At 47.0% G+C, this 248,870-nt stretch overlaps 7 protein-coding genes across 8 annotated transcripts; 3 read left to right on the top strand and 4 right to left on the bottom strand.

Moving 5' to 3' along the window:
* Positions 1 to 40,086: 40,086 nt before the first annotated feature.
* AREL1 (apoptosis resistant E3 ubiquitin protein ligase 1) lies at positions 40,087 to 82,370 on the bottom strand. 2 transcript variants are annotated; one of them, XM_004584396.2, is made up of 20 exons: positions 82,239 to 82,370; positions 68,795 to 69,110; positions 62,071 to 62,130; positions 60,741 to 60,967; positions 59,268 to 59,505; positions 55,267 to 55,436; positions 54,837 to 55,017; positions 54,385 to 54,632; positions 52,632 to 52,709; positions 51,934 to 52,075; positions 51,704 to 51,825; positions 48,334 to 48,409; positions 47,713 to 47,822; positions 46,192 to 46,371; positions 45,913 to 46,038; positions 43,090 to 43,219; positions 42,945 to 43,003; positions 40,970 to 41,059; positions 40,407 to 40,582; positions 40,087 to 40,299 (listed from the first exon to the last, which is right to left on the bottom strand). In XM_004584396.2, exons 3-20 carry the CDS (start codon positions 62,084 to 62,086, stop codon positions 40,197 to 40,199), a joined length of 2,472 nt encoding a protein of 823 aa, XP_004584453.2. In that variant the 5' UTR covers positions 62,087 to 62,130; positions 68,795 to 69,110; positions 82,239 to 82,370; the 3' UTR covers positions 40,087 to 40,196. The 2 variants fall into 2 exon arrangements, with proteins under 2 accessions (XP_004584453.2, XP_058511605.1); XM_058655622.1 differs by lacking the exon at positions 82,239 to 82,370 and having other exon boundaries at positions 60,771 to 60,967.
* Positions 82,371 to 83,074: 704 nt separating this feature from the next.
* On the top strand, positions 83,075 to 96,112 carry FCF1 (FCF1 rRNA-processing protein). The gene is made up of 9 exons (XM_058655623.1): positions 83,075 to 83,215; positions 83,818 to 83,885; positions 84,834 to 84,905; positions 85,709 to 85,857; positions 89,234 to 89,306; positions 92,940 to 93,027; positions 95,318 to 95,412; positions 95,896 to 96,009; positions 96,050 to 96,112. Exons 1-8 carry the CDS (start codon positions 83,213 to 83,215, stop codon positions 95,942 to 95,944), a joined length of 597 nt encoding a protein of 198 aa, XP_058511606.1. The 5' UTR covers positions 83,075 to 83,212; the 3' UTR covers positions 95,945 to 96,009; positions 96,050 to 96,112.
* Positions 96,113 to 99,969: 3,857 nt separating this feature from the next.
* YLPM1 (YLP motif containing 1) lies at positions 99,970 to 168,142 on the top strand. The gene is made up of 21 exons (XM_058655555.1): positions 99,970 to 101,022; positions 112,549 to 112,785; positions 113,574 to 113,753; positions 116,861 to 117,855; positions 134,683 to 136,800; positions 139,327 to 139,444; positions 144,217 to 144,628; positions 144,748 to 144,840; positions 145,732 to 145,927; positions 146,738 to 146,856; positions 147,984 to 148,138; positions 150,763 to 150,825; positions 151,386 to 151,505; positions 152,048 to 152,224; positions 152,310 to 152,393; positions 152,653 to 152,736; positions 155,518 to 155,598; positions 158,641 to 158,692; positions 163,900 to 164,030; positions 167,236 to 167,418; positions 167,732 to 168,142. Exons 1-20 carry the CDS (start codon positions 100,150 to 100,152, stop codon positions 167,380 to 167,382), a joined length of 6,435 nt encoding a protein of 2,144 aa, XP_058511538.1. The 5' UTR covers positions 99,970 to 100,149; the 3' UTR covers positions 167,383 to 167,418; positions 167,732 to 168,142.
* A 10,927-nt stretch (positions 168,143 to 179,069) lies between these two features.
* On the bottom strand, positions 179,070 to 181,728 carry LOC101535839 (prospero homeobox protein 2; the record flags this gene model as incomplete). The annotated part of the gene is made up of 3 exons (XM_012926719.2): positions 179,070 to 179,255; positions 180,471 to 180,665; positions 181,621 to 181,728. Coding segments are annotated over 3 exons (489 nt in total), but the record flags the coding sequence as incomplete, so codon positions are not given.
* Positions 181,729 to 185,889: 4,161 nt separating this feature from the next.
* Positions 185,890 to 187,314, bottom strand: PROX2 (prospero homeobox 2). The gene has a single exon (XM_058655098.1). It carries the CDS (start codon positions 187,117 to 187,119, stop codon positions 185,890 to 185,892), a length of 1,230 nt encoding a protein of 409 aa, XP_058511081.1. The 5' UTR covers positions 187,120 to 187,314.
* A 9,901-nt stretch (positions 187,315 to 197,215) lies between these two features.
* Positions 197,216 to 212,870, top strand: DLST (dihydrolipoamide S-succinyltransferase). Its single transcript, XM_004584395.3, has 15 exons — positions 197,216 to 197,344; positions 197,753 to 197,786; positions 200,270 to 200,318; positions 202,624 to 202,679; positions 203,067 to 203,141; positions 203,328 to 203,383; positions 204,179 to 204,290; positions 206,657 to 206,803; positions 207,123 to 207,187; positions 208,029 to 208,126; positions 210,609 to 210,739; positions 210,848 to 210,921; positions 211,207 to 211,290; positions 211,617 to 211,784; positions 212,711 to 212,870. The coding sequence occupies exons 1-15, from the start codon at positions 197,282 to 197,284 to the stop codon at positions 212,843 to 212,845; spliced, it is 1,347 nt and encodes a 448-aa protein (XP_004584452.2). The 5' UTR covers positions 197,216 to 197,281; the 3' UTR covers positions 212,846 to 212,870.
* Positions 212,871 to 216,496: 3,626 nt separating this feature from the next.
* Positions 216,497 to 231,146, bottom strand: RPS6KL1 (ribosomal protein S6 kinase like 1). The gene is made up of 10 exons (XM_004584586.2): positions 230,878 to 231,146; positions 228,202 to 228,326; positions 227,375 to 227,467; positions 222,084 to 222,131; positions 221,414 to 221,546; positions 219,165 to 219,767; positions 218,604 to 218,693; positions 218,393 to 218,475; positions 217,030 to 217,125; positions 216,497 to 216,760 (listed from the first exon to the last, which is right to left on the bottom strand). Exons 1-10 carry the CDS (start codon positions 231,140 to 231,142, stop codon positions 216,650 to 216,652), a joined length of 1,647 nt encoding a protein of 548 aa, XP_004584643.2. The 5' UTR covers positions 231,143 to 231,146; the 3' UTR covers positions 216,497 to 216,649.
* Between the last annotated feature and the right edge of the window lie 17,724 nt (positions 231,147 to 248,870).

Genomic DNA, 248,870 nt, shown 5'->3' with positions numbered 1-248,870 from the left:
ACAGATGTCTGCCGGGCCTAACGGTGGAAGGGTCAGGATACCCTTCTCCTGCCCCGGGCGAGCTTCCATGGTGAACCTGTTCCCAGCTGATTTTCTGTCCCTAACTCGAAGGACAAACTCCTGGTCATTCGGATGACCAGAGCGGTAACCTGCAGGCAGAAGTTTCAGAGAAGTACAGACGATACCTCCCCCCCCCCCCCCCACCTCACCCGAGTGACAGGTACAGAAATCCAGGGCAGGTGCACTCGGGGTCTGCCCCGGCCACTAGGGGCGCCCTCCGCAGGATCAGGCTTCGCCGAGCTCGCTAGTGCTGGGCGGTGGGCGCGCGCGCCCCCTGGTGGAACCGGCCTCGTGTACTGGACGGCGGTGCTGGCACAGAGGCTGAAGCCGGCCCTGGGCGCAGCCTACGCCTCTGGGGCTTCTCCATCAGTGCCCTCCCCGCGGGGTCAGGGCTCGGCCTAGGCCTGGGATGGCCATGTGGACAGTGGCTGCTCATTTTCCCGGAGCCTGGAGTATGGAGCCTGCTGAACAAGGCCACAAGAGACGACGTGTGTGAACCAGGAGGAAAGAAACAAAGTCCACCCCAGCCCCTCACTCCAGGGAGAATTTCTCCAAGGGGGGATTCCAGCAGCCTCTGCCAGGAGCTACGTGAATACATGTCCATGTGAACATCGTCCTGAGTTGGCCCCCAGGGCTCCTCTCTGCCCGAAACACCACCTGGTGGTGTCTTCCTGGCATCCTTGTCTTGTCTGAGGTAGCTGATACCTTGAATGAACTGAGCCTGCAGGCAGACAGCCCAGGGCACCTGTGTTCCCTTGCCAAGCTCCAGGATGCTTCCCTTTCAGCAGCTAGGAGAGTTCCCACGCACTGAAGTCAGTCAATCAAAGCCTCACCCATGTGATGAATACTACAGCCATTCCTAAGGCTGCCCCTGTTCCCAGGCCTGGTCTTTGCCAGAGATCCGATAGTAGGGATCCAAAAGGAAAGGGTTCCGTCTTTCTGAGCAGCCCATTCCGCTGTGGCCTCTCCTAGTTAAGGTTCAGGGAGAGGTATTGGTGGAAAACAAGCAAAGGCTGCTGTGGCAGGTGCCCCTGGTTGGCAGGTGCCAAGTCCTGGTCCTTCCCCCTGAGTACCCTGGCAGGCTCTTGGGCATACCTCCAACATGCACTACACTGTTGGTCCAACTGCTTGCAGAGCCCTGCCCCTGCCAGCCATGAGACAGGCCCACTGCCAGCAGGTAAAGTCATGCAGAGCTGTCTGCCCCCGTTCTGGCCGTGGGAACCATTCCTGCCAGGGTTCACAGACCAGAAGGACACACCAAGTCTCTTCCTTTAGGTGCACCCTCAATCCCTAAAGACAGGTGTTGGGGTCTCTCATGAACTTTCTGGTTGTGTGTTGGGACCCTGGGGTACCTGGGACATGCAGGGACTGCAGTAGGGAGCTGGGTCTGACCCCTCTTCATGCAGATGCTTCATGCCCCCTTGGTTTCTGCAAGGGCGGCCCCAGCCCGCTCCCTGATGTTTGTAGACCTGGATAGAGGCACGTGCTCTGATGCACCCGGAGCCAGCTCTGCCTTGAGTAAAGACATCTAGGGTGCCCTTCCCTGGCTGTGTTTCATGGTTTCAGCCAGAAAAGTCTTGTCCAGCAACCGGCAAAGCCATTCACCCAAGGCCAGATGACAGCTCTCGCCTCCCCAGAACTTAGAACTGTCCTTGACTCTGCGAGACAGCCCAGCAGTGGAGTGAGTGGCTGAGAGAATAATAGAATAGAGCCCCTCAAGGAGGGAGGGCTGGCATTCAAACCCCCATTTTAGGAGGCAGGGCTGAATCCTGGGTGGGAGCTGGTGGTCCGGGTTTATGGGCTCGAAAGGAGCTGTCACCTCCCTCCTTGAAATGTCCAGCCCACTCCCTCCACAGTAGGAAGCATCAGTTGCGTGCTCCCTGTGCCTGCTTGCCCACGTGGCAGGACCCTACGCTCTTCCTGTCCCCTACCTGCTCAGTACCCTCCTCTTCCTCCTGCGCCTAGCGCTCTCCTCATCCCCAGGAGCTCCAAGCCCCTTTAGGCCAGAAACCTTGGCGTCATCTTCGTCCCTGAGCTATTTTTTCCTCCTATGTGTCCAAATCATTATTACTGCTCCGTCTCCTCCGTCTGCCTGGCTGGAAGTCGGCCGCCCATTCAGCCTCTGACCGTGACCTCAGCCAAAACCCTCCTGTAGACATGCTTCCCTCACCACCACACTGCACCCTCCCATTCTGTAGTGAGCACAAGTGATCCTTGGAAATCCCCACCCTGTTCTCCAGGGGATCCCACCCTATCTGGGGCCTGGCATCTGTCCTCCATCCTTTGCCCACCCCGGCTGCCCATTCATCTCTCCCGTGGCCTGGCCTGGAAGCACTGGAGGCCGTGGCTGCTGGGTTTCAGTCTTTCATCTCAGAGACACTTGGGTTCTGCTCGTGTGTGTGTGTGTGTGTGTGTGTGTTAAAGCTGCCAGAATTTATGGAGTCTGCTGCTGGCCAGGCACAACGTTGAGCGTGCTCCATAACTTGGCTCCTCTCACTAAGTAAGAGGGGGGCGGTTTACTTCGCACTCAGACAAAGGAGAAACCGGGCTGAGAACCCCTGGGGGCTTGCCCACTGTCACACAGCTAGCTGAAAAGTGGCAAGTGCAGTGTTGACCCTTGGTCCCTTTCCTACTGAAACCTGAGAGAGCTCCTGGGGCTGTACCCTTCCCCCACTCCCCACTGGAGGGGTCACCCTGGCCTGCCCCTTCCTCAGTAGTCACTGCCCAAATCCCACAGTCCCAAATGGCCACCATTCCCGTTCCTGGATGTGGAGTTCTTGGAGCTTTCTGCCCCTCCCCCTCCTCCTGACCGTTTGCAGGAGGGTGCCTGGATGCCTGAGTCACTACATGTCACCTCCACACCCTGACCCCATCTTCCTCCCTGATGAGGCAGGAGAATTGAGGTTGAGCCCAATCACCCATCCCTGGAAAGCCCCACCAACCGAGTCCCGAGAGGCTGAGAAAGAGATTCCAGCAGGCCAGGAGGGGACGGGGATGGAAGGCTGGCTCTCAGCTTCCCCCTTGCCTTGCTGGGAATGGTGCTGGCAGCCAGAGAGCTCCCAGAACCCGAATCTGATGCAGGAAATAAGGACCCAAAGCAGGGGGGAACAGGTCCCTGCGAGCCCACAGCAGAATTCCAGGGATGTTTCTCCCCTAGAAGTGACTGGACCTCCAGCCCTGAATTCCTCTCCCTGGGAGAGCTCTGTAGTTCCCCTGCTCAGAACAGATCACACACTTCCTGGTTAATCAGGAGTCAGAAGGCTGCGGGGAGGCCAGCTGGCCACCCTGCCTTCCAGATGGGAGCATCCCACACCCGTGGGCTCCGTGGGCCTTCTGCAGATGCCTGGCAGCTGGGAGCCCAGCTCTCTGCAGCTGCTGCCTCAGTCCAGTGGTGAAGGCTTTGGCTTCCTCCAAGGTGGGGCTCTTGGAAGCTGCTGGAATCTGCTCCCCTAGAGCTCAGAGCCACACTGCCCTGGTCAGCCTGAGTCTCCCCCACCTCACCACCCCATACGAGTCTGACTTGATGGCTGGGTGGCCATCAAGAGGATACCCATGCAGGGGGCAGGCAAGTGACCTGTCTTTGGTGAATGAAAGGGCCCTCTCATTGACCCTGTGGTGAGCATTTCTGTCTTCTGTGAATGAAGTTCTGTTTTCACCTTTATTTTATTTTATTTTTATGAATTTATTTCAGAGAAAGAGAGAGCCCCCATCTTCTGGTTTACTCCCCAGACAGGGCCAAGGCCAAAGCCAGGAGTAAGGAACTGGGTCTCCCATGTGTGAGGGGAGACTCAGCTACAGGAGCCATCACTGTTGCCTCCCCGGGTGTCCCTTAGCAGGAAGCTGGAAGGGGGAGCAGAGTCTATAAGCAAAGGAGGAGGCGGGCACCCTGACTGATTGCTGGACCACTCGTCCAGATACCCACCTCTTTGGCTGCTGTCTTCTCATGTATGAAGGGAGATCTCAATGCACTCTTGCCACTGTCTGCTTCAACTCCCACCACATCACAGTCCTGTGTGGCCCATGTGGGAGCAGGCCAGCCGCAGCTGGGGTCCTCTGCGCTCCAACAACAGAATACTGCACGGAGGGTCTGACTGTTGCGTTCTTCTCTGATGCTCCACACAGGAAATGCAACTCCCTCACCTGTAGTAGATGGGACAGTGAAGGCACAGAGAGGTGACGGGAGTCCCCTACAGTCACAGAGCTCCAAGGGACTGCACTCTGAGTTGTTCCCAGTGTTCCTGGTCCCATGCCCCAAACCAGTGCCAGATTCCAGGAGAGGAGAGATATCCCCTGCCATCCAGCTGCATTCCAGCTGTTTGTGGCATGAGTGCTATTGGCTGTACCCAATTGCCATCCTCCCTTCCCCTCCCAATGCCACAGCATGCCAGTTGGAGTTCCACTTTGGGTCGGGACCACCAAAAGCCATTAGGCTAAATTTCATTGAATCAAATTCCCATCCACCAGGTAGAAGGCAGACAATCTCACCCTACCCCCAGGAGCTGGCCAGGACTGACTACCCCTCCCCTCCCCACCCCTGTGGCTCTGACCCTCAGCAAAAACGATGACCAGTGACCAGTGACTGGCTCTGCAGCCCCGAGCAGCTGTCTTTGTGATTCCTGTTGGCAAACCCTAGCCTCACCCTGAGCACTGGAGTCAGAACTCAGCCATCTGCCAGGCTCCGGATCCCAGGCTTTGCCCATTACAGCACACTGCGCTTGCTCCAGGATGTCCCACAGCAAGGTGAACCAGGCAGGCTTAGGTGCAAAGAGCAGGCTGATTCAAAGGCTCTGGGCATTTAGCATAAATTCAAGGATCATTTCCTATTTAGCTGCATTAATTCTTGCAGTCTCTGGCTGGGGTGGAATCTTCTAGAACTCCTAGAGCTGGAGATAGAACTCTTAGGGAAACTTCTAGCTTTTCTGATAGAATTTTTAAGACACGATATCAGGTCAGTTGAGTAATTGGAGACCTCCCGCCTTTCAATCCTACCCAGGAAACCTCCAGGGACTTCCTGTCCTCCACTGGGGGAGAGAGGAGTAGCAGGAGGGGGAGGAGGGGTCACAGACGGGACCACCCCGTCTCTGTCCCCAGAGGCAAGCTCTGTGGGCTGGGGGATGATGCTGGTGAAGCCAGGGCTCTGACATGGCTATGCAGGAATCAGGACAAAGTGGACGGGGACCCATGGCTGTCACTGAGCTCTCCTAGCCTGTCCCCAAACTTAGTTCCTGTAGGGGCACAGTGACATTCCTGCCACCTGGGGGGTGACATTTGGCAGAGGGGAGGGGCTGCTGTGAGACTCTTTGAGGACAAGCTCTGGTCAGAGAGGCCTACAAAGCCCTCCCCACACCCAGGCAGGGCTGGGAAGAGGGTATCTTCGGGCCTAAGCCCTTGACCAGCTTTCCTGAAGGGAGTGTATTTTGAGAGTGGGGACACTCATTGGGATTTGCCCTGATGTCCGCTACTCTCTCCAGCCCCTCAAGTCTGTAGAGACAAACCCAGACGCTGAAAATCCCCCAGGAGAGGGCACAGACATGAGGCTTGGGCAGCGTTAGGACCAGGGCGGGGAGAACAGTGGGTGTTGTAGGGGAGGGATGGGTGCAGAGGTGCAGGCGGCCACGCTGGGCTCCGTGACTCACGCCTCGTTTTCGTCCCCCCCTGGTCTGAGCGCCTTGGCCCGGAGGCCTCTGGGAGGTTGTAACGCAGCCTGGCCCCTCGCCCATCAGGGCTCAGCAGACACAAATGAAAGATCTCAGCGCTCAGGAACTCACACAGACAGCGCCGGCACACTCTGCGCTCCGCCTCGCCAGACCGGCCCGCCGGCCAGAGGAGGCTGGTGGCCAAGGGCGGCAGGAAGGGCAGCCTCAGCTTCTCCTCCTCACCCCCAGGGCCCTCTGTTCTGCCACCGGCACTGCCCGCTGTCTTCTCCCTCCCGCTCTGGTGCCAGCCCGAGGGTGGCCGTACCACCAGCGTCTCCGTAGCTCCCCTCCATCTCTCCTTTGCCCTGCTCTGTTGCAGGACACCAGCCCCCTGGGGACTCCATGGTGAAGGTGAGGCCTGCTGTGCTTTCTGGGTGAAGCAGGCTCGTGAACAACTCACCATGCAGTTTCCGAATACTGATAGGGTCACCCCTGGCTGACCACCCTGCCATGGTTCCCCTCGGCTTCACAGATCTAGCCCAAACTTGGGGCATAAGCGTTATCACACCCCTCCCCTTCATCTATACTGCATCTCGCACCCTCGCCCTCTCAGCCACACGCCTTGGAATGTTCTTCACCACCTCCCAACTGTCCTTTGACTCCCATCCCAAAGGCCACCACCCCCTCTGGGAAACCCACTGCTCTCAATGTGGGTTACTCTGACCTGCACAGTTGGTCCATGGCTCTGGGTTCTGGCGCAGTCGGAAGAACATGGGGGTTTTGTAGCTCTAACCTCAGCCCTATTATTTATCAGAGATGGGACCTGAGCTAAGGGGCTCTGTGAGATGGTTTCCTTGTCAATAAAATAAAGATCAAGGGACTGGCTTTATGGCTGTTCCACTTCTGATTCAGCTCCCTGCTAGTGCACCTGGGATAGCGGCACAGCAGCAGAAGATGCTCCAAGCACTTGGGCCATTTGGGGGAGAACCAGCAGAAGGAATCTTTCTCTCTCTCACACACACACACAAAGTCATCATGCCTATCAAATAAATCTTTAAAAAGATTGAGGGCCCCAGTGCAATGGTTCAATGGCTAAATCCTGACTTTCCAAGTGGCAGGATCTTCACCTTACAAATGCCAGTTCGTGTCCAGGCTGCCCCATTTTCCATCCAGCTTCCTGCTTGTGGCCTGGAAAAGCAGTGGAGGAAAATCCAAAGCCTTGGAATCCTGCACTCATGTGGGAGACCCAGAAGAAGTTCCTGGCTCCTGGTTTTGAATTGGCCCAGCTCCAGCTGTCACAACCACTTGGGGAGTGAACCAACACATGTGAGATCTTTCTTTCTGTTTCTCCTTTTCTCCATAAACCTGACCTACATTTATAACAAAAATAAACAAAAATTTTAAAAGACAAAATACAGTATCTGGAGAAAATAATTGTATAAGGGTACTTCAAAATATTCATGGGGTAGGGATTTGTTCCAATGGTTAAGATCCCTGTATCCAGGCCCGGCACCATAGCCTAGTGGCTAAATCCTTGCCTTGCATCTGCAAAGATCCCATATGGGTGCTTGGTTCATATCCTGGCTACTCCACTTCCCATCCAGCTCTCTGCTTGTGGTCTGGGACAGCAGTTAAGGATGGCCCATAGCCTGGGGAATCTGCATGCATATGGAAGATACAGAAGAGGCTCCTGGCTTCGGATCAGCTCAGTTCTGGCCATTATGGCTGCTTGAGGAGTGAATCAGCAGGCAGAAGATCGTTCTATCTCTCCTTCTCTCTGTATATCTGCCTTTCCATTAATTAATTAGCTAATTAATTAATTAATCTTTTTCTAAAAAGATACTTGTGACCCTCATCAGGATGTCTGGATTGACTCCTGACTCCAGCTTTTGCTGATACAGGAATAGCAGTGATTGCTCAAGAAACAGTATCTGCCACCACGGGTGACCTGGACAGTGCTCCTGGCTTGGACTTCAGCACATGTCTGGCCATTACAGATATCTGGAGAGTGAACCACTGGGTGGAAAATCTCTCTCTCTGCCTGTCAGATAGCTCAATCTTTCAAAAAAAAAATTTAATTCATGCATGATTTATTTATAAGACACATTTCCCATGAACTTTGTGAAGACTCCTTCTCTTCATGGATTTCAACTTTTTTTCTTAAGCAGGGAAATAAGCTCATGTTTTAATTTTGCTTTCCATGAAAAAATTTTTTTATTATATATATATATATATATATATATATATATATATATATATATATATATTTTAAAGATTTATTATTATTGGAAAGCCGGATATACAGAGAGGAGGAGAGACAGGGAGGAAGATCTTCCATCAGATGTTTCACTCCCCAAGTGAGCCGCAACGGGCCGGCACGCACCAATCCGAAGCCGGGAACCAGGAACCTCTTCCGGGTCTCCCACGCGGGTGCAGGGTCTCAAAGCTTTGGGCCGTCCTCGACTGCTTTCCCAGGCCACAAGCAGGGAGCTGGATGGGAAGTGGAGCTGCCAAGATTAGAACCGACGCCGATATGGGATCCCGGGGCTTTCAAGGCAAGGACTTTAGCCGCTAGGCCACGCTGCCGGGCCCATTCCATGAAAATTTTTACCCACTTCCCGCTAACCCCCTGTTCTTTACCTGTTGATCAGTTGACATAACCCTCCAAGCTGATTGGACCGTGAATGAGCTTTGACCCTGAAACAGCTCTCTCATTGGTTGATGACCTAAGAGTCCTGCAGCCTGACTGAATATAGACATCATTGGTTATTGGGCCCATAAGATTCTCTCTGAAAACTGCAGCTATGTGATTTTACTCTGAAAACAAAACTCTGAGATTAAAACAGGTTGGGCAGGTCCCTGTTCCTTGGTTCCCTGGGGCTCCTACAACCATACAGTAATAACAGAGAAGTAAAGTGGTTTGCCCGGGGCCACATTGCTGGCCAGTAACACAGAGAGGACTGGAGCTCAGACCTTGGGAACTGGCTTCAGTCTAGGTCAGGGTGCTCCCGCTAAAAGTTCAATAGCCCTGTGTCCCCAAGCTGTTGCCCTGAAGACTAAAAAATCACCATGCCTGGGGCTGGCACAGTGGCCTATAAGGCTAATCCTCTGCCTGCCAGCACTAGCATACCATCTGGGCACTGGTTCATGTCCCAGCTGCACCACTTCCCTTCCAGCTCGCTGCCTGTGGTCTGGGAAAGCAGTGGAAGATGTCTGAAGTCCTTGAGTGCTTTGCACCGCCATGGAAGATCCGAAAGAAGCTCCTGGCTTCGGATTACTTCAGCTTCTCTGTGTCTCAATTCTCTCTGCAGAAATCAACCTTTCAAATAAAAATAAATAAATCTTTCAAAAGAAATGAAAGAGTCACCGTACCCTGTGTATACCCAGACTGGGCCCTCACACTGCTTTGAGAGCAAAAGTCTCTTCCAACCAAAGCCATCATCGAAAGCTGAAGTCAGCTCCCCAGCAGGGAGCACAGCCTGGATCTCAATGTGCCCCTCCGCAGGCCTCCCTGGTCATGCCCCCTTTGCTTTCCCTGAAGCTCAGTTTCCCATCTATACAGAACCTCTCTGGATAAACTCAGATTCCCTCGGAGAAGCAGACAGACAAGAAGTAGAGGTGCGCCCAAGAACTGCACAGTCCATAGACTCTGTGCTCAGCCAGAGACCAGCCAGCAGTTAAGGAGCCCGAGGCCCTTAGGGGGAGAGACGCCTGCCCACGATCAGGTGACCGGTTCTTGGCAACAGCTGGCTGCTTGCACTGGGGTCTGCTGGCTTCCAGGCCTTTCAAAACTTTCCTCTCTCAGCTCCTACAAGAAGCTGGGAACTATTTGCTGGCCAGTCCAGGGAAGCCGAGAGTTCCTGTGCCCATCAAAATCAGAGTTCAGGGCTTGGGAGCATCTCTGGTGGGAAATGCCAGAGGAGAGGAGTGGGCCTGGGGGCCATTGAATTGTCAGCAGTGCTTGTGAGTGAGAAAGACAGGGAAAGGGCCAGGACCACTGAGGGGATACTGTCCCTGTTTCTTGTGTTCTTGTGGGGCCATTGCATCTCTCTCTCTCTCTCTCTCTCTCTCTCTCTCTCTCTCTCTCTCTCTCTCTCTCTCTCTCACACATACACACACACATCTTCCCCTCCATCCCTGATTAGGTGTGCAACCCGACCACCTGCACTTTCAGTCCTAAAATGTGTGCTGGTTTGGTGGGCATTTGGCTCAGCAGTTAAGAAGCCACCTGCCATGTCCACACCCCTGACCAGAAGCCCTGGATGGAAGTCCCAGCTCTGTTTCCAATTCCAGTTTCCTGCTAATGTGCTCCCCAGAAAGCAGCAGGTGATGGTCTAAGTAGTTGGAGTCGCTGCCACCCACTTGGGAGACCTAGAATGAATCTCTTGCTTCTTTTCAAGAAAGAGAGAGAGGGAGGGAGGGAAGGAAGGAAAGAGAGAGAAGAAAAGGAAAGGAAAGGAAAAGAAAGGGAAGGAAAGGAAAGGAAAGGAGGTCACAAGCAGCATTTTTGTCAAATTTTCGCATGTCCGAAAACTGGAGGAAAGAATGATAGACTTGAATTATGAAAGCAAGATAGAAGTTGGTCTAGATAAGTTCAGATTTTTTATGGAGATAAATAGAAAAGTGTTGCAGCTTGGTCCAAGAAAAATCAATCATTTATTTAAGGGTAACAGCAGTTGTGGGGGGGAGTCCTTGCTCTGAGAAAAGGATCCTGGGAAAAGGCCTGATTTGGGGGTGGGGTACGGCAGAGCAGAGACTGTTGAGAAAGCAGAGCTTGATTGACCCTCGATTTAAGCTAGACTGACATGATAGGGTCTATATGATGGCTCAATTGACTAAACCTCTACCTGCAAGCATTGGGATCCCATAAGGGCACTGCTTTGTGTCCCAGCTGCTCTACTTCCCATCCAGCTCCCTGCTTGTGGCCTGGGAAAGCAGTAGAGGACAATCCAAAGCCTTAGGATGCTGCACCTATGCAGGAGACCCAGAAGAAGCAACTGGCTCCTGCCTTCGGATAACCTTAGCTCCAGCTGTTGTGGCCACTTGAGGAGTGAACCAGTGGATGGAAAATCTTTCTCTCTGTAAATCTTTCTTTTTAGTAAAAATATATAAATCTTTAAAGAAAATAAAGAATAACAACACACAACCATGCAAAGGCCCTCATTCCACCTCAGCTAGAATCCAGGGTTCGGTACAGGGGCAGTGGCCTCCACACTGCTCAGACATAATGGAAGTTTTACGCTAATTCTGCTGCCAAGTATTAAAGGGCCTATTACAACCCTGAGGTGTATCTAGGGGACTGTGGCCTGAATGAAGATGAGTGAACCTAGAAGGAGTAACCAAGAAACTGGGAAAGAGCAACCTGGTGAGCAGCCTGGCCATCTGCAAGGTTTGGGGGGACTTGGGGTGAGAGAGGAGTTTAGCTTGTTGTGTGTCTTCATCACTCAAAATGGACTGCCTGCCTGCCCAAGCAGCCCCTGGTGTCCAAGCAGCCCCTGCCTGCCCAAGCAGCCCCTGGTGCTCCCCTCCACCAAGGGCTGGGAGGCTTGCATCCACAGGAACATCCGGGGATCCATCCAGCACAGCGTTCCAACATCTGAAGAGATTCTTCTTCCTTCACAGTCAGCCACGGGGAGACAAAGAGAACATCACTGCTGTTGGCCAGGCAAGGCTCGGTCCCATAGCTAGCTGTACCTTGCCGCAAGGAAGACTGCGCCATGTCATGCAACTCTGAAATCAGGAGAAAAAGGCTGCGGGTGTGGGCTGTGTAACTGCGGCAGTCACAGTGGAGGCTTGAAAAAAAATAAGCAGTAGAAGAGTTAGAGGGCTCACGGATCTGTAGCAGCATGAAAGCCCTGTATTGGCTGGTGGCATGTCCAGCAACTGGTGAGGAGACAAAATCTGGTGTAGTCCCACGATGAAATCTCGTTTGGCAAAAAGAAAATGGTGTTAACTGTGAGTACCTGCTCCCGCCTGGAGAAACTGCAGAAATAGCATGCTCAATGGGAAAAAAGAAAGGCCATCTACCATCACATAGTGTACCGTTTCATTTATATGAAAAAAGCAGAAAAAGCAAAGATAGACAAAGGAACCTCTAATGACACAAGTAGGTGTGGAGGGAAGAGATTAATGGGATGTAATCATAAATAAGGGAGTTGGTGGGGGGTGATTAAAATGTTCTACCATTGATTTATGGTGTTGAGTACAAAATGTGGTAAATTTACTAAAAGTAACTTGAAAGTGTGGGATGAGAAGATATGTAAAATATGCTTCCTTGGTTTGTTTAGAGAGTTCAGGGATTCCTATTTGGAGCATGGAGAAAAAAAAAAAAAGAGCATGGAGGAATAGCCAAATGGGAGAGGGAGAGGCGCAGAATCTGAGTTAAACAAGGGGCGTGGCCAACTACACTACACCAAAGTGCTCCTTACAGGGAAGTTAGCAGCCTTGTCTCTGGCGCAGTGGGCTTCACAGTGGGGACGGGGTCCAGATCCAGGATCAGGAGCCAGAAAAACACCTGCCAGCCCAGATTTCCACAGCCAGTAAACGCAACATTTGGGGTTGTCTATCAGCAGAACAGACTCACTCCCAAAGTTTCATTATCTCCCTGGGTCACAGTCTCCTCTCCACTCTTGGCCTTGGCCTTGGGCTCCATTGAGAGTTTGCCCTGAGGGAAGGTGGTGAGAGAAGACATGAGAAGGAAAAGATGCAAGAGGAAGCTACCGTGAACAAGCAGAGGATGCCTGAGATAGGAAGCAGGATGTAGGGAAGGGTATCAGCATGCTGTTCAGGGCTGCCCACAGGCTGCCAGATCCCATGTTGGAGTGCTGAATTCAAATCCCAGCTTCACTTTCAATTCCACCTTACTGCAAATGTCGCAGCTGGTCATAGGACTTGGGTTCCTGCCACTCATGGGACAGACCCAGAATGGATCAGCTGTTGAGAGCATTTGGGGGGTGAACAAGCAAACAGGAGATTTGTCCCTCTGTGTGTGTGTTCTTTAAAGGAATAAGATTAATTAATTAATCAAAAGTTAAAGAAAAAACCCAAACCCACAGCTCTGTCTGCCCACCTCCTTGGCGGGGAGTGAGGGGGGCTTAGTACGGAAGAGGGGGCAGTTGGGGAAAGTCACCCTGTGAGTGGGCCTGAAGGAGGAATGTGAAGAATGCAACATGGGTTTTCTGACTGGGGCTTTATTGGCCGGGTTAGTCACCCACCAGGAATGTTCACCGTGGTGGTGTAGAAACCAAAGCCCAAGCTGGAGCTTCTGGGAGGCAGACGAGTTTGGGTTTCAAAGGCTTAGAAAGCTGGTGGAGCTGCCACTGGCCATGACTGAAGCTGTGGCCAGTTCTAAGTCCTTGCACCAACACCAGGGCCAAGGGCAAGGAATCCCTCTCCCAGAGCATCTGACAAGCTTGAGCGCTATCTAGCCAACAGATACTCAAGAGGCAACCCCTCTTCCATTTGGCATGCGTTGGACACTTTCTCTGTCAGATCCCTCGCAGAGCCTACAGCTACATATTCCCAGGTATGAGGAGACTGTGCCCATGTCTCAGGGACATGTGATGTCAGGTTAGCAGAGCTGGGGATGAGCGGCCAAGCATCAAACCTAACCACGAGGACCGGTACAGGAGCCTAATGGCTGAGGTCCTTGCCTTGCATCCACCAGGATCCCATATGGGCACCAGTTTGTGTCCTGGCAGTCCCACTTCCCATTCAGCTCCCTGCCTGTGGCCTAAAAAGGCACTAGAGGATGGCCCAAAGCCTTGGGACCCTGCACCTGCATGGGAAACCCACAAAAGCTCCTGGCTCCTGGCTTTAGATAGGCTCAGCTCTGGCCATTGCGGCCACTTGAGTGAATCAGCGGATAGAGGATCTTCCTCTTTGTATCTCCTCCTCTCTATATATCTGACTTTCCAATACAATAAATACATACATCTTTAATTTAAAAAAGAAACTAATCATGGGGGAGGTCAGTAGGCATGTCTCTGAAGCTGACCCTTGGACACTCACATCTCCTAACTGCCCATGTGTTCAAGCACTCAGTACCCACTCTGTTTCTCTCTTTTTTTCTTTCAGACTTGTTTATTTACTGAAAGGCAGAGTGATCAGGTGAGAGAGAGAGAAAGAAAGAAAAAAAAAACATTTCCTCTGCTAGTTTACTCCCCTAATGTCTACAACAGGCAGGGCTGTACCAGGCTAGAGTCAGGAGCCAGGAACTCCACCTGAATTTCCTGTGTGAGTAGCAGGAACACAAGTACATGAGCCACCATCTGCTGCCTTCCAGGGTGTGCATTAGCAGGAAGCTGGAGCAGCAGCAGAGCGCCCCCACGTGGTAAGCAAGCATCCTAACCAACAGCTTAGCCACTGCAACTGCCCACCCCTAAACGTGTCTTTTGACTCAATTTCCTCAAACTTTTGGAAGTGCCCCCCATCTATCTGTAGGGGAGACCACATTCCCTTCCTACATGTGATGTGTTTTCAAGTTTTCTATTTGCCTCATTTTTTAAATAGAGAGGCAGGTTTACAGAGAGAAGGAGAGTTGGAAAGATCTTCCATCCATTGATACTCTGCTGGCTCTGTCTTCAGACCAGAAAGGGTATACCTAAGAAGCCGTTGAACTTGACTGGACAATAAGATGCTGGACTCTATGTTTGGTATACGCTTGCAATGGGGGAATCTCAACTGAACTTGAACTGTGGTTATGCAACAAGGTGGAGGAATCCACCATGGTGGGAGGGTTTGGGGAGGGGAGAACCCAAGTACCTATGTAACTGTGTCACATAATACAATGTAATTAATGAAGTAAAAATAATAAATAATAAAAAAAATAATAAAAAAATAAAAAAAATTTTAAAAAAAAGATCTTCCATCCATTGGCTCACTCTCCAACCACTGGAGCTGAGCCAATCTGAAGCCACGAGCTTCTCCGGGTATCCCATGCGGGTGCAGGATCCCAGATGTTGGGCCATCCTTTACTGCTTTCCCAGGTCATTAGCAGGGAGCTGGATAGGAAGTGGATCAGCTGGGACACAAACTGGTGCCCATATGGGATCCTGGTGGATGCAAGGCAAAGATTTAGCTACTAGGCTATCGCCAGACCCCAATTTTGCTTTTTAAAGCTGGTTGCAGTTTCCTACAGTGATTTCACAACCCCACAAATCGGTCATTGGCCCTGCCGCTGGAATCTGGGGCAGATGTTGGGACGACAGCAGGCAAATCAAGAGGACAAGCCATGAAGCAGCAACAGGGCTGGCCGACAGGATAGCACACTCCAAAAAGATTCTGGAAACCCCTCTCCCAAGAGAAGTAGCAGGCAAAGGGCAGATTTCACCCAGTCTTCCTCTTTGCTGAAGCTTGCCTTCTGTTTAAGCTAGAAGTCGTGTATTCTCCCTTCTTTTCAGGGGCAGAATGCAGGGTACAAACAGAAGGGCAGTGGGGAACAGAATGGGCAGGGAAGTAGCCGTGGGAGCAGGGTAGTACGAGAATTCACGCACTGGGAAAGGTTTGTGGGACAGACGGGAAGGAGGAGGCAGCTGTCTTAGGAACTGGTCACACTTCTGGCCATCTGGGACAGTTTTCTATTTTCCCAGGAGACAGGGGAAGGACTTACAACTCGTTCAGCCCTCAGCTCAGGGCTGACTGAGAGAGCGGGGCCTGATGCTGGCAAAAGAGCCAGACCAGGGACAGCCTGTGAGAGAGAGAGGATGGAGGCGAGACAATGAGGCCAATGCCATGGGCCAAGTGTTCTAGACTGGGTGGGAAGCACAGGAGCCAGGCAGGAGGGTGGAGAGGGGCCCGCATGCCTGGACCCACGCCATGAGCTCAGCATCGGGCAAGAGGCAGACCTGGCTCCTGTTCTACCTGCACTAATGAGGCGGAAACTGGCGGAAGCAGCCCAGTGTTCAAAGGCCAGCGCCCCACACAGGGGCCTCCCCATGCCAGCTGGACAGGAAACAACAAGCTGGCTAGAAAAGCAAGATTTGTCTGCTCCCCGCACCCTGGGGTCCCAAGCGCAAGGCTGGAACTTCCAGAAGGGCCTGGGAGGCTCTGGTTAGTACATGGCCTCCTGGGGGAGAGGGGATTAGAAGGATGCCAGAGGACCTTGCCATGGGGGAAGAGACAGCCAACGGGCTTCAGGGACACCCTGCCAGCTCTGGGGAGGCAGTGGGCTCAGTGGGGGCTGGAGGAGGGATGCGGCAGGATCAGCTGCAGCCACAGGCCCTGTGGAGTGCTGTAGGCAGAGGTGAGGGCCAGGCGACTGGTGACTTCACCAGGGCCGGGCAGCATCCCAGCATGGCAAAAACAGCCACAAGGACATGCAGACGGCAACAGCAGCAGGGATGGGCTTGTCTGGCTCTGTGGCTGCCGGGGTGGGGCTGGGGCCAAGAGGTCAGCCCGGCTGACCTTGGACTCCTCCTGACACCCTGTAGGAACAGCCCAGCAAACCTTGCTAGAATAAGAGAGAGTTACGGTTTGCATTTGCAGGGGCAGTTTGTTCCTCTCTGGGATTCAACACCCTAGGGGCTTGAGGGTGGGTTTTCGTTTGCACCGTGAGTGTGGAGCCAGAAGCACCAGGGAGTGGAGTCTGCCTTCTAGCTGCTGGGGTGGGCCAGGGCCCACGCAGGGTAAGTTCTCCCGAGGCCTCCAGGCAAACCTCACCCCAATCCCACTTCTTGGCAGGGGAAAGCTTCTAGCAGAAGCTGAGCCTGGGGAATCCAGGCCAAGAGTCGGGGTACAGCAGGCTATAGGCGTGAACCCTGGCTGTGAGCAGGGTTACAAAGAACCTAAACTGTGACCACTTCCCTTCTTGAGGCCTCAGTTTACTCACCTGTCACGTGAGACAACTGAGCCTTGCTTGCAGCCACCGAGATTCACTTTGTGGAGTCTGTGGCGGCCATGGGGCTAGCTCAAGGCCAAGTGTTACCCTCTAACTGCAGACCACTGTGGGCTCTGTCTGCCCAGCACATTTCTTCCTGCTCTGCTCCTAGCATCCCTTTCCCTCCTGCGGAAACGCCCTCCCATTTCCTAGGTCATTTGACAGACTGCAATACTGACCACAGGGCACGCAACCCAAACTGGCTCAGTCTGGTTCTCTGCTAAGATTTGACATCTGAACCTGGGACAGTGCTCCCTGGAAGACTTGTTCTAATGAGCTCCTGGGGCTGTGAGCCCCATGTTGGCCCAGATTCCTGGCTACTTGATTCCTACCTGTTCAGCTCTTCGTTCTTTTCTATTGGCTCCTGAAATCTTTCTGGTTACTCTCCTCTTTTATTATTATTTTTTTTCTCTGTGTGCACATTTTTCAGAGTCCTTACTGCTGCTTGCAACCCAAGGACCTGCTTCCTGGGCAGGAAAGAGAGACAGGCAAGGCAGGCTGCCCTGTCTCTTCTTCCTGGGTTATTCCAGGGCAATCGTAATGCCGCAGCATCCATGTGTGTAGGGGACACAGTCAGGGAGGCTGTGCCTACTCCACAATGCTATTAACAGGGGTCCAGACCAACTTCCCTCTGCTGGTTCCCTCCCCAAATAGCTGCAACTGCTGGAGCTGAGCCTATCTGAAGGAAGATCTGTCTCTGCCTCGCTCTCTGTAAACACTGCATTTCAAATAGACAGATCTTCTTAAAAAATATTAAGAGACAGATGATTTAAGGTATAAAACCAGCTTTAGGGGCTGCTGCCATAGATCAATAGGCTAATCCTCCACCTGAAAGTGCCAGCCTCCCATTAGGCGCCGGTTTACGTTCCGCCTGCTCCATTTCCCATCCAGCTCCCTGCTTGTGGCCTGGGAGAGCAGCAGAGGATGGCCCAAAGTCTTGGGACCCTGCACTCACATGGGAGACCTGAAAGGAGCTCATGACTCCTGGCTTCAGATCGGCTTAATTCTGGCCATTGCATCATTTGGAGAGTGAACCAGAGGATACAAGATCTTTCCTTCTCAGTCTCTCCTCCCTGTAAATCTGTTTTTTAACTAAAAATAAATAAATCTTAGGAAAAAACTATACCGTTTTAGATAATGGATTTGTGCATCCACAGATTTTCAAAGCAATGCCCTGGAGATCCTTCCACCTCTTCTTGAGCGTCCCTAATTCCTAAAACAAGAAGCAAAGACAAGCTGCAGTCGACACTCAGACGTGGAGCTAGCAACGCATCCACCTCCAAGAGAGAAAAGACAAAGCTTTCACTGACCTTAAAGTACACCTGATGGTGACTCCCCTGATGGGAGAGAATGGGAGGGGAACACAGCGGTGGTCAGGGTGTGGGAAGAGAAACTGGCTTTGCAGGTAGAACGTGGAAATGATGGCTGGCATACAGCATATGGGATGCCTAGTTATAGAAGCCAGCTTTGGCCAAGTGAAACAGAGAAAAGAATTCACTGGCAAGACCCAGGGTACTCATGGAGGCACTTCATAACCAGGTCTGGGAAACCAGGGATCCAGGCAGCTCTGGGGGCCTGGGGGCCGGAACGTGAGAACTGTCTGGCTCGGGATAGTTCTAAGCCAAGCACCTTCCATTGCGGGTAGTGACTCCAACCCAGACTCCAAGTCCCCCACCCCTGGCAGAGAGCCTGTGCGCATGGCTGGGAACAGAGCAATCGAGAGCTCCACAGGCCGCACTTGAAAGTGAGCAGGTAGAACTCCTCAGAGGAAAGCAGAGTTTCTGTTAGAGGAGGCAAGGAACAGAGCGTTGGACTTTTGCATACAGCAGACACTCACTCCACATGGGTTATCCATTTAGAGATGAGGGAGAGGCGTGGGGGCGGGGTGTGGGAATCCAGGACACGCCAGAATCCATTATAAGGGGCCAAGACTCCTGCTCCAGACCCCGCCCATCTCTCTCTGCTTGCAAGAGCAGGCGCGGGAGAACACTGGCTTGTGCTCTTGACAGCTTGATAGAGCTGTCTTCTCCTCTTCCAGCCCTGCTCAGCTCCTGCTGGAGCAATTACCACCCACCTGTTATCCGCGCATCGAGCTCACAGCCAGGGGACGCACAGCTGGCCGGCCTGTCAAAGCCGTGCTTGGAAGTCTCCCAGGCTGCTTGGAATGGGCTGGGGACAACACAGGGTCAGCCTCCGACTGTGAGGCAAGGAAACAGCTGGCCCAAGAGCTGTGGGCCCTGTGGCCTGAGCAGCTGCCTACCCTCCCCCCAATCAAGGGCTGTGGGACAGGTGTGCCTGGAGACTAGCATGACCCCTGGGCCCCACTTTCATCCTTCAGCTAGTGCCTGTCCCCACCCCGAGCCAATTCTCCAGTCAGGTATAAAGGACTATTTGTGTGGCCTTCCTTGAGATTCCTGTATGGTTCTTCCCATTACTGCCCACACAACTGCCTTAGAAACACCCTGGATAATAAGAAAAGGGCCAGAAAGATTGTAAGAGGGAGGGCCAGACATATTTTGGCAGTAACAGTGACTGCATCCATGTTTGTTGAATGAAGAACTGGAAGTCGCTGAGACCACCTCCAGCACAATGAGTTTCAAAATATATATCTATTTTTAATTAAGCGGCAAAAACCTTTGTGCAGCATTTCAACACCCAAGAAATGCTTACTGGTTGCTCATAATGCATACCTCACTCCTGCCACTCAGGTATTTGTATCTTTTTAAAATATCTATTTTGGGCCCGGCAGCATGGCCTAGTGGCCAAAGTCCTCGCCTTGAACACACCAGGAACCCATATGGGCGCTGGTTCTAAGCCTGGCAGCTCCACTTCCCATCCAGCTCCCTGCTTGTGGCCTGGGAAGGCAGTCAAGGACGGCCCAATGCTTTGGGATCTTGCAACCACGTGGGAGACCTGGAAGAGGTTCCAGGTTCCCGGCATCGGATCGGCGCAGCACCGGCCCGTTGCGGCTCACTTGGGGAGTGAATCGTCGGACGGAGGATCCTCCTCTCTGTCTCTCCTCTCTGTCTATCTGACTTTGTAATAAAAAATAAATAAATAAATCTTTAAAAAAAATAAAATAAAATATCTATTTTTATTTGAAGGACAGAGTTACACAGAGAGAGAAAAAGATCTTCCATCCTCCAGTTCACTCCCTAAAGTGGCCGCAATGGCCAGAGCTGGGCTAGTCTGTAGCCAAGAGCCAGGAGCTTCTTCTGGGTCTCTTGTGTGAGTACAGGGTCCCAAGGACCCAGGCCATCCTCTGCTGCTTTCCCAGGCCACAAGCAAATTGCTGGATGAGAAGTGGAACAGCCAGGACTTGAACCAGGGCCCAAAGGGATGCCAGCACCACAGGCTGAGGCTTAATCTGATGAGCCACAGTACCTCCAGATCTTACAGTGTGATAAGGGCAAGGGACACTGATCAAGTAAATGGATCAATGGATCAACCAATGATAATGAGTGTTCATGGAAACAGAGCTCAGAAAGAGGTGTCAACAGATAGGTGTCAGATCTGGAAAGTGAGGAAGGCATCCTCAGAGAGTTGAGATCTTAAGGGGGCACGGCTGGCAGGAAAAGAAAGGAATGGGCAAAGTGGGTCAGGTAGGAGATGTTAGGGGAAAAACCATGAGTTAGGGAAGTGTTTGTGTGGGAAGAAAGTGCAGAAGCTGGCTGTGGTGTGCAAGGGCAGCAGGGAGCATGGGGTGGAGCTGGGTGGAGGCACAGACCAAACGAAGCCCCCAGGGGCTGTGCACTGGAAACAGAGGAGCTGCCATGCACGAAAAGGGGTCCCATCCAGGAGCATCCTCCACACCACAAGCACTCATCTGCTTGTCCAGCCTTGCAGTACTGTGGGGGGATCACAGAACACAATTTGATCACAGTCCAGCTGCACCTGCCATTTTCAGAGAAGAGACCAAGACTTGCTTATCACTTACCCCCAGGACCTTCACTGTTAGTCCTGGACAGCTCACTTAGCCTCCCTGGAGCGGGAGGGTGGTCCTGGGATAGCCAACCCCACCCCCAAGACACTGCAGTAGCAACAGTCCAAGAAGGAGGGGCCAGCCTCAGGAGCCAGCCAGGGGCTCTGGTTTGGAGGACCACTCTGAGAAGACATGACTAATGGCCCAACCCGAGGCTCTCAGGCTATCTCTTTGTGCTGGGAGAGTCCCTGACCCCTGTGGCATTGTCCCCATCATTGCTCTGAGACACAGGCAGGCAGCTTGCCAAGACAGTCGAGTCTACCGAGCTCCAACCTCAACATTCCTCTCCACCCAGGGGTCAAGATCAAGCGTAGGGTATTTTCCCAAGCCCTGGGGAATGATCCCAGATATCTGCAGTTACTACCCAGACACAAGGGCTGAAGACCAGAGCAGTCAGCTGGCTGCAAGGGTAGCTTGAAAGGGAAGCAGGGGGAGAGGGAGGGAGAATGAGCGTAACAGTGAGATCTTCCATCCATTGGTTCAACTTCCTAAAAGGCCACAATAGCCAGATCTGAACCAGGCTGAAGTCAGGAGTCAGGAAATCCATCCGAGTCTCCCATGCGGGTAGGAGCTCAAGCCTCTGAGCCATCACCTGCTGCTTCCAGATGTCTTAGCAGGCAGCTGGATCAGAGGCAGAGCTGCTAGGTCTCCAACTGATGTTCTGATGTGGGATACCAGGGGCCCAAGCTGCGGTTTAACCCTGTATGCCACATCACCTGCCTCGAGCTGGAGAACTTTCCAACCCAAAGGCAAACTCTACTGATGGGAACATGAGCTGGGAAACTGGCTTTCTCTTCAGGTCCCACTCACATGCCTCCCACTGCCACCACAGCAGACTACAAATGAGCACACCATATGGGGCCAGATGCCTGACTCCAGCCGCTTCAGGCTCCTTGCTGTGTGACATACCTATGGCTCAATAAAACGCAAATGGCAAAAAATGCTTGCCATGCGACTGCAGAATGACTGAGTTTAAATGTGTGTGTTACTTAAAATAGCCCATGCTACACGTATATGTTCACTCCCCCGTTAACCAGGAGTCTGGCCTTCGCAGAGATGAGCTTGTGCTGCTGAATTCGTTGATCCAGAGCGTACTGAGCATCCACATTGTAGCAGGCACTGCTCTGTGTCCCAGCTCTGGTCGGGAACAACAGAGGTAAGGAAACTGCTCTCTAGCTTAGGTTCTCCTGCCACAAAAACGGTGCAACCCAACCAAAACAAGCAAACAAAAACAAAAAAACAAAGCAAAACAAAACTCCAGCAACATCATTGGGCTTTTCATGATTGAAGCACCTGTTTTCCTCTGAGGAGCCCTCCCCTGGGAGCAGGTGACACAGACCTCAGCCAAATCAAAGCATTGCATTTGTCCTTGCCGCTATGATTGGCTCAAGCCACCCAATCAGCAACAGGAAGACTTTTGCTGCTCTTGGTAAGAACTTCATAAGCCCAGGACTGCAGGGGTTGGGGATGGCCCCAGGGGAACAAAGTGTATGCTGATGAGAATGGCAGAGCCCAAGGTGGAAGGAAAGGCCTGAAGGCCCTGACTTGTGAACACGCTGCTACTGTTCTCTACCTCTTCTGCAGGTAACTTTCACTGGCTTTACCATTTGCCTCTTGGAGTCAGTTTTGTGGCATGGTAGGTGGGGCTGCCACGTATAGCACCAGCATCCCATACAGGAACCACTTTTTTTTTTTTTTAAGATTTATTTGTTTATTTTTATTGGAAAGCCAGATCTATAGAGAAAAAGATCTTTCATCCACTGGTTCACTCCGCCAAGCGGCAGCAATGACCAGAGCTGAGCTGATCCTAACCCAGGAGTTTCTTCTGAGTCTTCCACATGGGCACAAGATCCCAAGGCTTTGGGCCGTCCTCCACTGCTTTCCCAGGCCACTAGCTGGATGGGATACGAACACCCGTATGCGATCCTGGCACATGCAAGGTGAGGACTTTAGTCACTAGGCTACCATACCAATCCCTCCTCCACCGGCCCCACTTTTGATCCAGTTCCCAACTCCTATGCCTGGGAAGGCAGCAGAGGATGGCCCAATTCCTTGGGTTCCTGCCACTCACATGGGCGGCTCCTGGCTCCTTCTGGCTTCTGGGGAGTAAACCAGTTTAAACCTCTCTCTCCCTCTCAATTTTTCTCTATATATACAATTTTGCCTTTCGGGCCCGGCGGCGTGGCCTAGCGGCTAAAGTCCTCGCCTTGAAAGCCCCGGGATCCCATATGGGCGCCGGTTCTAGTCCCGGCAGCTCCACTTCCCATTCAGCTCCCTGCTTGTGGCCTGGGAAAGCAGTCGAGGACAGCCCAATGCATTGGGACCCTGCACCCGCGTGGGAGACCCTGAAGAGGTTCCAGGTTCCCGGCTTCGGATCGGCGCGCATCGGCCCGTTGCGGCTCACTTGGGGAGTGAAACATCGGATGGAAGATCTTCCTCTCTGTCTCTCCTCCTCTGTGTATATCTGGCTGTAATAAAATGAATAAATCTTTAAAAAAAAAATTTTGCCTTTCAAATGAATAAAAAAAAAAAACTTTTAAAATGGGGGGAAAAAAAGCTTGCCTCTTGATTATTAGCCTAGCTTGAAGCCAAATAACACTAAGTGAAGAAACAAGTGGCTGAATAAATGAATTCTCAAATGGATGATGAAATGTGCGAATGAGTGAATAAATGAACAGCGTAGAAAGCAGAGGCAGTAATAGGGTTGGGTGCAGTGGCAGCAAGGTCAGAGAGCTCAGGGAGGGAGGAACAGAGCAGCAGATGGGCAGGGTTGGGCCAGCTAGTAAGGCCGGGTGGCAAGAAGCACACAGTTTGTCAAGGACATGGTATGTGTTGTTTGGACATGGCCAGTCTCTCTCTCTGGCACCCCACTTCCCAGATCCAGGAAGGACAAACAGGAAGCATTTGCCAGCACACCAGGTGTGCTGGAGTCTCTCAAATCAGAGGACAGGGGCCCAAGTGCTTGAGCCATCACCTGCTGCTCCCAGAGTGAGTATTAGCAGGAAGCAGAACCAGGACTTGAACCCAGGCACTCCGCTGAGATGCAGATTTCCCAGGCAGTGTCTTTACTTGCTGCACCACCATCTTCCCCCTACCCCAGGCTTCAGTCTTCCCCCTGTGAGGGGCGGGACGGGGACAGGTTTGTTTCGAGAGGACCGTGGCTCTGGCGGAGAGCAGGTCTGTGGATGGGACGCAGCTGTGGCTAAGGAAGTTCCAGCTGCAGGGTTACAGGGCTGTAGGGCGGCAGAGAGACTGGGGCAAGACAGCAGGATGGCAGGGAGTTAGGGTGGCAGGGTGGCAGGGCCGCAGGTAAGTAGGGCAGTACGGAGGCAGGGTCGCGGGGCTCCAGGGTTCACCTTGGCGCAAACCCGAGGATGGGGCGAGGTTTCCTGCCTGCCCACTGAGCTCCAGTCACTCTTGCATCTGTTTCTCTCTCTCTCTCTCTTCCTCTGTTGCTAAATGCCTGCCCATCTCTCTCCTTCTCATTCCCTACCTCCAGGTCTGACCTTGGTCTCTGCGTCTCTCCCTCCCTGCCCCTCTTTGGCTACTTCCCAAGGCCAATGCCCCTGCTAGTCATGCTGGGATAAGTCTGCCATTCAGCTTTCACCCCTGGGGTGAGGAACAGGAAGAACAGGCCAAGGGCAGACAGAGCAGGCCCCTCAGTTCCCTGAACGCAGGCAGAGTTCCAGCCGAGAGAGGTCTGGGCCGGCTGAGGCCAAGAATTTCTCACTTACCCGCAGGCCTGGATATTTAGTCTGGGTTGGGGCGGGCAGGAGGCAGCCAGCCTACAGCTCGGCCCCAGCCCCTCTGCAGTCCAAGGTCCCATTCAGAGTGGCATCTCTCCTTGCTCCTGGCCTGGGATCAGCCCTCGGCAGCAGCCAGGAGAAGAGACAGCGCATGGCTGGATATGGCAGATCCAGGCCCAGGTGCAGAGCCGTTGGGACAGGATGGGGCCTGTTCTGTGTCCCCCACTGCTCTCCGAAGAGCTGAGAAGAGCCTTTCCCTTGCAGCTCCTGGAGGCCCCCCTTCCCCCCATCCCCTGACAACTCCAAAGGCCAAAGTGCTTTTTCTTTGGCTTGTACGCAGGCCCGACATCTTCATCCAATTGATACAGGCCCTGCATTTAGTTGGCTGACTTTCCTTTATGAGGGGCTATCCCTGGTCCCCCTGAGCTGCCCGGCAAGATCCCAGGCCCAATTGGGGCACATTCCAGAAGCCACCAGCAATCTCCAAAAAGAATTGTAAACATACACAGACTGTCCAGGACACATGGGCCTGTTTTGAGGGGAGAGGGGTGGAGGACAGAAAGAACTTGAAGGACACACTGAAAAGCATTCAAAACGAAGAGGCTGCCACCCCCAAAGAACTGGAATGGCTTCGAGGGCAACTTCCCAAGGGCTTCCAGCACCAGCCAAGCCTCCGGGGCTCAGGGGCTGTCTTCTCCTTCCAGCAGGCATTTATTCCAGAATCTGCAGCTATGCTGTGGTCCCTAGCCCTGCGCCACAACAATGGAACTTCACCACTATCCAGCATTCCCAGAAAGCCCAGCATTTAGTGTAGTGGCTAAGCTAAGTGCTTGGCTCTGTAGCCCCTTGGGCAAAAGCATTCATGAGTCTTGTGCACATGCCTGATACTCTGCAGGGCAGTGGGTGTGAGTGTGAGCAAACCTATCAAGGCACGAAGTGTGGGATTCAGCTCATGAAGGCAGGCAGCAAGGCGCTGAGGTCTCTGAGAGGGGAGACCCGGGACAGCACCTGCGGGCCAAGGAGACCTTGGGCAGTTCTGCAGCCAGTCTCTAAGCTGCAGCTTCCTCCTCCGAAAAACAAAGCTGAACACAGGGCAGCTTTAGATTTTTTTAAAATTGCCTATATTTTCCTTTTATTTGAAAGACAAGAGAGCTCTTCCATCCATCATGCCTACCACAGCCAGTGCTAGGCCAGGCAGAATCCAGGGGCCCAGAACTCAAGCTCAGTGTGGGTGGCAGGGATTCCAGTGCTTGAGCCGTCATCCGCTGCCTGCCAGGGTGCACCTTGGCAAGTAACAGGATCAGAAACAGAGGAGCTGGGACCTGAATCAGATACTCCAATCTGAGATACATCCATCCCAAAGCGAACCTAACAACTGCACAGGGCTATTTGGGGGAATCAATGAGATAACAATGACTACAAATCAATCACTAATGCGGCAGGCAGCAGATAAAGGCAAGGAACTATGTGTGCTGTCCACGCTCTGCCATGCCCTAGCTCCACCCAGGTCACTCCCAACAGCCAGCACCTGTATCTGCTTATCAGCAGGGTGTCCTCAGGCTTTTCAGCACCTGCATGGAGCCAAGTTACTTCCTGGAGGGCCACCTCCACCTACCCACCCACAGGCAGCCCCTACTTGGTCACTTGAGTATAGGGGAGCAAACTCCTCCTTTTCCAGAGCTCTCTTGCAGACCCAGCCACTTCTTCCCCTTGCACTTGACCCTGCGTCCTTGCTTCGGTTCCCTTTCCTTCCCAGTTCGCTTCCCCCACTCCTGGGAAGATTCCTAAGAAAGCATGACTTTCACACAAATCCTCATGGCAGGGTCTGCTGCTGAGGAGCACAAGATGCTGATAGGGAAACACTAAGTAAACATGAGGAGGTGTTGCCTAAGCTGTCTTCCTGTGGAGTGGCCCTCCAGCCGAGGCCAGTCCTCCCGTGTCACAAAGGAATCTGTCCCAATCCAGTAGCCTTCCGACTTGGAGGGAGGCCCAAGCTCCCTGGATGTGAACAAGGCAAAGCCCAGCACCATGGGAAGCAGACCCTGTGCCCCCTGGCACACAGCTCTGAGCTCGAATTAAGGAAACCATCTGAGCTGCCGGCTTCGGAACTCAGTGTCCTGTTTCTGGGGACTGGAGGCCAAAAGATGGCATAAAGTGCATGCTGAATGACTGTCACCTTTCACCACTCCTGGGACCCCTGTGGGCCATCTGAGGGGGTAGAGGGTACTACAGGGGACACAAACAGAGACAGCTGACATGGCCAGATTCCAACACGCATCTGGATTAGCTTTCTGGACTTTGTGATGTCTGTGGTATCTGCCAGCTTTTTACTTTCTGTGATATGTTGTGACTTTTCCCCTTATTCCAAATAAACAATCTCCTTTATACCCAACTGTGTACTTTTTTTCCTTCAAGAGGACTCCAGAATTAAATGAGGATACTTCAGAAAATTTATGGAAAGTGGAATTCAAAGTTTCTTCGGGAGTGGAGAGAGCCCAGCATGTGGTGCCACAAGTTAAACCATCACTTAGGATGCTCACATCCATTATGGCAGTACTGATTCGAGTCCTGGCAGATCATTTGTGATCCAGCTCCTGCTAAGAAGCCTGGGAAGGCAGCAGAGGATGGCTCAAGTACTTGGGTCTATACCATTCACATGGGAGACCCAGATGGAGTTCCAGGCTTCTGGCCTCTCTGCTTGGCCCAGATCTAGTTGTTGTGGCCATTTGGGGAATGAACCAATGTGTGAGAAAAAAAAAAATCTTTCTGATTATCCCTTTCTGCCACTCTGCCTTTAAGTAAATAAATAAGTCTTTTAAAAAGAAGTTTATTTGGGAAGTGTGCATTTGATGCCATGGTTAAGATACCCCATGTCAGTTCCTGTATCCCATATCAGAGTGCCTGGGTTCAAGCCCCACCCAGTCCTTCTTCTGATTCCTACTTCCCTCTGTGTGCACCCTGGGAGACAGCAAGTGATGCCTCAAGTAGTTGAGTTCCTGTCACTCTCATAGAAGACCTGGATTGAGTTTTTGGCTTTGCCCTGGCCCAGTCCTGGCTGTTGAGGATATGTCAGAAAGCAAAACTGCAGATGGAAGAGCTCTATCTCTGCCTTTCAAAAATATATAAAAAAATTTTTTTTAAGTTTGTTTAGATACCAAAAAAGACTGAAATCCATATAGTTTTCTCATAAGATGTATTCTCCATAAATTTTCTGGAACAAAAAGCCTCAGTGAGTTTTGCCCATATTATGACCAGGATACTTTTTTTTAAACCAACTTTTGGCTCAAAACCTTTCAACCCTTCTTTTTTCCTCTCTCAACATTCTGGTGCTAGATATGATTTCTGCACCTGTTACTCGGTCAGGCCTTCAGCCCAGTATGTGGTGAAAACACTCCTGAAAGCCATGGGTTGTCACAACAGCTGGCAGGAACATATTTGATAACACAAACACATATTCCAAATAACATTTCTCCAATGTGTCCCAAAGAATACATTCCCAGCTCAGGTTCCGTGAGTCACATCCCCAAATGTCCAGCAAGGTCATTCCCACCTGTAACAGAAGATACGACTGAGAAATCAAGTACTTTTTTAAAAATATCTAACCTTAGCAAATATTATAAAATATATGACCTTGAAAAAGGTGTGTATCCTTGGAAGGCCCTCAAGAAGATGAGGAACCCTAAGCATAAGCCTCATGGACTGGGCTGTGTTGGCTGCACTTGCTTGGCGCTTTAACACAGAATATTTCAAGGTTGTGTCCAGGATAAGGATTATTCCGTATTGTTTTAGACTCTCTCTTTCCTTGGTGCCCTTTGACCTTGGACCCACACCAGGAAGAGACCGGAGCATCAGTAGGGAAGACTGAGGAGGGTCAGGAAACAGGAACTACAGCCACAGCTTTGGTCTCTGAGGTTGGACTTATTAGCAGAAACATCAGTGTTCCATTAGCCCAACTGCTCCTGCTTTGCACCGTCTTCTTTTGGCTTGCCACCTTAATTTCTATCAATCTTTGTTTTCATTAATCAGATAGATAGAATTCCCATGATCTGGTTCACTCTCCAAGTGACCACAACAACTTGGTTTGGGCCAAGGACAAAGCCAGGAGCCAGGAGCCAGGAACTCAAACTGGATCGCCCATGTGGGTGGCAGGAACTCAATTTCTGAAGCTATCAGCACTGGCTCTCCATATCTACGTTCAGTAGGAAGCTCGAATTAGGAGCTATATCTGGAAACCAAACCCAAGTACTGATATGGGACAGGGGCTTCTTAACAAAGTCTTAAATACTGAGCTAACTGCCTGCCTCAAGCTTCCTAATTTTTAAACTGAAGTCCTTGGGAAAAAAAAAAATCCAGGTCGTCTTTGCTGAATGACAAGGCAGATATTTCACTATACCCAGCCAGACCAAGGCCACAACCCCACATGAGTTAGTGGGATAGGAAATGCCAGTTTTTCTTTTAAGATTTATTAATATGTTTGAAAGTAGAGTGACAGAGACAAGGAGAGTCAGAAAGATCTTCTATCCATTGGTTTACTCCCCAAGTGCTCCAACTGCCAGGTCTGGGTCAGGCCAGAGCCAGCAGCCAGGAACTCCACCAACTCCACCTGAGTCTCCCACATGGGAGGACAGAGTCTGAGTACTTGGGCCAGTCCTTACTGCCTTTCCAGGCACCTTAACAGGGAGGTAGACAGGAAGTGGAGCAGCCAGGACTCAAATCAGTGCCCTGATATGGGATGCCAAGGTTGAAAGTGGTAGGTGAACCACAACGCTGGCCCCCACCAGTGTTATTTATATCTTACGATCTATGAAACATGTTTTCACATGTTATCTCTTGTGGGGATGCACTGAGTCAGCATTTTCCAGTTTCAGCTAAGGATGAGGCAGTTTGTGTAGTAGTATCCTACTAAAAAGTGCCAAGATCAAGATTTGCCAAGACTTACAGGTTCAAAGCCACACCACAATCAAGGACAACTGTGGATCCTGCATTATGGTTGTTAAACAAAGTGGCAATCATGACATTTACTTCTCTTTTGGGCTCTGTATATGTCAGACATGGGGCTCACCCTTTCACAGGTTGCTTTGTCAATCCTCACTTCTCTGATGTGAGCTAGGTCTGAAGGATGAGAAGGCTGGATGCATTGAGATGGGTGCCAATCCTGGTGAGAGTACATAACACAGCAAAAGGGCACAGGAGGGCATAAGCAGAGCCTGTTCAGACTTGGTCCACCCAGAGTTTGCCATGCTTTGGGGCCACTGTCCATGCGGTCCCCCAGCATCACTCATCGACGTACTGCTGTCTCTTAGCAGAAAGGGGATGCTCCCACAGAAAGAAGGCCAGGCTGCAACACAGCCCCGACAGCAGCAGCTGGAAGGTATCTGTAGCCTGTTACTTGCCATCCCAATGCTTTTCAGCAAGACACAAACTTGCAGGAGGAGCTGCTGGATCAGCAAGGCTCTCAAGTTTCCAACTAAGTGATGAGCTTGGCTCCCATGCCTCAGCCTGGAGGCTCAGGGGAACTCCCAGCAGCTCCTGGACCAGGGACAACGGTGCTTGCCCTTCCATCCCTCTTTTTCCCCATCAGTCATCTGTAACTGGGCAACTCCCTACCATGCTTCCCCCAGCTCATCTGGCTTAGGAGGGAGGCAGCAACCCCCTACCCTGGAGTGGGAAGGTAGAGAGATGCTAGCCTCACCCTGGAAGGCAGTGAGAGACCTCAGGAGGTAGAGTGGTGCCCTTGGATGGAGACAGGCCTGCCAGACTGAGTTCCCTGGGGTTCCAGAAGCCAAGAGGTCCCCATCTGTCCCCCAGATTGGAGCATGAACACTAGCCACTCTCTCTATCTCTTTTTTAGGGATTTATTTTTATTGCAAATCAGAAATATAGAGAAGAAGAGAAAGAGAGGAAGATACTTTGTCTGTTGATTAACTCCCCAGGCGGCCTCAATGGCCAGAGCTGCGCCGATATGAAGCCAGCAGTCTGGAGCCTCTTCCTGGTCTCCCACACAGATGTAGGGTCCCAAGGCTTTAAGCTGTCCTCAACTGCTTCCCCAGGCCACAAGCAGGGAGCTAGATGTCCCCAGACAGCTTTCGCAGGGTTGCTGGATTAGAACCAGCACCTATATGGTATCCTGGTGCACACAAGGTGAGCACTTTAGCCACTAGGTTACTGTACCGGGTCCTCTCTTTTTAATGACAGGGGCGAATGCTTTATTAAAATAATAAAGCCAGGGGTAGGGTGGGCATGAGCAATGAGATGGCTCAATTGGCTAATCTGCCTGCAAGTTCCAGCATCCCAAATGGGCACTAGTTTGTGTCCTAGTTGCTTCATTTTTGATCCAGATGCCTGCTTATGGCCTAAGAGAGTAATGGAGGCTGGCCCAAGGCCTTGGGATCCTGCATGCACATGGGAGACCCAGATAAGGATCCTGGCTCCTGGCTTCAAATCAACTCAGTTCCAGCCATTGCAACCATTTGGGAAGTGAAACAGTGGATGGAAGATTTTTCTGATTCTCCTCTCTGTAACTCCGCCTTACCAATGAAAATAAACAAATTTTGGGCCCAGTGCAATGGCTCAATCACTAAATATTCACCTTGCAAGGATCCCATAAGTGTGCGTTCCAGGTGCTCCAGTTCTCATACAGCTTACTGCTTGTGGCCTAGGAAAGCAGTAGAGGATGTCCCAAAGCTTTGGAACTCACATAGGAGACCCAGGAGAAGCTCCTGGCTCCTGGGTCTGAATCAACTCAGCTTCAGCCATTGTAGCCATTTGGGGAGTGAACCAGTAAGACAGATCTTTCTGTCTCTCCTTCTCTCTGTAAATATGCTTTTCCAATAAAAGATAAATAAATCTTTCTAAAAAATAAAAGTTTATTACTCTAACACACATCTGTGTCCAATGCCAGGAGTCAAGAGTTTGCCTTGAGTCTCCGCGTGGGTGCAGGGTCCCAAAGCTTTGGGCCATCTTCTGCTGCTTTCGCAGGCCACAAGCAAGGAGCTGGATGGGAAGCAGAGCAGCCAGAACACAAACTTGTGCCCATATGGGTTGCTGGCAGTTGAAGGTGGAGGATTAGCCTGTTCAGCCAAGACACAGACTCTCTCAATAACTAACTTGGACAGTACTATATTGACTATCACAGTGGAAGATCATCTCAACCTCACTGACTTGATCAGCCTTGCCAAGTTATTTTGCCTGATGAGACATGAAAAAAATGGAGAAACATTAAAAGTTAAAAGTGTTTGCTCTTCTTGCTATTTCCTAAAATTTTTTTATCTTTAATATTGCTTACATAGTTGAGAGGGATGCATGCCCTTGTGAGCCTGTTAGGGTTTGGATGGGGGGAGTCACTGTATAGAGGAAGGTGAGTGGAACAAAAATTTCAGTTCTTTTTGTTTTTATTGCTGAACACTAGTCATTGTCTTACCGGGTTCCTGCATTTTGACCTCACTGCCCCAAACTCCACTCCTTCCTGAGGTTGTGTGAGATAAGGTGCCAGGGGCAGCATCACACCTAAACCCCTCATCGCACGTGCAGCCTTGGATGAATTACTCCTTTGTGCATCAGCTGTCTCATTTGTAAAATGGCAATATTGAGTGTCTGGCATATAGATGGATGGAAAATTTGAATCAATAGAAGTATATATCGTTATTACAAGAACCCTGACATCTCCTTAAAGTTCCCAGTATTTCTCCTTGGAGTGTCTTCTGTCACTTAGAATGAATTGGGATTTCAGGGCAAGTGCTAGGGAAACTCAGAATTCCTCTCGCTGAGCCGCTGAGGCTGCCATGAGGGAGGGCTGGCACTGGCTGTGGTTCTTCTCCTGGCCACCTTCAGTTCCAGGCTGGTTGTCACTGCTGACTCACCGTGTGTGCAGCTGCTGGCGGGGGAGGTGTTTACTGCCTCGTTAGTGCCTCTCTGCTCCCTGTGGGCACTGACTGCCACAGCTCCCTGTCCTGCTCAGAGCTACCCCAAACAGTTCCTGTGAGAGCCCAAAGATTTCCCTGCCTGTTGCCCATTGCCGCTCTTGGTTGCTTCTTCTTTCCTTAGTTTTGGGGGATAGAGATTTATGTTTCAAAAGAACAGATCACACAATCCCATGCTTACTCGTGCAGCACCTGAAACTGAAACTGGAGTTGCTTCTTAGCCCAGAGACCTTCTCGTCTCCTCCTTCCCCCACACCTGCGGACCGGCCCCTGGGCTTTGCCACCCACGGTTTGGTATAGGAATTGGGAAAGAAGGCAAGGACCCAAATGTGAATCAGATGTTTGGGACGATGAGTTAAGTTGGGGTGGAGACAATAGGAGGGACATGGACCCTGCTAGAACTGCTTGTTGCTCTGACCTGCTGCCAAAGCTGAGAAAAATAGAGGGACTGTTCCCGGTTAAATACCCGGCTGTGGCCCGTGCCAAACTTTCCTGGGCCTCACTCCTGAGTCCCTGGCTCTGCTTCCAAAGTTCTCCGCATCCTTGTGCCAGCCATCATCTCGGCCTCCCTTTCCCACCATGCCAAGCCCCTAAGCCCAGCCTTACCCCCAAAAGTCAGGACTGGAATTTTGCTTTTACTCCCTCCATAGCTAATCCACAGTGACATTTTTGGAGCCAAAGCTCAAGATGTGGTCTGACAAGGGTTTTGTGCTGATCCCGGCTGTAAGAGGCCGTCTGGGGGACCTTGCTGGGACATGCCAAGGCTACAGCATGTCCATGGTTCAGAGAGGCAACTGGTCAGAACCCCTAACACCAGAGCTGTGGCGCGGTACTGACTGCCCCACCCCCACTCCAGACAGCTCCAGAGCCTGCCAGGATCCAACACTTTTGTCTACACAGGCTATGGTATCAACAGGTGGTGGATCAACAGAACCCACAAGTTTAAATCTGTTGCTAGGATTTCTCAAGGAAACACAAGCTGGCATCACAGTGAATCAGGTTTCACAGGACAAACTCCTCTGGGACAGGCAGCCCAAAGGTAGAGCTGGTTTTCCTCAAGGTCATGGCCCAACCCCAAGGCCCACCCAGTGGTGATCCAGTTCAGAAGCTTGAGGAATCAACTTCAGAATCAGTCTAGAGCCTGGGGAGCCGCACACAACAGAGGAGACCAGCCACTTCACTGTCCTGGGTTTGATTAACTCTCAGAGAAACTGGAGCCAGCTCTGTGATTCCACCCACAGCGGTCACAACCAACACACTTCATGGCTTGCTCATTGAGCTGATTTGCTTCTTCATGCCCTGGGCTTCCAGGGTTTTCCGGGCTGTGGTAGCATTCTCTTTCCTCGGTTGCCCCCTGGTCATCCTGACTCTCGTATAGAACTTGTGACCACTATTGGTGTTGGAGATGCCTCCCTCTGCAGATCCGCTCAAGATTTTCATTTCATTCACTGAGCTGCAGGCTCCTGGCCAGTTCCCCACTGCCAAAGTCAACACCTCCGGTCTGCTTTGTCTGGAAGGGCAGGTTTAAAGGCGTGTGTGTGTGTGTATGTGTGTGCGTGTGTGTAAAGGGGAGGTCGGGAGGCCCTCAGCTCCCTTTCCAGACCCATCCCAGGACTTGCTCAGGGGATGACCTATTTATAGCACAAGGGGCTTGCTCCTGGGGTGTCGTGATCTGAAAGCCATCTTTAACAAGGGTTCTTTCTCTTCTGAAAGTCAATGGCAAGAGTCAACTTCTCTCCTTTTGTGTAAGCAGCTAGACAAATTTCACTGGCAGCTGTTACTCTACAATATGGAACGTTTAGAAATGCATAGACATGCTTCTCCTTCAACGCGAGACAGGAGGAAGTTAGATGATGTGGGAGTGGGCACAGTGGCCAAACTCCGGGGAAAAGAGATCACCCCTCTATCTCCCCGCAGAACTACGACTTGATCGGAGTCAGGGATCACATTCTCTTTTAAATATTTATCTGAAAGGCAGTTAGACAGAGAGAGGGAAAGAGGGTGAACCAGTCACTTGTTCACTCCCCAGTTGGTTGGTCAAAACTGGGAAGCTGGGACTCCATCAGAGTCCCCCATGTGGGACCCCCATGCAGGAACCCAAGCACCCAGGTCATCCTTTGCTACCTTTCCCAGGCATATTAGCAGAGAGCTCAACCGGGACTGGAACCGGTGCTCAGATGGGATGCCAGTGTCACAGGAGGCAATTTAACCCAGTGCACAAGATCGGCCACAGGGATCACATTCTATCTTAAATGTCCCAGGCTGCCTGCACAATACCCACTGCACAGGAAATGTTGGTCAGAAATGAGATTCACAGAGCCAGAGAAAAGAGGGAGGCCTTACACCTAGTAATAGAACAGAAAGACCAGGTTGGGCCCGGCGGCGTGGCCTAGTGGCTAAAGTCCTCGCCTTGAAAGCCCCGGGATCCCATATGGGCACTGGTTCTAGTCCCAGCAGCTCCACTTCCCATCCAGCTCCCTGCTTGTGGCCTGGGAAGGCAGTTGAGGACGGCCCAATGCATTGGGACACTGCACCCGCATGGGAGACCTGGAAGAGGTTCCTGGTTCCCAGCTTCGGATCGGCGCGCACCGGCCCGTTGCGGCTCACTTGGGGAGTGAATCATCGGACGGAAGATCTTCCTCTCTGTCTCTCCTCCTCTCTGTATATCTGACTTTGTAATAAAAAAAAAAATAATAAATCTTAAAAAAAAAAAAAAAAAAAACCAGGTTTACTGGCTAGGGTTGAGTGGGGAAGTCCATCTATAGGAAGTGACAAGGCAACTTGGCAGTAGGCCTCGGTCCAGGACTTGGGAGACCTAGCACCAAATGACAGCCATCTACCCTTCCTCTTACGCATTCTGTTTTCAAAGTAACACAAAATCCATCAAAGGCTCTCCAGCTGGCTTGCAACACTCTGCTAATGGGCAAACAGGAATGTCTTGGCTGCTCCTTGCTGTGGAGTTCCGAAAGGGAGAGCTGTGGGGCTGTAATGAATAGGAAGATCAGGATTCCTTCACGTGTCAGTCCGTCCTGCAGGTGAGGTGGGGGGTGTCCAAACAGTGACTTCATCTTAGAGGCACTGCTTCTCAACCTGGAGGAGACACTGTGCTCACAGCCTCAACACAACCACAGACAGTCTTGTTGCAAAGGGGTGGAAGGGAGGGAGGAGTGTCTCCTTCTAACTCTGGCATTCTCGAAAATGTCTGCTTTCCCAGTGAGATATCCACCAGGAATTTGGCTTATGCCAAACAGTGCTGTTTCGTTTAAGGAGAGTTTACAGACAAAAGATTTATGCAAATGAGTCTTGCTCTGCAGACCTAGTTACCAGAAACATCAGGGGATTGTGTGGCTCATCTGCCTCCATTCTCATTACTTTATTTGCAGGTGACCCATGGATTCTCTGCTCAAGGAGGAATAGTAAACTTTGGGCCTTTTTCCTTTAGTTCAGTCCTCAAGGGGAGCATGCATTCTCTAAACTTAGAAGTCACTTCAAGTCGTTAGTATCCTATAGAACTCTCTTCAAGAGAGATTTTTAAGCAACTACTACTTGCTTTACTTCTTAAAAGCTGCCTTCTCTGGGTACACGGCGTCTTTCCTCCTTAAGCCCCAAATCTGAGAGACTGAGGGTAAACCAAGGTAAACCACGGCTCATCTCTCACAGCACCAAGGAACGCGAGGCCGACTCAGTGAGCACTGGTGGCCCAGCATCTGGGCTGTGTCTAAACTAATCTATGAGAGACAAACCAGAAATGTGGAGCTTGGGCTCTGACATCAAACAGACCCACATTCAAGTGCAGCCCCAGCACTCGGCAGCTCAGGAAGCCTGGCGGTGATTTAGGGTCACTGTGTCTCAGCTGTGTCCTGTATAGAATGCAGAAAGCACACCCATTTTATAGAGTCCCTGTGAATAGGAGACAATACGTATCAATACTCTTGGCATACAGGAGAGAGAAAAAAAAAGCAGCCTTGTGTGGGAGGGTGTCGGGGGTAGTTATGATGATTCTGTTTCAATTAAAGACTCAAAGGCACTGGGCTATCACATAACAGGCCTGCCAGCCACTCTGGTCATTTGAGTCACACACAGGTCAGGCAGAAAGCTCTTCTCCCTAAATGTTAGAGGGTGGCGTACTGAATACCCATTCTCTCTAGCCCAGATAAAGCAAGCTGGCAAAAGAACCATCACAGCCCTTGAGATTTCCCTACCAGTCCATCATTCTACTGCCCTAAATTGCCTATCCTCAATCCATAGTCTCCTGCTGTGGAAATTACCAGGCCCGAAGCCATGGTCAATTTATTATGACACATACACAGCATATATGAAAAATCGTCAGTGGCTTTCTCATTCCTGGTCAATTTTCCCGGTTATATAATAGCATCAATTTGCAGGCCTGGAAACTGATCCTGAATGCTTGTCTCCTCCAATGGTTAAACTACAGGAATGAAAAATAACAGCTTCCAGCCCATTGATCACATGGCTTCGGACCCTGTGTGGATCCCATCCCTGCAGATTGACACGAGACTGCCCAAGGGCATCTTCTAGGGGCAAGAGAAGCCTGTGTTGTGGGGGTAGCGGGGGAGGGATGGTGGTGTCTGAGGTCCAAGGCCCTTATGTCTAAGGCACAAGAGGCAAGCAGGCTCCTGTCATGAGAAAGGGCCACCTGGTCAAGGACATGAGGCTGACACAAGAAATGCTTGTGCCCATTCATCCTTTCTGTTCCTAAGACAGGGTATCTAGTGCAGTCTGTTGTACCTGAGGACTCAAGGCAAGCCAAAGGGAGAGGCAAGAAAAGCTAAGGTTCACAATGAGCTGAGAGAATGATGCACTCTCAAAACAATGTTTTCAACCTAAAATTCCAGCTCACTAGATTAGGAGGCAAGCAGTAACAATCTGTATTTTAAAAAAAAAAAAAAATTGAAAGGAGTCTCGGATTTGATTTTTCCAGACCAGGAACCAAAAGCCAAACACCATGACCACCTTTGGGAGGAAGTCAGGGTCCCTGGACTTGTCCTTCTAGGTTCACATCAGAAGCCTGGTATCTCTGACAAGCTCACCACTGGCTGCATTGGCACTTCTGCCACCAGACTCTTGAGCAGCATTTCTGTCTGCCATCCCTAAAGCCCTTACAGGAGAGCAGGAGTTTGTGTCAGGAAACCCATGTGTGACTACAAGAGCAAGCTGATAACTGTGGTTACTTCTGCAAGGTAGGTGGCTTACTTCCCTTGTCTAGTTTCTCCTCTTCCAATTTTTGTACTGATCTTGTGTGGTCAGAGGACCTCTGAGGACAGCCAGCCTCTGCTCCTGCCCTGCTGGTTTCTTCTTCAGCAGCTGAACACAAGTTTGTGTCTGTCCCCCTGCAGGGCCACCAGGGAGGGTGAGGGTGCTGGGCCTGCCTGGCCCCGAGAGCTCACAGTGAAAGCGGAAAGAGCACGCCCTACAGACGGGCCAGTGCTTCCACCAGCTGGAGCCAACAACCCCTCATTTCAGAGATGTTCCTGCAGAAGTGGTAAAAGCTGAATATTTTCCCTGTCCATCTTCAATTTAAGTCCTGAATCCAGTTACAGCAGACACTTGCTCCGAAGCTCTCTTAAACCATTTATTTATTTACTTAACAAAATATTTACATCATATGTTGCAATCATCTGGTCCTTTCACCTGGCCTGATGAATTGCAGCCGGGCTTGGTCTCTGCTGGATTCCTGGAAACATGTCAAACATTCCCCTTGGAGTTCACCTGACGCTTGGTCTCCTTCAAAGACACTGAAAGGCTGGGAGACAGCTGCTCCCCTCTCTTCTGTCCCCGCCCCCACCAAGTACCTGGGCCACAAGGGCATAATTTACAGAACTGGCCAAAATTAGAAACATGAAACACGAATAGAACATTGCCCAAGAAATAACACACCTTCCAGTACCAAAGCAGAATTAGGAAAAAAAGTAAAAGGAAAGGCTGAAAAGAACAAAGACAGTTCGAACAGAGTTTGAGGGTGGAGAACAGCATCTGAAGAACAGAAAGCCATACCAGTGCCAAAGGGCCTTGTGAAACAAAGATGCTGGGTTCAGAGGAGCCCCACGGGATGGAGCTGCCCCAGGGGGGCTGCAGGGGTGCTGACGACGCTGCAAAGCAGTGCTATGACTAGATCTGCAGGTGACAGGCCCAGCCAAGAAAATCAACTCTGTCTCCAGAAACAATTTCTGGAGAGCTGCTGGGATGGAAAACGCAAACTCCAAGAGAGAAACGATGGCCAAAACCAGCAGAGCCAGCCCACACGTGCCCCCTGGCCAGGACCATCTCGTCTGTGCCAGAGGGGCGGTGGCATGTTTCCCACGGTGAGGGTTAAACTTCTTTGTACATATTTCCATGGGAAAGATTTGGGCAAGCAGCAGCACCTTGTCCAGGTCCCTGAGGAAAGCAGTGACTGTGTGGCATGGAGGATCCTGGGGTGTAGAGCCCTGATGCTAGATCCTGGACCCCAAGGACAACGAGTAAGGTCAGCACCCACGCTGGGAAAGGACGAATGAGAACTGCGCAGGAGTGAGGCCAGACAGGAACCATGGTGCTCCAAAGGGCTTCACGCTCACACTTGCCAGGAAGAAGGGGGCTCAGACATGCTTCCAGGAGGCTGAGGCATTGCCACAGTCCTGCCCTGTCTTAGAACTCTGTGTTTGCTGGTTTTGGCAGTAGGAATGGCTTGGAATATTCTCAAAGTTGACATCCCACTGGGAATGGTAGCTTGCAGCAAAACCTTCTTGACAGAAATTAGGGGAAATCGATGAGTCTTGAGTACTGACACTGTTCTTATTCAAATGGCAATGAGTAAGGATGTTGTCACCTTCAAAGAGACAGCAGCAGGTTCTGTCCAATCATCATGCAACAGTGAACCTAACAATTTTCTCCCTCCTTGGTAAGGGATGGAGCCCAGCAGACATATGGAAAGGGTGAGCTTTTCGCTATCTAATCCCCAGTGTTCCAACACGTGGGCGTTGTTCCTTGCCTCAGTGTTCCAGGCAGAGAACCCAGAATTGTTGGCATGTTATTCTTATTTTGTCAATCCTGTGCAGTAAGATCTTCTTCAGGAGAATCCTAAAGACACCCCAGGCTCCCAGGAGGCTGCATGGCTGAGGGTCGGCAGCCCAGCCCAGCCACACCTCCGTGCAAAGAACACATTCAGGAAAGAGTGCCCTCCAGCCAGCAGGCTCCTCCCCAAGCCCTCTCTCTCGAAGCAAGCACCGTACTCGGCACTGCTGCAGTCCAGCTGTCCCTCACGTGCTTCTCTCTGTTTGCTTTTCTCACTGGCTCCAACTCAAGAAAAAGCTGAGAGAGTTCTTCTTCTTTATGGATTAATGATCGTTTCCAGAAATGCCTGCAGGGAAAGTGCCTTTTCCAGTTCTTACACTACAAAAACAGATCAGTCTGTGCCATCTGTCCTCATTAGAACTGATCTGGTGCCACAGCTACGCCTGCCATTGTGCAGGGGGTCTAACCCACAGACTGCTCATGCGGACCACTTTCCATCCTGGGCTTCTCCTGGATCCTGTCAAGAAGGGGCAACACTATCCCTGAGAAGGTCTCATGTACCAGTCTGGTCAAGTCACAAGGGGGCTGGAGCGAGACGGAGAGACTTCAGGCTCTCTGCACACCAGCTTCCCCACATAGCTGAGCCCTGTGTGTCACATCTCACAGCTACTGAGGCAGCTCCAGCTACTGAGATCTCCAAAGGACCAAACGAAACAAGAGCAGCACGATCCTCTTTCCATGACTCACAGGAGCTCAGATTCCGTACCGGGCCACAGCGGCCTGTGGTGAGTTTGGGCAGGGAGGGGTGAGGTCAGAAGGAGGCTTGTAAGTGACACACTCCTGCAGACACAGGGGAACAGGTGGCATCTCCTCGCCTAGAGTTATGAGTGTTAGGGTCTACAGTCATGAAGTCTCTTAGCATGCACCAGTGAGCGCATGGGAGCTGAGTGGGAGGCAGCAGAGTGCTCAGAGCATGCCGAAGCCCTCGCAGCCCTCGCTGATGGCGAGCTGCAGCATCCTGTGTACCTCTTCATATGAGTCATATGTCGGGAGGCACAGCTGGTTAAAACTGGAAAGGCAAGGGGAGACGTGATTAACTCACATTACCAGGAACACAGGCATGGCCTGAGAAGGCAACCCCCCTCTGGGGCACACATCAGGCAGCCAGATACCTACCACGTGTGTGCAGTGGGGAGCGTGCTGTGGGTTGGAGCAGCAATGATCTGAAATGAAGGACAGAGGGCGGCAAAGCCTCCAGGTGGCAGCTGAGAAGAGCCTGTTGTGAACTGAAGTAGCCGGGCCAACTCCTCCTGGGTCAGACTGGACACCACAGTCCAAAACCACCTCATGACCTGGCAGGGAGAATTCAAGGGAAGAATCATACCCGATCCCAGGAGCCTAGGATCTGAGCCCCAGGACAGAAACTGGACACCCTCAGTTACAGTCCTCCACAGACAGGGGAAGGAAGAGTTTGGACTGACACCATGTTCATACATTTATGAGGTCCTAACAGCAGTCACTGACTCCTTAGCTCTACTTTTTCACACTTCCAGCCTACTGCTCGCATGGCAGTCAGCATACCAGCCCGGACAGACCAGGGCTCCCTTCTGCCAGGACAACCATGGCTCTTCCCCATAAGCATCATTTTTTCTTAGCCAACATGTTTATGTCTTTGTTTTCTTCTGAAGCTTCTTCCTTTTTATAGTGGACTAAATCCACCTGGAAGAAGGGCTACTCACCTTTTCTCTGAAATGCCATGAACCACCAACAACCACGGCATGGGCTTTGAAGTCAGACACGCTGATGTCTCCAGTCCCACACATCAGCAGCTGAAAAAAGGTCAGGCGTTACTAGGACATTAGAGGGACAAAAGCCCACTGGAAAGTCAAAATCACCTATGTTAACATGAAAAAGGCAAAATACCTCCTTGGGAAAATCAACTGCAATAAATGACTCCGAACTAGTGTGGAGAAAAAGATCACACAGCCTTGTAAAAACACACAAGTGCAGATGCATGTGGCCTGATCAATACCAGACCTACTGGGTCAGAATCTCTAGGGACAGACCACGTACTTGTATAGTTTTGAATAAATTCCCAGGGTTCTCTGCTGGGCACCCCTAATTAAGATCTACTACTAAGGCTTCTTTTTTCAATGAAACAAAGGACAAGAAAGGAACCAAATGTTTTCTGGTAGTTTGCTCTGGACATAGCATGCAAACACCAAGGAGCAGAGGCCAACTCTGCCCTTTGATGAAGACCCCAGCTTACTGATGGATCTGTCAGACCAATCTTTGCTTTTCTCTGGGACCCTGCCTTCGTTTGCAAATTGAAACTTTTACTACCTTCCCTAGCTCTGTCCCTACTTGATCAGATAAATTAAAGACTATGCCAAAACATGAGAACATTAATGACATCAGAGCCCTGGACATTTTGTTGATGTCCTAACTTGGTTCAGGATCCAGCATGTTACTCAGCAGACTGGTCCAATAGCTATAAAGAATGATGCGTCCTAATCAAGAGACAAGAAAAGCCCAAAGTATGCCTCAGGAGTCTTGGCATCCTCACCAAGAACTTGCTCAGTCAATGAGTAACCAAGAGCAGGACGCGGAACAACTGTCAGAGCCTGCATCTCCATTCCCTTCCTTTCCACTCCCTTCTGCAACCTGGTGCAGGGGCTCTGCTCCAGGCAGACACACTCAGCCAGTAGCAATTCCTCAAGCCCAAAGACAACAGCCAGTTGTTAGGCCTATCAGAAACTGCACAGGGTCTGCAAATCAGAGCTCAATAAAGCTGCTTGAAACTTATTTAAAAAAAAAAAAAAGCTGAACTGAGATGTGGAGAATTCATTTCATTCAGGTTTCATACTTGAAGGGAAGGAACATGACAAAAATTGTACAAGACTTTGATTCTTGTTCCTGAAGTAAGTTCAGTTACTAACAATCATGCATGGTCATGTTAAACTACTTCCCCCATTTTAAAAAAATCCCTCTTTACATCTTACAAAATCACACTCTTCACAAAATCCAAAAGAACTTAAAACTAGTATCCTGCACCATTTGTGCCATATGTGAACAGCATGTAAAAGCAAACTGGTACTTTTTTTGCCCACATCTTATGTGGACTCCAGTTTTGTTAATTACAGAATAGTATTCACCATCCTTAGTTGTTTCAGGATCTGAAATAAGTATATATGTGCTACCAATAATCAATGTGTGTGTCTGCATATTCACATACAGAGTACTGTGATCTAAAACTCTGCAGTATGGTGGCATTTTTTAATTTGTCTCCTCACTAGCCCCAGGAGGGCTAAAACCATCTTATTTCTGCTACCTCCTCACAGCCAGGACACTCACAATGCAAAGGAGGCATTCAAAAGGTACCTGAACAAATACTTCCTTAATATCTTAGCATCCCAGGAAGGCTGTACATGGTATTAACAGTCTTCAGAGCACAACTAAATCCATACTATTCAATGAATAAGTATTATTTATATTCATAAAAAAAATAGCTATCTGCTACTCACTAATTTTCACATTCTAGTTTTTCAAAAACTGAAGAAAGGGTCAAAAAATATGAAAGAGTGACAAAAGTGAAACTGACATTTGCAGAAAGGGCTTTCTAACTGTATCTTATAACAAAAGGGACAACAAGCTGGTTTGGGAATGGGAGCAGTGCACTGAAACACAGTGCCAACAACAGGGCTCTGCACATACCTCCAGCTCATTCTCATCAAAAATAGCCAACAGGTTTTCAGGGACCAACTCATTCAGGCCTGAAACAAAGCAGCCAGTTAAAGCCATGCTCCTAACAGAATTATAGGTAGTGTGACCTCACAGATAAGAGTAGATACAATCTCACCTTTTAGGAAATGCTCCACTTCCTCTTTCACTTGACTGGCCAGCCTATACTGGGCCAGCAAATTTAAATAGAAGATTTTATTCGCATTGGTGACTGGTGTTTGAGCTCCACCTGTCATGAGCTCTACCACCTGAAACAGGAGGCACAAAGACAAGCAGGGGTTATGGATGCAAATTTCTAAGATTATAACTTCCTAGGATGTTGCACAAACAGAAGCATTAGTAACTTTTGTGTCTACTAAAAGTTCCTGATGGGCATTCATCTGTTCGACACACTTTGGCTTATTTTGCTACTATACTTTTGGGTTCATACCAAGATTGCTATATTTTACTAGCTTTTGTTTGGTTTTACATATAATCAACTATTTATTTATTTATTTGAAAACCAGAGTTCTTTCATCTGCTGGTTCACTCCCCAAATGGCAGCAATTGTTGGGACTGGGCCAGACTAAAGCCAGGAGCCAGGAACTCCATATGGGTCTCCTACATGGATCTCAGGTGGAGGGCCAGATTAAAGCCAGGACACTAGAACTCCATTAAAGTCTCACATGACCTCATGGTCATCTTCCAGCCCGTTCCCAGGAAGCTGGGTCAAAAGTAGAGCAGCCAGGACTTGAAATGGGGCTCATTTAGGATGTCGGAATCACAGGTGGCAACTTCTCACATGCTGCACCTCAACACCAGCCCCGACTTGCTCCTATTTCTGAAGTGGAGATCTAGGTGTGGTCTTCTCTGACCTAGCCAAGTAGTGGGAATGAAACAAGAAGATACTTTAATCTACAATTCAGACTTCTACTGATCTCTTCTCTGAGACAACTGAGAAAAAACAAAGCCACATAAAAGATATCTTTTTATAGTCTCAGGAATTCCAAGACTAGAAAGTTGTTTCTGCACATTCTTCTACCCCTAATGTGAATCAATGGAAAGGAGCCAAGACCTGAAACTTAGAGATCAATTATATTCCCAGCCCTGATGCTAACTTATTCTACAACATCAGTCACTTAGTCATTTGCACCCCTCATTTTCTGCTCTGCAAAGAAAAAATTGAAAAGCTATATAAACTCTCAGATAGAATTAGCATCTCTTTCAGAGACAGTTCCTAAGGGAATTCTGAGGAAGCCCTGAAGTACAGTTTAAAACCACCACCCTGTGGTCCACACAGACATACATACTTCCCTATGTAAAAAATAAAATAAATTTATTCCAAAAAATACATGCACATGTGACCAAGGTTGTCTCCATAGGTGAATGAAGGTCTCCTTCAAATTAAAAATTCACATTTTAAAATCCTGAAAACACAACAGGAACAACATGTTCCTCCACAGCAGGGCTTCTCAATGGATTCAGAATGTGGCTCCTCCTACACCTATGCTGAACTCTGCCTATTTATCTCATGTACTCATTTCTATCTAGTAGTCCAGGAGGTCAACCCACATTGAGTATCCATATTGAAGCCATTGAAAGTGAGCACTCCTCTGGACCAGTGTTCTGCTGGCACGAGCTGCCTTGCTGTGCTGCAGCAGGAAGCAGGCTCTGGTTCCACGTGCACGAAGGCCAACACCAGGATCCTCACCATTGTTCAAGCGATATCTCAAGATAGCCCTTGTGGCACTAGTGGTCACATTTTTTTTACATTGCTTTTTATGGTATATTCATGCATTCTTGCAAATCTACCTCATCATTATAGTTTGTTATTGTCTATCCCACAAGTTAAACAGAAGCACATCTGCCCCAGAAAAACCAGTGGCCAATAACTTCTCATGCAGATTTAATTTACACAGGCACTGTACCAAAACAGGAAGCTTCTGCATCAACAATGCAATGCTTCTAAGTCTTGCCTGTGCAGTGATGCTTTATTATGGCTCAATTCTTTTCTCACTGGGAAGTAGGAATGGCAGGATAGATGGGCATGTGTTTTCTGTTCCCACTCAGGTCATCAAAGACTGGAATGTGAGATGCTAAAATTACACTGTTCAGTATGTATGGCAACCACTAGACAAGTAAAGTTATCAAATTAATTTAAAAAGGGCCAGACATTTGGTACAAAGATTAAGTCACAGTTGGGGACACCCACATTCCATATCGTAAGAAGAGTATCTGAGTCAGCATCCCACTCCACTTGTATTCTAACTTCTCTGCTAACAAACATGCCAGCAGGCAGGAAGTGATGGTTTAAGTACTTGGGCCCCATGAAGGAGACCCAGATTGAGTTCCTGGCTCTTGCCTTCAGCCTGGCCCAGCCCCTGGCTCTTTCAGGTATTTGAGAAATGAACATATAGAAGACTGACCTCGGGCACGGCGGCATGGCCTAGTGGCTAAAGTCCTCGCCTTGAACGCGCCAGGATCCCATATGGGTGCCAGTTCTAATCCCAGCAGCTCCACTTCCCATCCCGCTCCCTGCTTGTGGCCTGGGAAGGCAGTCGAGCACGGCCCAAAGCCTTGGGGCCCTGCACCCACGTGGGAGACCCGGAGGAGGTTCCTGGCTCCCAGCTTCAGACTGGCACAGCACCAGCCGTCGCGCTCACTTGGGGAATGAATCATTGGATGGAGGATCTTCCTCTCTGTCTCTCCTCTCTGTATATCTGACTTTGTGATAAAAATAAATCTTTAAAAAAAAAAAAAAAAAGACTGACCTCTCTCTTTGCCTTTTCATATGAAAAACAAGACAAAATAAGTAAAATAGGATAAGTTGTAAATTCAGTTATTTTGTCATGTCACATTAGCCACCTTTGGGTATTAATTGCCAGGACAGGTGGGCCACATTTCTATCACTTCCCTGGAGGGACCTGGGGAACACAGGGCTCACAGGCTTTGCTCTCCTCACCTTTTCCAACTGGCCTGACTTGTTATATTTCTCTTCCGCGAAGACCAGCTCCATCTCACTCATATCATTGTTGAGGATAAAACAGACTTTGGATTTGTAGAATTCTGGGTCATCTGTTTCAAAGTACTGAGAGGACAGAAAGACACAGAACATGAATACTCTTGCCCAGAAATGGAACTTGTCAACACTTATCTTTTGACCTTCACAGTAATTAGCTCAAGTGAAGAGATTAAAAATAATCAGGGAGCCTCAGCAGAAAACACACGTCCAGGATGTTACCTTGTAATGCATACGCAGTCCTATGATTTGGGCCAGGAAGGATCGAGTGAAGCGGGCTCGGACCAACTGCTTGTAGGCTCCTCCGAGAGAGGACTCATAGAGACACTTGCCAACCAGTCGCCCTGCAAACTCATACATCTTTAGGCGCAGATGAGCAGGGCGGTTAGGGTTGGGATGCACCTGTCAAAGAGACCTTTTGAAAGGCTGTGGGCCTTTTATCTTCAAGCCTAGTTCTGGAAAGATCCTTCATCCTTAATTCTATGCCAAGGGAACAAAAATTTCAATGTGAAGGAACACAAAGTCCATCCAAATGACAAAATTCTTTATAGGTAGCCACCACTGAATACCTCAAAGGGACCAAAGGATAAAGAGTGAAAATAGGGGCCAGCATCATGGCCTGCTAAGTCTTTGCCTGCAATGCTGGCATCTTATAAGGGTACCAGTTCAAATCCCGTCTGCTCTACTTCCAATTCAGCTCCTAGCTAATGTGCTTGGAAATGCAGTGCAGGATTGTCCAAATTCTTGGGCCCCTACACCCACATGTGAGACCTGAAACAAACTTTAGTCTCCTGGCTTTGGACCAGTCCAGCTTCAACCACTGCAGCTATTTGGGGAGTGAATAAGCAGACAGAAGATCTGTCTCTCCTTCTCTGTAAATCTGCCTTTCAAATCAATAAATCAAAGGGCTGGGGGAAGATAGACAGACAGGCTGACTGACTCAGAAGCTGAAGAAATCTTGTATTAAGCTTGTGGTTGTCAGCCAAGTATAGATGTGATGCCTTTTCCGTAAACTAGAATGTCTTTTTTTAAAATTAAACATTTATTTATTTTTATTAGAAAAGCAGATACACATAGAAGAGGAGAGACAGAGAGGAAGGTCTTCCATCCAATGGTTCACTCCCCAAGTGGCTGCAACAGCTGGAGCTGAGCCAATCCAAAGTCAGGAGCCAGGAGCTCTTCCAGGTCTCCCATGTGGGTGTAGGGCCCCAAGGCTTTGGGCCATCTTCGACTGCTTTCCCAGGCCACAAGCAGGGAGCGGGATGGGAAGCGGGGCTGCAGGGATAAGAACCAGCACCCATATGGGATCTTGGCGCGTTCAAGGAAAGGACTTTAACCACTACACTACTGAGCTGGGCCCTAGAATATCTTTCAGATAAAGTATAAAGTCTATCTTTCCACTCCTAACACTCCTACCTCGTCAAGGATCTAATGCAGATGCCAGTTACTTCATGTATGTCTTGAGGAAGTAGCTTAATTATTACAATAAAAATTAATTGCACTAATACTTTCTAGTCAAACATTCACCTGTCTGCATTTTCTCTTATTTTAGAGATGAAACAGTGATTCTAAGCAGGAGGAATGTGATTTGAATGGTTCACACTTGAATAGACTTGAGGGTTGTCAAGACTCCAGGGGAAGTTTCCAAACTTCAAACCCTTGTTGGATATCCATTATAACATAACCCACAATTTCCACCTCTCTCCACCACCCCTTCCCCACATGGGGCAGTCACAAACTCACTAATGCTTGGTTGTTGTCACTGAATCGGGTGAAGAGCTGACTGGTGGTATCAAACAATGCTTTGCAGATCAGTTCAAACCATTCCCGGCGAGGTCCTCCCCAGTCCAGAGCTGAAAAGTATAATGACAATAAAAAGGGACTCTTACCACTTTGCTTCTATTAGTCATCATCCGATATTGCCTTCATTCAATCCATTCCACCACCTTTCTTTCACCATTGCCAACTCAATTAAATGACGTACACTTTTGGAAATCCCAACCCTCTATGTAGGATTAGAGATTCTGATCACTAAACCAATGTTCCAAGTTTAGAAACACAGAAAACCAGAAATGCAAGCATATTGAAATTTTTCTTGGTTCTGCAAAGGTCCCTTCTGGGACAAACCTTAAGAGCTCTCCTGTCCAGCCTGTGCTTAACCAGCTCCACCAGGCTGTGTAGCTGCTAAACACCAACCACCCTGTGTTTTTCTTGATGCATGATCTCTTTCTCCCTTGGGAAAAACATGATTTTTAAAGAGGATGGCGAGGAGGGGGTTGCTTTTTTCTGAGTGTGTGGAGAGACAGGAAGATAGGAAAAGGGATCAGAGTTTAATAAAAAAAACTATGAAATTTCAAAACTGACCTTCTTCATCCTGGAAAACCACTTCAAAGTTCTTGCTCCAGTCTGAGATGGAGAAGTTTCTAGTGGCTTTCAGAGACTAAGCATAGTGAAAAAAAAAAAAGCAACCATGAGAACACTGGCCTTCCTTGAGTGCTACACACAAAAACAAGACAGCACTGCCACTGTCTGTTAAGCAAGCCAATGCTACTTGGAAAAGACATATTCCTCAACAATCAATGTAACACCATCATGTGCTTAAACTTGCATATACCAAGGGGCTGATGCTGTGGTACAGCAAGATGAGCTGCCACCTGCAGCGCTGGTATCCTGTATGAGTATGCATTTGAGTCCCAGACATTTCACTTTTGAACCAGCTCGCTGATAATGTATGTGGAAAGCAGAAACAGTTAAAGTGCTAGGGCCCCTGCCACTCAGGTGAGAGACCCACATGGAGTGTTAGGTTCTTGGCTTTGGCCTGGTCCAGTCCCAATGGCTGCAGCCATTTGAGGAGTGAACCAGTGAATGGAAAATCTCTTTCCTCTAACTCTGGCTTTCAAAAAAATAAAGATGTCTTTAAAAGTAAAATAAAATGTACACATTCCAAGAAGAAATGTAGAGCTTCAAGAAATTATCTTTATACCATCACTTTGTTATAAAGTTGAAATTGATATTTTTTTTTTCCAGTTTTTTTATTTACTTGAAAGGGAGACAGGGATTTCTCATCTGCCAGTTCATTTCTCAAATATTTTTATTAGCCAGAGATGGGCTAGGCCAAAGCCAGTTTCCTGAAACTCGATTTAGCTTCTCTACTTCGGTGGCAGGGATCCAACCAGTGGAGTCCTCACCCACCGCCTTCCAAGGTGGTCACTGACAAGAAGCTAGAACTAGGAGAAAAGGCAGGCTATGAACTCAGGCACTACGAAGTAAGATGTGGTTGGGCCCAGTGCGGTAACCTAGGAGCTAAGGTCCTCACCTTGCACATGCTGGGATCCCATATGGGCGACGGTTCTAACCCCTGCAGCCCTGCTTCCCTTGCAGCTCCCTGCTTGTGGCCTGGGAAAGCAGTTGAGGACAACCCCAGGCCTTGGGACCCTGTACCCCACACAGGAGACCCAGAAGAGGCTACAGGTTCCTGGCTTCAGACTGGCTCGGCTCTGGCCGGTGTGGCTACCTGGGGAGTGAAACAACGAACAAAGATCTTCTTCTCTGTTTCTCCTCCTCTCTGTATATCTGACTTTTCAATAAAAACAATAATAAATCTTAAAAAAAATAAATAAATAAAGATGTGGGGCCCGGCGGCATGGCCTAGCGGCTAAAGTCCTCGCCTTGAACGCGCCAGGATCCCATGTGGGCGTCAGTTCTAAGCCCGGCAGCTCCGCTTCCCATCCAGCTCCCTGCTTGTGGCCTGGGAAAGCAGTCGAGGACGGCCCAAAGCCTTGGGGCCCTGTACCCACGTGGGAGTCCCGGAAGAGGTTCCTGGTTCCCGGCTTCGGATCAGCGCGCACCGGCCGTTGCGGTCACTTGGTGAATGAATCATTGGACGGAGGATCTTCCTCTCTGTCTCTCCTCTCTGTATATCTGACTTTGTAATAAAAATAAATAAATCTTAAAAAAAAAAAAAAAGATGTGGGTGACCCAAGCAACACCTTAACCAAACGTCCACTCTTATTTTTCTTTAAGCAGTTCTCATTAGCAAGAAACTCTTGCACAAAAAGTTTTAAAAATAAACAAATAAAAAGACTCGGGCCTGGCGGCGTGGCCTAGTGGCTAAAGTCCTCGCACTGAACAAGCCAGAATCCCATGTCAACACTGGTTCTAATCCCAGCAGCTCCACTTCCCATCCAGCTCCCTGCTTGTGGCCTAGGAAAGCAGTCAAGGACGGCCCAAGGCCTTGGGACCCTGCACCCACGTGGGAGACCTAGAGGAAGTTCCTGGCTCCTAGCTTCAGATTGGCACAGCACCGGCCGTTGCGGCCACTTGGGGAGTGAATCACTGGGCAGAAGATCTTCTCTGTCTCTCCTTTCTGTATCATCTGCCTTTCCAATAAAAATAAATAAATCTTTAAAAAAAGGACTCTGCTCAATAAGCTGTAAGCGTAAGAACCAAAGAGATCCAGTTTTCTTCTCTTTTTAAAAAAGATTTTTGTTGGGCCCGGTACAAGAGCCTAGTGACTAAAGTCCTCGCCTCACATACTGGGATCCCATATGGGTGCCAGTTTTTATCCCAGCAGCCCCGCTTCCCTTTCAGCTCCTTGCTTGTGGCCTGGAAAAGCAGAGGAGTATGGCCCAAATCCTTGGAACCCTGCACCCACGTGGGAGACCCAGAAGAAGCTCCTGGCTTCGGATCGGTGAAGCACCAGTCGTTGTGGTCACTTGGGGAATGCACCAGCAGATGGAAAATCTTTCTCTTTGCCCCTCCTTCTATCTGTATATATGTCTTTTCAATAAAAATAAAAATAAAAAATAAAGATTTTTGTTTATTTGAAGTGCAGAGTTAAAGACAGAAAGATACAAATACATACATTCACACAAACACAGAAATTTTCCATCTGCTGGTTCTCTCCCCAAATGGCTGTAACAGCCAGGGCTGGGCCAGGCTGAAACCAGCAGCCCGGAGTTGCTTCCAGAGCTAACCCAGGGGTACAGGGACCCAAGCACTTGGGTCATCTGCTGCTGTTTTCCCAGGACCACCTGCAGGGAACTAGATGGAAAATAGAATAGCAGGTCTCGAATCAGTGCCAATATGGGATGCAGGCCTCACAGGTGGAGGCTAAAACCCTATGCCTCAATGCCAGCCCTGGTAGTCTCAGTTTTCAAAAAAACCACTAGATGCCTTTATCCTGGCAGGATTCAGACAAGCAGCCATGCCACACAAGGTGTGGCTGAGAGAGAGGATTTTCAGTCACACCTACAAGAGCCAAACCTCATAAACATTTTTTGGACAAGGGACCAAGCCAAGCCTTCTCATGTTTGGAGAATAATAGGTGACCACTCCCAGAACTATGCAGTGGAGACACACAAGTGTCAGGTGTTTCCTTTTCCATTAGACCCAAGAAACAAAAAAATCCACTTCCTTTACCTCTAAAAAGAGATCTTCTATTCCAGGGACAGAACAGCAAGAGCTTTCTCTTGGAACCATACCTTGCACCTCCCTACACTGGAGTTCCAGGAGAACATTCAGGAACAAGTTCAGTGTAAACTGGCAAGCCAATATGTCAGCTAGTCACCCCCGAGTTACACACCTAAAACATCTCTCCCCAATCATGCACAGAAAAGAACAGTTATTTACAGGCATATGTAAAGAGAAAGGCTTAGGTTCGATAAGAAAACCTGCAAAATAGAACCAAAGACTCAAGTTTTTAGCTGGCTGCCAGGCAGGAGACTTTACTCACCGACTCCAACAAGGCGTGTCTGCTGACCTTCAGGGTGACTCTGGAATGTGGCCTTTTCAGGTGGACTTGTCGAAGCTCTCGCTGGAAGAAGTTCACCTTGTCCTGAAACGTCTCAGAGCCTCCTGAGGAGCAGCACAATCTGTCACTGTCACCACCTCTCTTCCAGGTCCCCAGGGGAACTGAGCTGGCAGCTTTGCTTCCCAGCATCCCAGCCCAACATGCAACCTTACCTATGTTCTTGTGGAGGGAGCGGATGAAAGTGGCTGCCAGGATGTTTCTCTCCTTACAGCTGAGCTCCACAGGGGGCTGGATGCCATCATCTACCACCAGTGTGAGGAGCTTATGAATAGGGTCAGGGCCAAGGTATGAAAACTAGCAATAAAGGAAAAAAGCCTATCAATCCCAGCAGAAGACTCTCCATCAGCCAAAAGAATGAGTCAAGCTTTGTCCTCCAAGCACTAGGAATACATCTCGTTTTACACCCAGAGCTCTATAATTCAAATTTTATGTCAAAATATTCGAGTTGCAGGGATTGCACTTAGAAATGATCACAGGCAACACTACGGATTCCAAAACATGAGATGAGGGAAAGTAAGAAAACACAAAATATCAGGAAGTACCCACCCCAGTGAGAGAATGCTGCTTTTAAAAGTTAGTATCAGTATGCTAGGAGACCAGGCTGGGACCCAAGATAGCAACACCTTCTCTGGGAACCCAGTCTTGCAGACAAAGATAACTGCTGAAGTATTGGGTTGCTATTAATTTCCATCTCTGCAGGCACACACCCTTCCAGAATTCATACATCTTTCATCCTGTGTCTGCAGTGAGAACTTCCAGAATCATCTAAAGCCCTCTGGGAAAAAGAAAAGGTGGAACACTGCAGAGCGGAAACCTACAGAACCCAAACTAGAACTGCCAGCCAACTCACCTTTGTTCCTGGGCACACCCGGAAGGTGTAGAGGCGCCACGGAATGATTTTCAGGTAGAACTCCTTTACTGAGAATTGCTGGAGAGTCAACACACCAGAAAACCAAGTGAATGATAAACAGAAAGCTTTTCTTTAGGTACTGTAACTAAAAGAGCAGAATCTCTTCATCTCTCAGGACAACGTGATTCCTCCATAGACAAAAAGGATAACGCAGTTAGTACTAATATCAAATTACTACATCAACTATATCTTTAGAAAGGCAAGGCAATCCCATCTAGAGATAATTTATAATCTTAACACTCAATACAATTTCTAAATATCTGAGATCAGGCCTTCTTGTGAAAACATTCCATTTGGATATAATCAAAATTTCTTCCTGCCTGGCCCAGTATTGCTCAGAATTACTTCCTCCAAGCCAATGGCCAGGGAAAACCTATAGCCTAGGGTTTTATCCAGATGTGAATGGCACCAAGGAGTTGTGAAGGTAGGAAGCCCTGGGAGGGCTGGGAGGGCTGAAATCAACTGCAATGGGACCATGTGTAACATGTGAGGTATTTTTTGTGTGTGTTCAGTTTAAAAAATTGTTTCATCACACCCGGCGCAATGACCTAGCGGGTGGGATTCTCGCCTTGAGTGCGGTGGGATCCCATATGGGCACTGGTTCTGGTCCCCGTGGCACTGTTTCCCATCCAGCTCCCTGCTTGTGGCCTGTGAAGGCAGTTGGGGACGGTCCAGGGCCTTGGGACCCTGCACCCACATGGGAGACCCAGGGGAAGCTCCTGGCTCCTGGTAGGCTCAGCTCCAGCCATTGTGGCCACTTGGGGTAAGTCACTGGACAAGGGTCTTTGTCTCTTCTCCTCCTCTGCACATACGACTTTGCAACAGAAATAAATAGATATCTTAAAAAAACTGTTTCATCAAAGAAAATTCCAACACATATGACACATGAGACAGAAGAGGGAACAGAGTAAACCCATCACCAACTTGAACAGTGATCAATCCAGAGCCCATCTTGTGTCATTTATTCACTCTCAATGTCAGCCCAAATTAACACTAGATTTTAAAATAAAAAGTGGTGTAAAGCACAGTGTTCTGAAATTTAACAGAACTTGAACTCAGTTCTGGTTATGAGATTGAAAATATATAACAAGGTGTTTCAAAACACTCATTTTTATGAGGGATGAATGAACAAAAAAATACAAATATCCAAATACAAATATCCAAAGAAACTGTTTAAAACAAAGCACCTCTAAGCTCAGGGGCTTGGGAAGTTCACCTTCTTGTCTCTGCCAACATTTCTGTATTACTATCTTGTAGCCTGACAAATGACCTCTATTTACTGTGGTTTTCACAGAACACAGAATGAAAGATCAAATTGTTTCTACACAGCACAAACAGCCAACAGTGATTTTTATACTAGGGAGAAATTTCTAACGGCTCAAGTAGCATTTTGTTTTGTTTTTTAAATAATACTGAGAGCCATGACTCTTCCCAGAAGCCATCAAAGGTGCTTGAAGTACCAGAACCCATGAATCTCAAGACAGAGTCAGTTTAGTCCAAACCAAGCATCTACAGCAGCAGGGGTGGCCCAATCTGAACTTGACTCTAACAAGCCTTTGTTTCCCAGAGATCTTATGAGTCAGCAGTTTTGCCCTACTGATCCTCAGACCGTCATGCTTTGGTTCCTACCACCCAGGATCAACTGCATGCAGGCTCAGGCAGGAGGGGTTTATAGCAGAGTGGGGGTTCCAACCTTTGGTGACACATAGCAGTACACCTTCTTCGGTTTCTTCACCTTCTCAGGGGTGTGGCATTCAGAGGGTGAGTCTTCATCTTCCTCCTCAACAGCGGTGGAAGGCCGGCGCTGGGAAGAGTTCATGTGCATGGGTGGTAGGTGCCATGGTGCGCTGGTGCAGTTGGCTGCATTGTACAGATATGCTTCAAAGTAGATGCTCACGCCTGAAGTGGACACATTGCGTTCAACAATGTTCTTCTCATTCTCTGAAGCACAATGAGAAGAAAACAAGGGTTCAGGAGGAAATCAAGGAGAAAATGGCCTAAATACTAGACCTATGCTTAGTCCACAAGACATGAAGCTAACTGTGTTTCAAACATCACATGCCTGGGAGGCCAGTCACAAGACCGCAGACATGCAAAGAAGTGGTCAAACAATAGGACTAAATCACACCATTTCTTTCATCTCACCACTTAGGACGATAATGTCAAATTCGCCATTATTGATTGGTTGATTTTGGTATGAAATACAGGCATGGAAGCAGCCACGAGAATGTAGGGTGAGTCGCAAGAACACCTGGCAAGTCTGTCTGTTGGATGTCACTGACTTGTCAAACAAGACATCGGTATTCTCTTCTTCTTGAGGGCCAAGCTACAGGAAGCACAGAAGGCAGTACTTTAGATATATCATTTCCCATATCTACAAAACACAAAAGCTTACCCATCTAGGATTTGATTTAAGTCTCAAAAACATTAAAAAGATAGGCAATGTCAAAAGAAGACATGATGCCACAAAAGTCATGGAAAAGGAACCAGAGGTGGAAGTGAAGAGACGGCCTGAGAACTACAGAGAACAGAGCCTGGTCTCCCGGAACACAGAGAAAGACGGAGTATCACTCACCTCATGAATGGACAGACTGTAATTGTGCTCATCTCTCAAGCATGTGGAATTGTTGGTCGGGTTATCATACTCATCTCGGGGCACTATCTGAAGGGTGTGTGGTTCCCCACAGGTCAATACAAGAGTAGAAAAATGGCACACAATTTTGGTCTTGGAAGGAACCACCATTCCTGGAACAAATACACTGGAATTCAACATTTACTGAGGTACTCTTTCGGGCAAAAATTTTCCTTAGGGAGTCTACAGAGATGTATAGCCTCCCAAGTCCCTGGGAATTAATGATACTACAGAGGGAAATAGAAAGAAAACAGACATTAATTCAAATGAATTTTGGGAACTTGTTTCTACAAATTCATAGCAAAAACAAGTACTAAGAAAAATAAAAAACCTAGGTGAAACAGAACTGAAAGTGAGAGTGCACCCAGTCATCACTGGGAACATAGGAATAAAGCGGGCCTTAAAAAAAATTGCTGGAAAAAGAAAACCACACACACAAACTCCACTTGCCAAAAGAAACCTATAAAGTACTCAAGGTGCAAATCTAACAAAACTCCAACAAGACTAAATCTGCTGAAAATTACAAAATGCTGCTCAAAGAAACAAAAAACAAAAACTAACAGATGAATCATGTTTATGAATAGGACTATCCAACCCAAAGAAGATGTTAATTCTCTCTCTCTTTTTTCTAAGATTTATATATATTGGGCCTGGCGCGGTGGCCTAGTGGCTAAAGTCCTCACCTTAAAGCACTGGGATCCCATATGGACACCAGTTCATGTCCCATTGCCCCTCTTCCCATCCAGCTCCCTGCTTGTGTCCTGGGAAAACAGTGAAGGAAGGTCCAAGCCCTTGGGTATCTGCATCCATGTGAGAGAACCATAAGAGGTTCCTGGCTTCAGATCAGCTCAGCTCTGGCTGTTGTGGCCATTAGGGGATTGAACAAGCAACAGAAGATAGAACTTTCTGTCTCTCCACTCTCTGTAAATCTACCTCTCCAATAAAAATACATCTTTAAAAAAATTAATCAACTGCAAGTATGTGATGACCTTACATATAAAATTATAAAACTTTTTTTCTTAGAAAAAAAAAAAGAGAAAATCATCAGGATCTGGGACCAGAGTTCTTAGATGCTAAAAATATGACCATGAAAGAAAAACTGGATAGGGCCCGGTGGCGTGGCCTAGCGGCTAAAGTCCTCGCCTTGAACGCACCGGGATCCCATATGGGCGCCGGTTCTAATCCCGGCAGCTCCGCTTCCCATCCAGCTCCCTGCTTGTGGCCTGGGAAAGCAGTTGAGGATGGCCCAATGCACTGGGACCCTGCACCCGCGTGGGAGACCTGGAAGAGGTTCCTGGTTCCTGGCTTCGGATCGGCGCAGCACCAGCCGTTGCGGTCACTTAGGGAGTGAATCATCGGACAGAAGATCTTCCTCACTGTCTCTCCTCCTCTCTGTATATCTGACTTTGTAATAAAAAATAAGTAAATCTTTAAAAAAAAAAAAAAAAGAAAAACTGGATAAACTGCACTTCCCTCAAAGCCAAAAACTTTCACTCTATGAAAGCCTGTTATGAAGATGAAAAAGTTAAGCTACTGACTGGAAGAAAATATTTCCAAGCTGCATTTCTGAGAAAACACTGGTATGAAGAATCTATAAAGAACTCTCAAAGCTCAAATGCTTGAGCAGGACCTTTGGAGTGGACCTGGGACTGGTGGGAGGCTGCGTGGGGCTTCTCCCTTTGCTTCTCTCCTGACCCCAGACACAGGGAAAAAAAGTGATGATATCAGTGTGGCAACAATGGTATTACCCACTTTCCTGTAGCCCTTGACCCCTTTGTACCTGAATCAACAAAGTAAGATTATTAAAAAAAAAAGTCTGTTATGAAGATGAAAAAGTTAAGCTACTGCCTGGAAGAAGAGATTCCCAACACTGGTAGGAAGAATCTATAAAGAACTCTCAATGCTCAACAACAACAAAAAAATGTAAATTAGAAAATGGGCAAAAGAAAAAGAGACAATTCCACAAAGAGGACACACTGATGGCAAGCACATGAAAAGATGTTCAATATCATTAACCTTTAGGGAAATGCAAATAAAAACCATAATGAGATGCCATTACACTCTGCTCAGAATGGTTGAAACAAAAAACCATGACTACATTAAATGCTGGCAAGCACGTGAAGGAATTAGATTGTTCACACATTGCTGGCAGATATGTAAAATGTTACAGGAGTTTTGGAAAAAGTTTGGTGATTTCGCTAAAAAATGAAAAACAACTAAGCATGCAACTTCCGTTCATCTCAGGAGCTGTAACTTAGGCATTTGTGTAAGAAAAATGAAAGCATGTTCACACAAAACCCATACATGAATGTTTACAGCAGCTTTATTCATATTAATCAAAAACTGTTAACAATTCAGGTGTTCTTCAGTGGATGAACAGTTAAAACACACTGTGATCTATCTATGCTGTGGAATACTACTGAGCAATAAAAAGGCAACAACTACCAATAAACTCAGCAAGCCCTACATCCTGGACCCTGGGATGGGTGGGAGGCTGAGTCGGGCTTCTCCCTTTATCTCCTACTTTACCCCAGATACAGGGGGAAAAAAAAAGAGAGAGAGAATGTAGAGACAATGGTCTTACCCACTTTCTTATAGCCCTTAACATTGTGTGCCCTAATCAACTATGTAAAGATTATCAAAATAAAATAATGCTTAAAAAAATTTTCCCCAGGCTAATGACTCAGCATTTCTACTCCAAGAAAATAAAAGCAGGTGTCTACAGAAATTTGTACATCAATGATCACAGCATATGCTATGATCATATGCTTTTAGCCATAAAAGCAATTGACATGTCTCTCAACTAATGAAGAATAAATAAAAGGGGTCTGTCAAATTAAAAAAAAATAGTAAGTATTTTAAAAGGGGGTAGTCTACACACACAATGGACCATCTGGCAATAAAAAGGAAGTACTAATTCATGGCACAATACAAAAAGGAACTTGAAAAGCATTATATGAAATGGGCCAGACATGATGGCCTAGTGGCTAAATTCTTGCCTTCAACATGCCAGAATCCCCAACTGGGTGCTGGTTTGTCCCAGCTGTTCCACTTCCCATCCAACTTCCTGTTTATGGCCTGGGAAAGCAGTAGTGAACAACCCAAAGCCTTGGGACCCTGCACCCATGTGGGAGACCCGGAAGAAGATCCTGGCTCTTGGTTTTGGATCGGCTCAGCTCTGGCTTTTGTGGCTACTTGCAGAGTGAACCAGCAGATAGAAGATTTTCCTCTCTGTCCCTCCTCCTATAAATATGTTTTTCAATTAAAAACAATCTTTAAAAAAAAAAATTACATGGAACAAATCAAGCCAGCCATAAAAAGCTATGTATTTGATTGCACTGATATGGAACATCCAGGGGCGGTTAGGTCACAGAGGGGAAAAAAAAAAGAGGGATTTTTCCAGACAAGGAGATTTGAGCGTAAAGTTACTGTTAATGAATCATGGGCTTAGGAGTACTGAAAATACTCTATAATTGACTGTGGTGGTAACTGGCTAACTACAAATTCTAAAAAACAATAAACTATATTTTAAAGTGAATAAATTGAATGGCATATGAATTAAATTACAATAAAGGTAACATTTAAAGAAAGAAGATGTAGCATAGCACAGTAAGCTGCCACCTACAATCCTGACATCGCCTATGGACACCAGTTTGAGTCCCAGCTGCTCCACTGTCCCTTGGATAACAGCACAAAGTACCTGGACCCTTGCACACACGCGGAAGAGCTGAATGAAGTGTCTGGCTTCTGGCTTCAACTCAGCCCAGCTCTAACCATGATGAACATTTGGGGAGGGAACCAGCAGATGGAAGATCTCTCTGCCTGCAACCCTACCTTTTAAATAAAACAAATCTTTTTAAAAATAAAGAGAAAGAAAGGAGAGGGGATGGAAGGAGTAAGGTAAAAAGAAATCAAAGAACAAGGAAAAAGAACAAAGAACCTACCAGGTTGAAAAATTTTGTAGTAGGGACTGTAGGCTACATTTAATCCACCCAGCTTCACGGTGATCTCATAGCGCCCAGCCCTGCGCACGGTGAAGGCCACCTTGACCACATTGGAGTTGGGCTCCTGAAGGACTTCCTGGGTGACTGGAATTTCCACTGCTAGCTCCACATGGGAGATGTGAACTCTCAGACCCACAGGCCGATGTGCAGGGAAAGGCTGCCCATTCTTATAGAATAGCTGCAGGAGAGAGAGAAGATGGACACACCTATTAGTGGGCTGGAGCAGAGAACCAATTTCCGTTTCAGTAGCTGTGGGGGTGGGGTGGGTGGGGAAGGAGGTAGCTTGTAGAAGTCACACCGAGAAATCCCAGCACCTACCTACTCCTACAGTCCTGCTTAGAAACTCAAAGAGAAACCAATGACTTCCAAACCCTTAAGCTGCTCCGATAGACACAGGCAGAATATAACATTAAACTAAAATTCAGAAAGAGCAAATTAAAAATTTCAGTTTTCTACTTTTGAACCACAAATGCTGCTTCCTTGGTCTTACAGCCCTGTATAGTATATTATTAATGTGAACTTAAATTTAAAGAAAGGTAAAAGTCAGTCAACAGCACTGGCATGTACCAGGTGAGGTAGGAAGGCTCAATGCTACAGAAGTCCCAAGGAGGATGGCAGTCTGTGTAGCAGGCAATACATATTTTTGGACCTATCAAGTGTGAAAGCAGCTATCATCACTAATGAGGAACAGGTGTGGGTGGGTACCTACAAAAAGGGACTGAAAATGGGCCAGCACTGTGGTGTAGTGGCTTAGGCTGCTGCCTATAACACTGTCATCCCATATAGGTATCAGTTCGAATCCTGGCTGATCCACTTCTAATTCAGCTCCTTGCTGATTGCCTGGGAAGGCAGAAATGATTTGGGCCACTGCACCCATGCAGTAGTCCTGGATGAAACTCCTGATATACAGTCTGATCCAGTCGTGGCTTCTGTGATTATCTGAAGTGTGAACTCGCAGATTGGGTGTGTGTGTGTGTCCCTGTCCCTGTCTATGTAACTCCACTTTTCAAATAAATACATAAATCTCTTGGAAGAGAAAAGAAAGCAGGAGAGGGGAAAGGGAAAAAGAGGAGGGGAGGAGAGTAGATGGGAGGGAGGAGAAGAGACAGAAGGAGCAGATGGCCCTGTCTGGGCCCCAGACTGTAGTCACCCTATTCTTGACAATAATAATCATTTTAGTCTGAAACAGTAACCCTAAGCTTTATACTTCTTTAAAGCTAACTGCGTAAAGCAAGGATAGAGAAATCAGTAACTCTTCAGGTATCAACAATTCCCAAGTTTCTGGAAGCAAACAAAAAACAAGAGAAAATGTAAACGTTGCAGGCTAGTACTACCAATGGACTGAACTAGGTTCTGAGGAAAGTAAATGACTTAGAAATCCCAAAGGGTAGGGAGACAAAAACATTCCCTTACATGCACTCGGAAGGCCATGCTGTGGCCCACCTCATAGGGGTCCTTCCAATCCCAGGAGACTTTGCAAGACCGGGGATCCAAGTAATTTCCCCGCACGTAGTCATAAATGGTCCGGTCCCCTCGGCGCTCACGGTCCTCATTCTGGAGGAAGCTGACTACACGTGCGGCAAGTTCAAAGAGGAACTTAATTGTGAAGAAGAATGCAACGACAGACACTGTGATGCCACCTACATGAAAGAAAACACACACCATTGCAACTTCTCTGGATGGCACAGGCTAGCCATCTCTCAAAACCCAAAGGAAGTCAGGATGAAATCACAGGACTGACCCAGAGGGTGAGGAGAAGCTTCAACATCAGGGTCAGCCACAGTCCTCAGGGTAAGTCCCACCCACTGCCTGTTTCTGAGATCAAGCTCCAGTGGACTACAGCTATACACAATTGTTTACAAACTGGCTGCAGCTGTTTTTGAACAACACTGTGGCTGAACTGAGTAACTGTAATGAAACTGCATGATAGTCTTTGAAACCAAAACTATTTACAAACTGTCCTTTTAGAGAACAAGTTTGTTGACCCTATTCTGTATTGTGAACTCCACAGCACAATGCTCCCACCACTCTCCCACCTTCCCACTTATGCCAGGCCCTCAAAGAAGCTGGAAAAGTATACGTGTTCGATTCCCTCCACTTGCAAACCAACCCCTCCCTTGCTCACTGGACCACAGAGTCTTCTCTGCCCGCAGCAGGTATAGTCCTCTGCACCACCTCCCTCTGGGTACTGCCAGGTCCCTGAAGGCAGATTCCTGCCTCACTCAATGGGATTCCACAGGAGGCAGTGCCTGGCACTGACGCACATTCCCAAATGAATGAGTTCTGCCAAGTCTGGGAGGGCACAACGTAGCACCACAACAAGTATTTCCAACTCTCTTTGAAAAATGTGAACAGTCAGGGAAGAAAAGGACTTAAGCAACTCTGACAAAAAGACAGTAAAGAGATGGGGTGCATCTAGGTCACCGTCTGCGGTGCCAGCATCACATATGGGAAATAGCCTGAGTCCTAGCTGCTCCGCCTCCCACCCATTCCATGCTATTGCACCACGCAAAGCGGTAGAGGATGGCACAAGTGCTTAAGATTCTGCACTCGACCGAGAGACTCAGAGGAAGCCTCCAGTTCCTAGGTTCACACCAGCCTAGCTCCAGCCATTGCGGCCATTTGAAGAGTGAACCAGTGAATGAAGACCTCTCTCTCTGTCTTTCCTTTTCTATCTTTGCCTTTCAACTAAGCAAATAATAAATCTTAAAAATAATAATAAAGAACTCTTTCTATAACATACCAATAACGTAAAACATCAGGTCCCTTCAATGCCACAGAAAGCCGAGGATCACAGCTGTAGCTGTAAAAGAAAATGTGTTTAGTTGTTTTCTGCAGCCCATCCCTACAGCCATCTCAGGGAGAGAAAAAGCAAAGCTCACGGCTTGAGCTAACCAACGTGCTAATCCAGCCCTTCCTATCCACATCCCCCTCTCTCCAACATGACAGGTGCCCAATGACACAGCGCATGTCTCCTAGCATGAGACACTGCATCATTCTCCCTTAAGACCTTCAAGTCTCTGGCCACCTAGGAATACCACACACAGACTCCTCCTGTTCCACGGTGAATTACAAAGGCAGCAACACAACTTTCATCTTCTTAGATCCAGGGCTCCCAAGACAGTTGCCCTCCCCATGCTAGTGGTGCCAATTAGCACAAGCAGAGAGAACAATGGAGATACTTTCCCCTTATACAGTATCAGCCTTCTGGAAGTAATCCAGCTAAGTAAAAATAGCTACATAAAAAGTTGATTTTTTTAACATATTATTTTCACTGTGTTTGCATTATACTATTAAAATGAACTCTGGGTCATTCCCTAATAAGCAGTGGGCATGTAAGAGAAGCCATTTACTCCGTTGCCAATCAGACAAACTAATGGGCCCTCTGGAAGATGAGCTCGGCAGAAAGGCCAGGGAGGACATGGCGTTTCTCATCCTGAGGAAAGCCTGCGAAGACGAGAGACTGAGGGAAAACTCTGTCATAAAACTCATGACCACAAGCAGTCTGTAATCTTCATTACTCACTGGATCATCTGAATCATGAAAGGTCCACCCAGGAAAAATGCAACATACACGACGTTCATATCCTATCACTGAGTCTAACCTTGGTACAGGCTATCCAGGCTGCCTCCTCTACAATGCACTGGATTCACTCTTTTCAAGTCAGTCTATATCAAGGTTATCCATGTTATCTCCACTGAGAATCATGCATCAACACTAGAATATTAAACAGGTAAAATGTCTAGGATCAAATCTTGGAAACACTGAAGTTAATTGTGCTTGCTTGTTTGTTTGAGAAGATGTGCTTTTACGTCTAATTATGCCTGGAAAAAAGCTAGAAAGAGAAAATGAGCCATTAGCCCCTTTGAGACCAATTTACTCAACAGAGCCCACAGAGAGTAGGTAATTTGAGGAATGACTGTCAAATTCCAAGGCTAGTCCTTTTTAGACTGGTGTCTAAAATCCTATTAGCAAGGAAACCCACACACAGAGACCATCAGAATTGTCAATACACATTATGCTTACCAAGAGTAACATAAGGAGGCAATACAAATGAGACATCTGTAGCAGTCCCCTGGTTGCCAGAGCTAGACAACAAAACAGGATTTTGCTAAGATCATACAACAGTAAAAGCTGATCAGATTAAGATACAAACTGAGTGGATCTAACAAGGGGTCCAGATTCACCAGCCACTATCCAACCCCTTGCCTTATTATATTCTCATTGTACTATATTAGCATGGTAAAAAGAAAAAAATCATTCCCCTTTGTCAACTGCCAGGATAACTCAGGGAAGTAATCTTTTATTTTTAAAAAAGATTTTTAAAAATTTATTTGAAAGGTTGAGTTAAAGAGAGAGGGGGCAGAGTATAGATCTTTTATTTGCTGGCTCATTCCCACAAAACTGTCACAATGACAAGGGCTGGGAGAGGCTGAAATTAAGAGCCAGGGGTCTCCGACATGAACGGCAGGGGCCCAAACATGTGAAACATCTTTTGCTTTCTCAGGCACATTAGCAGAAAGCTAGAGTGGAAGCCCTGGAACAGCTTGGACTCAAAACTAAAACTGGTGTTCGGGCTCTGTGTGACAGCCTAATGGCTAAAGTCTCACCTTCCAACCACCATGATCCCATATGGGCTCTTGTTTGTGTCCGAGCTGCTCCACTTCCCATCCAATCCCTGTTTGTGCCACGGGAAAAGCAGCTGAGGACAGCCCAAACCTTGGGACCCTGCACCCATGTGGGAGACCCTGAAGAAACTCCTGGCTTCCGGCTTCAGATCAGCTCAGTTCTGGCCACTGTGGTAATCTGGGCAGGGAACCAGCAAACGGAAGACCTTTCTCTCTCTTAAATCTACCTTTCAAATAAAAATAAATAAATCTTAACAAAACAAAACAAACTATTACTTATTTGACAGGCACTGAGAAGATACAGAACAGGTGCCCATCTGCTAGCTCACTCCCCAGAGGCCTGCAACAACTGAAGCCAGAGTGAAGCCAGGAGCCAGGAACTCAGCACAGGTCTCCACAAGGATGAGCAGCAACCCAGTCGCTGCAGCCATCATTACTGCCTCCCAAGGTCTCCATGAGCAGGAAGCTGGAGTCTGCAGCTGGAAACCACTCACATGAGCAACACAGGTGTCTTAACCACCAGGCTAAACTAAACGCCCAATCCTCGCTGTCTTGGAATTAACTCTGCCAACTCATCATTTGCTGATTTCCACAAAATGTCCCACTGCTGTTACAGTTCTCAAAACCTCCCCAACAATATCTACCCATTTTTCAATTTTATCCCTGGGCACATTCTTAATCGCTTTTTTTTCTTCTACATACTCCTACCAAGTCCTCCTGAACATTGTAACAGCTCCTAATGCAGTCATATTCAAATCACTTCTATTCCAGATTTCTTCTGTTTTCCATTTTCCACTGTCTTACTGACTCTGTAGGGGGAGCTCCCTGTTCTATCTCTAGTACTAGCACCCCACACTACTCTCCTTGGCTACCTTTCCCATGACACCGTTTACCCTAGCAGCTATCCAAATGAAATCCTCCACCATAGTGGTAGGGAACACCCAACCCACAGGCTGTATGAGGTCCGGGAAATCATTTGGTCTGGCCCTGCTAACCACAGGAGGGACTTGGAATTCAATTAATTTACAGCAGGCTGATTTTTAGGTTGATAACTTTGTACAGCTTGTGAACGATGTTTATAAATTTATAAATGGCTGTGGGCAGACAAAAAAAGGCACCCCACATCTGACCTACACTTTTACATACGAGTTCAGAGAAGTCTCACTGCTACACATTTAAATTCCTTTCCGGGCCTGGCACAATAGTGTAGCTAAAGTACTCGCCTTGAACGCGCTGGGATCCCATATGGGAACCAGTTCTAATCCCAGCAGCTCCATTTCCCATCCAGCTTCCTGCTTGTGGCCTGGGAATATAGTCAAGGACAGCCCAAGCCTTGGGACCCTGCACCCATGTGGGAGACCTGGAAGAAGTTCCTGGCTCCTGGCTTCGGATCGGCGCAGCACCAGCCATTGCAGTCTCTTGGGGAATGAATTATCAGACAGAAGATCTTCCTCTCTGTCTCTCCTCCTCTCTGTATACCTGACTTTGCAATAAAAACAAATCTTTAAAAAAAAATTCCTTTCTGTCTCTGAATTTTCACATAACCTTATCATTATACAACCAAAGCATTTATCTTCTGTTAGTCTCATTTGTTTCATTTTTCATTTCAGAGTGGTGAATAACATGAGACAAAGACTTAAAAATTCTCTAAAGCCACCGACACAACTGTGATAAATATGGATGAAATGTCTACGGAATGGGGTCACCCTTGTAGTGCAGGTAGCTAAGCTGTCCCCTGTGATGCTGACTTCCCATATAAACATTGCTTCAAGTTCTGGCTGCATTACTTATTATCCAGCTCCCTGGGAACTGCTAAGCCTGGGAAAGCACAAGATGGGTCCAATACCTGGGACCCTTCAAACACTTGGGAGACCCAGATGAATTTCTAGGTTCCTGGCTTTACCCTGGCCCAGGCCAGCCTCAGGTGAGCTGTATTTATTTGGGCAGTGACCCAGAGGACGCAACTCTACCTTTCAAATAAATAAATAAATCTTACAAAAAACAAAACTCTAGGGAGTACACTGTGGTACAACAGGGTAATCTAATCTTCCACCTGTGACACCAGTTCATGTCCTGACTGCTCCACATCCCATCCAGCTCTCTGCTTGTGGCCTGGGAAAGCACATACCCAGTGGAGGATAGGCCAGTTCCTTGGGACCCTGCACCCACATGGGAAACCTGAAAGAAGCTCCTGATTCACAGCCTCACATCAGCTTAGCCCTGGTCATTGTGGCCATCTGCGGAGTAAACTACCATACCCAAGATCCCAGTCATTGCCTCCAGCCTCTCTCATTGTAAAATCTACCTTTCAAATTAAAAAAAAAAAAAAAATCTTAAAAAAAATTATATACTGGGCCTGGAGCAGTAGCCTAGTGGCTAAAAATCGTCACCTTGCATGAACCAGGATCCCATATCGGTGCTAGTTTGTATCCTGGAGGTCCCTCTTCCCTTCCAGCTTCCCGCTTGTAGCCTGGGAAAGCAATAGAGGATGGCCCAAAGCCATGGGACTCTGCACCCTTGTGGGAGACCAGGAGAAAGGCTCCTGGGTTTGGATCAGTTTGGCTTCAGCCGTTGTGGCCACTTGAGGAATCAATTCGCAGATGGAAGATCTTTCTCTCTGTCTCTCCTCTCTATAAATCTTTCTAATTAAAAAAGGAATAAATCTTAAATACACACACACAAACTGAATGAATGAGGTCAAATATCTGTTCTTTTTGTTCAGAATACCTAAAGCTCAGGAATTTTCCAGAGAATGCTTTTTTAGTTACAGTGTCAAGACTTCCTTAATCAGCATTCACATGAGACAGTTGAAAATTCTGTCTGATAAACACATTGCCAAATACCCACCACCAGGGCTTCAAGTTCTTGGGCCTGGCGTTTCTCTACAGCAGTTTCTACCTTCTCTCCTTACTTTCAGTGGCATATGCTTCTCCTGTATAAAATTATTTTGGTACTGTAAAATCCAAATATAAACAAGTATTTTAAGCTTTTCCTATATTTCACACAATACAGTTACAAAACTATTTTGTATGTTTTCAGATTTATCTCTTCTCCTGCCCTTATACAATTTAGTAAACTATGATACTGGAAACTAGCAGAATGCAAATGGTAGTAAGTAAAGTAGTAACTCTGCCACCTTCTCAGGCCTTATCATTGGCCAAACACTGTCTTAAGTGCTTTACTTGTGTAAGTCCAAGTACTGTAATTGTTTCCACAACAACTTGGTGAGATAAGCACTATAAAACTCATTTTTTCTCAGCTACATGTTGGCAGCGAAATATGGGACAAATGGAGACTTCATGATGGACCATATCAATCAGTGGACCACCTCATCGAGCGAAACTGGCAGTGACTCATAACTGGAGAACTATTAACTCCACTTGAGCACATATCTCAGAGCATGCCCCACATATGGGACTTGGGGTGGGCGGGAAACCGGGTGGGGCTTCTCCCTCAATATCCCCTTTTACCTCAGATACATGATGGAAACAATATGGACATAATAGCATTGCCCACCTCCCTATCCCCCTGAACCTTTTTTTTTTTCTTTCCTTCTCTTTCTTGATTTTCCTTCAACTATAGTTAACTATGTAAAGATTGTCAACAACAATACAATAAAATGGATTATACATAAAAAAAAAAAAAAAAAAAAAAAAAAAAAAAAAAAAACTCATTTTACAGACACTCTTTTTTTTTAAAGCTAGGCTTAGAGAAGTTAACATCTCACAGCTGGTTAAGAGACAGGGCTGCAGCTCCAGCCAGTGTCTAACTCACAGGCCCAGGTCCTTTAACCTCACACAACACTGAATCATGAAAACTGATGAAGTCATAGGCTTAGCAAAGTTCTTGGGCAGAGATTTAAGAAAACAGGTAAAACAAAGTATGAAAAACATTACCCAATCCTACTGGGAAGAATCTCAGTCAGGCTAAAATTAGCAAGATAAACCTTTACAACCCTTCATCTTTTGAAATAAAAATAAAAATGACAAACAAAAGTGGAATGCAGCACTAATTATCTAGCGCAGAAATACCACTTGCTTAGTGAAGGGTTCTGGGCAATCTGCTTAACATTGCATACCCTGGGTCCGGGCGGCATGGCCAGCAGCTAAAGTACTCGCCTTGAACGCGCTGGGATCCCATATGGATGCCAGTTCTAATCCCAGCAGAACCATTTCCCATCCAGCTCCCTGCTTGTGGCCTGGGAAAGCAGTCCAGGACGGCCCAAAGCCTTGGGATGCTGCACCCATGTGGGAGACCAGCAAAAAGTTCCTGGTTCCTGGCTTCGGATCGGTGCAGTGCCAGCCGTTGTAATCACCTGGGGAGTGAATCACCGGACAGAAGATCTTCCTCTCTGTCTCTCCTCCTTTCTGTATATCTGACTTTGTAATAAAAATAAATCTTAAAAAAAAATGCATACTCTGCCTTGCATTACCTACAAAAAGGTCAAAAAGGGGGGAATACTTGAAAAAAGACTTGCCTCAAGGGAATGTTAGAAAGTTGGTTGACAACGTTAACAGGGTGCTTCAAAAAGCTCATGGGAAAGGGAATTGAAAGATAAGTTTATTCGGTACAAAAAAAATTGAAATTCATGCATAGTCTTTCATAATATGTATGTCCATGACCTTTTAGAAGCAACCTTTTTTACTCTTAAAACTTTCCTTTTGTGTATAAAGAAGTATAATTACAGATGTATAGGCCCCAACATTGAAAATCAGTTATGAGAAAGTTATTTTCTAAAAATGAAGAATTGGTTCTTCATACGCAGAACTGCCCTGCCAAGTCTTAGGAACTAGTCACTGGATCCATGTTCTACTTCCCAGGAACTTACTCTCACCTTACCTTTAAGCGAGGGCCCATGTTCTGAAACCAAGTACAGCACTCTACTGACCAGAGCAGGTAATTTTTGACTTCCTCCTTTTGTCCTCCAACTTTCACATGAAGAAAAAAAGCTACAAAGTCACCAGAAGGTCATTGTCCATTAGACCTTCAGCGAGGGTATTTCACAGTAAGCAGAGGATCAGCGTTTCTGGAATGAACTGGATGAATCCCAAGGAGAAATACAGCCCAGGAATATATCATTCCTATATGTCTCTCCAGCACAGGTCGTAGCCAATTGCCAAAGGGTACATCTGGTCCAGTATCCCAGGATCTTACCCTAAAAGAAAAACAGATGAGTAGAATAGCTTTTTATTTCTGAAAGAACGTCCCTAGAAAACAACAAAGAAGAGTTAGAACAGGTAGGGGACCCTGAGACACAAAAAACAGCCAAGGACTGGTGAACTAACCAGGCACTCCGAATGCAAACTCCATTGTTTCCCTGGGGGGCAGCCCTCCAAGCTCACACTGAAAGTCAACTGCTAGAGCCAGTGTTGTATCGCAGCTGGCATCCCATGGGTGCAGGTCCATGTCCTGGCTGCTCCACATCCTCTGAGTTCCCTGCCAATGTGCCTGGTAAAGCAGCAGGAGATGGACCAAATATTTGGGCTCCTGACACCAGGAAATCCAGATCAACCTTCTGGCTTCAGCTGGCCCAGGCATTTTGGCGCGTGAACCAGCAAAGAAAGATCCCTGTCTCTCCCTGGCTCTCTGTAATTCTGCCTTTTAAATAAATCAATCTTACAAAACCAAAAAAAGTCAACTAGCAACTAAGTTCATGGCTGGTAACCATGTCTCTCCCTGGAAGGATATTTCACCATTGCTGGTGACTTTAGTCAGTCCTTGAACAGAGGCAAACCAGGACAAGCCGTAAAGAAGGTGCTTTATCACAACCACATGTCCATTTCCGTTTATGAGGCAGGAGGGCAGGGTCTGGGACCAAGCTTGAAGAGAAACAAGATGAAAGCACAGGCAGGTAGAACCAGATCACCAATACCCTGGCTCTGTGTGTGTGGGAAGGAACCAGGATGATAGCTGGAACAGAGGACCCAGCAAAGAACTCTAAAACCTAATCTAGCTGCCTATGCAGTCTGCTTTTCTTTTGTGTACTTCTAAAATCTGGTTAAACAAAGATAATTTTTATCTTCAGAACAGTAAAATCTGCTATTACAAGTAAGGGGGGAAAAATCTGTGAACTTTCAAAAACAAAGTCACTCAGTCCAGTACAGTCAGTCAGTAACTCTCAAAGATACTCATGGACTAAACAAAGCAAGAAGCAGGTTTGTGGTAACGCATACAGAACCACTGTTAGGATGGCTGAAAAGGGGGCTACTGAGCCCTGACTGCAACTGTTCTTGGTATTTTCTGAGCACTAAGTCACAACCTTGAGAGAAGGACACCTATCCCTATCTTACAGAGGGGGAAACGGAGGTACCTTCCCAAGAGGACATCCAAACCAAAGAGCTGCATCATACCCAGAGAGCATGCTTTTAGTGATACTATGGGAAACCAAGGAGGAACACATGTAATGCTAGCAAGAACAAAGAATGAGAGAAGGCCAGCCGCTCAAGTAAGTTGGCAAACATTATAATTAAAAATAAACAAGTCATGTACTTTGAAAAAAAAGCATGGCAATAGACTTGCCAAGTACGTGAGCCAAAACCTGGGTCAACTAGCAATTGGAACTGGTTTAAAGGATCCACAAACATGAGAGAGTTACATAAACCACAAGAGATCCCTGTGACAGAATGTTTCGTAAGGATTTTTAAAACAACACTTTTAAAGGATGACAACACGGGGAAATGCTCACAAATGTTAAATTAAAAACCAGGCACCAAACTGTTAATACAGCATAAGACTAACCTTTAAAAAAGATTACACAAAGGAGACTGAAAGTGGCAGGCATCATGGCACAGCAGGTAAAACCAGGGCTGGAGACACTGCATCCAACACTGGGGTGCTAGTTCAAACCCTGGATCCCTCAACTTCAATCTAACTTTCTGCTATGCACATAATGAGAGGCGGTAGATGATGGTCCACATAGTTGAGTATCTGCCACTCATATTGGAGACTGCAACAGCATTCCAGGACCCCAGCTTTGGCCTGACCCAGCCCAAGCTGTTACAACCATTTGGGGAGTGAACAGTGAATGGGAGATCTCTCTCTCTGTCACTCTGCCTTTCAAATAACTAACTAAACCTTTACAAAAAAAAAAAAAAAAAAAAAAAAAAAAAAAAAGGCAGCACACTAGGGCTGGTGCTGTGGCACAACAGGTTAAGCTACTGCACGTAGTGTCAGCATCTCAAGTGAGCACTGGTTCAAGTCCCAGCTCCTCCACTTCCTATCTAGTCCCTTGCTAATACGCCTGGGAAAGCAGCAGTCGATGTCCTAAGCCCTTGGGGCCCTGACATCCATATGGGAAACCTAAAAGAAACTCCAGGTTCAGCCTGGCCCAACTGCAACCAATGTGGCCAGCTCGGGAGTAATCCAGCAGCTGGAAGATCACACTGTCGCTTTTCTCTCTGTAATTCTACTTTTCCAGTAAATAAATAGATCTTAGAACAAAAACAAACAAAAAAGCAGCAGACTGAAAGGCAAAACTAAAATGTTAATAGTGGTTTTGTTTCAAGATTTATTTTATCTTTATTTGAAAGGCAGTTACAGAGAGAATGAGAAACACAGAGGTCTTTCATCTGCTGGTTCACTCTCCAAATGGCCACAACTGCCAGAGCTAAACCAAACCAAAGTCAGGAGCTTATCCTGCTGGGTCTCCCACATGTAGCAGCCCAAGGACTTGAGCCATCCCCCACTGCTTTCCCAGGCCTTAAGCAGGGAGCTGGAATTAAAGTAGAGCAGCTGGGACACAAACCAGTGCCCATTTGGGATGCTGGCACCACAGGTGGAAATTTTGCCTACTATGCCATAGTGCTGCTCCCAATTTTACCTGAACCTTTCAGTGCTTTGTAAATTTATAATGACACAAGGGTATACAAGTTTGTACTGATGGGTGACAAATGCTTCTTAGGGATCAATCTTCCTTTACGGAGGACAGGAGGTAGCATTGTGGTACACCACAATGTACTACCCTGTACTGGAAGCAATCCAGCTCTTTGCTAGTGAGCCTGGGAAAGCACATGATGGCCCAAGTGCCACCCATGTGGGAGCCTTAGATAGAGCTCCTGGCTCCTAACTTTAGCTTGGCCCAGTCCCAGATGTTGCAACCACTTGGGGAGTGAACCATCAGACGAGTGATCTGTTTCTTCCTCTATCTGTCACCCTTTTAAATAAATATAACCCTTGTAAAACCCTGAAAAATAATTTCTACAAAAGCACAGTTGAGACAAGTTATCCTTTTTTCCCCTCAAATAAAGAAATGGAATAATGAAGTTAGGATTACAGAATGCACTCAACTCTTACTTGTACTCATTACCCTGCACTGAGTTACCTCATCGATCCTTCACAACCTTCACTGTCTCTAGCATGAACCACCATATTCACGCCAATGCCTCAGAGCCTGTAGTGAGTTGCAGCACTCCATTCAAGTATCCCACACCCCTCTGCCTCATACAACTCCCAGGACACAAAAAGGACTTAACCCACACCAGGCAGAATCAGTCACTTCCTCCTTTGGAACACTGCTATGCTGATGATCCCTCTAGTACAGCATTTGTTAGGCCATATAGTAAATAGTGAATTATGTAGCAGTCTTTCCTAACACATTAGACTGACATCCTGAGGATACTGGCTAGGTCCTGTCCATCTTCCTCTATCCATGGCTAGAATGGCGGCCATCTCTACTAGCTCACAGTCTGTACTTTCACAAGAAGTCCTACGCATGCAAAAGTCTGAAGCACAGTCTTGACTACAGAAGTCAAGCCTGCAGACGCCCACTACTCCCTGTCTCTAACAGGCTCCTAGGTTCTGCTGATGTTCCTTGTGTCACATCCTAGACCATGTTTTCAGGAGCCATAGTTCAGAACAGGAGTCAGCAGACAGCAAGCCAGATCCACACATCTTTCTGCTTCAGCAAAACAGTCAAGTTCCTTCACTCACATAACTATCTGTGGCTGTAGTCCCTCTACAAGAGCAGAGCCCAATAGCTGCGGGAGAAATCTAAACCCTGCAATGTTGCTCTCTGACCCTTGATAGAACAAGTGCCCCAATTCTTAGTGTAGAGGTCTTAGAGTATGTAACTGTCTTTTGTAAATTAATGCTTTTTTACAATTCAGAGAAATCATAAAAATCATTTTCTTCCTCTTAGGAAAAGGGCTGTAAAACTCAAAAAGGTACGCAAATGTTTCCAATTTCAATTATTATTTAAAAGCCTCATGCCACCCATAATCCAATTAGGAAGTAACAATCATTTCCCAAAGTATGTTTTGTATGCAACTGCACTCAAATTTCATCAAGGCTAACTATTTCCTAAAAGCAATATTTCAGGGATCAAATACTGCATCCGGGGTTCCTCATGAAACAGTATATATTACTGATTCCATCTACTTTTTAAAGTGCTATCCTAAAAAGCCATGAAGGGTGGGTGTTTGGTGCAGTGGCTAAGACATCTGCATCCCATATTGGTGTGCTGGGTTCAAATCTCAGCTCCACTTGATTCCACTTCTCTGGCAATGTGCCCTCAGGGAGGCAGCAGATGATGGCTCAAGTACCTGGGTCCTTGCCATTCCTGTGAGAGACTCAGACTGCATTCCAGGCTTTTGGCAATGCTTTCGCTATTGCAGACATTTTGGCAGTGAACCAGCAGATTTTTCTGTTTGCATTTCAAATAAAATGAAAATAAATTAGGCACCAGCAATGTGGCATAGCAAGAAAAATCACTAGCTGCAATCCTCACATCCCACAGGGATGTCAATTTGAGTCCTGGATGCTCCATTTCGAATCCAGCTCCCTGCTAATGGCCTGGGAAAAATTTGGCCCAAGTGTTTGGGCCCCTCTCACCCACATGGGAAACAAGGTTGAAGTTCTCCTTATCAGTTTGGCTCAGTGCTGGCCAATGCAATGATCTGGGGAGTAAACCAGTGGATGGAACATTTCTCTCTGGCTCTCCCTTCTCTCTCAGTGACTTTCAAAATAAATACATATTTTTGACAAAATTAAAAATAAAAATCCATGCAAAAATAAGCCTATTTCAGAATTCTGCTATAGAGATCCAACGACAACACATAAATGATCTGATATCATCTACTGATCTCCACAAAATACAAGAGGATAAAAGATATCTGCTTAGCAGCAAGTAGTCTCCAGCATTTTCTGAATGGAGCACCAGCCACATTTCAGAAATACCAAATTATTCAATTCACAAAAGACTCATGAGTTTCAGTAGTCTAACCTACAGTACAGCAATAAAAAAAAGCTGCAAGAACCAGAGCTGGCACTGTGGTGTAGTGGGTAACGCTACTGTGTGCAGTGCCAGTATCCTTTATGGGTGCCAAGTGGATCCCTGGCTGTTTTTCTTCCAATTCAGCTTCTTGCTAGTGCACCTGGGAAGGCAACAGAAGATTGCCCAGGTGCTGGGGCCTCTGTACCACAAGGGAGACTTGGAAGATGCTCCTGGCTTTGGACTGGCCCAGTTCCAACAGTTGCAGCCACTTGGAGAGTAACCAGTAGAGGGAGGAACTCTGTCTCACTCTTCTCTGTATCTGTCCTCCACCAACTCCACCCAAATAAATAAGTGCATATTTAAAATAATAATAATAATAATAGTAGTAGGTTGCAAGAACTAAACTGTGCCATCAGACACTTTGAATTATCAGTTTGTATTTATCTGGGCTTAATTTCATCCTCATTCTGCCCATCCCCAAAATGCACTACAAGAGATGGCCCTCTGCTATCAAGAATACATCACTGGGCCCAGCAGCGTGGCCTAGCGGCTAAAGTCCTTGCCTTGAAGGCCCCGGGATCCCATATGGGCGCCGGTTCTAATTCCGGCAGCTCCGCTTCCCATCCAGCTCCCTGCTTGTGGCCTGGGAAAGCAGTTGAGGATGGCCCAATGCACTGGGACCCTGCACCCGCGTGGGAGACCTGGAGGAGGTTCCTGGTTCCCGGCTTCGGATCGGTGCGCATCGGCCCGTTGCGGCTCACTTGGGGAGTGAATCATCGGATGGAGGATCTTCCTCTCTGTCTCTCCTCCTCTGTGTATATCTGGCTGTAATAAAATAAATAAATCTTTAAAAAAAAAAAGAATATATCACTGAGATATTCATACAGATTTACATTTCTGATATCTTGGTTCAGCCAAGTTATAAATTTTTGTTTATATTCTTTCTGCCTGAGTCCAGCTCCTTCAGTCTCTTACTCATTTCTGCTGGTCTTCTGTGAACTCTGTCCAGCCAGTCCCCAGCGATCCAGTAATGAGGTGCCTCCAACTGACTGTAGCATTCCAGAAATGGCCAGAACAAGATGAGCTCACTCTCCTTGGTTCCACAACACAATATTCCTGAGCTGGCAAGCTCCCATATCACAAAATGCTAGCACGTTGCCATATCAAACTATAATCCCTTTCCTTGCTTCCCAGGTTTGGGCACTCCGGCATGAATGTGCTAGAGCCAGAGGATGAAGGACAAATGTTCCTGAAACATCTGTTTTACTAACAGAGAATAGGGAGATGCAAATATTTTTATGTTAAAACAAACACAGGGGTGAGCACCATGTTATAACAGGTAAAGCTACTACCACCTGCAATACCACCATTCCTATCTGTGGTTCACTTCCCAAATGTTTGCAATGGCCAGGCGGAGTTAAAGCCAACAGCCAGGAACCCAATTTGGATTCACAGGAATGGCAGGAACCCAAGTGCTCAAGCAATCACCTGCTGCTTCCCAGGGAAGGTGGAGTTAGGAGCTGGGAGTCCAAGCCAAACACTCTAAAGTAGGGCAAGGACATCCCAACACCCTAACAAGCATCTTAACAAGCCAAACAACTGCCCATTCTCATATCTTAACATTTTTCTGCTGTTTCCACAACTCAAGGTTATCTTATTTATTCTGTTTTCTGCCTAAATTCATTTGCTAAAACTTTCTATTGCATTATATTTTATAATTTAGACTACCAACATGTTTAGGTTCTTTTACATCACTCATTCTGCACGTTTCATATTTCTTAAGCATCTGCTGTATGGCAGGCTGTGTACTAAATGCTAACATCACAAGGATAAATAAGACAAGTGCTCTCCTAACCTTGATGATCTTGGCTGAACATGGAGACAGGAAATTGTTTATTCATACAGGAGGCATAATCAAAATGTGGAGGACAAAAGGAGGAGAAAGATGACTCTGCTTTGGAGAGTGAAGAAAGTGGAGACAATGAAACTGATTCCTTAAAAATCAATAAATCCAGGCCTGGAGAGGTAGCCTAATGGCTAAAGTTCTCGTCTTACACCCACTGGGATTACATATGGGTGCCAGTTCTAATCCCGCTTCCCTTCCACCTCCCTGCTTGTGGCCTGGGAAAGCAGTAGAGCATGGTCCAAAGCCTTGGAACCCTGCACCCACCTGGGAGACCCAGCGTAGGAGACTTGGAAGAGGCACCTGGCTTCTGACTTCATACTGGTTCAGCTCTAGTCATTGTGTCCGCTTGGGGAGTGAATCAACGGACAGAAGATCTTCCTTCCTCTCTGTTTCTCCTCCTCTCTCTGTATATCTGACCTTACAATAAAAATAAATAAATCTTTTTTTTTTAAAAAATGGACAAACCCAGGTGGGCCTTTGGCCTAGTAAGCACCAGCTAGGACAATCAGCAGTGTTTAGGTTCTAGTCCCAGCTCTCCTCTTGATCCAACTTCTGCTCATGCACACTCTCAGAGACTCATTAGCTGGGTCCCCACAGCTTGTATGGGAAACCTGGATCAAATCTCCAGCTCTCAGCTCTGGCTCCATGTAGGAGCTATTGCTAGCATTTGGAGACTGAACCAGTGATGCTGGCTCTAGCTCTTACCCTCCCCTCCCCCACTCTACCCTTATCCTCTTGCCTCTCGAAATAAATGAACAATGATTTGTAAGAGCAGTATAAACAAAAAGGACAGCATAGCAAAAAGTCGTCCAAAGGAAACAAGAGCGATGAGGAGTTCATTATTATGGAAGCAATCTTTCAAAAGACCACCTGAGCCTAATGAGGGCAGACACTACTAAGCACAGACCCACGGAGTTTCACTATCAAGTGACCGTGGACACACTATTTCTCTTCACTTTTGCTCACATGTAAAATAGAGACGCACTGAGAAAAATGAAAAACAGCCAGCTGCTGTTGGAATACAAGATGAAAGATTGGTTAACATACAAAGCTCCAAACACAGGCGTCTTGGTACCACCAGAGTGCCCTGCGGGATATAGAAACAGGCTGTCAGCAGATGACAGGCAATAATACTAGCCCAACTTACAGTGAGTGAATAAGATAGCTCAAGATTCTGAAGAACCAACTGGTTTTCCAGAAGGATCCCATGCAGAAACAACCACAGCAACGATTCAAAGGGGGAAAAAAGCCTTTTTTTGTTGTTGTTCTGAAAATGCAAATAGTAACAAGGATCTACCTTTACCAAGTGCATTCCAACGGCCAGCATCACAGAGTGCAAATCCACCATCTACAGCACCGGTATTGCACAAGGGTGCCAGCTGACAGCTCAGCTGCTGCACTTCTGATCCAGCTCCCTGCTAAAGTGCCTTGGAGGGAGCAGCAGAAGACAGTCCAAATGTCTGGGACCCTGGGCCATAACGGGGATCCAGATGAAGCTTCAGACTTCTAGCTTCAGCCTGGCCTAACCCCAGATGCTGTGGGCATTTAAGAACTGAATTCTGCCTTTCCAATTAACAACAACAAAAAAAGATTCCAAAGCCTATATTTTTTTTTCTTCTTTTTTAAATTGGAGAGACAAAGATCTTTCATTCACTGGCTTACTCCCCAAATGGCCACAACAGCCAGAGCTGAGCTCACCCAAAGCCAGCAGCCAGAGATCTCCGTGGGTCCCTACACAGGCACAGGGTCCCAAGGCTTTGTTCATTCTCCACTGCCTTTCCAGGCTGTAAGCAGGGAACTGGAGTGACCCAGGAGATGAACCAGTGCCTATATAGGATGCCAGACAGAAAATTAGCTAGATGAACCATGGCACTGTCCTGGAAAGCCTATATTCTTAGGCACGAATACTGATCAACATATTCCCCCAAAATTAAATTATCTTTGTGAAATATGATGGATGAGAGCTCAAAAATACTTAATTTCAAATTTTTAAGGAATCTGATTTCATTTTTCAGAAACCACAGCCAAAACCTGGACTGTTTTTAAGCAAGGGAAAATGATCTCACATTTTATTTTTTCTTTAAGATTTTTTTTTTTTCTTGGAAAGGCAGATTCAGAGAGGAGAGACGTAAAGGTCTTCTGTACACTGGCTCATCCCCCAAGTGCCACAATGGCTGGAGCTGAGCTGATCCGAAGCCAAGAGTCAGAAGCCTCCCTCAGGTCACCCATGTGGGTGCAGGGTCCCAAGGTCCCTGGGCCATTCTCTACAGCTTTCCCAGGCCACAAGAGGGGAGCCAGAAGTGAAGTGTTGCTGCAAGGAAAAGGATCAGTACCCATATGGGATCCTGGCATGTGCAAGACGAGGATCCAGCCAGCAAGCCATCATGCCAGGCTAATCTCACATTTTAAAGGAAGTAACTATGGGGACAAAGTGAGAAAACTAGAGAGAGGGGCTTGGTGCAGTAGCCTAGAGGCTAAAGTCCTTGCCTTGCGTATACCAGGAACCCAAATGGGTTTGCTATTATAGTCATTTGCAAAATGAAACAGTGGATAGAGGATCAACGTCTCTGTTTCTCTAAAATAAGAAAAAACAAAAACTGTGTTGTTCTCTTACCATTCTGTAGAGGTCCTGATATAATACAGACATGATTTTAGACAGATATTTGAAAAATATTTTGTATAGCTTGTCTTTTCATTTTCTTCAGAGAAAATCCACTCTTTTAGGGTTGATGCCATGGCGTGGTAAATTAGGCCTCAAGCTGTAGCACCAGCATCCCATATGAATGCCAATTTGAGTCCTGGCTGCTCCACATCCAATCCAGCTCCCTGCCTGTGGCCTGGGAAAGCAGCAAGAGGGCCCGGCGCTGAGGCTTAGCAGCTAAAATCCTCACCTTGAACACACCGGGATCCCATGTGGGCACCGGTTCTAATCCCAGCAGCTCCACTTCCCATCCAGCTCCCTGCTTGTGGCCTGGGAATGTAGTCAAGGACGGCCCAAGCCCTGGGACCCTGCACTCACATAGGAGACCTGGAAGAAGTTCCTGGCTCCTGGCTTCGGATCGGCGTAGCACCAGCCATTGTAATCACTCGGGAAGTGAATCATCGGATGGAAGATCTTCCTCTCTTGTCTCTCCTCCTCTCTGTAAATCTCACTTTATGATAAAAATAAAATAAGTCTTTAAAAAAAAAAGGGAACAGAAATGGGTCGGAGGAGATTACTGGACCACATACAGAGCACCATAAAGGCACTCATTGAAGCCTTGACCCATTTATCAGAATTCCACACATCTAAATGCCATGTGCTATTCTGAACTGGACCGTAGGACAGAAAAAGGACATCAATGAAAAAAAAAAATCTGTGAAATGCATATGAGGGCTGTACTTTAGTTAACAGTGTTACATCAACATTAATTTCTTAAATACGATAAGTGAATCATGGTTATGTAAGAAGCTAGCATAGGAGAAGCTGGGGGAAAGGTATACAGAAACACTGGGAAGTCTTTCCAATGTTCTAGAAATTAGATGGTTCCCAAATCTATATTCTCACTCTCCCTTGGGATTTTTTTTTTAAGATTTATTTTTATTGAAAAGGCAGATTTACAGAAAGGAGAAATAAAGATCTTCCATCTGTTTATTCACTCCCCAAGCAATCACAACAACCAGAGCTGAGCTGATCTGAAGCCAGGAGACAGGAACTTCTTCTGAGTCTTCCAGGAGTAGAGGGTCCCAAGATTTTGGGCAATCCTTTACTGTTTTCCCAGGCCACAAGCAGGGAGCTGTATGGGAAGTGGAGCAGCCAGGATGTGAACCTGCATGCATATGAGATCCTGGCTCTTGCAAGGTGAGGATTTAGCTGCTTAGCTACTGCACTGGGTCCATCCCTTGGGATTCTAACCACAGTGCCATAATCAATGTCTCAATTCATCAGTTGGTGCTGGGCTAAAACTTCTTTCAAAACCTCTTAAACCCTTTTTCTACAAACTATCTACATAACCCAGCTGGGTTTCCGCTTCTTCAAGACATGAAAAACTAGACTGGGAAGTCCTAATTACTTTCTCTGTTTAATAGCTTCACTACATACACCAGCAAGGATCTTTGGATTAGAGCTTACCAAAGTGAACAAGAAAAGGGTTAAAATAACATGGGTCAGAGCCAGCAAAGTGGCACAGCAGTCTAATCACCCACCTACACCCCTGACACAAGCATCCTGTGTAAGAACCAGCTCTTGTTTCTGGCTGCTCGACTTCTAACCCAGCTCACTGCTTATAGTCTAAGAAAGTAGTGGGGAATGGCTCAAGTTTCTTGGGCCCCTGTATCCACACAGCGAAATCTGGAAGAAGCTCCTTGCTTCAGATCAGCTCAGCTCTGGCCATTGCAGCCATTTGGAGGGTGAGGCAACAAATGGAAGATGTATCTCTCTGTCTCTACTTCTCTATTTTCAAAAAAAAAAATTAAATCTTTAAAAAAAAAGAAAAATGATATATCAGAATCTGTTAATATCATAGCATCTACCATATGGCATATTGACATATTAAACAAGTATTACACAAAAGTGCTCTAATCTGAGACTACTTCCAGAAAGGTGGATTGGTGGAGTAATTCTCTCAAAGATTTCAATTTATATTCCTTAATTCAACTTCCTGCCATAATTGAGCTCTTCACCCATCTTTTTTCCACCACAGGACTGAAGTCTTGTAGAGTAACTAGCACATTTCCTAGGACAGAATGGCCCTCAGGAAAAGCTTTCTGAATGAACAAACATGCCAATGCAATCTCTCTCTCTGAAGCGCCCTTACAAAATAATTCAATCTCAAGACCCAAAGAGAACCATGCCACCACAATTACTGAAAAACATTTAACAGCAACCAATGTTTATTGGGGCAGGGAGTGGGGTGTCACGGTATATAAAAATAAATGTAAAAACTCTAACTTGAAGGAAGAGAATATAAATTATACTTGTTCCATGACAGCTGCAAAAGCAGATCTACCTAAAATTTTCCAACACTGAAATACAAGATGTTCTTTAAGGAAGCTTTCATTATCCACAATTTAGAAAGTGCTGTCAGCTTCAATGATAACGTAGATGGATCAGAGACCAGATGAAGTCCGGGCCAGATGCTTTGAGATTCTTTATCTGTAAGGGTACAGGAGAGCAGAATACAATTCTCATGGCTTTTATCTTCCTTCTTCATGAGAAGTACTAAAATAATCTTTTCTTCGCAAGTATGTATCCTAAAGCATTTGCTTGCTACTCCCATTCAACACAAGTCAACACAACCTCCCCAATCCTTATCTCAACAAACGCAATAGAATATCCTACTGCTTTAATTCCAGGCTACCAAAAACATTAGGCTGCAATGCATTACAATACAACTAAACCTGTTTCTCTAAGTATATTCTGATCTGCACGCTGTTGTTACATTCACTTAATCCTCATGAAGTATTAACGCTCAAGGAAATCAGAAAAATTCTCAGAACATAAATTTCTCCAAATTCAAAAATCATGTTAGTATTCATTGATTACAAAATACACATTCTCAAAGGAGTGTCTTAATTTTTTTAAGGATTTATTTATTTGAACAGCAGACTCACAGAAAGGAGAAAGATCTTCCATTGGTTAGTTTACTATCCAAATAGCCACAATGGCTGGCCAACCAGCCAGGGCTAGGCCAGGGCTGAAGCAATTTACATGCAAATTACTACTTAAATACACACAATATTCCCTCTGAACCTTTATACAATCCCTCTACTGTTAGAAAAGAAAATCTGACCATCTTTGCAAAAATACATATATATGTATGTATATATGTATGTACATATACACAGTCTGTTTGCCAAAAGGTCAAACGCAGGCAGAAAAGTGGCTGCTCTGGCCCTGTTCATGAAATACAGCCTGGCAGAGACAAACCCCTTCAATCACAACAGAGCCTCACCTCTAACATTAGCTCAACATCAAAAACTTAACACCTTCTGGAAGGTGAAGTAAAGCATTCTGAACGCATGCCTCAACGAGAAACAGAAAGAATACTGTCTATCCCCAGACCAACACCAGAAAACCACCCTGCACCGAACACTCCAGAAGGTACTTGAGGGCGACCACCACCGGACACGCCGGCCAACCCATGCTGCTTGTGAGAGCCAAGGAGGAAGTTTCGCCCTCTCCTCACCTGGGGAGCCCCGGTTCACCAATGAACTATTCTTCACGGTAAGGGTTAAACCGCAGCAGTTTTTGTTTTGATATCTGAGAATACTACTGGCTTTTCAACACCTGGAGAGCGTCGGTGCCGCTTCCCCAGGTGTAAGCAGGTGTAAAGCGAGGGTCCTGAAGTGATGGTGAAGCACAGAACATGTAAGTCACACGTACGGGACAACAGTCCTTCAAGTTTACAGACCTCATCCACGGAAGAGTGCACACCCTCTTCCTTAAAAGACCCATCTCTGGCTTCCCACCGACTCTTACAGGATAGACGCTCTTTTAACGGTTAAGAAGGTACTAAAAAAAATTATCTTCCCCTTTTTGTAGTCACCAATCTCCCCTCCCCTTTATAATAAACAGTCAACCGTTCCCCACCATCCTCGCTGCCAGGCGGGGGCCATCTAGGGGAGACCCCCTGCCCCGCCAGCAAGGTGGCACCTCGCCCAGAGTCGCCCTCCCTGACGCCCCCAGCCCCATGAGCAGGCAACGCCGCAGGGCTAGCTGGCCGGCAAGAGGCTTGACGCCGGGCCCTGGGGGAGGAGGACGTGTCTCCCCACACCGCCGGGCAACCCCAGGCTCCCGATTCCCCTACCCTTTTCTCCCTGCTTCTGGAACACAGGTGCAGCCAGCTCTTCTGGGATATGCCTCGGGCTTGGAGAGGAACGTTACCCGAGCCGGGGTGGGGGGGAAGGGAAGTTGGCAGCGCGGTCTAGAGCCAGCCCTGGGGCTGCCGTAGGGTGACAGTGACACCCAGGTAAAGACCATCAGCCCGCAACCCTTCCCCCCACCAAAAGACCCCTCAGTAAAGACTTCTGCGGGGAAGAGAAGCCGGCTCGGCTCGGGGCTTTTCCGCTTCCGGGCTCGCCTTGGCCGGAAACGGTGGTGGATGACGTAGAATCATCGCGCTATCGGTGATTCCGGAAGAAACAAGAACGCTGCGGCAGCATGGTGAGAGGGGAGGGTCCTCGAAAAAGTGTTGTGAGACCTCACAGTGTAGCAGATCGGGGTTAGGCTGTATTCCACCCGCCTCAGCCTTGCTTGTGCCCCTTCTGGTCTTCTTAAGGGCCTCGAGCGGAGCCGGTGACTCCTTACAGCATGGGGAGAAGGGACTGTGTCTTCGGGGAATAAGAGCGGTATGGACAAGGAGAAAGAAAGGGACTTTTTAAAAGCCAGGGTATTGGGGCCTGGCGCGGTGGTCTAGCGGCTGAAGTCCACGCCTTGAAATCGCCGGGATCCCATATGGGCGCCGGTTCTAATCCCGGTGGCCCCGCTTCCCATCCAGCTCCCTGCTTGTGACCTGGGAAGACAGTCGAGGATGGCCCAAAGCTTTGGGACCCTGTACCCGCGTGGCAGACCTGAAAGTTCCTGGCTCCTGGATTCGGATCAGCTCAGCTCTGGCCGTTGCGGCCGCTTGGGGAATCATCAGACAGAAGATCTTCCTCTCAGTCTTTGTTCTGTGTATCTAACTTTGAAAGAAAAATAAAATCTTAAAAAATAAATAAATAAAAGGGTGCTTTCAGTGTTTTTAACTTTATCATTTCTGTCTCAAGGGGAAGCAGAAGAAAGCAAGGAAGTATGCGACCATGAAGCGAATGCTTAGTCTCAGGGACGAGCGGCTGTAAGTGTCCGCGGTCAGCGGGGTCTCAAGATGGCTGGGGGCCCAAGAGACTGGAGGGAATAAGCAGTAAAAGGTTTTGGGATTTGTTTTGAATGTTATTGTTTTAGATTTATACACCATGGGGTAGTGGTCCTTTAATTCCTGAGCGGTTACACGGGCCTGGGGGGAATTCAATGTTTCTTGAGTGTCCACTTTGTTCCGCCCTGGGGTTGTCGATCCTATTATGGTTAAGGATTATACCAGGGCTGTGAGCTCGATGGTTTTTGTCTTGCTATTGTTGCGGTACTATATTTATAAGCGGAGGGAAATATGCTTTGGCTTGGGTTTATTTTCTTTTTTAAGCCGTCGTTGAAGGATATTGAGATCAGAGACCCTGGGCGTTGGTTGTGTCCAGCCTCCTTTTGAAAGAGAATAGGAAAAATTCTCTGTTTTACAATCCTGTAGGAAGCCAGGTCGCTGTGGAAGAAGAGTGGTGTTTGAGACCCTGCTGCCAGGTGGCCCCTAACTGTTCTAGGGAAGAGTGTAAAGTTACTCAGGAAGGAAGGATTGGTCTTGGAGGAGTTTAAGACATTCACAGCTTATCCTTAACATGAGTTGATCATGTCGTTTTTAATGACAACCCATTTTGTAGTATTTTGTTTCTAACTAGCAGTTAAATGCTGTGGGTGCATTTCGAGGGTTTAGCCTTGGGAAGAGGCCTGTGGGAGAATCTGCTCACGCATCTCATCAGTTTCTGTTTAGGCATTCACAGTCTGAAGTACAGGCTTCATTAACTAAGCTTGATGCTTCCTGGTGACTTCCCACTGTGGTTATTTGCTCAGAAAGTATATGCCGATACTGCCATAGATCAGTCACAAAGTAGATGTGGACTCAAAACAAAGAGAGATTTGATTGTAGAATGAGATGATAACTACTATGTGGGGGTTTTTTTGTTTGTTTTAATTTCAGTAAAGAAAAGGATAGACTAAAACCTAAGAAGAAGGAGAAGAAAGATCCCAGTGCACTGAAGGAAAGAGAAGTGTAAGTAGTCAAAAATGTTGACTTTTAAAGTTAGAAGAGACGTTTTGAAGCCATAAACCTCTTTAAAAAAAACCTTGCTTTCCCATAACCAGTCTGCTCAGTTTTTATTAGTGTGCCTGGCACAATGATGCAAATAAAAGAAGTACTGGTGGACATATGTCACTTCCAGCGAACTGAAGGTTTAGGGATTTCAAGGAGCAGTGAAATAGCCTCTAAAATCCTACCACTGTAATATACTGCTAATCTCTTATGTTACCAGGAGTCTTTTTTTAAGTCTTGATCACGCCTAAAAAAAAGTAAGGATATATGTTTAGAATGAAGGTTATTGCTTTTAAGTAAATGGGTTGTTTTGTTTTTGGATACTCGACAGATAAACTAGTGCTGAAAGTCACTGTCAGGTTCAGGCCAGGCATCTCGGGCTGTTAGAACAAGAGCAGATACTGCTGTGTCCAGTGCAGGATCCTGACACAGGGCAGGCTGCTCTCCCCACTACCTGCATATGGTCCATCTCAGGAGCCTGTGAGAAGCACAGACCGGCAGCCACGTTCCCACCACATTAGCTCTGTTCTACCTTCCCACAGCCTGAGCTGCTGGACGGTGTCCACTAGAGGGCACCTGGAGTGGATCAACGGCATGTGAGGTGTGGTAACAAACCTGAGGTTAAGCCATGCCGTTGTCTTTCTTCCAATAAGCACCAACAAGTTTAATGTGTAGCAGACTGTCTGGAGACTTCCTTTTTTGTTTTTGTTGATAACTCCAAAGTGCCAAGTAGGCTTGACTCTATGTTTTTGTTTTCCCATCAGCCCACAGCACCCTTCCTGCTTATTCTTCCAGTATAACACACAACTGGGCCCGCCTTACCACATCCTCGTTGACACTAACTTTATCAACTTTTCCATTAAAGCCAAGCTGGACTTAGTACAATCAATGATGGATTGTCTGTATGCCAAGTGTGAGTATTATGTTTTCAATTCTCTGCAACACTTGTACAAAATGATCTACATGCAAGGAGGGATGTGGAGTTCTGGTTACTAGGATTGTTGGCCATTCACTTTGCAGCGGTTACCAGAGTAGTACTCATTCTCAGAAAAATGAAATAATGCATATTTTGGGCCCGGCGGCGTGGCCTAGCGGCTAAAGTCCTCGCCTTGAAAGCCCCGGGATCCCATATGGGCGCCGGTTCTAATCCCGGCAGCTCCGCTTCCCATCCAGCTCCCTGCTTGTGGCCTGGGAAAGCAGTTGAGGACGGCCCAATGCATTGAGACCCTGCACCCGCGTGGGAGACCCGGAAGAGGTTCCTGGTTCCTGGCATCGGATCAGCGCGCATCGGCCCGTTGCGGCTCACTTGGGGAGTGAATCATTGGACGGAAGATCTTCCTCTCTGTCTCTCCTCCTCTCTGTATATCTGACTTTGTAATAAAAATAAATCTTTTTTTTTTTTTTTTTTTAAAGATTTACTTTATTTTTACTACAAAGTCAGATACACTGAGAGGAGGAGAGACAGAGAGGAAGTGGAGCTGCCAGGATTAGAACCAGCAGCCATATGGGATCAAGGTGAGGACCTTAGCCACCAGGCCACGCCGCCGAGCCCATAAAAATAAATCTTTAAAAAAAAAAAAGAAATAATGCGTATTTGACTGGGAGTAACTAGCATTCACAGTTCAGAAAACAGAATGCTTTAGCCATCATTCTTGAAATTTTTAACAAAGTGGAAAAATTTTTTTTAAGATTTTTTTTTTTATTTGAGAGTCAGAGAGGAAGAGAAACATAGAGGAAGATATTCCATCTGTTGATTCACTACCCAAGTGGCTGCAACAGCTAGAACTGTGCTGATCTGAAGCCAGGAGCCCAGGCCTCTTTCAGGTCTCCAGCATGGGTGCAAGGTCCCAAGGCTTTGGGCTGTACTCAGCTGCTTTCCCAGGTCACAAGTGGGGAACTGGATGGGAAGCAGGGCTGCCAGGGTTAGAACCGGCGCCCATATGGGATCCCAGCACATTCAAGGCAAGGATTTTAACCACTATGCTATAGCGCCAGGTCCAGTGATTTATTTTTATATTTATATATAGTCTTCTTTAGAATTTTTAAAAATATATTTGAGAGTCAGAGAGATGCAAAGACACACAAAGACAGAGCTAAAGTTACTGGTTTACTCCCCAAATGCCTACAACAACATTCAGGACCTGGTGCTAAAATTGGGAACCAAGAGTTCAGCCCAAATCTCCTGTATGACTAACAGGAACTCAGAAGTTGAGCCATCCCCTATGCCTCACAAGTTCTAGTTTAGTAGGAAGCAGAGGCAGGTACTGAACTCAGGCACTCAGGCAGGGGCATCTTACCACTAGGCCAAATACCTGTTCTAAGTATACACACACACACACACACACACACATACGTACCTATGTACATTCTTTTATGTTAAGGAAGATACATGTTTCACTCCACTCCAACATGCAGTATCTAAATGAGACAATTTGCCATTGATGATTACAGAACAGAACCAGACGTTGGACAATGCTTAATTCCTAAGCATTCAGTTTAGTATTTGTACCACAAAAGATCTAAGGTTGTTTATACCCAGCCTGTCATTTAGCATTAATGAGTTTTCCTCATGTATTTGGACATCCACTTCAAAATGGTCCACTTTACTACCATGAGAAGGAAAAAGAAAATTTAAGCATGTACAAGGGAATAACTTCATTATACCAAGATCTGTTGACATTTTGTGGTAGCTGTATTTGTATCTTTAAGATTTATGTAAAAAGCAGAATTAGGGAGAGAGTGCTTGCATCTGCTAGTTCGTTCCTCCAATAGCCACAATGGCTGGCACTGGGACAGGCTGAAGCTTGAAGCCAAGAGCTTCCTCCAGGTCTCCAACATGGGTGCAGGGCTTCAGGGGCTTGGGCCATCCTTCATTGCTTTCCTAGATGCATTAGCTGGGAGCTGGATTAGATGGGGAATAACTGTACTCCAACCAGTACTTGTATAGAATGCAGGCTTATCTTATGCCACATGCTAGTACCCTATTTGTATGTTTTTTTAGCCTCTAACTAAAGGTACCAATGTTATTCATTGATTTATTGATTTATTAGAATGAAGATGAGGGCAGGTGTATATGCAAAGTACATGAGAGCAAAATTATTTTGCCTAAAATTATTATATAAGAACTACTATATATGCTTATTATTTGTGAAGATAACACCAATTGAGAAAAATGAGGCTAAGTATAGTAAACTAGTCATCAGTAAGGATCAGGCTTGGTAGGGTAGAAAATTAAACAGTTATTTTTTCATGTAGGTCTTTTTAAAATTGATAAAGTACTTCTTACAGAAATTTTACTTATTTACATTTATTTGAAAAGCAAAGAGACATACCTTCCATCTGTTGATTTATTCCCCAAATGCCCAATTCTAGCCAGAAGCTAGAATTTCCAAATGTCCCACATGAGTGGCAGAGAAGTAATAGTACTTGGGCCTACACTTGCTGCCTCCAGGGTGTGTATAAGGAGGAAGCTGGGTCAGAATTGGAGGCAAGACCCAAACCCCGGCATGCTGATAGAAGATACAGCCATCCCAAACAGCAGCTTGGCCACAGTACCCATTTGGGATCCTGCCGCATACAAGGAGAGGACTTTAGCTGCTAGACTACCACATCAGGCCCAAAATAAGCACTTTAAAAATAAAACTAAATGCCCGGTTCTGTAGGCTTATTGGCCAGAGTATTGGCCTTTCATTTGGTCACCGGTTCTAATCCCAGCAGCCTCGCTTCCCATCCAGCTCCCTGCTTGTGGCTTGGCAAAGCAGTTGAGTACAGCCCAAAAGCATTGAGACCTTGCACCTGTGTGGAAGACCCAGAAGAGGCTCCTGGCTTTTGGCTTAGGATCCCCGCAGTTCCAGCTGTTGTGGCCGCTTGGAAAGTAAATCATCGAACTACACTTGATCTTAGCCAAAAGGCCGAGAAGCGATGTAAATCATCGAACTAAAGATCTTCTTGACTTGTTTTTCGTCCTCTGTATATCTGACTTTCTAATTAAAAAACGGATAAATAAACAAGTCTTTAAAAAATAAAAATTTAATTAAAATAAAAGTAACAACAGAACCTAACTTAAATTTGTTTCTCCCAGTTGCTGACAGATACCTTTGGGAACTGTGGTGTGGGACTGGAGCAGTTCCTTCTTACCGTTAATGTTGACTAGGGGTTTCTTCTCTAGTTCTTTGTCTGTTGTCCTTCCAGAAGTCTCCTGAGTCTTTCAAAGATTCTAAACAGGATGTAATTCACAGAGCTTTTTCACTGGTTGAGTTACTAATATCTGTTTGGTTTTCTTCTGGCAGGTATCCCTTGTATAACTGATTGTGTCATGGCAGAAATTGAAAAATTGGGGCAGAAGTATCGAGTGGCACTAAGGTAAGGAACATCCAGTCTAGATTTTTCTTAGATGTGTATATTGAAGATTCTGTTGACTCTCCTTCTGGTTACTGTCCAAATATTCCTTGAACAATTACTTTCTTTTTATAAAAAGATTTATTTATTTTGTTTGAAATACAGATTTTACAGAGAGAGTACCTCCATGCATTGGTTGACTCCGCAGTTGGCTACAACAGCTGGAGATGGGACAGTCCAAAGGCATAAGGCACAAGCTTTTTCTGAGTCTCCCACATGGGTACAATCACCCAGCGACTTGAGCTATCCATTGCCTTCCCAGGTTATACGCAGTGAGTTGGATCAGAAGTATAGCAGCGTTCAAAAACTATAAAATTGACAAAGCAAGTATTTCGCTTTTAGAAAGTTTTAAACTGGGCCCAGTGAGATGGCTTAATGGCTAAATCCTCACCTTGCAAACGTCAGAATCCCATACAGGTACTGATTGGTATCCCAGCTGCTCCACTCCCCTGCTTATGGCCTGGGAACACACAAGTAGAGGATGACCCAGAGCCTTGGGACCAGGAACCAGGAACTTCCTCTGGGTCTTCCACACGGGTGCAGGGCCACTGCCTATCAAACTGTGTCACATAATGCAATGTAACCAATACAAAAAAAAAAAAAAAAAAAAAAAGATGTTTCATAAGCTAAAAAAAAAAAAGATTTATTTATTTTTATCACAAAGTCAGACATACAGAGAGGAAGAGAGACATAGAGGAAGATCTTCTGTCTGATGATTCGCTCCCCAAGTGACTGTAACAGCCAGTGCTGCGTCGATCCAAAGCCAGGAACCAGGAACTTCTTCTAGGTCTCCCACATGGGTGCAGGGTCCCAAAGCTTTGGGCCGTCCTCAACTACTTTTCCAGGCCACAAGCAGGGAGCTGGATGGGAAGTGGAACTGCTGGGATTAGAACTGGCACACGTATGGAATCCCAGCACATTCAAGGCAAGGACTTTAACCACTATGCTATAGCACCAGGCCCCCTTCTGCTATTCTATTGCAAATGCCTGTAATAGCTGGAACTGTGCCAGGCTGAAACCAGAAGTCTAGATCTCAGTCTAGATTTCCCACATGGGTGGCAGCAACCCAAGTACTAAGCCATCAGCTCCTGTCTCTCAGGTGCTCATTAGCAGGAGGCTAGCCTCAGGAGTGAAGCCAGGACCTGAACCCAGCCCTCCTTTTGGGTGTTGATGCCCCTAATGCTGGCCGCTTCTCCTATATGAATAGCAGGGAATCTACTCTGTCACTTCAAGGGAAACAACGTACAATGTGCGTTGCCATTGTTAAATTTGAGCTGCTCTAAGTGAAAATTCGATTTGGAAGACTGTGAGCTTATCACAAGCCCAATACTAAAAGACCTTTCTGCTAACACCAACAGAGATAGGATGTTTTCTTTATCATGTTGTAGTGTATAGTGAAAAGTATTAGTAGATGGAAGTAGTTTGACTGCAAGGAGAAATAGAAATGTTAACTGGAGACAGGTGTGAACAAAAAAAAATTGTTAGCTTGTTTTTTCTTTGTTTTGTTTTTGTTTTTTCGTTTGGTTTGTTAAGAAATAGTAGAAAAGGGCTCGGTGCAATAGCCTAGTGCCTAAAATCCTCACCTTGCATCCGCTGGGATCCTGTATGGACTGTGATTCATGTCCCAGCAGCTCAACTTCCCTTCCAGCTCCCTGCTTGTAGCCTGGGAAAGCAGTCGAGGACGGCTCTTGACCTTGGAACCCTGAACCCTCATGGGAGACCCAGAGGAAGCTCCTTTCTCCTGGCTTCAGATCGGCTCAGCTTCAGCCATTGAGGCCACCTGTGGAGTGAACCAGCAGATGAACGATCTTTCTCTCTGTCCCTCCTCTCTGTGTATCTGCCTTTCCAATTTAAAAAAGAAAATCTTACAAAGAAAAAAAAGCTAGTGGAGAAGAGCTGGGTGGTTCCCAAAGTGGTGATGTGCAGAGCAAAGCTCTACGACCAGGCAGGAGTGGGGAATCTTTTCTCCTGCCAAGAGCAGTTAGACTATTTATAACATCATTCATGGGCCATACAGAATTATCAAGTTAAAAATTAGCCTGCTATAAATTTGCTGGATTTTGAGTCCCGCCTGCGGTTATTTTGGCAGGACCAGATCAAATGATTTCACAGGCCTTCTATACTCCATGGGCTAGACACTCCCCACCCCTGCTAGACTATTGCCTACCAAATTTCTCAGCCAGTATTCTCTCCTCCTACTAGTGCATGCTCCTTGCCGCAGCCTGCTTAGACTTTCTGAGACCACACTTTGCTCAGAAGTCTTTCAGTGATGGACTGACCTGTGTCAAGAAACGCCCACTTCTCAACTGGCACTGGTGCTCTGCCACCTGAAGATGGGCTCAGACTTCCCTGAAGACTGGCGAACTCTTTTTCAGATGGCTGATCTTACATCTGTTGGTTCATTGCCCAGGTGGCCAGGGCTGTGCCAGGGCAAATCCAAGAGCGAGGAGCTTCATCTGGGTCTTCCACATCAGTGGCAGAAGCCCAAACGTTTGGGTCATCTTTCATTGCTATTCCCAAGCCATTAGCAAAGAGCTGGCTCAGCTTTACCAACCACAAAACAATTTTTTTCTACCTCTTTAAAAATAAAATTTTAAAAAGATGGGGATAAATCTAGAGAAAGAGTGTCAGTGAAACGGATTTGTATTGTATTAATTGGATCATATTCAATATGTAAGTATATATAGTTCATTGAGTTGCTGTATTTATTCAACAGTTTAGATAGGTCCCTCCTCATTCTTATGTACAACTCTGCTTCAATTTTAAAAATAGGATGGTGCACAAGAATGTATTTAACTTTCATCTTACTGATATTTAGATTATCTCCAATATTTCAGTCTTTTTTTTTTTTTTAAGATTTATTTTATTTTTATTGGAAAGTCAGATATGCAGAGAGTTGGAGAGACAGAGAGGAAGATCTTTCATTTGTTGATTCACTTCCCAAGCGGCTGCAACTGCTGGAACTGTTCCGATCCAAAGCCAGGAGCCTGAAGCCTCTTCCAGGTCTCCCACACAGGTGCAGCATTCCAAGGCTTTGGCCCATCCTCTACTGCTTTCCCAGGCACAAGCAGGGAGCTGGATGGGAAGTGGAGTAGCCGGAATTAGAACCAGAGCCCACATGGGATGCCAGTGTTGCAAGGTGAGGACTTTAGCCACTAGGCTACCTTGCCAGGCCTCTAATATTTCAGCCTTTGAAATTGTACTGTAATTACCACCCTTATGCCTATGTAGATATTCATTTGTATAGAGACAACTTCGTAAAAGTAAAGTGACAGAGTTAATGTTCTTCATGTTTTAACTCCTGGCTTTTCCCAGCTGTGTAGCCTTGGGTAAATTAATTGACCGTCTCAGGCCTGCTTTCTTATCTCTAAAGTGAAAATAAAATAATTCAATTTTGAGGTGATGCAGTGGCCAACAGCATGCACAATTCTCTTTTCCTTACCAGTAAGTTGTGTTTCCAATTACAGTGTAAGTTTCAGGGAGACAGAGGCAATAACTGAAAATCTCCTAAGATAGTATTACTTGTGCTTCACATACGAAGAGTCAGAAAGATAATTGGATTACTTGAATGTTTAATCCACTTTTATAATCCTACAGGATTGCCAAGGATCCAAGATTTGAACGATTACCATGTTCACACAAAGGAACCTATGCGGACGACTGCTTAGTACAGAGAGTGACTCAGGTATCATCAGTTCTTCGGGTTTATTTTAAAAGTATATATATATATCAGTAGATTTATTTCCTGAATGTTCAGTCAGTAAAGCATCTAGGAAAATAAATGGGGAGGGGAAAAAAAAACTATAGCATCCCTTCATAAGAGCATAGTGTCTTCATTGGTGAAAATGGACTGAAAATCTCCATGAGCATTTGCACAGGCTTGGGAGCAGACATGAGTTGCAGTTCTCAGCACCTGTATTTCCTGGTTTGTGATTTGGGTCATTTACTGACTTTCATTCCACAAACTTCTGTGAAATGATTATGAGTAAATATAGATGTGTCAGATTCCACCTTCCTCTGAATCTGAGATGAGATTCCATTTCCATTTCCTCCTCAGTAAAGAATTTTGTCTCTGTGCCCGGTGCAGTGGCCTAGCGGCAAAAGTCTTCGCCATGAACGCACTGGGATCCCTTATGGACACCAGTTCTAGTCCGGCAGCTCCACTTCCCATCCAGTTCTCTGCATGTGGCCTGGGAAAGCAATCAAGGACGGCCCAAAGCCTTGGGACCCTGCACCTATACAGGAGACCTGGAGGAAGTTCCGGGCTCCTGGCTTCGGATCGGCACTGCACCGGCCATTGCATTCACTTGGGGAGTGAATCATCAGACAGAAGATCTTCCTCTCTGTCTCTCCTCCTCTCTGTATATCTGACTTTGAAATAAAAATAAATAAATAAATAAATTTTGTATCCACTAGCCTGCCCCCAAAATTTTGTCAGTTCTTCCCCAGTGTCTGTCAGGGAACTGTGTCATATATCAGTTGGAATATATAGCCTTTTTAAAAAAAATTTATTTATTTTTGTTGCAAAGTCAGATATATTTATATTTGTTTATTTTTACTTATTTATTTATTTAATATATTTATATTTTATTGCAAAGTCAGAGAGGAGGAGAGACAGAAAGATCTTTCGTCCACAGATTCATGCCCCAAGTGGCCGCAACGGCTGGTGCTAAGCCCATCTGGAGCCAGGAACCTCTTCCAGGTTTCCCACACAGGTGCAGGTTTCCAAGACTTTGCACCATCCTCGGCTGCTTTCCCAGGCCAGAAGCAGGGAGCTGGATGGGAAGCAGAGCAGCCAGAACACAAACTGGCACCTGTTTGGGATCCTGGGCATGCAAGGTGATGACTTTAGCCACTAGGCTTCTGCACTGGGCCCATAAGTAGCTTTTTAATTCTTCCTTGCTGGCCTCCTTGTCAAGCACTCTACAATTTGTATGACTGATTGCTCTTGTAAGAACCTCTCTCTGCTAAATGTGATCGTCTTCAGCTGGTGACCATAATACCATCCCAGCCATCCCTGTAGCCACTTGATCCTTTGGGTGACCCAGAATTTCTCTTAATTTTTCACAGCACAGCTTACACCATGCTGTAACTTAAGACCAAATTAAGGCTTGTGCATGTCTTATTTGGCTAGTTCTCTGCCTACAAGCACTGGCATCCCATATGGGTACCACTTCCCATTCATCTCCCTGCACCTGCTTGGGAGACCTTGAAGAGACTCCTAACTTTGGGGAGTACACCAGCAGATGGAAAATCTTTCTTTCTCTGTCTCTCCTTCTCTCTGAAAATCTGCCTTTCCAATAAAAAGATAAATAAATAATAATAAAAAAAAGTATCCAGTGGGACCCTATAAAGAAGCAAAGTACAATCCCAAAATAACTTCAGCTTCCCGCTAGGTGTTACTGCTTTCAGAGCTGCTAGATTCAGGCTTAAGATCCTGGAAATCCTTGTCTTGCTTCCTTCTCCAGGGTAGCCTACCTGTGCCACCTGCAGATCTGAGACCTCATCCCAGCCCTGAGATTAAAAAGACCAAGATCCCCAACCTCCCATTCTAACATATTCCCTTCCACTCAGGAGACAGAAAACAAGTTACAGCTTGTAACTGGTTTTCTTCTAATATTGTTAGGGCTTCATTTAGCCCAGGCAATTCATTGTATGTTTTTGTAAATATGAATGACATTCGGGGCTCGGCAGCGTAGCCTAGTGGTTAAGGTCCTTGCCTTGATCCCTTATGGCCGCTGGTTCTAATCCCGACAGCTCCACTTCCTCTCTATCTCTCCTCCTCTCAGTATATCTGACTTTGTAATAAAAATAAAAAATAAATCTTTTAAAAAAAATATGAATGACATTCATGGTAGCCTTCCCTTTGATACTGAAAGTGGAAGGGAATGACCAGTCAGTGGTTGTACCATTTTGCATTGCTCGGTGAAATGCTTACTGAGTTCTGTGTAAGTATCGATGAATGTGTCTTCCAGCACAAGTGTTACATTGTGGCCACAGTTGACAGGGACCTTAAACGAAGAATCCGAAAGATCCCTGGAGTTCCCATCATGTACATCTCCAACCACAGGTGAGAAATTTCCCTTGGGGAAGTGATTGGAAGTATGTGCTTGATGTCAGTTAAAATTAGTTCATGTTTTAGAGTTATACAACAACTGTTTGAAAGAAGTAACTGAATCAAATGTTTGTGTAGTTACATTTAAAGACGTTAAACAACAAGAACAAAGGCAAAAGACAGGATTTAGCAATGAGATAGACACATTTTTAATGTAAGATTACAAGCAGAAACAGATACATTATTTTAAATATAAAGCATTAATTTAAATCAAGATAATCTTTTTGGCCCAAAATATATGTATTTTTTTCCTTTTCATTTGAAAGAGAGAGAAAACACATTACAGTTGGCATTTTCCTGTAAATCAGTCACTCCGACATCCCTCTAAAGTGTTCTTATTATCAAAAGCAGCATCAGTGCAATGAGAGTGTTGGATGCGGTAAAGGGGGGCTTCACATGGGACCTTTGTCACCACTGTTATTTTCTCATCTCATTCAGATACAACATCGAGCGGATGCCAGATGATTATGGAGCCCCCCGGTTCTAATCCTTCCAAGGTGAAGTATCCTGACCTGCACGCGACCAACTTGATCTGTTGCTAGTTCATTGGACCTGCACGTGACCAACTTAATCTGTTGCTAGTTCATTGGACATGCTGTAGAAGGAATTATTATTTTTTTTTCACATATTTGCTGTGTTATGAACTGAATATGATTAAATGTACTCACTTTGAGTGCTGATTTGAAAGTGGTATTTTGTCTTATTTGATATAAACAGATATTCCACTTATGGCTTACATAATTTGATGTTCATTGTTTTATGCTAATCTGTGGAACTCAGTTTATCCTGCAGACTTAATGATATGCAGTCTTACCTTCAGCACACTCATATCTGTGTAACATGTGAATGGTGAATAGCAGTGATTAAGGTAAAAGTGTCGGGGAAGTTGTGAATGCATAAATGAGGGCAGAATGGCTTCTTCATCCTTGGCTGGGTGGGGACAGAGAAAAGGCTAAAGGTGATGCTGTTTGAGTTCACAACGGAAAGGGGCTTGCCCTTGTAAATGAGAGAGAGAAGATGGGGCATGGAAAGCAATGTCAAGAAAAGATGGCAGGATGAATGCCATAGGGCATGGATGTGCCTGGCCCAGGCATAGAACTGTCAGAAAAGGTTCCTGACTTGTGTTGGGAAATCATGGGGGAGAAGGGGCCTATACCCACATCTGTGGTTCTGGAGGGAAGGGTCGTTACGTGGAATGCTCAAGGGTTTGGCTGTGATCCTGAGATTGAGTGTTTCATTATTAATTTTGAACAGGGAGATGACAGATCAGCTCTTCACTTGTTTTTGTTTTTTAATTATTGTTTTATTTTTATAATCTTTACATAGTTGATTAGGGCACAAAGGGTCAAGGGCTACAGAAAAATGTGTAAGACCATTGTTTTCACATTCTTTTTTTTTTTTTTTTTCTGTACCTGGGGCAAGGAGGAAGATAAAAGAAGAAGCCCCACCCAGCCTTCCACCCATTCCAGGGTCCCTGATATGGGGCATGTTCCGAGGGCACTGCTCAAGCGGTTTTGATAGTTGTGCAGTTCTGAATTGCTGCCAGTGTTGCGATTTCAAGCACAATGGAATCTCTCCAGAATCCACTGGCTGACATAGTCCACCTTATAGTCTCCATTTGCCCAGATTTTCACTGCCAACACGTGGCTGGGGTAGTTGATTGATTTGTTCTGTCCTCCATCCTCTGTTTTGGTATGAGGTGTCCTCTTGAGGTTCCGATGGACTGCCATATCCTCCATGTGCACCTGCTGGGGACTTGAAACAGGGTCTGTTCGTGGCACACACTCATTTGTTTGTTTGTCTTTGTGGAGAAGTTTACTTTTGTTCTTAGCCTTTGAAGATATTTAGTTGGGCAGGACATTTCACTTTCAGAGTCATTTTATTTCAGGCACCATGATAATATCATTCCAGGGTCTGACGTGGTGGCCTAGCAGCTAAAGTCCGCACCTTGAACACACCAGGATCCCATGTGGGCGCCGGTTCTAATCCCGGCAGCTCCACTTCCCATCCAGCTCCCTGCTTGTGGCCTGGAAGAGCAGTTGAGGATGGCCCAAAGCCTTGGGACCCTGCACCCGCATAGGAGACCTGGAGGAAGTTCCTGGCTCCAGATCAGCACAGCACTGGCTGTTGCACTCATTTGGGGAATGAATCATCAGACAAGATCTTCTCTGTCTCGTCTCCTCTCTGTATATCTGACTTTGTAATTAAAATAAATAAATCTTAAAAAAAAGATAATATCATTCCACTGGATTTTGTTGTTTTTATTGAGAAGTCAATCATCAGCCTGATTGCTCCTTTCAATTTTGTGTTTTGAAAAAAGATTTCATTATTTATTTATTTGAAAGACAGAGTTACAGAGAGGGAAAGACAGAGAGGTCTTCTACTTGCCTGTTAACTTCCCAAATATGCACAATCGCCAGAGTTGAGCCAATACAAAGTCAGGAGCTAGGAACTTCTTCCAAATCTCCTATGTGGGTGCTGCGGGCCCAAGCACTTGGTCCATCTCTCGCAGCTTTTCCCAGGCCATTAGCAAGGGGTTGGATAGAAGTAGAGCAGCTAGGACATGAACCATAATGACCTGTAGGGGACGCTGGTGTTACAGGCAACAGCTTTACCCCATAACACTACACTAGCCCCTCATCTGAAATTTATAAAAATTCTTTTTCTGGGTCCGGTGCGATACCCTAGTGGCCAAGGTCCTCACCTTGCATCCACCAGCATCCCATATGGGCACCGGTTCATGTCCTGGCTGTTCAACTTCTGATCCAGCTCCCCGCTTGTGTCCTGGGAAAGCAGTAGATGATGGTTCAAGTCCTTGGGACCTTGCATCCATGCAGGAGACCCAGAAGAAGCTCCTGGCTCCTGGCTTCGGATCAGCTTAGCTCCAGCCATTGCAGCCACTTGTGGAGTGAACATGTGGATGGAAAATCTTTCGCTCTGTTTCTCCTTCTCTCTGTATATCTACTTTTCCTCTAAAAAGACAACCATGTTTTTCTTCTTTAGTCTCTTTCTGCGAATTACATTTATTTCTACTATAGTTACATTTATTCATTTTTCCAAAAGAGGATTTAAGCTAAAATGTAAAAAATATAAATTTTCGGGATTTCTGGCTTGGCTAACGCCGTTTCCTGATTCGTGTACAGGTTTCACAAATATGACTGGTTTGTGAAAATTCACAATGCTGTATACTTGTTACATGTAATTCTATGTATGCATGTATTTAAATTTTTGGAAAAGGTTAAAAGAAAAAATTTTAGTTGAAAGTCGAAGGCTTCCTTCTGAAGGACACTTTGCCACTCCACTTGCCACTCAGGGTCACCTCCTAACAGCAGTGTAGTCAGCTTGTGACGTCTGAAACGTTAAGTCTGCAAGGAGCACACACCCAACACACTGAGACAAGAGTCTCAGACTAGTGCTTGTGCTGTGATGCAGTCGGTCAAGCCCCTACTTGTCTGCTGGCCTCCCGTATCAGAATGCCCAATCAAGTCTGAGCCACTCTTTCAATCCAGCTTCCTGTTAATGCAATTAGGGACACAGGAGATGGTCTCTGGGAGACCTGAATGGAGTTGCTAGTGCCTATCCCAGACCTGGACTAAAGTGTGAATCAGTAGAGGGAAAAGTCAGTCTCTTTCTCATTGTTACTCTGTCTTTCAAATAAATAAATATACTTTCAAAAAAAAAAAAAGAGTCTTCTAGTTCTTAGCCCCATCTTCAGAATTCATTGTGTCATCTTTGTTTTTCAACAACTCCCGCAAGCTAAAGAAGGTGCCCTGTAGCATTAGGACGAGACATTTTTTGGTGGATTATCACCTGGGCCATCTTCTTTAGACAATTTCTGTGGCTGAACCTTGCTGTCTTGGCTTTAGCTTCGAGGGTGTCCGACATGGATTTCTCTGTGTGTGATTCGGAAGAACTCCATTTCTGTACTTTAATCCATGACATACCTGCAGGAATTGGGGGCCGTTCTAAGTAGGGTTCTTTCTGTCCCTGGAAACAGTTTTGTTCCCAACTGGATTTTTTTTTTCTTGACAGAAATGAAAGGAAGCCATTTGTTTAACAACTGGCATCTTCACCATTTTTCCTCTTTTCAGCTCAGGACCATGGGAAAAACCTATTACTTCAAGTCTGTGATTCTGCAAGTTTCTTCATATAAGCGTTACATCTTTACTAGAGTAAACTTTAGCGGTTTTACTCTAGTAAAGAGCGGTTTTATGCGGGTTTTTCTTTTCCTTTTTCTTTTTGGTTGATGCAGCGGTTGTCGCCATTGTGAATGGAACCTTTCTTTCCCCTCCCCCCATTCAAAAATGAACCCCTGGAGCCGCAGGGTCTCGGCCCCCCTTTCAGCTGCGAGACTCTATGGTTCGTCGGTTCTATGAGAACATTCGACGCACGCCTGCTTTATCAGAATCCGACGGAAGATGGCAACCGCGAGCCAGCAAGCCACGGGCAGCTCTATCTCGCCTTTGTTCTCCTCTCGCTGCTTCTGCGCAGGCGTAGTCGGCCCAGGGCCGTCCCCGCCTTCCCGGTCGCAGGCCCAGTTCGGTAGCGCCGGCGCACTGGCGCGCTCCGTTTACACGCTCCGGGGCCTGGAGACGCCGCGAGTTCCGGCCGTCGCCGTCAACGCCGTGGCTCTTGGAGGTCGGTTGCGACGAGTAACGGCGCCAGGACGGGCCTTGCGCCTCCTTTTCCGATATGTACCCGAATTGGGGCCGGTATGGCGGCAGCAGCCACTACCTGCCGCCGCCGGTCCCGCCGCCGCCTCCGGTGGCGCTTCCTGAGGCCTCGCCGGGGCCCGGGTACTCGAGCTCGACGACTCCTGCGGCCCCTTCCTCTTCGGGCTTCATGAGCTTCCGCGAGCAGCACCTGGCGCAGCTCCAGCAGCTGCAGCAGATGCACCAGAAGCAAATGCAGTGCGTGCTCCAGCCCCACCACCTTCCTCCGCCCCCGCTGCCGCCCCCGCCGGGGATGCCCGGGGGTGGCTATGGAGACTGGCAGCCGCCGCCGCCACCGATGCCCCCGCCACCCGGTCCGGCCCTCAGCTATCAGAAGCAGCAGCAGTACAAACACCAGATGCTCCACCACCAACGAGACGGGCCTCCTGGTTTGGTTCCCATGGAGCTGGACTCTCCCCCCGAATCTCCCCCTGTGCATCCGGGGTCCTATATGCCCCCGTCTCAATCTTACATGCCCCCGCCTCACCCACCACCCTCCTTTTACCCTCCGTCCTCGTCTCAGCCCTACCTTCCTCCTGCTCAGCCGTCCCCCTCGCAGTCCCCACCTTCTCAATCCTACCTGGGGCCTACCCCTCCTTATTCTTCCTCCTCCTCTTCCTCGCAATCCTATTTGAGCCATTCTCAATCCTACTTGCCGTCTTCTCAGGCATCCCCTTCCCGACCCTCCCAGGGCCATTCGAAAGGCCTGCTCCCCCCACCGCCCCCGTCCACCCCCGCTGGAACTAGGACAGGTGGCCAGCAAGAACCTTTGGAAAGTGGGGCCAAGATCAAGAGTAGCGAGCAGCAGCAGCAAGCCGCCCCGGAGCCAGACCCGTCCACGATGACTCCACAGGTAAGAAAGCATCCGACCGGGTGCCTCTTGTTCCGTGGACGGCCCCAGTGAAGCAGAGGGCTGCTGGGCTTTGAGCAATGCTTATCCGCATTCCTGCAAGCACACGGATTCTGTGGCGAGTGGTTTGACAGCCGGCTTCTGAGTGACTTGAAAGTGTGTGTTACTGAAGGGGAGGTGTGTGTGCAGGTGTGTCTGCATGCCGCAAAGAGCGGGCAGGCTCAAGAGACACTGCTTCAGATCCTTGTTTGATGTTCTTGGCCCGACTTCAAAGGGCCTGATTGTAAAATTGGGTTTTAAACTACCATTTGTATTTGCATGGCAAAAAAGTTTCTGAAAGGGCTGGCATTGGAATGCGTGGAAATCTGTGTGATTAGTTAGCTTCCTAGGGGATAGGTCTGATGTTATTTAGGGGCCCAAGATCACGTCAGTGTTCTGATTTAGAGATGTGAGCAAATAAAGTATGGAAATCTTGCCCTGAGTGTCCCAGTCTGCTTACAGGTGTATGTGCTGTGTGGAAATGAGTCTGTGTTAAGGGAGTGTGTTAGTCCTGTTTTAGGATCCACCCATACATCCTTTTCTCAGTTGGAAGATAGTTTTCTACTGGGCCAATTTGTTGGATTTGATTATTGCTGCCACTCATTTGTAAGCAATAGTTGTGGAATTTGGTGCAGGTAGACAAAAGTTGTGTGAGCTAGAGCCCTCCCTGTGAACTTGGGTTTGAAGGATTGCTACCCACACAACAGTCACAAGAATGACAGGGTGAGAAGAGTAAGAAATAATTCAACTCTTCTGTAAGGGAAGGTAGAGATGAAAGAGAATTAATCATTTGTTATTTCTAAAACAAACAAACAAACAAAAAGCCAGTTTTGATGGTTATCAACCCAAGTTACAGTCTCTTAAGAAAATAGAATGAAGCTACTGTAAAGCTAAGCTCCTATTTGCATATGCAAAGGCTTCCAAAAGTTAGGGATGCAGTGTTTGGGTCACGCAGTGATTTGGCATGAGAACCTAAGGGCGGCAGCAGGTTGTTCCAGGAATTGATGCTTTGCCCATCAGCAACAAATTTGTACATCCCCACCAGGTTGATCGCCGTAGATTTCTCTGTTAGCAAGTGTGTTTTACTGTCAAATCCTGTTAGAGTTGTCTCACACTAAAATGTAACATTTATTGCTTAGTCTGTGCTAGAATGATTTTCTGGCCCTTTACAGGAACACATGTATTATGTTCTTGGGTTTTTTTTTTTTTTTTAAAGATATATTCATTTTATTACAGCCAGATATACACAGAGAAGGAGAGACAGAGAGGAAGATCCTCCATCCGATGATTCACTCCCCAAGTGAGCCGCAACGGGCCGGTGCGCGCCGATCCGAAGCTGGGAACCAGGAACCTCTTCCGGGTCTCCCACGCGGGTGCAGGGTCCCAATGCATTGGGCCGTCCTCAACTGCTTTCCCAGGCCACAAGCAGGGAGCTAGATGGGAAGTGGAGCTGCCGGGACCAGAACCGGCGCCCATATGGGATCCCGTGGCCCCCAAGGCGAGGACTTTAGCCGCTAGGCCATGCTGCCAGGCCCCATGTTCTTGGGTTTTTAAAAACTTTTGTTTGAGGGCCCAGCATGGTAGCCTAGCAAATGAAGTCCTCCCCTTGAATGCGCACGGATCCCATATGGGTGCTGGTTCTAATTCCGGCAGCCCCACTTCCCATCCAGCTCCCTGCTTGTGGCCTGGGAAAAGCAGTCGAGGACAGCCCAAAGCCTTGGGACCCTGCACCTGCATGGGAGACCTGGAGGAGGTTCCAGGCTCCTGGCTTCGGATAGGCAGAGCTGCGGCTGTGGCGGCCACTTGGGGAGTGAATCATCGGACAGAAGATCTTCCTCTTTGTATATCTGACTTTCTAATAAAAATAAATAAATCGTAAAAACAAAAACCCAATTTTTGTTTGAAAAGAAGACAGAATATAAGAATTTCACATCTGCTTGTTCAACCCCCTTCTCACCCCCTGGACTCCTGCTATAGCCAAAGCCAGAAATGTTTCTGACAGTTTGGGGAGAACAGTGTGTGTTGGACTGGGTCCCAACAGAAATACTTACTATAAACTGCTTTTCCACCTTTGTTTTCTTGAGTGCGGTTAAGTTTATTAAGTACCTTGAGTATACACATTCTGTGCCTCCATTCTTTTGCTTTTAACGATTTATTTATTCGAAAGACTTACAAGGAGGGAGGTCTTCCATCTGCTGACTTACTCCCCAAGTGGCCTCAAAGGTCTAGGTTGTGCTAGGCCCAACACCAGGAGTCTAGAAGTCCATTTAGGTCTCCCACATGGGTGTCAGGGGCCCAAGCACTTGTACCATGCTTTGCCGCTTTCCCAGGTACGTTAACAGAGAGCTAGATCAAAAGTGGTGCAGCCAGGACTCTTACCTGGCATTGAAACTGGGGCGTCATTGTTGCAGGCAGCATCTTCACCTGCTGGCCTCTGTACTTCCATTCTGAAAGGCAGAGGGAAAGTGGCAGAAGGTGTAAATTGAGGGGTGAGTGTACATGGGCCAGATCACAAAGCTTGGTAAATCCATGGATCTCTTAACCTCCGTCTTGAACTCAGGCCAGTTCCCTCCTTCATTGTAGTAGTGTTCTGATTCAGGACCGTCTCTAGTGACAAGGTCTCCGTGAAGCCATGCCTAACCTCATGCATTTGGTTTGCTTCTGTTCTTCAGATTGGAAGTTCCTTGCAGACAAGGACTGTTTTCCTTAAATTTTTTTAAAGATTTATTTCATATTTATTGGAAACTCAGATATACAGAGAAGAGAGTCAGAGGAAAATCAGTGTCTGATGCTTCATTCCCCAAGTGACGTCAGTGGCCGGTGCTGCGCTGATCAGAAGTCAGGAGTCAGGAACTTCCTCCAGGTCTCCCATGCGGGTGCAGGGTCCCAAGGCTTTGGGCTGTTCTTGGCTGCTTTCCCAGGCCACAAGCAAGGAGCTGGATGGGAAGTGGATCTGTCAGGATTAGAACCGGCACCCATATGGGATCCGTGCGCGTTCAAGGTGAGGACCTTAAGCATTACGCTATTGTGCTGGGCCCTCTTGTCTTGTTAAAGACAGGATCAACACAAAGTACCAAAGAGATCCTTGGGTTACTGGCGTTGTGCAGCAGGTGAAGCTGTCACTTAGGACGCCGGTATCCCATGTTGCAGTGCACGTCCAGGTTCTGTCTGATCCATTTCTTTTTTTTTTTTTTTTTTTTTAAAGATTTTATTCATTTTATTACAGTCACATATACACAGAGGAGGAGAGACAGAGAGGAAGATCTTCCATCCGATGTTTCACTCCCCAAGTGAGCCGCAACGGGCCGGTGCGCGCCGATCCGATGCCGGGAACCAGGAACCTCTTCCAGGTCTCCCATGCGGGTGCAGGGTCCCAATGCATTGGGCCGTCCTCAACTGCTTTCCCAGGCCACAAGCAGGGAGCTGGATGGGAATTGGAGCTGCCGGGACCAGAACCGGCGCCCATATGGGATCCCGGGCGTTCAAGGCGAGGACTTCAGCCTCTAGGCCACGCCGCTGGGCCCTGTCTGATCCATTTCTAAACTGTCTTCCTGCTAATATGCTTGGGAAAGCAGCAGAAGATGTCTCAGGCATCTGAGTCCTTGCCATCTAAATGGAAGACCAAAATGGAGTTTCTGGTCCTGGCTTTGGCCTGGCTGATGTAGCCACCTAAGGGGTAAACCAGCAGATGAAAAATTTCTCTGTCATTTGACCTTTCAAATAAATACGGCCCAGCACTGTGACAGTAACAGATAAAGCCAACATCTGCAATGCGGGCATCCCAGTTAGCCCAGAGGCCCTGTCTGTCTGCTGCACTTCTTTTTTTTTTTTTAAGACTTATTTATTTTATTCCAAGGCAGATGTACAGAGAGGAGGAGAGACAGAGAGAAAGATCTTCTGTCCAATGATTTACTCCCCAAGTGGCCGCAACGGCCGGTGATGTGCCGGTCCGAAGCCAGGAACCAGGAACCTCTTCCAGGTCTCACATGCTGGTGCAGAGTCCCAAAGCATTGGGCCGTCCTTGACTGCCTTCCCAGGCCACAAGCAGGAAGTTGCATGGGAAGCAGGGCTGCTGGGATTAGAACCAGCCCTATATGGGATCCATGCGCGTTCAAGGCAAGGACTTTAGCCGCTAGGCCACGCCGCCAGGCCCTGAAGGAATATAATTTATTTTTAAAAGCTAAAAGGTAACCCTATTGATTTTTTAAAAATCATTTTCTTAAAATAATGGAAGAAGATTGAAAAAAAATTTTTTTTAAAGATTTATTTTTATTACAAAGTCAGATATACAGAGAGGAGGAGAGACAGAGAGGAAGATCTTCCGTCCAATGATTCACTCCCCAAGTGAGCCGCAGCGGGCCGATGCGCGCCGATCTGATGCCCGGAACCTGGAACCTCTTCCGGGTCTCCCACGCGGGTGCAGTGTCCCAGTACATTGGGCTGTCCTCGACTGCTTTCCCAGGCCACAAGCGTGGAGCAGCCGGGATTAGAACCGGCGCCCATATGGGATCCCGGGGCTTTCAAGGCGAGGACTTTAGCCGCTAGGCCACGCCACCGGGCCCGAAATTTTTTAATTTAATTTTTAAATTTAATTAAAATATTTTAATTCTGTTATTGTCTATTTTTATGATCAGTGTGCTCTTTTTATGTTGAATAGAAAATAATTATATCTTGGGAGCTATTTTTGTGTTTGATAATTAAAAACAAAACTAAAAGCTACGAGTTATAATTCAGGATGGAGTTAGTGAGTTAGAATTGATTGTTCCCTATAGATTTGAACATGTTTCAGGACATACAGATGAGAATGTGGCCAGGAGGGGAAGTCTTCAGTTGATTAATAAACACTCAGTGACATCCTACTCTGGGTTAGGTGCCAAGTGGGGTGTGGGAAAAGCAGAAGGCATTTCTGCAAGAAAATTAAATTCTGTGCATGAAAAAAAAGGAACAAGCAGGAACAGGGGTAGGTACGATGCTGTTTGGGACTCTGCATTCCCATATAATAGTGCCAGGGTTCGAGTCCTGACTTTTTTCTGATTCCAGCTTCCTGCTTCGGTGCATCCAGGAGGCAGCAGGTGATGGCTGTCAAGCCATGAGTGCCTGCCAATTGCATTGGTTACTTTGAGTTCTTGGCTGCTGGCTGCAGCCTGGCTCCAGCCTGGCCCCATAGTGGATACAAGGGATGCTTGGAGAGCAAATGAGTGATCTCCATCTCTGTGATTGTTAGGTGCAGTGAGAATAAATTTTAAAAATTTCAAAGCATTATTTATTAGTTGTAACAATGTCCTTGGGGTCAGCATATGCTATAGAGGATTAAGTTGTTGCTTGGCGATGTTGGCATCCATGTGGGTGTCAGTTTGTTTGTCAGCTGTTCCATTTTGGCTCCAGCTTCATGCTAAATACCTGGGAAAGCAGTGGAAGATGGCCCAAGTCCTTGGTCCTGTGGATGCACATGGGATACCTCGATGAAGCTCCTGGCTCTTGACTTTGAGTCTAGCCCAACCCTGGCTCTTGCAGCCATTTGGGGAATCAACCAGTGGGTGGAAGTTCACTCTGTCTTTTCCTGTTTCTGTGTAATGCTACCTTTGAAATAAATCTTAAAAAACAAAACAAACAAACAAAAACAATGAAAGCACTGTTTTTTTTTTTTTTAAGATTTATTTATTTTTATTAAACGGCAGATATACAGAGAGGAGAGAGAGAGAGAGGAAGATCTTCCATCTGATGGTTCACTCCACAAGTGACCGCAACAGCTGGAGCTGAGCCAATCCGAAGCCAGGAGCCAGGAACTCTTCTGGGTCTCCCACATGAGTGCAGGGTCCCAAGGCTGTGGGCTGTTCTCAACTGCCTTCCCAGGCCACAAGCAGGGAGCTGCATGGGAAGCAGGGCCGCTGGGATTAGAACCAGCGACCATATGGGATCCCGGGTGTGCAAGGCGAGGACTTTAACCACTACACCATCGCGCCGGGCCCAAAAACACTGTCCTTTTAAAAAAAATGTAAAGAAGCTGGTGTTGTAGGACAGTAGGTTTAATTATTGCTTGCTACAATTTGCATCCCGTATTGGAGAGCTGGTTCTAGTCCCAAGTGCTCTGCTTCCGGTTCAGCTTCCTATTCATACAGCTGGGAAGGCAGCAGAAGATGATCCATGGACTCAGATCTCTGGCACTTGGGGGAGACCCAGATAGATTTTCTGGCTCCTGGCTTTGGCCTAGCCCATTCTTGGTTGATGTAGCTTGTGGGAGGGTGAATCAGCAGGTGGAAGATCTTTCTTACTCTCCTGCTCCCTGATACTCTGCCTTTTAAATGAAAAAGTAAAAATTGAAAAAGGTAAGAAATCTGTATATTTGTTTTTAAAAAGACATATATATTTGCAAATGGGAAAGTGGGGGAAATTGTATGATAAAATATCAAAATAAGAATCCTGGCTTTCCGGGAAGAGCTGCAATACTCATTGGTTCCAATGGAGGTCGGGGCTCAGAATAGAACCAACCCAGGGATTACAACCACCAGCTGATCGGAGTGATGGACTGTGGCGGGCACTGTGCTTACTAGTAGTGCATGTAGGAGCCTGGACTGGGAACACCTCAGAGTTTCTTTGGGGATTCCCCTGAACAAAATGGAGGAATCAAAACATTAACCAAGAAAAGATAGAAGATGGAGTAGATCAATCAGCCACCTCAGCTATATGTTTGCAGCGGAAAACTGGACAAGGGGAAACTCTAAGATGGACTATGTCAATCAGTGGACTCTACACCAGTCTCATCGTACCTGGATTGTTGCTGATGATATGTTGGAGCTTCTAATTGATCGAGGTGACGCTCTGCTGGCTCTGCCCTCAAACCTGAGAGGGCCTCCCTAAGAGGCCGTTGAACTTGACTGGACAAGTGGGATGCTGGACTCTGTATGGTGTGAGCTTTTAATTAGGGAATCTCAAAGGAACTTGAGCTGTGGTTATGCATTCAAGGTGAAGGAACTCACCATGGGGGAGGGGTTTGGGGTGAAGGGGGGAGAATCCCAGTACCTATGAAATTGTGTCATGTAATACAATGTAATTAATGAATAAATGAATAGAAAAAAAAAAAAAAAGAATCCTGGCTCTCCAAAGATGTTTGGAGTATAAAATGAGAGAGAAAAGCGGATTGATTCATTTAACACAGAGACCAAAAGATTATTGTAAAAATAAAGTTTGTTGGAACATAGTCTGGGGGAAAAATCTCAAAATGATAAGAATAAGCAAATTTCATATTTTTAATAAATGATTATAGCTTGTTTGTGTTCTGAATTAGTGAATACTGGCCAATTGCTGCTTTTTTAAAAAAGTGACTTATTTATGTGTTTGGAAGAGTGAGCTTCCATTCTGGTTTACTCCCTGAAAAGCCATGCTGACTAGGGTGTCCAGGTTGGAGAAAGAAGCCTGAAATGAGTGGCAGGTGCCTGGGCTGTCGGGGATGCGGGTGTCTCAAGCTGTGGCTTAACCCCCTGCATTACAGTACTGGTCACCTGAACTATGGCTCTGAACCATTGCTTCTGGGGACATGCAAATTTAGGTGATTATGTGGCTACCTTCTCATCAGCCAGTGAAACCTTGAGCATTACAGCCAGCAACACTGAACTTGTATGTTCTCCATGAGGCACATCACAGTTTATTTTTTTTTTTAAAGATTTTATTATTATTGGAAAGCCGGATATACAGAGAGGAGGAGAGACAGAGAGGAAGATCCTCCATCCGATGTTTCAATCCCCAAGCGAGCCGCAACGGGCCGATGCGTGCCGATCCAAAGCCGGGAACCTGGAACCTCTTCCGGTCTCCCACGCGGGTGCAGTGTCCCAATGCATTGGGCCATCCTCAACTGCTTTCCCAGGCCACAAGCAGGGAGCTGGATGGGAAGTGGAGCTGCCGGGATTAGAACCAGTGCCCATATGGGATCCCAGGGCTTTCTTTTTCTTTTTTTTTTTTTTTTTTTTTTAAGATTTATTCATTTTATTACAGCCAGATATACACAGAGGAGGAGAGACAGAGAGGAAGATCTTCCATCCGATGATTCACTCCCCAAGTGAGCCGCAACGGGCCGATGCGCGCCGATCCCAAGCCGGGAACCTGGAACCTCTTCCGGGTCTCCCACGCGGGTGCAGGGTCCCAGTGCATTGGGCCGTCCTCAACTGCTTTCCCAGGCCACAAGCAGGGAGCTGGATGGGAAGTGGAGCTGCCGGGATTAGAACCGGATCCCATATGGAGCTGGTTCTAATCCCAGCAGCCCCGCTTCCCATCCAGCTCCCTGCTTGTGACATGGGAAAGCAGTCCAAGACAGCCCAAACCCTTGGGACCCTGCACCCACATAGGAGACCTGGAAGGGGCTCCTGGCTCCTGGTTTCGGATTGGCTTGGCTCCAGGCGTTGCGGTCACTTGGGGAGTGAATCAATGGACGGAAGATGTTCCTGTATGTCTCTCCTCCTCTCTGTATATCTGACTTTTCAGTAAAAATAATTAAATCTTTAAAAAAAAAAAAAAAGCAGCATCAGCACTGGGCAGTGAAACCAGAATTGTGGTGTGACTGGTTAAGCTACCATCTGCAGTGTTGGCTATTTGTGCACCAGTTCATTTCTCAGCTGTTACACATCCAGGCCAGCTCCCTGCCAATATACCTGGGAAGGCAGTGGAGGATGGCCTAAGTGTTAGGGCCTCTGCGCACACATGGAAGACCCGAACGAGGCTCCTGTCTTTGGCCTGGCCCAGCACTTGGCGTTGTGGGCATTTGAGGAATGAATCAATGGAGGGGAGCTCGGAGATGTCTCCCTCTCATTCTCTGTAGCTCTGCCTTTCAAATAAAATAAATCTTAAAAAAAAAAAAAAAAAAAGAGGGAAAGAAAAAAAAATACTGAGCAGCACCTGAGCACTGTGCTTGAGGGCCATTTTAAAGTGCAGAAGCGCAGCCAAGTGTGGAAAATGAGGCACTGAATAGATCATGAAAAGGATACTTTGGGCCTGGCGGCTAAAGTTCTCGCCTTGCATGCACCGGGGTCCCTTATAGCTGGCTTCTTTCCAGCTCCACTTCCCATCCAGTGCCCTGCTTGTGGTCTGGGAAAGCAGTGGAGGACTGCCCAAAGCCTTGGGACCTTGTACCCATGTGGGAAACCCAGAAGAAGTTCCTGCCTTCTGGCTTTGGATCTGTTCAGCTCAGCTCTGGCTGTTGTAACAGCACTTAGGGAGTAAACCAGTGGTAAAGGATTTTTCTCTCTGTCTCTCCTTCTCTCTGTAAATCTGACCTTCCAATTAAAAAAGAAAGAAAGAAAGAAGGAAGGAAAGAAAGAAAGAAAAAAGGATACTTTGTTTTTAGTGAGAAGGCAGAAACAAAAAAGCAGGGCATCACTGTGTTCCAAGCCACATGCAGTTCTCGTGGCCCTTTGCATGTTCATGAGTGACCTGGAAAGATAAGTGAGTGTGGATTTTAGGATTAGATATAAAAATCTTAGCAAGTAGCAAATTCACAAATAGAGAATCCACAAATAATGAGGCTTAAAATGTATTTTCTAATTTAAACTTTTTTAAAGGTTTATTTTAATTCTTATTGGAAAGGCAGATTCACAGAGTGAAGGGGAGACAGAAAAATCTTTTGTCCACTTGTTCATTCCCCAAATGGCCACAATGTCCAGAGCTGACCCTATATGAAGCCAGGAGCTTCAGGGTCTCCCATACGGGTACAGGGTCCCCTGGCACATGTGAGGTGAGGACTTTAGCCACTTGGCCATTGCACCTGGCCCAGCAAATAAAAAATTTAAAAATTAAGGGAGGAGCATCAAAAGGCATAGAGAATAGGTGTGACTGGAGATTCTCATTACATAAGAGCCCCTGTGGATTCATCTGTGTAGATTAGAGGGAAATTAAGAACATTTAGAGATGAATGTTTGGTGTAGCAGTTAAGATGCTGTGTGGGCTTCCCGCATCTAATATCAGTGAATGTGTGGGTGTGAATCTCGTCTGCTGCTGATTCCAGCCTCCTGGGAGGCAGCAGGTGATGTTAAATTTCTGCTACCCACGTAGCAGATCTGCTTTGAGTTCCTTGTTCCTGGGCATTTGGGGAGTGGACCAGCAATAGTCTCTCCCTGCCTCTCAAGAAAATTAATAAAAATTACTCACCCCCTCTGGCCAGCACGATAGCTGTCTTCCATTTCCAAGCATTGGCATCCCCAACTGGGTGCTGGTTCATGTCCTGGCTGCTCCACTTCCATCCAGCTCCGTGCTTGTGGCCTGGGAAAGCAGTAGAGGATGGCTGAGTCCTTGGGATTCTACACCCCTGTGGGAGACCTGGAAGAAGTTTCTGGCTCCAGGCTCCAGATCGGCTCGGCTCCAGCTATTGCAGCTACTTGGGAGTGAACCAGCAGACGGAGGATCTTCTCACTGTCTCTCCTGTCTCTGCAAATCTCTTTCCAATAAAAATAACCAAATCTTTAAAAAAAAAAATAAAAGTACTATCCATCCCAAAAATTAAAGTTAGAATATTGATAGAATTTACTTTTATTGCTTAGCCAGACATCTGCTGTTCTCTCCTGAAGCAAGCTTTTGGTGTTTTTTGTTTGTTTGTTTGTTGCTATTTTTTATTGTTATTTGTGAAGTTTGTGTCGGCCCCCCCCCCCTTTTTTTAAGTTATTTATCTAAGATTTATTTATTTTTATTGGAAAGGCAGATATATAGAGAGGAGGAGAGACAGACAGGAACATCTTCTGTCCAGTGATTCACTCCCCAAGTGACCAAAACGGCTGGTGCTGTGCCGATCCGAAAACAGGAGCTTTCTCCAGGTCTCCCATGTGGGTGCAGGGTCCCAAGGGTTTGGGCCGTCTTGGACTGTTTTCCTAGGCCACAAGCAGGGATCTGGATGGGAAGCGGGGCTGCTGGGATTAGAACCAGCGCCTATATAGGTATCCTGGTGCTTTCAAGGCGAGGACTTTAGCCACCAGGCCATGCCGCCGGGCCCTAAAGTGTTATTTTTTATTTGAAAGAGTTACAGGAAGGAGAAAGAGAGAAAGGTCTTCCCTCTGCTGATTCATTTCCAAGTTGACTCTTCATTAGCCGTGATTGGGCTAAGCTGAGGCGAGGAGCTTCTTCCAGGTCTGCTGTGAGGGTGACAGGAGCCTGAGTACTTGGGTTATCTGGTTTTGCCAGGCCTTTAGCAAGAATTGAATCGAAAGTGGAGTGGCTGGAACACATATGGAATATACACATTGCAGATAGCTCCTTCATGTGCTGTGCCACAATGCTGGTCCCTAGAAGCACATTTTAAGTGAATAAAGTCGTATGCTGAATTAAATGTATAAATTTGAGAGGGAAACTAGACTTTTTTTTCCAGCTTTTTGTCAAACTGCCTCTATCAGACCAACTTTGCCTTTCTTACCTATATAGACAACTGAACTCATATTGATGTAGTTTCCTGTTACTACCAAGTTGCAAAGATAGATGCCTCTCAATTAAGATCCTTAAAAATGGTTTCTGTTGTAGGAACAGCAGCAGTATTGGTATCGACAGCACTTGCTCAGTTTGCAGCAGAGGACTAAGGTGCATTTGCCAGGCCACAAAAAGGGTTCTGTAGTAGCAAAGGATGCACCAGAGCCAGTGAAAGAAGAAGTCACAGTGCCTGGCACGAGTCAAGTTTCAGAACCGCCTGCATCTGAGGAGCCCCCCTTACCTCCTCTGAAGGAAGAGGCTGCGCCCCCTCTCCCACCTGAGGAGCCCCAGGTAACCATGTGATGATTCAGTGTTTGTGAAGTTGTTTAGTTTTTGTGTTTTCATGTTTAGATAAAATTGTGTTTGTACTAATCTAGTATTTTACCACATCATGTTTAGAGAGATTTTTTTTTCCTAGTTTGAGAGTGAAAAATCAGAAAGTCTTCTGAACGTATCTCAGCTCTCCAGGGAGATGCCAGGATGTGTTCATGATGACCGCACCGGGCAGTGGTTTAAAGCTCCAGATTTTAAGGTCGGATTGTCCAGGCTGCAGTCCAGGTCCTGTCACTTGCTCGTGACAACTGTGGGCAAGTGTTTCAGTGTTTTCATCTGGAACATGCACTTTTTCAACCAGAAGTCAACTTGGAGAGTTGCTGAAATGTTAACTGTAGTAATTGGCACATGGAAAATTCTCACATTCATCCAGGGGTCTTTGGTCTCTCAAGAACCTTATGTGAAAATTTCATTGATCCATAATGATTGCTTTGTATTCCACTGGTAAAAAGTGACCCTGTGGCCCCCCAAAAGGAAAGGATGGCTTTTTGAGTGAAGATGGCTATCACTGTAGGTTCACTTTCTGCTGATGAAGTAGTTTTTGTTTCTAGGATAAGTGAGGCCTATGGAGTTGATAAACTGTATGTAAGTATCCATGATAACAAGATGGAGCTAGGTGCTTTAAAATGGCTTTTGTCAACCATCTCTGCATGTAGGGATTCTTGACTTGATAATACATTTGTGAGATGTTAATGTGATTTTTATTTGATGACTTGCATAAAGAAACTTTCATTTCTTGTCTTTAGTCTGAGGACCCAGAAGAAAATGCCAGATTAAAACAGTTGCAGGCTGCAGCAGCGCACTGGCAGCAGCACCAGCAACATCGGGTCGGCTTCCAGTATCAGGGAATCATGCAGAAGCACACCCAGTTACAGCAGATCCTGCAGCAGTACCAGCAGATGATACAGCAGCCACCACATATGCAGGCGAGTGCTTCTGGAGCAGACACACTGATGTTGTTGCTCTAAGACATTGAAGAATTTGTTATTCCTGCAAGAAATTTGAGTGTGAAAAACAGTGTGGAGTGTTGATACTTATTTTCCAAGGGTTGCCCACTTTCTTATCTGTTGGGGTGCCCTGGGGATTGGGGTGTGGTAGCTGTGGTAAAGGCTTTTTTGTGTCAGTCTGGGACAGATGCTGGAGTACTGTTGCTGAGGAATTTATCATGTAGCTCCAAGTTTACTTGTGATTTGCTGCACATCCCTAATTAACGGACAAGAAAATAAACCCACCCAAAAGACCAAAAACAACCCTCACCAAGAAAATCTAAGCAAATGTGATGTAAAAGAATGAATGTGAGGGGCTGGCTGGCATTTGGCGGCTAAGATGCCCGTGTTCCAAATCAAAGTACCTGGGCTTGATACTCAGCTCTCATTTTTGACTCTGGTTCCCTGCTGATGCCCACCCTGGGAGGCATCTCAAGTGTTTGGGTCCTTGTCCCTCGAGTGGGAGACCTGCCTAGCATTTGTGGCTCCTGGCTTCTAGCCTGGTCCAGCCTTTGCAAATGTCTCAAGAGTGAGCCAGCGTATGAGAGTGTATTTCTCTCCTCTGTTTCTACTTTGTTCTTCCATCTCACTATGTTGAAAGTATAAAAAATAGTTTTATGGGACTGAAATTGTGGCATAGCAGGTAGAAGCCACAGCCTGCGACGCCAGTGTCCCATACGGGTACCAGTTCCTGTCCTGGCTATTCCGTTTCTAATCCAGCTGCCTGCAGTGGCCTCGCAGAAGATGACTCAAGTGTTTGGGCCTCTGCCACCCATTTGAGAGGCACAGAGGAGTCACCTGGCCCAGCCCTGGTCATTATGACTTTCTGGGGAGTGAACAAGCAAATGGAAGATTCTATCTTTGCCTCTGCCTCTTTATTTATAACTCTGATTCTCATAAGGAATAAATAAATTTTAAAAATTGGGGCCAGTGTGGTGGCTCAAAGGCCAATGTTCTTCCTTGCAGTGCTGGCATCCCATATGGTTGCCAGTTCTAAGTCTGGCTACTCTGCTTCCAGTCCAGCTTCCTGCTTATGGACTGGGAAAGCAATGGAGGATGGCTCAAATTCTTGAGGCCCTGCACCCACATGGAAGACCCAGAGGAAGCTCTGAAGCTCCTACCTGGAGCTTCTTCCCAGTCTCCTATGTGGTCACGGGGGCCGAAGGACTTGGGCCATCCTGCTGCTTTCCTGAGAACATCTGCTGGAACTGGATTGGAAATGCAACATTTCCATCTGCTGAGAGTCGAACCAGCACCTATATATGATGCCAGCATCACAGGCAGAGACCTACCCTACTGCGTAATGGTGCTGTCCCCCAATTTTCAGTTCTTTTTTTTTTTTAATGTTATTATTAATTTTATTGGAAAGGCAGAGAGGAGGAGAGACAGAGAGGAAGATCTTCCATCCAATGATTCACTCCCCAAGTGACTGTAGCGGCCGGTGCTGCGTCGATCCGAAGCCAGGAGCCAGGAACTTCTTTCCAGGTCTCCCACGTGGGTGCAGGGTCCCAAGGCTTTGGGCCGTTCTCGACTGCTTTTTTAAGGCCACAGGCTGGGAGCTGGATGGGAGTGGAACTGTCAGGATTAGAACCAGCACCCAAATGGGATCCTGGCGCGTTCAAGGCGAGGACCTTAACCATTACACTATTGCGCCAGACCCTTTAATGTTATTTTTTAAAATAATGATTACATGGTTGATCAGGGTGGGAAGGATCAAGGTTTAGGGAAAATTGGGTGAACTCATTGCTTCCAAATTTGCTATTTCTTCTTGTTGTTCCTGGGTAAAGGGGAAAGGCAAAGGAGAATACCACTCATGCATGACTTTCCACAAATCCCAGTACCCAGCAATGAGGAACCTCCAGCTCATATCAACCTAGAGTCTCACTGTGTACATATTCGAAGGTTCTGTCCAAGTGGTTTGGATAATTCTGAAATGCTGCCGATTTCACCAATCCAAGGATGATGTCACCCTCCCAATGTCCATTGGCTCCATTCACTGAGATTTTTTGTTGTCATCGTTTGTTTGGGGTAGTTGTCCAGTTTGTTCTGTTCTCCTGCTGCTGCAGCACCAAATGTGCTGCCGTATTCTCCTTTTGCAACAGGGCCTGTGTCCACTGCTCCACATTTTTCATTAAGTAGAACATGTTCTTACGGATGACTCTAACTATCCGGGACAGGCATCCCAAGCATTGTTGGGATCCCCCACCCCTGGGGCTCACAAAACTGGCACCCACCTAGTAGGCAATCCCTGAGATCTGGGTCAGGCAACCCAAGCCCTGCCGGATCCCCCTAAACCTAGCACCCACCTCGTTCATAAACCTAGCACCCACCTCGTTCATAAACCTAGCACCCACCTCGCAGGTAGGCCTCAGGACCCAGGGCAGGTGTCCTGAGCCCCACTAAATCCCTTACCCCTGAGGTTCATGAAGCTGACACCCATCTAGAAGGTGGACCTCAGGACGCGGGTCAGGCAACCCACGCCCCGCCGAAGTCTCCACCATTGGAGTTCACAAACCTGACACACACCTAGTAGTGGGCCTCGGGACCTTGGCCAGGACCCCAAGGCCCGCTATATTCCCCACTCCCGGGGTTCACAAGACCAACATGCACCTAGAAGGCGAGTCCCAGGATCTGGGCCAAGCGACCCAAGCCCCACCAGTTCCCCTGTCCCTGGGGCTCAAGAACCCAGCCCCCACTATATAGGGAGGCCCCAGGACCTGAGCCAAGCTACCCAATTTGCTGTCCCCCAATTTTCAGTTCTTGAAATAACTCAGTAATATTGACAACATGAAAAATATATATTGCTAAGATAGGTGTATGCTTTAATATACAATAGGATTTTCCAAATCTATGATAAATTACATAAGTAAGTAGAAGGAACAATGATTATCTTTGAAATGAGATTAAACAGGTTTATCCTTAGCCTGCTAAAGTTTCTTGAGGTCTCATTCCCTAGGACTTCATATGTCTCTGGTTCCTTACTGTTTTCATTTGGAACAACTTCTCCTCATGAGTGTCTTGACCCGATGTTACCCTTTTGTTTGTAGACCATGTCTGTGGATGTGCAGCTGCGGCATTACGAGATGCAGCAGCAACAGTTTCAGCATCTTTACCAGGAGTGGGAGAGAGAGTTCCAGCTGTGGGAGGAGCAGCTCCGTGCCTATCCTCACAAAGACCAGCTTCAGGAGTATGAGAAGCAGTGGAAAACGTGGCAGGGGCACATGAAGGCCGCCCAGAGCTATCTCCAGGAGAGAGTCACCACATTTCAGAACGTGAAGAACCAGTTTATGGGGAACATGTCAATGCCACCTCCTTTTGGGCCATATTCTCAGATGCCTCCACCTCTACCAGCATTGCCCCCTCCAGTGCTGCCTCCATCATTGCCACCGCCAGTGATGCCCCCCGCCCTACCTACAACTGTGCCACCACCTGGCATGCCCCCGCCAGTGATGCCTCCTTCTCTACCCACCTCTGTGCCCCCACCAGGGCTACCTCCATCTCTCTCTTCTGCAGGGCCGCCTCCAGTTCTCCCCCCTCCTTCCCTCTCTTCTGCAGGGCCACCGCCAGTTCTCCCCCCACCGTCACTCTCTTCCTCAGCACCACCACCTGTTATACCCCTCCCGCCACTGTCTTCAGCTACACCTCCTCCAGGAATACCGCCTCCTGGAGTTCCACAGGGGATGCCTCCACCACTAGCAACAGTCCCAATTCCTCCAGCCTCCGGGTCTCAGAGCTCACAGCATCCAGAGAAGCCTAGACCAGCACTACTTCCTACTCCTGTGTCTTTTGGTTCAGCCCCACCCTCCATTTACCATCCTCCATTGCAGTCCTCTATTGGTCCGTCAGATCAAATGAATTCTAAAGGTCCTCTGAGCAAGTCTACTCTACCATATGGTTCATTCTCATCTGAGCAAGGACTTGGGGAGTCTTCAGCTACTCCATCACAGCCAATCATTACAGCCAAGGACATGCCAGGGAGGTCAGGTGGACTGCTTCCAGATCCTCCTAGAAGCAGTTATATGGAAGGTCCAAGAGGCCCAAGGTAGGTCCACTTTTTTTTGTTTGTATTCTTGAATTTGCTTATTTTATGCGCTTAGACTTCGAAAGAATCAAAACTTCATTTATACAATTTTTATTCTGTTTTTTGTACACTTCTAGTTTACAGTTAATGATGTAATTATTGTTCACTTACTAGACATAATATGATGCAGTGATATGGCTGTTTTTATCATACATGTGGAGATTACAGTCCAGAATGAATAACAGTGTTTTAGAATAATGCTTATCCTACTTACTGACTTTTTAGCTTCAGAAATAACATTTACACAACTGATTTTATTTGCTTTTCATTTATGAATAGACAGATTCATTTTATTAGGTAATTTGCCAGTTTTTAGAGATGAAACTGAATTAAGGTAATATTCTACAGGAATAAGGAAAGCAATTATTAAATTTAGTGTAAGAGCAAATAAAACTTTATTTTTCTCCATTTGTTCAGCAAATGTTTATTAAGTTCCTATTTTGCGCCTAGAGCAGTAAAAATAACTAGACAGAATCTCTGCTCCCATGGAACTTACATCCTTTATAGTTTCCTCAAGTAGGGACTTGCTTATCTTTTGTCTGAACTACATCTTTCTGTAGAAAAATTTAAAAAATAGTGATTTCTGTCTTTTTCTATATGTCAAAAATTATTAATTTCATTTTTTCAAGTTTGTAAACATACTTTCTTCCATGTCTACATCAATGATCATTTTCTTATAGAAAAAAAGTTTTCAATGTGATTTTTAAAAATCAGTTGGAGAGAAATACATGCTTCTTACATAAAATTCAAACATTACAGGAAAAAAGTGAAAGTCATGTAATTTTCCCATCAGGAGATAACTACTATAAGACACTGTGTACATTGTCTTATAAAACAGAACTTTTACTTTGTATCCCAAGTTTATGCTAAGGAGCCTTGATAGAGACTTCTTTACACATGGTGTTATCTCTTGTTAGCAAGGTAGCTTATTCTGCATTTGTGCCTTGCAAGTGGGAGCTGAGTGGCGAAGCTGGTGTACTCAGCTGGGATCACAGTGCTGGGGGAGTAGAAGCTGAGTCTATACTTAGATGGAGCTGTAGCAAAAGGTACCTGTAAGCACTGGTTTGAATGCCATGATTCAGATCATGCTGTCAGTAATTACTGACACATTTGTAGTCTTTAGTGAATGCATCTTTCTTATTTCAACTTGTATCTGTCTTCTGGATTGAGCATTATCTCTCAGACCTGGTGACTAATTTGTCAGTGAATTACCTTCTTAACCCCTCAAGAAGGATATTACTTGCTCCCTAGATTTCTTTCAGTATTTTCTTTCTTTGTCTACCAAGCCTTGGTTTTAGAAGTTTAGGACCTATTTTAAATTTTTCTCTTGGTCCTAGCATGATGATTCAGTGGCTAAATCCTCACCTTGCAGCTGCCAGGATCCCGTATGGGTGCTGGTTCATGTTGCAGCTTGTTCCACAAACTCCCTGCTGTGGCCTGGGAAAGCAGTGGAGGATGACCCAAAGCCTTTGGACCCTATACCCGTGTGGGAGACCTGGAAGAAGCCCCTGGCTCTGGGCTTTGGGTCAGCTGAGCTCAGCTTTGTTTTTTTTAGGAAGTGAACCAGTGGGTACAAGATCTTTATCTCCCCGTCTTTCACTGTAACTCTGCCTTTCAAATAAAAATCTTTTTTAAAAAACCAGGCAAACATAAGAAAAAAAAACAAAATACTGGCGGTGTGATAAGGAATACTGCCATGCAAGTCGTTGACAATTTTCTGGGATGTTCATGTTTTACCTGGATCCTGAATAAATCTCTGTAACTTGAATTCTGTCTAGATCTGCTTGTGTGGAGCAGCAGTTAGCTGAGCTGACCTTCTGCATGTGTCAGCCAGTTACTGAAAATCTGCCTGCTAGTCTCCTCCACCTGTCTTTCTCCTCCTGCTCTGACCGTCACGAACTCTTCTTTTCAAATAACACTAGCTGTAGTTTCTGTCTGCATTGATCACTGTCTTTGGAGGAGCCTTTTGTTTGTTAATCTCTCTTAAAATGAACACTTAACTAGGGCCAGTGCTGTGGCGTAGCACATTAAGGTGCTGCCTAAAGTGCTGGTTTTTTGAAACCTGACTGCTTCACTTCAAATCCAGCTCCCTGATAATGTGCCTAGGAAAGCGGTGGAGGATAGTCCAAGTGCTGCTGGCTCCTGGTTTTGGCCTACCCCAATATTGGCTGTTGTGACCATTAGGGGAGCGAACTAGTAGATGGATGACTTCCTCTCTTTTTCTAAGGTCCCTCTCTTCATCTCTGCCTCTCTCCACCCCCATATCTTTATAACCATACCTTTGAATGAGCACTTATATCAGCTACAGAACATCAAGTCCTATTACCAGCCTTACTATAAGTAATGTGCTTATAAACCCTAGCAAACTTTTTTTATTTTTATTTATTTTTTTTAAAGATTTATTTTATTTTTATTACAAGGTCAGATATATACTGAGAGGAGGAGAGATAGAGAGGAAGTGGAGCTGCTGGGATTAGAACCAGCGGCCATATGGGATCAAGGCGAGGACCTTAGCCACTAGGCCACGCTGCCGAGCCCGCAAACTTTTTTTAAATCAGCAGTTACACAGTATTGACTGATGAAGAGCCTTAACATCAGTTGGGCTTCCCAGGCCTTTTTGCATTAGCTATTTTAAAAAAAGCACAAACAGGGCCCAGTGCAGTAGCCTAGTAAAGTTCTTGCCTTGCATGCCCGGGATCCTATATGGGTGCTGGTTCTAATCTCAGCAGCCCTTTTCCCATCCAGCTCCCTGCTTGTGGCCTGGAAAAGCAGTAGAGGATGGCCCAGAGCCTTGGGATCCTGCACCCACATGGGAGACCCAGAAGAGGCTCCTGGCTCCTGGCTTCTGATGAGCTCAGGTCCAGCCATAAACAACCATTTGGGAAGTAAATCTGTGGATGGAAGATGTTTCTGTCTCTCTTCCTCTCTATATCTGACTTTCCAATAAAAATTAATGTCTTTTAAAAACACCAAAACTTATTTATTTGAATGACAGAGTGACAGAGAGAGAGGGAGACAGCCACAGATTCTCTTTGTGTTGGCTGCAACAGATGGGGCTGGGCTAGTCCAAAGCCATGAGACTGGAACTCAGAACCCCAGTCCAGGTGTCCCAGCTTGGGTGACAGGGGTTCACTTGGCCCAGCTTTCAAGTTGTTTTCTCAGGTTTATTAGCAGAGAGCTAGATAGGAAGTGGGTCAGCCAGGACTTAGTCTGGTGCTCATGGGGTTCTGGCATCATAGGCAACAGTTTACCCATTGTGCCATAATGCTAGCACCCACATTGGAGGTTATTACACTTGAACTTGTATAGTTGGTTTTCATTTTTAGTTTTTAAGTTATAGCGTCTTTAAATTTCATCTAGCCATGGTTGGGCCAACATTTTAGTTTGCTGAAATCTTTTGAATTTTAATTATATTGCTCTAGATATTTTTTTTTTTTTTTTTTTTTCTGCTGATTTCAATGAGGATGGCTTTTTTGGTCCTTGAATTGATTTTGATCATATTGTCCTCCTCATTCTGAAAACCTTTCCCTAAGGCAACTTATGTTGTTGGCATTTGTATCACACTTATATTTGTTGCTTACTGAACTCTTGTAGAGTACAACAGTTTTTTACTATTACCTAAGCCTAGTTCTTTTTTCATACAGTGTAACCAGCCCTCCCCCACAGTACACATTCTCTCTCTTTTGCAAACTTGGTTATTGAATGAAAGAGTAATTCACATTGTTAAAGAACATTGGGATCTTTATTAGTTGAATTCAGGTTTTGCTTAATTACCAAAACTGATTTATCAGTAGCATTCTATTCAAATGAAGTACTTTGGGCTCCTGTAGTGGTCTAAGCCTCTGTGGGATGCAGTGTTAGCATCCCAATGGCGCCTGTTCACTGCTTCACTTCTGATCTAGCTCCCTGCTTGTGGCCTGGGAAAGTAGAAGAGAATGGCTTGGGTCCTTGGTCCCTGCACCCAAGTGGGGGACTTGGAGGAAACTCCTTGCTTCAGATCAGATCAGCCTAGCTTTGGCAGTTGCTGCCATTTGGAGTATGAATCAGCAAATGGAGGATCTCTTTGTCTTTTACTCTTTGTAACTCTGCCTTTCAAATAAAAATAAAGTAAATCTTAAAAAAAAAAATGAAGTGCTTCAATAGCTTTGAATTATTGCAAAATCCAGATTTTGGTCTGCTTTCTAAAAACTCAAGATTTAAAAACATTGACAACATTGCATAATTAACTGTGCAGGTCACGCACCCCGACCCCATTGAATTTACTAAGTCTTCCAGAAGACCACTGCTACCCAGAAAACTGTCTTGTCAGTGGATGCTGACTTCCTAGAATATTTTATATTTTATTAATTAAACTTACTTATTGAAGGATAGCGTACAGAGCAGTACATGCTCTCAACTGTGCTTTGACAAAATAGAATGTCGAGATTGTCACTACATAGTTAAGGAAGCCTCTTCTGTCCGTTTCTCAGTCATTGTTTCCCAGCCTGAAAATAACCAATAGATTGATATTTTAATACCAAAAATTGCTCATTTCTGGATTTCATATTTATGGAATTGTAGTTTATGTATATTCTTTCTTAAACTTTTTCATTTATTTGTTTTTATTTGAGATGCAGAAAGACAAATATTGAGCCTGTGAACCCCAGTAGGGAAATGCTGGTGCCTCCACTGGCCTTTCAGCTGCTGAGCTAAATACACGTCCCTCCCCTGTATTTATCCTTTTGAATCTTTCACTTGACATTGTATTATCATGAGCTTCATCTGTAGTGTACATTGTGGTGTTTTTTTTTCATTCTCATTCTGGACAGTATTCTGCTGTATGAAAATACCATGGTCTGTCTATTCCAATATAGATGGCAATTGCACAATTTTTTATTATTCAAAAAAAGTATGTTTTGTCGCCTAGTGCTATGTATGTCCTTGTAAATGTGCAATGTGTATGTTGGTCTGTATTTAATTTTGTCTGGATATATTGAATGTATCGAATGGAATCATGTTTATGTACTCTTTTGAGTCTGATATTTTCACTTTACATTGTTTTATTGTTTGCATCAGTCATTTATTCATTCTGATTCCTGTACTATAGTCCATGTTGTAACTATACGACAATCAGTTTGAAGAAATGGAATTGATTTTCTTTGGTATATACATGCTTTGCATTGATAAGCACTGTTAAACAGTTTTCCAAAGTGGCTTTTAGTTTCTGCTGAATTAGTAGTGTTTCAGTGTTCTGTTTTTTTCTTTTTATCCTTATGGAACACTTGGTTGTATTAAACTTTAAATTTTAATAATCTTGGTGAATTCTGGTAACTTTTGATTTATACTTCCTAATGGCTATTGAGGTTGCATTTCTTTCTGTTTAGTTACTTTAAAAATTATTTTTATTGGAAAGTCAGATTTACACAGAGATGGGGATACAGAAAGATCTATCCATTGCTTCACTCCCCATGTGGCCACATTGGCCGGAACTGACCGATCTGAAGCTACGAGCCAGGAGTTTCTTCCAGGTCTCCCATGTGAGTGCAGGATCCCAAGACTTTGGGCCATCCTTGACTGCTTTCCCGGGCCACAGGCAGGGAGCTACAAGGGAAGCAGGGTGGCCAGAACACAGGCTGGCACTCATGTGGAATCCCGGTGGTTAAAGAGGGCGGATTAGCCAGTTGAGTCATTGTGCCAGGCCCCTAATTTTGAATTTTAATCAAAATGTTAAGGAATGAATTTATGTTGCATCCAACAAATTTATTTGCAGTCAACAAATATTATAAAGAACAATATGATCCTGTCAGATATTCTTTTAACAACTCAAGCTGTCCAGGTTCTTCCTTCCTGTTTAGGTACTGTGTAACAGTACCACATTTCGTTTGTACCTCAGAAATTGCTTGCTGTTCATGTTTTGAGACTGAGAATATTCAACTAGGATGTTGTCATCTGAGGACTCACTTGCAGATTTGACTTTTATGATAATTTGATAGCATTTTTTTTTAAAAGATTTATTCATTTTATTACAGCCAGATATACACAGAGGAGGAGAGACAGAGAGGAAGATCTTCCGTCTGATGATTCACTCCCCAAGTGAGCCGCAACGGGCCGATGCGCGCGATCCAAAGCTGGGAACCTGGAACCTCTTCCGGGTCTCCCACGCGGGTGCAGGGTCCCAGTGCATTGGGCCGTCCTCAACTGCTTTCCCAGGCCACAAGCAGGGAGCTGGATGGGAAGTGGAGCTGCCGGGATTAGAACCGGCGCCCATATGGGATCCCGGGGCTTTCAAGGCGAGGACTTTAGCCCAATTTGATAGCATTTTTAAAAAGCCTTGAATGCTCTAAGTTTTGTTTTTCAAAGATTTATTTATTTTTATTGGAAAATCAGATTTACAGAGAGGAGGAGAGACAGAGAAAGATCTTCCGTCCACTCGTTCATTCCCCAGATGGCTGCAGTTGCTGAAGCTGAGCTGTCAGGAGCCAGGAGCTTCCTCCAGGTCTGCCTAATGGGTGCAGCAAGCCAAGGACCTGGTCCAATCTCTTTTGCCTTCTGCTATGGAATATACCATTCCATAGTATGGAGCAGGATGGGAAGCAGAGCTGCCAGGATAGGAACTGGTGCCCGTATGGGATCCCAGCGCTTGGAGGTGGCAGATTAATCAGTTGGGCTGTCATACTGACCCCATGTATCTGTACTTTTGATTTGGCTAATAATTTTGAATGGGCTTTTAGTTTTCTTCGCTATCAGGAAATGAAAAATTATGAATTTTCACTTGTACTTAATGAAGCTTAGAAGTATTATTATTTAGATGGTGAAAATTTATTTTACCCTTGTTTCATCCTTCTAGACAACTTTATCTTTTGTTTTCTTATTTTAATTTTTAAAAATTTTACCTCAGGCCCCGGCGCGGTGGCCTAGCAGCTAAAGTCCTCGCATTGAACTTGCAGGGATCCCATATGAGTGCTGGTTCTAATCCCAGCAGCTCCACTTCCCATCCAACTCCTTGCTTGTAACCTGGGAAAGCAGTTTAGAATGGCCTAAAGCCTTGGGACCCTGCACTGCATAGGAGACCTGGAGGAAGTTCCTGGCTCCTGGCTTCAGATTGGCACAGCACCGGCCGTTGCGGCCACTTGAGGAGTGAATCATCGGACAGAAGATCTTCCTGTCTGTCTTCCTCTCTGTATATCTGCCTTTCCAATAAAAATAAATAAATATTTAAAAAAATTATACCTCAGGACAACTGACATATAATAATGAATAATAACAGGTTCTAGGGTAAGGAAATTGCAGAATATTTAAAAATATAGGAAAAATTTTAGTAGGATTCGCTCATGTTTCTTAGATTCATTAAAGGATTCAGTAGATCCTTCTAGTAATTGCAAGGGAATGCAAATTTCAAGTATTTGTTTTATTCAAATAAAATACTTAAAATGAAGAATTCCCATCTGCTGGCTCAAATGCCGGCAGTGCTAGGATTGGGCCAAGTCCAGAGCCAGTTGGTGAGAACATAATCCAAGTTTCCCTGTTGTGTGAAAATAGCATAGTCTGTCTATTCTAATATTGATGGTTTTTGGAATTTCTTGGTTATTATAAAAAATGGCAGGAACTTGAAACATCATTGCTGCCTCTCATGATCTGGATTGGCAGGCAACTGGAAATAGGAGGCAGGGCAAGAGATTTTAATTTGGGACATAGGAAAGCCAGGAAATAAACTTTACAAATAAAACAAATCCAACCTGATAAACTCTTAAGAGGACACATACACACACATACTTTGAAAGGGAGAGAGTGAAGGAATCAGACAAAGCTCCTATCTGCTGATTCATCCCCAGATGTCCACAGTGGTATTTGCTCTGTAGCCAAGAGCCAGGAACTCAGTGCAGGTCTCTGGAGGGGTGGAGGGTCTCAACTACTGAGCCTTCACCCGTTGCCTCCTAGGGTGGGCTGGGAGGAAGCTGGAGTCAGGAGCTGGAGCTGGGACTCCCAACTGTGAGCCTTTCAGTGTGGCATGCAGTTTCTGAACTGCTAGGCTTAATGCCTGAGCCAGTGGAATTTTTTTTTCTGAAGATTTGTTTGGGCTCCAGCACGGTGGCCTAGCAGCTAAAGTCCTCGCCTTGAACACTCCGGGATCCCATATGGATGCCGGTTCTAATCCCAGCAGTCCCACTTCCCATCCAGCTCCCTGCCTGTGGTCTGAGATAGCAGTCAAGGACAGCCCCAAAGCCTTGGGACCCTGCACCCGCGTGGGAGACCTGGAGGAAGTTCCTGGCTCCTGACTTCGGATCAGCGCAGCTCCAGCCGTTGCAGTCACCAGGGAAGTGAATCATCGGACAGAAGATCTTCCTCTCTGTCTCTCTTCCTCTCTGTATATCTGACTTTGCAATAAAAATACATAAATCTTTTTTAAAAATTAAATCTTTTTAAAAAATCTTTTTAAAAAAGATTGGAGTTATGGATCTCTTCAGCTTTAGATGTCTTGGTAGGGTTAATAAGGGACTGTAGATTTAAAAATTAATCATTTTTAAGATTTACTTACTTAGGGCCCGGCGGCGTGGCCTAGCGGCTAAAGTCCTCGCCTTGAAAGCCCCGGGATCCCATATGGGCACTGGTTCTAATCCCGGCAGCTCCACTTCCCATCCAGCTCCCTGCTTGTGGCCTGGGAAAGCAGTTGAGGATGGCCCAATGCATTGGGACCCTGCACCCGCGTGGGAGACCCGGAAGAGGTTCCAGGTTCCCGGCCTGGGATCGGCGCGCATCGGCCCGTTGCGGCTCACTTGGGGAGTGAATCATTGGACGGAAGATCTTCCTCTCTGTCTCTCCTCCTCTGTGTATATCTGGCTGTAATAAAATGAATAAATCTTTTAAAAAAAAAGATTTATTTACTTATTTGAAAGGTAGAATTACAGAGAGGGAGAGTAGAGAGATCTTCTATCCACTGTTTCCCTCTCCAGATCGCTGTAGTGGCCAGGGCTGATTCAAGCTGATGTTAGGAGCTTCATTCACACTTTTCACATGGGCACAAGAGGCTCAATCATTTGAGACATCTTGTGCTGCAGATGTATTACAAGGACCTGGATTGAAAATGGAGCAGTCAGACCTGGACTAGCACTCATGGGACGCCAGCATCACAGACAGTGGCTTAGCCTGCTGAACTGCAGTGTCGGGCCCAGGGGATTTTTGTCGATGGGGGCAGGGGAGAGTTGTTTGGCTGTGAGATTTATTTGAAAGAGTGACAGAGGGAGATACACACACACACACACACCACAGAGCTTCCGTTCGTTCATTCATACCTACCCCACCCCTCAGTTGTCACATTATCTGGGTCTAGGCCTGACCAAAGCTAGGAACCAGGCATTCCTTCTGGTTCTCCCATATATGTGTCTATGACCCAAAACCTTGGGCCATCTTCTGTTGCCTTTCTGGGCACATTAGCAGGGAACTGAATGTGAAGCAGAGTAGCTTGGACTTCAGCTGTCACTCTGACTTGGGATTCTAGCATCACAAGTAGTGCTTTAATACCCTGTGCCACAATTCCAGGACAAGGGTCTATAGTTTTCTCAGTTTCCATTTGTCATGATTGTTCCCATTTATCATGATTACTTACTTTTGAGATTTTTTATTTTAGCACATTGGCTAGTAGAAAATAGTGATTATTTCACATAAAAACTGAGAAGGAAGAAATTTGACCCAAACTTTGGTATCTTATAATTTCCAATGGTCTGTTGATTTAGTGTTTATGCAAATGGTGTGATACAGATAACACCTCATTTAAGGGTAATTGTATTTCTGCATACCTCTTGAAATTTTTATATTCAGCTTAAAGTTTTTATATTAAATTTTGAAATTTTTAAAACTAAGGCATAATTTTTGTACTGACTTTTAAGGTTTTAATTTTTGTGAATTTATGGAAATTCGTTTTTAAGATTTGAATACCAAATATTTGTTAATTTTCCTTTTTGTAAATATGTAGTGTGTGTAGTTTTATGTGACTGTATATAGTAAATACATCTTATGCTTTTATGTTGTTTCAAATACATGTTTTTATATGTTAAAAAGATTTTGTTTATGTGGAGATGGTGTCTTTTTATACAAATTTTGAAAAATTTATTTATTCGAAACAAATTTTCATTTAATATTTCACCCTCCAAATGTCCACAGCAGCCAGTGCTGGGTCAGTTGAATCCGGGAGCCTGGAACTCAGTTCAGGTTTCCCATGTGGGTTGCAGGGATTCAAGTGTATTTGAGCCATCAGCTGAGACATTCCAGTGTGGAATAGATGTTCAAGCAATACCTTAACCACTGGGCTAAACACCAGTCATCGCTAATTTTTAAATAGCTTAGCTTTCAAAAGTGTAAATGACTTAGTTTTATAAATGTAAATGTGTTTGTTACCAGTTTGTGTATCGTTAAACTTTGAAGCTTTTAAAGTGCAATAGTAATAAGTAATTGCCATTTCTATGTCATGTTGAACGCATGTTTCAAGTGATCTCAACATTTTCCTTCTCTGCAATATGAAGATTAAAATGGTGGTCCTTGTCTGCATGGGGAGTTCTGCAAGCCAGTCACCTTACCCTGGTGTCATGTGACCAGTATTCCTGCTGTGTCCTCATTTGAACCCCACTTAGTACTCCCTGCCTCCTTCCTCCTCCCTCTGCCCTGTACACACACACTCTTCTCTTGCACTGAAGTCTCCTTCCTGCCGTGCTTGGCTTTACTAATTCCTTTTTTTCCCCTGCCCTAGGGGTAGCACTTTATTAATTATCAATTGGGATCTTTCAATGAGTCAGACATTGGGGATAATTTATTTAGCAAGAAAAACATGTTCAATGTTCATCAGATTCTGTTTTGTTGCTCGTTTTATTCTTCTTGTGGATTCCATACGAGTTGAATTCTGTTTCTGATATTAGCACAGTACCTGCCATTAGTAGGTGTCCAGTAAAATGCGTCATGGATAAAATTGTCAAGGTATTCACAGTTAAATTAGGAAAGCAGCTTATTTTATATTCATAACTTGTAATACCAGATAATGTGTTGATAGTTTTTGTACCTACTTGTACATTGTGAAAGATAGTCTCTTCACTATGTAAACTAATAATAAGCTAATTGAGCAGAAAAGTTTATATACTTCAGATGGTCTACAGTATTTTTCTAACACTTCGAACTAGTAAAGGTAACTCAAAAAAAGGAACCCAATGATCACAAGTGCTGAAACAGCATATTTATTGCACTCTGGGTATGTTCTCCATGCCTGACACAGTTCTCAGTGAGTCCCTGGTCAGCCTGCAGATTGGATTTGTTGTTGACTGAATCATAGCCTCTGAGTTGCCGTTCAACTTCTTTGCCCTGTTCTTTTGATAGCCATTCCCAGTTTATACTAGTACTTCTCAGTATGAGCAGATGTCTTTGTTTTATATATTTCATTTAGCTTCCTACCTCCTCACAGAGAATCAGGGAGATCTGTCAGGCTCAGTGCAATGCCTCATTTCCACCCCTCACCCCTTAAGATGAACTTACTGTGTTCATCCCTCTTGTGTCAGAACTAGCCCAGTCCATGTCTAGATGAAGACAAATCCCCTGTTGTTCTCCCCCTGCCGAAAGAGGTGGAGTAACTGAGACTATGCCCATCTGTTGGTTACTCCCAGATGCCTGCAGTGGCTAGGGCTGGGCCACACCAAAATCAGAAGCTGGGAACTCGTATGTGTGGAAGGTCTCATCTACTTGAGCCATCTCGTGTTCCCTTCCAAGGGGTACCTTGGGAACAAGGTAGAATCATGGGTGGAGTGGTTATGCAACAAGGTGGAGGAATCCACCATGGTGGGAGGGTTTGGGGAGGGGTGGGGAGAACCCAAGTATCTATGTAACTGTGTCACATAATACAATGTAATTAATGAAGTTAAATAATAAATAATTAAAAAAAAAAAAAAACAAAAAAGAATCATGGGTGGAGCTGGAACTCTAAAGCAGGCCCTCCCATATGGGCTGTGGACGTACCAGTGTGTTAACCTGTAGACCAAATGCCTGGTCCTTTCTGTGCTTTTAAAAACATTTACATTTTTATTGAAGTTTGCCTTTATGTTGATAGGGTTTAAAAATAAATCAAGTGAAATGGCCATTTGCTGCTCTGCACAGCCCTAGATATGTTTCCCAATGGCAGTTTCTTTGTTTTTCAGTTCTCTTTTGGGAACTAGCTTTAAACCCTCAGTGCTATCCTGCTGCTCTCTTACCAATTTAGATCTATTTACTTCCTGTTCTGATAAAGGTTTCATTCTTCCTCTGCTGTCTAACCCTATCTCTTCAATATATTTGTATCACTGCTGAAAAGACTGTGATATTGATAAATGCATGTTGTAGAGATGAGTAGGATACTAGGATCACATTTTCTTTTGTGTAACTTTTTTTTTTTTTTTAGATTTTCCATTTCTCCTTTTTCTCATCATTTCTCCTTTCAGATATTCTCCCATTCCCATTCTTGAAAAGCACCATCTCCTCCCTTTTCTAGGAGAAATCCAATCCGTTTCCCAAAATGAGGCATCCTCATTCCTGGACTGACATGGGGCTGGCAGCACTGCATCTCCCTTGGCCACCCTTTGAATTGTATTTGCCATGGAGTCTTTTGGCTTCTTGTTAGGACTTACGAAGTGTGGATAGCAAGATTGTTTTTCTTAGTTCTCTTTTGTCTGAAGAAGTTTTTATTCTTACCTTACACTTGACTAGTAATTTGTCTATAGATTTTGCTGGAGAGTGATGTGTCTTAACCCTGAGAAATTTCTTTGGGCCTAATGAATTGGTTGCCTTTGTCTCTTGTTTCATTGTACTGATATACCTTAACTTTTAATTCTTTCAATATATTAAAGGATGGGAAACCCCAATGGGGCCCTGTGTGACTGGAAGATGCATACCAACTGTGAAGTTTTGTTTTAGGAGATAGGACCAAGAACTGTCGGATACTGCTAGGGAATTCCCAGATGCAGGAATTTAGAGACATTTAGCCTAGGGAAAGGCTGGTTTATGGTTCTATACATAGATGTTAGTTGACATTTTTTTTAAAGATTTACTTATTTTTATTACAAAGTCAGATATACAGAGAGGAGGAGAGACAGAGAGGAAGATTTTCCTTCCACTGATTCACTCCCCAAGTGACCACAGCAGCCAGAGCTGTGCCAGTCCAAAACCAGAAGACAAGAGCTCTTCCAGGTCTCCCACAGGGGTGCAGGGTCCCAAAGCTTTGGGCCATTCTTGGCTGCTTTCCCAGGTCACAAGCAGGGAGCTGGATGGGAAGCGGGGCTGCTGAGATTAGAACCAGCTTCCATATGGGATCCTGTCACATATAAGGCGAAGACTTTAACTGCTAGGCCACCATGCTGGGCGTGGTTGACATGTTTTTAACCCCAAGTTTTACTCCTGTTCTTCCTCAGCACCCATGGTGTCTGAGAAGCCTGGCCTACCTTTTATTTTGTCCCATTTTTGTTTTGTCTCCATTTGCTGCCAGTACCCTAAATTACAGCTTCTTTCAGCTCTGTAAGTTATTACTCATATTTGTCTACAGAATTTAAAAGGTTCCTAACAACTGTTGGCCCCCCTCTCTGTTTAGTGTGGGTTATTTTATTTTTAAATTCCTTGTATTGGTTTGTAACGTGTTGACCAGCTGTGCAGAACTACATTTCCTAGAATTCCTTTTCTAACTTGTTTCTAATCAGCGCAGATCACAGGGAAATTTTTGTACCTGATGTAAAGCACATATCCCTGGACCATTAAAACCACTGTAACCCTTTTCTTGGAAGAGAATACAAAGTCTTGAGGGGGCTGCCATTCGTTTTTCTATCTGGTTCACATTCCTTGTTTTGGATTTTCCATAATATAAATGCTGAAATAGAAAGTTAACTATTAGCACACTTTACATTAAATGATAAGGAAGAAAAGCAGGGTGAACCCAAAATACTTCAAAATATAATACGAAACACGTTAAATTAAGGAAGAGATATTTATAAATATTGTAATGTTATTTCTACAGCTGGTCATGTAGTCATAACTGATATTTGGAGTCACCCTCTTCTATACTTGTTCCACGCTCCCCTTGTTCTCAGCAAGCAGCTCACCTGGTCCTGATTCTTTGGTAGGTTGGGTAACCCAGACCTTCCCTTTTGCATTCCTGTCTGCGGACTGTAATCTCAGGACGTACTGCAAGGCATCCTCAAAGATCTGTTGTATTTCATTCAGACGTACTCTCTTACCCACCTTGTCTCACAGTGACCCAAGTCTCCCTTCCAAAATCAGGCTTAGTCACTCCCATTCAGTACAGTAAACCCTTTCCAGAGTCTCAACTTCAGCTTCATAGAATGCTTGCTATATTCTCTGGCTAAAGTGTTACACCAGCAAAGCCTTAAGTCACAGGGATGAATTTTATTTTTTTATTTTTTTGCTAAAATAAATTTATTGTTCATTGATTCCCCAAGTTAAACAGGCCGTGTTATTGTCTTTAAAGACGTGAAAGGTTACCACTGGCCACTCAGTCTTCTGAGCAGTTGGAATCATCCTAAATTCCTCCCTTTTCCTATCACTATTCCCCTCTCTCCGCCTTAGAGAATCCTGTAAGTTCTGTGTTCTTGGACTTCTCACTTCTATTGCCTCTGAATCATTATATCAGTTACTATAGTAGAGTAGACATCTCCAGGGTGGGTGTTGTGGTATAGCTTAGTTAAGCCACTGTTTGGGTTGCCTGTATCCCATATCAAAGTGCCTGGAATTAAGCCCCACCTCTGCTTCTGATCCAGCTTCCTGGTAATGCACCTGGGAGGCAGCAGGTGATGGTCTGCTTGATGTTTTGGGTTCCTGCCACCTGGGTAAAGTTCTTGGCTACTGGATTCAGCATGACCCAGCCCCAGCTGCTGCAGTCATTTGAGGAATGAACTGGTAGATGGAAGATAAGATCTCTCTCTGCCTTTGAAAGTAAACACTTTTTTTTTTTTTTAAAGAGTAGGTCTCATCCTAAGATACTCAGATTGTAGAAATAGTCTGAATTCTTTCCCTCATCGCATGGATGTTTGATGCAGTGGATGAGGTGCCACTTGGATTGCCTGTATCCCATAGTAGAGCTTGAATTTGGGTGCTGGACCTGCTTCCAGTTCCAGCATCCTGCTCGGGCAGAGCTTAGGTGATGGCTCAGGTACTTGGGTCCCTGCCACCCTTGGGTTGAGTTCTGGGCTCCTGGCTTTAGCCTAGTCCAACCCTAGCTGCTGTTGGCATTTAAGAAGTAAACAAAGAGGTGGAAGATATTTATTCCTTCATTCAGTCACTCTGTCCCTTTTCTCTTCTCCCATTCCTCCTATTGAAATAAAAAAAATAATTTAAAAAAATTTTGCTGCTCTTTTTTTTCTGCTAAAGTCATCTTTTAAAAATCATATTTAGTGGCTTTAAGAGCTTTTATAAGGCAATTCTAAACTCCTTAGCCAGTAGAATTCATCTGTTAAAATAGATCCAGAAGCAGGTAGCTTTAACAATTTATGTGTTTGTGAACTCTTAGAACTTACATGAAAGATGTACAGTGTTAGAAATCCAGGTTCTTTCTTATTTGTGTCCTAGCCTCCCCTCAGTATGTTGTCTCTGTTTCCATGGTCCTGAGATAACAGGAAAAAGAAAGTGAGAAAGAGAAAGATGTGCCTCTTCGCAGAAGGATATATAACTCATTTTCATTTCATTCCTGGCCCTGTGAGAGAAGTTGGAAATGAGCGTCTCTAGCCTGGGTGGCCTTGTGTCAGGCTCTGTCTGAGAATGGTGGAGTGGGTGTTTGGAGGAGCAGCAGCAGGTTGTGTCACAGGAGACCTGCCAAGTCTCTAAAGACTGATGCTTTCTTTCCTGTGTTTGTTTATGTGCTGGTTTTTCCATTCCTCCCTCAGCTCCATCTCTCCTGCTCAACTCTTTGCTCTGTTGCTTTGTGTTTCTCTGCCCTCTGGCCACCTCGTGTTCTCATCTGCAGCACACTCTGGGCCTGCTCTCTGAGAGGTTGTCTTTCTGCACTCACCTGCAGCCCTTCCTGGACAGCACTCTGCTCTTCCTCCCGCACATCCCAACCCCCAACCTGGTGCCATTGGCTGTGCCCTTCTCTGTTGCTCTGTTTGCAGATCTATGTTAACCAGTCCATCAGTTGGCACTTAATTATGCTTAGATTCTCTTTGTGCTTGATTGTAAGTTCTTTGGGATCACAGATGACATGTCATTCCTAAATCTCTTGAAAAATAGTACACTGCCTGACAGACAGGGGATGTACAATATTTACTGACTGAGTGGCTTCCTAGCAGAATATATCTCTGTGTAGAGTTTTTAAAATGTCAGTGCACACTCTTAAAATGTCTGGTTTTTTTTTCTTCTAAAATTGTATCTGTTAATCAAGATGTGAGTGCTTGCTCCAATGATATTTGTAACCACTCTATATTTTCTTGTTTTAAATTACTCAGAATTAGTTATGCAGTTTGTTGAATATTTTTCCATTTAAAATGAGTGGGCTTTGCTGTTTTTAAGACAACAATGTTTGTCATGGCTTTTTAACGATTGAGCATATTTGTGACTTGCTACAGGAAATGTGTTGAAGTGGATTAATAATACTGACATGATTTCCAAAGCTTGTCCTGAGACCTTCTGAGCATTGCCACCTTAACAGCCTGGTTTGAATGTAGAGGTGACTCAGAATTGCTAATGGCTGCAAGAGTCATTGTTGTAAACAAACTCTAAGACAAGAGTGTCTTAAATATACTTACATGGACAATTTTTTTTCTGCTTTACTGTCTTGAGTAATATCTTTTGTTTTACTTGTAGATTTGATGGTCCTCGAAGATTTGAGGATTTAGGGTCAAGGTGTGAAGGACCGAGACCCAAAGGGCCTCGTTTTGAAGGAAATCGCCCAGATGGGCCAAGACCCAGATATGAAGGTCACCCAGCAGAGGGCACTAAAAGCAAATGGGGAATGATTCCCCGGGGGCCAGCATCTCAATTTTATATTACCCCCAATACATCCCTAAGTCCTCGACAGAGTGGACCACAGTGGAAAGGCCCCAAACCAGCTTTTGGACAGCAACAGCAGCAGCAGCCTAAGTCACAAGCAGAGCCTCTTTCAGGAAGCAAAGAACCATTAGCAGACACCAATAGTAACCATCAGAAGAATTTTAAAATGCAATCAGCTGCATTTCCCGTGGCTGCAGATGTAAAGGATGCCAAGGCGGCTCAGGCAGATGAGAATCTAAGCGACTCTCAACAAGAGCCACCTAAAAGCGAAGTCTCGGAAGGGCCCATAGAGCCTTCTGACTGGGACCCGAATTCTCAAAGTGTGGACACTCACATGGACAAAGCCCAAGCTGTTACTCAGCCTGTATCTCTTGCAAATAAACCTGTACCTACTCAATCTACTTTTCCCTCAAAAGCTGGGGGGATGGAGGGAGGAGCAGCAGTAGCACCATCATCATCAGTAACTGCAGATAGTGATTTTAAACCTATGGGCGTTGATCTACCCCATTCAGAAAACAGCCAAGAAAAAGGGTTGCCCCGGCTAGATAGCAGAGATAATAGGTTAGAAGGCAATCGAGGGAGCAGCTCAGCTTACAGAAGTCCAGGGCAAAGTAGGATGGAAGATACACGAGACAAAGCACTAGTAAACAGAGGACGTGGCCAGCCAATTAATCGAGGTCCAGGGTTGGTCAAACCAGAAGATTTTCGTGATAAGATGATAGGCAGGAGAGAAGACAGTCAGAAGATGAACAGAGGAGAAGGCAACCGGGAGAGGGGTTTGATGAGACCAGGAAGCAGTCGGGACAAAATGCCAGGTGGTCTGCAAGGCAGCCAGGAAAGGGGTAGAGCGGGTAGCCGGGAAAGGGGGCTACCTCGGAGGGCCGGAAGTCTGGAGAGAGGTCTCCCTCGAAGGGCTGGGAGTAGGGAGAGAGTACCACCTCGCAGAGCTGGGAGCAGGGAAAGGGGACCTCCTCGAGGGCCTGGCAGTCGGGAAAGGGGCCTGGGAAGACCAGATTTTGGTCGTGAGAGAGGCCCATTTAGACCAGAACCAGGAGACGGTGGGGAAAAAATGTATCCATACCACCGAGATGAGCCTCCTAGGGCTCCATGGAACCACGGGGAAGAGAGAGGGCATGAAGAGTTCCCATTGGATGGTAGAAATGCTCCAGTGGACCGAGAGAGACTTGACGATTGGGACAGAGAAAGGTACTGGAGAGAGTGTGAGCATGACTATCAAGATGATACATTAGATCCCTATAACAGAGAGGACAGGTTCTCAGGTCCCCCATCTCGATCTCATGACGGAGACAGGCGAGGTCCTTGGTGGGATGATTGGGAAAGAGACCAGGATATGGATGAGGAGTACAATAGGGAAATGGATAGGGACCTGGATAGGGATGTGGATCGAATCGGAAGACCCATGGAGATGTATGATAGAAATCTGGATAATGAGTGGGACAGAGATTATGGGAGACCACTGGATGAACAAGAATCACAGTTTCATGAACGTGATATTCCGTCTCTTCCGCCTTTACCACCCCTCCCACCTCTTCCATCTCTGGATAGATATCGGGATGATAGATGGAGAGAAGAAAGAAATCGAGACCATGGGTATGAACGAGATTTCCGTGATAGGGGTGAGTTGAGAATCCGAGAGTATCCAGAAAGAGGAGATACGTGGCGGGAAAAGCGAGATTATGTTCCTGACAGAATGGACTGGGAAAGAGAACGGTTGTCAGACAGATGGTACCCATCTGATGTGGAGAGACATTCCCCCATGGCGGAGCATGTGACCTCCTCACATCACTCCTCTGAAATGATGGGGTCCGATGCAAACTTAGACTCTGATCAAGGCCTTGGAGGGGTGATGGTTCTCAGTCAGAGGCAGCACGAAATCATTTTGAAAGCTGCACAAGAACTGAAAATGCTTCGGTAAGTTGACACCTTAAGATCATTTCTTTCTTTCCTTTTTTTTTTTTTTTTTTTTTTTTTTGTCACTCAACACCACAATTCAGACTGCTCTTTTTTAAAGTGACGTGATGTATTTGAATGGAATCCTTTTACTCTAAGTTCCTATCCCATCCTTTTAATTTCTGTTTCTCATCATCCAGCGCATTTTAGGGCTAGGGTGGGTGTTTGGGAGCTGTGTTCTCACACCTGTGCCCGAGGTGTGAGAAAGCCTTGCTGTTCTTGACCCTTGTCCCTGTGCTGCTGCCCTGCCATGCCTGTGCATGTTTCGAGTATCAACCTTGACCTTCTCAGGCCATGGGCCTCTCAGGGCTCCTACCTAATGTCCTCTTTCCAGTAGGCAGTTTTTTTCTTTGATATTAAATCTGCTAGACTTTATGTTCACTAATCTTTGATATGTAACTTCGGAAAGTGCTATATTTTTTTTCTCTGTTGAGTGATTCACTTGGGAGCATCCCCAAGTTTGTCTAACTATTGATACTTTCTTTTTAGTTATCTTTTCGTTGCAATGAATCAGATGTTTTCTACTTGAGGGTATTACTTGTGTGTTTATAATCAGATGTTGTGAAGAATAAAAATTTGGATTTCTTGACTTACAGTCAGCCATGTATTGGTATCTATGTAATGCTTCCCATGTAGTGGCAATGATAACAAAGCTAACACTGCATGCTTAACTCTACCAGGAACTGATCTAAAGTGTTTGTATAATAACTCATGTAATCCTTAAACCAACTATATCCCAGGAGAGGAAGTTAAGTCCATGATAGCTTTTAAAGCAATTTTTTGAGATAATAGGTTAAAATGAATATGTTTTGAATAGATTCTAATGTAATGGGGTACTTTCATTTTTCTGTTTTGGTTTATATTTGTGGATTATGCAATAGAAATTTTAATAGAAATCTTAGGTCTAGGAAAGTATGAGGAAGGACATTTATTCGGACAGACGAAAGACCCCTTGCCTCAGGCAGTGAAGCAGGCTCTGTTGCCTCTGGAGAATACAGTATGAGAGGTTTATTCTTGCCAGATGCGTCATGAGCAAGTTGTGGAAAGCATGTCAGAATGTTTAGCTGCTACCCTGTTCTCTTCTGAACTGTGGATACCTCTGATTGACACCTACTGCGTGCCAGGCACTGTGCTAATAATTTAAGGATATTGTCTCAATGCTCTTATAATCTCAAATCTTTATATCTCTCAAAGGCCTGCCAAGATAAGTGGAATCACCTCCACTTCACAAATGACACAAAGGCTCAGACAAGCTAAGTTTACTCCACCAACAAGTGGCAAACTAAGAATTCGAACTCTGTTCTTCTGTAAGATCTGTGTGATGTTTGGAGAACATCAGGCTGATTGCTGTTGCTAACCTGCCAGGATTTCTTTACTTTTCTTTTTTAAAATTACCTTTTCATCCATTACTGCTTTGGCTACACATGCTGGGTAAAAGGTGCTTCTTCTTCATCATTCCCCCCCACACCCCCTTGCTTAAAATTTTTGTATAAAGCTCTGTCTAGGCAACATGAACATAATAAAAATAAATGAAGGAATCATTACCAGTGATGTAGGTGAATAGAAATGGGTTATGTTGCATTGGGGTGCAGCTGTAGGTAGTATCATAGGAATGTGATTCACTTGAAGCTGAAAATAATCTTATATACTTAACCTTTACCTTATGTCCCTTTGGACCACTTCACTGTGTAATTTGTGAGCAGGAATTCTCAAAGGTCTTAGAAAGCTGTATAGAGTTAAACATGTTTGACCTAGGTTTGGTAAGGAAAAAAAAAGGGAATTTAACTAGAATTTAAAGAAAAACCTGAAGGACTACATAATTAGACTAACATTTGTTCTTCTGTGCCTTGGCCTATGATTAAAATATCCATAATAATCAGAAAGTTAATAAAAATGGGTAAAAGTGGAGCAGTGTATACAGTGTAGTGTGGTGGGAATTATGGAAAACTCTTTCATCTAACATGTGTAACTACTGCTCCGCTTCGGTCATCGTTGGCATCTAGGCACATAAGCTTTTTGTTACCAGATCTCTTTAGAATTAGAATTTATTTGTGAAATATTTTGCTTAGTAAATAAGGGCAATCAATTCAAGTTTATAGAATTAATGCGAATGCCCAGTATCTTTTTTAGACCATTTTGCATTCTCTGATCTAAAGTATAATTAAAAAAAAAAAAATAGAGTTTTGGTTGAATGAAAGAAAAACCTGACAAGTAGATGATATGTTAGAATTGCTGTTGAAGAAGCAAATTGCAGGATCTTTCCTGGAATGTCTCAATAATATATAGTTACATATCACATATAACTGATGCGTTAACAGCATAAAAGTAGGAGTAGCTACCTAGACGTGTGATCTGGGCACTGCTGAGGGTTGTAGGGCCAGGTTTTGAGCTTTCTCTCTCTCTTTTGTTAAGGTTTGATACTAACTGTAGTAATTTAGGAATGGAATAAATGTGCCTTATGTGCAGTGGTGATTTTATCGTTTACAGGGAACAGAAAGAACAGCTTCAAAAGATGAAGGACTTTGGGTGTGAGCCACAGATGGCTGACCACCCACCGCCGCAGGACTCAAGATTACAGAATGCGTCAAGACCTACCATGTACCCGGTACGGGAAAAGGTGTTCTCAGACAATGAGATGGGTATCACTCTCTACATTTATATGCTGTTTGATTTTTTTTTTCTGTTACAAGAAGCATCAATATTTGTAGAAGATGTACATTTTGAAAAAGTAAAAACTAGTAATTGACTTTTTCACATCTCGGGTGTAGTCAAAAATGTGACAGAAGTTGCTCTGCTTCTCAGGTTTTGAGGTGGATAGCAAGCAAAGTGAACTGTATGGCTTGATGTTTACAGAATTGTAGCATCTTCCTAATGAGGTGTTTGAAGTCCATTGAGGCCGGAGTAGATGTGAGCCTTGTAGTTGACACCTACCCGTTTCAGCTACCAGCACACCAGCCACAGAAGGCATCCAATATGCACTACCTACTTTACTACTGTTCACTGCATTGTAAAAAGTGGTGCTTATATTTTGTTTTGCTTTGGAATTTCTCTTGCTTGTGATTAACCTTTAAGCCAGTGATACTCTTTTAAATTATGTAAATAATTTAATGGTAACACATTGAAAAATGACTGTTGAGCCATGTTGTCAAAATAACTTCATTTCTCAATGTTCTTTTCCATCTTGATCTGACATGTTACACTCATGCACAGTTGTTGACATCACATCCTGTTTGTAAATCTGTCTCTGGTCAAACACAACATGCTGAGAAGGGATCTCACAATTGTCTCTGATTAAACTGTTCTTTCTCCTACTCACAATTACTCACAAGCTGAAAATCTGCCTCATCTCTTTTCTCTGTCCTGTGCATCATTTTGCTACCTTTTTAATACTGTTCAGATATGGCTATAATCTCAGTTCTTGCCTAGATGACTTCACAAATATTGTCTTTCATCTTCATGACACTCTGCTGCCAGAGTGACAACTTTTATTTATTTATTTGAGACAGAGGATAAAAGAAATCTTCCATCTGCAACATCCAGGGATAGGCCAAATTGAAGTCAGGAGCCAAAAAACTCCATCTGGGTCTTCTACAGATACAGCAGGAGCACAAGTGTTTGGTCTGTCATCCACTGCCTCCAGGATGCATCAGGACTCTTGAAGCAGGCACTCCAGTATGGACGTGGGCATCACATGAAGTGGTTTAACATATGGTGCCACACTGCCTGCTTCTTATGTTTTGAATCAAAATTTGAGGTAGAATTTACATATAGTAGCATATATCCATTTGAAACCTATAGTTTAAATTTTGGTGAGTATATACCAAGGAGTAAAGAAAATATCCATTACTTCAAAAAGTTCTCTCAAACTCTTAGTTTTAATAAGGACTGCTCTCATATTCCAGACTGTGTTGATGTGATTTTTGCCTAAAATAGCTTTTTTTTTTTTAGATTTTTAAAGATTTGATTTATTTTTATTGAAAGGGCAGGTATGCAGAGAGGAGAGACAGATAGGAAGATCTTTGTTGATTCACTCCCCTAGCGGCCGCAAGAGCCAGGGCTGCACCGGTCTAAAGCCAGGAGCCTCTCCTGGATCTCCCATGTAGGTGAAGGGTCCCAGGGTCTTGGGCCCGTCTTCAACTGCTTTCCCAGCGACAAGTAAGGAACTGGATGGGAAATGGAGCCGCCAGGATTAGAACTGGCACCATATGGGATCCTGGCATGTGCAAGGCAAGGACTTTAGCCTCTAGGCAGTGGTGCTGGGTCAAAACTTTTGTTTTTCAAAGATACTTACCTTGTTAGAAAGGCTGTCTAGTGGCTAATATGCCTGCATCCCACATCAGAGCACATGGGTTCAGTTCTCAACGGCTCATTCCAGATACCTGCTAGTGCATGCTGTAGAGGCAGTGGTGATAGCTCAAGTAATTGGGCTCCTGCCACCCACCAAGGAGAACTGGGTTATATTCCAGGCATGGATATTGTGACATCTGGGGAGTGAGCCAGCAGATGGAAGCTCACTCTCTGTATTGTTCATGCATTTATGTGTGTGTGTGTGTGTGTGTGTGTGTGTGTGTAATTTTTTAAAAATCTAAATGTTTTGCATGATTCTTTGTGAGCTTCCAAAGCTGGCCTGACTGACCTCTGCTCTTCATGTCCTGCTTCTCTGTTCTTGTGCTATACTTTCCCCCCACAAAGATGCTCCTTAACAATGCAGCCATGTGAGGAATGAATCATTGGACGGAAGATCTTCCTCTCTGTCTCTCCTCCTCGCTGTATATCTGACTGCAATAAAAATAAATAAATCTTTAAAAAAGAAAGAAGTAGCTTTCCAGAGGCCCTTTATACTTCGTTTCTCATCTAGAAGGTTACTGCTTTTGTTTAAGGAGCTGGGAGTGGGAAGAAGTTCATCGCTGGAGGTTTTTTTTTTTTTTAATTGTTATTATAAAGTCGGATTTACAGAGAGGAGGAGAGACAGAGAGGAAGATCTTCCAAATGCTGATTTGCTCCCCACGTGGCTGCAACAGCCAGTGCTGAGCTGATCTGAAGCCAGGAGCCAGGAGTTTCCTCTGGGTCTCTCACACAGGTACAAGGTCCCAAAGCTTTGGGCCGTTCTCGACTGCTTTCACAAGCCACAAGCAGGGAGCTGGATGGGAAGTGGAACTACCAGGATTAGAACCGGCTCCCATATGGGATCCCAGCACATCCAAGGAGAGAACTTTATCCACCAGGCTACCATGCTGGGCTGTAGCTGAAGTTCTTCATCAAGTGGGTGAACATCGTAGTTATTCTGAAGATTTTGTTTTTGTTTTAAAATAAGGGCAGCCCAGAGCCTATGGAGCCACATTGTAAAATAATAATCATAATATAAAATACATTGAGAAATAGAATAAGGGCCTGGCACGATAGTGTAGTGGCTAAAGTCTTCTCCTTAAACACGCCGGGATCCCATATGATCGCTGGTTCTAATTCTGGCAGTCCTGCTTCCCGTCCATGTTCCTGCTTGTGACCTGGGAAAGAGTTGAGGACGGCCCAAAGCCTTGGGACCCTGCACCCGTGTGGGAGACCTAGAAGAGCTCCTGGTTCCTGGCTTCAGATTGGCACAGCTCCAGCCATTGCGGCCACTTGGGGAGTGAACCATTGGATGGAAGATCTTCCTCTGTATATCTGCCTTCCCAATAAAAATAAATAAATCTTTAAAATAAAATAAAATGGGGCCGGCGGCATGGCCTAGCGGCTAAGGTCCTTGCCTTGAACGCGCTGGGATCCCATATGGACGCCCATTCTAATCCCGGAAGCTCCACTTCCCATCCAGCTCCCTGCTTGTGGCCTGGGAAAGCAGTTGAGGATGGCCCAAGGATTTGGGACCCTGCACCCGCGTGGGAGACCCGCAGGAGGTTCCAGGTTCCCGGCTTTGGATCGGCGTAGCACCGGCCCGTTGCGGCTCACTTGGGGAGTGAGTCATCGGACGGAGGATCTTGCTCTCTGTCTCTCCTCTCTGTATATCTGACTTTGTAATGAAAAATGAGTAAATCTTTAAAAAATAAATAAATAAAATAAAATAAAATGGGAATGATTGACAGGACCCCCATACACAGAAATTCAACCCAAAGGGTTGGCCTGAAACATTAGATTCTAAATGGATACTACACTAATTTGAATTAAGGGGAGGAAAGGAAATACAGGGAAAAAGATCTTCTATCTGCTGTTTCCACAATGGCTGGAGCTGAAAGAATCCAAAGCTAGGACCTAGGAGCTGGGAGCTTCTTCCAGGTCTCCCATGCAGGCACGTGCCCCAATACTTTGAGCCATCCTTTACTGCTTTCCCAGGCCACAAGCAGGGAGTTGGGTGTTGCCTCTTGTTAGCCGTAGAGCCATCACACAGGCCCCACTGCATTTTGTTAATCCATTCACCAGCTGACAGACATTAGGGTTGTTGCCTAATGCTGCTGTGAATATTTGTATGCAGTCTTTAGGTCGGCATATGTTATTATTTTTGGATAGTACCTAGGAATGATAGTTCCATATTATTTCAGAATGACAAACTATTTTGTAAAGCAGTAACATTTCCTTGCCATTCTTTGTTTTTAATCTGTCTTATTAGAGCTTTTCTTGTTTATGAAATGGTACTGCCTTATGATTTTAATTTGCATTTCTCTAATGACTGAGTATTTTTTTCTGTGCTTATTGACCTTAAAACATCTTCTTTGGGGGCCGGGCGGCGTGGCCTAGCAGCTAAAGTCCTCGCCTTGAACGCCCCAGGATCCCATATGGGCGCCGGTTCTAGTCCCGGCAGTTCCACTTCCCATCCAGCTCCCTGCTTGTGGCCTGGGAAAGCAGTTGAGGACGGCCCAATGCATTGGGACTCTGCACCCGCGTGGGTGACCCGGTAGAGGTTCCTGGTTCCCGGCTTCAGATGGGCGCGGCACCGGCCCGTTGCAGCTCACTTGGGGAGTGAGTCATCGGACGGAAGATTTTCCTCTCTGTCTCTCCTCCTCTCTCTGTATATCTGACTTTGTAATAAAATGAATAAATCTTTAAAAAAAAAAAAAGCATCTTCTTTGGAGACATAACTCTTCAAATATATCTTACTAATTTTTTTCTTAACTGAGTTCTAAGAGTCATATCTGGGCCCTGGCGCAATAAGAAAGTCCTCATCCTGGATGTGCCTGGATCAGGACCATTAGCTGGGATTAGAAATGGAGCCGCCAGGCCTGAACCAGTGCTTATATGGGATACTAATGTCATAGGCAGTGGTTTAATCCTCTGTGTAATGATTCCACCGCTGTTTCTTTTACGTGTCAGAACCTGATTTTAATTTCTGCTAGTCTGAGAAAAGATTGCCATGTGCTCATCCACTAAACCATTTGCTCTATTCTCTAGCCTCCAGGATCCTATAGGCCACCCCCTCCCATGGGCAAACCACCAGGTCCAATTGTCAGACCCCCTGCACCACCAAGATCGTCTGTTCCTCTGACCAGACCTCCTGTCCCAATACCTCCTCCTCTGCCACCTCCGCCTCCACCTCCACCTCCAGTGATGAAACCACAGAGTGCAGCTGTGGAACAGGAACGCTGGGATGAAGATTCTTTCTATGGGCTCTGGGATACCAATGATGAACAAGGATTAAATTCAGAATTTAAGGCAGAAACGACAGCTATTCCACCTGCTCCAGTGTTACCACCCCCACCTATTCACCCTTCCATGCCACCTCCTGGCCCGATGCCTATAGGTATGCCACCAATGTCCAAGCCTCCGCCTGTGCAGCAGACTGTTGATTATGGCCATGGTCGAGGTGAGTAATGGTAGTGCACTGACAGTTGGGTTTCTGTGGCAATTATTAGCCTTAGATCTTAAGCTTTCACTGTTTCCTTAAGCTTCACGGTTATATTTTATTCTGGTTTCGTTTACCAGATATGTCCTCAAATAAAGTTGAGCAGATACCCTATGGAGAAAGAATAACTCTGCGCCCAGATCCACTACCAGAAAGGTCAACCTTTGAGACAGGTAGGATTTCCAGAGAGAGTAGTAACTTTTAAAGTTTTATCTTTTAAAGATTTACGTATTTATTTGAAAATTAGAATTAGAGGGAGAAACAGAGAGAGAAAGATCTTCCATCTGCTGTTACACTCCCAAATGGCCATAGCAACCAGGTCTGGACGAGACTGAAGCCAGGAGTTTCATCTGTGTCTCCCATGTGGGTCTAGGGACCCACCCCCAGAGGCTGTCCTCTGCTGCTTTCCCAGGCAAATTAGCAGGGAGCCGGATCACAAGTGGAACATCTCGGAATCAAACCAGCACCCAAATAGCATGCCAGCATTGCAGGTGGTGTCTTAACCCATTGCACTATTGCATGGGCACCTGGAATAGGTTTTGATGTAGTTTTTAAGATTTATTTATTTTTATTGGAAAGGCAGAGTTACAGAGGAGACAGATCTCTCATTCAGTAGTTCATTCCTCAAATGGCTGCAAAGGCCTGAGCTAAGCCAATCTGAAGCCAGGAGCCAGGACTACTTCTGATCTTCCACATGAGTACAAGAACCCAAGGACTTAGGCCATCTTTGACTGCTTTCCAAGGCAATAAGCAGGGAGCTTCATGGGAAGTGGAGCAGCCAGGATTAGAACCACCACCTGTATAGGATCCCAAATCTTGCAAGGTGAGGATTTAGTCAGTGAACCATGGCTGCAGCCCCCAAGAGTAGTATTTTACGCATTTTAGGGCCTCACTGTAATGCAAATTTCTTTTTGGTGAGATTATGAGGGCCTTCTTTTAATGTAGAAAAATCTTACTGGATTTAAGGCAGCAGTTTATCCTACTTCTAAAGTTAGATTTGTGCTTTTCCAATTTTCTTGCTGAAAAAGGGATATAATTGTTGTTTGTGCTAATTGTTTTTATAGAGCATACAGGCCAACGTGATCGTTACGATAGGGACAGAGACCGTGAGCCTTATTTTGATCGTCAAAGTAATATTATAGCAGATCATCGAGATTTTAAAAGAGATCGAGAGACACATAGAGATCGAGAGCGGGATCGTGGTGTTATCGACTATGACCGTGATCGCTTTGACAGAGAGCGCCGCCCCCGAGATGACAGGTGTGCTATCAAAAATGTCTTCAGTAGGTGTGCAAATTACTGGATAGCAGCAGTTCAGCAAAAGTCAGGATATTTTTTTTTTTAAAGATTTATTCATTTTATTACAAAGTCAGATATACACAGAGGAGAGACAGAGAGGAAGATCTTCCATCAGATGTTTCACTCTCCAAGTGAGCCGCAATGGGTTGATGCGCGCCGATCTGAAGCCGGGAACCTGGAACCTCTTCTGGGTCTCCCGCATGGGTGCAGTGTCCCAATGCATTGGGCCGTCCTCGACTGCTTTCCCAGGCCACAAGCAGGGAGCTGGATGGGAAGTGGAGCTGCCGGGATTAGAACCGGCGCCCATATGGGATCCCGGGGCTTTCAAGGCGAGGACTTTAGCCGCTAGGCCACGCCGCCTGGCCCAAGTCAGGATATTTAAAGGAAATGTAGTTGATGGCATTTTCTCGTGCATGTGTATGTCTAATCTGGAAAAGGAAGAATGTTTATGAACGAGTGTTCAGAAAAGTAGGTAACTGAGGTTTGCTAGCTTGAATTACAGAGAACTAAATAAGAAATGGAGACAGAAAGGAAAGGAAATGTCAGGGGCATTCATGTCTTAATTAGGTAACTGATTAATGTTTGCAGTGTTTGAGCTTTTTAGATGTTTGTGTGAAGCAGATTAAGTCAAAAATCAAAAGCAAATGTATACCTTGGCTACGTGTAGAAACTGCCTAGAGAGAAGATTGGGCAGATCATTGTATTACATTGTAAGACAGGAACTCCCACTGGTGTTTTATTTGCCAAAGCATCTCCTGTTTTACCTTCTAGGACTCAGTCGTATCGAGACAAAAAAGACCATTCTTCCTCCAGAAGAGGGGGCTTTGATAGGCCGTCCTATGACCGGAAGTCTGACCGGCCAGCCTATGAAGGCCCATCCATGTTTGGAGGTAGAGTGATTCCTATGATTAGAAGGATATCAAATATTGGTAACAAAATATAATTTCTTTATAGTGCTTTTTGTAACATTAATTAATTTATTTGAAAGGCAATGATTCCTATGACTAGAAGGATATCAAATATGGTAACAAAATATAATTTCTTTATAGTGCTTTTTGTAACATTAATTAATTTATTTGAAAGGCAGTGTGAGAAAGAAGTCTTCTATCTTCTGATTTCATTTTCCAAATAGCTGCAGTAGCCTGCAATAGACCAGGCTGAAGCCAGGAGTCACGAACTCCACCTCATCTCTAACATGAGTGGCAGGGGCCCAAGTACTTCATCATCTGTTGTCATCTAAAGTACATTATATTAGCAGGAAACTGAACTAGAAGTAGAATAGCCAGGACCCAAGTCAGTACTCTCTTCTGGCTTTGTAAGCAGCCCACTGTGCCACAACACTAAACTCTAGTGGTTTTTTTTTTTTCTGATAATGCAACACAATACATATTTTTCCATATGTAAAACTGTCATATGTAAAACTGACAGAGCAGGCCAGGCACTGCTTTTAGATCCATCATCAACATGGGTGTCAGGGACCCAGGTATTTGAATCATCATCCACTGCTTCCTAGGCACATTAGCAGGGAGCTGGATCAGAAGCAGAGTCACCAAGATTCTGATATGGCATCCCGTGGTGGCTTAACCTGTTGCACCATGACACCCACTCCCCTTTTTCCTGCGTTTAATACATTCAAAGATGTGTTCAGTATTTTTCAGAACATTCTGTTTGCTAGAAACTATAAGTAAATCTTGATTTCATTGGAATTATATTAATCTTTTCTATTTATTAAAAGTAGCTCTTGAACCATTAAAACTTGATATAAATTACTATCAAGGTAAATTCTGATCAAGATAAGTTGGGGATAGCTGTTTTATGGAAAATTATGAATATAATAAAATAACACTGTTACATAATGCAGGCATGATAATATTGTATGAACTTTTATTTTTTATATAAAGAGAACAGGTTTTTGTGCATTGCACAAATACAGTTCCAAGAAGACAATCACCCCCTTACTCATGTTCAGGATAATTATAGTTTAAATATTAATTTTGTTCAACTACTGAAATCCTAGGAGAACGGAGGACTTACCCAGAGGAGCGGATGCCTTTGCCTGCCCCTTCGCTAAGCCACCAGCCACCTCCAGCTCCTCGGGTTGAAAAGAAGCCTGAATCAAAGAATGTGGATGACATTCTGAAGCCACCAGGCCGAGAAAGCCGACCAGAGAGAGTGAGTTCATCTGAGCTGACAAGTGTGCTTACATATCACAAGAGAAGTCTTTGAAGTCTTTGTTGCAGGCTTAATATTTGGCTACTTCATCTATTCTGTGCTTACTGCTTGCATGATATGGAAGAGTCCACTTTGTCTTTTCATAGTTCTTTGCCTGTTGTCAGCAGTAAAAGTAAAGTATTAAACAAGAATTTCCAGGAATAAATCATTCTAAAGTAGTGTTATGAAATCTTCTGCCAGCTCAGGAAGCAAACCATAATTTTACCCAGTTTGTCTTTGCTATATATGCTATATATGCTGTTCACCTGTTGTTTAATTAGCTGTCTTGGTTATCACATCAGCTGTCACAGTGTTACAGTGCTTGTGTAGAGGATTCAGTGTTCTTCCACTGAGGGTCTTGGAATATATTCCCCGTGGTTAAAGGGGTACTACTGTATGTCTTCTGCCATTCTTTTACTTGTAGTTTCTTCCTGTCTTTGAATGTGAAATATGTCTCCTGTAGGAAAAAATTAATTGGGTTGTATTTTTTTATGCAATCAGTGGCCTGCATCTTTTGAGTGTGTTGCATAATCCATTTTCATTCACATTTTACATATATAATTGATTGATTTCGCTTTTTGGATTATTGCAAGTGTAGTGTATAACAGTACAGTTGACTTATGTGCCCATTTTGCTTTCTATAGCATTGCTGAACTCGCTTATCAGTTGTACCAGATTTTTATTGAATTCTATTAGGATTTCTGCCTATCATCTGAAAGTACAGTTCTCCTTCATTTCTATATTGAATGCCTTTTCTGACTAAAACTTCGAGCATAGTAATGAATATATGTGGCAAAAATGGACATGTGCTCTTACGCACCTTCTCTTTTAGCATTAAGGATGGTGTTAGCTATGGATTTTCAGAGATGCATTTTATCAGGTTAAGAAAGTTCTATTTTTAGTCTGGTGAATGTTTTTACAATGAAAGGAAATTATATTTTATTGAATGCCTTATTTTGCATCAGTTTGTTTACCTAGTTGAGAGGGTCTCTTTGGATCTCTGATTAGGTTGAGGAGGGTGGAACAAAAGTGTCAACTTTTTTTCTCCTGTGTCCACTGGAAGGAAGGGAAAGAGCCACTTTTTGCAGTCCATATTAATTAATTTTTGCATGTTAGCTTGCATCCCTGAAATAAATTCTGTTGGTCGTGGTATTCTTTGCTTTTCTAAGAATTATTTATTTGAAAGGCAAGATGACAGAGAGAGGAAGAAATAGAATATCTTGCACCTAGTGGTTCACTCTTCCGATGTTCACAATAGGAGAAGGAACACCTGTGGTCTCCCATGCAGGTGTCTGTGGCCCAACACTTGGATAATCTTTTGCTTCCTATCCAGGTCTATTAACAGGAAGCTTGATCTGAAGTGAACATTGGGGTGGGGGTGGAGGGCAGCATGGTAGCATATCATCCAATCCTACACCCTCAGTGCCAACATCCTATATGGTCACTGGTTTGTGTCGCAGCTGCTCCACTTCTGATCAACTCTCTGCTTATAACCTAGGAAAGCAGCGGAGGATGGTCCAGATCCTTATGCCTCTGCACCCACATGGGAGACATGGAAGCTCCTGGGTTCTGGGTTTAGCGTGTCTCAGCTCCAGCAGTTGTACCCAGAGTAGTACTTCGTCTGCCTGTTCATTCCTCACATGTCCATGACAGGGAAGCCAGGAGCTGGAAACTCCCACTGGGTTTCCCCATGAGGGTGGCAAGGGTCTGAGTGCTAGGACAATCTTTAGCTGCCTTCCCAGGTCATTAACAGGGAGCTGGATTGGAAGCAGAGCAGATAGAACTTGAACTAACATTCCAGTATAGGGTGCTGACATCACAGATGACTGTAGCTTAATCCACTATGCCATAATTGAAGGGTGCCACTATAGCATCTGGATGATTAACCTCTTATGCCACAACACCAGTCTAAATGTTCCTTCAAATATTGTCTTAGTTTCATCCCATACATAGTTTTGGTGTTATATTTTCATGTTTGTTTTTTTCTGAGTAACTCCTGATTTCTGTTGTGGTTTGGATCAACAATGTTTTAGGAATGTGTTATTTCCATGTATTTTGTAATTTTACCAGGCTTTTTTTCTCCTGTTACTCTTTTTTTTAACTGGCTTATAAAGAGGCAGAGTAATAAAGAGGGAGTGAGACTGAGGCAGAGACCTTGGATCCACTGGTTCCCTTGCCAGATAACCACAGCAACCAGGGTTGGGTCAAACTGAGGTCTGGTTCCAGGATCTCCATCCTGATTTCTCACATGGATAGCAGGGACCTAAGTACTTCCACCATGGTTTTGTGGAGAGCTGAATGGGAAGCAGAGCAGCTGGAACTTGACTGATACTCCACTGTGGAATTTCAGCATCCCAGCTGGCGGCTTACCCTGTTGCACATTGCTGTCCCCTTCCCCTACCCCAGTGACTTTCTGATCTCATTCCATATGGTCAGATAACATAACTCAGTTACTTCCCTCTCAACGTTGGAAGGTTTGGTTTGTAGCCTGTTGTGTGGTCAGTTGGAGAGGACAGATCGTTGTTAACTGAGCTCTTACTGCAAAACAAGTATCTAAGTGACTTTTTTGATCTGTTTTGTTTCAGATTGTTGTTATAATGAGAGGATTGCCTGGCAGCGGGAAGACTCATGTTGCAAAGCTTATTCGTGTGAGTATGTGAAAACTAACAAAGCTAGTTGCTTGTGTTAGCCACTTGGCTTTCTTAGTAAGCAGAGTTAGGTTGACTTAGGTAACTCTCATTTGACCTATGGCTCCTGATGCTCATTTAAATTAGTTTAATTTTGTTTGAAAGGCAGAGAGAGAGAAGAGCTCTTCCATCTTCTGATTCACTTTCCAGGTGCCCACAACAACGAGGACTGGGCCACGCCAAAGCTGGGAATGTAGAATTTATTCTGGGTTTTCCACACGTATGGTTGGGATCCAGGCTTTGAGCTATCACCTACTGCCTCCCAGGGTATGCATTAGGAGGAAGCACAAAATTAAAAGTGGGACTAAGACTCAAGCCAGGCATTCCGACAAGGGGTGTGTGTATCCTAAGGACATGTTAACTGCTGCATCAAACTTTTTCCAGTTTTTCGTCTCCTTAGATAATTGTGTGTGCTTCTGTTTGTTGGAATCACCCAGATTGTGTATTCTTTCACCATGAGAAGGAACTTTGGTGTGAACATTAATTTGTTCCATAATTCATTTTAACTACGTGCTTCTTAGGATAAGGAGGTAGAGTTTGGAGGACCAGCACCCAGAGTTCTAAGCTTGGATGACTACTTCATCACTGAAGTGGAAAAAGAAGAAAAAGATCCAGATTCTGGAAAGAAAGTGAAGAAGAAGGTGAGGCGTTCCTCTTGAGTCACACTCTGATGCACTAATAGTATGTGAGGAAAACGTGCCTGCAGAGAGATGGGACATATTTGAAGGCAAAGACCTCTCTCTTTTCTGAACCTGAACTTTTTTTTTTTAAAAAAGATTATTCATTTTTATTACAACGTCAGATATACAGAGAGGAGGAGAGACAGAGAGGAAGATCTTCCGTCTGTTGATTCATTCCCTAAGTGGCCACAATGGCTGGAGCCAGAAATTTCTTCCAGGTCTCCCACGTGGGTGCAGGGTCTCAAGGCTTTGGGCTGTCCTCGACTGCTTTCCCAGCGGGGCTGCCAGGATTAGACCCAGCGCCCATATGGGATCCCAGAGGCACGTGCAAGGCAAGGACTTGAGCCACTAGGCTACCATGCTAGGCCCCTGAATCTGAATTTTATGACTTCGGGGTGAGTGAAGGACTGCAAAGTCATCTGTATCCTTATACTAAGCTGAGGAAGAGGTTGAAGATGCTTCTCTGCTTTAGCTAATGCCAGCTGGCCCTTGGGGGTTCACAGGTAATGGAGTATGAGTATGAAGCGGAGATGGAGGAAACCTACCGCACCAGCATGTTCAAAACTTTCAAAAAGACGCTGGATGATGGCTTTTTCCCGTTCATCATTCTGGATGCCATCAATGACAGAGTCCGACATTTTGACCAGTTTTGGAGTGCAGCAAAAACTAAAGGATTTGAGGTATGCTATTAAGAGAGGTATGGTATTAAACATTTGTATTACTATGTAAGTGAATATTTCATAATCATTACTCATTCTTGCATAGGTGTATTTGGCTGAAATGAGTGCAGATAACCAGACTTGTGGCAAGAGAAATATTCATGGAAGAAAACTTAAAGAAATAAATAAGGTGATTTTCAGACACATACTATGGTGGAGCACACTAAACTTCATTTTGTTGACATGAGCATTGTTATCTGGAACCTCTTCATTATCCTTCAGAATATCTTTTTTAGTTGCTTTAGTAAATGTTGTTTTTATTTGTAATTTTTTTCGTTTTATAAAAAGGTGTGGCCTAGTATTAGTTAAGTGTATCTGGGATGCTCACTGGGTCTTTGTTTGCGGAGTTTCCCAGCACTGTAGAGGTAACGTAACCTGAATCTCCCTAGATGGCTGACCACTGGGAAGCTGCGCCTCGGCACATGATGCGTCTGGACATTCGTTCTTTGCTGCAGGATGCTGCTATTGAAGAAGTAAGTGACTGTAGCTTGAAAGCATTGCACAACAAGCTTTTACTCCACATTTTTACACTGAAGAATGTTACAGAGAAGTTACATGTGAAGTGTGAAAATGCCTGTAAAACTTTAATTGAAATTCACCATCTGTTAATGTTTTTCTCTGTGAATTATTTTTATTAATGTCATTATTGTTGTGGAACCATCTGAGAGTTAAGAGGCAAACACAGCCTTCATCTCTAAGACTTTAGCATGTAACCCCCAAGAACAGAGGTCCCAAACCAATTGTCAAATTCCAAAAATATGACATTGATGCTGTACTAAATTAAGCATTAGAAATTCCCTGGATTAGCTTCTTCTGTTATGTAGCCATGCTCAGATTTTATCAGTTGTCCTCATGCTGTGTTTTAGAGCAGCTTTTTTTTTTTTCAAGATTCCTTCATTTATTTATTTATTTATTGGAAAGTCAGATTTACAGAGAGGAGGAGAGACAAAAAAGGAAAGCTCTTCCTTCCGCTGGTTCACTCCCCAGGTGGCCCCAGTGGCCAGAACTGAGCTGATTGAAGCCAGGAGCTTCTTCCGATTCTCCCTTGTGCGTTCAGGGTCCCAAGGCTTTGGACTGTCCTTTACTGCTTTCCCAGGCCACAAGCAGGAAGCTGTGTGGAAAGTGGGGCCACCAGGATACAAACTAGTGCACATATGGGATTCTGGCACATGTAAGGCGAGAACTTTAGCCACTAGGCTACTGTGCTAGGCCCCTTTTATAACAAATTTCTTTTTTTAAAGATTTATTTATTTATTATTGCAAAGTCAGATATATAGAGGAGGGGAGACAGGAAGATCTTCTGTCTGATGATTCACTCCCTAAGTGGCTGCAACCGCTGGTGCCGTGCTGATCCAAAGCCAGGAGCCAGGAACTTCCTCCAGGTCTCCCACACAGGTGCAGGGTCCCAAGGTTTTGGGCCGTCCTCGACTGCTTTCCCATGCCACAAGCAGGGAGTTGGATGGAAAGTGGGGCCGCCAGGATTAGAACCGGCACCCTTTTGGTATCCTGGCGCGTTCAAGGCAAGGACTTTAGCTGCTAGGCCACGGTGCTGGTCCATAACAATTTTCACAACTCCATGATTTAGTCCCTCTTTTAATGTAGAGAGAAGCTGTCATGAAAGACATAAGAACTTTTGAAGAGAACTGGCCGGGTGCCCAATGGAATGCTGCTCAGTTTAGGGTTGGTTGGTTGGTTGTACATGCTGAGGTTTAGGTTAGATAGTTACCGAAATGCTGCTTATTGCTGGTATGTCCTCAGTGAGTTGTACTGGAAGCTGTCAGATGTCACTTTGTTTTGTTACTGGTTATTTAAACATTGATCATTTAGTTTAGGTAGTGTCTCTTGATTTTTCACTACCTTTTATTTAGTAATAAGTAATCCATAGCAAATACTTGTTTAATATTCTGTCCCCAACATAATTTCATAGGTTATTAATACTTTTCTGAATCAACTGATTTGTTGGAAGAAAATTTTGCCCTGAAAACGGGGAGATCTTCTATTTTACCTTTGTTGTGTCGTGTGTCACTCTTCTCAACAACTGTCTTCCTCGTCCCTGTGCTTGGCATTCTCTCGAGACTCCTTAACAATTATGATTGTTTTTAAAATTTTCTACCAAACGGCTATATATTATCTTGGTATATCTCAAACACAACCTGTCTAAAATGTAATTCATCCAAATATTTTTCTTTGCTATTATTCTCGATTTTAGTAATTGGATCCAGCGATCATTCGAATGCTGACCAGTGTGCAATCAGCCCTGACCTTCCACTATGTAGTCAGTTAACGAGTGCTGTCAGTTTTTTAAAAATTTTTGTTTGGGGCCCGGCGGCGTGGCCTAGCAGCAAAAGTCCTCGCCTTGAATGCCACAGGATCCCATATGGGTGCCGGTTCTAATCCGGGCAGCTCCACTTCCCATCCAGCTCCCGGCTTGTGGCCTGGGAAAGCAGCCGAGGATGGCCCAGAGCACTGGGACCCTGCACTCGTGTGGGAGACCCAGAAGAACTGGTTCCCGGCTTCGGATTGGCGCGCACCGGCCCATTGCGGCTCACTTGGGGAGTGAATCATCAGATAGAAGATCTTCCTCTCTGTCTCTCTCCTCTTTGTATATCTGACTTTGTAATAAAAAATAAAAAATAAATAAAAATTTTTTGTTTGAAATATGTTTAAATATTTAAATTAATTTAAATATTTGAAATGCCATATTTTAAAATATTTAAAATACTTAATACATTTAAATATATTTAAAATAATCTAATATATTTGAGTAATTAAAATATTTTCTTTTCTTTTTTAATATTTCTATTAATCCTACTCTAATATTCATTACTGCTCTCCTGAGCCTAGCTCCTTTTTTTGTGTGTATGTGTGCTTAGCTACTTTCATCCTACTTTTCACTATACATTTTTTTTTAATATTTTGAGTTTCATATCATTTTTTGTCTTACCTGCTTAGCAGAATACATACTAAAAATATTAAGAAGAAATTGTGGTAATCCATAGATATTTAAAATAACTAGACATTTTCTCACAACAGAGCTTTATAGTTTATATAGGGAATTAAAAAGGTAAATATCCAAGGAAAATTTAATGCTGAAGTATCATTCTGTTTTTTATCAGTTCTCTTTCAGAGTTTGGGGTGTTTAAAATGACCTGGCCAATCTGCCTTCTCTCTGCTGTTGCTGTGCTCAATCCTATCTCAGCATTTTCCTAAGTGTTAACATTGCTTTTTTCTAAATGATTATTTTCATGGTATAGGTGGAGATGGAAGATTTTGATGCAAATATTGAAGAGCAGAAGGAAGAAAAGAAAGATCCAGAAGAGGAGGAAAGCGAACTGGTAGGAGACAGACCAACCACTTTGAGCAAAGTGTCTCTTTATTAAAATTAGTAAAGATTTAAATTCTGATCTGTGATCAGATTACTACTGTTAATATACATTTTAATGGTGCAAGTTTGCCATAATCATTATCAAGGAGACTTTTGGATCGTTTTTACTTTTCTGCAAACCAAAAGACTCCTCTACTGTGTTGCTGAGAGAAAAATCTTCCCAGGGTGCTAAGAAACTTGCCCTTGCACTCATATTTGTGGTGATTTTTAGTAGGGGAGTATATTTTTTTTTAAAAATCAGTCACAGATATAAAAGGGCTTACTACTTTCCAGCAGATAATGTGGTGTAACCTATCTAACTTGCCCATAATTATTTCTTGTTTATTATGAGATTTCAAAATTGAGTTTCTGACAACTGAGCAGAATTTATTGAATGAGGAGGCTGACGGTTGCCACTGGCTGCTGGGTTTGTTGTTTTGCATTTTATCACGTTAAGTGATGGGAAACAATTTGTGTAGAACATGGATTTTACTTAACTGATTAAAAGCTTATGTAGTGTGAATTCCAAGTTCTTGTGTACCTGCTACAAATACTTTTGATGACACTGCTGTAAAGATGTTTGCCTTACTGTCATTCAAAAATATGCAGCCTGTAGAGATATGTTGACTTTTCAGTGTTTGCTGTTGAGGTTCAAAGATTAGCAATGCATTGAAATAGTGTTGCTTTTTAAATCCAGAATACTACTTGGTTTGCTTTAAACTCAGCCCTTGCTAAAGTTGCTTCTCACGTTCTTCTGAAAATGTACAAAGCAGGAGTCCTCTTTGCTACCCTGTAGAACATACAAAATCTCCAAGGAGTGGTCCCAATAAATGCATGCTTGACATAAAGGACTCTTGAGAGAAACTGTGATTATATAGAGATGGTGTTGATTTCTCCATTCCTAGGTTTTAAAAGGATTAAAAATTAAGCTTTAAAGTTAATGGCATTTGAGTTTCACTATGTTTGTTTTTATGTTTAAGCAGTATTTTTCTTAATTAAGCTATATTTTGACACACATCATTCCTTGTAGGCCGGAAATCCACTAACAGGTCCACACTGTTCTGGAATATGGCTAATAATCTCTATTCCATTTGCATCGTGTGGGCCAGAACATAATTATGTGAAAAGTCTAATGCTGTAGCTTTCTAGCTTTCTGTAGCTCTTTCTTTGATTTCTGGGGATTTCAGTTCACTATAGGATTCCTAACATCTGACTTGTTTAGGTGTAGCTCAAACTACTTTAAATGGCATGTAGTTGTATTTTCAAAAGTGAAACATACTGTAATAATATATCTTTACATCAGAAACATGGCATGAAGCTTTCAACTTCTACCCTGCTGGACTATCTTTTTTTCACATCACCTACCATTGAAACCAGTGGGAGGATGATGGAGTTTTAAGGAAGAATAAGGTGGTTCCAGCAGGGAGATGTTAATATATTCCTCTGCTTAACTTTGTCGTGAAACTTTCCTTAACCTGTAAGATTGCAATATCCAGATCTTCTACTATTGGAGGCTAGTCCAAGAGTAAAAGATTATTGGAGGATATCAACCAAAGGGTTAAGGGAAAGTTTTTTTAAGTCATTCAGACTGTTTTAATGGACTTCTCAGTATATATACTCTGAATTTTCTGTTTCTGGCTCATTAATAGATCTGGGTTAAAGCAACACTTCTCTTAATAAAGAGAATCCTTTTTGGGGGGATCGTTGGTGTGAAAGTTTGTCTTTAATACCTCAGTGAATCTAATAGTTACGAAAATATTACTATAGTAACTCTAAATGTTTTCAGTTTGTTTCTGACATATAACTTGTGCAGGTTTCCTCAGTACTTTGAGCACCCTCACTTCAGCCTAGCTTTGTCTTGGTTCATTATAGAAGATGTATTTGGAAACAGTGACACAATTTATAACCTGAAATAACAACCTAGTAAATTGAAATTGAAGTGTTAGTACTGGCTTAAAGATTAGAGATGTTTAAAATCCATAGTTTTCCTGGAATAGTGATGATACTTTCAAACTCTTACATTAATGCTACTGTCTTGAATCTTGAACATGCTTTCTGACTTAGCTCTGTGTCAGTCTGTTCTGTGAACTTGAACATCCCCAACAGTAGCGAGATAGAGTGGCTCATCAAAGAAGATGCTGACACTTTGATGAATCTTTTTAGTAGCTCTGTTATTTTTTTGTGTAGTAGAATCTAATAGAAAAGCAATCAAAGTGAAGAAAGAGGACATTGTGATAAATCACATGGGAAAAGCATCCACTAGCAGATGATTAAACAAGATAAGTTAATTCTTAGTTCTGTAGGCATGATGGGAAATTTGAAAATCTTTTGGGAGTTTGCTTGAATAGACTGTCTGCTTTCTTAAGAAATGTAAGATATAAGTTACCTTTGTAGATTGCTGAAGGCAATTGATTGAATATAACCACTTTTTGCAAGACCTAACTGGTAGATTGAATCATTTTAAGATGAGGTTAAACTTCAAGCTTGAGTATTTGGGTTCAGTAATAGCAATCCCTCTCCTTTCTTTTGAGTACTTAAGATTACATCAAAACACAAAGTTACTGTCTTAATGCTTTTCGGACTTCATGTCTACTTACTTGAAAACAACAGTTGTATTTAGGAAGGAACCTAGGTGTTATTGACAAATACTCTGGTAGCCTGAGCAATAATCTTACCACAATAGCTACCTGTACAATTTGTAATATTTGCTGTACAGATGTTCAACTTCAGGCTTTTTTTTTTTTTTTTTTAATCCTAAACTGTAACTGCCTCAAAGCACCTTTGTTATACCATCCTGAATTGCCTACTCTGAAATCTGGGCAGTGAAGTCTGGTGAATTTGGCAATTTGGTTTCTTCAAAGATAATGAGATTGTGTTTGCCCTAAGGATATTTTTGTAACTAGTGAGTGGAAACTGAATCCATTCCCAGTTTTAATGCTTTTCCAGTTCAAAAGTTTTATGCATGTATGTGTCTCTTTCTAACCCTTCGAGCTTCTCTCTGTGTACGATTTAGGGTTACATTCCGAAAAGCAAATGGGAGATGGACACATCTGAGGCAAAGCTAGGTGGGTATTTCCTTTTTCCTGTTTTTATATGTGATACCTCATGGTAATGGTCATAGATCTTTCTGCTGTAAGAAGAACGAATTTCCCCAAAATTTCTGCTTAGACAAAGATTCTTGACCTGCCTTACATCCTTTAGTCTGTTTCACTAGCTTTTGGTGTCAGTAGTTATATCTTGCAACAGTGACATAAAAGACTATTTTGAATGACCTATCTTCAATGTCATTTAACGTTTTTAAAGTAATCAGGGATATTTGTTAAATTTAGTAACAAAAATGTCACTTCTAACATCCATTCTTGCATATTAATAAGAAATGTTGGTTCTGATGAGAATTTTTTTCAAGCTAATTAACTGCAGTCCAAGATTGAACTTGATTATGAAAACTTGTGGGTGATGATAGGAATATTAATAAATATTAAGATTTGGGTATTAATTAAAAGAGCTTTTTCCCTCATAGTTTAGTTTCTGAATAGAATTTTTTGAGGAACCTGCTTTATAAGATTACCTTCTAAGTTTTCTTTGTCTTTAGTGCCAAATCACAAGGTATATCGATTAAGGTGATTGCCTAAATGAAATGAAACTTTAATGTAAGGATGTCTCTGAGCGAAAAATCATGAATCTGTAGGATTCCTCCAGTAGTTTGGAGTGAAACTGCAGAGCACTTTTATAGGTTTGTTTTTTTTTGTTTGTTTTTTGTTTTTTTTTTGTTGTTGTTTTTTGTTTTTACTTTGCTTGAACATTTAACGTGCTAAGATGTGGTAATAAAAATAGGAGGAAACATGTTAAGGGCTTTTTTGGGAGACGAACCGTACTGATAGATGAAGCGTGGCTGTCGATCTCAGTCTCTGGCATCACACTGTCATTGCTAAATGGAAGGAGCCTTCCAAATGTCTTGGATTCACACATGTTTGAGCAGTTTATCTGTGTTTCTGGTGTTGGAATATAGTTGCATACATATATTTGGAATATAGTTGCATACATTATTGCTTTCATTTTGCCCAGATTTTTTTTAAACAGTTGATGTTAAAATTAGTTCCACAAACTATAATATTGCTATATTATTTGGATAGGTGCTTTGTTGTAAAGTGAGGACTTCATGGTGTGAAAATTCCATGTGCTTACCCAGCACATTATTCTGCTAGTCTTTCCTCTTGAGAAACGTTTGATAACCACCTATTTTCTTCTGTAGAAGTAATTCTGTGTTTAAATGAAATTAGAGAAACAATAATATTAATTTTTAAAATAATAATGCCTTCTGTTTATTTTGGCATTAGAATTAAACTATTTGAAACTGTAACTTTTAGAATAATCCGTAAGACTCTTAGAGCTTCATATTATCTAATTGGTGGTTATTTTGGGGATCAAGGAAATATCACAGCAAAGATACACCAGGGGATTGTGAAAATGATAAATACCTTAGCAAAATAAATTCACTTCAGAGACATTTGTATTGTGCAATTTGGGAGGATTTTTTTTAATCTTGAGCCAGTCCATTTTCTGCTTTCATTTCTAGTATTTAGGACAAAGGAAAATGGAATTATGTTATCAAAAAATGTGATATCATACTGGTATTAATTTCTGGGGATGATTCTGGCTTATCTACCATTTGCTTCTCAGAAAATCCATTTTCTTCGCATTCAATTTTAAAAGCTGAGTGGTGGACAGTGAATACCAGAAATGAGTTTATCAAATAAATCTTCAGTTTAAGGCACTAAAGGTCTGGTGATAGATCTAGAAAATAAATTCTATCATGTTTGCAGTTAGGTTTGTTTGGTTTTAGTATTTATATAAGGGCTTGATCTTGTCTCATTGTATGAGTACTACCTTGAGAACTAATCCAGCCATGGAGGAGGGCAGATTGTTTGCATTCTTGAAAGTACTTACTTCTTTGACACTGGCCCATTGATCCTGTTGAAAGATTCTTCAAAAAGCTCTTGAAAACTTGAAAAGTTCTTCAAAATTTGAGAATCTTACATCTGAGATTTTGCCTACATATGTTGTCTTCCTTATAAAAAATTATCTACCTTATAACAAATTGTACCTTAGGAACAAATGTTTTCTTCTGAGTACTTTGCCAACATTCTTGGATTGCTCCCGATAACATTCTAATTCTTTGGTGGAAAATTAAGGTTTAGCAGTACCCACATTGAGCCAGTGGAACAGAATCTGACACTGAGGAGCGTCTATTCATGGATTAGCCTGCCACTGAGAAAATACTTATCTAAAATCTTTAAAACAGTTGGCTGGGATTCCTTGCAGATTCTTGTTCAATGCTCACCATGAGCAGCGTGCTACTCAGTCTATGTCTAAAGGCTAAAGTGGAAGCAGCATGCTTTTAACACAGATGAGAACAAGACTGAGCCACAGATGGTGTAGGTGTCACGGGATTGATGGAGGCAGTACCTCCAGTCACACCTGACTGGTTGCTCCCCAGATGACACAGTCACCTTGTTGCAAGTGTGGGGTTCAGCCTGCTAGAATTCAACATTCTTCGTTACTTAAATTCCCGTGACATGATTTTAGTTTCTCAAACTGTAAGAACTTGAATATTTGAGACTGTTTCATCCTGTCCTGTTTCTCCATATGAAGTACTTTTGTTTTTCTCATCTCAGTGACATTTGTATCACCTAAGAGTTGTTTTGTGTGTTGGCCTTCTGTTTTTCATGCAGATTTATTTTTTCATAGTTAGAGTATAACTGCTATTTGTATAGGCACATTGCCTTTGTATGTTCACCTTGAACCAATTTTCACAAATACTGTTTACATTTAAAAAATGCATAGATCTATAGAAATTTTTTGTTTGTTTCCTGTTTTACATATATATACACTGTTTAGAAGATGTGATAAAATTCTCTGACCTCTCAAGGTGGATATAGAGTTTCATCTGATCTTAAAACTTCATCTTTTGAAACTCAGGCCTCCAAAATATCATTCATGTAAGGGTATTGGATGCCAGGCTTCTTTCTGTGATTAATGCTTCACCTTATGCCATCCGTCTGTGTGGTTAATACTCCACCTTATGCCATTCCTCTGTGGCTAATACTTCACCTTATGCCACCCCTTTGTGTGTTTGGGTTTCCAGTGTGCCCTATGGAAAAGGTGTGAGCCGTTCCTCAGCCCTAAGAAGGGAATGTTAAACATGTTTGCATGATTAAATATGAAAGTCAACCTTTCAAACAAGGAGATCTGTAACTCCCATCCTGTATGCGGTACCTGGGAAAGTTCTGCAGTGTTCACACTGCCCTTCTGCATTGCTGCCTGACTGTGTTCTGTTCTTGAATGTGAGATGTGAAGGTTTTTCTATGAAGTATGCTGGTGACAAAGTTGATTGTGTTAAGTTTGAAATCCTTGTGGTCTGTTTAAGAAGTGTTTTGGAGTTTTCTGCTCTTCAAGTACTTCTGTATACTTTGATCAAAGAACATATTTCCTGTTTGTGGGACTTGATTGTCAGATATCATTTATAGGTAAAGGATCCCTTCTTTAAGCTCATGTACAGTGTCATTTCCATGCACATTTGGTACAGCAGTTGGTTTACAGAGGAATTAGAAGACTGGTTCTGCTAAATTCATCTATGTTAAAATATTGCCAAATGAGATGATAAAATTTCCTTGAGTTTTGTAAAGTGTTGTCATTTGCTTTACTGATTTTTCAGTGCTAATTGCATTTATGGGAGAAGGCCTAAGAACTAAAAACTGTGCCAAGTATGGAAAATCTTGCTGGTTTTTATGACTTACACAGTTGTGTGTGAAACTTTTATATATGAGGTATAAACTCACCCTTCTTACGCCTACTGCTTCCATTGCACTTTTTTTTTCATATCAAATACTGTCCAACTTGCTGTCTACACTCTCACCCTTTATGGAGTTTGATAATATGTGGTTATTATGTGCTTCTGTAGTTTTGGGACTTTTTTATTGGCCTGCTTTACAACAGTGTGTTTATATAACTTCAAATGATTCAAAAGTTTAGTGCTTTAGTATAGCTAAAAATCTGTATAACTCATAGTATTCCCTATGTAATATTCAGACTCAATATTAACATCAGTGAAAGAGATGTGGCACATTTCCATTGTGGTTTTTTTTAAAGATTTATTTATTTTTAATTCAAAGTCAGATATACAGAGAGGAGGAGAGACAGAGAGGAAGATCTTCTGTCCGATGATTCACTACCCAAGTGAGCTCAATGGCTGGTGCTGCGCTGATCTGAAGCTGGGAACCAGGAACCTCTTCCGGGTCTCCCACGCGGGTGCAGGGTCCCAATGCCCTGGGCTGTCCTCAACTGCTTTCCCAGGCCACAAGCAGGGAGCTGGATGGGAAGCAGGGCTGCCGGGATTAGAACTGGCGCCCATATGGGATCCCGGCGCGTTCAAGGCAAGGACTTTAGCCACTAGGCCACGGCGCCGGGCCCATCCATTGTGTTTTCTGTAAGACTCCTAAGCTTATATCTCATAATTTCTGAATTCACAATCCCTTTTTATTTAATTGATTACAGCTTTTAGCCCCTGGATAGCCCTTCCATATTCAAGGTTCAGAGAGAAATATCAGATTTTGTCACTTGGCTAACCAGCCCTTAGCCTCAAAATGTTAAGCAGCGTTTCACAGTATTAAACAGAGAAAGTGGTGATCTCGTACAATCAGCTGATTTGTAAATGTTAATTCATGGTGAATATTCTCATAACAACCAAATTCCTAAGAAGCTATTAATCTAGAACCTTCTTAAACATTAGCTTGTCTCATTGAATTGTTTGTACTGCCTCGCTTCCGTATAACATTAAATCACTCCTGATTGAAGATCAAATGGGTGGTGGTAACACTGCATTAAAGAAAAAGAAGGAATCAGTTGTCTTTGGGGGAAAATTTGCCTTTCATTTTCCTTCAGAATATTGGACCTGAATTGTGATTTAGAGGATGAGAGGACAAGAAGGCTAGGTCATAGGTGCCTTTGCTTGCTTTGTGCTTTGCTCATGTTTGTTACTTAGCTCACTGTCGTGATATAATGACTGTACGGATAGACAGCAGACAAACAATAGTAGTTGCACAGAACTTGATGTGGTCTCACCCAAGAAGATAATTTGGATCTGCAAGTGATGCTTCACTCAGCCATGTGGCTGTGCCCTCCGAAAGTACCCCAACCTTCTCTCCATCTGTGTATATGTTGTGTGCTAACTCACACTCATCCTTAATGCTATGGCTCTGTGTTTATCCCCCAGACAAGTTGGATGGCTTGAGGACTGGCACTAAAAGGAAACGTGACTGGGAGGCGATTGCCAGCAGAATGGAGGATTATCTTCAGCTCCCTGATGACTATGATACTCGTGCTTCTGAGCCTGGGAAGAAAAGGGTAAGAAACTTTGTCAGGAACTGCCAATAGATAAAGAGTTAATTTAAGCATCTCATTTGAAAAAGTTGCAGGCATAAAATGAAACAAATTTTTTTTTTGTTAAAGAGCAATTTAGTTTATGCTGTATCCTAGTACTCATCTAAAAAATGTCAGACCTTACAGATTATTAAATCAAATGTACAAATAACTTAAAAATGGAGACTAGAACTTCACACGAATAGCATGTTGCCAACCCTGAAAGAGTTGAGAGTTGCCGTTTTTCATCATGGGGCAAAGGAGCCAGATCTTGAAGAGAATCTGTGGGATTTCTTAAACGGATTCAGAGTGGAAGGTCCAGGAATTGATGGGATCATTGGTGGCTCCTGGAGGTTCTGGTGATGAGCATTGTTTTAGAATTGGAGTCATAAGCTTGAAGGTAGAAAATGGAGAGTCGGGGTTAGCACAATGGTTCAACTTGCAAGTGCTGGCATTCTGTATGGGCACCAGTTCATGTCCCTAGCTGCTCCACTTCCCATCCAGCTCTCTGCTTGCAGCCTGGGAAAGCAGCAAAGGATGGCCAAAGCCTTGGGGCCCTGCACCCAAAATAAGCTCCTGGCTTCTAGCTTCGGATTGGCTCATCTCTGGCCAAACGAACCAGCAGATGAAAGGTCTGTCTGTTTCTCCGTCTGTCTATAAATTTGCCTTTCTGATAAAAAGTAAATAAATCTAAAAAAAAAAAAAAAAGAAAAAGAAAAGAGAGAGAGAAAACCAGGCATTAAGCTAGGGACCTAAGAAACCTCAGTGAAGATGTCAGGCTATTAGTATGAAGTCATGAAATTCATGACTGAAAAATTTGAGGAAATCATATTTAGAACCACTGGGCTGAATGATTTTGCTCAAAGAAAGTGTAAATAGAAAAGATTAAAATTTTTTGTTATGGGAGGGAGCGGGGAAATAAAGGCAGGACTTGATGAGTCTTTACACAGATATTAAATCCAATAAAAGTGATAGTTCTATAATGTCCTTTAAAACAAAGAGATCAAAGTACATATACTATTGAGCACAAACTTGTTTTATCTTACCCACCTTGATCTTTCTGTGTAAATTTATACAGATCTGCTGTTCTTTGTAAAGGGTGATGCATTGTGCCATTGTTTGGTTGTATAATCAGTTATTTATACATTTCTTTACTGAATTTTTTTTTTGTTGCCAGTACAAACACTGATTGAGATTCATGGTGCATGTGTCTTGACAGCTTTTTGCAAATACATCCTTAAGGAGAATATTTAACATTAAAGCTGCAAATCATAGAATGTCCTTCTGACATACTTAAAGATTATTTTCTTGAATACATTATTTCTATTTGTTTGCCCTGTTTACTTATTTGTAAATGCCTGTTGTTTCACTCTTAGGCTACTATTGCTGTTATCAAACTTTTTCACATTTGATAATCTGATAGATATTTTGCATTTCCTTAGTGCATCTTTGTGCACCATTTCTTTGTATTTTATCAGTTTCCTCAGTGTTCAATAATAATGGAATATTTCATTTTAAGATTATTAAAATGGTGAACAACAGTACATTACAGTGTTACAGTGAATACCATTTGAAAGAATCCAAGTTTCAAAGCTTCCAAATACTGCAGACAGTCCAGTGTCCAACTGTTTTCTGTGTAGTTCAAAGGAATGGGGAAGGTAGATGCCATTAATGGCCTTCTATTTGTGCTCAACCCCTCCCAAGGACTATTTAAGTGATGACTGGTACTGCAGTTTGTTTTTAAAATTTATTTTCACTTTATTTGAAATGCAGAGTGAGAAATCATCTATCTACTGATACATTCCCCAAATATCCAGCAGCCACTGCTGTGTGAGGCCAAAGCCAGGGAACTCCATAACAGGTACTAGAGCCATCCTCTGCTGCTTCCCTCGCAGAGTGCACATTAGCAGCAAGGAGCAGGCACTTGATGTAGAATGCAGGTGGCTCTCCTTGGGAATGATAGTTCACTGTAGTTTGGTGACAATGAATAATCTGAAATGAAGACTATTTTTCTCTGATTAGTTCTGTTTAGGTACAACAGTTGTTCTCTGCACTGCAAAATATAATAATCCCATGTAGGAGTTTTTTAGCTTTTGTTTTGTTTTGTTTTAAGTTGAAAAGTAAAAAAAAGTAAAGATCTGAATGGTGCTCAGTATATTCCTTTAAAATGGCTCCTCCTTAACTCTTCCCCTGCCTTGTATCTTAGTTTCAAATATCTTAATTCTCAAGCCACTCATCAAATATTGACATCAGGGCCCTGCGCCGTGGCCTAGCGGCTAAAGTCCTTGCCTTGAATGCGCCGGGATCCCATATGGGCACCGGTTCTAATCCCGGCAGCCCTGCTTCCCATCCAGCTCCCTGCTTGTGGCCTGGGAAAGCAGTTGAGGACAGCCCAGGGCATTGGGACCCTGCACCCGCGTGGGAGACCCGGAAGAGGTTCCTGGTTCCCGGCTTCAGATCGGCGCAGCACCAGCCATTGAGCTCACTTGGGTAGTGAATCATCGGACAGAAGATCTTCCTCTCTGTCTTCTCTGTATATCTGACTTTAAAAAAATTGGCATCAGGGGCCTGGCACAATAACCTAATTCCTTTTTTTTTTTCCTTAAAGATTTATTTCTTTTCATTGGAAAGGTAGATCAGATTTACAGAAAGAAGGAGAGGGAAAATTCTTCCATCCACTGGTTCACGCCCCAAAAAGCCACAAAGGCCAAAGCCAGGAACTTCTTCCAGGTCTCCCATGCAGGTGCAGGGTCCCAAGGTATTGGGCCATCCTCTGCTCCTTTCCAAAGCCACAAGCAGGGAGCTGGATGGAAAGTGGAGCAGCCGAGACAGGAATCAGCACCTGTACAGGATCCTGGAAGTTACAAGGTGAGGATTTTGAGGATTTAGCTGTTGAGACATTGTGCTTGGCCCTGAAGTCATTGAGTTAAAAAGGAGTGGCAGAGGAAATGGCCAGGACAGGGTAGAGCCAGGAGCAGAAATCTTTGTGAGTTGAAACAGCTAGGACTTGGTGATTGACAAGAGAATTTGTGCTCTCTGTGGCTTAAATGACTTTCTCTACTTCTTCCAGATATATTTTTCAAACTGTGATTTCAAATTTGTTATCTGGCCCCTTTGACTGTCCAGAGAGAAGGGGTGCTTTTGCATATTGATTTTTCTGAAGCCCAGCCTAATGCTATATTCTTTTTAGGTGAGATGGGCAGACCTGGAAGAAAAGAAGGATGCAGATAGGAAAAGGGCCATAGGTTTTGTGGTCGGACAGACTGATTGGGAGAAGATCACAGATGAAAGTGGTCACCTGGCTGAAAAAGCCCTCAATCGAACCAAATATATTTGAGACTTAGTGTTTGAACGGAGTCATTGTTTCTCTGAGGTAAGAGTGCACAGTCTTGCAAATGGCCTACTGTGTGTTTGCTTCAAAGGGTTTGAGATAAAGAAGACAGCATGCTTTGCTAGAAATGCCCTCTTCCTGTGGTTCTAGTTCTCAAAGAGTAAGTATGTACTAGTTGCTGATAGTTAACAGCCAAAAGTATTAGAAAAGGAAGCATCCTGGATGCTTGGATCACTTGGAAAAAAGACACACCTTGAGGAGAGCTTGGACACTGTAGAGCTGGGGAGGAGTAGCTGGATGTGAGATGGAGGGCTTCTGTCCCTCCTGGCCTGACCATCTTGTCTTTTCTTTCCAGGTGGTTCGCTTTGAGGTGACCTGAAGCTGAGGCCCCACGGAGCTTCTTTGTGTGTCACCTTGCCTCCACGTTTCAGTTCTGTTTTGTTTCTACTGCTTTCATTTTTTTAAAGTTCTTCAGTGCCCCCAAGAGTTACTAGGATCTTGCTATACCCAAGCAAGACATTAATTTTTCTTTTTAACTGTTTTGGGGAGGGAGGGAGTGATAGCTTAAGCACTGAAACCAAGTGGGAGTCCACTGGAGGATTCTGACAGACTATATTTCCTCCACTGTACAGTGTCACAGACTATCTCTACCATCATTGCTTTGTGGCCGGTTTTGTTTTTTACTGTATGTAACTGGTAGCTGATTGTACTAGGATTAAAAACAATAAACTTTCATGATAAAGCCAATGAGATTCATGGGCTGTACGGAGTGGGCCCATTTCTCTTGTTTTCTTAGTTTTATGTTTATTACTGCTATAATATGGTGTGTCTTAATTACATGCTAACTGAACATCCTCAAAAGTTCTTTGCCATTGGAAATTTCAAAGTGTTTTGATTCCTTAGCACATACTGTATAACACAAGGTCCAATGACATTCAAAAACACTCATCTTTGTTTTGTAGTTGATTTCATCTTTGTGTCTTGAAGTCTGACCTAGACCAAGTTTAAATATTGTGGGCTCCCTGCAGTGTGTCTGTTGATTGATGTGATGCTTTATCTTAAATGTTTTTGGAGTCCATTTGCTGTTATTCCCTCTCTTCTTTCAGGTTTCTCCCTTTATTTTTATGTTAGGCTTTGAGTTTTCACCTGATCTGGTGTTGAGTCCTGGTGGAAAGAACTACCATACTCCACGGAACTCAACCTTATTGCCTTATTTTGAACTTAATTGGAAGATTTAAAAATCAAGATTGCATGGAAGTAGTGTGGAGTTGCTGAGCCCTCTGGCATGTAGCCTGTAAACCTGTCAGGTTTGTGGGTTCTTGCCAGACTGCCGATTCTTGGGGAGCATGGCCTTCTGCATTCATGTGGCTATAATTCCAGGCAGAGTGCAAAACAGAGCTAAAGCCCAAATGTTCCTGTTTCGCCACATAAAGGGGCTCTTCCCCTTTTTCATTCTGCAGAGGGAAAAAAAAGTCATCTTCTAGCCTAAAAGAAGATGGAGAAGAGCCTTCTTCCTTGAACACCGTTTCCATTCTGTAATTCAGTTCAGCACATGGTAAATGCATTCACTGAAGACTTCAATGTTTTGAGTATCTTTGTGCTACAGACAAGTATTCTGTAGTATTATGGCCTACATCAAATACTGTGTAAATAGAGTTAATATTTGCTAACACTTTAGTAGTATCACTTTTCAACTTGGTTTTATAGACCTTAAGACTTAATTTAATGCAAATCCTGACCAATTCTATGTGATTTCCTGAAATTTGAATGTTTAAGCATAAGAGACTTTACATTCATTAACAAGTCAATGTTGAATGTGTAATTTGCTGCATAAGATAATTTCCACTGTTTGTACTATTTAATAAGCAGTTGATTGCTTATTGGCCCGCAATATGTTTCTACACATTGATCTTTCTCAGCTGCCTTTATTTCGTTGGCTAAGCATGTATCACAAGGTAGCCAGATAGAATTGTTATTATATGAAGACTCATTTGCAGCTTACTAAAGCTACCTGATATCTGTTGTGATCAAAAGCAAAGCTTCCAAACTGTGTTCTCTGGTTCAGAAGAAATGGAAACTTGTGTGTTCTTCTAGGCTGAGGATGGGTGACCTCTCTGTTCTGAAAGTATTCAGAATGCCTGCAGGATAAGCAGTGGTAATCATTTCAGAATCATGATTTTGCCTTGCAGCTGTGGCTTTATGTCTGTACTCGTATCAAGAGGTGTGGAAGAGAGTCCTTGGAAATAGAAATGTTATCATCCAGTTTTTAGGAGATATAGATTAACATGATTTTAGGAAATGAACTCAGTGTTGTGGTGTAACAGATAAACTCATTGTAAAATGAAAAGAGGTTAGGCACCCCCCCCCAAAAAAAAAAAAACACACACACAAAGCAGTATTTAGTTAAGATGATCAATTGATACTTAATTTTGCTGGTCCAGTAATGGAATTGTTAAATAGATTTTGAATTTGTGTTAACACTAGAAACAGAATAGAGCAGAAAGTGCGAGGGTACCTTGGAGAAATTTGGTTATTTCACACTTTTTACCTCAGAAAACTACTTGGTATGTTTGTAATTTTTTATTTTAATCATGCTGTTATTATAAATCTTTCATGGTATCTTGTGTCAGTACAAAGTAGTCTGACTTTAGGAAAAGTTTCTGGTAATCTTGCATGTTATATTTGTTTAACATTCATGCATAGTCTCTCAATTCCATGGTTCAACTCTACTAGTAATCTTGCTATACAAGGAACTTAATAGGTGAGTTTTAAAGTTTATTTTTCTATTTTGGAATCACTTATTTAGAATTAAGTTGATGTGTTCAAAATAATTTCATGACTAAATTATAGAAATCAGGAGCCATCCGTAATATTCTGTCTGTTGACATTTAATTTGATGTCTGTAATTTCTAGGAATTTGATTTGATTCCCATGTCAGCAATCCATCCAGAAGTTTATTGACAAAGGTAAAACCTTACATTTTTTTGTGTGGTTATATTTCCTTTTTGGAAGAAATTTGATCGCTGAAACCAAGTATTAAGTTTTGAACTGAATTGAGTAAAAATTTCAATTTGCAGTTTCTTTCTGTGGATGTCCCCTAACTTTTATATTAAGTATTTTGCCCCACCTGCTACAAGAATCGCTAGTTATCTAGAGTCTGGCATAATTTCTAATACTTAATGAGTTTGACTAAGCCATGAAAGGGAATAATTATACATTTTTACGGACTTCAGTACATATTCAGAAGCTTTGAGACCTTAAGTAATCTTTTTTTAAAATCTGTATTCCTTGTCCTCATTTACTATAAAATGAAAATGGTAAAACACACCTATCACAATGGTTGGCTGCCAGGATTCAATTGAGATCATGCATGGAAGCTGCTTGGCACTGTTAACAAGCATATGGTGACATCTCCACAGTCGGTGGCTGTCAACATGTCGTAATTATGTTCTCACTTGTTCTCACATGCTCTTTTGAAATTCAAAATGTCCATCTGGCCTGAACATAGTTGTTTCTTTTTATAGTCAGCTACTGTAGACTGAACTGTTCCTTATGAAATAATACAGCATGTGTTGAGTTGGAGAAATGTGGGCACTTCTTTTTGATGTGCCAGGGACCCTGAGCTTCAGAACTAATATGAACGTTCAAAATCAGTTACAAAGGCTGCGTAGGTACCCAAGAGTGGATGAGCCATCCCAGGAAGCAGTTGCCAGACCACATACTCAAAAAGAAGATAGTGAATTATGTATAAATAACACACGTGACAAAATGCTGAAGATGTACATGTGAGCTGTTCCTCCCCCGTGGCCCTCAGCCTCAAGCCTCTGTGTCTGTAGAGGCACTGGTGAGAACCATTTCATTCATGTTCTTCTAGAATGCACTAGTGACCTTTTCACCTGGCTTTTATACACATAGCTACCTTCAGTTTTTTTCTCCCTTTACGCATTAGAGGTCATTTGAATCATATAAAATATTCCCTCTTCCCCTACTCTTTGGTTTTCCAAAGGTGTCATAAGATTTCCAGGATATTTTTTTAGAAATTATTTGAATTGTATTTGTATTTGTGGTATGGTAATATTTGTATACAATCTTATATGTAAGTTTGTGTAACCTCTTCTTTCGTCCTATTTCTCTTCTCTTCCCTCATACACACACCCCATCTGCAACCCTTGACAACTGCTGATCAGTTTTACATTTCAGTCATTCTGTCTGAATTTAAGAGAAAATAAATGACATTGTATAGGACATAACATTTTGGGATTTGGGGCTCTTTTCACTTGGCGTGTGTCCCTTGAGACTGATGCAGGTTGTTAGGTCCATCGACAGTTTGTTCTGTCTCACTGCTAACTAGGATGCTATTCCTTTCTCTTTGTTGGCTGCACAATTTTATGTCTTTACTGCAGTTTAACTTACCGGGTCTCTTAGTAGCTGAAAATTGTTGATTTCGTATATACTCCATGCCTCTGCTTACCTGATTTCTAGCTATTAAAGCAATAATTTCAATGGCATCCTGCACATGGGTGGCCTTGTAGAGCGATGAGCACTTCAGAGCCAGCACAGACCACCAAAAGCCACTGTCAAGAGGCATGATGCTAATGCAGTGACAGGGCCTCATGGGTTCTGGTGAGGCATAGAACCCTCATGCAGCTTTGAAGAGCAGTAGCGCAGACAGATACACTGACGGTCAGCTGCGCCACCTGCATGCGCCTGAAAATTGAGTGCTCAGGACCTGGTAGCTCCTGAACCTGAACTTGTGTGGCTGATCTCATCTCTGCCTCACATGTGGCCAGAGCCATGCCACAAGGGCTGAGCTGCTGCTATAATGCAGGACAGCCCCTTGCCTGAGGCAGTGCTGGGCAAGGAACGCATGGATTTCATGGTTTACTGTGAAAGGAAAGGCATGACCATGTGAGTCTGCTACTGAAGAAGCTTGAACTTTCTTCCAAATGTTTGTACTTTTATATTTCATATATTATCATTGGTATATATGATGTGTGTGTGTGTGTGTGTGTGTGTGTGTGTGTGTGTGTAACATACAATGCACGAGGGAGCCCAGCAGCAAGCAGTGGCCCCTCTTGGGGTTTCCCAAGGACTCGGTGATGTAGTTCCAGTTCCTGTATGTGAGCTCCATAACTTCTGTCAAAAGACAGAACTTTGGGCCTGGTGCAGTAATCTAGTGGTTAAAGTCTTCATCTTGCACATGCCGGGATTCCATTTGGGCACCAGTTTTAATCCTGGCGGCCCCACTTCCCATCCAACTCCCTGCTTGTGGCCGAGGAAAACAGTAGAGAATTGGCCCAAAGCCTTGGGACCCTGTATCCGTGTGACAGACCCAGAAGAAGCTCCTGACTTCAGATCAACACAAACTCTGGCCATTGCGGCCACATAGGGAATGAAGCAGCAGGCGGAAGATCTTCGTCTCTATCTCTCCTCCTCTCTGTATATCTGCCTTTCCAAAAAAAATAAATCTTAAACAAAAAAGAAATTCAACAGATTCCAAGATCTGAGTCATAATACCAGAATTGAGCAACACTTCATTCCTAAAGTAGGAGTGTTCCCTAACACTTGGTTCATTTACACCATTCACTCAGCACTTAACTCTTGAGACTCTACAATAGTAAATGGGGAGCTGCTGCCTGTGCACATGGCAGGGGTCACCAGCGGGTTCAGAGGGAGGCAGGTAACAGGAGCAAGACGAGGGGGGGAGAGTGGTAAGAAGGGAAGCCAGAGATCGATGGAAGAAGGTGACACCACCTGCTCAGTCTCGGCAGGTTGTAGTACTGGGAATTTATGTCTGTTGAAAGATTTTCTGAGTTTTTAAGAAAACTGAGCCAAGATGTATGTGTGTGTTAGATAATTTGATAACTCTGCACCAGGAACTAGGTTTTTGCTTCTTCAGTTTGGTTTGGTTTGGTTTTAGTAAGTACTTTAGCTCATTTAGCCTGCCTGCCACATCTGACTTGAGGCTGCCACTTTGAAGAGTTCAAGAATGTAAGTGACGTGCTCAAAATCTTAGTACTCAATGGTAGAACAGCAGAACATGGATGTCCTGTTTCACAATCTGGTGCTTTGTCCTCAGCCATGTCTCCTTTATGCAGACCTTAATGAAGTTGAGGGTGTTGAGTTCCACAGTGGGGGGTGTGTGTGTGCACTTGTGTGCGCACTGACCTGTGATCCTGAACGTGCATTCTGTCTGAATGCCTCCGTTGAGCAGTGTTGTCACTCAGAAACTCTTCCTTGAACTGTGTACTTAGAATCTCACTTGCATGTATGTTACTCCTTTGGTTTTGTTTTTTGATCATGGAAGCTTGAAGATAATGTGATAAGTCCACAAAATAGCATGACAATTTGAGTTTGTGTTTTGTTCTATCTCTGCACTCTTCCTTAGAAACTCCTATTGCAGTCACCATTCTTGGCAAGAATTCTCTTAGATAGATTGTGGTTGGTCTAAAGGCAGTAAGCTCAGCTCTGATGAAATAATCGGGTATGTGATGGGAAAAGAAATCACCAAGATAATAATCTTGCACCAAAACTGCTTTGGAGTGTTTGTAATGAAAACATTCTTCTAGATCTAAATATGACAGGTTTATATCAGGAATTTAACATAGTGAGAATTCAGCGAAAACTCAAATTAGTAATCCCATTGTTTCATAAAGCTTGATTTGAAAAGTTATGTATTTAGAAACGGGGTAGCCAAAAACCAATTAGAGTCTTGAATATTCTGAAAGAAGTGACTAGCCCACATTCATGAAAGAAGAGAGATCACTGGCCCTGAAGGCTGTAAGTGGAAGGAACCAGGCAGCAGAAAGAAACCTGTATTTTCTGGAAAATAGCAAACTAATGTTTGTGAAACAGTAATCCTGAGCAGTTGTTTTGAATCATAGGGAAAAATAAACAGGGCTGTTAGTTCCATGTTCCTTGCTTCCCCCCTTACCCAATCAAGAAGGCGGGAGCCAGCCTCTCCTCCTAAGTGGAACAGCTACAAGGGTGTTTTTAAAAACTGTACAAACATTACAGTAACCCAAAGCAGTCTACTCAGTGGGCATAACGACAGCCCCCAGATAAGTGGTTAAAGGTGGAAAGTTCTTGACTTTTAGGAATAGACCATTAATCACTAGACTTATCACAAAGAGGATACTGACAATGTCATACATGTCATTGACCTTTGAAAGACAGAAGGTCAGTGTCTTAGCAAACAGCAGTTGGTGTGTCACATGTCAGTCACATCAACAAGGATGTCACACACAGTTAATGACCACGTTGATAGCTCAAGGCCTATCAGATGCAACTTCTTCTCAAAATGCATTTACAAGCCAATTTACAGCTAAGGTTCATGCTGGCGTAGGAGTTAAAGCTACAACAAAAATGAGCTTCCAGATGTGTTTCATATCAGTGATGTTCCGTGAATATTGTTTTTGAGCTAAGAAATCTATTTCATTGTAAAATACTACAGATGTATGATTTTGCTATTTACGACTGCTAGGCAATGACACTGATGATTTACTGAGTGCATGTTATGTGCTAGGAGTGTGCTACACTTTTCACATGTTTGTTTGTTTTGACCTAAACTTTACAACAGTACCATGAGATAGACAGGACCTGCTGTATTATCCCTGTCTTACAGATGGGAAAGCTGAGGCCAGGAGAGGCTGCAGAGAACTAGCTGATGGGTGCTGGAGCCCACACACCCACCTTAGGACTCTGCCTGGGAAAGGTACTGGTTGAAGACCACAATGAGGGTTTGGGGGTGACAACATCAAGTCCGAGGCCTGAGGAGAGATGAGGCAGACCACATTCCTGCCTTAGGCTGAATTTCCAGGCCTGGAGCAGTTTCCAAGAAGATGCCAGTCTCAGGCACAGACATCATGAGGAAGTGCAGAGGGGAAATGGTTTTTCTTAGCAAAGATTGGGAACTGATACTCATTTGAGGGGCATCTGGAGAACTTGGAAATGACAGACAGGGTTTGGGGAGCATGAGGAGGTGAGGTGGTGAAAAAGAAAACTATGCCGACTGTCTCCTGGTGAATAAGGCAGACCCTTCTGTGTGTCAATGGACAAGCAAAGCTGGCCAGGCTTGGGTGAGTGTTTCTCTGCTGTTGTCCCTTCTGTGCCTGCCCGTCACCTCTGGAGGCCACGTCCATCTTGTGTGTGTGTGTGAATGGCTGAGGGTTCCATGCCTGAGCACCTGTTACACCTGGACTGCTCAGGCTTATGCATCAGAAGGAGCTGTTGCCTGGCCTGTATGACTTGTCAGATCACAAAAATGCTCTTCCTGAATCATCTTTCCTGCAGGTCCTGGGTGCAGGTACCGTCCTGGCACAGTAGCCCAGTGGCCAAAGTCCTTGCCTTGCACACATCAGGATCCCATATGGGCACCAGTTCATATCCCCAGCTGCTCCCTTTCCCTTTCAGCTTCCTGCTTGTGGCCTGGAAAAGCAATTGAAGATGTCCTAAAACCTTGGGACCCTGAATTCCAATGGCAGACCTAGAAGAAACTCCTGGCTGCGGATCAGATTAAATCAACTCCAGCTGTTGTGGCTGCTTGGGAAGTGAACTAGATGATGGGAGATCTGACTTTCCAATAAAAATAAATAAATCTTTAGGTGAAGGTACCATAGTCCACCACGCTTCATTTCCCACAAGCAGGCCGTCCAAGCCCAGTCCCAACAGATGCACATGCATACACTCTGGTGAGAACTGCTTGGTTTGCCACATTGCTGTAGGTGTATCTTTTTTCCCACGTCAAGCCCTGAAGCAGCCAAGTACTGCAGGGCACCTCTGAAACTCAAGTATGTATAATGAACCTGACAGCCCCTTGCCAGCCCAACAGAGCCAGAACGTCTTGGAGCCTAAGGATCCTTGAGTTCTTTCCCACCTGTCACACGGTTTTATGATTTGGTTAATTTTCTCTACTGAAAGAAAACTGATCTTACGTATATGAAATATGTTCAGATGCTTTTAACAGTCTGTGTGAAAATATATTTTTTTAACATTTTGTATTTGAATACATACATTACCCAACTGTGTTTGATCTGCTTTACAGAACGAAGGATCAAAGCTATGAAGAAATGAACTAGAAGCAGCAATTATAGAAATTTTGAATATAGAATATTTCGTCCAGGAAGCTAGCTACCAAATTTCAGGCTAGTTGTATAAGGATTTTTAAAAGAAAAGGGCATATGTAAAAGTAGGCTATAGAAGTGCTGTTTGAAATTACTTTTCTGAGGATTCTAGATTTTTATTTTCATTGAAAACACATATTTTAAAAATGGCTTCCCATCCTGTAGCTGTTCTGGAGGACTTCACAGAAGATGCCATGATATCACTGTCTTCTCTGCTCCCTTGTGTGTCCAGGAGATGCTTTTGGCCTTCCACTGTTTGCATCTGCTTTGGAGTTGTGTATACCGTGTGAAACCATCTTTGAATCAGAGTGTCCCAATGAACCTGTTTCTGCCTAGAATGCCAGTTAACTGCCAGCTTTTTAATCAGTGATTGGATGTTGACACCTCAGGAGAGCTTCGCCAAAAACCACAGTCCGCAGCCTATTGTGCACCTTTGCCCGTGACACAGTATCGAACCAGACCTTGGGCACGTCTCACCTGACGGAGAACTGCACCCACCTATTCCTTCATGGAAAGAATGACTAGCCCTTTGCTATGCTGTACCTTCTTATAGGGCACAATAGCCAACTCAGCTTACTCAGGGTATGCTCCCACCAGAGAAAGAGACACTCTTGGTGGAAACATAAAAATCTAATAAAATAGAATTCCTCTGTTGGCGGAACATATATTTGTGCGTTCTTCAGTGATTAGCTCAATGAGTAGAGCGCGCTTCCTGGAAAGACCATGGTACACAAATGTTTTCAATTTGAGCAAGTACATTTTGTCTAATTGGTCCCTGGGACACAAGGTTCACTGCCCTAGAGGTGACTTGGCTCAGTCAAACACACTAATGAATTTCAGCTTTGGAACAGACGAGGACTGCTCCAATTCAGACAATCGTGAACTCGGACTTCTTGCAGCTCTCAGGTGGCTGTGTTCTGTTCCTGCAGAGGCTGGGTCATGCTGCTGCCTCCAGTCCCTGCACATTGCCTCACTTAGGTGTTCAGTGTCCCAAGTTTGGTAGAGCCCTTCATTTTAATACCTTGAACTCAGAGAAAACAGGGCAAAGAACATCTGAGTGCAAGTGGAAGATTTAAAGGACACATTGAAACAACATCTCAGTAACCTGCCAAGGCCAGTTTGAGCTGGTGCATCTGTTTTTCCTCCCAGCTGTTTGAAGCAGGGGAGTTGTCTTTCATCCTCACTGCTGATCCGCTTCCTTTAGGGGTCTTCTTGCTCTCCAGCCCGCAGCCCACCCAAAAGGTCCGAGGAAGCAGAGGAGCTGAATGTGAGGAAGCTTGTTTTTGAGCAAGTGAAGTCCCAGACGCCCGTGGAGGAAGATGGCAAAGCTCAGATTACGTATTACCCACTGTAACCTGCGCAACTTGGGCTGAGCTGACAGACTGGATCCTGACCGGCTTGGAAGACAAGTGCAGGAGAACAGCTTTGCCTTGGCGATGTGTCTTGGTCATGTGCTCACAGTGAGTGACAGTGTGTCTGGCCAGTAGGTGAAAAAAAGGCACTGATTGCATGAATTCCTTTCTCTGCAGAAAGTTGGCCATGGACTATAATTTCTTTATGGAGAGCGTAACACATTTGCTGGGACTGTATGCAAGCTATGCAACCCTCCTGTAGTCCTCACTTTCCTCATTTCTAATTCAAGCAGGTAGGCCGAACATTCGGGCTCCTGAGGCCCTTACTGGCTTTCAGTCTCAAGTTCAGTTTCTTGCACACATAGGTAGTTGAACATCAGTTACGTTGGCTAATTAGAAATGGCCAATAAACTCTTCCAGCAGTGACACTCAAGTGCTGCAGGAAGCTTGTGTCAGGTTTGCAGAGATTCTGATCAATGAAATTCCTGGGTGATGGAACACACCCAGGTGCCAGTCAAGTGGTCAGATGACAGCACACCATCAGTGCTGGGTGCTGCTGGGTGGGGGCCTGTTTGAGATCGTAAGCGACAGCATGTCCAGCAGGCAGCCCAGCAGGAAAGATTGTTTTTCCTCGCAGTCTTGCCAGTCCCTAAACAGCCAAACATCCTAGCCTCATAGCCTTCACCCCACCCCCAAACCAAGTCTAAGTGTGTGGTTATTTTGTAAAAGGGGTTAAGTCCTTTTCAGGGTCAAAAGCTGAAAGATAACTTACGCAAAAATATCTGGCAGGTAAGGGAGCCTTGATCAACAGAGAATTAAAAACAGCAGTTTGTGAAGGCCACAGACAACACAATTTCTGAAGGCCAAGGAGCGGGGCACAACACCCTACAGGCCAGTTGAGGACATGAGGCCTTCGAGTGCCTGCAGCCTCATGGTAGAGAGGCAGAGACCAGAAACACTGGAGATTCAAGTCTCCTGATTGCGAACTTGGGTTTTTCTTCCAGCATCCTACCAGCACATCACTGCACTTGTTTTGATGAACTTTCCAGTTTAGGAACTGACTCTGGGAAAGGAAATAAATGATCAAAATGATCATGGTAGCTATGGAGGGGCGGGAGGGGTAGGCAAGTCCTTGCACCTTTTTGATAGGATGACAGCTGAGCAGCCATTTAAGACAAACCTAGGAAACTAGCCAAGTCCCTCTTCTCTTTATGGAACCTTAACTCTGAAGCAGCTCCTGGGGGTAGCTGGATGACTTGAATATCTCTGGGATGTCACTGTCCAGTTTGGAAATAATTTTATAAATGGGTTTCTTCCAGGACGGATCTGTGTCCTTCCCCGCGGAGACAGCCCTGAAGAACTCCTGGAAGGTCAAGCTGGCGATTTCCAGGAAGCAGTCTGGAACCTGCGATCACAAAGAGACCCCCAAGAAAGGAAAGACGTGAGGCTGGGAAGCACGGGCGCCACTCGGACCCCCTGGCTCGGGCCCCCTGTGCCTTGGGCAGCAGCTCCACTGGCCCTTGGTGTCCACATCCCCAGGAATCCCCTGCGGCCCCGTCCAGCACAACCCCCTTAAAGAGGCTCCACAAAGACAGGGGTGTTGGGACCACTCCCCTGCAGGAGGAGCCCATTCCACTAACGGAATGACTTTTTAGTGAGTAGGATATTCTCCTTGGAATCAGGTCTGTGGCTTGGTCTGGTCATCCTTGCCATGAGAACCTATGGTAGAAAGAGGGCTCCAAGTTTACAGCTGCCATGCCCTTCAAGGCTGGAACCCAGAGGCATGCATTCCTGCTTCCAGTGCCATTTGAGCAAAATTAGCAGAACCCTCACCCAGACAGGCACCCACAGGTCCTCCAGATCTAGCAGGACCTACTAGTTGACACATAACCATCCCCATGCAGAAAGATGGGGCAACTACCCCTGGGCTACACTGGCTCGGATCCCTTGAGCCGCAGCAGGGAGGCCTACCTAGTCCATTTCCCATCTGGTGGGCACAGATGCCCAAAGATAATCTGAGCATCCAACCAGGGGGTGCCAGTGGTTCTTTTCTCTATTGGAGAGGTCAGTCACCTGCCCTTTGAGATCACAGTCGAGTGAGGAAGACAAGAGGGAAGGCCCAGCAGGTGCAGATGGCAGCTCCAGGAAAAGGTGCCAGCTGCCCAGGGGCAAGGTGTGGCCCTTGACACCTGGGCCCCCTCCTGACCTTTAAGGTGCCACCACATGCCTTCATGGAGATCGCCAGGAACTAGGTGGCTCCAGCACTGTTTAGTCGTGACTTCAGAAAGAAAAGTCTTCAACTGAGAATATGAGTGAGAGCCAGCTGGTGGGCAGAAATCATTGTTTAGAAAACCTAGACCAAGAAGAGAGTTTCCAGTGGAGCCCAGCTTTTCGTCCTGAGCCTCCTGGCACTGAGGCTACATATTACATGACTTAGTCATGGCAAAACATTAAGGTTAAAGTGGCAGGACATCTGGTCGACTTCTATCTAAGCCTTAGGACATTCATTCAGAATGCTGTGTGCCACAAGATGTCAGACTGTGGTCTCTGGGGAGAGATGGAGACTGCCCCTCTCAGGGACTAAGGCCAGACCTCAGGGGACCTGAGGACCTGGTCTTACCTCAAAGTCATTTCCCTTGTTATAGTGTGTGTTGAGAGCTCGGAAGAGTTCTGAATCACGGAGCACCACCAGCATCTTGGGGTTTGTGATGCCATCCGAAATTGCTTGCCGGGCAGATTTTTCCATTTGGATATAATAAAACTCACGGAAGTTGCTGAACCACTTGATCATCTGGGAGGTGATGCAGCGATTGAACTGTGCAGAGAAAGAGCCCATCAAGTCAGACAGTGGGCAGGAGGCCCTCGGGATGAAAGCGGTCAGCTTCCAGTTCAATAGGGAGTGCCAATGTTAAGGGCTGCCAGCCATGCCTATCTCCTGAGCCTATTCAGTTACACTCCAAATTAGCTACAATGCCCATTAGAAATGTCTCTTTTTCTTCCCTCTCTTTAATGTATTAGATTTACAAAGGCTTTTCGCCAATGTAAAGTGGGACTGGAAGGGTCCCAGGTCAAGGCAAAAGGGTGCCAACTTTCACTATGTTCAGGGAAATTGCATGGCAGCCCTGGAGCCTTCTGCTGGGAAGAGGGCCAAGAGAAGGGGTGTGGTGCACAGCCAGAGAGCAATTTATCAGCAACTCCCAAGTTGCAGGATGAACTGAAATTAAAATCAGAGTTTGTGCAGAGAGCAGCCACGCAACTGAAAATGAGAGACCTGAGAAACATGGATGAGATCAATCTAAAGTATCAGCAGCCCTTCTCCCAGCTCCCAGGATGAAGGATGCCTTTGCACACGATGTAGGAGCAAGTGAAGTTTGCTTCCCACTGAGCTTGGTTTTGCTCATTGTCACACTTGGCCTGATTTTAAATCACAGCAGCTTGGGTGTGCATGAGGCAGTGTGTGGCTCAACATATTTATTTTTTCACAATGTCCCTCTCTCCTAGAGACAGAAAGCTTGGCACAAGATGCCTCTTACTGGTGTTTCCTTTTCACGTGATTCTGGAGTTATCTACAGGTCAAAGCTTTCAAGCTTTGGATGGCAAACCTTCCAAGCCAAAGGGTGTTATTATTTGGGCAGAGTCAGCCCAGAATTCAGTTATGCTGATTCCATCAGCCACACAAAGGAGATCCAGTTGTGCACAACTATGACCGTGAGCATGAGCTAATACTGGCAGAGCACACTGCCCTTGGGAATTCTGCAGAATGACTTTACCTGCACATCAGGGAAACAGGCCTTCAGGAGGTTGGAGCTGGGGTACCGTGTGAAGAAAAACATCAGTTTGGCCTTCTTCAAGTGACCTGGAGTGAGGCCCTCCCGGATTTAGCTCAGTGTCAAGGACAATCAACATCTTAAAACACTAGGTCATCAATAATTTTATCCAAAATCATTATCAAAATGATGTGTTGTCCTGTTTGTGATTTTTTTTCCTGGCAGAATGATGTCTTTGCTCCATTTTTCTGTCCCTGAAAGCCCTGGTCAAATAAATTGGATACCATATACGCACAGTGAGATTGCAGGATTTTAAAGGCATCTTGGTATGCACAAGTTGTATGACACATCTGTTGTCCAATTTCCTTTATTTGGTGTCTGCTTTCAGAATAGGAGGGGATGAGATGGCTAATGTACCCTAGATGACTCCAAGTTGAGATTTATTGCCCTTGTCTGCCTTAGTTTCCTCATCTAAAACGAGGTTGAGTTGATGGACAAAAGATGCATAGAGTGTGATGGGAATGGGGTAGTCTCCACTGCCTGCTAGCATCTAAATAAACTGAGCACTAGCTCAAGAAATGTGGATGGAGCTCAGTACGATGGCTGTATTAGCTAAATTCTTACCTTGCAAGTGCTAGGAACATCATAGGTACCCAATAAATGTTGATTGAAGGAGTGAGTGAATGGTTAACATTAATCCATATGCATGCATTGGAAACCTGTGTTGAAAATCATACCTCAGCCTAAGGAACTGTATCATGAAAAATAAATAAATAATTTAAAAAAAAAAAAAAAAACCTCGGGCCCGGCACAACGGCCTAGTCGCTAAAGTCCTCACCTTGAACAAGCCCCGGGATCCCATATGGGCGCCGGTTCTAATCCCAGCAGCCCTGCTTCCCATCCAGCTCCCTGCTTGTGGCCTGGGAAAGCAGTTGAGGAAGGCCCAGAGCACTGGGACCCTGCACCCACGTGGGAGACCCGGAAGAGGTTCCTGGTTCCCGGCTTCGGATCGGCGAGCACCAAACGTTGTGGTCACTTGGGGAGTGAATCATCGGACGGAAGATCTTCCTCTCTGTCCTCCTCTCTGTATATCTGACTTTGTAATAAAAATAAATAAATCTTAAAAAAAAAAAGTCAGCAGATCCTTCCCACTTAGCAAGAGCTGGGAGCTGTGGTATAGACAGGGCTCAGCTTGGGGACAAGCATTGCACAAAACCACCATGGCTCATGTGACAGCCCTAACTTTAGGACAGTTAAGGGCTTCCCAGTAGGGGCCAGCATTTTAGTGTAGCTTCAATAAGCTGGCACCTGCAGTTCTGGCATCCCATGTGGTTCAAGTCCCAGTTGTTCCAGTTGTACTGCAGCTTTCGTCCAATGTGCCTGAGAAAGCACTGGAGGATGGTCCAAGTGCATGAGCCCTGCCACTCATATTGGAGATCCGAATGGAGTTCAAATGACTACTGGCTTCAGCCTCGCCCAAATCTTGCTCTTGTAGCCATTTTGGGGAGTGAGCCAGAGAAGCTAGACAAGTCTCTTTGCTGCTCTTTAGCTCTCCCTGTCTTTCAAATAAATCTGAGCGAAAGACTTCCCAGTAGCATTGTTAAGTTTGGTCAGAAGAAACCAAACCAACTGTGGTTACAGCTGCCATGGGCACCAGGCCACTGCACAGAAGACCCTGTTTTGTCCTCATAATTCCGGCAGATGCACATCTGCCAGGGGAAGTCCCTGCACTTGGGAGCCACAGGCTCAGCTTCCGATGCTGATTCTGCCATCTGTTGCTTAGCTATGTGACCTTCAGGAAGCCACTGAACTCTGTCGAAATGTAATGAAGGCTTGTGGTTGGCCATGACAACCTGGGTTTGAATCCCATCTCCCCACTTCAGACAAGCTGGTTCAAGATCTTTGTTCCTGCTGCTCCAGTCAGCACCTGACTCCAACGGGGTTACTTGATTGTGAGATAACACAAGCCCACCACCCCCTCTGGGCCACCTGGAATTCAGAACTCAGAACTGCTGTTCTGTAAAGGTGAGGTGTATACACAGAACTGCTGGGCAATCTAATACGCTGCCATTGCTACAGCAAACCCATGACTGCTCTATAAATAGCCTCCAACCTGAGCACAAGTTTTGCCACTGGGAAAGTCTGAATCAATCTTAGAGGGGAAAAAAATCCTAGAGCTTTTCTGAGTCTCTTGGAATCTAGAACTGTGGCTGAATGGAGAGGACCATGTACTCGGGAGTCTCTGGCCCAAGTGTTTGCCACAAAGCACCAAAGGATGCTCTCCTCCTCCTGGTCTTTGCACTCATCCTCCCTGCCCCACAGGAATTTGTGAGTGACAGCATACTCTCACATTTTTAAAGCTGCTTGCCCTTAGGTGACTGTAGGGGCCTCCAAGACTCCCAGCTCTAGTGCTGGGCTATAGGCAGCAGGACCAAGGGAGTAGTTTGGAGCCCAGGGTGATGTGTGTTAACAGCAGTCTCTTACGGAAGGCCCAGTCAAGTAGTCTTTCTCTTGCACAAGGCCTGTCCAGCTGGTATCGGCCTGTGAGGGACCAGGCAGCGTCCTTGGTGTTGGATTTAACAGGTGCTCGCTGCCTTCCAGGAAATCCTGAGCTTTGAGCTGTTTCCAACCCCCATGACCAGCAGAGGGCGCACCCAGAACACTAGGTAGGGTGCCCAGGAGAAATACAAGCTGGCCCCTGGCATTCTGTAGCAGTGGCCAGGAACAGGACACCCCTGTTCCCTGCAGGTTACGAGACTCCTAGGACTCGGTAACCTCCTAAGCCAGGACTGAAGGCTGCCCACACGAAGTAGCAGCAAGGGCACAGCTCACTCAAAGGGCAACACCCCCAAAACGCCCTCCAGGGCCTGGTGTCGTAGTGCAGGTGCTTTGAGCCACCGCTTGTTGGCACTAGCATCCCAGATCAGAGTGCCACTTGTCATCCAGTTCCCTGCCAATGTGGCTGGGAAGGCGGCAGAAGGCAGCGCAAGTCCTTGGGCCTCTGCCACCCATGTGGGAGACCTGGATGGATTTCCAGCCTTGCCCAGCCCTAGCTACTGTGGCCATCTGTCTCTCTCCCTTTTTCTCTCTCTGTCACTCTTTCCCGTAGACAAATTTTTAAAAGAAAAAATTTTTAAATGTCCTCAGGAACTAGTTCTTCAGGACACTTGTTGCAAGAGTGTTTATTGTCGCATGAGTGGGGAGCAACATACGAGGTGCTCTTCGTGTCACATCAGACTGCAACATGTCTAAAGCCCCCGAGAAGTCGGCCGGGAAAGGAACTAACCCAGCACTTACAAACCAATCTGTTTTCCCTTCTAACTCAGCCACTACCACTGGCCTGGTTTCCTCTGGGCGACACTGTGAGAGACCATGGGGGTCTGCCTGAAGGTTGGTGCCGTCAGCTCTGGCCCCCAGCTGCTGGGTGGGTACAGCGTGTGCCCCCAAAATTGCCTGGAGACATGGGTAGCTGGCAAGCTACAGAGAGCCACTGTAGCCCCATCAGTGCATCCTGGAAGCTCATCTGAGTTTACAATCAAAACTCTCCGAGGGGCTTGGCAGCGTGGCCTAGTGGCTGAGGTCCTCGCCTTGATCCCATGTGGCTGCTGGTTCTAATCCCAGCAGCTCCACTTCCTCTCTATCTCTCCTCCTCTCAGTATGTCTGACTTTGTAATAAAAATAAAAAAAATAAAAAAATAAAAAATAAAAAACTCTCCGAGGAACCGGCCAAGAGTGCCAAACAGTCACTCATGAGAAAAGAACGCCCTGGGGCCCAGTGTGGCCTACCGGCTAAAAGTCCTCACCTTGAAGGCCCCGGGATCCCATATGGGCGCCCGTTCTAATCCCGGCAGCTCCACTTCCCATCCAGCTCCCTGCTTGTGGCCTGGGAAGGCAGTTGAGGGCGACCCAATGCTTTGGGACCCTGCACCCGCATGGGAGACCCAGAAGAGGTTCCTGGTTCCAGGCTTCAGATTGGTACAGCACCGGCTGTTGCGCTCACTCGGGGAGTGAATCATCGGATGGAAGATCTTCCTCTCTGTCTCTCCTCCTCTATGCATATCTGACTTTGTAATAAAAAATAAATAAATCTTTTTAAAAAAACGCCGTAGCATGCTTGCATCCTACAACATTCTAGAACACAGGCGTGCTACCACTCTCTCAGAATGTAGTGAGGAGGGAGCCGGCTGGGGAGGCGGGACCGTGCCTGGCATAATCGCTGAATTCTCCCCACCCTCACCTCCTCCACAACCGCGGAGGTTCTGGGGACGCCCCTCACCGACAATTGAAGGATATACGACCTGGAGCGAAGGCAGGTGCCTCAGTGACGGCCGGCAGGTGGCGCTGCTCCATCCTCACCTTGGGAAGGAAGGGGAGGCGTCCCAGGCTGGTGGCGGTGACCGGCAGGGGGCGCTGCTGCTGCTGGTTCGGCACCGACGACGTTTGCGGGGCGGCTTCCCAGGGTGCAAGCACCGACTCCGAGGAGGGGTGGCTTAGGAAAGGCGAGCGCTGGCGCACACTGCCGGTCCAGCGGCTCAGGAGCTGGCCCAGAAGCTGACTCTCCTGGATGTAGGAAGGCCCAGCCAAGGGGCACTCTGCTGGGGGAGCCTGATAGGGCATGGGGGTGCTGCTTGAAGAGCCAGGGTGGTGAGGGGACTCCAGAGGCTTGGCCATAGGCCAGTCTCCCCAAGGAACCCCAGCTTGCAGCTGCACCCTCCTGGGCAAGGCAGCCAAAGCAAGTGACTCTGGATGGACACCTGTGCCAGGAGGGGAGGGCTCCCTCCTGCCCCTCGGTACTAGCACCTGGAAGTTTCTGTCCCACTGAGCCGGCAAGCGTAGTGGGTCCAGCAGGATCTTCTGCAAGACCGCATCCACAGCCTGGGACACAGCCCCGGGCAGCTCTTCCCTCAGTCTCTCCAGCAAAGCCTGAGTCCCAGGAGGAGGGAAGCTGGGCTCCGACAGGCACTGGACCGCAGCCGCTCTGTACTTTTCCACCCTTGACCGGTTCCTGCCGGCGCCATGACCATGGTTGCCGTCCACGCTCCAGGGAACCGGCCTGCAGCAGGCGGGCTGCTGCTGTCCACTCCCAGGGCCCTTGGCCTTGTTGGAGCCCGCTGGGTGCTGAGGCCCCGCAACCTGCCCCGAGTGCTCCTGCAAGTGTGGCAGCTGACCCCTCAGCTGTTCCGCCGCCCGGGGCCCCGCCTTCCGGGCAGCGCCTGACCTTAAGGGCCCTTGGTGCGCTGGGATGTTCTGCTTCCTCCTGTGTGCCCGGGCCTTCTCAAGGCAGGCTGGTCCACCCCTGGCTCGGCAGGCATCGCCTGGCACCAAAGGCTGGGGCGAGAGACACATGCCTCGGACGATGGTCTCTACTCTGGCCCTCTTAGCCTGGATGTGCTCATCCCACAGCCCGTCGGGGCGGGCAAGGCCAGAGCTGCGGACCAGGCTCCAGGGCAAGGGGCCGTCTTCACCCAGCTCTGGGGGCAAGGGGCTTTGCTCACCTTCCATGGGAAACGGCGCTGCCAGGTGGCAGCAAGTCTGGGAATAAGACGAAAGCAAGACTTACGGGCACTATGGAGTCAAGGGGTTCAGAGCATTCAGGACCAGAGCTGGTGAACCCTGTCGGTCCTTAGAACAGCACAAGACACCCTTGGCAGATTTTGGAAGGCAAGGAGGGGTGTTTGTGCAGCAGACCTCTTGGGCGTGTCTGAAATCAAAGACAGGAAGAAAATGGAATGTGGGGCCCCCAGTAAATAACTTAGTTTGCCATCTTGTTAAAAATGCAGATTCTAGAGCCAGCACCGACTTTGCCAAGTCTCCTTGGTAAGTTTAAGACACTTTCCCAAGGTTGCATGGAGGTAGTATCACTAGGGTAAGAGCCGGGCTGGTGTCCTTCCAGAAGCAACTCGCAGCCAGGCCTCTCCGAGGCCGCTCCGCCCCGTCTGCAGGCCCCGCCTGGGCGCGGCCGGGAAGCAGGAAGCGGGCACCGCCCACAGCCCTGGGGCGGTGGCGAACTTCCCGGGCTCCAGCGTGAGGCGGTCCTGGCGATCTAGCTCTCCCCGAGAGGAGCAGCTGCACCCCAACCCCTCAGACACCGCCTCTTTGCTTTTGGGGAATCATGGACCCCTGTGGAGAGATGTGTGGGGGAGTAACCAAAGGAGACATTGCTGCATTGGTCATTTTTTCCTTAAGCTTTTCTCCTACCATGCAGACAAATTTATATCATGTCTTAAATATTTTTTCATGCATTTGAAAGGCAGGAAGAATTAGGGGAGGAGAGGGAGAAAGGACCGGAGACCCGTCTTCCATGGACTTGTCCACACCTCTGATGCTTACAGCAAGAGCGGAGCCAGGTTGAAGCCAGGAACTCTATTTTGGGCTCCCACGTGGATGACAGGGGCCCTAGGACTTGCAGGATGCATATTAGCCATAAAATGGTCCAGAAGTGGAGGGGACCACGCCCCTACCTCTCTCTCCATCACAGGCTCACATGGGCATGGAGTCATCTAAACTATGCAAACAATACTTTAAAAAATTAGTTAAAAATTGGGCCCGGCACAGTAGCCTAGTGGCTAAAGTCCTCGCCTTAAATGCGCCGGGATCCCATATCGGCGCCGGTTCTAATCCCAGCAGCTCCCTTCCCATCCAGCTCCCTGCTTGTGGCCTGGGAAAGCAGTCGAGGACGACCCAATGCTTTGGGACCCTGCACCCGCGTGGGAGACCTGGAAGAGGTTCCTGGTTCCTGGCTTCGGATCGGCGCAGCACCGGCCCGTTGCAGCTCACTTGGGGAGTGAAACATCTGATGGAAGATCTTCCTCTCTGTCTCTCCTCTCTGTCTATCCGGCTTTCCAATAACAATAAAATCTTAAAAAAAAATTAGTTAAAAATAAAAGTGAATCTGAGACTTGACCCCACGCATTTGGGTGTGGGAAGTGAGTATCCCACTGTGGATCTGAACTACTGCACCCAACACCTACCCCTATGTAAGCTCTCATAGTTACACACTTTGAATTGAATAACCTGAGCTATTAAACACATTTTTTGTTGTTGGAAAACAAAGTAGTATTATGTAGTTATCTAGCCTTGGTTTTTTTCGTGAATGTCAATATGTGACCACAGTATAAAAGGTGATAATATTCCATCATATAGATGTGTCATGATTTATTGAGTATACTCTCTTTATCTCCCTCTTTCCCTTTCTCTCATAGAAATATGTGTTTATTTGAAAGTTAGAGAGAGAGGGGGAGAGAAAAAGGGAGTGAGAGACCTTTCATCTACTTCTCAGATGGCTGCAACAGCCAAAGCTGGACCAGGCTGAAACCGCGGGAGCCAGAAGCTTCTTCCAGGTGCCCGGCAAGTGGGCAGGGGTCAAGCACTCGGGTTCTATCTCACTGCTTTCCCAGGTCATTAGCAGGAGCTAGATCTGACAGGCAGCAGCCAGGAAACCCACTGGCACACATGAATGCATTCTCTTTTGATAGGTTCTTTCCTTTGTTTTCACTGGTGTTGCTGTCTAGACAATACAGTGTGGCATTTGAGAGCATGGATCCCGCCTCAGGCTGCCCAGATTGGAATCTCTTAGAGCCACTAGAACTAGCTCTACGATCTGTCTAGGTCTCACTTTTCTCATCAATAGGCATAGCTATAACTTCTATCATTATGGGAAGGTTGGTGTGGGGATCCAATGAGTTACCATTTGGTATCTCTTTAGAAGGGTTCCTGACACGTGGTCATTTCTGCTAAGCATTAGCTCTGGTTCCCGTGGTTATTATTGAGACGACCACTGCTACATGTTCTTATCCTGTCCTATTATTCTTTAGAATCCCTTTCTACAAATGGAAATCCTGGGCCTAAGACTATGTATAAGTTCAAGTTTTAAAAATTATTTATGTTCATTTTACTTCTAAGGTAGAGAGAGGTTTTCCATCTACTGCTTCCCTTCTCAGATGCCTGACACAGTCGAGGCTGGCCCAGAGCAGTCAGGATCCTTGAACTCCAGGAGGGTCTCCCATGTGAATGGCAGGACTCACATTACCACTGCCTCTTTTTTTTTTTTTTTAAAGATTTATTTTATTTTTATTACAAAGTCAGATATACTGAGAGGAGGAGAGATAGAGAGGAAGTGGAGCTGCCGGGATTAGAACCAGCGGCCATATGGGATCAAGGCGAGGACCTTAGCCACTAGGCCATGCCGCCAAGCCCACCACTGCCTCTTAAGGCGTGCGTTAGCTACCTTGATACTGGTTCGAAAGAACAGTAGCCAAAATGTGCCTGGAAAAGCAGTGGACAACGGGCCAAGTGTTTGGGCCCCGCACATTGTCTTTTAACATTTGCCAATATCATGGGTGAAAATATTATCTCATTATTTGTGTTTCAAGTTATGAAGCATCATCTACATGATGTTGTATTGTGTAACCATTGGAAAAAATTCATGTTTAAGCAGAGCTTATATAGCCTTGTTTTACTGTTTATTGTTTAATAACTGAAAAGTTATTAAACAGAAAAATTCAATGAGAAAGGATAAGAAAGAAACACAACAGTGTTGGCGATTTTTATGGATGACAGGATCACAGGTAATTTTTTCTCTAGATCGTCTTTTTACTTTTTTTTATCTTCCATATTTTCAATGAGTATGTTTTCCCTTCATACTTTAAAAAAAAGATGAACTTGACATTTGTTCATTAAAAGTTTGCATTTATGGGGGTGGCTAGGCCCACGAGGGGCAGGGGCTATGAGGGAAATCATTGTCTTTGCCGCCCAGTTCTGCTGTAAATCTGAAAGTACCCTGCAAGAGAAGTTCACTTAAAGACACACCAACTTGCAATTTCTCTCCTGACCTCTTCCCCAGATGCACAGACATTAGCAGTCCCATGAGAGGAGCAAAAACGGCTGCCGAGGCAGCACGGAAGACAGGGCCAACAAGACCACTCGGAGATGTGGGATTTTGTCGCTGGAAAGAAACAGCTACAGGCTTGCTTGCACATCAGTCAGATGATGGGTGGGGTCGCCCCTTAGGGGGAGAGCGACTTCCCCAGGGCAGACATCCCCTCCCACTTGTCAGCTGCTCTCACTGTGCGCCTGTGCCCGTCCCGGCTGCTGCCCCCAAGTTCTCTTCAAGGCCTGCCCACGTGGGCCCAGGGGACCAGTGCCTCTGGGATCAGTGGAGCAGAGCCCATGGCTCACAAGGCTGCGTGTCCACATTGCCAGACTAGCAAACACCTCTGGTGCTCTCTTTCAGGGCGGTAGCAGGGGGCTTGGGGGAGGGTGGACACTAATCAACAAAGCAGGGTGGGCTGGGAGGACCCCTTAGCTGGAGAGACACCAGCCCATTCTCATGTCTGCCCTCCAGGCTCAATCTAGATCTTTCCAAGGTTTACTGCTGTTCTTTCCTCGGTCAAGTCCCAGCCAGGTTGTACTCAAGAAGGCTTAGTGGGTTTTGTTGTTTTCTATTGCAGTACTGTGCCAGCTCATTTCCTAGATTCAGGTGGATTTTTGCAGCTGGATTCCAAATGGCTGATAGTGGAGCGTCCCTTACCCTCCCCCCAATGCTAAGGTTGCAGGGACTGGGGAGTAGGGTGGGGTGGTGGGGACAGTATACATTCTCCTGGAAAAGCCTTTCCTATGCAGGTTCTGGGACCTCAGGGCCCACCATGATAAGGGCCCCCTCATCATATTTATGTCTGACTATGCTTCCAGCTCACAGGGGTCCTGGCCACGCTCCTCTGCGGATATAGTGGTCTGTGATATCTGTGAACTGTAAAAGGACCTAGCAAATGCAGCCTCTTGGTCGGAATTACTAGTTCTGTGTGACTTCATGCGAACCAATATTCCCTCTTGCCTCTCCGAGTTTCTCATCCATGCAGCTGGGTTGATAACATCCCAACTCCCGGGGTGGGGGGAGGATCACACACACCAAGCACCCTCTGCTCCACCACACCAGTACAGACACGGCTTCCCTTCCTCCTAGGTGGTGGGGAGGACAGCAGCCATGAACTCCAGCGCTGGAAGAGACTCAGGGGAGGGGGAGTGTCTGTAGGGGGGCATCTCATATAGCCGCTGCTTTCTGGACCTTCCGGCCTCACTGATGAACAAAAAGGGAAGAACAGAACATTTGGACCATTGGCTGGTGTTTATTTTGAAGGGAAGGGTCTATTTCAATATGCAAATAAACTTTGGGAAAAGCTGTCCCCACCAGCATTCCTCACTTGGCAGAAGCACCCACACTAGCTAGTGTGAGGGATCCCTGAGGCTTTGTGCAAAGCATGCCCTTGCTTAGCGGATGAGGAAAGAGAAGGCTGGCCCAAGGTCATTCCAGGGCTGCACCACCTGGTTACTCTCTAGGAAACCTGCCCCATGCTCCCTGCATGCTGTGTCCGGGTGCCCTGGCTGGGAGGCAGGAGTTCTGGACCCATCTCCCAAGCCTCCCTGGCTGCACTTCTGCTCTTTCTATTTTTCTGAACTGATAGTCACACTGCCACCTGGTACAGGTTTGAGAAGCAAAGGCAAGAAGAGCTCCCAAAGGACTCCTGGGAGGTGTCCCTGGCCAGTGGGAGGGTGGGTGTTACTGAGTGGAGAGCTGGGGGCTAAAAGTTGTCCACAACCAGTAACTTAACTCCTAGCCCAGGCAAAAAGATGAAATATACATGGAAACAAGTTAACCTCCTAAGGAACCTTGCTTCATCAGCAACAGCCTTCTGGCAAGATAAAGATAAGAAACAGTGTTACTTACGGAAAAGAAGAGGTCCTCACGGGTGGTCTGGGGCTGGACCCTTTGGGCAGGTCAGGACCTATGTCCCAGGCTGCCAGCTGTCATCAGCGTTGGGTAGACAAAGTCCGGGGCAGGAAGTGATTTTGGTTTCCCTGTTTCCTCCCCAGGCAGGCCTGGTGCCCCTAGCTGGGTAAGGGAAGCCTATTGCCCTTTGCAGTGCAAGGCACCAGCTGACAGCCTCAGGCTGTGCTGCAGCTTCTGACGCTGGGGACCGAGGGGGCTGCTCAGCATAGCCAACCACTGGGGGCTGCCTATGAATATGCAAACGGAGGCCAGAGCTGGTTGGCTGACCCCCCTGCCATTTCCCAACCCTACTCCAACTCAGGTGGCCTGAAAAGGCACATGAAACAGGACCTGCAGGGACTGAACTCTGAACCGCCCAGCTGCTGCCAGGGCCCTACGAGGTACTCTGTTCCTTTGCCTCCAAATTCTCCAGCGAGACAGCTCTAAAGCGAGCCATTTTCCTCCTGTCCCAGAAGCATCCGGAGGAGCCTGGGATTGGCCCAGCACCGAACCCTGGCATGTGGCTGTCCCCCGAGGTGGGTCAAAACACAGGAACAAAAACCTGTGTTTTTGTTCAACTGTTTGCGTTTGTTCGACTGACAAACATGCAGAACTCCCCCAATCATAGTAGGGGAGGGGAAAGGGAAGCCACAGAATGCTACCTTTCCAGGAAGTTCAAAACTAGGCACCCCCAAACCCACCTAAAGTCAGTCTAGATTTTCATGGTGCAGTCATCTATTCATTAAAGATTTGTTTTATTTTTACTATAAAGTCAGATATACAGAGAGGAAGAGAGAGGAAGATCTTCCGTCTGATGATTCACTCCCCAAGTGGCCACAACAGCCAGTGCTGTGCCAATCTGAAGCCAGGAGCTAGGAACTTCCTCCAGGTCTCCCATGCAGGCACAGGGTCCCAAGGCTTTGGGCTGTCATTGACTGCTTTCCCAGGCTACAAGCAGGGAGCTGAATGGGAAGTGGAGCTTCCGGGATTAGAACCGGCGCCCATATGGGATCCTGGTGCGTTCAAGACGAGGACTTTAGCCACTAGGCCACGCCACCAGGCCCATCTATTCATTATTTTTAAACTACAACTGAACAGAAAGGCAGAGGGATGGAATGCGGGTGTTACTGGGGAATAAAGGACGTGGTGCCCTTTTGAAGGAGCTCTGAGAGGATGACGATGGGGGTCCCGCCCACCATCAGGTCTACAGCATCCACACCTATAGACGCCATGTTCACACTGTAGGGCACAGGAGGTAAGGGCAAAACATGCTGCGTGCACTTGCGTGACTCAAAGTGAGCCGCTTTTCCAATAAAGAAATCTTACAATTGTAAGTACTTGGCAAAATCATGTGTATGGTTTAGGATATACGCATATTGAAGCTATCACGAGAATAAGGGATTGTTAATTATGGCTCAGCATGTTGGTGATTAGCTGGGAACAATGGCTGAGGAGGGTATCGTAGGGTTTTTTCATTCCTCAAGCTGGGCAGTGAATATGAATATTCCTTTGATGATTATTTTTCTTTAAACTGTCTGCTTAAAACTACATGTCCTCATGAATATATATTTCACAAGACAGAGGGAAGGAAAGACAGAGATCTTCCATCTGCCGGTTCACTTCCCAAATGGCCACAATGGCCAGATCTGAGTCAATCCAGAGCAGGAACCAGGAGCTTCTTCTGGGTCTCCCACATCGGTGCAGGGTCCCAAGGCCTTGGCCCATCCTCTGCTGCCTTCCCAAGCCACAGGCAGGGAGCTGGATGGCAAGTGGAGCCGCCAGGACTGGAACTGGTGCCCCTATGGGATGCTGGTACTTGCAGGCAGGAGCCTAGCTTGCTATGCCACAGAACTGGACATAGGAATGTTCCCCTCCTTTTTTTTTTCTCTTTTGAACCCTGCCACATTTTGAATTTATAACTTCTGTTCTAATAATGCTGTGTTCTGAGAGACTCTGAATGTTGAAGGCGACACTAGCCGACTGGGATGTACCTTGGACTCCACGGAAGCATAGATGTGAAATGCAAGAAAATCAGTTTCCATCTTTGGCCTCTGAGAGGGACTTTGCATGGTACTTGCATGAGACTGTGCATATATGCTGTGTCTAAGGCGATAAAATTTAAGGTTAACTCGGGTGAACCCAGATCTGTTCTTTGCTACCATCATAACCAGGCTTGAGCTTCTACACCTTAGATAAGAATTGAAAAATTAATGATTAAAAACAGTGAAAGGATTAAGTAGCTATGTAAGAACCATTAACAGCAATGGCAGGTGAAGACTACATTGGCTCCTAATTTCTGCTGTTGGCCTCCTCGACTGTGTCTATCAATGTTACAAATAGAAGAATGGTCATTTTCCAAATGTTCCTGGAGAACCTACAGAGAATGAAGCACTGTGTCAAACTCAGAAGGTTCAGCAAAGCTGAGCCCATTGTTTCTCCGTCCTATTGCTCTGCCCAATAGAAGAAATAGCCAGGTGAGCGGAACGTTATAATACAATCCAAATGAGAGGTGCAGCCACACTGCCTTGAAAGTCTAGACAAAGTACCACTATGGCTGCCAGAGGGCATTAGGGAGGGCTCCAGGAAGAGACTTAAAGAATGATTGCAAGTGCCTAGGTAAATAGGAGGCAATGATTGGGCAAAGATTCCAGCCAGCAAAACAGCACCCTGGGCTGAGGGCCAGCAGTGGGTGGCCGGAACAAAGACTGGCATAGGTCAGAGCTTGTCAGGTGTCTGGGCACGTTAAGGAGTTTGGACTTCAGCCTACAAAGAGGGAGAAGCAATTTTGGCGGGATTAGGTTTGTCTTGCCGGTTCTCTGGATACAACCATTGCCTGTAACATCAGCATCCCATGTGGGCACCAGTTCGAGTCTTGCCTGCTCCACCTCCACTTGTGACCCAGCTCCCTGCTAATGCAGCTGGGAAAGCAGTGGAAGATGGTCCAAGTACCTGGACTCTTGCACCCACGTGGGAGACTCCAGGCTTCTGCCTGGCCCAGCCCTGGCCATTGCAGAGTGTGGAATGAACCAGGGGATGGAAGATCTTGCTCTCCCTCTCTCTTTGTAATCTGCCTTTCAAATAATAAATTAATAAATAAATTAATTAATTAATTAATTAATCTGAGCGAGCTCGTTTGCTCGCTGTGAAAATGACCTGGGCAAGGAAGAATGTCATGGCAGCAGCTGGACATGGATATTTCCCCTATTACATTTGTTTATCTGCTTATTTTTATTTGAAATACAGAGAAAGATTGAGAGAGATCTCCCATCAGTGGGCCCACTTCCCAAAATGCCTGCAACAGCCAGGACTGGGCTAGCTGCAGTCAGAGCCTAGGACCCCATCTAGGTCTTCCATGTGGGCGGCAGGGACCCAGGGGCTCTGATCTCCTGCATCCTCCCAGGGCCACACACCGGGGGGAAGCGGAGGAACCAGGTCTTGACTTGGGCACTCTGATGTGAGCTGTGGGCATCCAAGGTAGTGACTGAACCACAGTGCCCAATGCCTATCCTTCCTCCTCCCTGTTTCTGGGGGCCGCTTCTACTCATTCGTCTACAAGGGTAGTGGTAGTGAGAAGGCAGGTGGGTGAGAGGTTTACCGGGAGATTCCTGACCAGGTGGGCTGATTCAGGTGATGATAGCAGCATCAACAGGTGTAGGGCAGCTCACTCGCTCCTTCACTCCTCAGTTCAGCTAAAAGGTGCAGGAGGGCTGGCGTGATAGCTCAAGTGGCCAAATCTCCACCTACAAGTGCCAGCATCCCATATGGGCACCGGTTCATGTCCCAGCTGCTCTACTTCCCATCTAGCTCCCTGCTTGTGGCCTGGGAAGGCAGTCGAGGATGGCCCAAAGCCTTGGGACCCTGCACCCGCGTGGGAGACCCAGAAGAAGCTCCTAGCTTTGGTTGGCTCAACTCTGGCTGTTGTGCCCATTTGGGGGAGCGATCCAGTGGATGGAAGATCTTTTTCTCCATCTCTCCTTCTCTCTATAAATCTGCCATTGCAATAATAAATAAATAAATAAATAAATCTTTAACAACAACAAAGGTGTATGGCACAAGCTCTCTATTAGAAAGGTGAATCATACCAGAGGGTCCTAGGAACTTGAGGAGGAGGCCACGTGGTTTCTCTTTAAGGCACAGCACAGCTGTGCTCTGATAGCGGGAAGCCCAAACTCGACCCACAAATACTGCTCCCCTAAACTAGGCCTGTTCTTGTGCTGGGGTAGCAACCAACAGGCTGTAAACTCTGTTTCAGGGGTAGTGAGGTCCTAGCTTGGCAGGATAGCTTTGGCTCCTAACAGGGCAATGGGAGCCCTTGAACTGTTTCTGGGTAAGGGTTCCAGGAAAGTCACACGTGTGAGTGTGTGTGTGTGTGTGTGTGTGTGTGTAGATGAGAAGCTCCGAGAGGTAAGGACATCGGCCCAAGGTCACACAAGGGTAAGATCTGGCATCCATGTCCGCCAGATTCCCACTTCAAGGTCCGTGCCCTGGCCTTTGGCTCTCCGTTCCGGGTTAGGGCAAAATGGCTCAGGGACCTCGGGAGTCCCAGGATCTCCCGAGAGAGAAGGCGGCCAAACTCCAAGCCAGCTCTGCGGACAGGCCCGGGAAGGCGCCACCCCGGGAGCTCTCCGGTCGCCTACAGTCGTCGGCACCCTCAAGAGGAACAGCCCAGGCATGCGAGAAGCGTGGCAGCCCAGCGTTCCCCATGTCCCGACCCCTCCACCATCCCACCAGCTGCCGTTCCTGAACCTGAACGCCCGCCCCTGCCCCGCCCGACCAATGGTTTGCTCCTAACCATACCCCCCCGCAGCGAGGTGGCGGGTGCAGAGGCCCGCCCCGCTTCCGGTTGTTGCCGGGCCCTTTATCCGGTGTCCGCCCGCCCGCCCTCGGCGCAGCTCCGCGATGCTGTCCCGCTCCCGCTGCGTGTCCCGGGCCTTCAGCCGCTCGCTCTCCGCCTTCCAGAAGGTGCGGTCTGGCCGGGGCCCAAAGCTGCACGGCTGCGGGCCGTGGTCGCGGGGAGAGCCGCCTGCCGGTGGACACACCCAGGCGGGGCCTTTCAGGCAGAGGGCGCAGCCGCGCCGGCCAGGCCGGGCACCAAGGGCACCGGGACGCGGAGGCCGCCTGGCCTTGGGGGCTACGATGCGGCATACGCCCTGCACGGGCCCGGCTTAGGGGTGCTGGGGTGCCGGGATGGAGGGACCCTCCGCTCCTCCCCTGGGAAGCTGCGTGTCGCTGGGTTGGGTCTGCAGGTGTCACTTCTGTCCATTGGAAATGGTCCCGTCCCCAAACCAGTGCAGCTTGGAGGTTTACCCAAAAAGCGTTCTTTTTTCCCGTTTTGTTAAGCCTGGGGTGATATCTTTTGTTTCTCAACAGGGGAACTGCCCTCTGGGGAGACGCTCCCTGCCCGGTGAGTACTGCCCTTGGCGTCACCCCCTGGCGTGCATGTGTCAGGAAATGGGGCTGTCCCTCCCGCGTGCCCTCCCCGCCAGCGCCAAAGACACCTGCAGTTCTGGTAGTCGCAGCTGCATACCTGGCTGTTAGGGTTCGTGCCATTTCGGGAGCTTTTCTTAGTTGTGTGGGTATTCAGACACTGAGCTGGGAATCCAGCAGCAACTATTCGCATTAACTAACCCTCCCGTGGCTGCCAGCTCAGCATGTGTTACCAGACACACTATGGACAGTAGGCTGAAGAGGGAAGCCGGCCAGGTGGGTGGCAGAGACTCTTGGGAACAGGTGCCTCCCTTGGGGTGTGATGGGGGCACAGGTGTGGAGCAGGAGGGAGAGCCTGAGGGACTTATACTAGGTCCCTGAGGAAGCAGAAGGGTTGGAAGTGTTGGGCAGCTGGAGGAAAGGGGGTTTTGACCAGGGCCTTGTGGCTAAGGAATAGAGGCATGAGAGAAAATGGTGTGGAGATTGTTGGAATGACTTTGAATTTGTTAATCCCTCCCAGGGTGGGGTGCGGAGATTATTAATAGTTTATGGTCCACAACTTTTTACACCGTCTTGGATAAGGTATGCGTCAGTTGAGTTCAACTTATCGAAGGCTTCCGTCGTGTCACGTCCACTGCTCGGTGTATCCCGTGCGTTGTTTAGTTCATCATCACAAAGCCCAGTGAGAGATGGTGTCTGTAAATGCCTAAGCCAAGGCAAGAGGCATTAGGTGCCTGGGTCAAGGTCACTCGGTCAACCGCCGGTTAAGCCAGGCTACCTGAGTTCTTTCTCAGGCTTGGACGCTGAATCGCTTAGGTCCTTGTTTACTTGTGTGCTCAATAGATGATTTATTGGGTGTTACAGCACCAGCCCCCCCATGCCTGGCCATAGGGAAACAGGTGGGCTCCATTCTCCACGAACTTGAGCCCGCTCCCGGAAGGGATGGAAAACAGGTGTGTGTGTGTATGTGCACAGAAGGACGTAACTGCATTGTGATTACCAAGAGAAGGCTGGGATGGGATGATATCTCCAGCTTGGGAGGAGAGGGCATGTGGGCATGTGGTACAGACTTACCTGAAGAGGTTCCGTGGAAGCAGACTTGCTGGGTGAAGGTGGGGAAGGGCTTGCCCGGTGAGGAAAGAGGAGAGGAGTCTCATGGTCAGGGAAGCTGGGATGGTCTGGGCGGGGCAGGATCATGTCAGGTGTCTGGACTTGCTCCTTAATCATGAGATCGTCAAAGCCTACCACCGGGCCAGCTCCGTGAGGGACTTCTCGGGTAGGAGTCATGCAAAGTGGCAGGACAAGGGCAAGGCCCTGGCATGTGAGGTCGCTTCTTGGGTAGGAGTCCCCCCACTCCCCAGACAAGTTGTCATCTGTGTGAGGTAGGGATGGTGACAGGTGGTGTGGTACTGCAGAGCTGCTATGAGATGTGAGCATCAAAGTGAGCTCACCGTGGGAAGCTTTTATAAGCTTTCCAGCACTGTGTAAATGACACCTGTCAGGAGGATGAACTCTGAGTCGGAGCCCATCATGCAGGAGGAGTTGTTAATAGACCTGCAAACACAAAATCATAAAAAAGGATATATTTGAGGTGGCTGTAGTTTCTGGTTATCAAGTAGGAACATGTAGTTATCTATGATGAGGGCAGTTGGTGGGTAGAAAGGGGCTTGCAGCTTGTTGGGGTGATGAGGAAGGCAGACATCTTCAGAAGGAGAATGGGAGGAGGGTAAACTGAGGGGTGAGGAGATGATTTGCTTGGTCTTGGGCCTCAAATAGCCCGGGCTCTGCTGCTGGGCTTCGGGCTGTGAACGCAGCTGTAACGCTCCCCTGCGTCTGAGGTTAGGTTAGAAGTTGCAGAATCAGCCATCATTTGTCAAGCTTTAGTTGTTTGGAGAGTTGTGAGGAGTAGAGATGTATGAAAGTATAGAGGTATCTATGTATGTTTTGATGAAATTTTTTGGAACTTTATCTCCTGGTTGACTTCTCAAGTGGCTTCAACAAGTCACCTGAGGCCAGGCCAGTTTGAAACCAAGAGCCAGGTCTCCCATGTGGGTGGCAGGAGCCCAGCCACTTGGGCCACCTTCCTCTGGTTTCCAAGGCTTGTTAGGAAGCTGGATCGGAAGTGAAGCAGCTGGAACTCCAGCTGTCGCCCATATTGAATGTTGGTCCTGCAGGCGGCAGCCTAACCCTTTACCCCACTACACCCCGTTTCTTCGATTTTTAAGGTGACTATAATGGGCTGTGCGATTTTATTTCTCCCCTTTTCCAAACAAAGCCTGCTCTTAACCCCAATCCCATGTACCCATTAAGGCTACCTTGGTGGAAAAGTGAGAAAGGGGACTCGGATTGTGCTGTCTGCAGTTGGCCCTGCTGAGTCAGGGGCCTGGGCTAACAGCCTTATTTCGTGCTTGTGTCCTGCATCAGATCAGAGTTGGCTAAGAGTTGTTTTGTTTCTTGTAGGGGTCTCCTCATGTCAGGGACCAAGTTGCCCCGACAGCAGGAAGATTGTGTAAGTATCATGGGGGAGTACAGATAACGTGACCATGACACCAGTACTAAATTTGCCTTCTCATTTCCTCACTGGCTCCCAAGACTAGAAATGAAGTGGTTATATTGAGTTCCTAGATATAACCTTGATGTTATATATTTTTTAATGTGTGTGTGAAGTACCTGTCTGCCAAAGGTGTTTAGATTATAATGAAGTTGAAGTTAATCAAAGAGTGTTCCTGAAGATCCTGTGGGTATATGTGCAGCCAGGGACTAGAGGTTGCGTTTATTGTGGAGATTGAGAGCATCCTCTTGGTAGCATAGTTACTTGCTTAAGGAGCAGATCAGCAGACTAGTGGAGCTTGGAGCCTTGGGCTGGTTTGGAGGGAATGTGGTGGTTGCATAATAGAGCTTGGAGAAAGGCCACCACTTGGGTTTCAGATTAACTTCTGACTGTGACTTAAGTGCTGGCTTGGTATTCCTTGTGTGAAAAGATGATGGGGCGAGGATGCTGTCTAGCAGCTTGTTCAGCAGCCGGGAAGCTGCTGGTTCAGCAGGGAGGTTCTTCAGTGTGAACAGTCAGCAGGTCAACTTCTTTCTGTGCAATTAAAGGTGGGCATTTCCCTTTAATATCTATCTAATGCTGTCTTTTAAAGGTGGTCCCACTGCTTGACTCCCAAGATGCCCACAACAGCTAGGGCTGCACTAGGGCTGAAGCCCGGACCATGGAACTTCATCCGGGAATCCCATGGGGATGGCAGGGGTGCAAACATTTGAGCCATCAGCTGCTGCCTACCCAGAGGCATTAGCAGGAAGCTGGATCAGAAGTGGAGGTGCCAGAACTCCATTCCAGGCAGTTTGCAATGGTCTTCCCAAGCAGCCGGTTAACCCTTAATGCCACAACACTTGCACCTGTTTTTTTTTTTTTTTCTTAAGTAGAAAAAGCGCTTCTCTCCCTTAGAACTGTAATTGTGAATTCCTGTGCTTCTCTTGGAGGACAGTTTGGCTGTCCCGTCTTTGAATCGTGTGTACTAGTTGGTTCAACAGTTGCGTTTCTGGGATTTTTTTTTTTTAAGATTTATTTTATTACAAAGATATACAGAGAGGAGAGAGAGAGAGGAAAATCTGTCTGGTGATTCACTCCCCAAGTGAGCGCAATGGCCGATGCTGTGCCTATCCGAAGCCAGGATCTAGGAACTTCTTTCCGGGTCTCCCACACGTGCAGGGTCCCCATGCCCTGGGCTGTCCTTTACTGCTTTCCCAGGCCACAAGCAGGGAGCTGGATGGGAAGTGGAGCTGCCAGGATCAGAACTGGCACCCATATGGGATCCTGGCACATTCAAGGCGAGGACCTTAACCGCTATGCTATTGTGCTGGGCCCATAAACGCTATTTTTAAAAGCAGCCTGCATGTCATATGACCATATATAGACCACAGCTGTTTTGACATTACATGAGTAAAATTATCAAAAGGCATTTAAATCTATTTTACTTTGTTATTATAAAGTTGCTCTCTGTAGAATATTTAGACAGTTCTGAAAGTGTAAAAAGTGAAAGTTCTCATCAGTCCAATTAATTCTCCCAAGCTGTGTGCCTGTTAGATAACCGTAGATACTGTGTGTCTGTATCTAGCACTTCCAGAAGTAACCAGTTAATGATTTTGTGTACAAGGGTCTGTCATTCTCCAGTTGTTTTTATTGTAAATGTCATACCATAAAATGCCTTGGTCTTTGAAATTCTTTTTGATTAGCCCATGGTCTACTGTAGCTGGCTTCCAAAAAAACAGGAGCTATGATATTGACTTGGTAGGTTTTCTTTCACGCCCATGGCGTTAACCTCCAAATCAAGTGTCTCATCTTGCTGCCTTATCTAAACCCATAATCCTGAAGACAGATTCCATTATTCCTGGCACAATGACAATTAACCCTGAAGCTTGCCATTTGTCATGTAGGTGTTGTTACTTAAAAACCACACCTAGTTAGGAGGTTAAAACCTTTTGGTGGATCTGCAAAGGACCAAGAGGCTTACTGTTTTCCTCAGAGAACCAGTGGTAGATCTGTTTTCTGAGAACTAGCATTCTATTGCAACACAGGGCACACTGCTCAAGACACCCAGGGCATCAGGCTGTGCCAACTCCTCTGCCCAGGTGGAATGTTTACGGGTGGAGCTGGGGCACGTGTGTATTGGAAAAATTTCATTGTGTGACATTAGTGAACATCCCTGGTGAGCAATCACTGTTTCAGGAGGGGCAACACACGGCACTTGAACTGGACTAAAATGTGAGTGGTTTATCTGCTTTAGGCATTAAAGTTGGCGTTTCTTTTGTAGCATTAACAGCAGTAGTGTCTTCAGCATCCGCTTCTTCAGAACTACAGCTGCATGCAGTAAGTATCCTCCCGCACCTCACTGCCTTGTTGGGTGTGGGGTATTGTGGTTGTTTCATTTGCTTGTTTGAGAGACAGTGTGCTTGGTTCATTCTCCAAGTACCTGCAACAGTCTGGGCTAGGCTAAAGTGGGGAGTCGGAACTCCATCCGGGTTTCCCACATTGGTGAGAGGAACTCGGTTACCTGAGCCATCATCACTTGCTTCCTGGGATCTGGAGATAGAGCAGGAATTGGACTGAGGTGCTCTGATGTGGGTGCAGGCACCATCACTGGCGTCACAACTCCCGACCGCACCCGCTTGGGAATGGAGATTGAATGGGAAGAGTAGAACTGACTGAATTTAATTAAAAACAAACAAACTACTATGACGTTCCTGTTTCTCCTAGAGGATGATGTGATTACAGTAAAAACCCCAGCATTTGCAGAGTCTGTCACAGAGGGCGATGTCAGGTGGGAGAAAGGTAAGGTGTTTGTTCCTCTGCCCTCTGTCGCCCCTTCCCTGCCTGACACCCATAGACCCACCAGCTCCACCTGTTACCTCCCACCCCTACACTTGCATGTTGCCCTGGGCCTCAGGGAGAGGGAGCTTGGAACCGGAATAGGAAAGGGAGCTCCTGCTGACCGGCAGCCTTTGGTTGTCTTCTCAGCTGTTGGAGACACCGTTGCGGAAGATGAAGTGGTTTGTGAGATTGAAACTGATAAGGTAGGCTTGCCCTGTATTAATGCCAATTGTGTGTGGTCTCCTCTTAGTCTCTTAACCTAATGAAAGAAACAGGGACTTAAGCATTACAGATCATTTTTAATTGACTGTAACCTCAGTTAGAAATAATAAAGTTCATTAAAAGGATACAATTCAGGTTTAGCTGTAGATAGTTCTACATGTATGCCATAAACTAGAGTATGTTTAGTTTGTAGCAGCTTTTTGTGTGTGTAATGTTTGAACCATTTCTAGTTCTTGTGTATCATTTGGAAACATAGGAACTGAATTTTTGCCTTAATATTTCTGAGAAAGGACAGAAGGGGCCAGTCTTCACCATAACAAGGGTCGTGATCACTTTTCTTTGTTTTTGTTTTTTTCAACTTAATTCACGTAAAGTCAGAGTAACAAAGATCACCCCATCCCCGGGCCATTTAGCAAATGCTCATAGCTCATAACAGCCAGGGTGGGCCAAGCTGAAGTTGGAAGCTAGAAATGTGTGCAGGCCTCCCATGTGGGGCACAAGAACCCAAGTACTTGGGCATTAGCAGGAAGCTGGAATTGGGAGAAAATCCAGGACCAGACCAAACACTTCCCAGATGCCTGCACCCCCTTCGGGATGGCTTAGTTCACATGTCACAGTACCCACTGCTTGTGATCACTCTGAACCTGGAGGGGGCTCCAGGCACTTTTATGCGCAAGGTCTTTTATACCTGTGTAGCAAATCTGACTCATATTGGAGATTCTGTATAGTTAATTTTCTAATGCTGTATAAAAATTTAGACTGTCTCCTTTTTCCAGACGTCTGTACAGGTTCCATCACCGGCCCATGGCGTGATTGAAGCTCTTTTAGTACCTGATGGGGGGAAGGTCGAAGGAGGCACTCCTCTTTTCACACTCAGGAAAACTGGTGGTAAAGAAGTTCTCTTGGTGGTCAAGGTCTCCCGTTGGGCTTGGGGCTGATACTTCAAATAGTCCAGCTGCTCTTAGTTGAGGGAGTAGGAAGGGTAGTGTGAGCCTTAAATTCAAATTCAGGAAAAAAGGAGTATTTAAAAAGAACAGATCATGGGTTTTTTTTGTTTTGTTTTGTTTGTTTTTTCTTCTGTTTAATAGGTTTATTTCAAAGGCAGTTCTAGAGAGAAGGGGAAACGGGGACACACACACAGAGCTACCTTCCATCCACTGGTTCATTTCCTCAAATCGCCATAATGGTCAGAGCTGGGTCAGGCTGAAACCTGAAGCCTAGAACACGTTTCCCACAGGAGTAGCAGGGACTCAAATACTTGGCCCATCTTCCTGTGCCTTTCCAGGTCATCAGCACAGAACTGGATTGTATCAAACTGGTACTCATAGGGTGCTGGTGTCACCGATGGCGGCTCAACGTACTGTATGACAGTGCCGATCCCTTCCTGCAGGTTTTCTTATTCTGGATTTTAAAATTTTTTTATGTATTTGAAAGGTAGGGTGATGATGACCTATCAGGACCAGCCTTGTGGAATGGCAGGTAGAGCTGCTGATTGTGATCCTGGCATCTGGTATGGGCGCTGGTTCATGTCCAAGCTACTCTGCTTTTGTATCTTTTTTTTCCTTTTTAATATTTATGTATTTTTATTGGAAAGTCAAATTGAGAAGGAGAGAAAGATCTTTTGTCCTCTGATTCACTCCCCAAGTGGCTGCAAAGGCTGGAGCTGAACCTTCTATGCAGGTTCAGGCCCAAGGCTTTAGGCAATCCTCTAACTGCTTTCCCAGGCCACGGACAGGGAGGTGGATGGGAAGTAGAGCAGGTGGGATACGAACCGGCGCCCACATGGGATCCTGGTGCATGCAATGTGAGGATTTAGCCATTGAGCCATCATGCTGGGCTGAAGAAACTCCACTTGTAATGCAGTTCCCTGCATTGGAAAAGCAGTAGAGGATGACCTGAGTGTTGGGTTCCTGCTACACACTTTGGAGACTGGGATGAAGCTCCGGACTCCTGGCTCTGGCCTGACCCAGTGCTGGTTATTGGGCTGTCTGGGGAGTAAACCAGTGTATAGAAAATCTCTTCATAACTGACTTTCAAAATAAATAAATCTTAGAAAAGGAAAGAAAAAAGAAAGTCATCTTGCATTCATTGGCTCATTCCCCAAACATCTGACAGCGAGAGTTGGTCCAGGCAGGATCCATGAATCGGGAACTCCATCTTTGTGTCCTGTTCCGGTGGCAGGGACACAGGTATTTACACCATTGTGTGATGCCCCTTAGGTGTATTAGCAGGAAGCTGGCCTAGAAGCAAGTCAGGCACTCTGACATAGCCCAAGTGACAGAGATGACTGCCTTGGATTTCCTTTTTTAAGATTTTTTTTTTTATTGGAAAGGCAGATATACAGAGTAGGAGAGACAGGAAGATCTTCCGTCCGATGATTCCCTCCGCACGTGGCCGCAATGGCTGGAGCTGAGCCAATCCAGAGCTAGGAGCCAGGAGCTCTTCCGGGTCTCCCACGCGGGTGCAGGGTCCCAAGGCTTTAAAAGAGCTGCAGAGGAACAGATTTTCATTCGCTAGTTGAGCCCTCTGGTGGCACAAAAGCCAGGGCTAAGCCAGGCCAAAGCTGCTTCTGGGTGGTGACCCAGGGCCAAGCACTTGGGCCATCCTCCTTTGCTTTCCCAGGCTGTAAAGAGAGAGCTGGTTCAGAAACAGAGCAGCCAGGACACATACTGGTTGCTCATGTGGGATGCTAACATAGGTGACCTCTATTTGCTCTGCCACAATGCCAGTTCACGTTCTTCTAATTTAAATATAAAACTGGATATAGTATCTTTGCAGTATGAGAGTCCTGAGTGAAATGCATTGCATGCTTATGTTAGTGAACCCTAAATTCAGCTTCGTCTTTTTTTAATGAACTGAGAGTATTCTTCATATGCAATGTTGATAAGACTGTGAGTATTACCATTATTAGAAATGTATCATGAACATGTGTTTGCGTCACTATTTTAGATTGCCTGGACTTTTTTGTCTGGAAACGTTTGTTTCCTTAGGTTTAATCGGTTCTTTAAAGGTGCTTGCTGAGTTTGCTGAGCAGTCAGGAAGGCAGTTGAGTGGAGTGAGTAGCTGATCTGGGACAGTTTGGGACACTGGGACTAGGACAGTACTTCTGCCTTAGTTCCTTGCACACAGCAAGTGCCCAGCCAGCATTAGTGGACTGAGACGGAGCGCTTGCCACTGAACTCACTGTCTGTGATTGGGCTGCTTTCCGTTCCAGGCAGCGCCGATGTTCTTATTTTTCTGTTCTCATTTTTCAGCTGCTCCTGCCAAGGCCAAACCAGCTGAAGCCCCTGCTGCAGCCCCCAAGGCAGAGCCTGCAGCAGCTCCTCCGCCCCCTGCAGCACCCATACCCTCTCAGATGCCACCGGTGCCCTCACCCTCACAGCCTGCTTCCAGCAAACCAGGTGAACTCCCTCCCATGTGTCATTATGTGGAGAAAGAACATCTAGTGTAGTGTCGTGCAGTCGGAGACTAATCATGGCCCTGAATAGGCTGGCTTGGCTGTTGATAGAACTGTAAATGTGGAAGACCTGGGTTTGCTTCCTAGCTTTCGGTTTGTGTGTAACTGACTTTTAGCTAATCACTTTACTTCTCTGAGCAGAAGTTCATCTGGTACTGATCCATTTCTGAATCTCTTCAGGATTAAATGCTAATGTAGCCTGGAAATATTGGTATGCACTCACATGTTTCCTTCCCTCTGATACCACTGTGTCCTCTCTGTAGTGTCTGCAATAAAACCCACTGCTGCCCCTTCGCCAGGTGACACAGGACTGCGTTCAGAACATCGGGTAAGCCTCGGCCAGTGTGAGACTAGTGTGAGGAATCTGGGTGTGGTATCTACCTTTGTGTGAGCAGCAACTCATTCCCTTGACCTTGACAAAGATTCAGGTCTAGGAAGTGACGTGTTCATCTGCCTGTATCCATCAAAGGATAATACTATAACCTAAGGTTTTCTGCCTGCTTGTACAGTGGTTTTTTCCACTGTATGATGTTACCAGGGAAATGCCTTGGGTAAGTTGAATGTATTTGCAGAGGTGGTAGCTTGGTAACACAACCCTTTTCCTCCTACGATGATGTCTGCTTCAGAGAGGTGGCTTTGAGAGTGCTTTATTACTATACTTGAGGAATATTTGGCTGTTGCTAGGGGATACGAAACATTAGCAGTAGCTGTTAGGGCAGACATCAAACCTCAAGGAAGTATGGTCAAGAATGTGGGTTCCCCTGCCTGAGAATACTTCCTAAAAATACTGTAGCCTCAAGTTTGTTGCTTGTGAGTTCCCACTGTTCTCATGTAAGTCTTTCTAAACAGAAATTGCCTTTCCTGTGATGATTCTTAGGCTGGCTAAACCTCTACCACATTCTTCTTTTCATAAACTGGTTTTGGTTTTTAAATCAGACCATTTCCTGAGCCTCCATTCTTGGTTAAATGTGAGGCACATCAGAGAGAACAGTTTTGGCTTGTGTTTGTTCTGCTTGAAGCAGAAAGGCCACCACAGGAAGGGGAAAGCAACAAGTGAATGTTGTACTCAGATACTAGAGCTAGTTCTTGACCATCCCCTCGTGGAAAACTGATTCCTCGCTGATCCCGTGAGACCAGCTCCTCAATACTTGTTGCACTTTCACTTGCAGGAGAAAATGAACAGGATGCGGCAGCGCATTGCCCAGCGTCTGAAGGAGGCCCAGAATACATGTGCAATGCTGACGACTTTCAATGAGATTGATATGAGGTGGGGTCTCCAGCCCCTCTCGCTCCCATGCCCTTTCTTTCCTGGAGAACATGTGAGCTTGTCCCAGTTCTTACCTAGTGCCAGGGCCAACACTAGCTTGACGGGAGGGAGGTGCTTCCTTCCTTTCCTGATTGTTGACTTAAGAATGTGACCTCCTAGTTTAATCCCATGGTTGACTTTCCTGATACTATGCCTGGTTCATCTCTGAACTTTGACCCAAATCTTGGGATTTCTGATCGGTGAGGTTGGTAATATTCTTTGGACTCTGGTGACCTTTGTTGGGTTGTCAAGAAGATATGGGGCACCCAGATGGACAGAGCTTCTGCCCAGAGTTAACCCCTTTGCTGAAGAATCCTTAACAGCCTGCCCAGGACCAGGGCACTATACCCTGGTACTTCAGTGACTTTCCTCATGTGTGTTGTTGAGTAGCTCAGGATCAGGCAGGTGAAGCACAAATTGTTATCTTTGTTTTTTCCTGGGTGTTTATAAGGTCTTACGCTGTGGAATTCAAGAGGGGTATAATGATGAGTGAACAAGAACCCTAGCCTCCTAGACTTGCTGTTTGTTTTGGTTAGACATAAAGTGAAATCTAGAAAAATTAATCAGAAGAGTAACAGTTTGGCGGAGAAAGTGAGATAATTTGTTTTTGAGATTGGGGGTAGAGGTAGCAGGTGTAGACCTGGAAATTCCTGGAGCAAACAGACCATTAGTAGGCCTTCAGGTAGCATTCTAGCTGTTTGTGGTGTGGGCCCTAACAGGCAGGACAGTAGAAAACATGCTGAGATGGAGAAGTAACCAGGAATCATTACTGTTGTGAGAAATACATAAGGGAAGGACCAGAACACAGGGCAGAACAGCCATAGTTCAGAATGTTTTGAATGCCAGGTTCAGAGTTATCATTGGATTTAGGAAACAGCTCACTGTTTTCAGGCCGCCTTGTGGCTTTTTTCCATCCTGAATATTTAGTCTGCTAATCTCGCTAGGAAATTTTGTTTTCCTTTGGAAAGAGTCTAACAAATAAAGGGCGTGGTTTGACTACGCCCTTGGCATGTTTTACCAGATAGGGCTGCCTGGCTGATGTCACCCCTTCTGTTTGGGAAGCTTTCTAAGGACGCTGGACAATCACCTATGCCCAGGCTTTCTCTCCTGTAGTGTGCAGGGGGAAGGACCCCGAGTAATGACTCCTGGACTGCAGCTTGGGTTTCAGTGCATTAAGCCCAAATGGTACACAAATTAAATTGGACTTTGAAATCCTACTCCATTTCTTAAGACAAAACATGTAAATATTTGTGTCCTTGAAAGACGCTGTTGGTCCAGCAGCTTTGATTGGAAGTGAGGGATGGTTGCAGGGCCTCCTTTTAGCAGCTAATCAAGGTGTCGCCTAACAAAGGCCTGGCATCTTGCTGCAAAGTAATCTGGTTTAGATCGAGTGTCCTTTGGGTCTTGTGCTGGCCAGCTACCCTCTGAGGGGCCTGTCTGAGCTCCTGCTTTCCCCCCGGAGCCCCAGCTGCTGCCTCCAAGGGCCGAATTCTGAAACAGAAACTGCTTAATGACCACACAATCTCATTTGAGCAGGGCTGAGAGCAGAGATGTTTATCACTTCGCCCTCCTGCTGCTGCTGCTCTTGTATCTTGGGAACTGGTAATGTCTTTAGGGTGGTAATCCTAGCACTAAATAAGGTTAGACTCAGGAAAATAAACATTTTAAACCTAATAAGTCTCCCTGGGAAAATTTCCTTTTTCAGAAGCAAAAGGGTCTGTGGGGGGCAGTTAAAGTTGTACCACATCTTATCTTTGTCTAATGTTGAATCAGGCCATTACAGGGAGAAGGAGAGAGCTGGACATTGGGACCTGAGATGAAGTTAAACTCAAATTTCAGTATGAACTCTGTTCCCATAAATACCGAAGTTTCGGCAGCACAGTGATGGGGAAGCCTGCTTCCACAAACTGCAGCGAGTATGTAAAGGCCCCAGTTCTGGTGGAGCAAAGGCTGCTGGTGCTGCAGAAGCTTCTCAGAAGGCCCTGCCACTTCACCTGGAGGGAAGAGCTTGGGTCCACATATGGTCACTCTTGATGCCTTTTTGAAACGCAGCTCCCTTCTGCTGTTACTTTCCAGAAATTCCCCCAACAGTGAAGACTGGTCAGTCTGAAGCCAGGAGACAGGAACTGAAATCTAGGTCTCCCATGTGGACAACAGAGGTCTAGACACTTGAGCCATCTACCTGCTGCCTCTTGGTGAACATTAACAGGAGGTTAGATCGAAAGAAGAGTCTCAACCTGGACCATGGCACTCAGATACGGGATGTAGGTGTCCCAAACGGGGTTAATAACCACTGTGCCAAAAACCTGCCCCCATTAAACGAATCTCAAGGGCAGGAGCCTCGTCTTTATTATCTTTGTATCTTAGTGGTGATGTCAGTTCCCACTTGAAAGTCCGGTCAGGGCTTCACTGGTGGTCAGGATCTCGTCACTTGTCTCCACAGTAACATCCAGGAGATGAGAGCCCGGCATAAAGAGGCTTTCCTGAAGAAACACAACCTCAAACTCGGCTTCATGTCGGCGTTCGTGAAGGCCTCAGCCTTTGCGTTGCAGGAGCAGCCTGTAGTAAATGCAGGTGAGTAGCCTGGGACCAGGATCATGTGGGTTTTCGCGCTCTTGGTGCAAATATTGTCCATGGCCTCGGCCTGGGGATCCTGCATAATATGTGCTTTCTCTCTTGTAGTGATTGATGATTCAACCAAAGAGGTGGTGTACAGGGATTATATCGACATCAGTGTTGCGGTGGCCACCCCACGGGTATGTTGAGGCAGCAGGCGGGAGCGCTGATCTTAGATCCTCACCCTACTCAGCCTTGTGAAGAAGCAGGTCGCATGGCAGAGCTCATTTCTGCAGTGCTGCATTTTTAGGAGGGAATTGGTAACAGTATTCCACTTAGCATACCACATTGTTAACATCAAGACTAAATATTGTAGACTTTCTGTTAATTATGTTATGTGCTGAAGGTACTGAGGGAGATCATTAACTTGCCACTAGAAAGGGTTCTGTTAACTTGGAGCTGAAACACCTTTTCACTCTTCTCAGGGTCTGGTGGTTCCTGTCATCCGGAATGTGGAAACCATGAATTATGCTGATATCGAACGAACTATCAACGAACTAGGAGAAAAGGTAAGTGCAGGAAGAAGTGTGTGTTGGTTCCTGGGCAGGTGTGCGAGGAGAATGTGGGAGACTAGGCTCGCCAGCAAGCAGCACTCAAGCTGCGAAAGCTCCGTTTATGCTACAAGAAGTGTGGGGCCCCTGAGAGGCTCAAGTGGCGGAGCTCAGGGTGTGCTGGTGATCAGACTCCTGATGTGAGCCTCTGACCCGGTGAGCGTGTCTCTCGCAGAGCATGAGGCCCTCAACTGAACAGCTTTCTGTTGAGGCCAGAGCCTGTTCTTGGAGCTTTCTGCACTGGGTTGGGTTGGGTTAACGTTTCCATTATGAAACCTTTCTAGGCCAGAAAGAATGAACTTGCCATTGAAGACATGGATGGAGGTACTTTCACCATCAGCAATGGAGGAGTTTTTGGCTCACTGTTTGGAACGCCCATCATCAATCCCCCTCAGTCTGCCATCCTGGGCATGCATGGCATCTTTGACAGGCCAGTGGCCGTGGGAGGCAAGGTAGGCACCTTTGTTTCCAAGGTCCCTGTGGCCAAGTGACTATGAGAGGGTCCAGCTAATTGTAATTGCAGGCCTCAGCCCCGTTTCTCAGTTTCTAATGTCCAGAGGACATCCAGGAACCTGTTAAAAATGCTTGCTCTTGGACCCCATCCAGACCTGTGGAAGCAGACTGGCAGATGGTTCTGATTAAGGCTGGGAAGGCTCAGGTCTTGGTCTGGGACCAGACAGAAAGTTGTTCCTCTGGGGGATGGGGGATGGGGAGAGGGAGGTACAAGGTCCTCACTCTAGGCACACAGGTCTGTAAGCTCTAGGCTTAGGCGCTGGGAGAGTTCAGGGCAGGAAGTCAGAGGGGTTTCAGCTGATCTTGGAAGACATAGGAGGTCTTCAAAAAAGTTCATGGAAAATGTATATTATGAGAAAAACTACTCATGGATTTTACAAGTTGTTGCATCAAAATAAACTCACCTTGGAATTCCGTTTTCTGTGGATTCCATTTCTCAAATTGCACTCCTTCCTGTGTTAGTGGGAAAAACATTTCTGGGACTTCTGTGTTTAGAACCTTTGGGGGCCACTAACTCCTTTATGAATTCAAAAACCGTAGATTTCCCCAGAGAAACCTGTGTCTCTAACTTTGCATTCTGTGGACCCCAGGTTGAGAATTTTTCTGTCAGTTGGTTAAAATTGTAACCCCCAAAAGCTGCTGTGAGCAGCAAGGATCCGAAGGAAGCCTGCTTGGCAGCAGTGAGGCCTGAGGCAGTGGCCCTGAGGACACTGCTGCTGTCACTTAGACTGCCTCAGAGTCGGGGAGTGGCTGCCTGTGCGAAGGCTCGGATGTGGGTCTGAAGTCCCCAGAGGCCACATCAGTGGGGATGGCTCTGGAGCTGGGAGCTTTCCTGCCGGCAAACCTGTTGACCTCTTCTCTCTAGGTGGAAGTGCGGCCCATGATGTATGTGGCATTGACCTACGATCACCGGCTGATTGATGGCAGAGAGGCCGTGACTTTTCTCCGAAAAATCAAGGCAGCGGTAGAGGATCCCAGAGTCCTCCTCCTGGACCTTTAGGAGGAAGCCACATGCCCTACAAATTGACCACACAGGAACTGAGAACCACTCTTCTCCCAGTCCCCTCGGGGTCCTGGGTTAGCCTGGGGACAGGCAGGCACATGCTGTTGGCCTCGAGCAGGGAAGCCAGGGTGCTCTGTCAACCAGCAGTCGCAGGTCTTGTCTTGGTTTCCTGCCAGGCTCTCTCCCTCTCTGCTCAGTCCTCCCACCCTCACATAGCAGCTGTCCTGAGGCTTGTAGGGAGCGAGAGAGCCAGCCTGGATGCATAGTGGCTCTCCTCCTGGCCTCCCAGCAGCCCTCTGCAGAGATGTCTCATCTCCCCCCAGTGCCAGGGTGCTGGGGGAGTCCCCAGGGACCACGGAATTACAGGTCTGTCTCAGAAGCTGCTTTCCAGAGACATCGGGGGGCTGCCGTGCCCCGGCGCCCAGGGCAGCAGCTGTCCTGGCTGTGCAGAGGTTGTGGATGCAGCTGGGAAGGGCTGCTTTGCTGCTTCAGTGGCACCCGCATTCTCAGCTGTGGTAGATGGTCAGCTGCCTCTTCTACCTCTTGCAGGAAGCACATGCCAGGGACTCGGGGTGGGAGGAGTGGGCAGGGGTTTGGGGGGTCCCTATGTTGGAATTGGGGTGGGAGCAGCCCCAGGCTGGCCCTCAGATTGTCATAGGCCCATACCAGGAAAATGGGTTTGGGCACAATCACAACCTCAAAGCCAACCTTTCCTGATCCCTTCCCAGGCTGCTGGGACCCATTTGAGCATACTTAGAGCAGATTCTGACATGTTCTGGCCATGGGGCAGGTTGTGGGACAAGGAGGCCATGGCAGAGCCAGGGGAGGGCAGGCATTCCCTGGAGCAGCAGCTAACTGGGCGGGTGGGCGAGTGGACTGACGAGGCCCTGCTCTTCCCACTTTGGCCCAGGGCAAGAGGGGGTCTGCACTCTGCAGGGCAGGATGGGAGTATGCAGAGAGGACAGGTGGGGGGGACCCAGCTTCAGATGATCGTGTGCCCTGGTGAAATGCTGACGGTGTCTCTGGGGAGCTGTCCTGTGGTCTGGGCACAGTCAGAAGAATCCCTTGGAGCGTGGTGGAAGCCACGGGGCTCTGTGACTGTCACCAGCTGCATTTAGGTCCGAGGCTGCTAACCCTGGCCACTGGGCCGTTACTTAGTGCAGACTGCCCTTTTGTATCTTGAACCAAGAAACAAGACCTGGGGGTGGGGGGAGGGGTGGGATGGGGGTGCCAGTACTGAGTGCCTGCAGCATCTACTACTGTCTCCACTGCTCAGAACTTGTAACTAAAGTATTTAAAGAAAAGGATTTTGAATGAAAATTAAAGGGCAAATATTCTCAAACAAGGTTCTGCATCTTCTGGTTACTGAGAATAAACAGATCCCAGCAGTGGTCATGAACTTGAAAGCCACTTAAAGTCCCCTTGGTTGTCCTGTGGTGGCTCATTTCCCCTCCTTGTGGGGTGGGGTGGGGAAGAGGAGATAGTTGCCTGATTAGCTGTTTCACTTGGTAAGTGCCTTGGCCCTGGTCTGAGTGTCTGGGATCAAAACACTGTGGTCAAAATCTCTCTCAGTGCATTAGCTGGAAGCTGGATTGCAAAAAAGCGAGATGCCATCCCAGGCGCTCTAGTTCTTCTGAAGTTAACGGTAAAAGGTGGACCTTCATGGTGGGCCTTGTGGTGCAGTAGGGATACCACTTCCTGCATCAGACTGCCAGTTTGAATTACAGCTGCTTGGCTTGTACTGGAGCTCCTGCTAACGTGCACTTGGAAGGGGTGGGCATGGTGCCCAAGTCAAGTTTAGGCCACCCATGGATGAAGCTCCTGGCTTCAGCTTGACCCAGCCCTGGCTGTTGCAGCCATCTGAGAAGTGACCCAGTGGGTAGAACTTATTCTGCCTTTCCAAGAAAGCTGTAAGAAATGGTGGGGCTGGAGCAGGAGGAGGCTACCTCTTGGTCACTGGCTGCAAGGAAAGCGGTGTAGTCCCTGTGATTGGCTTCTGCCCAGCAAGCCCTGGGGGCCGCACTCCACTCCTGAAGGGACACCTCCGCTCCCACCTGCCCATCTGGCAAGGGGCAGGGCATCTCAGAATGGCCATGCAAGTTGCAGCACGCTTGGGATTGTTGAAGGTATGGCATCTGCCAGGAGCAGCATCCCAAGGGTGGGTGGATTGGACTGGCCGCTGAGCTAGGCCAACTGCACAGCAGGCTCTGTCTTGACTCAGGCTGCCTTCTCTTTCCAGAGGCCCCACCTTGATGTTGCAAGTGATGAGGCTGGCTGTCTCTCAGCAGGGTTGAGGGCTAAAGCTGGTAGGCGGAAAAGACTTGGTTGTCTTTAGGGAAGGAGTTAGGTCCCAGACTTGGTGTGAATAGCTTTAATAAACTGCACAGTAGGCATCTTTAGCCCCGTTTTATCAAAAAGAGGTCAACTGAACATACTTTGAGGACTGGCGCTACCGTATCGTAGACTGGAGCCCCAAGAGTGAGGTGGATGAGGCGCCACCAGGTCCCTGCACCAGTCCTTGTCGGGAGCTTATGGCTGTCCCAGGGTCCCTGTGAGGATGGAGCTGGTGCCCTTCCCAGCACTGAGATCCCTTTCCCAGACTGCCTTTGCTCAGTTCCGTGGAGCCCCCGACTTCCTCACTTGTTCTGGGGTCCAAAGTTCAGCAGGTTGCAAGCTGGCCCACTCTCCTTGCAGCTCTGCTTTTGGCTTCTGGAGGTTCCCCCCCTCCCTTCACCCTGGAATCCTGGTGGGAAGCTGGCCCTTCTCCTCCAGCCCCAGACTGCTCTGTTGTTCCCCTGAAGCAAGGACAAGAGCAGGCTGGACAAACTCCAAGGTTGCTCATTCCCCGTCTTTGCCCTGGTCAGCCAGAGTGTGTCTCGGGTGCTGCAATGCAGTGACACAGCGAGTGCTGAGAGAAGCCCCCAAGCCTAGGGCAGAGGGGTTATTCTTGCAGCCACTACTGTCCAGACCAGAGTCCAGAAACATCTGGCCTCTGGCTGAGCATCCCAGAAGCCATTAGTGAGCTGTGTGGGTTCTTACTCAGGCTGGGGTGTGGCATCAGTGGGCAGGGAGCTGAGAACCGCAAGGTCAGTGCAGGAGGATGACCAGAAGAACCAGGGCCCAGGAAGGGACTCCTAGGAGATGGGGCCTGTCAGCCACTTCCTCACCCCAGTTCCCGCATCCCCACAAAGCTCTCCCCTGATGTGGTTGCTGGGGGAAGGAAGTGTTTTCATGCCAACTCCTTGTGGCCCAGCTGCACACGGTCCCTCCTGCCCCTCCTGCCCTCACTTCCCTCTCCTCCCATTTGCTGTCCAAAGTATGAAGTCAACATGGGGCCAGGTCATTCTGTGCCCCATTCATCCTGCTTCCTTCCCAGCCCTGTGGCAGGAGCTTCTGATGGGACTAGCCTGCTCATTGCAATGGCGGGGCTAATCAAGACAGCCCTGGTTGGGGTCCACTGAACCAGTGGGATGGTACTCTGAGAAGGAAATCCAGGTCTTCCGGGGGGCACCACATGGCAGTGAGGGAGTGGAGAACCTGGCAGCTGGTGAGTGGTCTGGAGTTGGTGTGGCAGCAGGTGGTTGGTTGGCAAGCAACAGGTGCCTGCTGGCTGTAGGGATGTCAACCTGGCCATCACTTTCCTGGGGCTTCTCCAGGAACTGGCCCTTCTTGGGAGTGGCCATGAGGGCCAGCTACCTGGCGGGCTTTGCCTGAAGCTCACGGATTAGAAGGCCAGCCCTGGTGCCAGCCGGAGATGGAGTAGGTCCAGATAGGCACTGGCTGGCACTGCCATCTTGTGCCCTACCCGGCCAATGTGCTCCACTGGATAGAATTGAAGAAAGGGTGTGCCTTGAGTTTGCTGACACCACTTCCCCCAGCACCCAGGCGCCTGGTGGGATCGAACTGCAGCAGCTGCAGAGAGAGACTCCATCAGCATCCCCACTCCAGTACCACCACCAGTGTGGGCCCACCTGTAGAAGCTCTGATCACCACAGCTCTCACGGGGCCCAAGGAAGACCCCCCCCTTCAGTTGTCCTGGGGAGGGGAGATGTTGGTGGCATATGGCCACTAAGATTAATAATTTGTCACCCCCATACTTTCCCACACCACATCAGACGTGAGCAAACCACGACAGTCCCTCTGTCCTTACCCCTAGGCCAAAATGCTGGGCTGCACCTCACCTCGGTCAGTAGGGAGGCTGCTGGGCGGCTGAGCCCGGCGGGCAACTGGAGCTGGGTGTGCGCCTGGATCCCTGAGGGGTGGCTCTGCGACAGCGCCTGGGAGGACATGGGGAGGGGACCTGTGAGGCTACACAACTTGCGCTCTGAGTCCCATTGCCTGTGGGCAGTGCTCATGGGATGCTGCTGAGGGTGTGACCAGTTCACCCTTAGCTTTGGATCATCTGGCTGCAGCCCCAGCCCTGACACGTGTCAGCAGTTCTCAGGGAATGGAAGGGGCTTGTGCTGAGTTCAGGTTTTGGGCCCTGGTCTCTCTGATTGCAAACTTGCTAGAAGCAGCCATTTTAGTTTGCAATCAGGGCAGATGCCCTACCAGGTCCAGCTCTGGAACTGGCCTGCTCCTGAACGCAATCCCCATGGCTGCAGCAATGGCACACTGCCTGTCAAGGGCGTGGTGAGAGAAGGGGTGGAGGTGGGGGGAGCTCCCAGGAGGAGCCTCGCCCTCGCTCTGGGAGGCAGCCTGCGCTTTGCAGGAAGCAGCCAGCATGAAGCAGCCAGTATGGGCCAGTCTGGTTGTATTGCCCTCCTTCCAGCTGAGTCCTGCTCAATTGCACTTTAGCCTCTCCCAGGTATGCTAAGCCAGCAAGCACAGGCACACTGAGCAAGGTGGTGCATTTGTGAAAGAGATAGAATCGGGCCCGGCGGCGTGGCCCGGCGGCGTGGCCTAGCGGCTAAAGTCCTCGCCTTGAAAGCCCCGGGATCCCATGTGGGCGCCGGTTCTAGTCCCGGCAGCTCCACTTCCCATCCAGCTCCCTGCTTGTGGCCTGGGAAAGCAGTCGAGGACGGCCCAAAGCTTTGGGACACTGCACCCGCATGGGAGACCCGGAAGAGGTTCCAGGTTCCCGGCTTTGGATCGGTGTGCATCGGCCCGTTGCGGCTCACTTGGGGAGTGAATCATCGGACGGAAGATCCTCCTCTCTGTCTCTCCTCCTCTGTGTATATCTGGCTGTAATAAAATGAATAATGAATAAATCTTAAAAAAAAAAAAAAAAAGGAAAAAGAAAGAGATAAAATCTTGAGCTCTTGGCTGACCCAAGCTACACATCGGGAGGTGGGAGTGAGTGCTGGGGCGGGCTAAGAGGTGCTTTAGGGAAGAAGGTCTGAGCCGGTGTGGACACTCCCTCCAACCCCAATGGCCAGGCTCTCTCTCCCTGAAACAGCCTGCCCTTCCTAACTCTCTTATGGAAGTTGACATTCTTAGCCTTGGCCACTCAGTGGCTTGTGGCCTGTGGTCATGACCCAAAGAATCAAACTCCCAGAGGGGCTCCCTCTCCCACCCAGGCTCCCTGTCCCACCCAGGACTCACCGTTCCTGTCAGCAGCTCATACAGCAGAGACCCGAAGCTCCACCAGTCACAGGCTTCCGTCAGCTCAGAAACTCCGCCCACCTCTGCGGGATCAAGAACAACCCATCTGGTCTCTCCCAGACCCTCCCTGCCTGTCCCCTGCATCTCAGGCACAACCCACACAAAGCCTCCCCCAACACCAAACCTAGTGTCCCCTCACACCCCTTCTTGCCTGGGGCACTGTATAGACGGTCCGAGGCCTCGCTGCAACACTGGGGCTCCACTTCCGACCACTGGCCAAAGTATGTGAGCCGGATGTGACCTGCTCAGCCGGTGTGTGGAGGGAGGATGAGGGGGACAAGGGTGAGGGCTGGTGTTACTGAGCAGCCGCTGCAGAGAGGGGCACCCTCACCCCGCACCCCTGTGGCAGGTGCCGGGGCCCCTTGAGGCAGAGGCCACAGGCTGCTCCTGGGAGCCTGTTCCCAAGCTCCATCATGGCCAGCCAGCCCCAGGCATGGGCCCCTGTGTGAGAGGCTGCTTGGAGGAGGTGGCAGCAGACATGCTGGGTCAAGGGGGTAGGGAGCCTGTTTTTCTGCCCAGGGTATGTGGATCTTTGTAGTGTCATTCCCAGGACATACACAATCACCAACTTAACTCAGCCACGGTGGTCCTGGCAAGGCCAGAGCGGCTGATTTTGTGGGGCTTACGTGGTCCATGGGCTAGATGTTTCCCACTCCTGAGACCTAGGTGGAACCCTTCTGGGAAGCAGGATGGGAAGGGTCAAGACACCCACCTGTCTGGTCCAGGAGCAGGTTTCGGGGGTTGAGGTCCCGGCACAGCACCCTCTGCTCGTGTAACGCCTCCAGGGCCAGTAGCATCTCGGCTGCCCACCGCTTCACCTGCTCCTCGCTCACGCTCCAGGCCCGACCATGCCTCAGGCTGGCTGCGGCGGTGACAGTGGCACTGGCAGCAGCTGTGGGTGGTTGGCTCTGACCTCTGCCCCGACCACAGCCCCGCAACACCCTGCCAGCCCCCTCGTGAACCCAAGATAGTCCCTGAGAAAGTCCTGGGGTCCAGCTCTGGCCTGTCTGCCTGATGTGAAGGTGCAGGAGGCCGCTTGGGGTCTGTGGAAGGTCTGAGGAGAAGGAGGTCCTGGCTGTGGGTTCACGGCTGGCCACAGTGTGGGGTGTGAAGAGGGGCACGCCTGGAGAGATCCGTGGAGACTCCAGTGGGGTTCTGTCCTGCCGGGGGCTGCAGCCACTAGGGAGCCGTACAGAGGTCGGGAGACTGAGGCAGCTGCCGAGTTGAGCCTTTGTCCTCTCCTGGGTAGAGCTGGACCCGAGCCTGGGATGCTGGGAACACGCCTGGGAGAGCAGGTGGGACCAGAGGGTGCCTCCTGGGCCGGGAGCAGCAAGCATGGAATGGGAGAAGAACATGGCCACTAGGCCCAGCCCAGCCCCACCTCCTCTTGGTCTGGGGCATGGCTGTCCTGCACTCCTGCTGGGGTCCTGGGTGACTATAGCTTCCTCTGTTCTGCTCCCTCCCAGCCCTCAGTCTAGAAATCCTCCCCTCCTCCCTGGACCATAGACCCTTCACTCCCAGGATGGATGCCAAGCAGGAGAAGCAGGGCCCTGGTTTTGGGGATAGGGTGTGTTTGAACAAAGCATCATCATTCTGGCAGGCTGACATTGAAAGAAGACTAGACACAAGTTGCAGTGATTGCTATGTCATCACTCAAGGGTGGATAACTCAGAAAAAAGAACAGAAAAGAAAAGACAAGAAAAATGACCCAGGTGGGCTTTGGGTTGCAGCAGTTACGTCGCTGCTTGGGATGCCTACACCCCATGTCAGATTGTATGGGTTCAATCCCACCTCTGCCTCTAATATAAGGTGTGTTCAGCCAGGTGGGAGATGTGGGTTGAGTTCCACGCCCCTGGCTTCAGGCTGGCCCTGCTCTGGCTCTAACTCTCTGGCTTTCAAATAATTGTAGGCAGATAGCTCATGATAGATGAATGGATGGATGACAGATGATAAATAATAAAATTACATGATCTTTAGACAGATGTAGGTAATTAAGAAAAAAAAAATCATCACTCTGGGGGGCTTGTGTTGTGGGGTAGTGGATAAAATTGTCTGCATTGCCAGCATCCTATATGGGTGCCAGTTCGAGTCCTGGATATTCCACTACTTGTCCAGCTCCCTGCCAATGCACCTGGGAAAGCAACAGAGGATGGCCCAAGTGCTTTGGACTGGCCCAGCTCCAGCCATTGCAGCTACATAGGTAGTGAACCAGCCAATGGAAAATCTCTGTTTCTCCCTCTCTCTCTCTCTATATATATAATTCTGCCTTTGAAATTAATAAATCTTTTTTTCTTTAAAAGAAAAATTATCACCATGACCAGGAGGACCAACTGCCGTGTAGCCGTGTCATTCCAGCTTCCCTCCTCACCAAATCCTGTGCAGCCACTCCAAGGGATGGGAACAGACCAGACGGCTGCACAAAAGCCCTCTGTCCTGGGCCCGGCGGCGTGGCCTAGCGGCTAAAGTCCTCACCTTGAAGGCCCCGGGATCCCATGTGGGCGCCAGTTCTAGTCCCGGCAGCTCCATTTCCCATCCAGCTCCCTGCTTGTGGCCTGGGAAGGCAGTTGAGGACGGCCCAATGCATTGGGACCCTGCACCCGCGTGGGAGACCTGGAAGAGGTTCCAGGTTCCCGGCTTTGGATCGGTGTGCATCGGCCCGTTGCGGCTCACTTGGGGAGTGAATCATCGGACAGAAGATCCTCCTCTCTGTCTCTCCTCCTCTGTGTATATCTGGCTGTAATAAAATGAATAAATCTTAAAAAAAAAAAAAGCCCTCTGTCCACCCAGGGTGGTGACCTCATCCTTGGAACTGCCCCCGGCACCACGCAGGGGTCCCTCTGGCCAGCCCCAGACCACCTGGCTTCCCTGGTGGCAGTCCTAGCCTGGCCCAGGACTCAGCATTTGAAGGGTGCAGGCAGTGATGGTGCCTCCAGGCCTGAGGAACTGCCCGGGGCCCCTCACCTGGCACATGTTCCAGGTGCAAGAAGATGGAGTCCTCACTCACGAAGTAGCGCAGTAACTTGATCATGTAGGGGACCCCATGTGGGATGACCGTCAGCCGCTCCTGGCTTGCTGTGTGGCATCTAGGGAGGCTCTGAGAGGGGTGGGGCAGGCTAGTCAGTTGGGGACGGGCCGGAAGCCGCTGCAATTGGGGGCTATCGCAGCCCCGGCTGCATGGGTGCTCGGATAAAGAAAGTGGCCTTCTAGCTCCTGGCCTGGCCCTTACCCTAGTTCCTCCCACAGCCCGCCCAGCCAAGAGGGAAGTGGTGACTATATGTGTATGTGTGTGAGAATGAATGTCCGAGTGCGTGTGTGTTCAAGTGTATGTGTGACTGTGTGAACGTGCATGTGTGTATGTGGCTGCCAGTGCTTGTGTATAAATATGTGTGTGTGATACTGCGTGTGTGTCATAGTGTGTGAGTGCATGTTGGAATGTGTGTACATGAATGTGTGTGTGATCAGGTAGGTGTGAGTTCAGTGTGCATGTGTCCCCAACAGGCAGGGGTGCCTAGGGGCAGAGCAAGCAGCTTTTGCATTGGGAGTGAGCATGGACTTCCTTTGCAGTCTCTGGGGATCACCCTGAGAATGCCCCGGGGAGATGGCCCAAGGGCAGGGACTGGGCAGCACCTGCCTTCACCACGAAGGTTCCTCCTGTGGCTGGGTCCTGGACCAGCTGCACCTGCCAAAGTCAGAAGGCACTGGTTTAGGTACTTGCTTCCTCCTGTGGAAGGCAGCAGGGCAGGTACTGGGGTACAGAGTTCCCCCATTTTCTAAGCTGGCCATGATCTTGGCCTATTGGTCCACCCATGCTAAGCCTGCAGGTATCAGCTCAGGTGCTACCTCCTCCAAAAAGCCCTCATGAGGTTAGGATCTAGAGCACAGTGTTCAGTGTCCATCCTGTGTCCTCACTGGACTGCCCAAGGGCAATGGACGAGACAGCACTCCTGCCCTGCCTGCAGCAGATGTGCCTTCCAGCCACCAGGGGGCGCTCCTCCAACAGCGATAGTGGCCCTGGCTCCTGCCCCATCTTGCACAAGCAAGAAAACCCCAGGGTCACTTAGGAGAACAGAGTTTCCCACAAGTGCCGCCGCCCCAGATAATTCCCCACCGTCCCTTGCCAAGTGGGACTCCCCACAAGGATCAGCGGGGAAGGGTGGGGGCAGCCAGATGGAAAACTAGACCCACACTTGGAAGCAATCGTGTGTGTGTGTGTGTGTGTGTGTGTGCATTTCAATCTTCCTGCTCATCCAGAAGGAGTCAGATAAAAACAAGAATAGCGCTTATCTGGAGCTGGGGGATGCAGGGACTTTTGTAACCCCTTTCTTTTCCATTACATCTCCAAAGTACAACAGCGGGGGTGTTTTCTCATGAATGCAGCCGGAAGAAAGATGACTTTCTGGATCTCTGTGCTCCAGTTTTACCTTGGGTGGGGTGAGCATTACAAGGCAGCCCTGGAACCGGCAGGCTAAGATCAGACGAAGATACCAGCAGGTCCCATGCTGGAATCCCTGGATCCGCCTCCCAACTCCAGCTTCCTGTTCATGCCAACCCTGGCAGGCAGCCATGATGGCCCAAGTACTTGGATCCTGCCACCCACGTGGGAGATCTGGGTTGAGTTTCTGGCTCCTGGCACGTGGGGAGTAAGTCAGCAGGTGGGAGTTCTCTTTCCATCCCTCTGTTTCTCAAAGTCTTGAAAACAACACTTCCGCCTGTGGTGGAAAGAGCACACGCACCTGTGCTATGTCACACACACGGGCTGGCCACCGTGTGCAGCCACTGGCCCTGAAACCAATGGCAACCAAGACCCTCTGACCTCCCCTGGAACCCACAGGCCCCAAAGCTTCAAGCTGACTCGCAAACTTGAGAGTCCAAAACAGAGAGGGGGAGGGGCCGTATGGTGGCACTGCAGCTGAAGCTGACATTCGCAATGCCAACATCCCACTTGAGTGCCCTTGCAGTCCTGGCTGCTTTTTGTTTTGCTTTGTTTTTTAAAGATTTATTTATTTTTATTGCAAAGTCAGATACACAAAGAGGAGAGATACAGAGGAAGACCCTCTGTCCACTGATTCACTCCCTTCGCCTTGCAAGCGCAGGGATCCCATGTGGATGCTGCTTGTTTCCCAGCTGCTCCGCTTCCCATCCAGCTCCTTACCTGTGGCCTGGGAGAGCAGTCAGGGGCCCAAAGCCTTGGGACCCTGCATGGGAGACCCAGAAAAAGCTCCTTGCTTCACCAGCTCAGCTCCAGCCATCTCAGCCACTTGAGGAATGAATCAGCAGATGAAAGAGCTTTCTCTCTCTCTCCTCTCTGTACATCTGTCTTTCCAATTAAAAAATTAATAATATAGTTTTTTAAAAGGAGGGACCCGTGCGACAGCATAGTGGCTAACGTTCTTGCCTTGCATGTGCTAGGATCCCATATGGCTGACAGTTCATATCCCGGCTGCTCCACTTCCCTTCCAGCTCCCTGATTGTGGCCTGGGAAAGCAGTGGAGCACAGCCCAAAGCCTTGGGACCCTGCTCCCACGTGGGAAACCTAGAAGAAGCTCCTGGATTTGGATTGGCTCAGCTCCAGCTGTTGTGGCCACTTGGGGAGTGAACCAATGGATAGAACATCTTTCTCTCTCCTTCTCTCTGTAAATTTGACTTTCCAATCAATCAATCTTTAAGTTATGTGAAAAAAAAAAAAGGTTAACTTGGTGGAAAAATCAGAGAAAAGAAATAAAAGATAAGAAAAGCTGGGCCCGGCGCGGTGGCCTAGCGGCTAAAGTCCTCGCTTTGAATGCGCCAGTTCTAATCCCGGCAGCTCTACTCCCAACCAGCTCCCTGCTTGTGGCCTGGGAAAGCAGTCAAGGACAGCTCAAAGCTTTGGGACCCTGCACCTGCGTGGGAGACCTGGACGAGGTTCCTGGCTCCTGGCTTTGGATCGGCGTAGCACCAGTCGTTGCGCTCACTTGGGGAGTGAATCATTGGACGGAAGATCTTCCTCTCTCTGTGTCTCTCCTCCTCTCTGTATATCTGACTTTGCAATAAAAATAAATAAATATTTTTTTTTAAAAAAGAAAAGCTGCAATAAGTAATGAAATATAAAAGGATGGCTCAAGGCTTGGAAGGGAAGTTTAGATCAAAAGCAGAAGGGGATATCTGATGGCGTCTGTGGGCAGCGTGAGCATAGACGTGGGCAGCAGAGCTCTGTCCCTCCCCCGTTCCTGCTGCCACATGGCACTGTGAGCTCAGCACAACCAGACTTTACCAATTTTTGAAGAAGTAGAAAATCTGGACTTTTCTATGAAATCTGCACATTTTAAAGTGCTGGTAACAGAACGAAACCTCTGAGCATGAGCCAAGTGCGAGAAGTGATCTGGATGATTCTGATTTCTTCCTAATCCTGACTCGGGCTCGCCAGTCACCCAGGAAGATCTCCCTGTCCCCCAGACTCCCCCCTGCCCTAGGGTGGGGGCAGCTCTTCCAGTATACTGCTGCCCAGCTACTCCCTCCTCATTCTCAAACCCCAGGCGGGTCCCCTGCCTGGCCCAGCTCACTGTAGCCCATGGCTTTGGGAGCACAGAAGGCTCACCCAACAAGCCCTTTCATCTGGGCCCGGGGGCCAGGCTGCCACTGGTCCCAGTGGCCTAGGCAGTGTCCATGTCCAGTGCCCTCACCCTTTTCCTAACTTGGGGAAAGGCTGCTCCTGGCTTGGCCAGGACACAGAAGGAGGAAGCAGGTGAGGCCTGATTGGAGCTGGGCTTTGCATTTGTTGGGGTTCCAGAGCCAGGGATGTGTCTGGCGCGCAGCTCCTGTGTGGCCTGGGATTGAACACAGCTGGGAATTCTGTACCTCAGCCCTCCCTCTTAGAGACTCTATGCCTTTTCCTGAAAGTACCCCCCACCATCAGACTGCCTGGGTGCAAATCCCAACACTGCTTCCAATTCCAGCTTCCTGCTGATGCACACCCCAAGAGGCAGCAGCCAATGGCTCTGGTCTTGGGCCTCTGCCACCCATGAGGGACACCCATATTGAGTTGTAGGCTCCTGGCTTCAGCTTGGCCCAATTCTGGCTGTTCCAGGCATTGGGAAAAATAAACCAGTGGATGGAAGATTTTCTGTCTCTATGTCTTTCAAAAAAGTCATGATTCAATATATATAATTGTGTTTTAAAGTAATAGAACCTCGGACCCGGCATGGTAACCTAGCGGCTAAAATCCTCGCCTTGCAAGTGCTAGAATCCCATATGGGTGCTGGTTCTAATCCTGGCTGCTCCACTTCCCTTCCAGCTCCCTGCTAGTGGCCTGGGAAAGCAGTCAAGGACAGCCCAAAGCCTTGGGACCCTGCACCCATGTGGGAGACCTGGAGAAGGCTCCTGGCTCCTGGCTTCAGATTGGTGTTGCATTGGCCATTGTGGCAGCTTGGGCAGTGACTCACTGGATGGAAGATCTTCCTCTCTGTCTCTCCTCCTCTCTGTATATCTAACTTTGCAATAAAAAATAAAATAAATATTAAAAAAATTAACAGGATCTCTGTCTGCACACACACACACACACACATAATAGAACTTTGAGTCTGGTGCAATGCTCGATAGCTAAATTCTCACCTTGCAAGCCCCAGGATCCCATGTGAGCACTGGTTTGTGATCCAGGGGCTCTACTTCCCATCCTGCTTCCTGCTTATGGCCTGGGGAAGCAGCAAAGGATGGTCCAGAGCCTTGGGATCCTGCACCTGCATGGGAGACCTGGAAGATCTCCTGTCTCCTGGTTTCGGATCAGCTCAGCTTGGGCTGTTGCAACCATTTGGGGAGTGAACCAGTGGATAGAAGATCTTTCTGTAAATCTCACCTGCCTTTCCAATAAAAATAAATACATCTCTTTTTTGTTTGGTTTAATTACTCTGACTTTAGGTTGCTGTCCCCTCATCTTACGCACCTTGATTGTAGTAGCCTTTTTGCCCCTCACTCACAGTTCACTGTGGTCTCATGGTCCACCCTGGCCTGTGCAGCTAGCAAGCAGCTGTACTTGGTTGAGGTCTGGCTGCAGCCATGGCCACCAGCTCGGTGAGAGACTGGCTGGGCCTCTGCGGACAGCCGGGGCCTCGTCCAGGGCCTGGGGTCAGCAGCTGTAGGCAGACCTGGGGCTGGGAGCCTGCCACCCTCACTCCCTTGTCACTTCTCTCCACAGCCACCAGACACACACCAAACGCTTTAGCGTGTGCCAGGCCTTTCCCAAAAATGATTTGGCTTCCCTTCCCAGATGGTGCCTGGGCGGGAAGATTCCCCTCCGTCTCTCCACCCCCACCCTGGCCTGGACAAAGAGGAAGTTGGAGAGAAGAGCCTTGAGCTGCGTGACCACACCCTGCCCTCCTTTTTCGATCAGCCTGAGGCCGCCCCCTCCCTCTGCCCTCCTGTAACTGTGGTGGGGCATTGAACTCACAGTTCAACGCACAATACTCACTGCACAAGTGGCAGGTGGAGCCTGGGCATTTTCCAGAAGCTGCCCCAGGTGATCGTGATAAAGAGCCAGGCTGGGTCAGGCTTGCTTTGGAGATTGAACTGGCACCTTCCCAAGCCCATCCTGAACCCTTTCTGCCCTGATTCAGGCAAGACGGGAACAGGGGAGAGGGCCTCCAACCATCCTGGTGGGGAGGGAGGGAGGTGCCCGAGAGGTGTCTGGAAACTGGCACACCCCAGCTGCAGGAAGTTCTCCGTGGAGCCTGGTGGGGACAGACTCTTGACTGCAGCCATGGGGTGCTTGAGGGAGTGCTGGCAGGTTATTGAGGGCGCAGCTTCCCCTGAGGGTTCTGTCTTCAGACTCCAGGGGAGCAGAGGGGCTCTGGGAGGGGCCACCTGGCTGCTCTGTCCTTCCCGGCACTGTCCCCCAGGGCTCTCAGCTCACGTACTGCTTTCTGCCTGCCCCCACCAGGGGGCGCCACTCACCTTCTCCAGCACCCCGACCACCCTGCAGCCCCTCAGTTGTTCCAGGGCAGAGCTCAGCGTGCGGATGGGCCTGAGCCTCAGGCTGCTGAAACCCTGTAGAGGGGAAATATATGTCGCGTGCCTACTCAGCCATGGGGACCCAGCTTAATCTCTTCACTCAGCATGCATGCCAACCACCCTGTCTTGTTTAAAGCCCAGGATGTCCTGGGGGCCTCAGAACCCAGCGTCTGAAGTCCTCTCCCCGGCTGGCAGGTGCTCCCAGCGTGGGGTGGGCAAGAACCTGGGATCACCTAGCACCTGTTCTGGGGTCAGGTAGCCTCCCAGACACAGGCAGTCCATGGGGGCACGCCTGTATGTCTGTGTGCACCTTCCTGCGTGCACCTATGACCTAAGCACAGGTTCCTGCAAGCCCACTGGACTGGGCAAAGTCCCAGACACATGGAGGTACATGGTCACAATATGCTAGCACTACAGGTAAATGTATATTTCTATCCCTTGCTCCACAAGCTTCCTCAAGTCCCCACACATTCACAGCTGCCTGCGCCCCACACACTTGTCACATGTGTGAATTCACAACAGAAACCAGACCAGGTGCCTTCATGTACACACGTGTGCCAGCCTGTGCACAGTGCCCGGTGCCCAGAGAGGCTGTGTGCTGATTGCTGTGACCGGGGCTCTGCCCAGGCATGTGATGCTAGATAGGGAGTGTGCAGAAACCAAAAGGAACGCAGTGTGCAGGCTGGGGAGAGCAGGAAGCTGGAGAAGCCGAGGAGCAGCAGCCCTTGCTTGCGCCAGCAGCTCAGGCTTTTGGGGAAGGACATCCTCACCGTGCCCGGGCTGGTGCCGCTGCCCAGTGTGCACTGCAGGTGACAGTTAAAGATCTCCTCTGCCCGCTGAAGGTACTTGGCAATCTTCAGCTTCACAGCCTCGCATCGTTCCTTGTTGGGGTCAACTGCGGGGACAAGGGTGCCAGGGACCCTGATCTCCAGCCATTTTGGAGCCCCTCCTCTGGGCTGGCGGCCACTCTTTCCTGACCCAGCCCACCCCGCTTTCCAGGTGGTACCAGCCAACCTCATACAGGGTGGGGGTGCCACACCCATCTGGTTCAGAGCAGAAGATAGAAGCTTCCAGAGGCATTGCTTCTGCTCTCTGTGATGCCCGGTGAGTAAAAGGTCAGGGTGGAAACAGACTTAAAGCTGAGGCCTGGAGAGATGTCCTGGGCAGGCAGCTGAGAGGGGTGGGGAAGATAGGACCTACCGCCTGCCCCAGGCCTTAGCCCCAGGCTGGCCTCCATGTCCCCTTCCCTCCCTGCACTGGACCTCTCCTCTATCACTCTGCACCTGCCACTACAACTATCTATCATCAACCTGTCAGTCTCCTGGCACCAAGCTCCCAAGGGCAGAGGCCCAGGGCAGCCCAGGGCAGCCCAGCCCAGCCCAGCCCAGCCCAGCCCAGCTCAACCCAGCCCAGCCCAGCTCAACCCAGCCCAGCTCAACCCAGGCCAGCCCAGCTCAACCCAGCCCAGCTCAACCCAGCCCAGCTCAACCCAGCCCAGCTCAACCCAGGCCAGCCCAGCCCAGCCCAGCTCAACCCAGCCCAGCTCAACCCAGGCCAGCCCAGCCCAGCCCAGCCCAGCTCAACCCAGCCCAGCTCAACCCAGGCCAGCCCAGCTCAACCCAGCCCAGCCCAGCCCAGCCCAGCCCAAGTCAAGTGAAATGTGTCCAATGCAGACCTCAGGAGCCAACATGGTTCTGATTTCTGATTTGCCGTTTGACAACTGTGGTGCCCAAACTGCCCTCATCCTGGGCCCCTCCCCGGAAAAAGACCAGTCCGCACCAAAACGTTTCCTATGTGATGGACAGCAACAGGCAATAGTGAATACAGAAGCTTGTATGACTGTGAGGCCCATGTGACAGGTAAAGCCCTTGGGCCAGTGCCTGGTATCCATGAAGGCATTTGAAGTTCATGGAAAAATGTGAGATGATTTTGCTGCAAGCAATTTCCAAGTCCATGTGTGCAAAGCGTTTCCAGGGAAGGGCATCTGGCACAGCGGGTCAGATGCTGCTCGGGACAACGCACGGCAGAGTGCCCAGGGTTCAGTCCCAGTTCTGCAGCCCACCCCGGTTTCCTGCCAGTGCACATCCTGACAGCCAGCAGGTGGTGGCTCGAGGACTTGAGTCCCTGCCACACAGATGGGAGACCTGGATGGAGTTCCAGGATCTTGGCTTTAGCTGGGTCCAGCCCCAGCTGTTGTAGGCATTTGGGGGAATGAATTGACTGATGAAAGAACTCCTTGTCTCTCTGCCTTTCAAATCAATTTTGAAAAAAAAAAAAGAGTTCCTGGAAAATACATATTATGAAAACATTACACACAGATTTCACTTTTTTTTTTTTTTTTTTTTTTGCACCAAGGCCAGTATTGTGGTGTAGTGGGTAAGGCCACTGCTTGGACTGCCGGTATCCCATATTAGAGTGTTGATTCGAGTCCGGGTTGCTCCATTTCTGGGGTAGCTGCTCGCTCATGTGCTTGGGGCAGCACCAGTACAAGGCCTAACTACATAGGCCCCTGACACCAACAAGGGAAATTCGAATGGAGTTCCTGGTTCCTGGTTTTGGTCTGGCTTATCCTTGCTCCCATAGCCATTTTTTAAGATTTATTTATTTTTTATTGGAAAGGCAGATTTACAAAGAGAAGGAGAGACAGAGAGAAAGATCCTCCATCTGCTGGTTCACTTCTCAAGTGGCCACAGCAGCTAGAGCCGAGTCAGCCTGAAACCAGTGGCCAGGGACTTCCTCCAGGTCTCCCATGCATGTGCAGGGTCCCAAGGCTTTGGGCTGTCCCCGACTGTTTCCAAGCCACAAGCAGGAGGCTGAATGGGAAGCAGAGCAGCCACGACACGAATTGGCACCCATGTGGGATCCCGGTACATGCAAAGCAAAGATTTAGCCACTGAGCCATCGCGTTGCTTCCTGCCATAGCCATTTAAAAATTTTATTTATTCTTGATTTAAAAGCATATTTACACAGAAAAAAAAAGATCTTTCATCTGCTGAATCACTGACCAAATGATCATAATGGCCAGAGCTGAGTTAATCTGGAGCCAGGAGCTTCCTTTGGGACTCCCGTGTGGATGCAGGGGCCCAAGCATCTGAGTTATCCTCAGCTGCTTTCCCAAGCCACAAGCAGGGAGCTGGATTGGAAATGGAGCAGCTGGGACTCGAACCAGCGCCCATACGGGATGATGGCAGCACAGACAAAGGCTTAATACCACATGGTACATTTTAAATAAGTAACTTTAAAAAAAGTTTTTAAAAGTTGTTTTGCACCAAAATAGACCTTTAATTCCATTTCCCCACAAACTCCTGGCAACATCTTTGTAGGAACCTCTTAATGCGTGAATGAATGATGTCTGTTATGACGCACTCCCCACTCCCACACGCGAGGTGCTCTGCTCGGGAGGTGCGCCACGCCCCTCCCGCCCGCTGAGCTGGCGCTGCCCTTACCGTGCACTCCGCGGAGCAGCACGTCCACGCCGTTCTGGTAATGGTTGAAGGCCGCCTCATAGTCCTCACTTACATCCCGCTCCAGCGCCAGCCGGATCTGAGTGGCTGCGTCCACTAGATAGTCGCGCTTGGTCATGTCAGAGGTCCCCGCGGCCACTCGGTTGCGGATCTGCTCGAGGTACACTTGGGCCTGGGACCTGGCTCTTGAGCAGGGTTCGGCCTCCAGGCTGGGACTGGGCGGGCACTCGCAGGCCACCAGGCTCATGGCCGGCTTGCAACCCAGGATCTGGAAGGAGCCGACATGTCACGGAGGCCCAGCCAGAAGACAGACAGCCGGCTCCCCCAGGGTCAGAGGATCAGAGCAAATGGGGGCAAGGTTCCTTGTGGGGCAGGATCCTTCTTAATGGGTCTTGAAGAGACATGACACTACTTGTTCCAATTGCACTCCACAGGATTCCTAAAGCAACCACCACAGATCTGCAGGTACTTGAGCTGCTCCCCCCCACCCCCGCCTTTCCGGGCTGCACAGCGGGGCGCAGGAGCACACACCCCGACCCACAGGACCCTCTGCGCAGACCCTGGTTCACCTCGCCTGCTCCTCCAGAGGGCCCCGCTACTTGGGCTGGACGTGCTCTCCCATGCGTTGGTCTCTTCCGGGCCGGGATCAGTGTGGTCCATTAGTAAGGATCTCTGCTCGTAAGGCCGGGAGTGGACAACCACAAGGCCACGGAGCTGAGAGGCAATTGGCCCAGGATGGCCGGTAGGGTGATCACCCTACTGCTGAGCAGGCCCGGAAGCCACGTGGCCTCCCCTGAAAGCAGCTCGTCCCTGGGGTTAGAGGGATGAGAGCGGTGGCTGCGGGAAAGGAGGGCACATCTGAGACACTCTGCTGCCCCCCACTCCGGTCCTCCGGCCATGGGCGTGACCACTCCTTGCCACAGGCAAGGTGTCTCTGTTAAGACAGGCAAGGAAGGACCATAGGCAGGCGGTGAGTGGGAGGCAACCCGCATCCCGAGTCTGCCAGCGTGCAGCCAGGAGGCAGAGGGTGGCCACACCGCCCCTGCTCGGCCAGCCCAGCATCCTTGGCTTGGAGACCTGGACCCAGCCCCTCCAGGAGGCTCAGCCTCTGGGGGCTACCCAACCCGGCCGCTGGGTCTCCCCGACGCGCAAGGTGCACAGCCCTGCGGAAAACGACCATGCTGCGACAGGAGGAGCCGAGCAAACACCATACCTGCTCGAGTCAGGATCTCGGTTCACTGGGCCAGACCTACCCTTGGCCACCGCCGCCTCCCCTTCACCCGCGCGGGCTAGCCGGCACCGCGCTCCGAGCAGGTGCAGGGGTCCCCCGCCGGCTTTGGCCCCGGCTATTGGCTGCAGATGAGCTCATCCTGCATCCGTTAGAATAAAGCACCAACCACCGCCTGGCTCGGGATGTGGGGGCGGCCCTTAAAGCCGCAGAGTCCCTGCTGCAAGGGTGGGGCGGGGAGGGGAGTGCGGCGGGAGATGGGAGAGGGCGAATTCTGGTCCACCAGGGGTGCTTGAAGGGTTGCTTCAAGAGTCAGGATCCTCTGAAAAGCTCTCAAAGCCAGTGCCCCAGGACTGCCGCGGCTCACTCATTCTTTCATACACTGGGAGCAGAGAGCAGGTGAAAGACCCCACTCAGGAAGCTGCGGCCCATTCTGGGGGTCGGAGGCTTCACGGAGGGGGAGACCTCCGAATGGGACTTGGAATCCAAGACCGCAGGAGCCCAGCTGTGGCCCCGGGGTGAAGATGCTTACCTTGCACACCGGAGCTGCTGCGAGCTGTGTGGGTCAGAACCAGGCTGCTGGTTGTGGTTGGGAGGCAGTGGCCCAGGGCTCACAGAGTAAGACCCTGCCCATCCTGGAGCTGGAGCTGATTTGCAGCAACTTCTGGCTCCTGGCTTTGGTCTCACAGTGTCCTGGCCTAAGGCATTTCTGCAGTGAAGTCATAGATGAGATCTCTCTCTCTCCCTCTCTCTCTCTCTCTTTCTCCTTCTCTTCAAATAAGGAAATAATCTTACAACACACACACACCCTACACAGTGGGAAAAGATACTTGTAAGATATGCCTGACAGGATCTGGTATCCAGAATATATAAAGAGCTCTTGCAATTCAATAATGAAGAGGAGAGATGCTTGGGCTCTTGGTTAAGGCCCCAGTTAGAACGCCTGTGATCTGTACCACAGTGTTGGGCATGGTTCCTGGCTCCAGCGTTGATTCCAGCTTTCGGTCGAGGTGGACCGTGAGAGCTGCCCACCTGGGTGGCCTGGGCGGAGCTCCACTTGGACTCTCAGCCGTTGTGGACATTAGGGGAGTGACTCAGTCTGACTCTGTCTCTCAAATAAATAAAGAATTAAAAATATAAAAAGGCAATGTGAGGTCTAGTAATGGAGGCTGCTAGGGAAGCTATCTCTCTCTGTGTCTCTCCTTTTCTGCCACTCTCCCTTTGAACTAACACGTACATTTCCTTTTTCCACTCTTTAATAAATATGGGTAAGGGATTTGAACCGACATTTGAAGGCCAAGAGACACGTGAAAAGGAACAGAATGTCACTGGTCACTTGGGGAACGTAAAGTAAAACTGTAGCGAGATTGCATTTCACCAGGATAACACTAACATATATTGGCAGCAACTTTCATGGCTTGCAGGTGAACATGGAACACACTGGGGCTGGCATTGTGCTCAGTGGCAGAAGCTGCTGCCTGCAATGCCAGCATCCCATCTGAGCGCCAGTGTAAGTCACGGATACTCCACTTCCAGTTCCCTGTTAATAGCCTGGGAAAGCAGCAGAGGATGGCTCAAGTTCTTGGGCCCCCGGCCATCCATGTGGGAGATCTGCACGGAGCTCCAGGTTCCTGAATTTGACCAGACCCAGAACTGACTGTTAGAGCCATTTGGGAAATGAACCAGCAGATGGAAAATCTCTTTGTGTCTCTGCCTCTCTTTTTGCAACTCAGCCTTTCAAAGACATAAAGCCTTTTAAACAAATGTGAAGTGGCACAGCTGCCTGGGGAAACAGTCTGACAGTTTCTCAAAGGGAGAGAATTACACTGAGACCTCACCATCCACTTGAAACAACTGAACATGTGTGCTCATGTGAAAACTTTCACATGGACACTGATAGCATTATTGATAAGGACCCCAAAGTAAAAACCCAATGTCTGTCAACTGATGGATAAGGAAGTGTGATGTAGAACATGGTGCGATGGCTCAATTAGCTAATCCTCCCCCTGCAAGTGTCGGAATCCCATATGGTGGCTAGTTCTTATCCTGGCTGCTCCACTTCCCCATCCAGGTCCCTGCTTGTGGCCTGGGAATACAGTGGAGGATGGCCCAAAGCCTTGGGACCCCATATCTGCAAGGGAGTCCCAGAAGAAGCTCCTGGCTCCTGACTTCGGATTGGCTCATCTCTGGATGTGGTGGCCAATTTGGGGAGTGAACCAAATAGATGGAAGATCTTTCTGTCTCTTCTCTCTGAAAATCTGACTTTCCAATTTAAAAAAAATCTAAAAAAAAAAAAAAAAAAAGAAGAAGAAGAAGAGAGAGATAAAACAGAGATTATTTATTTATTTGTAAAGCAGAGTTAGCGAATGCCACCCAGGCATCTTCCATCTGCTGGTTCATTCCCCAAATGGCGCAACAGTTGGGACTGGGCCAAACCAAAGCCAGGAGCCAGGAACTTCAACCTGGTCTCACGTGGGTGCAGGAGCCCAGGAACCTGGAGTCTCTTCTGCTGCTTTCCCGGGCATGTTGGCAAGAGCTGGACCTGTGGGATGGTGGTGGCTTAACTTGGCTGTGTCACAATGTCAGCCACTTAAGTATACATTTAAACCTTTTATGTATGCATATTACATTCAATAAAAATATTGTAGACCCGGCACATCGGCCTAGCAGCTAAAGTCCTTGCCTTGCATGAGCCAGGATCCCATACGGGCGCCGGTTCTAATCCCAGCAGCCCTGCTTCCCATCCAGCTCCTTGCTTGTGGCCTGGGAAAGCAGTCGAGGATGGCCCAAAGCCTTGGGACCCTGCACCTGCTTGGGAGACCTGGAAGAGTTCCAGGCTTCTGATCGGTGCAGCACCAGCCATTGCAGTCACTTGGGGTGTGAATCATCAGACGAAAGATATTTCTCTCTGTCTCTCCTCCTCTCTCTATATATATCTATATATTTATATATAGATACAGATATATCTAACTTTCCAATAAAATAAAAAAAGCATTGTAGTGAAAAAGATGAAGAAGTTGAACTGTTAAGTTTTACGTTTTAAATGTTAATTTATTCATTCTTATTTATTTGAAAGGCAGGGAGAGAGAAAGGGGATACAGAGGAGAGCTATCCCCCATCTACTAGCCCACTGCTCAGTGCCCACTCAACTCAGAATTCCATCTCCCACATAAATGGCAGGAACCAAGTACTCAAGCCATTCACCACTACTTCCCATGATGATCATGAGCAAGAGCTGTATTGGGAAGTGGAAGCAGGGCTTGAACCAGGCAGTTGGGATGCTGGCAATGCAAGTAGCAGCTTAACTCACTGCACTACCACAACAACCCCAAATGGAACTCTTAATCCTCCTCTGAAACCTGATTGAACTGATGCCTCTACCAACTGCATCCTGGGGCTGCAAATATCCTTTGGTTCCATCAGGAGGCTTGGCAGCATACTGACTGCTCTTCATGTCATGCTATGTCATGTCACGTCACCGCAGCCTGCGTCTTGTCACCACAGCCCAAGTCTCACCACCACAGCCCACATCCCATCCACTGGAATATCTATCCTAATGAAAACACACCCAAAATCCAAACACCTCGCACCGCGACCGCTGTGACTCTGGCAGTTCTCAACATCACATTGTGACCTCTCAAGGCACAGGTGAGGTCCTGTCCCTCCTCTGCCCTGAACCCTGCAAAGGCTGCCTTTCATTCATGCCAAGATACACTCATAACTCCTGCCCCAGTCTCCAGGGCCCTTTATGGTCACTTCCCCTTCCCCAGGGCCTGCTCCTTGTACAACTGCCAGCCTCTCTCCTTATATATCATCTCCTCACCTTTGCAGGAACGCAGCAGGCAGCTCTCAGCCTTGGTGGCTGCCCTCGGCCTAAGATGGACTGCTCCCAGACAGCAGTCAGCCTGGCTGCTTTGTCATTGGCCAATTGGGACTTTCCTAGGAGACTCATTCTGATTGCACCTCAGTCGCTAATCTCCTTCACCTTCATTGGATCTGACATTTCCTTTTTTTTTTAATTGGAAAGTCTGATTTTACAGTTAGAAGGAGAGAAAGAGAAAGATCTTCCATCTGCTGGTTCACTCCCCAAGTGACCACAATGAGCCGATCCAAAGCCAGGAGCCAGGACCTTCTTCCAGATCTCCCATGTGGGCCATCCTCTGCTGCTTTTCCAGGCCACACACAGGGAGCTGGAGCAGAGGTGGACCAGCCTAGATATCAGTACTTGCAGGAGGATTAGCTTGCTGAACCATGGTGCTGGTCCCCATCTATCTTTTTTTTTTTTTAATGTTTCTTTTTGTCTCTATCACAGTGTAAGACCCAAGCATCTGGAAGAGCACCCAGCACAAGGTCTTGTTCCACAAATATTTACGGAATGAACAAGTGAAATCCAAAAAAACAAGAAGGGATGAAGCAGCCAAGCTGGTTGAAGAGTGCAGAGAACCAATCTGTATACACCGACAAAGGCCTGGGAGAAGAAGGACTTGGCACATCAAACAGATGGCAGAGTGTCACTGGATAAGAGTTAACACTCCTTCATGAGAAAGACCAGTTCTTACTTAGCAAATCTAAACAAACTCAAAGTCACTGCAGAGCCTGATAAAGAGTTATCTACCAGAAACCTAGAGTAAACTGGCAGGCCTTTGAAAGGGTTCCCACCATCTGGTTGTCCTTCAGGCAGACAGTAGAATCACTTGGTCCTAACCCTGGGGCTGGCTTTGAAATGCTGGTGGCCTGAGTGTGGACAGCTGAGGGCCCGAAGCCTCTAAGCTTAGGTGTAGTTCACCTGGCTTCTCCACCTGTCATCCAAAAAAGAGAAGCACCTGCTCCAGGGAGGCCCAGCTCCTCCTGAGAAGTGGCTGTCAATGAACTTGACCTGTGAGCCCAGGTTGGCGGTCTGTGACAGGTGGGTTGTCACTGTGGCACATCTTGGCTTACCCGGATCTGTGCCTCCCCAGGAAATGAGAAGCAAACCCACGTTTCTGCGCTTTAATAATGCACCGGCTGTTCCCAGCCACTCAGTAAGAGCTCAACAGCACACAAGTGAGTTAAGGATGGAAGAGCTCAGAGCAGACACCTGTGAGGTGAGCAAAGGCTGGACACAGGGATCATCAGTGACAACTAGGGGTTGGGGACAGTGCCATAGTGTATCAGGCTAAGCCTCTGCCTGTAGGGCTGGCATCCCAGAGCGGTGCAGGTTCAAGTCTCAGCTGCTCCACTTCCAAGTCAGCTCCCTGTCAGTGTGGAGGATGACCCTGCACCCATGTGGGAGACACGGAAGAGGCTCCTGGCTCCTGGCTTTGGATCAGCCCAGCTCTAGCCTTTGTGGCCATTTGGGGAGTGAACTAGTGGATGGAAAATCTCTGTCTCTCCTTCTCTCTGTAAATCTGCTTTTCTAATGAAAGATAAAATAAATCTTCAAAAAATAACAACTTAGGGTCCAGCAGATACTCATACAACACAACTGAAAGGCATTTGCCTTCAACTGGATCTGAAAGAGCATAACCCTAGAAACTGGTTAGAGGAATTACCACAGAACCCCCAAATCCAGATGTGCTTGTCTCATGTGCTAAAAGCGCATCAATGGCATCGGGGAAGTGGGAAAACAGAGGCCTTTGCTACCAAGCATGGAGCCACAAGTGGGCAGCCAGAGCTGAGTTCCCCAGCTCCCCGAGGGGTTGGGGGCGAAGGTTCAGACTGAGGTAGGGGCTGAGGAGTGCTCAGCCAGCTCGTGTCCCAGCTCCTGGTCTGACACTGGTGTTTGTGATTTCCCTCGGGTTGTAACTGTTGTGTTCTTCAGGGCATTTGCATGGTAGCCAGGTGGGCTTCATTGGGGGGCGGGGGAGCTACATGCAGGATGGAGCTACTTCTTTTCCTGGACCTGGAGATAATCCTGGCCTCCATGTTGTTAGCTATCGGACAAGCAAACGGCTTAGTGAATCCCTGCCACCCCCCTGGTAGGGCCAGTTGTACACTTCCTTACCTCAGCGAGTTAATTCCAGTGTTAACCAGAAGGCAGGGCAAGGACATCTGAGACTGTGGCCTGGTGACATCTAGCCTCTGAAGTCACAGCAATGTTTGAGGACTGGAGTTCAGCTTCGGCTCCTGACCCCAGCTTCCTGTTAACACAGAGCCTGGGAAGCTGCAGTGAAGGCTCCAGTGCTTGGCTCCCGCCATTCAGCTGTGAGACCTGGACTGAGTCCTCTCCTGACTTCATCCTGGCCCAGCCTAACTTGTATGAGTGTTTAGAGAGAGTGAACTGGTAGATGGCAGCTCTCTCTCTTTCTTTCTGACAAAAGTAAACAAAATTTTAAAAATGAACAATTCTGGGTCCTGGTGTAGTGGTTGGAATCCTTGCCTTGCATGCACTGGTATCCCATACGGGTATTGGTTCGTGTGCCGGCTGTTCCACTTCCCATCCAGCTCCCTGCTGTGGCCTGGGAAAGCAGTAGAGGACAACCCAAAGCCTTGGGAGTCTGCACTCATGTGGGAGACCCTAGAAAAAGCTCTGGGCTCCTGGCTTCAGATTGGTTCAGCCCTGCCATTGCGACCACTTGGGGTGTGAACCAGCAGATGGAAGATCTTTCTTTCTCTCTTCCTTTCTGTAAAGCAACCCCAGTGGGAGTGTTGGCTGAGTTCCAGCTGCTCTGCTTCCAATCCAGTTCCTTCCTAATGTGCCTGGGAGAGTAGTAATTAAGATGGCCCAGGCACTTGGGCTCCTGCACCCACGTGTGTTACCCAGAGGACTCCTGGTTCTTGGCTTTGGATCAGCCTAGCTTTAGCTGTTATAGTCATTTAGGGAGTGAAGTAGCAAATGGAAGCTCTCTCTCTTTCTGCACTCTGCATTTCAAAAAAAATAAACAAAATATATATTTTTTAAAGATTTATTCATTTTATTACAGCCAGATATACACAGAGGAGGAGAGACAGAGAGGAAGATCTTCCGTCCGATGATTCACTCCTCAAGTGAGCTGCAACCGGCCGATGTGCGCTGATCCGAAGCCGGGAACCTGGAACCTCTTCCAGGTCTCCCACACGGGTGCAGGGACCCAATGCATTGGGCCGTTCTCAACTGCTTTCCCAGGCCACAAGCAGGGAGCTGGATGGGAAGTGGAGCTGCCGGGATTAGAACCGGTGCCCATATGGGATCCCGGGGCTTTCAAGGCGAAGACTTTAGCCGCTAGGCCACGCCGCCGGGCCCAATAAACAAAATATTTTAAAAAATCAACAATTTACTTTGCCATATGTCAACATTAACAATATGAAGATGTACTAATCATTTTTGAAAGATTTATCTATTTTTTTAAATTAGAAAGTCAGATTTACAGAGAGAAGGAGAGACAGAGAAAGATCTATCCACTGGGTCACTCTCCAAGTAACCAAAATGGCAGAGCTAAGCTGATTTAAACCCTGGAGCCAAGAGCTTCTTCCAGGTCTCCCAAGTGGGTGCAGGGGCCTAGGTACCTGGATCATCTCCCACTGTCTTTGCAGGCCATTAACAGGGAGCTGTTTCAGAAGCGGAGCAGCCAAGACCTTCCAAATGGAACCCTCAGGTACCAGTGCTGAATTATCCCTTTAAGCCACTATAGCCTTCCCAAGGGGTTCTGTTTTTAAGCCAAGTGGTTTTTTTGCGGGTGTTAAAACTAACTTCTGATGACTCTGTGTATGGGATTGCATACTTAGTTGTCATAGGATAGTGATCAGAGATAGCGATCAGACCAGACCCAGCTTGGTGGGGAGGGTGGGCATTGCAGTTACTGGATGTGGGAAGAGGAGAGGGATTTCCTGAAAACCCCAGGAGCAAAGGCTCAGAGGAGAATGTGGAAGAGACTCAAGGGTAGGACGTTTGGGGCAAAAAGAATCTGCCTGCATTGAGCCTGGGGTTGGGGTAGCTTGGGATCTGGTGGATTGTCAGGCACGGAGCACAGGACACGCTATCTAAGAGCAGCTGAAAAAGGAACCGACAGCGGGAGGTCTCTTTCCAGAACTGTGTTATCTTGTAGAGTGACAAATGTCCGACAGAGGCTGCGAGGACACTCCTGAACAGAGAGAACATGGGGTGAATCCTTAGGCTGGAGATGATGTCCCTAGGCCCTGTCACCTGCTCTGGCGGGCGCTGGAGACTCACACTTACGCGCTAAGTGACAGGCAGTGGGGAGCACGTGCCACGTGGATGCATCAGACCTAGAGACAGTTCACACACTGGGCCACGTGGGGCAGGAGACTTCATCAAGCTCCTCGGTTTGCAAGTGCAGAACTGAAAACCTTGAGGTGTTCACTTTAAAAAACAAATTTATTTTATTATTTGAAGCAGTGTTACACAGAGAGAGGGAGATTCATCTGCTGCTCATTCTCCACCGGGCTCTGCAGCTGACATGGGGTCAGGCCAAAACCAAGAGCCAGGAGCTTCTTCCGGGTCTCCCACACGGGTGCAGGGTCCCAAGACTTTGGGCCGTTCTCGACTGCTTTCCCAGGCCACAAGCAGGGAGCTGGATGGGAAGTGGAGCTGCCGGGATTAGAACTGGTGCCAGCATGGGATCGTGGGGCATTCAAAACGAGGACTTTAGCCACTAGGCCACCATACTGGGCCCCAACAATCCCACTCTAACATGATTCTGCTTCTACAAGCCAAAGATCAACCAACCAACCTTGACCCATTCTTGAACTCATGTTAGAAAGTTCAAGAATATTGAATAAAGCATGATTATTGAAGTAAGTGGCCATATAAATCGAGTTTATAGCTGGTCCACTAGCATTGTGAAGCTTCCACCTGTGATGGCAGCATCCCAAATAGGCATCAGTTTAAGCCCCTGCTACCCATGTGGGACACCTGGAAGCAGCTCCCGGCTCCTGGCTTGGCCATTGCAGCTTCCTAGAAAGTGAACCAGTAGATCGAATCTCTGTCTCCCCCTGTAATTCTAACCTTCAAATTAAATTCATATTTTTAAAAAAGAATTACTTGTTGCAGTGGCCATCTGGTGCAGCAGTTAAGCCATCCATATCTTGTTTCAGAGGGCCTGGGTCTGAGTCTTGGCTCTACTTGCAGTTCTAGCTTCCTGCTAATATGCATCTTGGAGACAGCAGGTGATGGCTTGAGGACCCTTTTACAATTTTTTAAAATTTTAGGGCTAGGTTCCATGGCTCACTTGCCTAAATCCTCCTCTTGCAAGTGCCAGGATCCAATATGGATGCTGGCTCGTGTCCCAACTGCTCCACTTCTCATCCAGCTCCCTGCTTTTGGCCTGGGAGAGTAGTGGAGGATGGCCCAGAGTTCTTGGAACCCTGCACCCGCATAGGAGACCCAGAAGTTCCTGGATGCTGGCTTCAGATTGTCTCAGCTCCAGCCCTTGCGTTCACTAGGGTAGTGAATCAGGGGACAAAACTTCTTCTCCGTCTCTCCTCCTCTCTCTATACCTGCCTTTCCAATAAAAATAAGTAAATCTTCAAAAAAAATTTTTTTTTTTAATTTGAAAGTCAAAGTTACAGAGGGAGAGACAGAGTTGTTCCATCTGCCGACTCACTCCCCAGGTAGCCAACAATGTCCAGAGCCGGATCAGGCTGAAGCCAGGAGCTTCATCCAGGTCTCCTACACGAGCGGCATGGGCGCAAGCACCATCTTCCACTGCTTTTCTCAGGCCATTAGCAGGAAACTGGATGAGAAGTGGGGCAGCTGGGAGATGAACTGGTGCCAAATTTACCAATTTGCCCTGGCACTGATCCCAGCTGAGTCTCTTGTGTATTTGAGTTTCTGTCACCAACATGGAAGCTCTGGGTGGAGTTTCAAGCTGCTGGTTGCAGCTTAGCCCAGCCCTGCTAGTGGGTGGAGAGAGGAGGCGTTTCCAGTCTGGGTCTCTCTCTCTTCCCCACCTTTCAAATAAAGAAATAATGAATGAATGCTGAGCTATTTGGTATCAGCCATGTAACCATCGGCCTTTCCCTAAGAAGATGAGCTGGTCTTATTTCCCCTGGGAAGGAAGCAGTGGTAGACAGATCTGTCCACACATAAACACGAAAGCCACAGTGAAGCAGCCATGGGGCGCTTTGCTGCTGGAGCTAATCTGGCCCAGCCGGGCCAGTTTCCAGGAAAGGATTTCAAGGGTACTGAGAAGTCCCTGGACAGGGTGTGACAGGAGACCTGGCCCCCCTCTGCCCTTCCCTCCATGTCTGGTTGGTGCCCCAGGATGCTCCAGCCCTGGGATATGATTGGATCTCCTTGCGTCATGACCTTCAGGAACTCCAGAGCCTGGCCCTGGTGCCCCCCAGCCCTCTGTGTGAACCCCAGCTCGCCGGGCCCCCTTTCCCTCAGCCTGTACCTTCCTCTGCCAGCTGCCTCCAGCTGTCAGCTCCAGCCATCGGCGAGGAGGCTGTGACTGGAATTCTTTGGGCAGGGTTCTCAGGCGCACAGGCCCCGTCCAGCCCATCCGGCCCATCTGGCAATGGGATGGTTTCATAAGCAGTCTTGTGTGGAAATGGCTTTGAAGGAGATCAAGGCTAATGGAGGGGTGAGTGGGGAGGCGGTCGCCATCCTCCCTTCCTCTCCCCCTGCCTAAACCTCAGCCGCTCTGGGGCAAGGGGTGGAGGGCCTGGGGGAGGCTCAGATCTGTAGGCAGTCGGCACCGTGTACTGTGTCGTGTGAGCCTCCAGGCTCCTGTCATCCTGCTGTGGTCCAGAGTGACACTGGGGTGGCCGAGGTGGTGAGGGTGGGGTCAGTGTCTCAGAGGTGAGGGAGGAGAAGGCCTTGCAGTAACAGGTGGTGTTGGGATTCAGGAACACTGAGTCCCATGGAGGGTGGCTTGAAACCACCCAAGGAGGTTGTGTGTAACCGATGGAGGACCCTCAGGTGACACCGTTCTTCTCTGGATACTGGAACTTTCAACCTCCTCTCTGGCTGGCCTTGCCTGGTGGTTTCCATGGCGACACAATTCTTTCCCCAGAGCTAGAAACCACCATCATTTTGGGCATGGAGCCTCTGAGGTAGGGCCTTCTTGTACCGTAGTCAGAGCCAATGTTGGGAGGTGGGGTTGGGGGTAGGGTTGGGGAGGAGGAGGCTTCGCTAAGGGAAGGGACGGGTCAGGCAGCTCTGGGAAAACAGCTGCTGGGCCGTGTGGCTGGAACAGCGGGCCCTCCACCCTGTCTCAGGCCTCTCCCAGCGGCCCACCCTGGCCCACCTCGCAGATGGCTGGCTTGGAACACACAGGTTCTCCCTCTACGGGCCTCCACCACTCCCGGACCCAGGGAGGGGCAGAGGGCACAGGTCAGAGGTCTGTTCTGTCTCAGCCACTTGCTGGTGAAATGAGACATTCTGGCACATTCGAATCATCCAGCTTCTTAGAATATGGGGCGGTGAGAATGGATGATTTGTACATTTTCATTTAGCCCTGGATTCCAAGATGGTGCTGTGTTCCTGTGAGAATAGCAGTAATTCAAGAATGGGCATTTGGGCTAGACCTTAAGGGGTCTGTACCCCACATAGGAGTGACTGGGTCTGGACCCTGACAGAGCCAGGAGGAATGAGGGTGATGGTTCCAGTAACCGGGAGTCCCTGTCACCCACAGTGAGAAATGGGCTGTTACTAGCGCCTCGCTTTGGTGCAGTCCAGCCCCAACCATCACACACAATTGGAAAATGAAGTAACTGCAGCTCTGGCATCTTCTATGGGTGCCAGTTTGAGTCCCAGCTCCCAGCTGCTGTGTCCCATTCCTGCACCTTAGGGAGCAGAGACAAGCTGTCCCCTTGTTCCCAGTTTGAGTTCAAAATCACAAGAGAGCAGGATAACAGACAGCTTTGAGGCTGCTTGCCCTGCAGCCTAGGTCATCAGAAGAGGATGAAGGGAAGAGGAGAGAAAGAAAGTTTGGGGAGGTGTTCCAGCTTGGGAGATAAGAGCAGACTTCCAGACCAAGGTGAAGTGATAGTATTTAGAATGCATGCTAATGTGACAATAGGAGACCAGAGCACTCCAGACAGGGCCACAGCTTCTGCAAAGGATCTCAGTGCAGGCGGCTGAACCATAGTGGACAGCTGAGGAGAGGAGCTAGGCAAGCTGGAGGGCTCTACCAATGAATGACAAGCAAACCAAAGGCGCCCTTTAGAATAAAATGATCTGAATGGACAGCCACATGGGTCCAATGGGCCAGTTTATTCCTTCCCAACTGTTCCCCCTGTGAGATTCCCTGGCCATGGGTGTGTGTGGGGTGTGTGTGTGTGTGTGCGTTTAAGATTTCTTTTATTTATTGTGAGTGTCTGCAACATCCAGGATAAAGCCAGTCACCAGGATCTCCATCCAACTGTCCCACATGGATGCAGGGGCTCAAGTACTTGCACCATTTTTGTTAAAGATGTATTTATTTTTATTGGAAAGGCAGATATACAGAGAGGAGGAGAGACAGAGAAGAAGAAAGGAAGATCTTCTGTCTGATGGTTCACTTCCCAAGCGGCCGCAATGGCCAGAGCTGAGCCAATCTGAAGCCAGGAGCCTCCTCCGGGTCTCCCACGTGGGTGCAGGAACCCAAGGCCTTGGGCCGTCCCCAATTGCTTTCCCAGGCCACAGGCAGGGAGCTAGATGGGAAGCGGGGCTACCTGGGATTAGAACGGTGCCTATATGGGATCCTGGAGCATTCAAGGCGAGGACCTTAACTTCTACACTACCGTGTCAGGCCCACTTGTGCCATTTTTTTTGCTGACTTCCCAGGAGAATTATCAGGGAGCTGGATCAGAAACAGAACAGCTGGGACTTTAATATGCCCTCCAGTGTGAGATGCTGGCATCCGAAGTGGTGGCTTATCCTGCATACCAAAACGCTAGTTCCTGGATGTATCTGCTTGCTTTTGACTTCTGTTGGTTTCTGTCTCAGTCTCCATGGGGTTCACTGGCCTGAATGGGAGGCTGTCCACTTTTAGGGGGTGATCTCCTGGAGTTGGAAGCTAGGGAGACGCTCCAGGACTGGGTCAGGGTCCTCGGGACTGATCCAGCGAGGTGGCCCAGAGCTGCTGGATGTCCTCGGCTCTCCAACCAGAGTCCAAGGCCATGGCTCCGGACACCTGTAGCCAAAGCGAGGAGATGTGGGAGGGAAAGCACATTTTGTCTGCAGGGCGCGTCCCTGGGCTGACTCATGCCCTAACTCTGAGCACTGGCCAGGAGAACACTGTGACCCCCAGTGTCTTCCAGAGGCCTGGGCCTCAGCGAGAAGCTCACTGGACAGCTGCCTCATCAGGCCACTCCTCTACACCCTCTGCTGCTGTACGCCCTATAGGGGCTCAGAGGGTTCCTCTAGTGGCAAATGCAGCCAAGAAACTCAGCCCAGCACACACATACACACAGCTCTTGAGAGGCAGAAGCTGATGGTGGTTTGTGTTCCTCAAAGACTGTTTTTTTTTTCTCTTAAAAGACTTATTCATTTTTATTGGAAAGGCAGATTAAATTTTACTTAGAAAAGGAGAGACAAAGATCTTCCATCTGCTGGTTTACTCCCCAAAGGGCAGCAACAGCTGGAGCTAAGCTGATCTGAATCCTGGAGCTTCTGCCTGGTCTCCCACACAGGTGCAGGGTCCCAAGGCTTTGGACGATGCTCTGCTGCTTTCTCAGACCACAAGCAGGGAGCTGGATAGGAAATGGAGCAGTTGGGACATATGCGACCCTGGTACTTGCAAGGTGAGGATTTAGCCACTGAGCCATCGTGATGCCTTGATTTTTTTTTTTTTTTTTCATGCTGAAGCATGCGGGAGGAGAGTAGAGGAAGCTGGGAAGTAACAGAAGACTCGGCAGCAGATCGCTGCATCCAACAGCCTGAGCAGATGGTAGTTGGTGCTGTTCCACCCTGGGAGGGGGACCCCCAGAGCCAGGATGTCTCCCCAAAGACTGGAGGAGTCCAGGAGCTCTGATGCACTCCAAGTCCAGAGAGGTGGGCCTGCAGCTGGGAGTTCCCTGAAGGGCCCTGTTCTCTTGAATGTAGCCCTGTCTTTAGCTTAGGAATATGGCTTGTTCCCAACTTTGGGGCTAAGATCACATCTTAGGAGCCACTTGTTAGAGATGGCACAAGCCCCCAGAGAGCTGGGGGAGCAGGCCTAAGCAACCCAAGGACAGCCTCCCAGTGGCCTGGACAGGAACACAGCCTCCGACGACCAGACAAGGCAGCTGGAAATTGATCCTGGAGTTGCACGAGGGAGTGTCAGGCCATTTGGGCTGCCTGGTATGGTTTTCACACTGGAGATGAAAAGCAGAGGCAGAAAGAAACATCCACACGGCTCAGCAGGTTAGAGACAAGGTTTTCAGTTCGTCTGACACTGCACCTGTCACTTGGCCTGCTTGGGCCTCAGCTTCCACAGAGGTGAAACGGAGGGAGGGCATTTGATGCAGCATGGAAAAGGCCATTTGGGATGCCAGCCTCCCGTGTTGGGGTGCCGAGGCTTCAGGCCTGGCTCTTCTCTTCATTCCCCAGTGCCAGCTTCCTGTCAATTACATGCTGTGACAGGCAGCAAACCATGGTTCATGTACTTGATTGAATTCCTGGCTCCTGGCTTTGGTCTGGCGCAGTCCCAGGCTTTGTAAGACTTTGAGGGTGAACCAAAGATGGAAGATCTTTTTTTTTTCTCATTATGTCTCTATATCTTTTTTTTTTTAGAGATTTATTTTTTTGTTCGAAAGGCAGAGATTTACAGAGAAGGAGAGACAGAGAAAGATCTTTCATTTGCTGACTCACTCCCAAATGGTTGTGACAGTTGGAACTGAGTTGATCTGAAGCCAAGAGCCAGGAACTTCTTCCTCATCTTCCACATGGGTTTATGGACCCAAGGACTTGAGCCATTCTCTGCTGCTTCTCCAGGCCATAAGCAAGGAGCCGGATCGGAAATGGAGCAGCTGGGACATGAACCAGAGCCCATATGGAATGCTGGTACTGCAAGGTGGAAGATTAGCCAGTTGAGCCACCTCACTGACCCCTCTCTATTTTTCTAGTAAAGTTTTAAAAAGAGAGGTGAGGCTGTTCCTGCTGGGACGGAGGGTGGACTAAGTAGGACTGGCCCATGGACCCACTGGTGTGTGCGAGATCTGGCACTGGGAGAAGTTCTGATGGAGAAGCTTGAGGAACTCCTCTGTCGGGGACACAGTTCATGCATGTGAGCACAAGAACCAAGACAGGGAGCAACCCAGACTAGGCCAGGTTATGGTACCCACCAGCATACATTTGGCTTGGGTCTGGGGCAAACCAAGCTGGGCCAGTTCATAGCACCCTCTGACAAATCTGAGAACCAGAATGGGGTGTGGGTCATGCCAGCTCAGGCCGCAATACCAGCCAGTTCACATTAGGGCTGGGATTGAGGGCTGGCTGGGCTAGGCTAGGCTACAGCACCCACTGGCAAATGCCAAGGTGAGGCAGGCCATGCCAGACTGGACCACAGTACCCAACCTAACAGCACACGTGAGACCCCGGGGCAGAGGAGAGGAAGAATGCAATAGAGGGGCTGTGGGGGGGGCCCTGCTGGTTCATTATCCCCAATGGTGAGTGTAATATCTGGGATCTGGGGTGGACCAGGCTGGGCAGGGCTACAACACCTGTTGGCCTGCATGTGAGCTGGGTCAGGGGAAAAACCAGGCTGGGCTGACTGTACCTTCTAGTGCATGCGCAAGCTAGAGTGGGTGTGGGTTCGTTGGGCTTTGCCATAGCATCAGTTGGCAGATGCTGGCATGGGGGGAAAATTCTGTCAAGCTAAACAACAGAACCACCTGGAGAGTGCAAGATTCAGGAGTGGGAGTGAGACCATTAGGGAAACAGTGGGCACCTCCCTCTTGGGTTGCCACTCCCACTGGTGAGCATGAGAACCAGGACTAGGAGCAGGCACAGCTAGACAGAGTGGCACCCACCAGCACCAGTATGGACTGGATGGGGGCTGGTTGGGATGAACTAGGCTTCAGTGCCCATTGACATGTACGAGAACTGAATGGGATGTGGGACAAACTGGACCAGTCTGCTGTACATAATGGCAAGCATGGGAACCAGTGCAGTGGGCAGGTCTGGTGGGAGTTATTGAGGGTCGCTCCAACTAGGCTGCAGCTCCCACTGCTTTGCTGCACTGCAACACCCATTGGTTTGTGTAGAAGACAGGGCTGGAGACAGAATTGACCCAGCAATTGCAATACCAGCGTGTACGTAGGCTGATTTGGGGTGACAGACTGTGCCCGGCCCTGTATTGGCAAGCACACACAAGAATCAGGTTTGGGATCACCTCAGATGAAGTTTCTTTTGGGATCCCCCAAATGAACCACTGAACTCAGAACTCCAACCATGGAGGAAATTGCAGGCTCCATGGTCTGACTGTGGAATGTATGTGTCAGCGCTGAGCCTCCTCAATGCGTTAGGAGGAGCAGTGGACAGCATATCCAGATGCAAATAGAGGATATGGCTGTACATTGGAGCCTGCAGATGACACCTGATACCATAACAGAGGACAGAACAAGTATTGTCAGTAAACATCTGGGCAAACGGAGACTCTGAGGTGGACTATGTCAGCCAGTGGGTTTTGGAGCGATTTCATCATGTTTGGAGTGGTGGGATTGGCAGCAATTCAGAATTGCTGAACTAGCAAAACCACTTGAGCAAGACCCTCGAAGCATGCCCCACATCGGGGACCCTGGGATGGTTGGGAGGCTGGGTGTGGCCTCTCCCCTTATCACCCCCTTCCCCAGTTACAGGAAGGCAAAAAGCGAGTATGGAAACAATAATCGCACCCACCTTCGTCTAGCCCTTGATCCTTCA

This window comes from Ochotona princeps, chromosome 26, assembly GCF_030435755.1.
Source record: "Ochotona princeps isolate mOchPri1 chromosome 26, mOchPri1.hap1, whole genome shotgun sequence".
Classification (NCBI taxonomy): domain Eukaryota; kingdom Metazoa; phylum Chordata; class Mammalia; order Lagomorpha; family Ochotonidae; genus Ochotona; species Ochotona princeps.
The sequence above is the reverse complement of the archived record's forward strand: the minus strand, read 5'-3'. Positions and strand labels throughout refer to the sequence as shown.

What these genes read in the sequence shown, in the direction of transcription:
- RPS6KL1 (XM_004584586.2), bottom strand. Translation starts at nt 231,142, where the DNA reads ATGAGCCTGGTGGCCTGCGAGTGCCCGCCCAGTCCCAGCCTGGAGGCC. An exon ending in GCTGCTCCGCGGAGTGCACG is followed by an intron (nt 228,327 to 230,877) that starts GTAAGGGCAGCG and finishes TTGTCCCCGCAG; the next exon opens with TTGACCCCAACAAGGAACGA. An exon ending in CCTGCTCCTGGACCAGACAG is followed by an intron (nt 218,694 to 219,164) that starts GTGGGTGTCTTG and finishes CCGGCTGAGCAG; the next exon opens with GTCACATCCGGCTCACATAC.
- YLPM1 (XM_058655555.1), top strand. Translation starts at nt 100,150, where the DNA reads ATGTACCCGAATTGGGGCCGGTATGGCGGCAGCAGCCACTACCTGCCG. An exon ending in GAGAAAGCCGACCAGAGAGA is followed by an intron (nt 148,139 to 150,762) that starts GTGAGTTCATCT and finishes GTTTTGTTTCAG; the next exon opens with ATTGTTGTTATAATGAGAGG. An exon ending in CAAAAACTAAAGGATTTGAG is followed by an intron (nt 152,225 to 152,309) that starts GTATGCTATTAA and finishes ATTCTTGCATAG; the next exon opens with GTGTATTTGGCTGAAATGAG.
- DLST (XM_004584395.3), top strand. Translation starts at nt 197,282, where the DNA reads ATGCTGTCCCGCTCCCGCTGCGTGTCCCGGGCCTTCAGCCGCTCGCTC. An exon ending in GCCTGCTTCCAGCAAACCAG is followed by an intron (nt 206,804 to 207,122) that starts GTGAACTCCCTC and finishes TCCTCTCTGTAG; the next exon opens with TGTCTGCAATAAAACCCACT. An exon ending in GACTGCGTTCAGAACATCGG is followed by an intron (nt 207,188 to 208,028) that starts GTAAGCCTCGGC and finishes TTTCACTTGCAG; the next exon opens with GAGAAAATGAACAGGATGCG.
- FCF1 (XM_058655623.1), top strand. An exon ending in GGATTGTCTGTATGCCAAGT is followed by an intron (nt 85,858 to 89,233) that starts GTGAGTATTATG and finishes TTCTTCTGGCAG; the next exon opens with GTATCCCTTGTATAACTGAT. An exon ending in TAGTACAGAGAGTGACTCAG is followed by an intron (nt 93,028 to 95,317) that starts GTATCATCAGTT and finishes TGTGTCTTCCAG; the next exon opens with CACAAGTGTTACATTGTGGC.
- AREL1 (XM_004584396.2), bottom strand. An exon ending in CTACAAAATTTTTCAACCTG is followed by an intron (nt 55,437 to 59,267) that starts GTAGGTTCTTTG and finishes TATTTGTTCCAG; the next exon opens with GAATGGTGGTTCCTTCCAAG. An exon ending in AGTCAGGCCAGTTGGAAAAG is followed by an intron (nt 43,220 to 45,912) that starts GTGAGGAGAGCA and finishes CTCCTGTTTCAG; the next exon opens with GTGGTAGAGCTCATGACAGG.
- PROX2 (XM_058655098.1), bottom strand. Translation starts at nt 187,119, where the DNA reads ATGGAAGGTGAGCAAAGCCCCTTGCCCCCAGAGCTGGGTGAAGACGGC.